The sequence below is a fragment of the Oryctolagus cuniculus genome, chromosome 7, assembly GCF_964237555.1.
Source record: "Oryctolagus cuniculus chromosome 7, mOryCun1.1, whole genome shotgun sequence".
Classification (NCBI taxonomy): Eukaryota; Metazoa; Chordata; class Mammalia; order Lagomorpha; family Leporidae; genus Oryctolagus; species Oryctolagus cuniculus.
The window spans coordinates 154,077,876-154,286,763 of record NC_091438.1 but is presented as its reverse complement, the minus strand read 5'-3'; the positions used below and the strand labels follow the sequence as shown (position 1 = coordinate 154,286,763).

The 208,888-nt window shown below is 57.3% G+C and overlaps 5 protein-coding genes and 1 long non-coding RNA gene across 18 annotated transcripts; 4 read left to right on the top strand and 2 right to left on the bottom strand.

Moving 5' to 3' along the window:
• Positions 1–4,154: 4,154 nt before the first annotated feature.
• FHAD1 (forkhead associated phosphopeptide binding domain 1) lies at positions 4,155–125,805 on the top strand. Of its 7 annotated transcripts, none has more exons than XM_051836581.2 (34): positions 4,155–4,310; positions 10,132–10,238; positions 31,824–32,030; positions 38,204–38,465; positions 46,231–46,340; positions 48,040–48,276; positions 53,140–53,263; positions 55,746–55,876; positions 58,904–58,993; positions 59,728–59,832; positions 66,329–66,436; positions 68,709–68,792; positions 69,461–69,613; positions 71,701–71,896; positions 81,419–81,489; positions 83,288–83,440; positions 87,210–87,317; positions 87,696–87,800; positions 88,011–88,118; positions 90,863–90,970; positions 92,879–92,986; positions 95,702–95,875; positions 96,505–96,730; positions 98,169–98,253; positions 101,108–101,214; positions 101,755–101,914; positions 103,168–103,300; positions 106,799–106,928; positions 107,517–107,644; positions 111,641–111,736; positions 112,160–112,380; positions 113,026–113,191; positions 124,032–124,165; positions 125,619–125,805. In XM_051836581.2, the coding sequence occupies exons 2-33, from the start codon at positions 10,146–10,148 to the stop codon at positions 124,137–124,139; spliced, it is 4,395 nt and encodes a 1,464-aa protein (XP_051692541.2). In that variant the 5' UTR covers positions 4,155–4,310; positions 10,132–10,145; the 3' UTR covers positions 124,140–124,165; positions 125,619–125,805. The 7 variants fall into 7 exon arrangements, 6 of the variants coding, with proteins under 6 accessions (XP_051692541.2, XP_051692540.2, XP_051692539.2 ...); XM_051836580.2 differs by lacking the exon at positions 125,619–125,805 and adding an exon at positions 125,098–125,605; XM_051836579.2 differs by lacking the exon at positions 125,619–125,805 and having other exon boundaries at positions 124,032–125,053.
• A 7,587-nt stretch (positions 125,806–133,392) lies between these two features.
• On the bottom strand, positions 133,393–135,368 carry LOC103345458 (uncharacterized). 3 transcript variants are annotated; one of them, XR_011390882.1, is made up of 3 exons: positions 135,238–135,368; positions 134,793–134,965; positions 133,393–134,127 (listed from the first exon to the last, which is right to left on the bottom strand). It is a non-coding gene; the product is annotated as an uncharacterized lncRNA (long non-coding RNA). The 3 variants fall into 3 exon arrangements; XR_007915799.2 differs by having other exon boundaries at positions 135,197–135,314; XR_515347.4 differs by lacking the exon at positions 135,238–135,368 and having other exon boundaries at positions 134,793–135,188.
• A 155-nt stretch (positions 135,369–135,523) lies between these two features.
• On the top strand, positions 135,524–150,812 carry EFHD2 (EF-hand domain family member D2). Of its 2 annotated transcripts, none has more exons than XM_008249770.4 (4): positions 135,524–135,992; positions 147,229–147,376; positions 148,346–148,480; positions 149,290–150,812. In XM_008249770.4, the coding sequence occupies exons 1-4, from the start codon at positions 135,691–135,693 to the stop codon at positions 149,419–149,421; spliced, it is 717 nt and encodes a 238-aa protein (XP_008247992.3). In that variant the 5' UTR covers positions 135,524–135,690; the 3' UTR covers positions 149,422–150,812. The 2 variants fall into 2 exon arrangements, with proteins under 2 accessions (XP_008247992.3, XP_051692549.1); XM_051836589.2 differs by lacking the exon at positions 135,524–135,992 and adding an exon at positions 144,662–144,773.
• Positions 150,813–155,588: 4,776 nt separating this feature from the next.
• Positions 155,589–161,899, top strand: CTRC (chymotrypsin C). Its single transcript, XM_002722343.5, has 8 exons — positions 155,589–155,711; positions 156,880–156,971; positions 157,074–157,171; positions 158,469–158,594; positions 159,120–159,256; positions 160,331–160,476; positions 161,224–161,376; positions 161,827–161,899. Exons 1-8 carry the CDS (start codon positions 155,594–155,596, stop codon positions 161,839–161,841), a joined length of 885 nt encoding a protein of 294 aa, XP_002722389.4. The 5' UTR covers positions 155,589–155,593; the 3' UTR covers positions 161,842–161,899.
• An 11,121-nt stretch (positions 161,900–173,020) lies between these two features.
• On the top strand, positions 173,021–184,408 carry LOC100344955 (chymotrypsin-like elastase family member 2A). The gene is made up of 8 exons (XM_017338272.3): positions 173,021–173,063; positions 173,988–174,076; positions 177,356–177,453; positions 178,492–178,620; positions 179,060–179,196; positions 180,563–180,708; positions 181,611–181,763; positions 184,310–184,408. Exons 1-8 carry the CDS (start codon positions 173,024–173,026, stop codon positions 184,325–184,327), a joined length of 810 nt encoding a protein of 269 aa, XP_017193761.2. The 5' UTR covers positions 173,021–173,023; the 3' UTR covers positions 184,328–184,408.
• Positions 184,409–184,746: 338 nt separating this feature from the next.
• CASP9 (caspase 9) lies at positions 184,747–206,505 on the bottom strand. Of its 4 annotated transcripts, none has more exons than XM_070079258.1 (10): positions 206,213–206,505; positions 201,853–202,213; positions 196,984–197,018; positions 195,456–195,632; positions 194,954–195,043; positions 194,676–194,823; positions 188,644–188,781; positions 187,488–187,596; positions 187,160–187,269; positions 184,747–185,522 (listed from the first exon to the last, which is right to left on the bottom strand). In XM_070079258.1, exons 1-10 carry the CDS (start codon positions 206,342–206,344, stop codon positions 185,467–185,469), a joined length of 1,356 nt encoding a protein of 451 aa, XP_069935359.1. In that variant the 5' UTR covers positions 206,345–206,505; the 3' UTR covers positions 184,747–185,466. The 4 variants fall into 4 exon arrangements, with proteins under 4 accessions (XP_069935359.1, XP_069935358.1, XP_051692547.1 ...); XM_070079257.1 differs by having other exon boundaries at positions 188,644–188,826; positions 206,213–206,501; XM_051836587.2 differs by lacking the exon at positions 187,488–187,596 and having other exon boundaries at positions 206,213–206,499.
• Positions 206,506–208,888: the final 2,383 nt, after the last annotated feature.

Sequence of the window (208,888 nt, the reverse complement as noted above, 5' to 3'; positions counted from 1 at the left end):
CGAGTGAGCCGAGATCCCCCGCCCCCGCCCCCGCCCCCAAGGACTTCAGCCGTTGCACTGAGCAGACGCACAAGCTAAAATAACTTCTTGTTATTTTTGGAAAGATTTTAAAATGAGCAAGGAATGAGCTGATCAACAATGGCCAGCATTTGACCTCAGGAGTTCGCGGGGCCTCAGGGAGAGCGCCCTTGGACTTCTGTATTTTGGGCAACTTCCATTCTGGTGGGAGAAACAGAGTAATCACCGCGGAGCAACCCGGGGCGGGACCCAAACGCTACCAAAACGCGCGCGTGAGAAGCGGTGGGATGCACAGGGGAGCGTGGGCTACATCCAGAGAGCTTCTAGCCCAGCAGGGTGTGGCCGGAGATGCAGGAACAGAGCCCGGGGGGGGGGGGGCGCCCCACAAGCCAGGTTTCTTCTTCTTCTTTTTTTTTTTTTTTTTTTGACAGGCAGAGTGGACAGTGAGAGAGAGAGACAGAGAGAAAGGTCTTCCTTTTGCCATTGGTTCACCCTCCAATGGCCGCCGCGGCTGGCGCATCGCGCTGATCCAAAGGCAGGAGCCAGGTGCTTCTCCTGGTCTCCCATGGGGTGCAGGGCCCAAGCACCTGGACCATCCTCCACTGCACTCCCGGGCCACAGCAGAGAGCTGGCCTGGAAGAGGAGCAACCGGGACAGAATCTGGTGCCCCGACCGGGACTAGAACCCGGTGTGCCGGCGCTGCAGGCGGAGGATTAGCCTAGTGAGACTCGGCGCCGGCCAAGCCAGGTTTCCACCAAAGGACATCAATCCAAGCGGTAAACTAAAAGGACTTGCACACGTTGGCTCCCGTGGGGGGGCCGACATTCCCCGCCCCACCCTGACACCTGTCTTCTGGAATATCCCGGGTCACCATTCCCCTCTGGGGACCACCCCTTCCTCCCAGGCTCTCCCCAGCATGGCTGGCGCCTCCTCTGGCTGCAAAGATGAGCATGTGACTCAAGCTTGGCCAATCAGAGCAGAGAAAGCCCCGGGCCTTAGCAATTGGCTTACAAATGGGCCTGTGACCCGGTCTTTTAGAGAATCTCAGGATAAAGACTCACTCTTCTTCTTGGGATTCAAAGTTGACAGGATGTAAGGGCTGGGGCTGGGGCAGCCTTTTTGTGACCATTATACGGAGATTCTGTTGAGGTTGGATCCACATGGTCGACACCACTGCTGGGAGCTGGAGAGAGGCTGAGGCATGGCGTGGGCCCTGTTGGCTTTTCACTTTTAGTAACCAGTGAATTTGCTGTCATGGTGAAGCTGGTCTGACTCACTCTGCAGAAAGCCTGTATCCCCCCGGTAACTCATGAAAAGTCTGCAATGTACTGTGAAAGCCACACAGACAGGAGGGCGGGCCAAGCACCTGCAGGTGGCGGCTCGGCACCCGGCCCCTCTGCCTCGAACTTTATTTTATTTATTTATTTGTTTGTTTATTTATTTATTTTGGAGAGGCAGAGTTATAGAGAGGTCTTCCATCCGCTGGTTCACTCCCCAGATGGCCACAACTCTCAGAGCTGAGCTGATCCGCAGCCAGGAGCTTCTTCCTGGTCTCCCACGTGGGTGCAGGGGCCCAAGCTCCTGGGCCATCTTCCACTGCTTTCGCAGGCCGTAGCAGAGAGCTGGACTGGAAGAGGAGCAGCTGGGGCATGAACCGGTGCCCACAGGGGAAGCCGGCACGCAGGCGATGGCTTTGCTGGCTACGCCACGGCACCGGCCCCTCCCCCTTGTGCTTAGCCGTCCTTCTTACCTCTTTCCCAGCCTCTATTCCCTCCCTTGTTCCTCCCCACCCCTACCCCCCTCACCCCTCCACCCTCCCAAACCCCCCACCCCTGCCATCCCATGCTCTCCCTGTCTTTCCCTCTCCACCCTTAAAGACATAGCTCAAACACTTCCTGTTTTTTAAAGCCTTTCCTGGCCTCCCAAAACCACTCCAGGCAGAGGACTGTTCTCCCGCTCCGTCCCCTCGGAGGCCCTGTCGGGGCCCCAGCCCTCCTGCCCGGGATGCTAATTAGCCCAATGTCCCTCCCTCCCTGGCTTCTGACACTGATCCAAGTGCAGACCCGGATTAGATCCTCGAGGCTTGAGTTTCAAACACCAGACAGTGCTCAGGAGAGGCCAGCAAACACAGTGGACGCTGAGGGCTCGGGCGAGGGACCAGGAAGAAAGGAGCAGTCGTTCTCGGGAGACGGAGCCTGTGCCGAGGGCAGCGAGGAAGGCACAGGGCTTGGCCGTGCTTGCACGGAACGAACGGATTCCAGGAACAGAGCAGAGACGTGGAGAGAGGCGCGAGGCGGCCCTGCTCGGGAGAGAAGGGGGAAGGATGTGGTGAGAGGAGTCGGTGGAGATGAGAAAGGAAATGATAGAAAGAGCTGGGAACCTCCAGGAGGTGACTCAGGATGAGGTCATCCAAACGGGCTGGAAGGAGACCGACGGCGCTGTCCAGCAGGGCAGGGAGCCCAGCCCGTCACTGTAGCCACAGCCGGGAGGGTCCTCGGGCAGCGGCCGGATGATGCGGGGCTGTCCAGGCAACAGGTGGCTCTGGGCTGAGTTGATGTAGCCCAGGGTGCGATTGGGGAATCCTCCCGGGGCATAACGCAGGCACTCAAGAGAGCAGGCACGAGGGACGGCTTCCTATGCACCCCTCGAACCCACAGTCTGCCTGCGTGGCCCCCATTTCACAGAACAGGGAAGTGAGACACAGACAATAAAAGCCCAGCCCCCCAACGGCGGCACGGGCACTCCGTGCCCACAGTTTTCAGGTAGACCAAGCACACAGGGCTCCGGCAAAGCTCAAGGAAGCCAGGGGAGTCAGAGAGCGAGGTCTTCCACCCACTGGCTCACTCCCCAGATGCTGCAGCAGCTGGGGCTGGGCCAGGCTGAAGCCGGGAGCCGGGAGTGCCATCTGCAGCTCTCTCACGGGTGCAGGGCCCCGGGCACGTGGGCCGTCTTCTGCTGCCTTCCCAGGTGCAAAGGCAGGGAGCTGGACTGGAAGTGGAGCAGCCGGGACTCAGACCGGCACCTGTATGGGAAGCCAGCCTTACAGCCGGTGGCTTAACCCACTGCGCCACAACGCTGGACTCCAAGATTTTTTAAAAATTTCTCTTTTTGTTGTTGTTTCTTAGGCTAGGCTTTATTTTTTTTTTAGAGATTTTATTTATTTATTTATTTGACAGGTCGAGTTAGACAGTGAGAGAGAGAGAGACAGAGACAGAGAGAAAGGTCTTCCTTCCATTGGTTCACCCCCGCAAGTGGCCGCTACGGCTGGAGCTGTGCCGTTCCGAAGCCAGGAGCCAGGTGCTTCCTCCTGGTCTCCCATGCGGGTGCAGGGCCCAAGCGCTTGGTCACTCCTGGGGCTTTCTGTCTAGCGGCTTTGTGGTCACGGGGAAGAGACTTCTGGCTCAGGCTCCTGAGGGTCCCCACAGCCCAACCGCATCAACAGGGGGTTCCGCCGAGCTTTTCAAATGCTCACTCCTGGGCCACTCTCCAGGGGCGCGCACTCCCAACGCTGGGGTCTGTGCCAAGACCTCATCTCTAAACCCTCCCAGCGGGTCTGGGCATTTTGAGCAAACATCCCACCCCAAATGGACTTCGGCAACCGTCCACCGTCCATCCGTAGCAGCCAGCACCAGGAGGCCGTGGCCAGAAGACGCTGGCCCCGGGGTGGCCTGCAATCAGGCCGCTGGTGATGGATGGAAGGCACAGCCGGAGACCTGGGGGAGGCCAGCAGACATAAAGCAAGCAGAGGGCTGAGCGCAGGGCAGGGGGCTGGAAATAGCCCCCTCCCCAGCAGGAGGCCGAAACCCTCAAGGGTTCTGAACAGACCACTCCCCAATCCCCCGCACCCGCCCAGGGCGGTGGCCCCGCAGCCATTTACAACCGAGAGGACTGGATTCAGCCACCCGCATACTGGTTCCAGGGCACGGCGAATAAGGGTTCCTGAGCCAAACCTCCTCTGTGCCCCGTCCTGGGACCACTGCTGGGGCCTCTGAGCCTCGGTTTCCCCATCTGGGGAATGGGACAGGCCGGAGGGGAGGGGTCGGCTGCGGCGCGCGGCAGGTGCTCCCCCGCGCGGCCCCACGCAGGCCACGCCCCTCACCTGCTCGGCCCGGCCCCGCGGCGTTGCCATGGCGACGCGCGTACACAGGCCGGCGGACGCGCGAGGTGCGGGTCGCCGGCTGGAGACTCCGCGGGAGCGCGGCCGGGCGGCCTCGGCCCGAAGGGGGCCAGCGCCTGCCGAGCTGGCGGGGCGCTCTGCGGAGGACCGGGCGTGGGCTTCCTGCTCCCGCCAGGTGAGTGCGGCCCGGGGAGGGGCGGCGAGGGGATGTGGAGCACCGGGCCGGGCTGGCTCCGCGAGGACAGGGCTCGGGGGAGGAGACGGACAGAGGTGGTCCCTGGCCACATCCTCTTGGCCCTGGCTCGGGGCTGTGCGCCAACACCCGCCTCTCCCCTAAGCGCAGCCCGCGCCTGGCCCTGAGCTGGCTGGAGAGGGAGCACAGGTCCCTCTGGGATGTCCCCAGGGACACGGCTGGGATTAGAAGGGCGCCCTCTGCTGCCCCTGATTTCCGGGTGACATCCACGCGGCGGCGGTCGGGGAGATCCCCTGGCCTGACCGCTCCCTCTCGGGCCACTTACGAAGCCGTGGACGGGAATCCTGCTTCCCCCGCTCAGCGCCGGCGCACCTGTAGCCGGGAGGGCTCTCTTGTGGTCTCCAGGTGCTCTGTAGCCTTGGGGAAGAACTGCTGTAGAGTTTCATCCGCTGGGACTACTTCCTAGAGTGTGTGTAGGCAGGCAGGAGGCTGCAAGGGCACCGCTAAAGTGGAGATATCGGGCCCCACCCAGACCGCTGAGCAGGTGCACTGGGAGTTTCCCAGAAGGTCACCAACGTGGACCCTGCAGGGGAAGGTGATAGGCGGCTACGGTCAAGGGCTACCAGTGCAGGGCTCACCCTAGGGCACTGCGCTGTGTGTTCATTCTGCAGGTAGGTACTGAGCACCTGGGAGGCGGCAGGTGCAGCGGTCCCCAGGGCCAGAGGTGGAGTGAGGGACACTCGGTAGGGACTGCCAGGGCCTGGGAGGTTCTCCTAGTTCAAGCCAGCACAGGAGCCGCTCAGCTTAGCAGAATCCGGCAGAAGACCGGAACCCCTGGGCCAGAGACAAAGGCCTTCGTTACAAGGTGTTCACGGAGCTTCTCCTGGCCCCACAAACCCCTCCGGGGACACAGAACAGGCAGGTGGATGCCTTGCACACAGTGAGGCTAAGGAGCCCAAACCCAGGAAGACCGCATCTTTTAAAGGGACAGGCCGCGAACCCGCAGCACTCGCGCCCTGGAAGGAGGCACCGTCTGTTTTAAAGGAGCCCGCCCTCTGCCCTAGATGGGGCCGCCCGCCTCTGTCCCCACAGGCTGCTGGCCACACCCAAGTCCTAGGAAAGATCCTCTGGAACAAAACCCTCAGTGCTGTGGCATCGGGATGGGTACCGATAGAAGCCCACGGGGAACTGTCTCTTGACGAAAGCCCTGGCTCTCCCGGGACATCCCAGGGTGCTTGGGAAAGTGCATGAAAAAATGGCATTAAAAGATATGCTTAGCTGGTTGGACTCCCACGGCCCACGTCTGGGCTCCTGGGCTCAGCTCCTTGCGCCGGCTTCCTGCTCATGCAGCTCTGTGGAGGCAGCGGTGGAGACGCACCTGGTTGGGTTCCCGTCACCGTGAGGATACCTGGAGTGAGACCAGCTTCCGGCTTCGGCTGATCCTGGGCTGTTTCAGGTGTTTGAAGAATGAACTAGCTAATGGGAGCTCTGCATGTCCATCTGTTCATCTGCCTGTGACTCTCAACTAAATACATTTTTAAAAGATGTTTGTTGGGGGCCGGTGCTGTGGCATAACGGAAGTCACCGCCTGCAGTGCCGACATCCCATGTGGGTGCTGGTTCGAGTCCCGGCTGCTCCACTTCCAATCCAGCTCTCAGCTATGGTCTGGGAAGCAGCAGAAGATGGCCCAAGTCCTTGGGCCCCTGCACCTGCGTGGGAGACCTGGAAGAAGCTCCTGGCTCCTGGCTTCGGATCAGCCCAGCTCTGGCTGTTGCAGCCATTTGGGGAGTGAACCAGCAAATGGAAGATCAATTGATTCTCTCTCTCTCTCTCTTTCTCTCTCTCTCTCTCTCTGCCTCTCTGTAACTATGCCTTTCAAGTAAATAAATATATTTTTTTAAAATAAAAGAAGTTTATTTGGTGCAAGGATTTTGAGATCTATGTGTATAGTAGGGTCTTCAAGAAGTTCGTGAAAGGGGCCGGCACTGTGGCGTAGTAGGTTAAGTCTCCACCTTTGGCACTAGCATCCCACGTGGGAGACCTGGAAGAAGCTCCTGGCTTCGGATCAGCCCAGCTCTGGCCACTGTGGCCATGTAGGGAGTGAATCAGTGGATGGAAGACCTCTCTCTGCCTCTCAAATAAATAAATAAATAGATAAATAAATCTTTTAATACATTTAAATTTAAATCTTCATAAAAATGCATACTGTGAAAAATGTGCATGGATTTCAAACTTTTTTGCACCACAATAAACAAAATGAATTTTAAAATGTAAGTCTATTTTCTATGAATTTTTTTTAAAAGATGTATTTATTTATTTGAAAGCAGAGTAACAGAGAGAGGGAGCAAGACAGAGAAAGAGCGAGCTTCCATTCCCTAGTTCACTCCCGAATAGCCCCAGTGAGCTGGGCCAATCGGAGCCAACAGCCAGGAGCTTCTTCTGGGTCTCCCGTGTGGGTACAGGGGCCCAATTGTGCCATCCTCCACTGCTTTCCCAGGTATATTAGCGGGGAGCTGGATTGGAAGTGGAGCAGCCCAGACTTGAACTGGCACCCACGTGGGATGCCGATGTTGCAGATGGCCGCTTTAGCCATTACGCCACAGCACCGGCCCCTCTGTGAGCCTTTTGAAGTACCCTCATACATCATAGTGAAAAGGAAAGTAACAGCAAGTTCATTCCTAACTGAAGGAACGTGAGGGGCTAGCACTGTGGCGTCCTGGTTGTGAAGCCATCGCTTGGGACACCAGCATCCCATGTCAGAGCACTGGTCCATGTCCTGGCTGCTCTGCTTCTGATCCAGCTTCCTGTTAATGCGCTTGGGAAGGCAGCAGAGGCTGACCCAAGTGTGTGGACCCCACACCCACATGGGAGACCCACATGGAGTTCTGGGCTCCTGGCTTCAGCCTGGCCCAACCCTGGCTGTTGGGACCATTTGGGGAGGGAACCAATAGATGGAAGCTCTCTCGCTCTCTCTCTCTCCCTCTCTCTCTCTCCCTCTCCCTTTCTCCCTCCCCCTTCTGTCCCTATACCTTTCGAATGAATAATAAACAAATCTTTAAAGGAACAGGACAGTGGCAGAGGAAGTCGAGAATGAGGGAGGATGCCCGAGTGAGCTAGGCCGGCTCCAGAATGCAGTGACGGGGCTGCGTTTAGCCAGAGTGGTCGGGGTGAGAAACTCGCAAGTGAATCATGAGTGTGGGGTGTGAGTTCCAGGGCATCCCCTGTGGTGCTCCCTGGAAGAGACACGCTCTCAGGTCTCCCTGGAGGTGACGTAGGCTTGGCTGTGGTCCTGTCGGCTGCAGGTGAACGATCCAAGCCGTCTGCTGGGGCGTGGTCCTTTTGGAAATGCTTCCCCCTCCCCCATTAATGACAACCAACTTAGCCGCTCATTCTGTTTCTGTCCTCATGCAAGTGTCTGGCGATGGGCCTCGGAGCTTACACACGTAAATACCCGGTCTTGTTCCGTGTCTAGGACCAAGGGTAATGTATAAAGGACAGAGCCTCATTTCTGGCTCACGGGTGAGAAGTGCGGGAGCAGGCAGCTGAGTCTAAGAGTGTCGGCCTGGGGCAGGGCGCAGGGCGGGGCTTGCTTTCTACCAGCCTGCTTTGCTCCAACTAATCCAGTCCCACCAGAGGCAGAACTCACTCACCAGCGTGAGGGCTGCACCCGGTGACCCAAACCCCTCCCACCAGGCCCCACCTGTGTGGAGGGATGCAGGGCCCAACGAGTGATTCAAACCGTGGCAGCCGGGAGGGCCTCTTCCTTTTGAGGATGGACTCCTGGCTTCAAGGACGTTCTGTCATTGCCAAGTGTCTTCGAACCGGGCGCCCTGCCCTCTGTGTCTCCCTCCCTGCTCGCCCCATCTCTGCCCTACCCAGGGGAGAAGCTGAGGTGCCCAAGGGTTTCCCGGCCAAGGCCCCCGTGTGCTCTGCGGCCTCCTGCCTCCAGGTGAGCTCGGCTTCCAGGAGCCTCAGCTTCCCCCTCTGTAGAATGGGCACAGTAACGAGGCCTGCTTTGCAGGAGCCACAGGATGGCACGGTGCCCGACACTGCCCTGGGCGAGTGATGGCAGAGGTGACAAGGAGGGGCAGGTGCAGCCCTGAGAGCCCGGCCGGTCACTCAGCCATGGCGGCTGTGTTTACCCACAGTTCAGTGACATCGCCTTCCATGAGTTTTAGGTAGAAAAGAGACCGAGAACTCAGTTTGAAGTGCGTCAAATATAAGATGCACGCGTGGGTGACTGGCTATGTGACAAAGAAAATAGACAAAAATTTCCATTGCGCCGACGAGGCTGTGGATGGAGAGAGATTTCCCACCTAGTTCCTTCCAGCTTTCCACAGCTTTGACATGTTCTCCATAAAATGTTGAGGGCAAATATGTACAGGCCCCTGTGGCCCGGCCAAGCTATCCTCTTGTCCCCGCCTTTAGAAAAACTTCCCCAGCCTAAATACATGACGAGAGGTGGTGACTTAAAAGAGACTGTTATCTCGTGCCTGCTTCTTCGAAGACCGACCCTTGGCACTTTAAGATGTGCTGTAAAAGTTTGGTGTTCCTTGGAGAGTGCTGAGAGTTTGAGAAGCCCAGGTTAACAGTAGAAGCAGAACCGCCGTGCGCTGGGCACGCTTCTGGAATCTCCGCGTGTGTTGTTGCATTTGAGCTCACAGAGGAGGAAACTGAAGCGCAGGGAGAAATTAAGTAGCCCACCAAGGCCACAGAGCGAGCGCATGGCCAGTGAGGGATATTGAACACGAATACTTGATACGTCAGATAGCTAACCCCATACCAAGCCTGCTGGGAAGTAGATAGCAGTTATCAGTGACCCTCAGCTTTGTTGTTGAGTTGTTTTAGCTTGTGTTTGTTTGGGCCCTAGGAAATGAAGAAATGTCTTCTATTGGAACCTTAGAACCATACTCTAAGGAAAGACGGGATTCGTTTATAGCTGTATTTTATGTATTTGATTTCTTTTCTTTCTTTTTTTGTTTGTTTGTTTTGCAGGCAGAGTTAGTGAGAGAGAGAGAGACAGAGAGAAAGGTCTTCCTTCTGTTGGTCCACCCCCCAAAATGGCCGCCACGGCTGGCGCACTGCACCGATCCGAAGCCAGGAGCCAGGTGCTTCCTCCTGGTCTCCCATAGGGTGCAGGGCCCAAGCACCTGGGCCATCCTCCACTGACTTCCTGGGCCACAGCAGAGAGCTGGCCTGGAAGAGGAGCAACCAGGACAGAATCCGGCGCCCCAACTGGGACTAGAACCCGGGGTACTGGCACTGCAGGTGGAGGATTAGCCTAGTGAGCCGCGGCGCCGGCCTGTATTTTATGTATTTGAAAGGTAGAGTGGCAGAGAGAGAGGGCGAGATCTTCCATGCACTGGTTCAGTCCTCACAAGGTCCACAGTCAGGGCAGGGCCAGGCCAAAGCCAGGACTCCATCCAGGTCTCCCACGTGGGTTGCAAGGGCTCAGGCACTTGATTCGTCTTCCACGGCCTTCCCAGGAGGATTAGCAGGAAACTGGGCTGGAAGTGGAGCAGCCAGGACTCGAACCCAGGCTCTGACGCAGGATGCCAGTGTCATAGTCGGCAGCCTAACCTACAGCACCACGATGCTGGCCCCCAGAAGAAATAGCTGTGGAGGCAGGCAGGACCGCCCTTGTGGTCAGGGTCAAGGCCATCTGTCCACTCCCCGCTCTGCTGGTTTCTCCCTTTGGGCGTGGACTGGGGATGAAAGGTTTCATTCATTCTAAACATGATGTCGTTGACTGATTGGAGGACTGCATTTTTCTAACAAAATTCCTTCTGAAAACTTTGTGCAGGGAACGCGGAGAGAATGAAAGCCTATCTGAAGAGCGCAGAAGGCTTCTTTGTCCTGAACAAAAGCACCACAATCGGACGGCATGAGGACTCCGACCTTGTTTTGCAGGTAAGAACTCGTGCCCCGCGTCCCCACCCCTCCTCACCCCGGCCCCTCCAGAGGTCCTTAGTGTGCTGTGGAACTGAGTCCCCCCCCCCCTTTTTAAGATTGATTGATTGATTTGAAAGGCAGAGTGACACAGAGAGAGATCTTCCATCTGCTGGCTCACTCCCTGATGGCTGCAAAAGCCAGGGCCAGGCCAGGCTGAAACCAGGATCCAGCAGCTCTGTCCTGGTCTCCCATGAGGGTGGCAGGGGCCAAGTACTGGAGCCGTCACCTGCTGCCTCCAGGGGGTGCGTGCAGTAGCAGGGAGCTGGATCAGAAGCTCAGGGTAGCGAGACTTGAAGTGGTACTTCTCCATGGGGGGCGGGCATCGCAGCCAGCACCCTGAAGTGGTACTCTGTGATGGGGGTGGGCATCGCAGCCAGCGCCTTGCCCTGCTGCATCCCGCACCCGCCCCACGAGGTGCAGTGGGCACATCTGGCACACGGCCCCTTCGTCTGAGATGAGCTGAGCCCCCAGTGCCCGATCACTGAGTGAGCCGCGTGTCCCCGGGGAAGCAGTGGAGCTGAGCGCAGTGCAGGGGGAAGACCCCCCCACCTTGGCTGAGCGGATCCAGATGTCCCTCCCACCACCCCCTCCCCAAGAGCGTCCCCCTGTCCAAAGCTCTGGGGACTGCTGGGAGCCCCTGGGAGCCCAGAGCTGCAGGCAGTAGAGGGGGCCGGCCCCGGGCTCGGCCACACGCCCTCTCCTTCCATTTCATCCTGATTCAGCTGTGGTTTGGGCCAAAGCCTCAACTCCTGACCACCCAGGAAGGAGGAGAGGAGTAATAAAGACAGCGGGTGGAGCCTTTCTAACATTGAATGGGATTAAAATAATGAAGTGGAAAGAGAAAGGCTGCGAAAACAGGCCAGGCCTCGCTCAGCGTTTTAAATGCTTTATTCTAAAAGAATTAGAGAATCGCAAGAAGTTCTCAAAATAATAGGGCAGATCGCGTGCACGCTTTGTGTAGTTCCCCCAGTGGTAACACGGACGACAACCTAAGCAGGAAGTGACCGTGGTGCCATGAGTGTGTATGTGTGTGTCTATGTGTGTCTGTGTGTGTCTCTCTGTGTGTGTGTTTGTGTCTGTGTGTGTGTGTCTGTGTCTGTGTCTGTGTGTCTGTGTATGTGAGAGAGATTTGGGGTCATTTTCTTTGTAGAACAGTTTTGTGTCTTGATTTCTACAAAGAAAATGACCCCAAATTTCTCACATACACAGACACAAAGACACAAAACTGTTCTAGCATCAGAGGTCTTCCTTGTGGTACCCTCTATGATGACAACAGCCCCACCACCAGGTAACCCCTGGCAACCACTCATCAGTTCTCCATCTCTACCTGGTGTCCTGCAGAGAGTTCTACACAGGCCTTTTGAGTTGCTTATTATTTCTTGTTTATTTTTAGATTTATTTATTTATTTGAAAGGTGGAGTTAGAGACAGAGACAGAGGGAGAGAAAGAGATTTTCCATGTACTTATACACTCCCCAAATGGCTGCAACAGCCAATGCTGGGCCAGGCCAAAGCTAGGAACTCCATCCAGGTCTCCCATATGGGTGCAGGGCTCGGGCACTTGGGCCATGTTCTGCTGCTTTCCCAGGCACAGTGACAGGGAGCTGGATTGGAAGTGGAGCAGCCAGGACTTGAACAAGTGCCCACAAGGGATGCGGGCGCTGCAGATGGTGGTTTTACCTGCTACACCACAGCGCTGTCCCCTGTCTTCCAATTGATGAACATGATCTGTTTCTCTCAGTATTTATGCCTTTGATTCCTTTCATGACTTTCTTACAGCTTTTAACATACAAGGTCTGTGTGTGTGTGTGTGTGTGTGTGTTTAAGATTTGCACTTAAAGGTATTTTTGGTTAGTGATGATAAGTGGTATCATACTTTTGACTTTGGTGTCTACCTGGTCATTGCCAGCATATAGCAATTTAGCTGATTTTTGTGTACTAACATGGTATCTTGCAACATTAAGAACTTTCTAGAAGGTTTTTCTTTAGTCAGTTTCTTGGAATTTTGTATATAAATAACCATGTATCTACTAAGAAGAAGAGTTCTCTCTCTCCCTTTCTGATCGGCAAGCCCTTAGTCTCCTTTTCTGGTGCTAGTGCATTGGCTAGGACCTCCAGGCTTCTGTTGACTGGGGCCAGCGGTCTAAATCCCGACATTCACCTTGCCTCTGATTTTAGGGGGAAACTATTCAGTCTATTGCCATTAAGCAGGATTTAAAAATATTTTATTTTTATTATTTATTTGAGAGGTAGAATTACAGACAGTGAGAAGGAAACAGAGAGAGAGGTCTTCTATCTGCTGGTTCACTCCCCAAATAGCTGCAAAGGCTGGAGCTGGGCCAATATGAAGCCAGGAGCCAGGAGCTTCTTCTAGGTCTCCCACGTGGGTGCAGGGGCCCAAGGACTTGGGCCATCTTCTACTGCTTTCCCAGGCCATAGCAGAGAGCTGGATTGGAAGTGGAGCAGCTGGGACTCGAACCAGAGTCCATATGGGATGCCGGCACTGCAGGGGAGGACTTAGCCCACTACGCCACAGCGCCTGCCCCGAGCATGATGTGGACTGAAGGTTTTTTGAAGATGCTGTTTATCAAGTGGAGAAAGTTCCTCCTCCAGTCCAAGTTTTCCGAGATTTTGATTTATCGTCAACTCAGCAGGTTTAAAAATAACTCAGCTTCCCTCGCTGGACACTCTCGGGACGTGGTCTCCCCGCAGGGACCATGGAGTGGGAAGAACAAAGGAAAAGGATCACAAGAGACAGACAGCAGGCAGTTTCACCTCCGGTCTGGCCAAAGGAGACAAGGATCTGATTTTTTTTTTTTTTTTTTTGACAGGCAGAGTGGACAGTGAGATAAAGACAGAGAGAAAGGTCTTCCTTTGCCGTTGGTTCACCCTCCAATGGCCGCCGCGGCTGGCGCGCTGCAGCCGGCGCACCGCGCTGATCCGATGGCAGGAGCCAGGTACTTATCCTGGTCTCCCATGGGGTGCAGGGCCCAGGCACTTGGGCCATCCTCCACTGCCCTCCCTGGCTATAGCAGAGAGCTGGCCTGGAAGAGGGGCAACCGGGACAGAATCCGGCGCCCCGACCGGGACTAGAACCCGGTGTGCCGGTGCCGCAAGGTGGAGGATTAGCCTAGTAAGCCACAGCGTGGGCACAAGGATCTGATTTGAAGCCAGCTGTGACTTCAGGAAGCTGGCAGGATTTGGAGACAGACCCTGGGTCTGGATCCCTTTAGGCCATTTCTGGCTCTGTGGCTTCAGGTAAATTCCTGACCCGCTCAGAGCTCCTTTCCCCTGTCTGCAAACCACCTACCCCACAGGGCTGTTGTGGCGATTCCAGGATAAAAATGCAGGTGCCAGCTTCAGGCTCCTGGTGCTGGGTAAACGACACCAGGATCACTGTCACGGTCTCACGACACAGACGGAAAAATCCTGGGGGCGTGGGGCTGAGCTGGCTTCCTCTGGTGTGTGTCAGCTGATGTAGACAGAAATTGAGTTGCATTTATTGTAGCAAAATAATTGGCTGCCCACTGTTCTTTGGCTGTGGTTTAAAGAGGCACCTCTGGGGGCCAGCGCTTGTGGTGTAGCAGGTAAAGCCGCCACCAGCAGTGCTGGCATCCTGTATGGGTGCTGGTTTGAGTCCTGGCTGCTCCACTTCCAATCCAGCTCTCTGCTGTGGCCTGAGAAAGCAGTGGAAGATAGCCTAAGGTTTTGGGCCCCTGCAACCAGGTGGGAGACCTGGAAGAAGCTCCTGGCACCTGGTGCAGCTCCAGCCATTGCGGCCATCTGGAGAGTGAACCAGCAGATGGAAGACCTCTCTCTCTCTCTCTCTCTCTCTCTCTCTCTCTCTCTCTGCCTCTCTTTCTCTCTGTGTAACTCTGAATTTCAAGTAAATAAATAAATCTTAAAAAAAAAAAAAAAGAGGTGCCTCTGACGGCAGCGATCCCGTGGATTCCTGGAGGAACCTGCCACGTTTGCTGGGCTCCCTGGAGAGCAGGTGGCGCCTGCGTTTCCAGACTCAACGTGAGCCGACCGGTGATGGGCTCTGGCTTCTCCTCGCAGACCAGTCCTCCTCCCACTGCTGAGATCCACTGGGAGAGGCGATCTGCTTTAAGAAGGGGGTTGGGGGATGGTGTTGCGGTGCAGCTGGTTAAGGAACTGCCTCCAGCGACAGTGCCCCATAAGAGCGCTGGTCAAAGTCACAGCTGTTCCACTTCCCATCCCACTCCCTACTAACGTGCCTGGGAAAGCAGCAGAAGATGGCCCAAGTTCATGGATCCCTGTATCCATGTGGGAGACCTGGAAGAAGCTCCAAGCTCTTGACTTTGGCCTGGCCCAGCCCCAATTGTTGTGGCCATCTGGGAAGTGAACCAGCAGATGGAAGACCCATCTCTCTGTCTCTGTCTTTCCCTCTCTGCACTCTGCACTTTTCAGATAAATAATATTTATAATAAATAAAAAATATTTATTTATTTGAAGGGGCAGAGTGACAAAGTGAGGGAAAGGCAGAGAGAGAGAGAGAGAGAGAGATCTTCCATCCACTGATTCACTCCCCAGATGGCCACAATGGAAGCCAGGGGCTAGGGGCTTCATCCGGGTCTCCCACGTGGGTGCAGGGGCCATCTTCTGCTGCTTTCCCAGGCCACAGCAGGGAGCTGGATCTGACACAGAGTAGCGGGAACTGGAGCTGGAGCCCATATAGGATGCCAGTGCTGCAGGTGGTAGCTTCACCTGTTGTACCGCAGCTCCAGCCCCCAAAATAAGTCTTTAAGAAAGACGGAGTGTGGGAAGAAGTTGTGAAGAACCCAGCCCCAAGACCCAGCAGCCTTCGGCAGCCTGCAGACAGGACGAGGTGAAGGTCGCCCTCTGCTGGTCAGCCTCAGAGCTGAGCCCGCTCTGGGCACCCTGAGTGATGGCTCAGCCAACACTCTGGAAGTTATGCCACTAAATAAAGGCTAGAAAAAAAAAAATAATAATAAAGAAAACTAAATAGGCAGCCTTGACATCCCCCAGTGGTTACACCCAGAACATAAAACATATCGTTTCTTTTCTTTATAACTTATTTGAGAGGTGGAGTTACAGAGAGAGGGAGAGGCAGAGAGAGAGAGAGGTCTTCTGTCCACTGGTTCATTCCCCAATTGGCCACAATGTCCAGAGGTGCGCTGATCTGAAGCCAGGAGCTTCTTCCGGGTCTCCCACATGGGTGCAGGGGCCCAAGGACTTGGGCCATCTTCTGCTGCTTTCCCAGGCCACAGCAGAGAGCTGGATGGGAAGAGGAGCAGCAGGACCTTGAACCAGCGCCCACATGGGATGCTGGCACTGCAGGCAGAGACTTAGCCCCGTACACCACAGTGCCGGCCCCAGACCATTTCTTTATTTGCCTCAGCAAGCCCGGCAGAGCAGGGAGCCAGGGTTCTGCAGATCCACGCAGGGCTGACGACTTGCTGTGACGGCGGCTCTCGTCATTTGACTTGTTCACATTTTCTGATAGCGCTTACACAAGGAGGAAGGAAAGGGTTTGTAACGCAGCGGGGAAAATCAACATTGGCGCTTGCAGGGGTTTGTCCTCCAGACGTTTCGCTGTGTCCCAGAGGGACTTTGTCTCTCTGACGGCAAAAGGAAGCCTGTGTTTGCCGGCCTGGTTTTTGCCCACTGCCGTCCACAAACATTTACCTAGAGCCTCATGGGATGGGCAGGATGACATGTGGTTCCTCGCAGGCAGGAAGCTGCCAGCAGGGAGAGCCAGAGGTCAGGGCCTCCCACAAGTGCGACTTGTCCCATGCACACGTCGGGGCTCCAACAGGAAGGAGTGCAGGGGACAGGGTGGATTTGAGTGGACCTGGGGGAAGGAGCAGCCTGTGCAAAGGTCCTGTGGTGTAAAGACTGAAAGGAAAGCAGTGTATCCCGAAGCAGGAGTGTACAAGCAGGATGTCCTGAGAGTGTTGATCTTTGTGGGAAGAAACCACAGAGGATTTTCAGATTGGGGGAGGCCTGTGCTTTGAAATGACCTCTCTGGGGGCAGGCATTGTGGCACAGCAGGTGAAGCCAGCACCTGGGATGCCTGCATCCCTGTCAGAGTGCCTGTTTTTTAAAATATTTATTTCATTTATTTGTAAGACAGAATTAGAGAGGTAGAGACAGAGAGAGGTTTTCTGTCACTCCCCAAACGGCCACAAGAGCCGGGGCTGAGGCGATCCAAAGCCAGGAGCCAGGAGCTTCTTCTGGGTCTCCTGCATGGGTTCAGGGGCCCAAGGACTTGGAACATCCTCCGCTGCTTCCCCAGGCACATTAGCAGGGAGCTAGATCGGAAGTGGAGCAGCCGAGACTCGAACCGGCACCATATGGGGTGTTAGCACCGCAGGCTGGGGCTTTAACCCTCTGCGCCACAGCGCCGGCCCCCAGAGTGCCTGGTTTTGAGTCCCAGCTGTTCAGATCCAGCTTTCTGCTAACGCCTCTGGGAGGCAGCAGGTGATGGCTCACGTGCTTGGGCCCCTGGCACCCACGTGGGAGATCCAGGTGGAGTTCCTGCCTCTTAGCTTCAGCCTGGCCCAGCTCCAGCTCTCGCGGGCATTTGTGGAGTGAATTCACGCATGGAACAGTTTGCTGTCTCTGTCTCTCTCTCTGCCTTTCAAGCATATGAAAAGTAAACATTTCAATAACCTAAATGAATCTTTGAAATGACTGTGTCTGGTGCTACATACTGGAGAGGCTCTGATGGGAGTGGCCCGGCCCCGTTTGACGTGGCTGGACAGTGCGGCCACAGCCTTGCCCATTTTGGAGCTAAACCCCGTGACGGATGAGGTACACACATGGATGGGCTGTGGTTGGACGTGCTTGTTATTTAAACTCTGCTGGGAAGGAGACTCCGCTCTCTGGGATGAAGAAACACCCAAGCCAGCAGCAGCTGAATTTTGGACGTGCCTGAGAGTGCTCTCCTAAGACATGAACCCCGCATTGTCCCGATGCGGCAGGGGCTGGGGCAGCGCTGCGCAGTCGGCCATGTCTCTGCCCGCAGGCTCGGGGACCAGTCCCCACAGAGAAGGCTCCAGGGCCGCCCCTTTACGGCCCCTCCCTCCTGCCTCTCCATCTCTGGGCTTCTTCCCCACCCGCCCATGCTGGTGGAGCCCCTGCACCACGCCGGCTTTTCGTGCTGTCAGAGAACACGGTTTGTGGCATAGGAAAGCGTAGGCTGCAGAGTGAGCGCTGGCCGCTGCCACCCCAAGCCCTCACCCCTGCCCTGGGCCAGCATAGATGCCTGGAGGTGGCACAAAGACTAACACAAAGGACACATTCGCACCTGCACCTCCGCCTCTGCCCCTGGTGGGCAGCTGCCCGCCCCCCCAGCCCAGGAGCCCCTTCCCATGCGAGACCAGAGGGTCGTCAGTGAGACCGGCTTCACCAGCACCTGGAGTCCCTCCATCCCCGCGAGTCCTACCCCTGCCTGTCACCTGCCATTTCTGGGCTGCCTGTGGCGTCATCACGTTTTATTGTTAGTAAACAATGCCAGCTGATCACCGTTGCCTCTCTCGTGGCACAGGTGTGCAAGTACACCAGCTGTGTCCAAGGCTACGTAGCTCTGTGGCTCTGACGTCTTCTGGGAGCTTCCCCAGGGAAGGGTCACAGGTCCCCTCCCTCCCAGCACCGCGCCCCCAGCAGAATGCGTTACCCACAGTTACGGTTCTGTGCCATTTTAACTCCGAGGTTTTGAGAGACACGGACGGCGACAGGTGCATCTGGGCCAAGCTGCCTCCTCAGACCCAGGATGCCATCCATGAGGGACAGGCCTGAGGGAAAGACCCTTCCCGCTGAATTCACCTGCACACTCCCTGCCTTGGCTGTGCTGCCTGCTCGGCCCCGCTCCACCCAGGCACTGCTCTCCCTGGGGTGCACCGGCTGCTCTCACCCATCCCCAGGGGGCCTTTTCTCTCCCCTGGGTCCATCATTCAGTTCCCACCACAGCCAGTACAGGCTTGGTTTGCCCCCAGCAGATGGAGGGTTTCCAAGAGGAAGAAGCTCAGAGCCAGGGGCTGGATCTTAATCTCTCTTTTTTATTGTGGGAAAATACACATCAGGTGCGGTTTACCCTCTGGGCCGTGCCCAGCACCCAGCGCCGTGCGTGGAGCACAGTCACGCTGCTGCACCACCACCACCGCCGCCGCCACCCCGGAGCTCTGCCGAGCAGAAACTGTGCCCGCTGGGAGCTCCACGGCCGCCCCCTCCCCAACCCTGGCGCCCACCGCCTTTCGGGCAGAAATGGCACTTCCTGTCTCCACCAACGTGCCTCTCCTGTGTTCCTCTGGAAGCTGAGTCATGTGACGTTTGACCTTTTGTGCCTGCTTATTCCACTTACGATGTCCTCCTGAGCACGTGTCAGAGCCCCCTCCTTTATAAGCCTGAACAGTACTCCGGGGGAGGGGGGTGGATTCCACTCACCTGGCTGTGGACACTGGTGGCTTCCACCTGTGGCCATGCAAACCATGCTGCTGTGAGCGTGGGGACACAGACCTGTGGGCTTGTCCTGCGAGGCCCACACTGTCAGGATGGTGGGGCTACGGCGTTCTTCAACAAGAAGCACCGGAGACAGTTTCCGTGAACATGTCCATTTATTAACAGTAAGGTACAAGCAGGTAAAGGGGCATAGCTAGTTCAGGACACTGCCAATTCTATAGGATAAAGCCAATACTGGTGCCGCCATGCTTCTCCAATCAGCTTGAAAGACACGGAGCCTTCCAGGCAGTCCTTATGGGTCTGGGCCACACCTGGGAGCTGTTTACCTAGCTGACAATCACGAGGCCCCTCAACAGGAAGTAGGGGTGGGGAAAATGTGCCTGGGGCCCCTGCCACCTGCCGGCAATCAGGTCATGTGTGTGTCTCAATGTGCTGAGTCCTCAACCAGGGTCTTTCCCAGGAGGCATGGTGTGCCACGCCCTCGTGACCTCCTGTGTGGGCAGGGCAGGCAGTCTCCCAGCCAGGCACAGGATCATCCAAACAGACCTCCCTTTGAGGTGCTGCTTCCAGTTCTTGGGGTGTAGACCCAGAGGCAGGATTGCTGGCTCAGAGGGCAATTCTGTGTTCACTTTCCTGAGGAGGCTCTGTGTGGTTTTCTGTCTTCCATTCCCTGCACTGTGGGCAGGGCTCCAGGTCCTCCCCATCCTCCCCGGCACTTGTTCTCTCCTGGCTTATCCTGTGGGGCACCCTGGGGGCAGTGAGGCGGAGGATCCTCATCTCTTCACGACCACAAATGGTCCCCAGGCGCCAGCCCACCTGCAACACCCTGCTTATCCCACCTGTCTTCCTGTGCATGAGGGTTCTTCCAGAAGTTCATAGAACATTTGTGTTATCTAAAAATTGTGAGTGAATTTCAATCATTCGCACTAAAATTTATCTGTTGGGGCCGTTACTGTGGCATAGCAGGTAAAGCCCTTGTCTGCAGTGCTAGTATCCCCTTATGGGCACCAGTTCTAGTCCCGGCTGCTCCACTTCCAGCCCAGCTCCCTGCTAATGCACCTGGGAAAGCAGCAGAAGATGGCCCAAGTGCTTGGACCCCTGCACCCACATGGGAGACCAGAAAAAGCTCCTGGCTCCTGGCTTCAGCCTGGCCCAGCACTGGCCTTTGCAGCCATCTGCAGAGTAAACCAGTGGATGGAAGATCTCTCTCTCTCTCTCTCTCTCTCTCTCTCTCTCTCTTTCTCTCTCTCTCTCTCTCTGTTTCTCCCTCTCTAACTCTGACTTTCAAGTTAAATAAATTAATCTTTAAAAAAAAAAAAGACAAGAAAAGAAAATGTACCTATTAATTGAATTTTCCCACAAACTTTCTGACGTACCCTCCTGGTTTGTACCTGTGTTACAAAATCATGCTCTCAGAACAGCCGCACGGCGTGGAGGCTCTGATCATTATGATGCTCACGTAACTGGGTGGACATGGAGCCCAGAACGGTGACGTCACACAGCCGGTCAGGAAGGCTGGGGCTGAGCCTCCCGTTTGGAGCTAGCTGACTCCGTGCTGCTAGAGAAAGAAGCTTCATTCTTCGGCCATGGATTTGACTTTTAGAGACATCTAGATGATATCTGAAATCCCTGTAAGAGAATAAGGCGGTTGATGAAGCTGGGGATAGTCCCTAGACTAGATGAGGTTTGTCAATCGGAGACAGAGGCTTTGTTGTGAGCCTCACAGAGGTGGCGCCTCTCCTGGGGAATTTGGGTAGGGAGGCACTGGCCGGGCGCCGCCATGTATTCTTGGAAGAGCAGAATTGGGGCTGTCATAGTATAAGACCCACAGGAGCCAGTCTGGGGTGCCAGAGCAGCCCACAGCCAGGAGAGGGCGCCAGGTGTGCAGAGGTCTGGAGGTGTTTGCAGAAGGCACTTACTGTGCAACTTGTTTAGATGGAGCCACCTGCTGTGCGTGGCTTCTAAGCTCTGGAGGAACGGAGTCTCCCTGTTATTGGAGACGGTTCACTGGCAGCAGTAGGCAGGAGGGCGGAGACCAGCAGGTGGCCAAGTGCATGGACCTGGCTTGGAGCTGCGGGGAGCGCGCCTCTGTCCCCGGGAGCTGTGGGTCTCGGCCAGCTGTGCAGCCTGTCAGGGCTGTGCCTTCTGTGGGGCTGCGATGTGGATGGTGGCAGCAGCTGTTAGGAGACTGAGTTACCATGAGGGGCTGTGCACAGGGCTGCGGCAGGTGTGAGTGTTATTGTACAATTAAAGCGTCATATATTGATTTTCTCCCAGTCTGTAGGCCGGATGCCTGAGTGGATTCAGCCGGTTTCTCTGCTGGGGGCCACCCAAGGCCAAAATCAAGGGTGTCGGCCTGGGCATGCTCTCCGCAGGGTCTGGACGGTGACCTGCGGCCAGCTCCATGCGGCTGTGGGCTGGAGGCCCCGTCCCCTTGTGGGCTGTCAGTGGGGTCACGCTCAGCTTTCTGGGGGCCGCCTTTGTCCACAGCTGTGGCCCCTTCATCTTTCACACCCCGGCAGTGGCTCAGGTCCTTCTTGTGTGTCCCCGCGTCTCTGACCGCCACTTCCCCCCCACCTCCAGCTCCAGCCAGAGGGCGGTCTTTTTAAAAAGATTTATTTATTTATTTATTTGAAAGCTAGAGTCACACAGAGAAGAAGAGGCAGAGAGAGAGAGAGAGAGAGAGAGAGAGAGAGAGAGAGGTCTTCCATCCGCTGGTTCACTCCCTAATTGGCTGCACTGGCCGGAACTGACCCATCCGGAGCCAGGAGCCAGGAGCTCCTTCCAGGTCTCCCACGCAGGTGCAGGGCCCAAGGACTTGGGCCATCTGCTGCTGCTTTCCCAGGCCACAGCAGAGAGCTGGATCAGAAGTGGAGCAGCAGGGACTTGAACAGGAGCCCATATGGGATGCCAGCACCACAGGCCGCGGCTTTTACCTGCTACGCCACAGAGCCAGCCCCCAGAGGGCGGTCTTTGCAATTTCATTAGTCCCACCTGGATGATGTGGGCCCACCCTCTGATCTAAGGTCACCTTCCGTGTCTGTACAATCCCCGCACCACATGCTGCGGCAGGCTCTTGGGTCCCAGGGACCAGCGTGTGGGCATCTTTGAGGGGCTGGCTGCTGGCCGCTGTTTCTGCTATGAACACCGTGGACTCTTGCCACAGGGCTGGGCTGGTGCCTGGAGAGCTGGTCTGAGGGGCTGTCTGGACGTGCAGGGCAGTGCAGACAGATGGCGGATGAGCGGGAAGGCGATGATGTCGCTGACACTGACAGGGCCGCAAGCTTGGCACACACGCGTGTGTCACCCAGTGGATCCTCCCGCACCCTCTGTCATCCCCTCCCTTTATGGATGAGGAGCTTGCGGTGTAGACAGACTGAGTAGCCTGCCCAAGGCCACACAGGGAGGAGGCAGGGGGCTGGGATTCACGCCCAGGCAGCCTGGGACCTCGAAGCAAGGGCCAAAGCTCGGGGCAGAGAGGACTGCCGGGGTGGGGTGTGGACGCGAGCGTGACTGACGGCTGCCCTGTCGTGAGGGGTCAGCAGGTGGACACCCATTGTGCTGTCTCCGTCCTGGTTCTCCCGAGCCCGCTGTGCAAGGGTGGATGTCACAGGATCTCCCTCGCTCAGGACGCAGGGCCCTCCCTGCCCCTCTCGGGGTTCTGCAGATTCCAGGGGGCTCTTCTCCAGGCTCAGTCCTCTCCCTCTCCCCCCGCCCCAGCTCACTGTGTCCCTGCAGCCCCGGCTGATCCCACACATCTTTTTCTTTGAAAGGCCCAGTTTCGCTTTCTGCCCTTGTGTCCAGAGGGACAGGGAGAGTGGTGGCCAAGGACCAAGAGGGAGGAGATGTACAGTTTGGGACATGCTCAAGCTGACTGCCCCAAACAGTAGAGTTAGAAACGTGCCAGGGGATTCCAATTCAATCCCATCAAGGTGGCATGTACCAGTGCCATCTCACTAGTTTAAGTGATCAGTTTCAGTTCACAACTGATCATGATGATAGGACTAAGAGTCAAAGGGATCACATAAACAAGACTAGTGTCTGCTAATACTAACTGATAGAATTAAGAAGGAGAGAACGATCCAACATGGGAAGCGGGATACACAGCACACTCATAGAATGGCGGATGTCCTAAACAGCACTCTGGCCTCAGAATCAGCCCTTAAGGCATTCGGATCTGGCTGAAGAGCCCATGAGAGTATTATAGGCATGGAAAGCCAAGACACTCTGGCAAACAAACAAAAAAAAATGACCCTAATGAAATATCTCTGTGAGTGAGATCCCAGTGGAAAGAACAGACCACCAAAGAAGGAGGTACCTTTCTCTGAAGGGAGGAGAGAACTTCCACTTTGACTATGACCTTGTCTAAATAAGATTAAAGTCGGTGAATTCAAAAGGCTTCCATAGCCTTGGCAACTTATGACAAGAGCCTAGGGAGATTACTGATGCCATAAACAGGAGTGTCAATTTGTTAGGTCAACAACAGGAGTCACTGTGCACTTATTCCTCATGTAAGATCTCTGTCCTTAATGTGTTGTACAATGTAAATTAATGCTATAATTAGTACTCAAACAGTATTTTACACTTTGTGTTTCTGTGTGGGTGCGAACTGTTGAAATCTTTACTTAAGTTATACTAAATTGATCTTCCGTATATAAAGATAATTGAAAATGAATCTTGATGTGAATGGAATGGGAGAGGGAGCGGGAGAGGGGAGGGTTGCAGGTGGGAGGGAAGTCATTGTAATCCATAAACTGTACTTTGGAAATTTATATTTATTAAATAAAAGTTTAAAAATTTTTTTAAAAATGAGTAAACAAACATGCGTACACATACATACACACAGGTATACACACATGCACACATGAGTGTATGCGCAGGTGAACATAAGACATGCACAGGTGCGCATGTAATTACAGTACATATATGCACACATATACACATATGCACACACACATATGCATACATGATAAGATACACACATTTATACACACATGCATATACACATGCCCATGTATATGTACACATGTCCATGGAACGCATGCACACACGTGCACAAATACATAGCATGCACACACAGTGTACACACGCATGCACATGCCTGCACAGTTATACATGCATATGTACAACATATGTGTGCACGTGCACACATACATAACAGATGCACACACGTGCACACACAGCTGAATTTCACGAAGCTCACCCTGCCACATGGACAGTGCCGCCCAACAGCGCTTGTGCTGGCTCCGTGGAGGCCCCGCCCGCCTCAGAGAAGCAAGGGAACTTGCCCCAGGCCGCACAGCTGGGACGGCAGAGGTGAGACCTGAACCCCAGGCTTTCTCACCCCAGAGCCCACCCTCCCCTCGCGGCAGCCCAGTGCTTCCGTGTCTGGTCTCTCCTCTCCCCACAGACCCGCAGGCCTGCTCCATTAGCGTCCCCACTGGCAGAACAGGAAGTTGAGGCACCAAGAGGACACGCCCTTGCCCACGGTCACCAGCCAGGAAGCAGGAGCTTACTGGAGCCCGGGCTGTCCCCTAGGAAGTGGCTCATGACCGCCACACTCTGCCGCCTCCCTCCTGCCCTAACCGCTGGGCCGCACTGCCCTGGGACAGCGGTTTCAGATGCGCTGAGCGGCCAGGGAGGCCCCTGGGGGGGAGACCCTGGCTCCCAGTGGCGTGGGGACTCGGAGAGAGGTGTGCTCTTGAGGGAGTGGGAAGGGGGCAATTGTAGGGCTGGAGGATGGTGAGCAGGCTCAGGGGATGCTGGGTATTGTGGGCAGTCAGGGCGGGACCCGGGAGAAGGCTGATGAGCAGGGGCCACTGGGGCTGGAGGGAGGGGGCAGACTGGGTCCCCTGCTGAGGGCTGGGGACTTGAAGCCAGACAGTGGGCAGAAGGCGCACTCACGGGGTGTGGAGGGACTCTCAGAGAGGATATAGGGTTCAGAGACCCCGTGAGGGGCTGTCAGCGCCCAGTCTAGCAAGGGGGACGAGCTTGCAGCCCCAAAGGGATGAGGGGAGGGGACAAAGCTGCCCGATGGCCACAGTGGCGTCTGGGGGAGGCTGGCAGCCAGCCCCAGTGACGCCCCAGGATGGGGCAGGAGAGCAAGTGCCCCAGCCTGCTGCAGGCTCCCATCTCCCATGAGCCAAGCCCAGCCAGAAGCCAGCAGGCGAGGAGGAGCCGTGGACGCCTCCAGCCAGGCCAGCCTGCAGGAGCGGGGGCCTTGGGCGGGGAGGGAGGGGCCCAGAGGCTCCTGATGGCATGGAGGAGAGGCTGACGCCCAGGGGCTGCAGGCTGGGAGCCCGGGGCACAGCGCATAGCTGGACGGGACAGGCTGCAGAGCAGCAGGGCAAGGGCACTGGGGAGAGGCCAGAGGTGGACTCGGAGCAGCTCAGAAAACACAGGGCACAAGCCCAGGACGCAGATAGGCAGGGAAGCTTGGATTCGAATCCCGACACTGTCCCAAGCCCTTGATGTTGATCGAGTCCTCCCCTCACCTTTTGTCTGAATTCTGGTGAAATGCACACAGCACGATTTACCATCGTTCCGCTCTCGATTGTCCAGTTGAGTGAGTTAAGCGTATTCACGCTGGGGTACAGCCAACCTCCAGGAATTCCTGGTCTCGCAGAGTGGAAACTCTGTTAGCCATTAAACAGTGCCCTGTGTGCCCTGCCCGGGAGCCTGGTGGCCCCTGGCTCTCTGTTTCCGGGAGACTGGTCGCACTAGCTCACGTAAATGACGTCACCCAGTGCTGCCTTTGGGGCCTGGTGTGCTTCACTGCCCCCACGGCCAGTCTGCGGGTGGCGGAGTCGCCTTCCTTCCAAAAGCTGTGTCCTGTCCCACCACGCGTCTGCCCACTCACTCATCTGCAGCCGCCTGCATCGCTTCTGCCTTTGGTTTGTTATGATCAACACCACCATGAGCAAGGGTGGACAAGGACTCGAGACCCCGAACTCTGGAAGATGTACCCAGGAAGAGTTGTTAGATCATGGGGTAACTCGATTTTTGGTGCTTTAAGGAACTTCTGTACAGTTTTCCACACTGGCTGCACCATGTTTCAGTCCCACTAACGGCACACAGATGTTCCAGTTTTTCCAAAGCCTTGTCACCACTGATTTTCTGGTTTTTGTTTTGTTTTGTTTTTGTTTTTCTTTTAAGATATATTTATGGGGGGCCAGCACTGTGGCACAGTGGGTTAAGACAGGGCCTGCGAGGCTGGCATCCCATATGAACGCTGATTTGAGTCCCAGCTGCTGCACTTCTGAATCAGCTCCCTGCTAATGGCCTGGGAAAGCAGCAGAGCATGGCCCAAGTGGTTAGACCCCTGCCACACATGTGGGAGTCCCACATGGAGCTCTAGGCTCCCGGCGTCAGCCTGGCCCAGTCCTGGGAAGTGACAGGTCTGAAGATCAGGGAGCTGGAGTGGAGCTCAGAAGTGGAGCAGCTGGGACTCGAACCTGTGCTCATGTGGGATGCCAGCGTCCCAGGCGATGGGTTAACCTGTCACAGCAGCCCCGCTCTTCCACAGCAATGGGGTGGAGACCACGTGGGCAGCCGTTCCCAAAGAGCTAATGTGTCCTAATGGTTTTCAGTAGACTATCATTTTATTTATTTATTTACAGATTTACTTTATTTATTTGGAAGAGAGAGAGAGAGAGAGAGAGAGAGAGAGATCATATATCCATTGGTTCACTCCCCAAATGGCCACAATGGCTGGGAGCTTCTTCCAGGTCTCCCTCGTGGGTTCAGGGATCCAAGCACCTGGGCCATCTTCTGCTACTTTCCCAGGCCATAGCAGGAAGCTGGATCAGAAATGGAGCAGCCAGGACTCGAACCAGTGCCCATATGGGTTGCTGGGCAGGGGCTTAACATACTACGCCACAGCGCTGGCACTGTAGACTCTATTTCTTGACAGTTTTCGGTTTCTGGATGCTACAGAGCTCCCGTGGAGCTCAGCTCTCCCCCCGACTACACGTGCACAGCCGAGTTTCCCCTGTTACGTACATCTTGCCTCGCCGTGGGATACTGGTTATAACTGGTGACTCATGTGTTATCACTAAGTACAACCGCCGGTCTACAGCAGGGTTCACGTTCATGAGGTCCTGACTTTCACCGGCTCCACTCGGGACATTGTGACCTGCAGTGATGTGTAAGCGACACACATTCAGTGGAAACCATCCGTCGCGTTTTGAGTGTTCACCTTCCCTGCGGCTGGCAGCGTGCGCTACGATTCCCGCGCCCCCCGGCTGCGGGCGGGCGGGCGGCGGGGGAGCACTGAGCCTGTTTAAAGTGGGCCGAGTACGCGACGACACCACAGCTTGGGTGCCAGTTTGTTATGTAGTGATGATGTCACCAGGATGACGTGTCAGGACGGAACCCATCGCACGGTGGGGGGCATCTGTGGCACGAGGTTCTGGGACTTGAACAGATGTTTTGTATATCCATGACAGTAGCACACAGAATAGTTCCCTAGCCCTGAATCTACCCTGTGGGCCCCTCTGCATCCTCTTCCCGTCTCCATCCCTGTCTTCCTCGGGCACCTGGGCAACCACCGACTTTCCGAGTTTTGTCCTTTCTAAGATTGTCCCCGTGGGGCAGGCTTTTGGCACAGTGGTTAACATACCCGTGTGCCACACTGGGTGCCCGGGTTCCGTTCCTGGCTCCGCCCCCTCACGCCAGCTTCCTGCCAGTGCAGATCCTGGGAGTGGTCCTGGTTCAAGTGGTCGGATGTCCACCACCCATGTGGGAGACCTGGAGGGAGTTCTTGGCTCCAGCTTCAGCCCAGCGCAGCTCCAACCATGGTGGCTATTTGGGAGTGAACCAGAAGGAGGGAGTGTGTTCTTGCTCGCTCTCTCTCTCTCTCTCCCCCACCTCTATCTCCCTCCTTCCCTCCCTCCCTCTCTCTGCCTCTCAAATACATTGGAATAAACCCCGCTTGGTTGTTGTGTATCGTTCTCCTTATACGTTGCCAACATTGGCTGAAACTTCCGCGTGTGTTCCTGAGACAATGGCTTGTTTTGCTTGCTTGTGGTCACTTCTGGGTTGGTGTTAAGGCAATCTGGCCTCATAGAATGAGTCAGGAACGTTCTGTCGGCTTCTGTCTTAGAGGAGACGTTGCAGGGAACTGGGATCGTTTCTTCCTTAAGGTATTTGGTGGGACTCACAGTGAGCACATCTGGAAGCAACAGATGATGGTTCAAGTTCATTAACAGCGATGGGCCCGCCCGGGTCATCTGTTTCTCCCTGTGTGAGCTCTTGGGTGGCATCTTTTGAGGAACTGTTCGGTCCGTTTCATCCCGGCTGTCAAGTTGTGAATGGGGAGTTGTTGGCAATGCGCCTGCCTCCTCCCTTTAACACCGCGTGATCAGCAGTAACAGCTCCTCCTGCACCTCCGATCCTAACCGTTTCCGTCTCCCCTCCTGCTGTCTTGGCCTGCTGGAAGCTTGTCCATCTCGTTCCTCCTCCCCCAGGGCCAGCCCCAGGCGTCCTTGAGCGTCTGCGTGACTTTCCTCTTTTCGATGTCATTTCCGCTCGCACGTTGATTTCTGTTCTGGCCTTGCTCTCCCCTGCAGCTCGCTGAGCTGACGCCTGGGGACGGATTTTAGAGTTCTCTTCTCGTGCGCGCATTCAGTGCTGTGAGTTTCCTGACTGCACCCCACCATGTTTGATGTCGTATTTGCACTCAGCTAAGACCATTTTTTTCACTTCTCTTGACTCCTCCTCCTTGACCCTTGTGTGATATAGGAGCGTGTTATTTACTCTCCGGATATTTGTGGGTTTTCCAGCCATCTCTCTGCTACTGTTTCCTTTTTTTTTTTTTTTTTCTTTTGACAGGCAGAGTTAGACAGTGAGAGAGAGAAAGGTGTTCCTTCTGTTTGTTCATCCCCCAAGTGGCCGCTACAGCCGGCGCGCTGAGCTGATCCGAAGCCAGGAGCCAGGTACTTCTCCTGGTCTCCCATGGGGTGCAGGGCCCAAGCACTTGGGCCATCCCCCACTGCCTTCCTGGGCCACAGCAGAGAGCTGGACTGGAAGAGGAGCAACCAGGACAGAATCCGGCGCCCCAACCGGAACTAGAACCCGGGGTGCCAGTGCCGCAGGCAGAGGATTAGCCTAGTGAGCTGCAGCACCGGCTCAGCTACTGTTTCCCAGCTGAGTTACATCATGGTACTAGAGCATTCTCTGCATGCCTCTGGGGTTCAAAATTTACTGACATGTTTTACAGCCCAAATGCGTTCCATCTTGTGGGTGTCCCATGTGGATTTTGTTGTTGGTTAAGCATGCTGTGAATGTCCCTTCCATCTAGTTGGGCGATGGTGCTGCCCAGGTCAGCCCAGGGTCAGCCCTGTCTGCACCGACCTTTTGCCTGCTGGGTCTGGCTGTTTTGATAGCTCTCAAAGCCCCAGCCGTCGCAGTGCACCTGTCAGTTTCTCTGTGCAATGCTATCAGTTTTTGCCTTGTGGATTTTGGCTCCCTGTTGTTGGGTGCATACATGTTAAGGACTGTGGCTTCTTTTTGGAGAGTCGACCCCTTCCTCATTCTGTGAGGCTTCTCATCCCAGTTTTTCTTGCTCTGAAGTGTGCGTTGTTTGCAGTTAATGTTGCCAGTCCAGCTTTCCTTGTGTTCTCGTGTTGTGGGTGCCAGCGTGTTTGGTGGGTAGAGAACACGGACATCTGAATCAGGTGGGCCTGGGTGCAAACCACGCTTGGCCAGCTGGGGCACTTAGGAAAACTCAACTGCTCTGTGCCTCCATGTCCTTGAGTACAAAACGGAAAACTACCCCTGGATCGTTGCAAAGATGGGATGCGACAGTGCGGTACAGCGGTTAGAAAATTCCCTGGCCCCCTAATTTAGCTGGTGTTATGTTGTCACTCTGTTACAAATATTAGTATGTGAATAACTATGTCATGATTAGCATCAGTGCCTAGGTATTATATAATGGACTTCGGATTTCTAAGTGCGAGTACTGTTGGGTGAGTCTGGACGGAGAACTCCTAGAAGAGAAACTCAGTGAACAACCTCGGGGTCTCAGGCCGGGGGGTGCCCCAGGCAGTGCTCGGGGAAGGGGACGATGGTGGTGGCCTGCAGCCTGCAGGGTCCCTTCTGCCCTCTGGGGACCCCCAGCCCTGGGCACAGGCCATGACCGCCTAGGCACTGAGTGTGCCCACGCTTCTCATCAAGCTATCAGCGAAGTGCTTCTGTCCTCCACCGCCAGCACACAGACCCCCGCCGGGTCCCCTTTCCCTTAGGAATAGTCACCCCGGCCCCCTGCTGCCACGTGGGCCGTCTCTGGTGAACTCTGAGTGGCTTTTAAGAAGCAACAGAATCGGCTCATTGCACGGGCGAGCCTTCATTGTGTGTCAAGGCTTGAAAAAGGTAACGGTGGAGCCGGCGCCGTGGCTCAATAGGCTAATCCTCCACCTTGCGGCGCCGGCACACCGGGTTCTAGTCCCGGTTGGGGCGCCGGATTCTGTCCCGGTTGCCCCTCTTCCAGGCCAGCTCTCTGCTGTGGCCAGGGAGTGCAGTGGAGGATGGCCCAGGTGCTTGGGCCCTGCACCCCATGGGAGACCAGGAAAAGCACCTGGCTCCTGGCTCCTGCCAGGATCAGCGCGGTGCGCCGGCTGCAGCGGCGGCCATTGGAGGGTGAACCAACGGCAAAGGAAGACCTTTCTCTCTCTCTCTCTCTCACTGTCCACTCTGCCTGTCAAAAAAAAAAAAAAAAAAAAAAAAAAAAAAAAAAAAAGGTAACGGTGAAACCCTGTAGGTCATTTTTTTAAAAAAAGATTTATTTATTTATTTGAAAATAGGAGTTACATAGATAGGAAGAGGCAGAGAGAGAGAGAGAGAGAGAGAGAGAGAGAGAGAGAGATTCTTCCATCTGCTGGTTCACTCCCCAATTGGCCTCAATGGCCAGAGCTGTGCTGATTTGAAGCCAGGAGCTTCTTCTGGGTCACCCACTCGGGTGCAGGGGCCCAAGCACTTGGGCCATCTTCTACTGCTTTCCCAGGCTACACCAGAGAGCTGGACTGGAAGAGGAGCAGCCGGGACTTGAACTGGTGCTCATCAAACATGCCGGCACTGCAGGCTGAGGCTCTACCTGCTACGCCACAGCGCCGGCCCCAGAGTAGTTTCATTCTTACAGGATGTAAGTGTAGAAACAAGTGGGAGAGTCGGGCATTTAGCACAGCCATTCAGACAGCACTTGCGATGCCTGCGTCGCATGTTAGGGTGCTGGGTTCGAGTGCTGGCCCCACTCTGATTCTTGCTCCCTGCTAATGCGCACCCTGGAGGCAGCAGCCATGACTTGTGTGCTTGTGTCCCCGGCGCCCACAGGGAGGCCAGATGCGGCTTCAGGCTCAGTCAGGCTCCTGCTTCAGCCTGGCCGCCCCAGCTGTCTCAGCAGTGAACAGCAGATGGGAGAGCTCTTTGTGCCTTGCAAAGGAACACATAAAAATTAACAAAATTTTTAAAAATTTCTTGAAGGACGTGATTCTCCGAGTTAACGGGGCTGCCTCTGGGGGATGGGACGGTAAAGGATTTTAATGTCTTCTGGTGCTTTTCTCTACTTCTCATCTTCTGCAATATTAAAACCATATTTTTAAACACAGAACAAACAGATAAACCTGACAAATGAATCACAACATCCCCTTAGCTGGAACACGTGTCCCACTCTGCACACGTGACATCGTCCACACTGGGACCTGGGCACGGTCACCACTGAGTGGCCCGTGAGGTCCGTGTTTGGGCCTCTCTGTTTCCTGCCCTGGCTTGCAGCACCACCACGTGGGGTCCCAGCAGCAGGAAGTGGCAGCTCCCCGGTAAACGCCGGCTAGACAACCAACCCCAGGTTCCCTCTGTCTCGGTGTTGCCTGGCTCCCACCTGAGAGCCGGGTGCCCGTCCCCAGGTCTGGGTCAGCTGAGCACAGCCCGGCCCCTGCCTGCACTGGCTGTGCAGCCACAGGCAAGTCGCCCGGTCTCTCTGATCCTCAGCACCGTCCATTGGAGGTGAGGGTTGTGGCGACCCAGGCGTGCCCCCGCGAGCACTGGGCGGGCTTCGGGGCCATGGGCGCTGTTCCGCGGCCACAGCTGCCCTCCTGTGTTGCAGTCCACAGACATCGACAACCACCACGCTCTCATCGAGTACAACGAGGCCGAGGGCAGCTTTGTCCTCCAGGACTTCAACTCCCGCCACGGCACCTTCGTCAACGAGTGTCACATCCAGAACGTGGCCGTGAAGCTCATTCCTGGAGACATCCTGAGGTTCGGGGCCACGGGGCTGACCTACGAGCTGGTCATCGAAAACCCACCGCAGGTGAGCCGGGCACCGCGGGCGAGGGGGCACAAGGGGCTGGCCAGGTCCTCACCCCGCACGCCTGCACCTGGCCGCAGAGACCTACCTGTGGGGGCCTAGGGGAGGAGAGAGCTTTGGCGCCCTCTTCTGGGCATTTCCTGGAGTTACATGCAAGAATTGTGAAACAGCGACCTAGGCTGGGATGATGGGGAGAGGAGGTGTGTGATTTTGCAAGTGCAGAGCTGGCTGCTGCCTCTTCAGACAGCTCGGTGGCCTGGGCCAGGGTCCCGCCCGTGGCGCCTGGGGCTGAGAGAGTGTGCAGAGTGGCAGCCTGATCCAGCTCACGGCCGCTGTCCTTGTGCCGTGGCCAGAAGCAGGCCCCGGGCCGTGCCTCAGTTTCCGCGAGATAGAACACAAAATCCCACGTCAGGGGATTTTACTCTGCACCCCTCGGGACTCCAGTCTCCTCTTCTACAAAATGGGGGTGATGACGGCGAAGCTCTCCCCAGCCTGGCCCGAGGGCTGCAGGAGACGGTGCCACGTTCTCGGTGGTCTGGGTCCCACTCCCCGTAACCCTCCCAAGAACAAGTCAGACCAGACTGCCTCTCGGGAGGGGGCTGAGCGAGACAGGGTCTGGAGGGTCTGCCAGAGTCCTGGGGCAGGGCCTGTGGGTACCCCCGAGGCTGCACAGGGCCTGGTGCCCCCTCATTCGCACTTGGCCTAGAAGGCCTGGGGCGACCGTTTTCTGCTTCCGCATTCTCCCCTGGCCAACAGGAGGGTGTTGTGTTTGTGCCTGGCACATGTTGGCTCCTGACCCGGATGTGGGTGACCTGATTGGGGGGCTTTTAGGACGGGACCCTGCACCGTGGGGTCAGAGCAGCTAGGCAGACCCCTTGGCCTCAGCCAGGCCCACGGACTCGCTCGGCAGGTGCTGGAGAAGACACAGGGCCCCCAGTGAAATTCGGATTTCAGATAAACGACAAATCACTTTTCACAGAAGTGTGTCCCAAATGTTGCATGACACTAGAATGTGTCTGTTCTGTTTCCATCTGAAATCCGGGCTTCAGTGGACATCTGTCCCCTTATTGCAGGTGCTAAGTGCGGCAGCCGGCATTCTCCCAGGCTCCACCGCGGTTCCGCCGCGCCCTGGCAGTAGGGAACCCCACATGTAGAATCCTTTCTGCGTCGCACCGACAGGTTTTTCCAAAGGGACCGAAGTAAACGGAGTTCCAAACCCCAGCCCTGAAAACCCAAGTCTGTGGTGTGGAAGCCGCTGTCTCTCTAACGCGTCTGATTCCCAGGAACACCCGGGAGCGTCGCAGGTGCCCAGGCCTCCTCCCAGGGAAGCGGTTCTGCTGGCCAGGAGCAAGGATACAGCATCCGCCTCTCTTTCTCTCCCCCTACAGAGACGCTCACTGCCGTGTTACTTAGAGTGGCATAAAATGCGAGACCTAACTATGCAGCAAAGGGTCGTTTTTGAAAAAGATTTATTTATTTATTTACTTACTTACTCGCACACTAACTCCACGCCCCGTCCTCCCCCCAGCCCTTGGCGACCACCCTCCACTTCCCATCTCCCTGAACCGGGCTCTCTGAGCACCTCATGTTGCCTGCGGCCATTCGACGCTTGCTCTTCTGAGTCTGGCTTATTCCGCTTACCCTGGTGTCCAGAAGGTTCAGCTGTGCTGGGTTGGGGGTGGGGGGACTCAGGGCCCCTGCCCCCCGAGGCCGGATGGTATTCCGCTGTGTGCACAGAGCCACCCGTGCTGATCTGTCCATGGCGTGTGTGAAATCACGCAGCTGGGAGCCGTGTGTGGTTGTGCAGGCTTGGGGGTGGGGCGTTTTAATCGGCGGTGGCAGACAGAGGTAAAGACCCGTTCAGGATGCTCTGTCAACAGAGGAGTCAGCAGGTTAAAACGGGGAGCCGCCTGCATCTCCGCAGTCTGCGGCTTTCCTCGGTTTACCCTCTCACGATCCCATTTCACAGATGGAGGCAGAAGCTCAGAGGCGGAGTAGCTGGCCCAGGGTCACACAGCTCGTCAGTGCAAATCAAACTCTGCCCCCACCCACTTTGCAGGTGATGCAGGGGAAGGGGGGGGCGTGTAGTCTGAAGCCGGCTGGAGCCGGGTCACCGGTGGGTTTTCAGATGCAGCAGAGCCCACTTGCAGGGTAACCTGGCTGTGCACACCTTTCGAAAATTCTTATTCCTGCAGGTGGTGGTGCGCTACCTCGCCGGCCCAGCTGCGTGGAAGCCCAGGGCACCTAGCAGCCTGAGCCTGAGCCTCCCCAGAGCCCCCTGCTTTCCCAGGCGTATTAGCGGGGAGCTGGAACGGACACGGAGCAGTCGGGACTCGAAGCAATGCGCATACAGGAGGCGGGCATGGCAGGCGTCAGTTTAACCCACTTCGACCCGGTGCCGGCCCCTAAATCATAACTTCAGATAACCTGGGAGCCCAAACAGCAAGGTTTTTAGATGAAACATCAGCTCTGCATCCGGGCGGTAGGGCCTGGGGCAAGTCACTCAGCCTCTCTGAACTTTGGCTTCTTATTAATCCCCAGCACGAGGACAGAAACTGTCTCCTCTAGTAGCAGCCCAACCAAAAGAGTTCTTTCATTGCACCTGTCCTGGACACAAGCCGGCAGTTTTCCTCGTCATTGCTCCCTAACAACTATTTCCATGGCACTTGCACCGTGTTAGGTGTCCTAGTCCAGGGAGATGGGCGTGGGCTCTGTGCAAATACTGCGCCGTGTTACAGAGGGGCTGGAGAATCCATGGATTCAGGTGTCTGCGGTGGGTCCTGGGACCGATGCTCCCAGATATGGAGGGCTGACAGCGGAGACAGCTGTTCAAGGGCAGGGTCCCCTGGGGCGCAGCCTCCAGGACTTCTGGGGGGAGGGGCTATCACCATCGCTCAAAGAACAAGTGATAACCTGGTAAACGTGGCCGGTTTCTCGGGTAAATCGTTAACTGGCGTTTGTTTGAGCTGGTGAGTGTGGTCCAGGTGGTTACAATCTGCTAGGGTAGAGATTGTGGGGAAAAAACCCGGAAGGACATATGCCGCTCAACGAAACAAGCAAAAACAAGACAGCGGCGCCCGTGCAACGCGCCATCTGGTCAGAAACCGGCAGTGCCGGGGCAGAAGAAGAAAGACATCAGCATGGATTTTTAAACTAACATTTCTTTTTTTTTAAAGATTTATTTATTTATCTGAAAGAGTTACAGAGAAGCAGAGAGAGAAGGAGAGGCCGAGAGAGGGAGAGGTCTTCCATCCACTGGTTCACTCGCTAAGTGGCCGCACTGGTCGGAGCTGCGCCGATCCAAAGCCAGGAGCCAGGAGCTTCTTCCGGGTCTCCCATGCGGGTGCAGGGGCCCAAGGACTTAGTCGATCTTCTGCTACTTTCCCAGGTGCATTAGCAGGGAGCTGGGCTGGAAACACAGCAGCTGGGACTCAAACCAGAGAGAGCTCCATGTGGGATGCTGGCATCGCAAGCTGCATCTACCTGCAGCGCCACAGTGCAAGCCCCAGAAAAGCAACTTTAACCTTCCTGAGTGAAGGTGCCTTAGGAAAAACAAAACTGTTTTTTGAAAACAGTGGTGTGGGCTGCATTTCTGCACGGGCGCATTCCCTGTGAGAGCTGCTGTCCCCAGGGCCCCGCGTGCTGCAGGTGGCAGAGCCAGCTCTAACCAGCCGTGCTCCTGAGCGGTCCAGGGCGGGACTGAGCCAGGGCCACAGCAGCAGTATTCGCAGGCCCCAGAGGCAACGTGGTGTCATCCAAGACGACCAGACAGCACGAGGCCTGCCCATGCCGTGGAACACAGCCAGCCGTAAAAGGAGGGAGGCTCTGACCCAAGCGCGTGTGAATGCTAAGTGAAACGGGCCAGTCGTCAGAAGTCACCCCCGTCCGATTGTACCTGGGTGTTTGACGGCCACAGTCGTCAGATTCATAGAGCCTAATAATGGAATGGTGCCTGCCTGGGGCTCAAGGGAGGAGAGAGGAGTTATTTAATATGAATAGGATTTTACTTTTATGGGCCAGCGCTGTGGCATAGCAGGTAAAGCTGCTATGGGTGCCGGTTCAAGTCCCGGCTGCTCCACTTCCGATCCAGCTCTCTGCTATGGCCTGGGAAAGCAGTGGAAGATGCCCCAAGTCCTTGGGCCCGTACCTGCATGGGAGACCTGGATGAAGCTTCATGGCTTCTGGCTTTGGGTCGGCTCAGCTCTGGCCATTCGGGGGAGTGAACCAGTGGATGGAAGACTTCTCTCTCTGCCTCTGCCTCTCCCTCTCTGTAATTAGGTGTTTCAAATAAAATAAATCTTTTTAAAAATTTTTACTTTTACAAGATAGGAAGGTTCTAGAGATCTCTTTCACAGCCATTGGAACATAATTAACACCACTGAACCAATCACTTGCATGGGATAAGATGGAAACTTTCATGTCATGTGTTTTTGACAATGAAAAGATGTTGGGGCTCCATGTCTGGCCCCACCCTTTCAGTGCCTCCCGTAGCCAGAAGCGCCCAGTCTCTGATTGGATCGCATGCCCCACCCCTGAACCAATCCCTGAGATCAGAGAATGTGATTGGCTGATTGATTGGCCCCACCCACAATGGGCGGAGAGGGAGGGAGGTTTCCCAGAGTCTCCATAAGATGCCAAGTGGATACTGCCTGTGGGTGGAGCTAGCGAGTCCCGGCTTCTGTGCCCTTGGAGTTAACCTTGAGGCAGGCTTACCTGAGCGCCCCGGCCAGAGAGTGGACTCCTGCACACAGCCACGGTCATCCCTAGACTTGAGCTCTAGAAGGCTGGGGAAATGCATGTGAGCTCACCACTTCTCACGTCCACCCACTCGCTCGATAAATACATATCCAACCAATGGAACTCGGTCATCGGAATGCGTGAGGCAGGACAGCCCAGGGGGACGAGAGCGCGCGAGTAACCCTGGATCTCAGTGTCCTGCCTGGGACGAGGGAGATCTCTGAGAGGAGAGAGGGAGGGAGGGGGAGTGGCTACAAGGATTTTTTTTAAAAGATTTATTTATTTATTTGAAAGGCAGAGTTACAGAGAGGCAGAGGCAGAAAGAGAGAGAGAGAGAGGTCTTCCATCCTCTGGTTCACTCCCCAGCTGGCCGCAACGGCCAGAGCCATGCCGATTTAAAGCCAGGAGCTTCTTCCAGGTCTCCCACACAGGTGCAGGGGCCCAAGGACTTAGGCCATCTTCTACTGCCATCCCAGGCCATAGCAGAGAGCTGGATCAGAAGAGCAGCAGCTGGGACTTGAACCAGCGCCCATATGGGATGTCGGCACTGCAGGTGGCAGCTTTACCCACTATGCCACAGCGCCAGCCCTGGCCATCAGACCTTGATCTCCTGTCCCTCTCCACCACTAGCTGAGCTTGGGTAACTTCAAGCTGTGTCTACGATGGAGAACTAAGGAGCCCCTTCCCCTGGTGGCTCTTGTTGGGGACAGAACCACTCAGGGCTGTGACATCACTTAACCAGCAGGCACGAGGTGACACCACCGTGAAAGCCTTAATCCCGGGCAGAAGCCAGCGACGGCGCGCTCCGTCTGCATTTGCCCTCCGCGGCTGCACACACCTTCCCCAGGGCCCCCTCCGTAGACATTGCTGGAGCAGCTGTGCGGATGCTGAGGGCTAATGCGACAGCCAGGGACTCTGTCCTCCAGAGCGCTGGGTTTGGGGGAGAGCACGGAGACCCTCAGCGGGGGTGGGAAGAGAAGCAGCTGTGGCGTCCCAGAGGGCTGGCCTGGAGCCAGCGGCTTCCTGACTCTCTCAGCCGGTACGGGAACAGCTGCCATGAGTACCCGGTGTTCCCGGAAGGTGCCACAAGCACACAGGCATCAGGAAAGACCCTAAGCCCTGAGAGGCGCTCTGTACCTGTGAGCTGGAGAAAGCTGTCTGGTCTTGCCCGGCCTCAGCGTCATCACGGAGTGTTGGGTGTGTGCACTGAGCAGACAGACATGAGCCTCCTGCAGGTGCCTGGCACAAGGAGCACACGCAATGACCAGTGTGAGATGGTGTGCTATGTGACCACCCTTCTAAACTTAAGGAGAGTCCAGGGAGGCTTCCTGGAGGAAGTGACTCATAAGCTGAGACATAGGGCAGCCCCTTAGCTGAGACAACGGGGTGGAGATCATGCCAGCCGATTCTAACCTCTCCTGACCCTTTCTGCCCTGCAGGTCTCCTTCCCGTGGGCGAGGGGCCCAACACCTTGGTCAAGGCCACAGCCGTCTCGGCCCACACCGCAGCAGAACCACTCACCCTCGCCGACACATATCCCCTTCCATCCGGGCATGCGGCCAGCCCCCGTACAAAGGAGCTGGTCCCAGGGCTTCCCCAGGCCGACCATGGTCCCGCCAGCCCCACACGGGCGGCCCCTGAGCGCCAGCGGGAAGATGTTCTCGTTTGTGATGGGCCCCACGTCTCCTATCATCAAGCAAGGTACACGTGGGGCTTTGCCCGGCGGCTAATGGGGTGTGGGAGTTGTGATGATGGGTCTTGGTTTTTGCTTGTTTTCTCTAATTTTTTAAGAGATTTATTTATTTATTTATTTATTTATTTGAAAGGCAAAGCTACAGAGAGGCAGAGGCAGAGACAGAGAGAGAGGTCTTCCATCCACTGGTTCACTCCCCAAATGGCCAGGACGGCCAGAGCTGAGCCCAGTGAAGCCAGGAGCCAGGAGCTTCTTCCAGGTCTTCCACGCGGGTGCAGGGGTCCCTGCACTTAAGGGCCATCTTCTGCTGCCTTCCCAGGTTGTAGCAGAGAGCTGGGTCGGAAGTGGAGCAACCAGGTCCTTTACCCACTACGCCACAGCACCAGCCCCTGTTTTCTCTGATTCTAAAAGCAAAACAAGCCCCAGGATAAACAGCAAGTAAGAAAACAGTTTTTAAAAAAGTCAGCCGTAAGCTTTAACACGTGGATTTCCGCTGTGGGGTTTCTGGTACAGGTCCCTGCTCACCTAGGCTGCAGGATCGCTGTGGCGGCTCTCAGTGTGTGTGCGTGTGCACAGGTGTGCCTGCCCAGCTGTGAAATTGTAGCAGGACCTCAATGGACACCCTCGGAGTCAGATGTGCAGGAAGCCTGCGTTAAGGACTGAATGGTGGTGGTGAGCTGCCAGCCGCCTGAAGGCTCGGCTGGGGCCGGAGGACCGGTCCGCAGGAGGGCGCCCTCATGCGGCTCTTGGTGTTGGCAGGAAGCCACGGTGCCCCACCACAGGACGTGCCCAGGGCTGCGGAGTCTCCCCACGAGCAGTGGCCCTGGAGGGCACAGCAGGAGCTCCGTGGCTCTTGTGACCCGGCCTGGGGGCTGAGATTCCCTCTCTGGATTCAGATTCCGCGGTTCCTAACAGAAGTCTGTTGAGGGTGGAGCTGTGTCCCCTCAGAGTGCAGGTGTCAGAACCGTCACCGCGGTGCCACCGGATGTGACCACGTGTGGTGGTAACCACGACAGAGGGGGTGAGGTCAGCAGGATCACCAGGGCCATCGTGGATGACGTGCACAGATCACTGAGTTTTGACACCCACATGCACCCGTGCAACCCCAACCCCATGGTGATATGGAACATGGCACCCCCCGGGTGGTCCCCAGGTCCCCCCACCCGGAGGCAGTCCCTCTTCTCACTTCTTCCTGCACACAGAGCAGAGATTCCAGCTCTGGACTCCCCACCCCGCCCCGAGGGAACCCTGCCGCCTGGGTTCCCCCGTGCGCTGCTCCTCTTGCTGGCGAAGCCCTTCCGGGGCTGACCCCCGCCCGTCGCCGGAGCGCCTCTCGGGATTTTGTGGCGGTGAGGGTGCGAGCTGTTTGTTTTCACTCGGTTGTGAATTGGTGGATTTCTCCACCCTTTGCCTGGTGTCCAGTGCCCTGGGGCTCCTTGGAGGAGCTTGCACTCTCTTTGGGAAATAAAGAAGAATCCCACAGCCTGGAGGCCCTCGGAGCCCAGCTGAGGACGCCCGTCCTGGGTCCTGGGCTCCTTGCACAGCCGTTAAAGTCTCAGCTCCAGGACCGGGAAGAACTCCGAGGAGGTGGAGGAGGAATTCCTGGGAACAGAAAATACAGGCAGTGACTAGCAGGTGCTGTGGGGCCAGTGCTGTGGCGTAGTGGGTAAAGCTGCCGCCTGCAGTGCCGGCATCCCACATGGGCACTGGTTCAAGTCCAGGCTGCTCCACTTCCGATCCAGCCTGCGTCCCTGGGCCTCTATAGAATGGAGACAAGCAGCCTCGTTGCTGTCTCCCTGGGCTGTGACGGAGACGAAATGCGATTCTGTGCGTCGGTGCCTCCCGCAGTGCCCAGTGCATGAGGAGCACCGATGGACGCCAGCTTTAAAAATGAAGCCGGTGTCTCCTCGTGCGTGTGTCAGCTTGGGTGTCTGATCTATGACGTGGGGACGCCTGGTCCAATCCTAAAGACAGGTAAGAGAGCCACACATTCTACCCTGCTGAGGCCTGGGCCTGAACTAAGTACCAGGACAGCCAGAATAACCAAGCACCAGGATCCCCAAGTACCAGGATAACCAAGCACCAGGATAGCCAAGCACCAGGATCTCCAAGTACCAGGATAACCAAGCACCAGAATAACCAAACACCAAGATCCCCAAGTGCCAAGATAACAAAGCACCAGGATAACCACACACCAGGATCCCCTAGTACCAGGACAACCAAGCACCAGGTTAACCATGCACCAGGATCTCCAAGTACCATGACAACTAAGCACCAGGATCCCCTAGTACCAGGATAACCAAGCACCAGGATAACCATGCACCAGGATCTCCAAGTACCAGGATAACCAAGCACCAGAATCCCCTAATACCAGGATAACCAAGCACCAGAATAACCAAGTACCAGGATAACCAAGCACCAGGATAACTGAACACCGAGATCCCCAAGTACCAGGATAACCAAGCACCACGATCCTCAAGTACTAGGATCTACAAGTACCAGGATAACCATGCACCAGGATCTCTAAGTACCAGGATAACCAAGCACCAGGATCTCCAAGTACCAGAATAGCCAAGCACCAGGATAACCATGCACCAGGATCTCCAAGTACCAGGATAACCAAGCACCAAGATCTCCAAGTACCAGGATAACCAAGCACAGGATAACCTCAAACCAGGATCCCCTAGTACCAGGGTAACCACGCACCAGGATAACCATGCACCAGGATCTCCAAGTCACGTCCCTGCAGCCGGGTGAGCAGCTGCTGCCCCCAGCCTCTCGATGCTGCCAGCAGCCACCCGGCCTCCGTCGCTCAGGACTCACCACTGGGCCCAGAACGAGTGCAGCAACCAGAGGGTTTGCAAGCCCCCGCGGCCACCACGGCCTTTGGTTCTTTTTGAAGATAACGCGGTGGGTGAGGGGTGGCTGCTGTACCCCGCTCTACCTGGGTAGAACGGTCTCAGATCGAATTCTGCCGGCCCACTCAGACTTGAGCAAAGCCCCCTGCAGCAGCACAGAGACCGCAGACCGTCCCAGGCCGCAGGGCACAGGGCACAGGGCACAGGGCAGAGGCCTGGCCTGCAGGAGCGGGGAGCAGTGGGGAGGCCTCCGCAGGCCGCGCCTCGCTCCGTCTGACCACGGCTGCCCCTTTCTCACGGTCGTGAGACCAGCCACGAGCAGCAGAGGCCTCCTTCCTGCCGTCGGTCTGCCAGCTGCCCCCAGTGTGGCCTTTCTGGTGACAGGAGGCCTGGCCCCACCGCGGGGGCACTCCTGACTAGGGCAGCGGGCCGCCCCCAGGTTCCAGGGCCAGCTGGCCGCGGGTCAGTAGCATCAGTGAGTGCGGAAGCTACAGCCTGGGAGCATAGTCAGTGCACCCCAGGGGCCCCGGAACTGTGCCTGGGGCCACGGTCAAAGCCAGTGCCCTGAGAGTTGTTCGTTGCTGTTTCTATCTCGCTCCTCCCCTATTCCTTGAACACAACAGGTGCAGGTCAGCAGGTAAAGCCGTGGGAACAGAGGGACAGTGTTCTAGCCTTGTGCTTGCTTGTTGGGTGGCGCCCGCCACACGTGGCAGACGTGGCTGCCCACTGCAGATGTGGCTGGTGTGACGTGGAGACTGAACGTTTCCTGTCGATGCATTTAGACCCGGATCCTCGATTTCAGTTTCCGGAAACTTTAAAGTAGCCGGGAACATCTTTCCGTATTCGGATCTTCTGCAGCTACGTGGTTCCGAGACATCTAAATATAGATCAAGTCTTTCCAGTGAAAATTTAGCTCCCCAACTGAGAGGCACAGTGTCAAGTAAACCCTGGATTTCTTAAAACTCAGTTTAAAAAAAAGAATGCGACATACAAAGGATCTCAATTTTTTGGGGTCTCTGATTACGTGTTGTAATAATATTTTTATACACTGGCTTAAATAAAACATTAACGTTGGTTTCGTCTTTTCTCCTTACCTCTTCCAAGTGACTGCTGGAAGATTGAGGTTTGCACCACGTGACGAGCTCTGTTCTGCTGGGGAGGCGGGGCGTGCTCTGCTCCAGGTGGTCAGGCTCCAGAGGGCAGGGCGGGAGGGGACGCGGGCATCGGTCAGATAAGCTTTTGTAATCCTGGAGTTGAGGCTGCTGAGACCCTGCCCGGGAGCTCCCTGCAAAGCTCTTCGCTGGTGCCCGTGTTCCGTCTAGCACTTCCTCTTCCGGAAGACACAGGGGAGAAGAGGGAAGAGGAACAGGAAAGAGACAGAGAGACAGAGAGAGATGGAGAGAGACGTCTTCTTGGCTCTGTGGCCCTCTGCTTGGCACTGGGCACTGAGGGCACGTGGGGTGACTACTCTTGGGTGTGCAGCCACTTCGGTCTCTGAACGGTGCCATAGCAGGGCATCCATGGCACCCCCGGGGCCCCTTCCTGACCCCTCCATGGCTCGCCACATTGCAGGCGTCTCCCACCGTGGCAGGAAACCCAAGGAGTGTGGAGGTCATAGGAGAGTGTTCTTCTCAGCCATCTTTAGGGGGACCAACTCTTCCCGTCTCCTGCCCTGAGGGCCCACACCCCAGGAAGCCCTGCAGGCCCGGGCACACCAGGGCTGGCAGAGATAAGATGGCCACCAGAGGACTCTGTGAACCCAGTCCTTGGCATCCAAGAAGGGCTTGGGACCGTCCATGGGGGTCTGCACTGTCCACACAACACAACTCGCTACTGAGCTTTCTTTCATCTGTTGACTCCTTGCTTTGGCCTGGCATTTAGGGCACAAACTAGTGAATGGATCTCTCTCTCTCTCTCTCTCTCTCTCTCTCTCTCCTTCCATCCCTCATCTCTGTCTCTCTCCCTTTGAAATAAATACATTCATTTTTTAACTAAAATAAGCATAATCAGGCCTTTCCCATGACCCTGGTCTGTTCTGCTGTGCAGGTGGGGTCCGGGTGACAGGGCCCCTGGAAAGGAAAGGAAACAGTGCGCATGGTGTGACCCCAGGAGCCCTGAGAGCCACAGGACACACAGGGGGATCTTCAGAGGCTGCCCACGGCAGGCCTGCTTCAGCACACGCCTCACTTCTCTACGTAACGTGAGCTCCTTATTAGGCCACTGCTGATTGGTTCCTGGCCTAACCAATCACATTCTGCTGTGCTGACTCCCTGATTGGCTCACACAGAATACCTCATTAGCAGGGCTGGCATTTGGTGTAGCTGGTAAACCCAGTGCCTGCGACGCCAGCATCCTATATGGGTTACCAGTTCAAGTCCCGGCTGCCCCATTTCTGATCCAGCTCTCTGCCATGGCCTGGGAAAGCAGAAGAAGATGGTCCAAGTCCTTGGGCCCCTGCATCCATGTGGGAGACCCAGATGAAGCTCCTGGCCTCAGCCTGGTCCGGGCCTGGCCATTGGGGCCATGTGGGGAGTGAACCACTGGATGGGAGATCCGTCTCTCCCTGTCTCTTCCTCTCTTTGTAACTCTGACTTTCAAAATGAATAAATTTTTAAAAAATAGAAGAGCGCCTCATTAGCATATACCCTGACTAATCAGGTGAGCTTCCTCCTTTGGAAAGACAGAAATCACACAGGCCAGGCAGGCCCAGCCCACTGCCCTCCGGGGACCCCTCTGAGTGCTGCGGGCGTTCTCTGCTTTCAATAAACTTCCTTCCCTCTGCCTTGTCCGTGTGCCTCATTCCTCATGGTCACGAGACAGAGAACCTGGCAGAGGGGAGAAGCTGAGACCCAGGAGACGGCAGCACGCCCCACAATGTGGCAGAGGGGAGAAGCTGGGGTCCGACAGCAGAGGAGAGGCTGCAACACGAGGAGCCACGCCCCGGGAGCTGTGCCGGGCCTACAGAAGCCACTGAAAAGAAGAATCTGCCACATCTCCTGGGGCCACAGACTCCTCCTGCTGCTGCTCCTGCAATGCCGGCTCCGCCCACCTCGGCAAGCATGAGGGTCTGTGCCGGTCGGTCAGCGACTAAGGCCGTGCACCTGCAGGATGCTACCTGTGTCCCCCTGTGCTGGGACCTGAGGCGGGAGAAAGCACTGACTCTGAATTATATACATTAGAAATGCAGCTCAGGCTGCACCAGTGGTTGCATAAATCCCACGAACACAGCGGTGCAGCCTGCATTAACTTCACCTTAACTCATGAGTGTTTCACTGCAAAGAACCGCATCAGTTCCTCCCTCTGCAAGAGGACGAGGACACCCAGCGACAGCACAGAGTCCCAGTGGCAAACGTCAAGTGCACCGCTCAGAGCCGTCTGGTCTCAAGAGCAGAATCAGGAAGTCCTTCCGAATATTTCTGTTGCCGCTGAAGGATTTAGTTCGGGGTGGATGTGAGTAAATTGTGAAGTGTTGGACTGAGTTATTGCAGGTTCTCCCAACCTAACAATGCCAGGACCCCTGAAGGTCACAGAGACAGCCCTTGTAATGGTCCGGATAACTAAGAAAACCAGGCTATTTAAATGTCCATCAAGTGGGCCCCAGAGAAATACATTCAGATGCACTTGTACAATGCTACTGTTAAAAAGATAATGTTGGGGGGGGGGGCGCTGTGGCACAGCGGGTTGAAGCCCTGGCCTGAAGTACCTGCATCCCATATGGGCGCCGGTTCTAGTCCTGGCTGCTCCTCTTCCGATCCAGCTCTCTGGTGTGGCCTGAGAAACCAGTGGAGGATGGCCCAAGTGCTTGGGCCCCTGCACCTGCGTGGGAGGCCCGGAAGAAGCTCCTGGCTTCAGATCGGCACAGCTTCTGCCCTTGCGGCCATCTGGGGAGTGGGCCAATGGATGGAAGACTCTCTCTGTCTCTACCTCTCTCTGTAACTCTTTCAAATAAATAAAAATAAATCTTAAAAAAAAAAAGATAATGCTGGGGCTGGTGCTGTGGCATAGCAGGTAAAGCCACCACCTGCAGCGCCGGCATCCCATATGGGCACTGGTTCAAGACCCAGCTGCTCCACTTCCAATCCAGCTCTCTGCTGTAGCCAGGGAAAGCAGTGGAAGGTGGCCCAAGTGCTTGGGCCCCTACACCCACATGGGAGACCTGAAGGAAGCTCCTGGCTTCTGGCTTCAGATCGGCCCAGCTGCAGCCATTGTGGCCAACTAGGGAGTGAACCAGCGGATGGAGGACCTCCCTCTCTCTCTCTCTCTCTCTCTCTCTCTCTCTCCCTCTCCTTCTCTCTCTGTGTAGATAATGCTGGTGGGCGTTTAGCCTGGCAGTGAAGACCCACACCCCACGTCAGAGCACCTGACGCCCGAGAGTGAACATGTCAGACTTTGGGGCTCTATGGTTTGTGTCACCACTGTCCAGTTCTGTTTTGTTGCCTGAAAGTAGCCACAGGCTGACTGACTGTGGCTGTGTTCCACTAAAACTTTATTTAAAAAAATATAAACAGATCCAGCCCCAGAGGGATTGTCTGCCACGCCTGCTCTGTGTCACGTCTCCTTTAACCCTCACAGCAGCCTTTGTCAAATGCATGTTCATGTCCCCAGATTATTTACATGGAAACCAAGCCTTAGGGACACTAAGTGACCTTCTAAGGTCACCACCTTTTGTGTGGCATAGAAAAAAAAAAAGGCTGGAGGGAGGTCGGAGTGGAAAGGGCGTGCTGCGTAATGGGGCCACAGAGGCGCTGACTCCTCCCCTTCCCCGGTTTCCGGCTTCCGCGTGCCACTGGGTAATTCTCGCGTTAGGCACGATGCGGCTCTCAGAGGGCCAAGGAAGGTGAGGGCCGGCTGGCAGTTCCGCTGGCCCGGGGAGCTCACGGGCCTTTTGTGCCCCCTCTCCTTGCCTCCGCCTTAGTGTGGACCAGTGCCATGGAGATGTCGGAGCAGTCCGTGGCCGAGGGGATTCCTGGGGCCGTGCCCCCCACAGAGATCTACCTGGACCACGACCTGGGCCAGCAGGACAAGGTGAGGGGTCTCTGGGGCCACACTCCCAACTTCTCCAGGTAACGTGAGTGCCTTGTGAGGCCACTGCTGATTGGTTCCTGGCTGAACCACCATGTTCAGGTTGCCCTGGGTTGACCAACAGAAGGCTGCCTGTGCACGGAGCTGGGAGACAGCAAGAAGCAGGGTGTGTCCATGAGGAAGGGGCCTGGGGAGGGGGTGCTCCCGTGAGAAGGGGCGCAGGCTGCTCAGCAGAAAGGCAGGCGCCAACGCAATACAGCCTCATACCCTGCAGGCTGCTTTGTGCTGCAGCGCCCAGCACAGGGCCTGGCACATAGTAGGTGCTCAATTCTTGAGTTTGTTGAGTGAATAGTGAATGAGCACGTGGCTGGGCGTAGAGACTTTCGGTGGCTCTTACGGGATGGAGCGGGGCGAGTCCACACTTCCACACAGAATCCAAGCCATGCCTTGAGGCTTCACCACCAGCGAAGGGAGACCCGTGGTGGCAGCTGGCAAAGCCACGCGGGCTTCCCCGCAATGACACCCTGGCCTCCCCCAGGGTAGGGAGCCAGAGGTCAGCTGGCCAAGACGTACCCATTTGATCTCCTTGCAACTAGCAGAAATTGCTGAAAGGGCGGGGTTTCCTAAAAGTCGTGGTGGGGGCGGGCGTTCGGCACAGCTGTTGAGTTGCCTGTGAACCCATCAGGGTGCCTGGCTTGAGTCCCAGCTGTGTTCTCATCCAGCCACCTGCTAAGGCCCTCAGAGGCTGCAGGCGGCGGCTCAAGCCCCGGTCCCTTTCACCCACTCCTGAGACCTTGACTGAGACGCAGGAGACAGGAGTCAACCAGCAATGCGAGCGTCGCCCTCTCTCTTTCTCCCTTTCTCCCTCTCTTTCTCCCTCTCTTCTCTCTCTCTCTCTCTCTCTCTCTCTCTCTCTCTCTCTCTTTCTCTCTCTCTCTCTCTCTCTGCCTTTCAAATGCAGTGAACAAGTATTTTTTAAACAAATCAATAAAAGTTCTCCCAGGAGATCCTGCAGCTGTGTAGGAAAATACCCCTGGGAAATTTTTCTCCCATCTTCCAGACTCTTTACTGATGACTCCTGGTAGAAAGTGCAAGGGATTTTTTTTTTCTTTCTGGGGAAACCTAACCAGTCCTCTGACTCCAGAGCTGTCTGTTCTGCGGAGGGGAGCCTGGGTGAATGATGCCTGCAGGTGGCGACTTTTCTGGGAGCCCCACAGAGAAGTCACCATTGCTCCAACATTTCCCTCCAGACCCAGTTACGGGGCACAGAGTTTACGTGACTCACCAGAAGGGACAGGTGGCACCAGGAGGGGAGAAAGGGGAAAGAAGTGGTCGCGAATATGCTCAGTTATTTAAAACTACAGAGCATCTCTGCGATAGGCAGAATGCGGTGGGACAGGATGTCATTCCCCTAATTACCTTTCCTGGTCCGCCGTGTGCAGATCTATGAGTTTATTTCCTAAAAATATTCTAAGTGAACTTTCTGGCAGCCCAAGTCCCCCAGCAGGGCCGTGGTTCTCACAGGAAGGGTGACCTCGGGGCTGGGGACGTCTCCATGCCTCTCTGGGAGTGACGGAGGCAGCCCAGGAATTTTGCCTCCCCCCTCCCTGCCTGCCCTCACCTGCCCGAAAGGGCTCTGCACGGGCTCGGCCTCCTGCCTGGTCCTACGCCCAGTGAGCGCCCCTGTCTGGTCCCCACCCAGGACGAGATAATCCTGCTTTTGGGCAAAGAGGTCAACCGGCTCTCGGACTTCGAAATCGAAGCCAAGTACAAAGACGCCGTGATCGCCGGCCTGCAGAACGAGGTGGCCCTGCTCAGCCAGAGGCTGTCCGAGGCGGCCGCCTGCCGGCACAGCGAGCGGCACGGCGCACACGGGCTCCATGTGCTGGATGACGACATCGAGGCCAAAAACAAGGAGATCCAGAGCTTGAAAAGCCAGGTAGGCCTCGGAAGCCAGTCGGTCGCAGCCTTGGAGCCGCCATGCAGGGGGACAGCTCGTGGGGCAGAGCCGAGGCCGGCCCCCGAGAGAGAGAGGTGGGAGAACGGGCAGGACCACGCACCCACAGGACCAGAAGCTACACAGGATCTCAGACAATATGGGTATTTTTTAATTAAAAAATTTATTTATTTGAAAGGCAGAGTTACAGAGAGAGAAGGAGAGTCAGAGATCTTCCATCTGCTGGTTCACTCCCCAAATGCCCACAACGGCTGGGCTGCATCAGGCAGGAAACCTTTCCAAGGCTCCTGCATCGGTGGCAGGGACCCAGGTACTCAGGGGATCTTTCACTGCTTTCCCAGGTGCATTAGCAGGGAGCTGCATCTGAAGTGGAGTAGCTGGACTTGAACCTGTGCTCATACGGCATGCTGGAGTTGCAGGCAGCAGCTTAACCCGCTGTGCCACAATGCTGTTCCCTACCGATTTATTGTGTTTATTTGAAAGGCAAGTGATAGAGGGAGAGATAGACGTCATCCATCCACAGGTTCACCCGCCAGATGGCTACAATGGCTGGGCCAAGCTGAAGCCAGGAGCCAGGAGCCAGGAACTCCATGTGGGTCTCCCATGTTGGTAGCAGGGACCCAAGCACTCAAGCCATCCTCTGCTGCTCTCCCAGACCCCTTAGCGGGGAGCTGGATTGGAAGTGGAGCAGCCGGGATGCAAACTGGTGCTCACAGGGGATGTCAGGGACGCAGGCAGCTGCTTCACCCGCAGTATTGGTATTTTTAGCATTTCTTCACTGGACAGGCAGAGAGACTCGCACAGGCACCAGCCCGGCACACAGAGCCCCTATCCAGAGGTTCACTCCTCAAGCGCCCGCAATAGCTGGGGCCAGGCCAGGGCTGGAGTGAGGTCAGGAACGCAGTCCAGGTGCCCCCATGAGTGGCAGGAGCCCAGTGACTCGAGCCTCACCCCTCCCTCCCAGCCTCTGCATTAGCAGGAAGGGGGAGTTTTTCCTGCCAGGCCGAATGCTGGCCCCTGACGTCAGCATGTGTTAAGCTCCCGCTGCACACAAGCACTGGAACAAAGTGCTTTACGTCCGTGTTGACGTGAGTCTCACACTCCCTGACGCATCCGTCCCGCAGCTGAGGGGACTGAGCAGGCCCCGAGCCGCCCAGGAACGGGCTAGAGCTTGCAGGGGAGCAGTGTGACGAGCTCACGTCCTCCACCCCTGCTTCTCATTCCCGCCCAGCGCTGTCACTTTGGTACCCACGGGCCCCAGCGGCAGAGAGGGAATCCCACGGTGTCCCACCCACAGGGGTCTTCCTGTAGCTCCTGAAGGCATTACTGTGTCACCAAAGGGAAATCTCTTCAAACAAAGATTCTTCACCTGGAATTCCTGGATCGTTCCGGTCATCCTGCCGTTCTCTGAAACTGGATCCAAATTCCTGCTGGATTTGTTTTGTTTTAGGAATTTTTAGAACTGGCCATTGAGTTGCATGCGTAAGTTATATCTCAAGGGGATGGGTGAATTTTGGTCTCAATGCTGTCATGGGGATGGGTGTCTAGAGGCCTGATGATTGCAACTCTGCTAGGAGGTCCACATCCCATAAGCAGTGATGGGTTCAAGTCCTGACCCCATTCCTGATTCCAGCCTCCCAGGGGATGGCTCCCGTGGTTGGGCCCTGCCACCCACACGGGAGACCCGGCCTGAGTTCCTGGTTCCCTGCTTCAGCCTGGCCCAGCCTGGCCATTGTGAGGACTTGGGAAGTGAACCAGTGAATGGGAGTGCTCGCTCTCTCTCTCTCTCTTGCTCTCTCTCTCTCTCTCAATGTGTTAAATAAATACATTGTTAAAATACCCTGCCCTGGTGCCTGGGGCCTCCCTCCACTGGTTCCCTCCCTGCCCGTGGCCTTTCTCTTCTATACCCAGCTCAAGGTGCCCAGTCTCAGTCCTGGACAGAGTGTCCTGAGGACGGACGTCCTTCCTGCTCCGGGAAGCCAGGAGATCCTATCAGAGACCGTGAGCCCCGCAGGGACAGGGCTGGGCCCAGCCGCCCGCCAGAGCTCTGTTTAATAGGATCCTGTCCCACATGCTCTTCCAGGCTCTGGGAGTTCGGCAGGGACCAGGGCAGACGTGAACCCTGCCTTCCCCTACCCCGTGATGTTCCGATGAGGGAGACAGAACACACAAGGGAAGAAACACGCGTGTGCTGCAATAATTCAACAAAGGAACAGCCTTCTGCGGGAACCACTCCTGAGGGCAGCGTGGGTGGCAGCCACGGGGGAACGGCTCCTGCCGGCGCTGCTCGGCCCTGTCCTTAGCTCCACACCCAGCGGCTTTCTCAGGCTGGGAGCCCGGTTTTGCAATCAGATGGAGAAGTAGCCTTTCCAGTAATTCTCCCACTCGGAGCTTTCCTGGGCCAGGAGCGAGCATGATAAATTCTCACGTCTCCTGGGTCCTGATCTGAGTCTTGCTTAAGGTGTCTAGAGACGGGGTGGGCTGCTGAGACGCTGCTTCGGATACACGCATCCCACATCCGGGCGCCTGGGTTCGAGTCCCGCCTCCGCTCCTGGGTTCAGTTTCCTGATGGCGCAGGTAGCAGGGCCCCTGCCACTCACATGGGAGAGCTGGACTGAGTTTTGGGCTCCTGCATTTGGCCTGGTCCAGCCCTAGCTGTTGTGGACATTTGGGGAGTAAACCAGTGAATGGAAGATCCCTCTCTGTGTCTCTCTCTCTCTGTGTCTGTGTCTCTTTCTCTCTCTCCCTCTCTGCCTTTCAAACAAAATGACAATTTTTTTCTACAAAAATGCTGAAATGTCTAGTGCTGTGTGGGAAGTCATGTGCCCCAGGCCTCGGCCCCCCACTCGATGGTCTCCCCCGGCGACCAAGGCAGCCCTGGAGGCTGCAGTTGGTCTGAATCCAAGTCCAGTTCTTCAGGGCCACATAGCCAGCGGAACGTTCAGCCGGAAGTGACAGCCGCGTGGTGGGCTGATCTATACCTCTGGAAGTTCCTTTGCACACCCCCCTCCCCCTGCCCCAGCCCCTGAAACCATGTGCCTGGCCATTCGCTCTCCGGGATCTGCGACCCACTGCCACGAGGCCTGCAAGCGCTCGTGCACCGTGACAGCAGCGGGGTTACCAGCCCGGAGCCACCGCCCTTCCTGGCGCTGTTAATAGCCTGCGGCCCAGTGTGCGCTGTGTCACACAACAGAGCAGGCACTGAGCGTTGTGGGATTTATGCCCATCACAGCGACGCGGGTATTTACGTCGGTAGCAGAAGTAATGACCGCGTGGAGTTGTCTCGCGATCAGGAACCCCAAGTCCCAGCCCTAAGTGCCCCAGCACTTAGACTGAAATACTTTCCATCAGGCAGCCTGGAGCCTTGGGGAGGGGCAGTCTTCCCATCGCTTCTGGAAGTTTCCGTACTGTGTCTCTGGAATCGTACAAGTGAAAGCATGAAGGAGAAACGTTAAAGAAAATCCCAAAGTCTTTTAGGAGAGAGTTGTATTTCCCCCGCTCCAACTTTGCAAAGCACAACCCTGTAAAAGGAGTCAGGGGAGGGTGGGGACAGAGTGACCTTGGCCCCCCCTTCTCACAACCACCGCTTTCCCAGTGCCTCAGGTGCTCCAGAGAAAAGTAAGTGCAGTCGCCCCGAGTGGCTGGAATGCAGACCGCGATAGACAAGCCCTGTAGACCTCGCGGCGCAGGTGCTCCTGTTAACACTGAGCGGCAATCCCAGGGCTGCAGGGCGGACACCAAGAACACAGACCATGAGCGCCCTCTGGTGGCGGTGCGCCCGGTGCCCTCAACGTCCTTAGCAGGACTTCTTGTATTTTACCTAAGTCACGATCACGTTAGTGTTTGAGCCAAGAGAAGGCTGTGGATGCACACAAAATCTCACCCATGTCCCTCCCCCCAAGACCGGCAGGAGACGCCACAGCTAAAACGCCGTGCGGTAACCGCGGCTCTCACCTGCGTGGTCTGGGCACCCTGGCAGGCACTGACTCAATGAAACTCTCCACGGTGCCGTGAGGCCGGCACCCCCACCCCCACCTATAGAGTGAAAAACCAGGGTGGCCTCCCTGCATCCAGGAGGGCTCTCAGTGGCAGAGACAGAACCGAGAGGCCAGGGCCCTCTCCAAGCCCAGGCGGGGCCCTGCAGCTGCTGCCGGGGGCTGGGACGCAGTGGGCCAGCCTCCTAAAGGCTGGACTGGGCCGGAGCACCCCCTCCAACCAGCCCAGCCAGCACGAGCCGGCGACTGCACCCACACATCGGGAACTGCCTGGGGAACCCCACTCAGAGCACTGAGAGGCTCTGTGGACAGAATAGTGCCTGTGTGTGGGCTTTGTGAGTTCTGGAATGTTCTATGAGACGTGACCTTACTGTCATTTGTATCAATTAATCACTCATCAATATATTAATTAATAATTATTCATCTTCTATGCCAATTATTGATGGATATTGATTCTATTACTTAGTTTAAGAGCCTGAGCCCCTCTCTTGAGCTCTGCGCGGGATCCATTCACTGCCAGGTTATCTGGAAACAACGCCTGTTTGTGGCTGAGCATCCGCAGGTTGGAGGGACTCACGGGAAGGAACCAGGTGCCCACAGCAGCAGCTGGGCCTGGGCCCGACTGTGGACGCAAAGATAAGATCCATGTTTTGATCACACAGGAAGTGGCAGCCCTTGAATGAACAGACCCTCACCTGTGCCCAGAAAACTCGGTTTCCCCAACACCCCATCGGGAAGCGCAATGCGAGTCTATGTGTCTGAGCGCCCGTGCACCTCGCAGACCTGGGCTGGCCCCCGTCTGACTGTGTGCTGCCTCCCCCGTCTGACTGTGTGCTGCCTCCTCCCGCAGATCAGTGCCCTGCAGAAAGGCTACAGCCAGGTACTATGCCAGACCCTGTCCGAGCGGAACTCGGAGATCACATCCTTGAAGACCGAGGGTGAGAACCTAAGGAAGAACAATGAGATCGCCTCCGGTGAGCTTCTGGAGTTGGGCCCGGGAGCTCCCACCCCAACCCCATGGCCACGGCCATGGCAGACATCACCAATCAACCACCACACTTCTGCTCTGGGAACTTGGATGCAGCCTCAGCAGTGACTATCATTCATCCTCCAAGAGGTTTTTTGTCATCCAGTTCCCAGCACAGAGTCAGCCCTGGATGAATTCTGCAGCAAAGGTTCTCTGTCCTCTCTCTATCTCTCTCTCTCTCAAATTTATCTATTTTGAAAGTCAGAGTTACAGAGAGAAAGGGAAAGAAAGAGAGTCTTCCATCCACTTGTTCACTCCCAAGATGGCTACAATGGCCAGAGCTGTGTTGATCCAAAGCCAGGAACCAGGAGCTTCTTCCGGGTCTCCCATGTGAGTGCAGGGGCCCAAGCACTTGGTTGATCTGCTGCTGCTTTCCCAGGCGCATTAGCAGGGAGCTGGACTGGAAGCAGAGCAGCCAGAACTTGAACCGGCACCAATATGAGATGCTGGCATCACAGATGGTGCCTTTACCTGTGATGCCACAGCACCAGCCCCAAAGGTTCTCTCTTAACACAAAGACCTGCTGAGCACTGATCCCACCCGGCCAGACCTCCGGGCAGAATCTGCACGCGCACCGCTCTCTGGGTGTTTTGCCTGTGCACTTGGGCGTGAGCTGTGCCAGGCTGGGTGCCGGTGCCGTCACAGAGGCTGAGTGCTTAGGGGGCCAGGTGCTTGTCCAGCTCCGGCCTCAGGTACCTTCTCCCCACCACCCCGCCGGCCAGAGGGGCTCTGCTACTCAGGGACTGGGGCCAACAGAGGCCACCACACCTCTTCCACAGTGACAGGGCAGAGGGAGGGACAGGCACTGGATTCACTCTTCCACCCGAGAAAACCGGCCAAAGCAAAACAGAGACACAACCTGAAACAGTGGCTTTCTGCTGTTGGACCCGAGAAGCCCATGACCTTGATCCTGACCCTCAAAATGGGATGAGCCTGATGGTCGCCTGAGCTTCGGGCCTCAAGACAGAGTGGCCAGGCCACAGTGGGGAGGGGGATGGGATCCCGCGTGGAGCCCAGGGGTCTCCCCATGGAACAGGGGAAGCAGAGTGCAGGCAGGGCATGGGGAGGGGCTACACAGAGCGCCCCCATATCTGCAGAGGGCCCCCGACAAGTCTCAGCTGAGCAGAGGGAACCTCCTCTCCCACTCTCGGGATGGAGAAACCTCGTAGACGCACGAGGCATTCGGCAGAGACCCGAAAAGCCTGTCTGGGTCCTGAGGTTGAGTGAGCTGTGGCCCGAGGGCCGCCCCGGTCTGGCCGGACAGGGCTCTCTGGCCAGCCCCAAAGGGATCCACCTGCTTCCATGGAACTCGGCCGCATCCCGGGCCTGGGCTCTCTTTTATGAAACTCGGGATCCTAGTGTTCTTTAGTGTGTGTCCCCGATTGACACCTGCCACTAAACTGGGACGGATGTCCTGCCCAGAGAAGACCCACGTGAGAGAATCCAGTGCCACGGCCTTGATTGTACGCTCTTCCCACCACTCCTCACCCCGATAACGTAGCAATGGGTTAGCATTAGCTTAGTCCCAACATTCAGGGGTAAAACAGCAACACACACGACCTCACCCAGTGTCTGTGGCTCGGGAATGTGGGGCGACTGACAGCCGGCTCAGGGTCGCGCACGAGGCCGCAGGCTGGCGGATCCCCTTCCAGAAGGGCTCACGCGGGCGGTTGTGGGCTGGAGGCCTCAGTTCCTCTCCCCTGGGCCTTCCCTGTGGCTGCTTGCGCGTCCTCCCAACATGGCGGTTGGCTTGCCCCGGACAGAGGGAGCAAAGAGGAAGCCACAGGGCCTTCTGCATGCCAGCCTGGGTGGTGACGGCCACCGTTTCCACAGTATCCCCACTGGCTGCACCCACCAGCCCTGTGCAGGTGGGGAGGGGGCTGCAAGGGGGCACAAACCCCAGGAGGCGGGGACTGCTGGGGCAGTTGGTGGAAGCTACAGCAAATAAGGACAGGGACCACACAGCGGGCACTGGTGTCGGCCGCTCTGCTGGGCTTCTCCTCCATCTCCTTCGGCCTTTAGAGTAGCTCCGTGGACTCCGTGGGAGGCTAAGTGACCTGCCCGAGAGCACTGAGCCGAGAAGTGTAGAGACAGATTCCAAACTCGGCAAAGGGTGTATCTCTGCCCACCCACCCCATGCCACCGCAGCCCCTGTCACCAGCCCCTGAGGTGTTGCACCAGGAGTCCGACCCCATGGCCGCTCCTGGCTCCTCCCTCTGCAATCCCCAGGCAACACCCCATGACTGATCCTGTTTCCACCGAGACCTTAAGCAGTCAATGTCCGGGGGGCTTTTTGGTCTCGGCCCCACCCCAGCTTCTGGGTGCGTGGGGACACCTTCCTCGGCACCAGGCCGGTGCGCACGGTGGTGACAGTGGCAGCGACGGCACCGTCCTGACTGCTGGCTGGGCCTCTCCCACCCCTCCCACAGGAATGGTGTCATCTTTGCAGAAGGACGTGTTAGCCAGGAATGAGCAAGTTCAACAGCTGAAGGAGGAGCTGGATCAGCTGAAAAGCCAGAACAAAGAGAAAGACCACCAGCTGGAAGCCCTGGGCTCCAGGGTGAGTGTCGGCGGCCGCTCAGCTTCCCGGGGCCACGGGTGACGGGCGGCGCCGCAGGAGCCACTAGAGGTTTACCTCCGGCCTGGCCTCCCACCTCACTCCCTCCTCTCACACCGCGGGGCGTTGGGCCAGTGCACAAGGGACAGAAGTAGGGCGGCTTCCGGGTGGCCCGAAGCAGGAGATGCCCAGCTAGAAAGAGCCAAGGAGGGGCCCGGGGCTCTGGAGCCTTTCAGAGAGCTGCGTGCACAGGCTCGGAACCCGCGAGGCGTGGGTGCACCTGTTGTTCATCAGCTCACAGCTCATCCCAGCCACGCATGCACCTGTCCGCGTGTGTTCCCACGGCAAGGCTTGGTGGGAAAACAGAGGAGAATCTCGAAGGGCGCGCCAAGGGGGCTGTGAGAGCCTCACCTCGTCTCTGTCACCGCAAGCGGCAGTCACCATTACAGAGGGGTCAAGGTCAAGACGCAGAGGGGTCAAGGTCAAGATGCAGATGTGCCAACTTCCGTTTCTTCCCTTAGACCTGAGAGTGCAGACTGCTCTGTGTGAGGTGGACGGAGAGCCTAGCTGAGGGCTTTAAACGTGACTTTGTTGGCAAATTTTGCCTTCCCTACTGATTTCAGAACCTAGCCTGGGGGTAACCTAGCCTGGGGGTAAGATTTTTCAGCATGTCTGTGGCTTGTCAAAGGAGAGCCTAAAGCCCTCCCCCACCCAGGGCCAGCCATGGAGATCGATGGTGCCCACCTGATGGGTTAGTCGGGTCTGCGTGGGAGCTGAGGTGGGCTTGGCTCCCGAGGGTCAATGACAAGGCCACTGCCCGGGCGACAAGTTGCATTCATCACCGTACCCCCCCCCCCCGGGGCCAAGGAAGGGCAGGGCGTGAGCAGGCATCAGGCAGACGCGGGCCAATCCCAGAGCTTGCTTTTTTTGGAACTTATTCGGCCTCCACTTCCTCATCTGCCAGATGGGGGTAACAAACTCTTTTTCTGCGAAGTGAGAGGTTGGCCCCAGTTCTGCCTCGCCACACCCTCTGCATTCGCTACTCCAAAGCAGACAGACTTCCTGGGTTACATGGGAGTGCTGTATTATGTGGTGAGTGTGTGCAGGGGGCCCACACGAGCGTGTTTACGTATGCACATGTGTGTGCATATGTGTGTGTGCCATGAGCAAGTATGAGCACATGTGCATGCCTCTGCGTGAGTACATGTGTACATGTGTGCGCGTGTACATGTGTGTGCGTGTGTGTACATGTGTGTGCGTGTGTGCACGTGTGTGTTCCTGTGTTGAGGAAGGGAGTGGGCCTTGGAGTTGCTTCTGGGGGAAGAACAAGAGGAAAGTAGCACCTGCTGACCTATCCCACCTTCCGAGTGCATCTGGGTTGTTTTCGTCCTCACTTCCCCTTTCTCCTTGACCTTGGGTCTCCTCTCTCCTGTGCCCAAGGGCACTGCATCACAAACCTTTGAAACACCTGCGTTTCGCTAACATGCGCGTGTCATGTGTGTGAATGTTAGAAAAAGAGGTGCATACTATTGGAAAGCAAAGTCAGAAAGAGAAGGAAAGATACACCGCTCTGAAAACTCGGGGTTCGTCCCTGTGGTTTCTGTGCGCTACCCAGACAATCTGCAGACGCAGCTCTGACAGTGGGGTTGTACAGAACACGCACAGTAAAACTTTTTTAGACATTTATTTATTTAGTTGAAAGGCAGAGTTACAGAGGGGGGTGGGAAAGAGACAGAGAGAGAGAGAAGTCTTCCATCTGCTGGTTCACTCCCCAGATGGCCGCAATGGCCAGGGCTGGGCCAGGTCAAAGTCAGGAGCCAGGAGCTTCTTCTGGGTCTCCCATGGGGGGGCAGGGCCCAAGCATTTGGAAGATCTGCTGGTTTCCCAGATGCATCAGCAGGGAGCTGGATCGTAAGTGGAGCAGCCAGGACAGGAACCGGTGCTCATATGGGATGCTGGCTCCGCAGGCTGCGACCTAACCCACCAGGCCACAGCGCCGGCTCCCGTATTGTGCAATGTAACACTGCCGTCCCGCTCTGCCGACCTGCAGCTCTGCCGTGGCTGTGGGAAGCTCTGCGGTAGACTCGTGCATGCACACTGCACCCTGTGAGACTGCAACCTGTCCTGGGCAGAGTGGGTTCCTCTTTGTTATCGCTGCTGGGCACGTTCCTGCCCATCCTGAGAGCGCCCTGGAACCACGGCCTTCACTGACTTCCCCCGCCCTGGTCCTTAGCTTGCACTCCCACAGGAGAACTGGGGCGAACAGAAGTCACAACGGCACACCCTTCATCCCTCCCCCCACACTGCCCAGAGCGAGGCCGGGCAGTTCCAGCCCTGAGAAGCAGTGGGCAGGAAGCACCGTGGTCCATCCACGCTCACGGGGGCTCCTGGACCTGAACCCCACGCAGCCGTGTTTTTCTTCTGGTCTAGACTGCTGGCCTTTGGAAACACCTTGAGGGCCGGTGCTGTGGCATAGTGGGCTAAGCCTCCACTTGTGGCACGGGCATCCCATATGGGCGCCAGTTCTAGTCCCAGCTGCTCCTCTTCTGATCCAGCATCCTGCTATGGCCTGGAAGATGGAAGTAGAAGACGGTCCAAGTCCTTGGGCCCCTGCACCCACATAGGAGATGTGAAAGAAGCTCCTGGCTCCTGGCTTCAGATCAGCCCAGCTCCTGCCATTGCGGCCTTTTGGGGAGTGAACCAGTAGATGGAAGACTTCTCTTTCTGTCTCCCCCTCTGTCTATAACTCTACCTCTCAAAGAAATATTTAAAATTCATTAAAAAGAAGAAGAAGAAGGAAACGCATTGAGCAGCCTCTGTCATCAGGTCTCGAGAGGGGCCCACCTAGGGGCCACTGCAGGGTCACGGGCCCCACCGGACACCGCGGTCTCGCCCTCTGAGTCTGGGTGTGTGACTGCCCTGAAGCAGCAGGGGGCGCCCTCGGGGTCCACGTGAGCCTGGGATCCCTCGGGCACCACCTGCCGCGGCCACCCGCAGCCTCTGACCCTGCTGCCCTTCCCGCTCCCACAGTGCTCAGCACTGAAAGAAGAGCTGAAGCGGGAAGACGCCCAGCGGGAGCTCAGGGAGACCCAGGAGCAGGAGCTGAGAGTCTGCAGAGCCGTGAGTGGACTGCCCTGGGGGCCCCCCAGACACCGGACTCTGACCTGGGGCCCTGGGCCCACGACAAAGCACAAGGCTCTGGGGCTCTATGTCCGTAGCCTTGTAAGCCTTGAACTTGGCTCAGCCTCCAGCCCCAAGCAGGAGATGGGATGGGAACACCCAGGAAGACAAGGACTCTTGGGGCAGCTGGTTCTACCTCCCTGCTGGGGCTCCCCCGGGGCTGGGCTGGGGTTGGCTCAAGGATAGCGCTGGGGACAGGAGGCCGGCCAGCCTGCCACTGCCTGCTGCCCAAGGGCCCCGGACCCGGGCTTCCCAAGGCTCCATTGCCGCCAGTTTTATCACGGGCACACCACTGTTCTCGGCACAAACTTCTCTCTTACGTATTTTTTCTCAAATGCATCAACTTTACACCAACTCTTAAAGACAAAAAGACCCGTGGGTCTCCCTCGACCTCCTGCCCGCCGCCAGGTGCGCTTTCATTAGCATGGAAAATGGAATTGGAAGACAAGTTATTTTGCTGCAAAACTGTGAAATCCATGCATTTTTTTTTCATACCGCGCATTTTTCGTGATCTTTTCGAGGACAGATTGTGCATTAATTGGGGGAGGGGGGTGGATGTCAGCTTTGTCCGCAGCTGTAGAAGGGACCCACTAGCCGAGGTCAGACTTAACAGCCCCTGGAGCCCCTCCTCCGCCCCTCGGAAGCTGACTTCTCTGCTGTTGAAATTTTTTCAGCAAATGCAAGACATGGAGAAGGAGATCAAGAGGCTCAGGGAGGAGCTGCGGAAGAGCTGCTCTGAGCAGACCGCCATCTCCAAGACGCTGCGCGAGAAGAGCAAGGTACGGGCTGCTGACCGGTGCGGGCAGGGCTGCGCGCGCGCGCGCGCGCGCGTGCTCACAGCGGCCCCGTGCGGTCGGAGCCGGTAGTACCCGCTTGTTTGGCTGAGAGGAGGCAGGCTCAGAGGCAGAGCCACGCTCCGGTCACTCAGGGAGCCCAGGTCCAGCTCTGAGCTCGCGTGGGTCCCCTGCTCCAGACTGCCTTCTGAAACAACCACGGCCTGCTTGTCCTTAGATCCGGCCCCGCCTCCAGGTGCTGGCGGGTTTAGCGTTGCTTGGTTGTCTTACTATCACCTGCATGGGCACACGCGTGCACACACACAGACACATGCACACGCACGCACACGCATGCAGGCACATACATGCATGCATGCACACGTGCACGCATATGTACACACGCATTCATACACGCACATGTGCTTGCACGCACGTGCTCGCACACGCAAGCTTGCGCACACGCATGCACACACATTTCTGTCATCCCTGGGGACTAATGTGAGCTGCGTGTGCTGTACACCCATGATCTCCGTCACAGCAGCCTCACTCACCCAGGGTTACTTAATTACTTAGAAGTCAGGGGGAGTGAGTGCAGCGCTCTGCCCTGGGTGGTGTGTGGTTCTCCAACCGAAAGAAAGGAGTTGGATGTTTTCATGGACAGGGAATTTTCGGTTTTAGGACATACAAATGTTGACCCTGGGTCGACTTCACACAACGTTCGCACGCCTGGAGACATCACACGGGACCCAGGACATACACACAATTTCTTTATGTCAGGTAGAAAAAAGTGTTTTTAATTAAAAAAAAAAAAAAGATTCAGTTCCTTGGCTGGCGCCGCATTGCAGGTGCCCAGAGCAGCAGCGGCCGCCGTCCGGGACGGCACAGATGGAGGACGTGTCCATCATCGTGGAGAGCCCTGTGGCTTCCACGTATGGGACCTTGCTTCTGCCAAGCGCCGTCTGGGTGTTCACAGCACCATCCGCGGGCCGTGCACAACGAGCCTGCGGTGGCTGTGTCGGCTGTGGCGCCCCGTCCGCAGTGGCCGCAGCGGGGCCAGACACCATGAACTCACGGCCTTGGACAGTCCGAGGGCTGGGCACTCCCCAACCCTGCAAATGTAAGCCGCCAGTGAGCAGCCTCTCTGACAAGGTCATCACGTGCAGAGTCATGCACAATGTGTTTCCAGGTCTCGCATGTTTTAAAAAATTGTAAACTGGAATTAACTGGCGGGAGCCTGAGCCAGGCGGGCAGAACCCGCCCTCTCAGCTGGAACCATTGGCCTCACTTGGAGGGACCAGGCTGTTTTCAGAGCAAATGGGAAGGCGTGGGGGTTCTGGCTGAGCAGAAAGCTCAGGGGTGAGAATGACAGCGAATGAGCCCGCGTTCCCTGCACTTCTTACGTGTTCACCGGCAGCTACAGCCATTCAGACCTCACAGGCCAGAATGTGGGCCGGACAGGAAGCGTCTGATGAAGCCCACGTAGCTGAGGACGGCAAAGTGTGCGACGGTAGACGCGGCAGAAACAGTCGACACCAAGTAAACCCAACCGTTAAAACCACGCGGGCGGCTCTTGCCGCTGACTGCAGATTTCAGACAAAATCTCATCTGGAGAAAACAGACTTGGGAGAAGTGAGGGTCACAGAATAAAACCCACGATGACAGAGCTGTGATCGGCAAAGCTTTGATAGGAACCAAAAAAGCTTACACAACGGTGCACTAAGAAGTTTGTGGAAAACAGGACCCAAAGATGTGGCTTTTTTGTTTTTGTTTTTGTTTTTTTTTTGGTGCAAAAATATTGTAAAATCCATTCATTTTTTTCATAGTGTGCATTTTCCATGTACTTTTTAAAGACCCCTCATATGCATGGATTTCAAAATGTTGACACCAAGTGAATTTCATATTTTATTTCATTTTTCCATGCACTTTTTGAAGTGCCTTCATAAGTAAAACAAATCATAATTGTGAAATTTACCCAGAGAAAGAATTGATTCAGATGAAAATAATTTCAGGAGACGAGTGGATCTACTTGGTGTATGTTTTATTAGCACAGTCGTAGTCAAGACCATGGAATCAAACTACTGTCCGGGCTATGAATCTTCCTCCAGGCAAGGCCCTAGCTGCACGCCACACATTCTAATACATAGTGTTTCCATCAGGTCAAAACGTTTCCAAACCCCGTTATTGATTTCTTCTTTGACCCAAGAGTCACTTTGAAGTTGTCTCCTGATTTCTAAACACATGAGGTGTTTTCTGGTTTCCTTTTGTCCCTGATGTCCTTACTGTGGCCCGAGAATGTTCTCTGTGGTCTCCATCCTTTGTTACTGATGAGACTCACTCCAGGGCGTGTGTGTGTTGGTGTCGGCTCCACCTGGGCACCTTATGTATGTGTTGTGTGGTCACGGCCGTAGCATTCTACATGTGGCCCTGAAGTCACTGGTGCCGACGATATTCGAAACTCAGCTGCTCTTACTGATTTTCTATGTATTCTGCCGGTCACTGAGAGGCATTTCTTAAGCCCATTGAGATTGTGGGTTGGTCTATGTCGTTTTTTAGTATCATCAATTTTTGCTTTACATATTTTCAGGCTAGTTACTAAGTGCATATAAGTTTATGGTCTTAATGCCTCCCATCGACTCCCGACTTGGCTGTCGCGAGACGCCCGCTTCATCTCTTGTGGCATTTCCCCCTTAAAGTCTCTGTCACTGATATGACCCCATTGGCTACGCTAGCTTGATTTTCATAGCCTGTCTTCCTCCACCTCTGAGTTTAAATGGTGGCTTGTTCATAGCACTGGCGGTGTCTGTCCATCTCTGGACAATGTCATTGCTGGAATATTAAGGTCTCCATTTCCCATCTTGCCCCTCGTCAGTTGTACCTCCTGTGCTAGCCTGCATTCTCTGAATCACTCCGTTCCCTCTGTGTCCGCTGGGAAACTGCACTCCTTTGACCACCCCCCCCCCATGGTTATTGTGAAGATTCTCGTGTGCATTGTCAGTGTGCCAAACCCCGATACTCCCTGACAACACGGCAACACGATGGCTGTGGACACGACGCTGACTTCACTTGCTCCACCTAAATGTCTCTCTCTACCTGAGGCCCCAAGAAAACACTGTTATACACTCAGGACCCATATCCACATCTCACTGGTACATCTTCCATAGTGGCCACTGGAAACTGTGGTTCTCCTGCTGGGGGATGACCCTTAATGTGTCCTCCACGTGACTGCTGGTGGAACGTTCTCTAGGGGCGTGTGTGTATGCATGCGTGTGTGTTCAGGTGTGTATGCATTGTGTGCCTGTGTGAGTGTGCATGTGTGTGTATGTGTGTCCGTGTGTGCATGTGTGTGTGCCTGTGTGCATGTGTGTGTGCCTGTGTCTGGAAAATGACTATGTTTACCTCTCATTCCTAAAACACGTTCTGAGTATTAGATTCTTTGTTCACCATCATTTTTCTTGTTTTACTTATTATTCACCTTCCATTTGAGAGGTACAAGGAAAGATCCTCCATCTGTGGGTTCTCTCCTCGAAGGCCCACACAGCCAGGGCTGGGCCGGGCCACAGCCAGGACCAGGAGCTCCACCCTGGCTCTCAATTACACGGCAGGAGCCCAAGTGTCTGAGCCATCACCTGCTGCCCCCAGATTGCACATTAGCAGGAAGCCGGGTCAGGAGCAGAGCAGCCAGGACCTGAACCTGCACTCCGATACACGGTGCAGACATCCCAAGCAGTGACTTAACCACTGCACCACACACGCATGCCCAAGGGATGGCACATTTTATACGACACCCAGTACATCACTCGATTGTCTTTGGCTCTGCCTGGCTTCTACTTAGAAGTAAGTTATTGGGGCCAGCGCTGTGGCGCAGTACGTTAATCCTCTGCCTGCAGCGCCAGCATCCCATATGGGCGCAGGTTCAAGTCCCAGCTGCTCCACTTCCGATCCAGCTCTCTGCAATGGCCTGGGAAAGCAGTAGAAGATGGCCCAAGTCCTTGGGCCCCTGCACCAATGTGGGAGGTCCAGAGGAAGCTCCTGGCTCCTGGCTCCTGGCTTCGGATCAGCCCAGCTCTGGCCATTGCAGCCATTTGGGGAGTGAACTAGCGGATGGAAGACCTCTTTCTCTGTCTCTCTCTCTCTTTCCCTCTTTCTCTCTCTCTCTCTCTCTCTCTCTAACTCTACCTCTCAAATAAATAAATATTAAAAAAAAAAAAGAAGTAAGTTATAAGCCTAACTATTGTGTCATTGTGGAACATGTTTGCGCCAGATGTTAAGATCTTCTTTCCTTAGATTCCTGGCAGCTTTATTATGACTTATCTGGGTGTGGATTAGTGGTGATTTGTCGTGTGTGGAGTGCCTGCAGGCTCTTGGATCAGTCTGGGGCTTGGTGTTTTCCATTGGTGCTGGCGCCTGGCTGCCTACGTGTGCTGGCGCCTGTGTGCTGGCGCCTGGCTGCCTACATGTGCTGGTGCCTGTGTGCTGGCGCCTGGCTGCCTACATGTGCTGGTGCCTGTGTGCTGGCGCCTGGCTGCCTACATGCCGCACCGGCAGTGAGGAGCTCCTGAAGGTTTCTGAACAGGCATGGCTAGGACGAAACCCCTGACCAAGAATGGGGTGAAAGCAACAGTTATAACTTCCCACGTCTCAGCAGTGCACCAAGCGTGTCCTCTCTTTTCGTCTCCACAGCACCTCTGTGATCTAGAAATTATGATGCCCACCTCACAGGGGACAGAATCAAGGCTCAGAGTGAAGCGAATGGCCTGGAACCACATAGTCCACAAGTGGCAAAACCACCCCAGTTGCTGTGGCATAGCCACCAGCCACGCGCGACTGTGGAAATCTGAGCTCAACGAAATTTAAAGTCCGGTTCCTTGGCCATGCTGGCTATGTTCAAGAGCTCAGCAGGCCCAAGTGGCCGTGGTTGCCGTGTTGGCACAGAGGGGCGTTTCCATCATAGCGGGAAGTCCTCCCAGACAGCACAGCTCTGGGCTCAGTAAATCCCCCAGGGCCTCGGCGGAGGTGCTGGAGGAACTAAGTTAGAGGCAAGGAGGCCAGGGGCTATCCCCAGCAGGGCATGCCCTGCGGAACAGGACTGCCAGCCCTGGAGCCGCTGACGACAGCCCTGGGCTGAGGTTTGGGGACAGGGAGGCCGTTTGCTGGGATGAGGCGCAGGGATGGCCTGGGAAGCAGTGAGGCCAGGGCCAGTTGTCCAGTGAGGGAGCCACAGCCCACAGGAGCTGCCTGTACTCCCCAGGGAACGTGGCTGACAGGGGCCCTTCCCTGCTTGGAAGAAAGCACAGAAGGGCTCTCTGGATTTTTAAAATTGTGTCTGTGTGGCCCCTCTCCAGCCTCCTAATTCACAGCTTGTGGATTTGTTTGGGCCCCCAATCCTTGCACTTAGGAGGGTTGTTGGCTTCCTGCTGGGGCTGGGCGCTGGCTCAGCAGGTGCTGGAACAAAGGTCATTGTTCAGACAGGAGCTGAGCTGCATAGCGGCCAGCAGAGGGCAGCACGGAACACACCCAAGCTCCCGGCGCTGTCTAAGGCCAAGCAAGGGAGAATAAGCAGCAGGGCTTCCGGCTTCAGGAGCTTCTTCAGCCCCGGTTGAAATAATTCAACAGCCATTGCTTAGCAAGTTCACAGACTGCTCTGCGTTGGCGAGTGTGCTAAAAGTGGAAAGGATGGTACTACACCCAGTAGCAGCATTACAATATATTATTACACAATAATAAACCACATGGTATCACTTACCAAGCTGCCCCCTGGGCTGGTTATTTATAGTATCAGAAAGACACTGCAAAGTGTTGGGGGGGCCCCCTTTGGCCTCACATCGGTGACAACAATGCCTAACACATTTGCAGAGTCCTGACAAGGTGCTGGCACTTAATATGATTTTAAAAAAACTTTATGTATTTAAAAGGCAGAGCACTAGAGAGGGAGAGATCTTCCATTTGCCGATTCACTCCCCAAAGGGCTGTAGCAGCCAGGGCCAGGGCAGGCCAAAGCCAGGAGCCTGGAACTCCATCCAGGTCTCCCACATGGGCGGCAGGGGTCCAGGACTCAGACCACCTGCTGCTTCCCCAGGTGCATTAACAGGGAGCTGGAGCAGAAGTGGAGCAGCCGGGATTTGAACTCTCACTCCTCTATGGGATGCTGGAGTCGCAAGTGGCAGCTTCATCAGCTGTGCCACAGCACCAGCCCCTGCTCTACACCTCCTCACTCCCCCAGTGACGGCGGGGCAGGTCCTGTGGCCGCTGAGCCCCAGGCCAGTGTAGTCACTTGCCCAGTGCCATATGGCTAGGGACTGAGCTGGGCTTAGACAAGCATGGCCAAGCCCAAGGGGCAGGGGCTGGCCCTCCCCACTCAGGGGGTGCTGCCTGTGCAGGCCTGTGGCCCCAGCGCATGGGCACAGCTGCCTCTACGCCTTTGGGACCCCACACGGCCGTCGGACCTCCCAGAGGGTGTCCCCAGAGTGCATAGCAGCAGCGCCTGCTTTCACGCTCGTTCCAGGTTGAAGAGAAGCTTCAGGAGGATTCCAGAAGGAAACTGCTTCAGCTGCAAGAAATGGGCAACAGAGAGAGCCTCATTAAAACCAACCTGGAGAGGGCAGTAGGTCAGGTAGGCTCAGAGCCCCTCACAGCCCCTCCCCCAGGCTTGTGTGCTCCCAAGCAGACGTGGGGGGCGGTGGATGCGGCCTGATCCCCCCGTGACCATGGGGACGCGGGCTTCCAGCCCCGGGGACATCACCATCGAGGTCCCCCTTCTCAGGGGCCTAAGAGCTTGGCCAGGCAGCTGAGCGCCAGACCCCGTGTGCTTCTAGAACTTTCTCCTAATATTTTTGGCTCTGACATTTACCATGGTCTTTCGTCCCCTGGGCCCCCGCAGATGTCGCAGTCACAGTCTAGGAGCAGACAGGGCTTTCCTTAGGGCACCAACCCGGGAGTGGGCAGGGTTCACATTGGGGGCGGCCCCGGGCAGGGCCACTCCTCCAGTGGCCAGCGAGACTTCCCCCCAAGGCTGAGAGCGAGCAAACAGGAAACCAGGACAGGAAGCAGGACCGGGTGGAACGTGGGCCTGCTGAGGACTGCTCCGTGGGGGCTCTCTCCTGGCAACTGTGGCCCCAGGGATCCACGGAACATTCTGTGTGTGTGTGCATGTGTGTGTACATGGGAGTACACGTGTGTGTGCATGTGTGGGTGCACGTATGTGTGTGTGCACACACCTATATGCTTTTGACTTCTGTATGCTTTGATGTCTACCCTGTCACTCATCAGATTCTCAGAGGGGTCTGGGAACCACCCAGAACAGTTAAGAATCATGGTCCTGAAAATACCCCCACCCCCACCCTGCCACCCAGTATGTCTCCCAGAGCCTCCATTTGCCACCGTCCCAGCCGTCACCAGGCTGTGTGACCAGGGCCCCACACTGCCGGCATTCAGAGGCGCCCGCGGGTGAGGGCAGCACCAGCCCCTGGGCAGCTTCGGTCACCGCGGCCACGGCTCTCCCACAGGTGCCAGCCCCTTGTCAGGGACGGAAAGCCTGCGGGTCTCTGCCTCTCCTGTGCCCCCCGGGCCACCTCCTCATCTTCTCTGCCATCTGCACCCCAACACACACCTGACCTGAGGGCATGGCCTGGGCCCCTTGCCAAGGGCCGCGATCCTCGGGTCGGCTCTGAGCAGAGGTCATTTGGGAGGAGCCCTGTAAGGGCAGCTCCCCAGGCCTGGACTCAGGGGGGCACCAAGGCTGGCATCTGCCACCAAGCCCACCCAGCCCAGCCCAGAAGGACCTGGCCCTCCCGCCCTGGGCAGTTGGTCCTCTGGGGAGCCTCCAGCGACAAGGCCTCGCCCACAGGGCCTCTGTACGTGACCACTCCTGGGGGAGCCGGGACCCTCCCTCGGCCCCGGACCAGGGCGGAGCTTGGATCATCTCCGTCTCCATGGCACTGGCTGGCCCCTTGCAGGGTGACCCAGAGAGGCCCTTGGGACGGTCACTGCTTTCCCCAAACCCCGAGTGTGCCACAGACGCCTCTGGGCTGGGACGTCTGACTTCCCCTTGCCTCCCTGGCCTTTGGGGCTGCTCCTGCCTCTGCATTGCCGAGTTTCATGACCTCAGTTGGCCAGTAGACGCAAACCCAGGCCCAGGGCCGCTGGGTTGGTGAGCTCCCAGAGGAAGCTGGGCCCCTCGGCCTCTGGCTCCTGGTGGAACCCAGACACCCTGGACTTGACGTCCCTAAGCCCCGGCTTTGTGTGACTGCACTACTTCATCCACCTGCATCTGGACGCGCCAGGACCCAGGAAGTCGTCACCGGGATCCACTTGAACTCAATCAGACGGCCGTGACTTTCTCAGCCATGGCTGCGTCCGGCCATTCGGGGAGCATTTGCTGAGTGCCTGCTGTGTGCCAGGCCCCGAGCCAGGCTCCAGGGACACACAGTGAATACAGGGGACAACGTCCTAGGGACTCGCACAGCCTACGGCGGCCGCCTTCTCTCAGCAAGCACCTTCGCTGATTACCCAGTTCCCCAGGGCCGACAGCCTCAATATTTATTTCACAGTCTGGTGCCGGCTTAGCAATTACAGAAAAGCGCTCCCGGCCCCAGACTTCCCATTGGATAACTGGCAGCAAGTGGCTCTTCTGAGGTCTGGAGACATGTTTGAGGGGGGTGGGGAGAGACCACGTGCCTTGGTGGGACTAGGCAAGCCTGCCTAAGAAGTAATTAAAACCCTCTGTCCCCTGTTCTTCTGTGGGCACCGCCACTTCCAGCACAGGCGAAGCTTTGAATAACACGCAAAGACCTTTGGGATATGCAGACCCCTCAGGGTGGTTCCTCCTGGCCACACCCCCTTGCCCCTGCCCCTACTGACACCTCTGCCCTCGCTTTGTGCCGTAGCTGGAGCATTTCCGAAGCCAGATCATCAAGGCGACCTACGGCCGCGTGAAGCCCTTCCAGGACAAGCCCATCACCGACCAGCAGGTCCGTGCCACTCTCACCCCCCCCAGCACCGGGCGACTCCCTCCCTTCGCTCCCTTCTCCGGAGATGCGGACGCCAGACCCCGGCGGCAGATGCTTCTGTTTGTGTTGGTGGCCCGGATTTCTCACACTGTTGCTACACCAGAAAAATGTGTTTTGATTTCATGGGATTTCCTGGCTTCCCAAGGAAAAGCCAGTGAAAAAGCCCTCGAAACGTGGCTGCCAAAGTCAAGTCCAGGCTGCCAGGCTCACTTCTGGCCACCAGCCGCGTGCGGTTGCCCTCCGCTGGCCCCGGGAGGAAGGGGCCGCCTGTCCTGGGTCCTCGCAGGACCGTCGCCTTTTAATGCTCTCCTTTCCTGTCCTCTGTGGCAAGGCTGGGGGCTGCCCTTGTCGGGGGTGAGAGGCCGGGCCTTCTGTCGATGCTCCCATAGCACCAGGCTTGACCAGTCTCTGCCTCAGGGCAGACTCGGGGCGACAGCGCAGGCCTCGGGCTCCTCAGAAAAATCCCTGCTCCTGGAGTCACATCCTGGCCACCAGACCCAAGTTCTCCTCACCCAGGCCCTCCCTCCACTCTTGCCCTGCCCAGCCGGGGCCTTCAGGAGTCCCCCCTACCCCGGCCCAGAGCCCCCTGCCTGCGTGACCACCTCTTTGCTTCCTCTGTTTCTCGCCAGTTGATAGAGAAGATCGCCCAGGTCACGGAGGACAACATTAACTTCCAGCAGAAGCGGTGGAACCTGCAGAAGGAGACGCAGCTCAGCCACTCCAGGCACGAGGAGACGGCCGAGAATGTGGAGAAGCTGAAGGCGTCGCTGGACGGCTGTCAGGTGCCGCCTGCCAGGCCTCCCGCGGGCGTCCACTTCATCTCCTCTTATGCTGCTTCCTGGGGAAACGGTCCAGCTTCCGTGGGCCCTCCTGGGCAGAAATACTCTGCTTTCTTAGCCACCTTTTCTCTTGCTGTAGGGCAGAGAACAAGGGGATCTCAAAAAATCCCTCCCAGGTGAACTTGGCAAAGCCCAGGAGCGATGCCTGAGCCTCCTCTCTTCCGGCCTCCGGCCCTCGGCACCCACAGGTCTGCACCTGCGGAGTCTGTGCCTGGCCATAAACCACAGAGGGGCCCTGCTCAGAGAAAAGTGCACCTGTGCCGAACACGGGCAGACTTTTCCCGTCACTGTTCCCTAAACAATACAGAGCGGCACCTATGGACAGAGCGCTCCTGTTGCACTTGGCACCGCAGGTGATCTAAGAGCGCGTCCGTGAGCAGGTGTGTGGCAGGTGCATGGAGATCCATGCAGCTTCCACACCACTTCACACAAGGGACTTGAACATCTGTGGATACTGGTGTCCACAGGAGTCCCACCCCACCGCGCGGATACCGAGGGGCGACCGTACTGACCGTGGGAGCCCCTTGGTCACAGCAAAGAACAAAAAAAAAGTCCCTGTGTTATTTCCAGAAAAGCCAAAGAAATGTTCTTGCTCTTTATTTGCACTGTTTCCACCCGCTGACTGAGACTCTGGCTGGGAGTAGGGATCCAAGGGTCTGGCTGCACCCCTGCACCCCCAGGCTGACCCCCCACGGCTCCCAAGCTGCACCCCTGCACCCCCAGGCTGACCCCCCACGGCTCCCAGGCTGCACCCCTGCCGCCCCCAGGCTGACCCCCCACGGCTCCCAGGCTGCACCCCTGCACCCCCAGGCTGACCCCCCACAGCTCCCAGGCTGCACCCCTGCCCCCCCAGGCTGACCCCCGTGGCTCCCAGGCTGCACCCCTGCACCCCCAGGCTGACCTCCCACAGCTCCCAGGCTGCACCCCTGCCCCCCCAGGCTGACCCCCGCGGCTCCCAGGCTGCACCCCTGCACCCCCAGGCTGACCCCCCACAGCTCCCAGGCTGCACCCCTGCCACCCCCAGGCTGACCCCCACGGCTCCCAGGCTGCACCCCTGCCGCCCCCAGGCTGACCCCCGCAGCTCCCAGGCTGCACCCCTGCCCCCCAGGCTGACCCCCGCGGCTCCCAGGCTGCACCCCTGCCGCCCCCAGGCTGACCCCGAGGCTGAGTGTGGCTCATCACAGCCCGCAGCTGTTTCTGCTTTCTCTGGAAATCAGCAGCTACTATTTGGGGAGTCTGTGCAAACACTGGCGGTCAGCACTCGGGCCAAAACATCAGGAAACCACATCTTCTGGCCAGCTTGCGCGTGCATCTCGGCACGAATTCTGATGAACAGAAGTCGGCCAAATTGTCCAGGGAGGTTTGGCTGTGGGATCGCATCTCGCTAAAAAGTGGGTTGGCTTTGATCACTAGAAGTCCAAATCAAAGTGAAAAAAAAAAGTTCCCCCCCTGCCACCAAATTTTTTTTTTCCCTAAAACTGGGCCTTCCCAGGAGGCTGGCTTCCTGACTAGGTTACAAATGCTGCGCCCCACCGGTGCCCTGGGCACCGTGGTCATGTCACGGGTCTGGGCTCCTCGTGACCACCTCTCTCTCTCTCTCTCTCTCTCTCTCTCCCTTTCTCCCTCTCTCTCCTTCTCTCTCTCCCTACCTCTCTCCCCCCTCTCCTTCTCTCTCTCCCTACCTCTCTCCCCCCTCCCCCTACCTCTCCCTCCCCTTTCTCTCTCTCCCTCTCCTCTCCCTCCCTCTCTGTCTCTCTGTCTCTGTCTCTCTCCCTCTCTCTCCCTCCCTCTCTCCATCTCTCTCTCCCTCTCTCCCTCCCCCTCTCCCTATCTCTCTCTCCCTCTCTCCCTCTCCCTCTTCCCCTCCCTTTCTCTCTCTCCCTCTCCCTCTTCCCCTCCCCTCCCTCTCCCTCTCCCTCCCCCCCTCCCCTCCCCCTCCCCTTCCCCTCCTCTTCCTTCTCCTCCTCCCCCTCCCTCTCTCTCCCCCCTCCCCCTCCCTCCCCTCCCCCTCCCTCTCTCCCTCTCTCCAGGCTTGTATGAAAACGTCCTGTCGCAGCAGTGACCTGAAGAAGGAGGTGGCCCTCCTGCAGCAGCTGCAGGTGAGCCCACCTGTGTCGGGGCTCCAGAAGGTGACACGGGACATCCTGGGCCTCTCGCTGTCCTGGCTGGAGGAGACGGAGCAGCTCCTCCGGGACCTCGGCATCCAGCCGCCCAGCTCCGACCAAGGTTCTCTGAAATGTCTCCTTGAATCCTCCCGCGCTGGCACACCTGGCGGGAGGGCTTGGCGGGGCTGCGGCCAGGGTTTCCCTCTCCAGACTCGTTCAGCTTCTCCACTTGAGAAAGGACTTTCCTTAAAAATACACAAGTGGGACGTGATCCCTGGAGAAAAGTGAAAAAGGAAAATTTATTTTTAAAAAGATTTATGTATTTATTTGAAAGTTAGAGTTACACAGAGAGAGAAGGAGAGGCAGAGAGGGAGAGGGAGAGGGAGAGGGAGGGGGAGGGGGAGGGGGAGGGGGAGGGGGAGAGGGAGAGGGAGATCTTCCATCCACTGGTTCACTTTCTAATTGGCCGCAACGGCCAGAGCTGCTCCGATCCGAAGCCAGGAGCCAGGAGCTTCTTCCAGGTCTCCCACAGGGGTGCAGAGCCCAGGGATTTGGGCAGTCTTCCCACTGTTTTCCCAGGCTATAATAGAGAGTGAGATCGGAAGTGGAGCAGCCAGGCCTTGAACCGGTGCCCATGTGGGATGCTGGCACTGCAGGCCGTGGCTTTACCTGCTACGCCACAGTGCCAGCCCCTGACAAAAGAAAATTAAAAGAAGTGGTGCTCGCTCCCGTTCACGCAGGAAGTGCTGCTGGATTTTGTAACTTCCAAAGCATCTTCCTGTGGAGACAGCTGGGCAAGTGACTGGCCTCAGTTTCCACACCTGGAAATGGGTAGAATGAGGAGCACCCACTCTTTACGGTGGTGGCATTGATCTACACCAAGGACTTAGAATAGCGTCCAGCACAGAGCACACCTCTGGGGGCACAGGCGATAGCTCAAGCAGCTGGGTTCCTGGCACCCGCGTGGGGAGCCCAGATGGAGCTCTGGGCTCCTGGCTTCGGCCTGGCCCAGCCCTGGCTGTTACAGGTGTTTGAGAAGTGAACTAGCAGATGGGAGATCTCTGCCTGTCTCTCTGCTTTTCAAATAAATAAGTAAGTATTTTAATTTCAAAAAAATTAAATAATAACTTAAAATGGGCACTATCTCTGCCTTCCTAGAGCTTATGGCCTTGGGGAAGGAGTGGGTTGGGCATTAATCTAAAAAAAAATCGCCCAAATATAAAACTTGGATGGAAACAACTGCAGTGAGGCATAGCATCTTGACCTGGTCGGGGAAGGCAGGGCTCTGCAGCATGCATAGGAGTTGGTGCACAAAGAGGGGAGGGGAGAACATTCTGGGCAAAGGGTGCCATCTGGTGGTGGGGTCAGTAAGGGGAGCACCAGGGTCTGAAGGAGCTGGGGCAGGTGTGGAGGTGGGGAGGCTGGCAGGGGCTGCACATGGGTGCACTTCTAGGGCCCTGGGGCAGAAATGCCACCAAAGAGAGGAGCCAACAAGAGGCTTCCAGGCAGGGCTGATGGGACAGGAGCATCAGCAGTCACCTGTGGAAAGTGTCCTGGCAGAGGGCCATCCTGGAGCCCCAGAGCCAGTGAGAGGCTCCCCTGGGGGTGGCAGAGGGCGCCCCAGGGCGGGGATTGGGGTGGAGGGAGAGAGTTGGGGGCAGTGAAGAGGGAACTCCACCACACTTCCGCAGTGGAACTGGGGCGGCTGGAAGGGAAGTGACGGGGAGGAGGGGTCTACATGGCCTCTGGGAGCCTGGCGTGTGTAGACAACAGGTGCTGCTCCCTCATTAATAAGCAAAGTGAGGAGCACCAGGTATGCAGGGGCAGATGGGTATGAGGTGCCTCCGAGACCCCAGGAGAGGTGTCCAGAGGCGGGGTCGCCCTGGACGTCTGGCTGGGCGACAAGCATGTGCCACAGGACAGGTGATGCATGGCTGCACAGGTGTGTGGATAATTAAAGCCTCCATGTGAATGCAGTCACATAGGGAGGAAGCACTGAGTGAGAAGGGAGAGAGCCGGGGCCGCCGCTGGAGGAGGCGCCAGCACGTGGAAGACTGCGGCTGCTTCTTGCCAACTCGCCCTGCAGAGAGGCTGAGGGAACGAGAACCTGACATTCTCGCAGCAATGAATGAGAAGAGAGGAGTTATTTTCAACTCTGGTGCTGCAGCATCCGCAGCCAGGATGTCTTCAAAGAAATCCAGAAGGTGGTGGGAAGCTGTGTAACAGGAGAGAGAGAGAGAGAGAGAGAGAGAGAGAGAGAGAGAGAGAGAGATCGAAAGGAAGATTAATCTTTATGTAGGGCCTGCCTTTGTCATCCAGCACAGAGAAGTGGGAGGGACACGGGCCAGGGCGTGGGGAAGCAGAGCTAGTGGGCACCCCACGGGCCAGGGGCTGCCCGCTGCAGGGTTTCTGTTCTTGCGATCACTGCCGAGTGTGGAGCAAACATGAAGGCAGGGGCCAGAGTCGTCTTGTTCTTCCAGACCGGAACTAAAGCAGAGACGGTGGTCTCCCCACTGGTGATATGGGGCCCAGCTGTGTGTGCCCCGTCCTGGTTCCACTGATGAGACCTCTGCTGGGCATTGCAGTCCTGTCTAAGCCCACTCACGCGTTGCCCTCTACAAATGTGGCCGTGGAGTTCCAAGAAGGCTCAAATGCATTTCTGAGACCCGCCATTTTTCCTCTCTCCCAACTTCATGGGCTTTGAGCAACGTTAGGCAGGTACCTGCCGAATTCCTTCCCGTGTGACTGTGTGCTGGGGATCTAAGAGAATGGGATAAAGGACGCAGTGTTCCCACAGTGCAGGCCCCCTTTCTCCTGTTGCCTCCTGGAAGAGTGTCCCAGGGCGTGGCCGCTGGGGACACGGTGGCCTCGTGCCCACGTTCTGTGATCATAGCCAGTTCATTCTAAGAAGTCAGGACAGAGATAATGGGGAGAAGCAACAGAAAGGCTAGTGAGCACGGCCCGTCCTTTGTCCACTCAGCAGGAGAGGGAGTTGATCGTAATGGCATTTTCTCCTCTAATGTAAGCAATGTTAGGGCAAGGCTCCAAATGGCTTAAAAAGTGGGATGAGCTAGAGTATCCTCCAAGTTCTCTCTTTCTAATTCCTAGCACAGAACCAACCACACAATCGGGGGAGGGAAGGGGGTGTTGGTGCTGCTGGTGATGGTGGTGGTGGTGGTGCTGGTGATGGTGGTGGTGGTGATGATGGTGATGGTGGTGGTGATGATGGTGGTGGTGGTGGTGCTGGTGATGGTGGTGATGGTGGTGGTGGTGGTGGTGGTGGTGGTGATGGTGATGGTGGTGGTGGTGGTGGTGGTGGTGATGGTGGTGGTGATGATGGTGGTGGTGGTGGTGCTGGTGATGGTGGTGATGGTGGTGGTGGTGGTGGTGATGATGATGGTGGTGGTGGTGGTGGTGATGGTGGTGATGGTGGTGGTGGTGGTGGTGATGATGATGGTGGTGGTGGTGGTGGTGGTGGTGGTGATGGTGGTGGTGGTGGTGGTGGTGATGGTGGTGGTGGTGATGGTGATGGTGGTGGCAGTGGTGATGATGAGGATGGTGATGACGGAGATGATGATGGTGAAGATGATGACCGTGCTAGCCATCATTCGTTATTGAGTACTTATTTCTTAGACACCATCAGCATTCTATCTACATTATCTCAGTTCACCCCTGGGAGAACTCATTTTAGGAATGGGAATTCCACGGCTGGGAGCTGTTGTGATTCATTAACCAGGATCGGGTGACGTGGGTGCCTCACATGACCGAGGCCACGGCGGGGCCCCCGGCCTGTCTGAACGTCATCCCTGAGCACTCCCTGGAGCCTCTGCTCTCCCAGTTCCTAAGGCCAGGGTAGACGCCGTGGATGATTCGGCTCCTCCCGGGTACTTTCCACTGTGCTGAGGGTCACCGTGTGCCACGTGCTGTCACCCTCCAACCCCCAGGATGAGGGAGATGCCATCACTGTCTTCCTTTTGAAAATAAGGAGACTGAGGCTCAGCTGTGTTGGAAAACTTCCCTGAGGTCACAGAGCTGGGACATGAGAAGGTCAGGACTCAAAGCAAGGTCTTCGGGACCCTAATGCCCGTGCTTTCTCTGGGACTCCCGCTCATCCTCTTATCCAGCAAGGCACCAGATATGTTGCGAGGACAGGGCCTGGCATTTACCTGGGCAGAGGCAGAGCCAAGAGTTTTCATTCCCTAAGGCAGATCACACCATCTCCGTGCGCTGCGCCAGAGCCAGGGCTGTGGGCTGTGTTCTGTGGCTATAACAGAACGCCTGGGACTGGGTGATTTAGAAGGAAAAGAGCTTTGTTTAGCTCACAGTTCTGGAAGTCCAAGGACATGGCGCCAACGTCTGCTTTGCCTCTTGTGAGGACCTTTCTGCTGGGTCGTGTCATGGCAAAGACTGTCAGGTGGAGAGACAGAGCAAGTCACTAAGGGCTCTCTCTTCTTATGTTAGTGTTGCCCTCGTGGCCTCACTCAGTCCCAGTTAACCCCGAAAGCCCCCCCCCCCAAACACCCTGAGCATCTGGTTTAGTTGTGGTGGGCAACACTGAAACCACAGACCACCTAGAGCCGCCCCCCACCCCCGCCGGCATTGCGGTGTAGTGGTTCAGAGTTTGTGTTTGGAAACCGACTGCAAGTCTTGAACTTTAACTGTGCACTTGCTAGTCATGTGAGCAAATTCCTCCATGTCTTTGTGCCTCTGTGTACTTGTTTATACAACAGGCAAAACATCTCATAGGGCTGGGGTGTGGATAGAGAGGCTGGAGACATGTATGAGCCATGGTTCAGGAGCCGGTGAGCCCTTGGGCATGGAAGCCTCAAACACTTGTTGATGTAGCCTAGCCTAAGCATGTGTGGTAGCCAGACCGGACTGTACATCCTGCCGCGTCACGTCGGGGCTTTATCCGGAACCCACCCCCACTTCTTCCCTCGGCAGCTAGAGAGGTCTACTTAGCCAGGAGGACTCAGTTAGCATGAAGCCGGAAACGCCCTGTCTAGGCCTTAGAATCGTGACGATGGGCCTCGTGTCCCAGCTCAAGTGGTGAAGCTGGGGCTTAATCCAAGGGCCCTGACCTCAAAGCCCTGCTGCGCACTACCAGGCAATCTGCCCTTTAGAACCTTGTCCTAAGAAATAGAATGCACAGAATGAGCTGGGCTTGTAAATTCTAAAATAATCTTCCCAAGGGGATCCAGGCCACATAGACGCAGAGGGAAACTACTGGAAGTGTCGTTGGGTGATGTCTGCATGTTCCGGGTGGAGCCTGCATGGTACCAGTGTGTGTTACTAGCAGCTCTCTGATTGGTAGAGGACTTGCTGAGGTCTGGTGGGAAAGATGGGAACCTTGAAAGTCAGCTGCCTACCGCCCTGCCTGGTCTCCCAGGCTTCCTTGGATCAGGCAAAGAAAGGACTTTGCAAATTTCCCTCTGCAATCTCAGCAGCTGAGATCTGTTTCTGCAACACTGTTGCAAATAAAAGGCTTTCCCCCACCACCATGGAAAACTGCTCTTTCTCAAATACCAGGCTACAAAGTATCTTTAGATGAAAACAAGGCAAGTTGGGATACAATAGCATAGTGTGCTCTCATTTTTTGCTCTTTCTAAGTGTCAGTATACCATATCAAGTAAAACCTGGAGAAAAAGTCATCAAACTGGTAGAGAGGGTTATCCCTGCAGGGTGGGACCCCAGGGGATCTGCAACAGGTGTTTACTGAGGGTCTACTCTGTGCCAGCCGCTGTGCAGTGCCCTGAGGGCTCAGCCACAAGCACTTCACACATCGTGGACTTTTCTCATGGTTGGGTTCCTGTAAGGAACACACAGGACTTCTGTAGCCAGCAATGTAATCAAGACTTGGCCCTTTTCCCAAGGAGCAAAGTCACATCATGATGACAGCTAATCTACAAGCACCATCAGACCCGCCCTGCGCCCTTCAGCACCCAGGCACCACCCCCCATCCCCTTAACTTCTTTGTATCACACCCACACTCCATCCCTCCCCTTGGTTCCTGGGCCACACGTTGCAGCTCTGCAATCCCAGATTCATCCTAACTGAGTTCAAAACAATAGCTCATCGCAGTCCAAGCTCGGTAGCCAGGCCAGCACCTCCCTGCCCCCTGGTGTCCTTGAAGAACGTCCCTCCTGAGGCTTGCTTCACAGTGGCTATGCCAACCCTTTCGCCCCAAGCCTGCAACGTTTGAAAGATAGGACAGACTCTGCTCACCTGCTCTCTTGCTTACCCGTGGGGAGTTTTCATGGTTTTGTCACCAGAGAGAAGTGGTCATGAGGTGCTTGTCTTTGCCCAAGAAAGAATTCAGGCAAGGTTGAGAGGTTTTATTGGGGATGGGGCATCCGTCAGAACAGGACAGGGAGAGGGTGCCCAGTCACTCAGACTGGGGGAGAGCAGGTTACGTGGGGGAATGGAGAGGACACACCTGCAGGCCGGGTGGGCGGCTCAGCGGGAACAGTCTTTGTTCAGGGAAAAGGGGCCCAGGATTCTCCTTCCCCTCCTCCTCCTCCAGGACAAAGGGTTGGCTGAGTGTAATTAGGAAATTCCTCCCTGGGCTTACCACTGGTGTAATCGGACAGGAGAGAGCCCTGCTGGTGCCGGCCAAGGGGCTTCCCTAGGGTGCTGCCTCTCAGGAAAACGTAGAGGTTTTACTGTGCGGTGATATCCGGCCAGGTAACCCACTGGGTGCTGAGGAGGGAGCTTTCCCGTGGGGTCAGGGCTGGGACCACCTGGAGGGTCATCAAGGTCTGGACAAGACTTTGAAGTGTGCAGTTTCCTCAGGCCCCTCTCTCGCATTCATAGGCTAATTTCTAACTTCCTACCTAACAGTTGCCCCTGGAAAGGAGAATGAGGACACATAGTAAAACCCTTGGCGTGGCAGCAGTGCCCCGCAGGTACTGGGTACTCCGCACCTGTTACCATGATGTCGCTAATCGCTCCCTGGAGCTTCTCCGGACCTTGCTTTGTCAGAGATCAAGGCCAATGGCGCAAGAATGCGTGACTGTTCCCTGCTCTCCCTAGTGCCTTCTTCCCCCTCCCTCGGGGCCGCCTCCTCCCCAGTGCACAGGAGCCCCTGCGTGGTAACCTCCCTTCTCTGGCATCTGCAGTCTTTCTCGCCCCCTGAGCTCCTTCCCTTGGCCATCAGACGTGCCCTTCAAGATGCTGCTGCCATCTTGGAACCCCTGCTCCTCTCCCTGCTCTGCAGCCACTCTCACTCCCAGCCCCGCCTCTGGCCCTAGGGAAGTGCTGCACCCTCGCTGGTCATTGCCAATGTCCTGCTCTGTCTTGGCCTCTTTGCCTCCCCCCTCCCAGTAATGGGCAAGGCCCCCTGCTGTACTGACAGCCCCTCCCCTACTATCTTTCCCAACGTTGGCTTCTCCCAGGCCCACCCAAGGTTCTTGGTTCTCTGTCTTCTATTTGTTTATTTGAAAGGCAGAGTTATAAAGAGAGAGGGAGAGAGAGGGAGAGAGGGAGAGAGGGAGAGAGGGAGAGAGAGAGAGAGAGAGAGAGAGAGAGAGAGATCTTCCACTCACTGGTCCACTCCCCAAATGGCCACAATTGCCAGGGTGAATCCAGGAACCAGGAGCTTCTTCCTGTCTCTCAAATGGATGAAAGGGACCAAGCACTTGGGCCATCCTCCACTGCTTTTCCCAGGCCGTTAGCAGGAAGCAGGATCGGAAGTAGAGCAGCCAGGACACAAACCAGCACCCACATTGGATGCTGGCACTGCAGGCCAGGGCTTTATCTGTTATGCCACAGTGCCAGTCCCTTTGTTCTCTTTCTCGAAGTCCTCTCCCCTTGAATCCCTGGGACCTGGAGCGCCCCACCTCCCTCTGCTCTTCTCCCACTGTTTCCTGCAACCCCTTCGCTAAGTCCTCCATCCCCCTTCTTGTCCCCTTTCCCATGAGAAAGCTCTCTGCCTCTAGCGTGCCCCCGGCTGCACCTACACAGCAGTGCCCAAACACTTCCACAGGCGGGCTGCCAGGAGCAGCTCAGGTGGGGTCCCACCTAAGGGAGTCCCACTGGGGCAACAGGTCTAGCATGAGGAGGGGGCTCTTTCCTGACTCGCACACAGACCCTGGGTGGGCAGGGCAGGCCTTGAACCAGGCTTGTCCCACTCTGCAGGGTCCTATTCCCCTAGGAGTCCCTCCAGTCCCTCAAGATCAACAGGTCTCCACGGAGCTGCTGTCTCTCCCTCCTCTGACCCCACCCCAACCTCTCCCTCCTCTGACCATGGGGCCACCCCTAAAAAAAGCTTAAAAAGGCTTCCTTTATCTTTCTTCCTTCTTACCCCTGCCTGCTTCTCCTGGCCTAGTGTAAATCATCAGCCCTGGGCCGGCGCTGCAGCTCAATAGGCTAATCCTCTGCCTGCGGCGCCAGCACACTGGGTCCCAGTGGCCACAATTCCCAGTTCAGTTGCCCTGGGCTCAAGTCAAGGTGTCAGCAGGGTGGCTCCTCCAAAGGCCGCGGGGGAGCCCTCCCCTCCGCCTTTTCAGCCTCCAGAGCTTCACTCCCGGCATCCCTTGGCTCACAGCTCCTTCCTCCACCTTCAAAGCCAGCAACATCTTCCAGTCTCCCTGTGTTTCCATCACACCCCCTTCTCCTCCGAGGTCAAACCTCCACTTCTCCTTCTGATAAGGACCCACATGGGTGACTACATTATCTCTGCTCAGACAACCCAAGACCACCCCCTGCCCCACCAGCCTCCTTCCCACCTGCAAAATCCCTTATCCCTGTGAATTATCGGTCACAGGCTGCAGGGACTGGGACCCGGACACTGTCTGGGACATGATTCAGCAACCACAGCCTCTTATGAAATACCCTCCCCTCCGACTTTCTGCCTCTACCTGCCCCTGCCCCAGTAAATGATGACCATTCCCTCCCCTGAGACCCTCCCCCTCCCCCTCACCTTTGGCAGCCACTCACACACTGCCTGGTGCTGCTGCTGCATGTGTCACACAAATGAATCTTGTCTCTGAGACTCGGCTGTCAGCTCCTGTGTGCCGCAACCACACCGCACACAGAGCCCTGCACACAGGAGGCACACGAGAAACACACGTTCTGTTGTGGGTCTCTGCTTCCCACCCCCAAAAAGACACTTGGATTTGAACACATTTTTAAAACATAAGTTGGAGAGCAGTCTGGATTCTCTATCTCTCTTATTTTTAAAGGTTTATTTATTTAAAAGGCACAGTGACAGAAGGAAAGACCAAAAGAGAAGGAGAGGGAGGGACAGAGAGAGAGAGAGAGAGAGAGAGAGAGAGAGAGATTGTCCATCTGCTGGTTCACTCACCAAATGTCCATAACAGGCAGGGCCAGGCCAGGCCAAAGCCAGGAGCCAGGAGCTCCACAGGTCCCCCATGTGGGAGGCAGGAACTCAAGCATTTGTGCCGTCACCTGCTGTCTCGCAGGTGCATTAGCAGGGAGTTGGATGAGAGGCGCAAAGCAGCTGAGACGCCTCTACCCCGACGCTCTGGTATGGGACGTGGGCAGCTGTGCACAACATCACCCCCACCGTCCCTGTCCCCCCACCCCCACCTCCATCCACCTGTCCGCCAGCTCCGGTTACACTGCTCAGAAAGCACGGAGCAGCACGGAGCTGACACTGACCTTCCTGCTTCTCTGTTTGAAGGGTTCTCTTTGTATCTGATCTATCTTCTGGACCACTACAAAAAAATTATGAGCCAGACCCAGGAACTTCAGGTAATTCTTTGTTTATTTCCCATTCTTCTTTATTTCTGATTAAATATTCTTCTCATGTACAATCACGCCATCTCAGGTAGGACATGGGCAGAGATGACCTTGTCATTTTTCTATGCCTTGGCATTTGTGCAGTGCCCTGTACTTGAACCCACTGCCTCTGTCAGCTGCTCAGTCCGCACTCCCCAAAAGGCAAAAATGATTTCTCCATTTATACCCAAAAAGATTCAGGCAGTGTGGCCAAAATCTCCCGGGAGGGTAGAGGCTTCCCCTGTCTGGCATCCTGTGCTAACCACGATGCCTGGGAGCTTACCACCATCAGATCTTTTTTTTTTCTTTTCTTTTAAGATTTATTTATTTATTTGAAAATCAAAGTTATACAAAGAGAGAAGGAGAGACACAGAGAGAGAGAGGTTTTCCATCCTCTGGCTCACTCCCCAGTTGGCAGCAATGGAGCCACATAGGTCTCCCACACAGGTGCAGGGGCCCAAAGACTTGGGGCATCATCCACTGCTTTCCCAGGACATAGCAGAGAGCTGGATCGGAAGTGAAGCAGCTGGGTCTCAAACCATATGGGATGCCAGCACTGCAGGCGGCAGCTTAACCCACTATGCCACAGCGCCAACCCCAACACCATCAGATCTTGAACAGTGAGTTTAAGTGCACTGGAAGAAGTATAACAACTCGCAGTGCAGACAGCAGCATTACCAAAAGGAAAGAGAAATTCCAGCGGCCAGAGACCCTGAGGGAGTGTGTCGCTCCTGCAGCTGTGGCTGGAGCAGCACTGTATAATAACCAGCCACAAACGTTAGTGGCATTCAGCAGTTAGAATTTGCTGCCCATATGTCTGGGGTTCACAGTGTAGGGGGTCTGCTGGCCACAGATGGCCTTGCTCCGTGCCCTGGATGTCAGCTGCCCTTGATTGATCTGGGGTTGGAGTCGGCTGGAGCCGCCTGAGATCTCTCATCCTCCAGCGAGCTCTGGGACACGTGCCCGTGGAGAAGGTAGCAGCCACCGAGGGAGGAGAGAAAGCAGGGCCACTCATGTCGCAGTTTTCAGTCCCTGCTTCTGTTATGTCTGCTGATGTCCCGCTGGCCAAGCAAGTCACAGGGCTGGGCAGGGTTGATTATCAGCAGGCCCCCTGCAAGGTGCATAGCCAAAGAGATGGGGAGAGGCAGGGGGCGGAAAGGAGACCACCGTCCCATCAACCCCAGAGACCTGAGTCCAGGGCCCAGCAAACTATTTCCATAAAGGGCCAGTGAGTAGATGTTTTGGGCCCTGCAGACTTGGTCTGCATCAGACCCATTCGTCTGCTATGGTAGAACAGAAGCCGCCATAGACAGCGTGTGAGTAATGAGCGTGTGGGCGTGGCTCTGTCCCAATAAAACTTTATTTACAGAAGCAGGCATCAAACCTAGAGGAAAGTTAGGGCTTTGATGGCTCCAAGCTGGAGTAACGGACAGCAGCTACGCATTCTCGCACCTGCTGCTTCCCAAACACTGTGCTGGAAGCTTTGTGCGCCTTTAACCCTTCCAGCTCCGTAGGTCCCATTATGCACTCCATGCTGTAAACAAGGAAACATCCAGAAGCCACCAGGGCTGGGGTTCTGTGCAGAGCCGGAGTCTGCAGTCTTAACCACTGTAGTCTCAGGCTTCCCCGCCAACAGCTGAATCTAGTCTGTGTTTTCAAGGGAGTCTAGTATAAAGCTGGTGCCCTGGGAGGCAGCCGTTCATGGAGGATGTGGAGATGCCCCCGACCTGTGCCTGTCCCACAGCTTCCGTTTCCCTTCCGGTCACTTCAGGTCAAGTTCAAGAGTTCCCAGGAGACTCAACAGTGTTTGCTGCAAGAAAAGCTGAGGGAGCATCTGGCAGAGAAGGAGAAGCTGAGCGAGGAGAGGCAAGAGCAGGAGGAGAGGCTGAAGGCCAGAATCAGGCGGCTGGTGGAGGAGAAGGCGGTAAGGAGTCCCCGCCATCGTGCGGGGTCCCCGGTGTCTTCTCTGCTCCCGCAGACCCATGAAGGGGCCGCTTCTGTGGGGAGACGATGGCAGGGGCTCAGACAGGGACATCTCCGTGGGTGACCTGGGACTGCACTGGTTTCGGAGAATTTGACTTAAAGCCTGGGTACCAAAACCCACAGCAGGGGCGGGCATTTGGCCTAGTGGCTAAGATGCCGGCATCCCACACCCGAGTGCCTGAGTTCAAGTCCCAGCCCCACACCCAACTCCAGCTCCCTGCCTGGGAGACAGCAGCTGATGGCTCAAGGACTTGGGGCCCTGCCACCCACATGGGAGACCTAGACTGAGTTCCCAGATTCTGGCTTCAGCCAAGCCCAGCCCCAGCCACTGCAGACATCTTGGGAGTAAACCAGCAGATGAGAGCTCTCTCTCTGTCTGTCCTCTGTCTGTCCATCTCTCTCTGCCAAAATCGATTATTGAAATCAAGGGGAACGCCACCTTTGATTATATATTGCTGTGATGTCACAAGCCGATTCGTGACTGCAGGTCCTGGTTGGCCACTGAGACTGTTTCTAAGTGTGTGCAAGATTAGCATGAGGTATTTCCATGGCTTCCTTTCTCTTTACAAATATTAGGGGCAGCAAATGGGCAAAACAGCTACTGACAGACCCAGAGCCGGGCCGACTAGCAGACCCCTCACTGCAGCGCTCTCCGAAGCGAAGGGGCCAGGAGTCATCTGGCCACCTCATTCCAACACGGATGCTGATCCGCGGTTCTGGCTGCAGCCGAGATTCTACTTTTCTGGGTGGCTCCTGGAGGGGCCGAGGCAGTGGCTCTGCAGCCCAGGTCTTCTTGGAGCCAAGTCCCAGAAGAAGGCTTTCCCACGTTGTCTGATGAGGACAACTTTGATTAGATTTGTGGAAAATACCAAGTTGTGGCCCCACCCACCCACTGGAGAGGCCACACTGAGGCAGGCAGGTGTCATCGCTGACCCAGAGTTCACCCTTCTCCATGGTGGGGGACCTGCCATGAACTTTACGGCCTTCAGTACCATCATCCTAGGTCAGTGGCTCCTGATTTTGTCATTTTATCATTTGAGAGATTGTAAAATACTAGCGCATTGCCCTGTCTCCCCTCCCATTCCGATCTAGCTGGGGTGAGGGTGTGCTGTGCCCTGGGCTTGGGAACATCCCTGAGTGATTCGTGCAGCCATGGCAAGAACCACGGTCCCAGGTGGACATGCAGTGGACTTGCCTGGTGCCCCCCCCCCCACCTCAAGACAGCAGTCCCCAGATCCATTGGACCCCTCCCCCACTCTCCACAATGCCTCCTGTCTTCCCAGCAGGGGACTAGGCTGGGCTGGACTGTGGCTTCTATCTCATGGCTCTGGGCTGGGGGCTCGTGACCATGACTGTCCTGTGCCACCACGCCCACTCTCCAAACCCCTCCCAGACTGCCTCTTTCATCACCATCCTCAAATTCCTGCCCAGTCACCCCAAGACATTCCCCTGCCACCTCCCCCTCCATCTCCTCTCCCTCCTCCTCCTCCTTCCCCTTCCTCCTTCCTCCTCCCCCTCCCTCTTCTCCCTACCTCCTCCCCCCCCTTTCTGCCCCTTCCTCCTCCCTCTTCTTTTCCTCCCTTCCCCTCCCCCTCTTCACCTCTTTCTCCACCTTTCTACCTTCTGTGACATAAAAGATGGAAGAGGCGGAGCCATCTGACCCAGGACCTGCAGGATCTGCTTAAATAATGATGGCACGAGTCGGGGGAGATCCCAAAGCACACATGGGCAGAGCGGGAGCCAGCCCCTGCCAGAGGGAGGAAGCCCCTGCCGGGGCGGACCCAGAGACCTTGAATTCGTCAGGAGATTTCCACCTGCTTCCTCACTCCTCTCTGATTGGCTTCTCCCATTAGCATCCGCGTCCTGCTGCCCTCTTTTGTCTCCAAGTGACCTGTTGCCTTGTTGGGTGTGGGATTTCAGGGCCAGCACTGCGTGGGGCCCCAGCCTGGACCTCCTGGTGCTGGCTCACACCCCCTTTAAACACGAGGACCTCAGTCCACCCCACCCCTTGCAGCTGAAGGATCCTACTCAGAGAGGGAGTGACGCTGCTCAGGTTCATGAGCGCGCCCCTGAGGGCGTGGCCTGGGGACCCGTCCCAAACCAGCTGCTCAGATATTAGTGGCAGGTGCCCTGATTTCATTTTTTAAAGATTTATTTATTTGAAAGGAAGAGTAACAGAGACACACAGAGAGAGGAGACAGTGAGAGAGACACAGGAAGAGACAGAGAGACAGAGACAGAGACCTTCTGTCTGCTGGTTCCCTCCCCACATGCCTGCAACAGCCAGGGCTGCGTCAGGCTGAAGCCAGGAGCCAGAACTCCATCCAGGTCTCCAGGTGGGTGGCAGGGGCTCAAATACTTGTGCCGCCTTCCTCTGCTTTCACAGCTGCATTAGCAGGGAGCTGCATCAGGAGCAATGCGGCAGGGACTTGAACCTGGCGCTCCGTCCAATAGGGGAAGCCAGAGTTGAAGCAGAGACTTAACCTGCTGCGCCGTGTCTGCCCACCTCATATGCTGTTTTTTGTTTTGTTTTGTTTTTCGAAGTTTTGTCATTTTCTTTTATTTGAACCATCCCCTGGTTCATTCTCCAAATGCCCACGACGACTGGGTCTGGGCCAGGTCAAAGCCAAGAGCCTGGATCTCCATCTGGGTCTCCCACATGAGAGGCAGGGACCCAAACACCTGGGCCATCACCACTCCTCCCAGGGTGTGGATTAGCGGGAAACTGGAACTGGGAGTTGAACCAGGGCTCTGACAGGGACACCTGCCCTGGCGGCCCGGCCCGGATTCTGAAGCTACCTTCCTCATCCTGTGTGATGGCCCGGCCCCGCCCTCCCTGAGAATCCATGTGTCAGCTCGCTCGCCAGGCTCCCCCTCCTCCGTCCTCATTTGCTTGAGGACTTTATTTCAGTGGTAAAAATAATTCCATGTTCCTTTATCAACCTAGTGTTCTTTTTTTTTTTTTTAATTATGAATGTTTCACAGCATGCACTTGACCTGTGACCCACTCACGCTGTAGCCCAGGGGTTGGAACATTGTTGCACAAAGAGCCAGGAAGTGAATGCTTTCGCCTTTACCATCCGTATGATCGTGCTCACCACTCCTGCTCTCGCTGTACAACAGCAGCCACGGGCAATGCACAGTGAGCATGGAGTGTTCCGATAAAACTTTATTTGTAAGAAAATGCAGGCAGTAGATCAGATTTCGTTTGTTGGCCGTAGGTTTTTGCTAACCCCTGGTTTAGAACATGGGCTACAGAACCAATGGGCCAGAGTTTGATCCTGCCGTGTGATGAATTAGTAGCAAAGCTCAGATCCTTGATCCGTTCAAACCTATTTCGTCACCTGCAACGTAGGAACGAATGGCTACCACTGCAGCAAGTATTTCCTGTTTACTGTTCCGCCCACCCTTCCCATCAACCCAACACAAGAAGTGCTGTTCGCATCCCCAGCGTACAGATAAGGAAACTGAGGCACCTACGGCGGCTTCTCACTCACCCAGAGCCCTACAGCTGGGAAGGAGCAATCTGGGGCTGCAGTGTGGGCCTGCTGACCCCAGAGCCCACACTCTGGGCTTCCGGCTCTGCCACCCACTGCCTCCCCATGATGCCACGGTGAGGGCTCTACCAGGGCAAAGCCACGCAGGCCCTGGCAGAATCCGAACCCCTGCCATGGCCACCCCGTGTGTTCATCCCCTGTCCTTGACTTTCAGACTTTGCAGGAGAACCTCACTCAGGAGAAAAACAGAGTGAAGGAGGCCCTGGAGGAGGAACGGACGCGCGTGCAGGAGCTAGAGGCCTGCCTGGCCCACCAGAAGGAGGCAGGTGCAGGCAGGGTGGGGCCAGGGGTGTTGCCAGAAGGAGGCAGGTGCAGCCGGGGCAGGGTCCTGGAGGCAGGGGGAGGGGCAGGGGGGGCAGCCCACCAGAAGGAGGCAGGTGCAGCTGGGGCGGAGCCAGGGGGTGGGGTCCTGGGTCAGAGGGAGGCAGGTGCAGGTGGGGCCGGGGCCAAGGCAGGGGGCGGGGGCGGCTGCAGACCCTACAGCCAAGAAGGAGTGATGGGAAGGGGGGCTCTGGCCGAGCTCCAAGTCCTAGGCTGTGCTGCCCATGAAGGGGCCGTGGTGAGGCCTCGAGGGCTGCCCCGTGGAGCCCAGCCTCTGCCCGGTCTCCACGTCTGTTCACCCGCAGTTGTCGACTTTCAGGTTTGGGAGAACCTCACTCAGGAGAAAAACAAAGTGAAGGAGGCCCTGGCGGAGGAACGGATGAGGGTCCAGGAGCTGGAGGCCCACCTGGCCCGCCAGAAGGAGGCAGGTGCAGGCGGGGGCGGGGCGGGGGCGGGTGCCAGAGCCTGGCTCCAGTCCCTACAGCCAGGAAGGAGCGACGGGGCCCCAGCCGAACTCCGGGTCCTGGGCTGTGCTGCCATGAAGGGGCCGTGGTGATGACTCAAGGGCTGCCCCATGGAGCCCAGCCTCCTGCCCCGTCTCCATGTCTGCTCCTCTGTGGTTGTCGACTTTCAGGTGTTGGAGGAGAACCTCACTCAGGAGAAAAGCAGAGCGAAGGAGGCCCTGGAGGAGGAACGGATGAGGGTCCAGGAGCTGGAGGCCCGCCTGGCCCGCCAGCAGGAGGTAGGCGGAGCCAGCCCGAGCCAGCATCAGGCTCCAGGGCCACACTGTGGGGAAGGGAGCTCGGGACCACAGGTGAGGGGCGAGCGTGGGGGAGCTCTCCCGGTGTCCTGGGTCCTGGGGTGGGCCCAGTTCCCCCGGGAAGCATCGGGCACTCAGGAGAGAACCCTGGAGTTGCAGCCGAGAAGACCAGCTGGGAAAGGTGGCTCCCAGGTAGGGCTCCAGGAGAAGCTGGGAGAGGAGATGTGGGTGCCTTCCGCGTGGAGGTTGTGTCTCCCAGCGTGGGGATGACAAACGGCAGAGTCGAGGGCCCCAGGCTGCAACCTCCACTCACAGCTTCTCCACTCGCCTGAGAGCCTGTCAGCCCTGGGCAGTCCACCCAGCTGAGGCCTTCATGGCCCAAGTGTCCCCTTTGGGCTGAGTTGGGTCCAGCCCTTCCTCTCTGGGTAGGATCATCCTCCCAGCCCCCACACCCCAGGGGCTCCCACGGGACCCACCTGCTTCCCCTTGCACAGAATCACTTAGGTGGTGGAAGACAGTGGCACCTGCTGCTCCCAGCCCAGCCCAGCCCAGCCCTGGCCCCTGCTCTCCTCTGCTCCACCCTCCGCAAGTCACAGGCAGGCAGCTCACTGCCTGAGGAGGACCTGCTGGTAAATTATGCCTGTCGCCAGCATGTTTTATTTTTAATTCATAAAATGTGTTTTATGAATTTCCATTCTCTCTGGAAAAAAAAAAAAGAAAATCTGGCCATCATTTCCATTTGACAAAAAAATGGCCCGGGGCTGAATGAACCAAGTAGCAGCAGTTTTGCCACAGTCCTCGCCACTCCCTCTCACATTAAACACGGTGCACTTCATTTCTGGTACCTGCCTGGCCCCTATAGTTTTGAGTTTGCAGCCCATCACCCATTTCCTCCCTAAAAGTCAGACAGAGCCAAACACTCCAGCAGTGGAGGCCTAGGGCAGCACCCTCCCCTCCCTGGTTGAAAACGCTGTACTCCTGTTAATGCATCCAAACAAGACCTCAGGGAAACGCTGTGACGTCACTCATGGGGGTTTAGCCTGTGGTCACCCTTGGATTCTCCAGCCTTTTTTACACCTGCTTTTGTTAATGCCTCCCTTCTGAGGCAGCACAGGGAGGCATGAGCTCAGATCCTCGCAGGCCTGCCTAACCGGCTGCGGCAGATCTGTCCAAACCCGCCAGCTCCTGGACAGAGTGTCTGTGAGGGTGGGGTCTGTTGGAGAAGGAAGCGTGTGACCAGAGTGTCCGAGGAGGGAGTGGTGGCTGTTCCCACCAGCGCCGCCGCCACTTCTGCCTTGTGTCTGCTTCGAGAACTCATGTTCAGCCCTCACGCTTCAAATCCGTGCCACCCAGCAGAGCGAGGAACGGGGAGGCACTGGGCAGGGACCCCCCAGGCTGCTGGGATCCAGGCTGGGAGGTTCCCGGAAGCCCCCAGCACAGCTGTGCTCTGGGGCCCTGACTTCTGTCTCCAGGGAGAGTTTTGGGGAGGGGGTCTCCCCAGAGTCACTTGAGTCGAGCGCCACCAAGCGGTCCCCGGGGGCGGCCTGGGATTCACAGATGCCAAGGGCAGGGGGCGCTCCTGGAGAGAGACTGCAGCTTTGTGGCTGGGGCTGGTGACCCACCTGGGGCCGAACCCACCTGGGGCCCTCACTGGGGGTGGTTTGACTTCTTTCCCCGAGACCTGCTGCTGCGCTCTCGGGTGGGTCCCCCAGCCCACCAGCATCCCTAGGTCAGGGTGGGGTTGGGCTGGGATCCACGGCCGCTTGCCGTGAACCTGGGGGCATCGCAGAGGTGGGCAGGACCGGGTGCCGCCCACAAGGTGTCTTCCGGGGAGAGCCGGCGCAGGCTACAGAGGAGCTTCCAGAGGTGCGGACAGAGGCAGCAGCACCAACCCTGAGCCCCTGCGAAGTGGCTCCGAGGCTCTGTCGCACTTGACAGGAAGGCGCTACAATGTGCAGAACAAATGAGAAACCCCCTGGCGTGCTGCTTTTCCGCTCTGCTTACTGCTGGAGTGGGGACAGCTGAGTGTTGGAGTTTTCAAATCTACCGTCCCAGCAAAACACGCAGCTTGACAGCTGTGTGGCCGATGGAACGCTTTTTTGTGGGCTAATCGGGGTGGGGGCCGGGGAAGGGGGGTACCGCAAGCCCCAGTTGCGATGGGGAACCACCGCAGACTCCAGGGGCTCAGGCTGGAGTTTGGCAAACAGCTCATCCAGACACTGAGGGGCCCCTCTCGCGGCGACTAGACACGGCCAGCAAGTCAAGTCCTGGGGGAAATCGCTCTGCTGCAGGGACGCCCCCACCAGCATGGGCTGCAGAGGTGGGCCGAGGGCGGCCCATGGATTCAGCGCCTTGCCCTCCGGAGATGTAGTCCAATCACGGGAGCCCCACTATTCACGAGCACCTTGTGATCAGAGAGGCTGCCTGGTGGGGCGATAGGGAGCCCGGACTCCTCACTCCTTCACTCCCTGTGGCCCCCACCCCTGCCCCCACACAGGACTCAAACCTGACTTCCTGTCCCCAGTGTCCCCATCTGACAGCGCTCCCCTGAGGGGGTTGCGGTGAGAGCACAGGGCTGACAGGGACCTGGCGTGCAGTCCCCCACCCCCCCGGGCCCCCGCCGTGTTTTAGCCGTCATGCCTGTGACTGCGGCATCATCACTAGCAACGTTGCCTCTAAGAGTGTGGGTGGGCAGACGACCAAGAGGACTGGCCATGGACTTTCAGGTTTCCGAGAGCAGCATAGCCCAGGAGCGAAGAAAAGCCAAGGAAGCCTTAGAGACAGAAAAGAGGAGAGTCCAAGACCTGGAGAACCACCTAACCCAACAGAAGGAGGTACGCGCAATGGAGAGGGAGGGGCCGTGGCAGCCAGAACCTTCTGGACGGAACCTGGGCACCAGGCATGGCCTGCGAGGGTGCGGCGGGAGAGCGGTCCCAAGTGGTTCCACTGAGGCACCTACTCTGGGAGTGGCCACTCTGCTGCTCACTCTCCTGTGACCGCCCACCCAGTTTCCCGTTTGTTCAACGGGGGGGCTCAGCGTTGCTGCTCCGCAGGAGGTGCTTAGAGCTGTGGGAGCCCTTCCTGCTCCTGGGCGCCGCTGCCCATCCCCCACTACAGAGCCCCAGGCTGAGTCCAGGTCGGCCCCTCCCCTGTGTTTATGGCACACCCCTGCGGGGCGCAGGATCTGGAGCAGCTCCTCGTGGGCTGGCAGTGGGGCAGGGACACAGCAGCCCAAAGTGGGGCAGGTGCACGAGGGGCACACAGAGACCCCATCAAATCCGCTCCAGGGAGCAGAGGCTTCTGGGACATACAAGAAGCAGTGCGCCCTCAAGGACGTGACCTACAGTCCTCCTGGAATCCAGAGCCTGGGGCCAGGGGCCTGTGGTGACCTCACCGTGAGCTGGGCCCCAGGCAGAGGCTGCACAGACGTAGCCATGAAGAAACTTCCAGAAACAGAGCTGACGGCAGTGCTGCGGTTGTTTGATCAGGTTTCATTCGTCCCTCCACAGTATCCACTGAGCTCTCCCTGTGGGCCAGGCCCTGTCCTGGGCCTTGCTACCCCCCAGAACGCCCACCCCACTGCAGGGGAGACAGACGCCACAGACACGAATGCACAGGAGAACTCGGAGCCGGGAGCTCCCAGGGACAGGCCGGGGGGGGGGGGGTCTCTCTGGGAAGTGCTTGCATTCGGCACCCGCCCAGCAGAGCCCCAAGCAAGAGAAGGGAAAGAGCCCCCACAATGGGCACACAGAAGTGGCCTCTGGTGACAGGCAGGACTCAGACCCTCAGGGTGTGGGGGCTGGGTAGCCCCCAGCAAAGGCTAGAACAGCAGGAAAGGGACAGCGTTCAGGAGGTGAGGGCGGAGTCCAGCCAGGTGGGGCAGGCGGGGAGTGGGGCGGGGAGCGGGGCGGGGCGGCTGTGTTAGACGGTGGGGACACTGGAAAGGGTGGTCTCATCCCCCGGGCCACACGCAGCCCCAAAGTCCCCCGCCCCCCTGGTTCCATCGTCCCCTCCACCCAGCACCGCTTTCCCCATCACAGCCTCTAGCAAGTTTTCTTTTTGCCAAACACGGCACGTTCACCCAAGCAGCCTGGTGAAAAGAGAAAATATAAACCATTGTCATTCCAAGTCCCTCCAAGTGAACTTTGTCTGAGGGTCTAATCCCCAGTCTCAACAGCTGCAGGTAGCTTTCGGCCCCGCCTCCGGCTGTTACCTGCCCAGGGCTGTACAGGTGAGCGTGGGCACCCAGCTCCCTCCCATCCCCAGGCCCATGGGGTTCCAAGCGGCTGCAGACGTGAATTTTCGAGGTCCACCCTTTGTAGCCCAGAGCAGGCAGCTGGTGGCCTTGCTTACAGCCACAGGGGTGAAGCCTGCCGGGACGGGGTGGGCACCACCCTGGCAGCGCCTCTCCTGCCCGCCTCCCAGAAGGCCAGGAGCTTCCCCATGAAGGCCTGCACTGGTACCAGTGCAGTGCCGGTGTAGTCAATGGCTTGGCACCAAATGACATCACGCAGCCACTCACCCGCCTGTCACTTCCTGATGGAGAAATCACCATCCGGGTGAGCATGACTAACCAAGACAGGACTCCCGGGCTCGCACCTGGCAGGCACCTGTGCCCTGAGCTCTGCTCCCGAGCGCTGACTCACCGGTTACGGCGCTGACTCATCGTGGCCTCTCTGGGCGCTGTGGCTTCCCTCCCTGGCTTGTGCCGCTGCCCTCAACCGCTGGTCCTTGACTTGCAGATGTCGGAGAGCAGCATGGCCCACGAGAGGCAGAAAGCAAGGGAGGCCTTGGAGAAGGAGAAGAGGAGGGTGCAGGACCTGGAGAACCACTTAACCAAGCAGAAGGAGGTGCGCGTCTCGGGGCCGGGAAGACGGGGGCCCGCCAGCGCGCTCCAGCAGCGCAGTGCGGGTTCAAAGCCCACGTCTGCCTCTTTCCAGCTGCAGGACTTGAGACAGGTTTCTCAGCACCTCTGGGCCTTGGCTTCCCCACTTGGGAAATGCAGACAGCACCAAAGGTCGCTCTCTTGCAGCTGCTGGGAGGCATGACTGCTAATGTCCACACGGAGCTTAAACAAGAAGCCCTAGACTCAGGGAGGCCTTGGCTGCTTGCAACAGTGTTACTGCCAGCAGCTGGCGGCTGGGAAGTGGGAGGGCAGGATCCGAACCCAGGACCCCTGACTCCAGAGTCCTTCACTTACACCCCTCGCTCTACCATGCTTCAGCTTTGTGTGGCTTCAGCTGCCCGGGGAGGAAGAGGAGATGTCCGAGTATGGGCACCGGATTTCTGGTCCCTTTGATGTCCGTTTTCCCTCTTGAACCTGTCATCATAATTATCATAACCAAATGCGTTTGCTTTCACTACTGCCGGCGGCAGTGGGAGTAGAGGTGGTTACCGCACCTGACCTTGTCTTAGGCACCAAAGGCAACAGGACATGGATCTGGACTCCTCCGGGACCCAGGAGCCCAGGGGGCATACATGCACACACACTGTGACCAGTATTGCAAAGTCAGCAGGTGGCAAACACCGCCCCCACCCACCCCACCCCCGGCAGTGGGTGAAATTCAAATATAGGTAAACGCGATCTGGAAGGATCCAGAGGCCCAGATGGGACTCAAAGCCCCCTCAGTCCATTCACTTCCCCCATGGATCACTTGCTTCAAAGAAATCCTCCCGAAGTCAGGCTGTGTCAGAGGGCCCAGGCGATTGAACGTAAACGTACATTTCCCAGACTCTCTGATTTGCTCAGACTCAGGAATCTGCATTTTTCAAAGGATTTATTCATTTATTTGAGAGGCAGGAAGAGTTGGAGAGAGAGGGAGAGACAGAGAAAGAGGTTCACCCTTCAAATGGCCTCAATGGCCAGAGCTGAGCCAGGAGCCAGGAGCTTCTTCCAGGTCTCCCACATGGATGCAGGGGCCCAAGCACTTGGGCCATCCTCCACTGCTTTCCCAGGCCATAGAAGAGAGCTGGATCGGAAGTGGAGCAGCCAGGACTCAAACCAGTGCCCATGCAGGATGCCGGCGCTGCAGGCAGTGGCTTTACCTGCCAGCCTTGAATCTGCCTTTTTTACAGGCAGCCCAAGGGATGCTAGGACAATTGAATAACACCGCCCTGGGAAGGAAGGTGTCAGCAAAGCACAGGTGATTGCAAATCAGTCCTGGGGGGGGGGGGGAGGGCTATTTATTTATTTCTATTTTTAACTGTTTCATTCATTTGAGACAGACAGAGCTACCATCTGCTGGCTTGGGCAGGGCCAGAGCTGGGAGTCAGGATCTTGTCCAAGTCTCCCACATGGGTGGCAGGGACTCAGCTACTTGAGCCAGCGTCTGCTGCCTCCCAGGTACATGTTAGCAGGACGCAGAGCTGGGAATCACTGATATGGCTTGTGGACAAATGAACCACTGTGACAAATGTCCACCCCTCTGGGCGCCACTTTTTAATAGGGGCCTCGACTAAGTGGCAGGTGTCCAGGAAGGCAGACCAGGGTTCAGCAAAGCCATGCGAGAGACGTCAGCTCAGGGCTGCCCCCACGAAAAGCTCTCTGCTTCCCCGTGGGCTTTGCTCTGGCCGTGGTGGCCATCTGGGGATTGAACCAGCAAATGGAAGCCCTCTCTCTCCCTTTTCACCTCTGTAACTCTTTCAAATAAATAGAAATAAATCCAACAAATAAAGAAATAAAATTAAATAATATTTGCAAAACTCACATTTGGTGTTACTGGAGGAAGAATTCCCGGGGCCAGTGCTGCGGCGTAGCGGCTTACGCCTCTGCCTGCGGTACCAGCATCCCATATGGGCACCGGTTTGAGTCCCGGCTGCTCCACTTCTGAAGCACTCCCTGCTAATGCGCCTGGGAAGGCAGCAACAGATGGCCCAAGTGCTCGGCCCCTGCACCCACATGGGAGCCCCAGAGGAAGCTCCTGGCTCCTGGCTCCTGGCTTTGGATCAGCCCAGATCTGGCTGTTGCAGTCATTTGGCAAGTGAACCAGCAGATGGAGGAGCTCTCTCCCTGTAACTCTGCCTCTCAAATATATAACGTGCCATGGCCACAGCCACGGGGATCCAATCTGGCCATGCCTGGAGGACTGGGCATGGCCAGCCCCATGCCGAGGCCTGGAGGAGAGCAGGGTGTCCTAAGGGCCACCCAGGCGGCATGGAGGTGAAGGCACCTGGCACATTCGCCCTGCAGAAGAGACCAGAGCCCCGTGTGACAGCTAAAGTGCTGGCTCATAGAAGACAAAATTTCCTGATGAGCTCCGGGTGACAGAGCTGAGCTCTAAGGACAGGAGCCGCAGGGAGAGGGGTCTCGGCTGCCTGTCACGGAGCCATCACTAGTAGCCGGAGCCTTCCAGAGAAGGACTGGGCTGTGGGCTCGAAAGGACCACAGGGAGAACTCGGTCTTTGTTGAGCATCTACCACGTGGCAGCCTCTTCGGGGCGCTGGGGATTCAGACGTGGACAAGCCAGTTCCTGTCCCTGCAGCGTTCCAAGGAGGGTGGCAGAGGGAGGCCTGGGTGGATGTGTGTCCCTGAGGGTCTGTGAATTGGATGTTTGTGCCCCGTCTAGGAAATAGAATGGAAAGGGCAAAGAGAGGCCGCTTTAAATAATAAATTGAAGGACACACTAGCCGTGATAGAAGAGACCCAGAAAGCGAAGCTGGCTGAAAGTGTAAAAGCAGAGAGCCTCACCGTGAAGTTAAATGAGACGTCAGCTGAGCTGGAATCTGCCAAGACGAAAATGGTAAGTGGGTACCGCCTGCCAGGGCCAGGAGGGTTCGTCCTCGGGGGCCGAGGATGAGGAGGGCAGAGGCCGGGCAGCCAGGGCCGGGGAGGGCGGGGCTGGAGCAGCAGCCAGAGCCAGGGGGAGGAGCAGCATTGGAAACGCCGGGAAGGAGGGTCATGGGAATGGGTCCGGTTGGCCATCTGGGGGTCGGGGGTAATTTTTGGTTTTAAGAAATACAAGTTCATTTGCCTTTTTCTTATAAAAATGTTTCATCAATTCATTAATATTTATTGAACATCTAGATCTAGATACTGTGGGCATAGCTATGAATAAGAAACACCAAGTCTGCTGCGATGGCATTTATGTCTAGTGGGAGTGAGAAATTCGAATAAAGATATGAGATCATCTCAGGAAAAATAAAACAAAATCTTCCAGGGAGATGGCACTGAAGCTGAGACCCAAAAGACAAGAAGGAGTCGGCCGTGCAAGGAGCTAGGGCAGGAGTGCACCAGGCAGGCGGGACAGCACGTGCAAAGGCCCTGAGGCCGGAGCCAGGCTGGCACCTGGTGTGCCGCGGCGCTGTATGCTTGCTGCTCTGGCCTTCATATCCCCCTCCCAGCCTCACCCAGCCCTTGCTGTGTCCCCAGATCATGATGGAGGAGCGGATGCTGCTGCAGCAGCAGGCGCTAAAGACCCTCCAGGACGAGCGGGAGTCCCAGAATCACGGGTTCGAAGAGGAAATCGCGGGGTACAAGGAACAGATCAAGCAGCACTCGCAGACGATCGTGAGTCTGGAGGGCAGGCTCCAGAACATGGCGCAGCACCACGGAAGGATAGAGGCAGAGATCGTGGCCTTGAAGGAGAGGGAGCCAGGTAGGCCCGAGGGGTGCCGGCAGAGCCCGGCTCCTAGGCAGGCGGAGGTCACCCCGCGGACCCCAGCAGCCGCTGAGTGAGGGAATGGCCACGCCTCACTTAAAAGCCCACGCGCTCTTGGGAGGCCCCCTTGCTTCTCCTTCCCCCGGGGCCCAGCGTGAGCAGAGGGAACGGCGAGCAATGGGGACATGCTTTGTGCCGGCGCGGTGAGCCGGCGACAGGCTCAGGCTGCCAGGGGCCACGAGAGCGCCATGGAGCGGAATCGTCTTTTCCGCGTGAGAGCATCCCCACGCGCAGCCTCCCAGGGGCTTCTCCGCGCCGCCAGCCGTCTGCATCTCGCAGACGCAGCCAGGATTTGCCTCTTAAAAGACAATTCCGGTAGAGGCGGAAGAAAGGGCTCAGGGCGGCGGCGCTTATGCGCCCTAAATAACCGAAACACTGCGCGTTGGTGCAGAGGCGAGTCCTGGGGTCTGGAAGCAGCCGCTTCAGGCCCCGGCTGTCTCAGTCCCAGCACTCGGGACGCTTGGCACCGGCAGAGTCTTTGCTGCGGGGGCCTCTCCTGCTCGTGGTCAGGGGGTTAGCAGCATCCCGGTCCTCCACCTGCGAGATCCCGCCCCTAAACCACAGATGCACCCCCACAGTGCCCCACGTCCCCTCCAGGCACACTCATGCCTCGCTGAGAAGCGTGGTTCTCGCCACCAGATGGCAAGTGCCCGGGTTCCCCCCGTACATCCACTCATCGGCACTCCTCACTGAGTATCTACTATGTTCCAGGTTCATTTACGCCTGGGGAGTCAATGACAGAAAAACCAGCTCCTGTCCCTGCAGGGAACCAAACTGCTGCCCTGGGAGGTGATCCGAGATGAGCAGGGAGCCAGGGCCAGGGCCCAGAGCAGGGCTCAGCCTCCTGATTGCGACCCCGGGCAGAGGAAGGCTGTTCAAGCTGCACCCTGGAAGGCGTCCTCTCCGCTCCTATGACAGTGCCCACCATAAAGCAAGCATGCCCTAGGTTTTCATTGAATGAATAAGCGAGTGAACAAATGTGGATTGCGTGTTGAGAATAGAAGCCACAAGGCGTAGCTAAGGAGGGAGGTGAGCGGAGAACCTCACTGAGCACAGGTGATTCTTCCAGGAAAGACAGGCGGTCACCCCAGGGCCGGGGGCCACCGTGCACCGGCTGGGCTCAGGGGTCGTCAGCAGATTCCCTCACCCGGCATGTGTGTCCTTGTCTGTATGTGGAGTTGATGATCCCTGCCTAGAAATGGATTAACATGTGTGTGTGTCCGTGTGTCTGTGTGTACGCCCGTGTGTCTGCATGTGTGTCCGTGTGTCTGTGTGTATGTCCGTGTGTCTGTGTGTGTCCATGTGTCTGTGTGTGTTCGTGTTTGTGTGTGTGTCCATGTGTGTGTGTGTGTGTTTGCACACCTCTCTGCTCCAGCTCAAAAGAAAGAAGTGCCGAGAGAGCCTCCAGTGGCACCTGCCCCGGACGTGGGCACCAGAGAGATGGAGTGCGACCACCTGATGTGAGTGCCCGCGGTGGGGGTGGGGGACGCGCCCCAGCCTCGCCAGCCTGGGGTGCACAACAAGCCCGCAGAGCCACTACTGTGGCAGAAACTGACAACAGGACCCAAGGCTGAGGGTTTCTCATCATTGGTTAAGTCTCTCGGCTCCTTTAAGGAATCGAGTCAGTGTCGTGGAAAGACCCAGGCTGAGATGCGTTCAGACCCCAACTCGGCCACCCTGGGCGGTCCCACCCCCACCCCAGCCTCGCCTTTCTCATTTACAAAGCCAGGTCACTCGTGCTTGGCGCTGGGCACATGGTAGCCCCTGGTGTTCTTAGCCAGAGGCAAGCCCACTCCTGGTATTCCAGGCAGACAGCAGGAGTGTCAAAGACAGAGACCACCTGTAGGCTGGGCTCTGGCTAACTGCCCTGGCCTCGCCCAGCCCCGAGGATCAGTGAATCCACACCTGGACCTCCAGGGAGAGAGCATTGTCAGAGAAACCAAGTCCACGGGGAAGAAGGACCCAGAAAACGTGGCAACGCAGCAGGTGCAGGAGAAGGCGCTGACCAGATACCCAGGCCGTGCCTCGGAGGAGACACGCACCTGCCTGACTTGCCTCACGAGTCGTCAGCAAAGCCGAATGTCGTGGGGATCTCACCTCCCCAGGAAAACCCACGCGCAGCCTCTCCACGGAGGACCCGCTCTGCAGACAGCAGCGGGCAGGGCTGGGCGGAGGATCAGCCGCTCACTTCAGAGCATGTGATCAAGTTGGGAGTTCCAGTTAGAGCCCAGCACACACACACACACACACAGAGGATACACCACACCACACACAGAGACACAGATTACACCACACTACACACACACACACAGACTACACCACACCACACACACACACACACACACACACACAGAGGGAATACACCATACCACACACACACACAGACTACACCATGCACACACACACACACACACAGAATACACCACACACACACACAGACACAGAGTACACCACACCACACACACAGACACAGACTACACAACACCACACACACACACACAGGGAATACACCATACCACACACACACACACACACAGAATACACCACACCACACACACACACAGACTACACCACACGCGTGCACACACACACACAGACTACACCACGCGCACACACACACACACTCACACAGGGAATACACCATACCACACACACACAGAATACACCACACCACACACACACACAGAATACACCACACCACACACACACACACAGAATACACCACGCGCATGCACACACACACACACACACGGGGCTTCCACCAGTTCCTGAAAACTTGGCATTGAAAGGTCAGGTGGGGCGAGTTTTGCTGCAGTGGTCAATTTCCCTACAGACACCTGCAAATCAGAGTGCCCGGGGTTCAAGTCCCAGCTCCACTCCCAACTCCCACCTCCTGCTAACGCACACCTTGGGAGGCAGGGATGATGGCTCAAGCGGTTGGGCCCCTGCCACACCCACGGGAAATCCAAACGTAGTTCCTGGCTCCTGGCTTCAACCTGTCATAGCCCCGGCTGTTGTGGGCACTTAGGAAGTGAACCAGTGGATGGTAGCTCCCGCCCTCTCTGCCCCTCGAATAAATAAATAATTTTAAAGAATTAAAAAAAAAAGATAAACGGATAACACCTGGGATTTTGAACGCCCACTTGGGTATCGTGTGTGTGGCCAAAAATTTTTTTAAAGATTTATTTATTTATTTAATGGAAGGAGGGAGGGAGGGAGAGAGAGAGTCAGAGAGAGAGGTCTTCCATCCGCTAGTTCACTCCCCAAATGGCTACAACAGCCATGGTTGGTCCAGGCTGAAGCCAGCAGCCCAGACCCCACCCGTGACTCCCACATGGGAGCAGGGGCCCAGTACTTGAGCCACCTTCCGCTGCTTTCCCAGGTGTTTCAGCAGAGAGCTGGATGGGGAGTGGAGTAGCTGGGGCTCGAACTTGAGCTCCAAGACGGGATGCTGGCTTCCAGGCAGAGACTTAGCCTGCCGAGCCACAACACCAGCCCCACAGTTTTATTTTTTACGTGCCACCTGCCAGGCCTCCGTTTCATTTCATAATAAACACACGCTCCACTGTCAGATCCACTCAGGAAGAGTGTAGGTTCCAAAAACAGGTGGGCTCAAGTGATGGGGACTTAACCCGTGGGGGCCTGGGGCCCGGCGCCCCCGCCAAATGGGCCGGACCATAGCACCTCCTCCCCCTACACAAACACACTCGCAAAATGCATCCCCCTTGGCTCGGGATTTGCACATTGGCCTATGTCCCCTCCAACTTGGCACCACCCCTGCCCATTACAGTGCCGTGGGTGTACAGATGAGGGAAGCTGTCTGGAACCCAGGGGCCCACATGTCCACCAACTTGCCCTTGAATGCCCTCCCCCCGCCCCGCACCTGCCTGGCCCCGCCTCTCCCTGCAAGAATTCAATTCAATTCAGTTCAATTTCTCCCCCGTCCTCATCCTCAGTCCTTAGGGAATCCCTGAGCACCCAAAAAGACCATCCTCTCTGCTCCTCCTTCCTCCAATGCCCATGAGCCCCGCAGGCGCAGGCGATGTGACAGCCGCCTGGACACAAGGCCATCCCCTCCTGCAAGGCCCTACCCCGCCAGACCCTTCATCCTATGCTAATGGATCATCCAATGAATTCATTTTGGAGAATGTTTCGAGCCGGTCCCGTCCCCTTGCTGGAGCTGTCCCCTCCCATCCCGTGACTGAGGAGTGCTTTGTACCTGCCCTAGGCCCCGCCCCCTCTGCGGGGCGCCCAGCAGACACAGCGCAGGCGCAGGCGGCGTGGGTCTCACTTGGCCATTTCTGTGGCTTTCAGAGATGACTTACTGGCTGCCCAGAAGGAAATCCTGTCCCAGCAGGAGGTCATCATGCGGCTGAGGAAAGACCTTAACGACGCCCACAGCCGAATGTCAGACTTGAGAGGTTTGTACGTCTCTGTGGCCCGTGCCGCTCCGGCCCGGTGGAGGATGGAAGGAGGGGAGGTAAAGGAGGTGGAAGTTCAGCCCAGACCCCAGCTGACCTTCCTGGGCACCTGCATTCCCTGTGACCTGGACCAGCAAACGCTGGGTCCTGGGCTTGGCCTTGGTTGCCACTCACCTGTGCCGTGGACCGCGGTCTCCGCAGGTCCCGGGGCCTGCATGGAACCCGACCTCCTGTTCCTGGGAGAGCTTCCTTTGCTGGGGGGGATTTGTCTCCTTTGGAGAAGCAGGCAGCTGAACTTGGACCTGAGGGTCCGGAAATGCCCAAGGACACCCGTGGGGCCCTGGCGGCATCTGCTGGGGCGGCACCAGGGCCCAGGGAGCCCAGGACCCCCGCAGAGCAGCACCCAGCGGAGGGCCGTGGTGTGTGTGGCTAGACCTCCTGGCCGTTACTAAGGCCCTCGGAGGTTCTGGTGAGCCCGGCAGATCTGCAGGGGCCCTCGCGGGGCTGGAGGTCCCTCACGGCCTCCCGCCTCTCTCCCAGGGGAGCTTAGCGAGAAGCAGAAGGCAGAGCTGGAGCGGAACCTGGAGCTGGTGCAGCGGCAGAGCAGTGAACTGAGCACGTTCAAGAGCAAGGTGGCCCAGCTGAGCGGCCTGCTGGAGAAGAGGGACCGGGAGCTGGAGGCCCTCAAGGAGGCCCTGAGGTGCGTGGGAGGGGCGTGCGTGACGTGGGAGGGACGTGCATGACGTGGGAGGGACGTGCGTGATGTAGGAGCCCCCGTGGAGGCCCTCAGGTGTGTGGGAGGGACGTGCCTGACGTAGGAGAGATGTGTGTGACGTGGGAGGGACGTGCGTGACACAGGAGGGACGTGCGTGATGTGGAAGGGACATGCATGACGCGGCAGCCCCCGCAGCCTTGCACAGAGGGGGCTCTGTCCATGCTTCCCGGCCTCACTGAAACAGGGCTTTGCTTAGTCCTGTGCTTCTCAAACATTCTTGCCTAATATTCCGCATGACAGGTCTCAGCTTAAATGTCACTTCCTCCAGGAAGCTCACCATCACTCACCCTCTCCAAACACAGCTAAGCGCTCCTGCTCTGCTTGAGGTCCCTCAGCCTCCCCACCCCCACCCCCGCCTCGTCTTACCTCTCACCACCACCAAGGCTGCCTTTACCTTTCACTGTCTGCTTACTCCACAAGGACAGAGTCTGCAGAGGCTCCTCCCACGACCGACTTCCCAGCATTCCCGCTGTGGTTGTTACATAAAGGAGCTTGACAATTGCTCAAACATATACACAAGCTGCAGGTGTCGGCTTCATGTAGACACAAAATAGCACCACCGTCCCATGGATTAATCTAAAAATACGGGGGACCTGCGTTTTAGTCCATATTTAGTCCACATTTCAGCATGAGTGATGTTTCCTCCCCAAAAGACAAACTGAGGAAAAGTGAGGCATCGTGCATCACCTGTAGCTTCACACACTTGTGGCTCACGGCCAAGGCAGGCTGACGCTGTGGCTCAGAGAGCAAGTTCTGGATCCGGGCTGCCTGGTTGCAACACGAGGCTCCCTCACTTACAAGCTTGCTGGCCATGGGCTAAGCCCCGTGTGTCTCTTGTCTGTAAAACAGGGACAAGGAGAGCCCCTGACTCCTGGGTCAGCACCTCCAGTGTTACAAGTAGCAGCCATGCACGAACGTCCCTGTACTGCCACAGCAGGTGCACACAGACCCAGTGTGGGGAGCAAGGGCAGGTGCCCACTGCCCTGCCACTCACTACCTCGTAAATCCTTCAAAACCTGCCTCCCTAGACACCTGTGGGCAGGGGGCTCCAAATCTGAGGATGCAGTTATCAAGTAAACAGAGCTCCGTTCCTTGGTCTGCCAAGGCAGGCCAAAGGACTCGTTGCTTCCTGGAGCCGCGGGTGTCCTGCTGCCGGTGACTCCTCTTCTGTGTCCTAGGGCTTCCCAAGAGAAACACAAACTCCAGCTGAGCATGGAGAAGGAGCAGAAGCTCAGGAGCCCAACCAAGAAGCGTGACATCTCCGTGCAGATAGAACCAATCCACACCGATGCTTTCTCCAGCAGCCAGGAGGTGAGTGCCCGCCGGGCCCTGGCTCCTCGCCCCGCCGTGGGAGAGCCCAGGGGTGGCTTCCTTTTCCAAAGAACCATGTGACTGAGCTCGCCCGCTGTCCCTTGATAAGGTCCATCTGTCTGCCCCAGAAGTCCCAGCGGTGCCTCTATGAGTGAGCCTGGCCAGCGTGGAGTTGGTGCCCATGCTCCGTCCCGTGGCTGGGGTTGTGACACTCCCCGTTGTCTGTAGTCGTTTGATTGTGGGGTGCAGGGATTCCTGGAGGCCCCGGCTTTCCTGGAGCCCAGGGAGTCGCCTTCCCTTGGCGTTCCGACAATCGGCTTTGAATTTTCTCTTGGAAGCCAGATCCAGTGTGGCACCGTAGCAGGTCCCCTCCTGCTGGAACCCCAAGCTCATAGGGCACAGCCTGACCCCTATTTACTCCCTCGTTCAACAACTATTGAGCATCTGCTGTATGCCAGGCCCTGGGCAGGGACAGGGGACGATACACACAGTCCCTGTCCACACAAGGCTCCCTAGGACTTGGTATGAGGTTGTTGGCCCAGGCTGCCGAGCGGGTTGGCCGTGACATTGGTGTCTATGGATTGGCTGGAAGCGATGGGGGTGGAGGCAACAGGATGAAAGGAAAGAAATATTTGCTCCCTCTTGGGAGGAAGGGCTACTTCCTGCTTTCTAAGCCAGCCTGGGTCAGAGGGCTGAAAAGTTGTATGAGAAAGAATCTCCAGCCTCTAAATAAATAAATTCCCAGAAGAGCCACGAGGAAGGGTCGCGGGGAGCTCCGCATACCCTCTGGACGCAGTCAGGGTTGTAATGATGCCTTGCTGGGCGGCTGTGCCTTGGTCTCCCCACGTGGGTATTGCCTGCCCCCTTGCACCCAGAGAGAAAAGGGGGGAGAGAAAGAGAGAGAGGGAGGGAGGGAGAGGGAGGGAGGGAGGGGGAGGAGAGAGGCCCTTTCCAGTGGTTTACTCCCAGGGACAGCACACACCCTCCGAGAGATGGGCGAGGCCAGGGTAGAGCCAGCTGGGCATGCATCGGCTAAGCAGCCCAGTCCAGGAACCAGTGAGGTCCTACTAGGTGCAGGCAGGCGTGAGCCGTCCCCTGCTCTCAGCTGCTAAGCCCTGGTCCCAGCCAGAAACCTGGGGCAAGCAACTTGCGGCTCCTGCTCTTAGACCCGGTTCATCCCAGCTTCATAGTCACCAGGCAGCTGCAATGGCTAAATGGCACATGGTGGCAGGCCCTGGGACAGCACAGTCTATGGAGGAGACAGGGGCTTTGTCCCCAGTGGGAACGAGCACTCTGGGGGTGGCGGCTCTTGGATCCAGGGAGGTTTTGGTGAGGGACACTTGAGCAGAGCCTGAGGAAGTGGAGGAGCGAGCAGGCGGGAACATGGGAGGTGGCAGGCAGGCCTGGGGAGGCCTCAGATGGCACTGCTGAGCTCCGGGAAAGGATCTTGGCCTTGAGCCCCCTGCTGTTCGTGGCTCACATGGGGCCTTTGATAAATACCAAAGAGGGAAACAATGTCTCCTCTGCTCTGCCCGCTGTCCCCGGAGCATCCAGCATTCTCTGGACCTGGCAGATGTGCACACGTGTCCACATGTGTCATCGCCGGCCCCAAGGCGTTGCGCCCCAGCACTGCAGGGACTTGTCGGCCTGGTCCCCAATCTCCCCTCAGTCCCTGGGACAGAGCTGGCATTGTGGTCAGAGCTACAGGCAGGCAGGCGGGCGGGCGGATAGGTAGGTAGGTAGGAAAGTACATAGATACATGGATACATAGAGACATGGATACATAAATGAAACATGGATACACAGATACATAGATACATGGATAGGCAGATGATACGTGGATACATAGATAGCTATCTCTACCTAGCCATACAATTTTAAGGCAATTTTGGTTCACTCCATACCATGTATATAACATATGTGTATATATAAAACATCATCTCTGGCTGTATATATACTATCGCATGGACCAAAATGGTTCTTCGGAAAAGGAACCAGGATGCCAGTTTCTCCCCTTTCCTGGCAGCTTGGCTGAGCCGTTCCTAGCAGCCGTATCTGCAGCTGATTTTCTGTTTTCCCGACTTTTCTTCCTTCCTGTCTGTCTCCCCACCTGGGGAAGCAGAATCCACGACAGCAGGGACGTCACCACGGCACCCCCAGAGCCTAGAACGAGGCTTGCCGCTCAACAGCAGTGCTCGGAAACTCTGGGATGAATGAGTGACTGAATGAATGTGTCTCCCCCCTAGAGAAGTGATATTTAACTTGGGGGCCGACACTGGACTGCAGGGGTTCCTGAGCCTCTCCATGCTGTGTGCCAGTGTTTGTGGGCGTGGCAAGTTTGCTGCAGGAAAGAACCCGCCTCTAAATCTTAAAAGGGTGTATGATCCTTAAAAGATGACAAAGAAGAGGGCATTCAGCCCAGCGGCTAAGGTGCCCACATCCCACACCGGGGGGCCTGGTTTGATTCCTGCCTACAGCTCCTGCCCTCAACTTCCTGCTACCACAGACCCTGGGAGGCAGTGGTGTCGGCTCCTGTGAACGGGTCCCTACCTTGGGAGACCTGGACTGGGCTTCCGACTTCAACCCCACCACTGCTGGTATTTGGGGGAGTGAACGTGGATGGGCGTGTGCTTGCTCTCGCTCTCTCTCTCTCCTCTCTCTCTCTCCCCTCTCTCTCTCCTTTCTCTCTCCCCCCCACCCATAAATATTTTTTTAATAAATAAATACAGTTTTTAGGCCGGCGCCGCGGCTCACTAGGCTAATCCTCCGCCTAGCGGCGCCGGCACACCGGGTTCTAGTCCCGGTTGGGGCGCCGGATTCTGTCCCGGTTGCCCCTCTTCCAGGCCAGCTCTCTGCTGTGGCCAGGGAGTGCAGTGGAGGATGGCCCAGGTGCTTGGGCCCTGCACCCCATGGGAGACCAGGAAAAGCACCTGGCTCCTGGCTCCTGGCTCCTGCCATCGGATCAGCGCGGTGCGCTGGCCGCAGCGCGCTGGCCACGGCGGCCATTGGAGAGTGAACCAACGGCAAAGGAAGACCTTCTCTCTCTGTCTCTCTCTCTCACTGTCCACTCTGCCTGTCAAAAATAAATAAATAAATAAATAAATAAATAAATACAGTTTTTAAAAAGCATCAAGTGTTCACAACTCCAAATGCCCCTCCAGGAGTAGAATTGGGTGGGGTTGCCCAGAAATAAGACAACAACAACAACAAAGGGAAATGCAGGCATGGAGGAATATTGGAAGAAAACAATAAGCAAAACGAGGAGAGGGGACATGGAGGGGGACTTCTTCTTTATAGTGACGCCGGGTGGGGAGGGAAGGGGGTCTCCTGCTGGGTGTGACTGGGAATTTGCTGAGAGATCTGAGCTCCCATTCTACCAAAGTCCTTAGGCTATTTTCCAAAGGTGCTAAGCGACATGTGATGCGTTCACACCTCTGTGGATACAAGAGAGAGATTCTACTCCCTCCTAAGCTGCTGTCTACTCCTTTCCGCCGACAGGAGCAGTCCTTCAGTGACCTAGGGGTCAAGTGCAAAGGGTCCCGACACGAGGAGATCATCCAGCGTCAGAGAAAGGCCTTATCTGAACTCCGCACCCGAATCAAGGAACTGGAGAAAGCCTGCTCCGCAAGTGAGTCCCCCCTCCCCCAGGAGACTCCGGGGCTCGCCCTGGGGACTGAGCGACCCGCCAGGAGGAACACGGTTTATCCCCACCGTGTCACACCTGAAAGGACATGGGCGGGCTGCCGCCCCAGGGTCAAGTGCAGGCCCGGGTATGAAATACATAGGATTTCATGAAAACTTGCCCTTGTTCCTTCTTTTTCTGATTTCTCTGTGGCCCAGTGGAATCCTCACCTTGGACTCACACTGTCCACGGGTGAGTGTTGGGGAACTGCTAGAGCTCTCGAGGGTCAGAGCTTGCTGCCCGGGAGCACGGGGCCGGGACCCAGAAGCCTGGGTTCGAGCCCCTGCGGGATCCTGTGGCAGGCTGCGCGCTCAGTGCCTTGGCGCTGGCACCTGGGTGGCTGCAGCCTCACGATTTAGCCACGTGGCTGTGGACAAGTCACTTCATCCCCGGGCCTCGATTTGCTCAGCCGCCGAGGGAGGTGGTGAGGATTAGAACAGGTCTGTGGTTAAGCGTGCCATTATCCGTAACAGTTACGACATGAAATAACTCTCCCCGAGCCTTGCTTTTGAGTCCAAATTATTTCTCTTATAGATCATAAAGACCACCTGCATGAGCCATTTCTAGAATTAAAGACTCTCGGGATGGAAAAAAATGTCCAGAAAATATTATTGAATGCAAAACCTGATTTGCCAACTCTCTCAAGAATAGAGCTCCGAGCGGTAACAGTTTGTCTCTGCAGTGACTGACGTGTGAAGGGGGTGGGCATAAGGGCACACGTGAGCTGCGTGCACTGGCAGGGTGGGCAGTGCAGTGGCCCCAGACCAGGTCCTCCCTGGGGGCAGGGGCCGCACTCACTGGCTGGTGCCCTTGCCACACCCATTGTCCCGTGTCTGCAGGGAGGCGACCTTCCACGTGTGCGCAGCCCAGCGGGTCAATCGCTCTCCACATTAGGTGTTGGGTTCCACAAAGCATGTCCAACAGGCTAATTTCTCCTGCTATATGCCGTGTGCATCGCACTGTCAGCGGAACACGCGAGCAGGCAAAAGGGAGCAGAGAGGAGCCGTGATTCCAAGTCAGCCCTGCTCTGCACTGTGTGACCTGGGGCCGGGCTCTTCGCCTCGCTGGGCCTCCGTTCCCCAGCTGGAAGCTGATGCTGACAAAGTTAGAGGAGTGGATTCTAGGCTAATCCTCCGCTTGCGGCGTCGGCACACAGGGTTCTAGTCCCGGTCGGGGCGCCAGATTCTGTCCCGGTTGCCCCTCTTCCAGGTTAAGCTCTCTGCTGTGTCCCGGGAGTGCAGTGGAGGATGGCCCAGGTGCTTGGGCCCTGCACCCTCATGGGAGACCAGGAGAAGCACCTGGCTCCTGCCTTCAGATCAGTGCGGTGCGCCAGCCGCAGCGCGCTGGCCGCAGCAGCCACTGTGGGGTGAACCAACAGCAAAGGAAGACCTTTCTCTCTGTGTCTCTCTCACTGTCCACTCTGCCTGTCAAAAAAAAAAAAAAAAAAAAAAGAGTGATTCTGTGAAGCGCTTAGGCCAGCGCCTGGCTCCTAGGGAGCACCTACCAAACAAGAGGTGTCACTGTTAGAAAGTAGCACTTATATCGTCTGAGTCCAGGAAACTGTCACTTCTTTTGTTTTTTCCAAAGATTTATTTTATTTATTTGAAAGGCAGAGTTACAGACAGAGAGAGAGGTCTTCCATCCGCTGGGTCACTCCCCAAATGGCTGCAATGGCCTGATCTGGACCAGGCCGGAGCCAGGAGCTAGGAGCCTCCCCCGGGTCTCCCACAGGGATGCAGGGTCCCAAGCACTTGGGCCATCCTCTGCTGCTTTCCCAGAGGTGCAGCAGCTGGGACTCGAACTGGCGCCCATATGGGACGCTGGCACCGTAGGCAGCGGTTTTACCTGCTGTGCCACAGCACCAGCCCCACTTTCGCTTCTGAAAGGGCCACGGTCGTATTTGCCAGGAATACCAGAAGTGACTTGTGTGTGAGGTGGAAGGTGCCTTTGTGTCCCCTAAAGGCTTGCTTGGGTGTCTGCTGGACACTTGGCGATGGACAGCTCAGGTTAGCGTCAGTCACAGTGCATGCAGCTGAACCTAAACCGCACACCGGCTTCTGGAAGAATCAGCGAGGCCAACAATTCTCTCTCCGGCAGTTTCTCTGGGCACTTGCTGGAGTCCAGGACAGGGCTCTTTGGAAAGAAGCCGGGCTTTCCTAACAAAAGCAAGCCTCACTTCCCAGGGGCTGATTGACAGTGAATGCAGTCTCCAGGGGGGAGGGGGGAGGGGTCCGCTCCCGCTCTTAGCCTGACCTTGCTTCCAAGACCTTTCCCTTGGCAATGACCCTGACCCCATCACTGAGCCCACACAGCAGAGAAACCCCTGCTCCTAAGACCCCCGTCCTCCACCAGGGGCAGGAAGAGGAGCAGCTGGCATTTATTGAGCGCTTGCTGTGTACCAGGCTCCGAGCTCAGCCCATCACCTTCACATTGTCACTTCATCCCCACAGCAGCCCGTGTCATCATTGTCACCCCCATCTTACAGATACGAGCGCAGTCAAGTGCCTCCCCAAGCTTGCAGGGTCAGGACTGTGTCCTGGTGCCTGCACTTCTACCCTGCTGGTCTGCAGAGGAGGTGGGGACAGCGAGACTGAGTCCTGAACCCCAGCTCAGCCTTAGGTGACCCTCCCAGACTTCCACCACCCTTAGTAAGAGAAGGGACCTGGGAGAGGGGCACACGGGGTGCAGCTGAGGGGCCAGAAACACCACGCTGTGGTTTTTAAGTCTTCTTGTAGCAAATCTGCTTGGTTTGTTTTCCTCTTCCAACACCCTCTTTTAGTCTCATCTCTAGGATGGTTATATGTGCCCGCTCTTGACATTTAAGCCTCTATACTCTTTTTAAAAGTATTTATTTGAAAGCTGACTTATAGAGAGGGAGAAAGACAGAGACAGAAAGCAAGAGGAAGAGAGAGAGAGAGAGAGAGAGAACCTTCCATCCAGTGGTTCACTCCCCAAATGGCCACAAAAGCCGAAGACGGAGCCAGGAACTTCCAGGTCTCCCACGTGGGTGCAGGGGCCCAAGCATTTGGGCCATCTTCTACTGCTTTCCCAGGCACGTTAACAGGGAGCTGGATTGGAAGTGGAGCAACAGGGACTGGAACCTTCCCCAGTGTGGGATGCCAGTGTCACAGGGAGCGGTTTATCTCACTGCGCCACAAGACTAGCCGCCTCTAGACTCTTGTAATTGGATTTTTAAATTTTATTTGTTTATTTAAGAGGAAGAGAAACAGATAAAGCTTCCATCTGCTGGTTCACTTCCCAGAAGCCCACAATGGCTGGGGCTGAGTCAGGGTCAAAGCCAGGAGCTCAGAGCTCAGTCCAGGTCTCCAACATGAGTGGCAGGAACTTAGTCACTTGAGCCATTACCACTGCCCCCCAGGGTCTGCGTTAGCGGGAAACTGGAGTTAGGAGACAGAGCCAGGGGCCAGCAGTGTCGTGCAGTGGGTTTTTCCAGGGCTTGTGCCGCCAGCATCCCCTCTCAGAGCACCCATTCGAGTCCTGGCTGCTCCCCTTCCAATCCAGCTCCCTGCTAGTGCTCCTGGGAGCATTATAAGAAGATGGTCCAACTACCTGGGCCCCTACTACCCATGTGGGAGATCTGGACGGAGCTCCAGGCTCCTGGTTTCAGCCTGGTGCAGCCCTGCCTATTGTGGCCATTTGAGAAGCTATCCAGCAGATGGAAGACTCTCTCTCTCTCTCTCTCTCTCTCTCTCTCTCTCTCTCTCTTCCTCCTTTCAAAAAGCAGATAAATCTTAAAAAATACAAGCCACAGCAGAGCTGGGTATCACCCCTGGGCACTCCAGTGTGGCACAAAGGCATCTTAACCACCAGGCTGACCGCCGGCCCCGGGATCCATTTCTCGAATCCCAGGTGCTGTGTCGGCAAGGTCAGGTGTTCATCCAGCATCTAAACCTAATTTGGTTTAGAGAGATTTGGCGTGGGGTTCCTGGTGCTCCAGGCCCCCGACTTGGCACAGTGATTTTCCCATGCACCCGACGGGCACTGCCAATGGCCAGCGGCTGGCAAGGGCTCAGGGAGCACACACTAGACAGCCAGAAGCGACGCCCACCCCCAGCTTCCAGCGTGGGGGAGTTTGGCCACACTTTCAGAGCGCCTGGGTTCTGCTGCATGGCAATGAGATTGCTTTAACAAAAGGAGGGGAATTTTTTTTTGCAACCTTCAGTCATTCATTCATTCAACAAACACTCATTCGGAGCCGTTCTGCCAGATATCACACCGGGTGTAAGGGGCAGTGAGTGACCAGCATGGTCCTGTTTCCATGGTGCTGGGCACCTAGACCAGGGCTTCTCCACTTCCTCCTGGCGCAGGTGGGGAGGGGCATGGTCTTAGGTCATGGGGCATCCTTGCCCACCTCCCACTGGAAGCCACCAGCTAGCACTCGCCATCCTCAGCTGTCACCACCAGAAACATGTCCAGACACTGCCTCGTGTCCTGGGGGCAGCGACTGCAGAATGAGACGAGCAAGGGGCCATTAGGGAGGAAGACCGTTACAGGCAAGCAGACAGGATGTCCAACAACCGAGAGGGCAGTTGGCTCCCCCCGAGTCACTCCTGCGTGGTCACACGCTGCTGTAGCCACGGGGACAGGAGTTCATAATGGCACGCCAAGAGAGCCTGTTTGTTTCTGTTTGATTTCAGTCTCACAATGACCTTTCCAACTCAGGGTCCAGCTTAGCCATGGAGAAGTCGGGGAAAGCGGATGTGGCCGAGGCACTGGATCTCAGCGAGAAGCTGGTGCGTCCTGACGGCCTCCTCTCCGGCGCGCGCAGGCCTGGTGCCCCGGGGCTGGCGTGAACCCCAGGGTGGCGTCACCAACAACCACAAACTCCTATTTAGTTCCAGTCGCTCCTGCAGACCCGTCTAGTATCCCAGCATGGGTCAGAGCCTGCACGGTGGTGTTCCTTGAGAAAGTAGGCAATTAGAATGAGTGTTTATATCTGTTGTCACTTCTCCCATGGTTCCCAAAAAAAGGCCTTGCATAAAAGGATGTGGGAGAAAGGAGACCTGTATTTAAAGCCCCGCTTGCTCTCCTCGCCAGCTTTTGTTTGCTCTCCGCGATCCCAGACAATGAATGAAAACAGAAGAGACGTTCGCTTCCCTAGAGCAGCCGCCAGCGTGCTGGGGCAATGCCTCTTACCTGCAACGCTTCCCTTGTAGTACCTGGATATGAGCAAGACGCTGGGGAGCCTGATGAACATTAAGGACATGTCAGGTCACGTGTCCATGAAGCACCTGTCCGCCGCCGAGAGGGATAAAGTCCACCAGCTCCGACAGAGGGACCTCGATCTGGTGTTTGATAAAATCGCCCAGCTCAAGAGCCGGCTGGAGAGAAAAGAGGAGCTTCTAAGAGGATATGAAAAAGACATCGATCAGCTCAGGTACCGCCCACGTCCCCGGCGAAGGGCCCTGGCCTCCCTTCTCCGGGCTGAACCCAGACAGCAGCAGGCAGGTCCGTGGGGCAGGAGGACAGAGGTCTGGGTGTGAAATTAGTAAAATACCGGGGTGGGCGCTGGGGACAACACGTGGGCCTGATAGAGCAAATCCACCCTCGAGAAGGCAGTGGTCAGAGTGTGCGCTCCTAAGGGGCGCGATGCACCTGTTACGGCCTTGACGTGTGGTTTGCCGTTGTGTGTATCTTGATAATGGCACCGTATTCTCAGTCGTCACGATTCCCCTCCTTGGGATCGTGGGGTTGGAAGCCTGCTAGTACTTTCTTGACCGCCCCCACCTCAGGCTACACACACGATAGGGTCTTCAAAAAGTTCATGGAAAAGTCGTATTATGGAAAAACTGTACGTGGGCTTCACAGTTGTCCTGCACCAAAACAAACTCATCTTTCAGTCCCCTTTCCCTGTGAACTCTTGGAAGTCCCCCAGCATTCAGCTGGCGGGCTGTTTGTTCAACACTCGCCTCCCCAGATGTCTGTCATTCTGTCCTGCTGTCCCGGGACTCCCGGGTCAGCCCTGTAGCTGTGGGACGTTGGTGAGGAGTGGGAGAAGGACTTGTGTCCCCTCTGCACCCAGGCAGAGCAAAGTGTCCGTCCAGATGTACCAGTCGCATGTGGCGAAGCTGGAGGACGACGTCTACAGAGAGGCGGAGGAAAAGGCGCTGCTGAAGGAGGCGCTGGAGCGCACGGAGCAGCAGCTGCACCAGGAGAAGAGGATCAACAGGGCCATGAGGCGGCAGGAGGTGAGGCGGCAGGAGGTGAGGCGGCTCTGCCTGGGGCAGCAGGAGGTGAGGCGGCAGGAGGTGAGGCGGCAGGAGGTGAGGCGGCAGGAGGTGAGGTGGCAGGAGGTGAGGCAGCAGGAGGTGAGGCGGCAGGAGGTTAGGCGGCAGGAGGTGAGGCGGCTCTGCCTGGGGCAGCAGGAGGTGAGGCGGCAGGAGGTGAGGTGGCAGGAGGTTAGGCGGCAGGAGGTGAGGCGGCTCCGTCTGGGGCAGCAGGAGGTGAGGCAGCAGGAGGTGAGGTGGCTCCGCCTGGGGCAGCGGCTCCCACGCTGCCCTGCAGCTCCCTTGGGCAACGGCAAAGGGGCGTCCCAGGAGGGTCGGGCAGCGCACAGTGCACTCATTGGTGCAGAGGTAGGGAGCACAGTGGGCCTAGTGACAGACAGACAGACCCGATGTGGAGCCGAGCACTCCCGCTTCCTGTGTGACCTTACACAGAGTTCTTAACTCCTTTGAGACTTGCGACTCACATCTGTATTCCCAAGGGGTGACTGTCCATGCTTCCACCGTTCTGCCAGGTGCTGGGGACATGTAGAGGAATATGCTCTCTGGGAGTCAGAACATAGCAGACACTCAATAAATATTCGGTGACTGGACAGGTGGATGGGCGAGGTATGGATGGATATGCAAAGAGGTTAATGGATGGATGGATGGATGGGTGGACAGACACAATGATGGATGGATACACACATGCATAGACAGAAGGACAGATGGACAAATGGATGAGAGAATAAACATGAAGATGGATCGATGGATGCATGGATGGATGGACAGGGTGAGGCTGGACAGATGGGTGGGTGGATGCATGGATGGGTGGGTGGACAGACAGATATATGGACAAACAAATGGATGGATGGACAGATAAGCAGATGTATCGCCTCACAACATCACAGCCATCACAGCCTCTGGAGTCCACTCTTGGATGTTTGCACGATGGACTCCCCTAAGAACGCGTGTCTCAGGACGTGTCCCTGGGGTGAAGCAACCCATACCTGCACAGTGCAGGGGCCCTGGCTCCGTGTGAGGTCTCTCTGAGTTCGGGAGCCCAGTGGTTTCAGAGACTGAGGGGCACCTGCCCCGTCTCAAAAGCCCCCAGCCCGGTACCTGGAGCTCGGCAGGTGGGGGCTGCCCTTCGTGCCGCCAGCTGCCTGTGCGTGGGGGCAGTGGGGTGAGTCCTGCCCTGCACCCAGCGGGGCCTGCTGTTCCCACCACGGTGAGACAGGGCCTCACTCAGAAGCTCCCTGGTAAGCCTGTGCCTGCGGCGTGGCCGGCAGAGGCGCCTGCTCATCTTCTTGGCATCTGCACCTCTCCGCGCCCATTCCCGCAGGCCTCGTGCACTGAGAATGGCCTTCTCGGTAGAATCAGCCTCTTGTTTTCCTTGTCTCTTGCATAAGGCAGAGCAGATCTGAAGTCTGGGGTCAGGCAATCGAGGGTGACACCCCGGCCACCCTTCCGCCATGACCATCTACCGGCCCAGCGCTGGGCCCCCGTTCTGCTCTGCAGCTGGGGTCAAGTGTGCCGGTGCCTCTAATTGCCCTGCCTGCTACAATGACCCCATCTTACAGATGAGAAGACTGAGCCTCAGAGGGTCAAGAGACTTGCCCGAGTTCGCAGAGTAGCTGGGGAGTAGGGGAAGGACTTGACCCCAGATCTCACTGATGCCAGTTCCCGTGCTGGATGCTGGGCTGGCCCCTAGTGTCCTCCTGGCAATTGGTAGCTTCTCCGATTGTGGAGCTGTGTGTATGCACATGTATGCTTGCATGTGTGTGCATGTATGCGAGCGTACACGTGTGCACTGTGGGGGGGGGACTTTGCACGTGTGGGGGCAGGGCCTGCCTGAGCTTTGCAGAGGCTGGGCCCCCACAGAAGGGTGCCCCCTCCATTCCCCTGGAGGTACCAGTCAGGTGTGCTCCCCGCAGAAGCCTGTCCCCTGCCGGCCTGCCCCAGGCAGGCTCCCTGGCTCATAGCCCCGGCAGTGAAAGCGGCCGTCCGGCTCCATGGGAGCGCAGCTGTGCCGTTCTGAGCAGCCGTCGCCCTGAATTAAACATCACAGGCCCCAGTCAGTGTGTGTCGTGGGCCTGCCTCGGGCAGAGAGAGGCCAGGTTCCTTTCACTCAGTGCCATACCACGGAGAGCGGGGGCAGCGACAGGGCTCTGGCGTGCCCTTTGATGTGGCCCTCTGAGGAGCCCAGTGCTTCCCGGGGTGGCCCCCGGGGACCCCCCCAGGCAGGGACACCAAGCCACAGAGCCCCTAAAAGCCCATTGTGGTGCGGGCTGCAAACGCAGAGAACCTGAGGATTTACATAATCAGCGCCGCATGCATTATGCATGGGCTGCCTCCTGCACACACACAGCACAGAGGCCGTGGCACAGCCTCTGGTGGGGGAGGATCTGAAATGGCCAAGTTCAGCCTGCATCAGGGCTCCCCCGAAGAGCCAGCGCTGGGAAGGCTCAAAGTCGCAGAGTTCACAATGGAGGGAAAGAACTGACAGGAGGGACAGCACAGGGCGACGCTGACGGCATTGTGAACCAGCCCGCACCTGCTCCAGCTGCACCCGCTGCGTCACGGGTGCTGGCCAGGATCAGCCCACCAGAGAGATGGGAAAGGGAGGCTGGCAGAGGGGAGCGTTACCTGGCGGCTGGGGGGGAGAACAGCGTCCCCACACTAACGCCCTGCGCCCTTCTCTCCCTCATCCGCCACCTCCATCTGTTCACCACTGCCCCAGGCAGGGGGAAGGGGAGAAGCCAGGGGCACTGCAGGGCTCAAAATTCCTGTTTGTCAGGAGAAAAAAAATTACTTTTATTTAAAAGATTTATTTTATTTGAAAAACAGAGAGAGAGGGAGAGAGAGAGAGAGGTCTTCCATCCGTTGGTTCACTCTCAAAATGGCTGCAGTGCCAGGGCTGGGCCAGGCCAATGCCACAAGCCTGGAACTCCATCCAGGTCTCCCACGTGGGTGGCAGGGGCCCAAGTACTCGGGCCATCTCCTGCTACTTTCCCAGGCGCATTAACAGGGAATTGGAAATACTTTTTTCTGAATGTTACAGGAAACCTGTATACAACCATCTCGGTACCAGCGCCCTTCTAGGAGTGAAAGTTGAAAGAAATCCAGACTCCTTCTTTATTTTTAAGTTTTACACCTGCTGCTTTCTCAAGGAGCCCTGATTTTTTGCAGTCTCCTATACAAAATCTCAGTGCCGGTTCACGAAGACGGACTGGTTGCAGCCCTGGGGAATGAAACTGCTGGCCTTGAACTTCAGACCTGCCCTCCCCCAAGACACACACAATCCTAATATCTGTGCAAATGAGACTTGACAGAAATGCTGGGGAAGCTTGATGCAGGACATTCACAGAGGCCCTCGTGGTTGTGGCCCCCTGACCCTGGGTCCATGGCTCGCTGCATGGGACAGTGTGGCAATGACCATGGCCTGGGCTGCCCTCAGTGCAATCCACTTCTTCAATGGCCAGAGACGGCGGCCGTGTCTCAGAGCTGAAAGGCTGTCCGCGTGAGCAGTCCAAGCAACCGACTGTCCCTCGGGCAGTGGAAGGCTTCAGTGCAGAGCACGCGGGTGCCTGGAACACAGCGAGCCCAGTTCCTGGGGACCGCAGGGGGTGGGGGCCGTGGGAGGATGGGTGGGGGCAGTTCCTGGGTTTCTTTATGAGAACTTCCTGCCAGCTGAGGAGCCCAGCACCCCAGGGACCTTTCCCCCAATCTCCTGCAGCCAGCAGCTCCTTGCAAAGCGCCTTTCTGTTTTGCTGAATGCAACCAGGGCTGCGGCGGCCGGCGGCAGCCAAGTGCGAGCCGACAGTTTTTGTGAATGGGTGAAGAGTGGGATTTTCAATGGGAAAGTTTTACATGCGCACAAGTTGCCCTTTGAGAACCGCGCCAGCCCTTTCTTCGCCTTTTCTCCAGCTCCGAGTGTGAGAATGGCTGAAAGGCATTGACTGCTTCAGTTCAGCCAACCGCATCCTGCCCAAGGGGCTTGGCCACAGATTTGCCGGGTGGTCCCAGCTGGGCTGGAGCCCCCAACCTTCCCCTTCTTAATCAGTTCAGCTCTAGATGAGAGATGGTGCCTTGTCATAAGGCTCGATTTGACGAGAACGCGAGTGTGCCTACCAAACCCTGAGCAACCAGAGCTCTCGCTGCAGCTTCTTCTAACGCCTTCCCCACCAGCATCACTACTGTTCTCTCCAACTCTCTGTTTCCCAAGACTTTTTCAGGCCCAGGAAATCTGCTCTCAGGACCTCGGTTTCCTCGGTGCCACGCTGTGTTTTTGGCTGAGGAACAGAAAAGGGTAGACGTTCTGTGCAATGAGAATGGGACAGGGGGCTTGGGAGTGAAATCCCTGGGCCCACACAGGATGAAAAGGCAGAATGTGGTGAGGGGAGTGCAAGATGGCTGAAGAAAAAGGCCCTGGCATACCGGGTAAAGCCACCACCTGCCTTGTCGGCATCCTATATGGGCGCTGAATCGAGTCCCAGCTGTTCCACTTCAAATGCAGCTCCCTGCCAATGCACCTGGGAAAGCAGTGGAAGATGGTCCAAGTGCTTGGGCCCCTGCACCCATATGGGAGGCCCAGAAGAAGGTCTTGGTTCCTGGCTTTGGCTTCAAATTGGCCCGGCCCTGGTTGTTATAGATATTTTGGGGAGTGAATCAGTAGAGGGATGATTCTCTCTCTCCCTCTCTCTCTCTCTCTCCCTCTCTCCCTCTCCCTCTCTCCCTCTCCCTCTCTCCCTCCCTCTCTCTCTCTTGCTCTCTGTTCCTCTCTCTCACTCTCTCTCTCCCCCTCTCCCTCTCTCTTCCTCTCTTCCTCACTCTCTCTCCCTCTCTCTCTCTCTTCCTCTCTGTTCCCCTCTCCCTCTCTCTCTCTCTCCCCCCTCTCCCTCTCTCTCCCTCTCTCTCCCTCTCTCTCCCTCTCTCCCTCTCTCTCCCTTTCTCTCCCTTTCTCTCCCTCTTTCTACCTCTTTCTACCTCTCTCCCCTCCCTCTCCCCCCCAATTCTGCCTTTCAAATAAATAAATTAAATCTTTTTAAAAAGGAGAAAAAAGACCCTCACCCACCCACCCCCATCTCTTGCCCACCAATCCTGGTGAATCCCAGCATCCCCCAGAAGCCTCCGTGGGCCAGGCCAGGCCAGGTGGGAGCAGGCGAGGACATTCCACACACCCTCACCCACCAGAAGTTTCCACTCGGGGGCAGAGGAACATTGAAGGAGTCAGGCAAAAGAGTCAACAGTTTGCATCTGTTCAAAGAGAACGCCAGGCAGGTGTGGAGCGGTGCTCTGGTCTGGCAGCCACACGCAAAGCAGAGCCGTTCTTTCAGAAGGGCCCGAGTGGAATCGCCACCGTGCACTCCCCAAGGACAGCCCCACGCCCCATGCTCCCCCCTGTGCCCAGCTGCCTGCAGTTTGAACAAAGGACCCCAGAGCGAGCGAGAGAATTGCAGACACTAGTGTAGCTGGAGGAGGAGCGAGGAGCAGCCCCCAGACACTAAATGTTTGCACCAGGAGAAAGGTCAGAGCAAAGAAGAGAGGCGTGGGGAGCCCCAGAGTCCCTGCCCTAAGAAGGAAGCAAAGCTGGGGGAAGGGAGTGAGGATGGAAGTGCCCTTTCTAGTGCACCTGCACCTGCCAAACAGGGGCCCACCTGTGGCTCTGGGCTTCCAGATAGCCAACGGGAAATGGGAAACCAGCTTGGTCCACAGTCCCAGGACCGTGAGACACAGTGGAAGCAGGGCTGGCGAGGTCCCTGGAACAAACGCCTTCCCGGGTGTGATACAGTGCACTACATCCCTAAGCGCAGTGCCTTCAGGTAACAACAAATGGGAACGTGGTATAAGTATGTCCCAAATACCACTTGGGACACACTCAGACTGAAAACCAAGAAACATGCTGAGCTTGTCAGAGCAGACAGCTGTGAGCACACCCCAGTGAGGCTGGGGAGGCTCCCTAGAAGCAGGTCTGGGGGTGCCAGGCTCGATGTCCACTGGTGGCACTTAATCCAGGGAAGGGTTTTGGAGCCATATTCCAGCTGGGGTTCCCTGGAGCCCTGGGGACCCGTGGAAGGGTGGGATGCTCACCCCCCACACACACCTACACCTTGTTGGCTCCAGAGCAGGTCTCATCTATTTTATACGCCAAGTTCCTCTGGGTAGAGGGGAAGGGGAGGAAGGGTTAGAAAGGCGTAAAACCCTTGTTTTCCTGTGTCTGGGCACATGGATGGTGACCGTCTGAACTCGCACCTAATAGATACGGCTGCAGGCTCCACGCCTTCCAGAGAGAAGGCACCAAGCAGGCCCCGGCCTCAGACGGCGCCTTTGGGAGGGTGGACGCGACCCTGAAAGCACTCTTGTCCCTATCCCCAGAGACAGCCTTGCTCACTTCCTCTCCCCCACCCCCAAACTGTGGGTGTTGGGACTGCCCAATAGGATTGCTAGATTTGATTGATGGGGGGAGGGTGCGGAAGTAAACATATTTGGTGTCACAAATGGCCGTTCGCAGATGCGCTTCCCTCGCATGGGATGGTTCTTGTTCAGGTTTTCCTGGGTGACACCTTCACACAGAGAGCGCGACCAGGCTTCCCTGAAACGGGAGAGCCAGCAACACCAGGCCCGCGGTCCCACACAAGCCACCACGTCCAGGCCCCTTGGAAAGGACCTGGGCTCCTGGTCCTGCCGCCATCCCCATTCCTGGACCTTTTTTTGCCTCCCTGGCCCCTGGGGGCAGCTGGGCCATGATCTTGGCTGAAGCTGCAGGCTCTGTGAGAACCCCACATGCTCACCCGCCACCCTCTGAGAGACACCAGCTCTACCCTCAGGGAACTGTCCCTAAGGGGCGGAGACGTAAGGCGGTCAGAGTCAGGGCTGTGCACTGAACCCCGGGAAAATGGCCAGCTCCAGATTTGGGGTGATGGCAGCTTCCAAGCAGGCCCCCTGCATCCCGGCGAGGGAGTTAGACGTGGGATCTCCCGGTGCCTGGGCAGCCAGGATGCTCAGGCGGGAGCCGCAGGACGCTGGCTGCCTCTCATTCCTGCTCTGGGCTCCCAGCTGCAGCAGATGTGTCCTTCAGGAGGCCTTGTTCCCACCCACGAGGGCCGTCAGGGGACCAGTCCCCTGTTCTGCCAGATCTGGGACAGAGACCCCCAAGGCGCTCAGCGTGCCATTGTCCCCAGAAGCTCCACTGTCACTCCCTGTCTCCGGGAAGGCCCAGCCTTCCCAGTGGGTGGCAGCTGGACTCTGAGCTCCATTTTTCTTGGATGCAGAAGGCAAAGGTCAGCTGAAGTGTGTACTACAGAGACAGGTGTTTGTACAGGAAGAAAGGGACGCAGAACTCCCAGTTCCCAGTGAGCCAGAGAGGGAAGAGAGCAGGGCACCAACAGCAGGCTCAGGAGTCAGCAACACTGCATGGGTTGGGTGTCGAGCACTTAGCGTGTGCCAGGCACAGAGCTGCGTCGTCTGGGTGATTCCCCAGGATGCCCTGCGGGGCGGGGTTGTCATTCTCTCCAGCGCTTAGCTGAGGTGTCTGGGGCTCAAAGACCTATTTGTCCAGAGCCCACAGCTAAGCGGGAGAATTGGGAGGAACTCAGTGCAGCTCTGACAGCAGGTGAGTGCCCCTCCCTCCTGCAGGTGCTAAACAGGGAATTATCCTGGCACAGTTGGGCGTGGCCTCTCCTGGAAGTCTTCTTTTAAGACTTAGGAATCCACGCTATGCCATTCACAGTTCTGCCTCGGGACTGGAACCGACCCAGTTCCCATTCGCACTCTGCGGGAGGTAAAGGCGAGCTTTCTCAGCAAGTCCGAAAGTGAAACACGTTTCGGCTGAACGCGAGAGAGGAGATGTATTCGGGTTTCGTAAAAGGCCACCCTTATTCCAGGATAACAAAATCATCATTGGAAAAGCCCGGATGGGGCCAGGCTGTTGTAGGAATATCACACTGGGCCCTGGACTTAGGCCTCCTGGGTTCCAGGATGGGACCCGTGGTGCTTCAGCCAAAGCAGGGCTTTTCCCATTTCTCCAGTCCTCCAGCCAGAAGTTAGAGATGCGGTGTGTGGGGTCTGCTCAGCTCAGGAGGGTTTCCTCCGGGCTGCTTGTGCTGTGTGGCGTGGGTTCTCCTCCGTCTACAGTGAGCCACGAGGCCTGACAGTAACGACGCTGCTTGGGGCGCCCACATCCCGTATCTGAGTCCTGGATCCACTGTGGACTCCAGCACGCGGGAGGCAGCAGTGATGGCTCAAGTGGGTGGGTCCCTTCCACCCATCGAAACATGGAGCGAGTTTCCAGTGACCAGCAGATAGGAATCCTCTCTCTCTCCATCTCTCTCTGAGGCCATGTAAAATCTCTTTCAGTCTTGCCCACTCCTAGAATCTCCATCCCTGGCAAGTTTTGGAACTGGAAGCTTCTTCCTTTCCCGGGCCTTCTAAAACACCATTCTTTGATGATTTTTTTTTCCCACGCAGCTAATAGTCTCTTACAACTCTTTATGGGCTATATGCTAAGGAGGAAAATTAATTAACAGATATTTATGGAGTTACCTAGCCTAAGTCACCTGCTATGCTGGGCACAGAAAACAGTGAACAAATAATTCATTCGCCCAACAAACACAGAGAGCTTGCATGTGGCAGGTGCCATCTAATCCCAGTGGGGCAGTGTCACCTCCAAAAGGGGCAAAAGTTTACTCTTTTTTCAGATTTTTAAAATTTGTTTCACCAGTTTGAAAGGCAGGGTGACAGAGAAAAATGAAGAGAAAGAGAGAGAGAGAGAGAACCAGAGAGAGAGATTGTCCACCCACTGGTTCGTTCCCCAAGTGTTCACAGCAGCCAGGGCTTGGCCACCCAAGCCAGGAGCCTGGAACTCCAGGCAGGTCTCCCATGTGGGTGGCAAAGGACCAGGTACTCGGGCCATCATCCACTGCTTCCCCAGGAGGCATTAGCAGGGAGCTGGATCAGAAGCAGAAAATCCGGCACTCTAAGCAGCACTGTGCTGGGGGTGCAGTTTAATGAAACACTTACTCTTTGTATATATAAGGACAAACATACATGAAGGTGCTTCCAAAAATGAGTGGAGAATCAATTAAAAGATGCATTTACTTCGATGCAAAAGATTTTTGAAATCCACGCATAGTTTTTTCATAATGCAGGCTTTCCATGAACTTTCTGAAGATCATGCGTGTACATGCATGTGTGCGTGTGTGTGCGTGCATCTGCAGACACACCGTGCATACGTGCAGGGCTATGTGTAATATTCCACTTCTTAGGAGTGGGAGGGATTGAGAAAGAACATCTAAGAAGTCTCCTTACGGGGAAGGGGCGGGATGAACCTCAGCTCAGGTCAGTGGAACACAAAATCCCCTGCCCTGCTGGCTCATAGTCTTGGGCCAATAAAAAATTAAAAAAAGCAAAAAGTCAATGCAATTAATGATTAAATAACTGCTCTGTGCAAAGCATTTTGAGGGCAAAAGTCAGGGAAGGAGTCCCAGGAGGGAGGGCGCGTCCCAGGGACCCACCCCGCCCAAACACCTCAGGAGAGAGCGCGTCCTGCCACTGCTGGGAATGGGCTTGGAGTTTCTAGGGCAGGGCCGGCAGTGGCCTGGAACAGCCACCCCACTGTGTCCTGCGTAACTTCCACCTGGGTGTCCCTGCGCCCATGACCAGCTTGTGTTCCCCCCTGCCCCACCCCTGCTCCTTCTAAGGCCCAGGCCTGGCCCACACCAGGGTCCTCCTCTCAGGATGGGCTCTTTGAGGTTCTGTAGCCCTTCCTGCCATATTTGCATTTTTTAAAGATTCATTTATTTCTTTGAAAAGCAAAGTGACAGAGAAAGGGAGAGACAGAGATCTTCCACCCGCTGGCTGGTTCATTATCCATCTGGGGCTGAGGCCAGGAGCCAGGTGCTTCTTCTGGGTCTCTCACATGGGCGACAGGGACCCAAGCACTTGGGCCATCACCCGCTGCCTTCCCAAGTGCACTAGGAGGGAGCTGGCTCTGCGGCTGTTTGCTGCTTGGTCCCTGGGCATGGCGAGCAAGGTGTGCATGGTGGGCTGGTGAAGGGTTAGCCTTCCTGACTCCTGACTGCCTGTCTCACAAGAGCCAAGAGAGAACAGTGGTGAGCAGGAGGGCTGGGCCCCGTCTCACTCAAGAGCACATACACGCATGGGCACACATGCACATACGTGCACACATGTATCTGCACACACTACACATGCACACAAGCACACACACATGTGTGCACACTGGCACATGCTACACATGCACACACATGTACTCATATGCACGTGCACATGTGTGCATCCTCCATCCTTACCGCCTCTGATTACCTCTCTCTCCAGTCACGGCAGGGAGTGGGCAGCATCTCCAAGCTCAGAGTGGTCATCTGAAAATCCCAGTCACCCATGGCCTGGGAGAGGGAGGTCAGCCCTACAGCTGCTGGGGTGCCCTCATGGGGGTGGGGCAGGAAGCGCTCAGAAAAGGCTTAGACAGACCCTCCCACTATATGACAGTATGCTCCTTCCAGACCCCCAGAGACCCAAGCCTCACTCAGGCACAGCTGTTCCCCGGTGAGCGTGTCAGACTGGGGAGCTCCCAGATTCAAACCCAGGAATCAGGAAGTAGAACAAGGGCGCACCCCAAATGCTGAGGAGGTTTCCTTTGGATAGCTTCGTTTCCTTTTTGCTCATCTCTGTGTGTGTGTGTATGTGTGTGTATGTGTATGTCGGTGGGGGGGGGGGAACATAGCTTTTTCCAAAACCACCCGGTAGAGCCTTTTGGGACCTCAGGACGCTTACAGAGTCTGTGTGTTTGTCCTTTTGCTCACTGAAGGTCGGAGCCAGAAAAGCCACCCTGAAGATAGAGCAAGAAAGAGAGATGAAGAAAGAACCTTCTAGCAAAAGCAGCCTATTGTTTTCTAAGCCTGATGGAAGGAACTAGAGCAAGGTCACCCCGGCGGGCCACAGGTCTCTGTGAGTGGGTGTGACTCTCCCATGTCCTCCTCCGTGTCCCAGTGCTAAGCCGCCTTAGCAGGACGTTAAAGATTGTTACCCTAGTGTTGTGCTTTCTAGATCGCTCTGTACAGTGTCATATGTGGGGGTCTGTTGGGGGAGGGCTTCCTGGGAAATGTAGCTATGAATGTACGCACACTCAGGTGTAGGAAGAACAGACATGTGTAACTCAGGCCCGGTGGACGCGCTGTCGCGGTCCCATGCTGGGGTCACAGCCTACTCCAGCCTCCCACTCCAGGGTCCCCGAGACACCCGCCGTGCAGAAAATCCAAGACTTGTGCTGGAGCCACAGGGTAGGTTAGGAGCCTCAGGGCTGCCCGGGCGATGACACAGCACGTCCGCATCTGGGTTTATTATAATAAATTTAGATACCAATACGTTCATCACTTCTGTCATCATGACGGACATGTATGTGTCACTGTGAAGTTTTCTTATTAAATTTTATCCAAACCGTAGGAAGTAAATGGTAAAATGGTTCCCATTTTACAGATGGGGACACTGAGGCCCGCAGGGTAAATCTGCTGAAGATAACACAGAGGTTTGGGTCTTGAATCTGAGTTTCTCATTCCATCTCATCCTGTCCAGTAGCTCCACCCCAGGCCACAAAGATCAAGTTCACGAGCTGCCCAGATGGCCACGCTCCCTTCTTGTGGTGTTTGGAGAGACTTTCCGTGTCTCCCATCCTGCCTCCTCGCCCTCTGTCCACGCATCTGCTCACTGCTTTCTTGGCCGCCCGGGCAGCTAAGCAAAACAGGAGGATAAGCCAGAAGCCATCACCATGATTTGTTTTTTATTTCTGAAAAGCCACAATAATTTTTTATATTTTAAAACAAAACATAATTTTTTTTAGAAATGGCTGATTCTTTTTAAATTTATTTATTTCAAAGGCAGAGTTTCAGAGGCAGAGGCAGAGAGAGGTCTTCCATCCGCTGGTTCACTCCCCAAATGACTGCAATGGCCAGAGCTACGCCGATCCAAAGCCAGGAGCCAGGAGCTTCTTCCGGGTCTCCCATGTGGGTGCAGGGGCCCAAGGACCTGGGCCATCCTCCACTGCTTTCCCAGGCCACAGCAGAGAGCTGGATCGGAAGTAGAGCAGCGAGGATTAGAACTGACGGCCATATGGGATGCCGGCACTGCAGGCAGCCACTTTATCCACTACGCCATAGCGCTGGCCTGTAAAACATATTCGTTACACAGATGAGAACTAGAGCAAGACAGGAGAGACTGTGTGGTAGCCCCCGGGAGGCACACCTTACCCAAGGTCAGGATCTGATGTCGGTGAGAAAGGTGAGTTTCACTGGGCCCTGAGAGTGCTCTGGAAAACCCTAGAAACGTTCCACGAAGACCCTGAGGGGTCTTAGACTGGGCCACACCCCCAAAGTCCAAAACAACCAGTTTCTTTCTGCAGCACCGGGACAGATCCCTCGGATAAACAGCAGTTCAAGCAGCTGACTTGCATTTGGAAGCCACATTGTGTGTGCAATATGGTGCTTGCTTGTTGAACGTGCATGTTTGGAAATGCGGAAGTTAAATAAAATGCCTGTGTGTCTCCAGCATATTTCAAGTCTTTCACAGGCCGCAATTTGTTCTGAACAAGGTAATCTTCTGGGTGTCTCCTCAGCCACACCCTCCCTTTCCCCGAAAATGCACCCCCCACCCCCATCAGCCTTGCCCTACATAACACTGCTGCCTTGGCTGCCGCTGATTGGCTGGATGGAGAGACCCAACCCAAGCCAGACCAATCAAATTTCCCTCTGAATTCAAGCCAGGCCAACTGGCATCTCTGTCTTTGGTATTTCAAAGTGGGACACTGACCGCCATTCAGGTTATTATTAGTGATGCTGGAGTTGAGAGTCCCAGAGCCGTTCCGGGTTCCGGAGCCGGAGCTGCCACGTTCCTCTCGTGTCCCGAGAAACCACGCCATCCGCGGAGAAGACGTGAGGCCAGCATGGTGGCGCCGCAGGTTAAGCCACTGCCATTTCCAGCCCCTGCTGCTCCACTTCACGTGCAACTTCCTGCCAATGCGCAGGATGGAGCTCCTGGCTCCTGGCTCCTGGCTCCTGGCTTCAGCCTGGCACAGCCCTGGCTGTTGCAGCCATCTGGGGCATGAATGAGCCGACGGAAGATCTCTCTGTCTCTCACTCTGCCCTTAGAACAAATACATAAATAAGTGTTTTTTTAAAGGGGGGAAATGGAGAAGACTGGAGTAGATGCGCAGCAAGTAGAGACGAGGAACCATGGAGCCCAGGGCGACAGTGCGGCCGATCCTGCAGCTCCTACGGAGCCGAGACCACGAAGCTCATCACTGCTGACTCATCACGTTCCTCTGCTATATGGGCTGAGGGCTAAACACCTTGATTTTCCTGTCTCCCTTGCAGCCAGGGAGGCCATATTATACAGAGCTGGCCAGTGACGTACAGGGCACTTCATAGAGTTTGTGGATAAGAGGAATTAAAAGAGAACTTTATTTTGGCACAAGAAAAAATGTGAAGTCCATGCATAGTTTTTGCATAATGTGCATTTTCCATAAATTGTTTGTAAGTCCTTCATATAAGCGAAAGCCCCTGGGGAGGACCCTCCTTCTGAGATTCAAGGCTTTGTCAGGAGGAGGCTCTTGCCCGCTGTTCCTTTGCTGTGTCTCCTTTTTCATCCCTGGGACTTGGAGTTGGAGCTGAAGCAGCCATCTTGGGAGTCCCATGCAACAAGCAAGACACAAGGGCCACCTGCCGATGACAAGGGAGTAGGAGGACAAGAAGGCCCGGGTGGGTGCCTGGTGCCCCAGTGAGATCTGAACCCTGGCTAACCTGCTACCTCTGCACATTCTGTAAGGTGAGTAAGTGTCTACCTGTCCAAGTCACTGCTGTCAGGAGTCTACGTTTGTATGGAGTAAATCACTCAAAACTTAGCGACTTCAAACGACTGCTATTATTTCTCATGACCCCAGGGGTCAAGCTCAGCACCTTTTGTCATTGTTGTTGAGACACTGAAAGAGAGACAGAGATAGCCCCCAGATACTGGTTCATTCTGCAGATGCCTGCCCACAATGGCTGAGACTGGGCCAAGGCCAGAGCCAGGACCCAGGAATGCAATCCAGGTCTCCCGTGAAAGAGGCAGGAATCCAACCATTTGGGCCATCCGTGCTGCCTCTCTCGGTCTGCATTATCAGGAGTAGAGCTGGGGCTGGAACCCAGGCACTGAAATGGGATGCAGGTGTTCCAACCTGTGGCATAACCACCAGGCCAAACCAGGCTTGGCACATTCACTGGTCTGTGACAGCTTTGACTGTGGCGGGATGGGTTAGGATGGCCTCATCCACATGCCAGATCTGGGTTAGAATAGGTTGGGTTGGACCGGCACCATGGATCACTAGGCTAATCCTCCGCCTGCGGCACCAGCACCCCAGGTTCTAGTCCCAGTCGGGGCACCGGATTCTGTCCCGGTTGCTCCTCTTCCTGTCCAGCTCTCTGCTGTGGCCCAGGAAGGCAGTGGAGGATGGCCCAAGTGCTTGGGCCCTGAACCCCATGGGAGACCAGGAGAAGCACCTGGCTCCTGGCTTCTGAGCAGCACGGTGCGCCAGCCACAGCGCGCTGCTGGAGCAGCCATTGGGGGGTGAACCAACATAAAAAGGAAGACCTTTCTCTCTCTCTCTCTCTCTCTCTCTCTGTCCATTCTGCCTGTCAAAAATAAAAAATAGGTTGGGTTAAGGCACGGTTCTCAACCTGGGGGTGATTTGGCACCCCAGAAGACACTTGGCAGTCAGTATCTGGGAATAGCTTTGGGTGCTGCTGTCTGTAGTGGGTAGAGGCCAAGGACACTGCCAACCATCCTACAATGAATGCACAGAGCAACTCCCACAACAAGGAACTCTCTGGTCTGACGTCAGCAGCAGCAAGGTTGCAAAACCTGGACGAGAAAGGTCTTCAGCTGCGTGGTTTGCTCTTTCTCAATTCGCTCATCACCTGCCGAGCCAGACCAGGCTTGTCCACGTGGGGGAGGTCACAGGCTCCCAAGGGCACAAGTACTTTTCACTTCCCTGTTTGCCTTGTGTTTATTAAAATCCCATCAGGCAAAGCCAGAATCAGTGTGGGCGGAGCCCCGGATTTTTGGGCTCTACCCTTGCTGGGTTTCCTGATGCGAAGGTGAGTGTACTCCCAGCTGACATAGACGGAGATACCTTGATTCCTGGTGATTCCTGGTCCCAGTTCCTTTCCTTGGGAAGCCAGCTCTTGGGTTCCACTAGAACCCTTTGTATCACTCCAGATTCCTTGGTTGCAAACAACAGAAGCCTCCTGTAGCTAACACAGGCAGAAAGGGGATTCTGTGGAAGGTTAGGGAACCACAGGCCACGCAAACTTGAGTCTGGCTCGGACAGACAGAGCCAGTTTTTTATTCCCTTAGACACCCCCTTTTTGCTTCAGCTGCCTTGAGTATCTGTCATTTGCAAGCAAACCGGCCTTTGCTAACGCCCTGTGCTGTATCACGCGGCAGGGCGGGCGGGTGCGGGGGAAGGGGAGTAGTGGTCTGGGACTGTACCCAGGTACAGCAAGATCTCCCAATCTGCTGATCCTCCATGAAGCTGAGACAAACCACTCCCTCCCACCCTTGCCCACGGGAGCCTGCCTGGATTCTCCGATTCGTGACTTTACAGAGAAGGTGCCCTTCTCTGGCAAGTTGGCAGCTTCGGCAGCCGCCTGCTGTTACAGAAACCAGCGTCAGAAACGCCTTTGGGGGGCAGGGGGAGGTATCGCTTCCGGATCCGCGTTCCGCGAGGCGCTCCTGGGGAGCGCAGTGTCTTCGAGTGCTTTAGGGGCAGGAAAGCAACGCACTCAGCACGAGAGGAAAACCCACCACCCACTCGTGCTGCCATGTCCCTCTTTTCTGGGCCGAGGGCTTCTGCCCCAGTGAGAGCAGGCGGCTTCGGCAGATCAGCTTGGCCTCGCTTCCATCAAGATGTGCCGCTTGCATCCGTCTGCTCGGTGTCCCGAGTTATTTCGGGCCAATGCATGACCTTATGTGCCTGCTTTTGTTTTTAAACATTTTTCGTTGCCCATCTGTTCCTCCGGGAGCCCACTGCAATGCCTGTGTCCCATGGTGGGAAGCACGAGCCGGTTCCTGGTTTCGGGCTTTCTCTCCTCTTCAGCGAGCTGCGTTCTTTCCTGGAGACCCTAAAATACTGGGGGCAGAAATGTTATCCTCTTGCTAACTGAGCTTTCCAGAGTAACCGGAGGTGCCCTTTGGAGAACTATGTATGATTTCCAATCAGTCTGCATTCATTCAGGCAAAAAAAAAAAAAAAATACCAGGGGTGCCTACTACATGCAGGGTACTGACACTGCTGTGCTAGGCCTCGTGGCTTTGGCCTCTGCGCCCCTGCGCATGCTCTGATCTACTGCTTTAACTGGAAAGGAGTTGGAATCATTAATATCCTGGTACGTCGCCCAGGAGCACTGCCTTTGACATTCGCGTCGCTTTTTAGCTTTCTGTGGCATCACTGCTGGGCGTGCTTGGAAGACAGCTGCCTACAATCATGACCCCCTTCTGGGCGTTGCTTTGTGCCTTTCAATAGCTGGCATTTAATGACCAATAATAGCAACTACTTTTTATAGTGCCCTTCCCGCCGCCAGGCGCTGCGAGCCGTGGCCCAGACTTGATCCTGCTCAGTCACCACCACGTGCACCCCTCCTGTTCCTCCTGCAAGGCGACGAGTCGAGGTGTCGAGGTGGGTAGCTTGCCCAGGGTCACAGAGCAGATATGGAACCCGGGCTCCAGAGCCTTAGCCGCTCTGGGATACAACTTTCCTCGGGGAAGCCGACAGCCAACTTGGTTTCTCCAAGTCCACGCGGAGCGGGTTGGCGACCTTTTCTGTATAGGACCATTGAGCTCCAATGACCAAAGGCTCCCTGTTGCTGCTACCCAGCTCTGACATTGCAGTGTGATGGGTACCTGAATGAGCATGGCTGTGTTCCAATAAAGCTTTATTTATAAAACAGGCAGTGGGCCAGATTCACCAACTCCCATGTTAAACTGTCGTCCAGACCTGAAGATTAGTATCCGCATGGCCACTGCCTGCCTCGGGAACCAGATGCTGCTCTGTATCATTCACGGCATCTGAGATTTGACCATGTGCCTCTCGCCGCACTGAACACGTCAGTTTCTCAGTCCCCTCCAGTACTCCCAAGGTAGGTAGCCCGGGGCCGGGCTGTGGCACAGTGGATAAAAGCTGCCGCCTGCAGTGCTGGCATCCCATATGGTCACTGGTTAGAGCCCCGGCTGCTCCACTTCCGATCCAGCTCTCTGCTATGGCCTGGGAAAGCAGTGGAAGATGGCCCAAGTGCTTGGGCCCCTGCACCCACATGGGAGACCTGGAAGAAGCTCCTGGCTCCTGGTTTCGGATCGGTGCAGTTCTGGCTGTTGCGGCCAATTGGGGAGCGAACCATCAGATGGAAGACCCTTCTCTCTCCTTCTCTCTCTCTCTCTCTCTCTCTCTCCTCTCTCTGTGTAACTCTTTCAAGTAAATAAATCTTTTTTAAAAAAATGCCGCCTTCATGACACAGCCCTTTCTCTAAGCCTCCCCTCTCTGACTTACCTGCCCCCTGCTGGGGGTCACCTGCTTGCTTTAATTATACCCGAGGTCAGGGGCTGGCCCGGGCATCACACTGCTTTTCAATGGACTACACCTGTCTCTGCATCAGTGCCTTAGGTGTTAGTTTCGCAAGGTCCCCTTCAGCGTCCCCCTGTGTCCTATGCCGCGTTTACCTGCACCTCCCATCTACCCCTTCCGCCGTATCTGCTGAGCAGAGAGCTGCTCCAGGGACCCGATGTCCAAGGTCCAGCGGTCACCCGGCCCCAGTCCTTATCTGATGCCGCTGTCCTCAGAGAAGACAGGGGACAGACACTTGAGAAGACTGTTTTTAAGAGCTGCTGACTTGTGTGGAGTCACGCGGGTGCACAGAGGTGTCCCCAGAGCGGCTCCTCTTTCTTAGCAGTGACCTTGGGGACCCAGAAAGGGGCCACCTGATGCGCTGGAGGACACTCTGCTCCCAGCCCTCAGGCAGAGCAAGCCATCAGTCAGTGCAGTCAGTCAGCAAACATTTCTCCAGCACTCACCTCGGGCCAGGAGCCCCAGTGCTGGCCACTAAGGATCCGAAGTTGAGCCAAAGAGGTGCCTGCCCCCCCCCAGCCGGGGGAGCCATGCTTTTGTTGGGGGCGGGGAAGGTTACCTTGTTAACACTTCATTATGCAGAGGAAGCGCTGGGTCCCAACTGGGAGGGGGAGTTAGCCTCTCTGTCACCCAGTGTGGGGTCCAACAAAGCTCACGGGAGGACCAGTACCCCAGCACCCCAGGGCCAGCACTCTGCATGCTCGCGTCTGATTGGCAGCACTCCATTCTCACGGAGTCGTTATTATAAGTATGAAAGTCACAGTCGGCTGCCCGGAGCAGCTGGGACGGGGCCCTGGGCAGGGGAGGGGGGCACTGCAGAGCAACCTGGCTGGGTTGTAAGGTGCCCCTACACACGCTCACTCTTGGGGAGCTTAAAACAGGGCTGAGACAGGCCTGACGGGTGCCCCGGCTGGAAATCACTGCTCTGTTTGTGACTTCAGAAGCAGAAAACACAGCCAGCCAGGCATGTGCACCCAGCCTGCAAGACCATCTTGGTCGTCAAGTGGATTCACAGCATCCGAGGTAACCACAGGCAGAGAGCCCTGCACTAAATTGGTTTCTAATGACCTGCAGATGGGCCCACCTGCAGCTGTGTCCCCATCAACCTCCCCCTCTTCCTCCTGCCCGACTCAGGGTGCACTAGGCACGTGCCCGTCTGACACCAGCTCCTGCCCCCATGGTGCCCCTGGAATGACCTCCAGATTTGGCGAAAGATGAGAAAGGCCTGACACTATGCAGGCGCTGACCAGTCCCCTGCTCGCTTGCTCTCTCTCTCTCTCCCCGCCCTCCTATTGCGCCAAGTGAATATTTGTGCTGGCCTGAACTTCGACCTTTGTGCGTCTTCCTCCATCCATCAGGATTTCCTGATGGCTGTGGAGTGTTTGTAATGATCCATTAGGAAGCTGGGATTTGTAAAGTGCCAAGCGAGCCCTGCATTTTATGGGCCAACTTCTTCTCTGACAGCAACCCTAATCCCTTGTTGTTTGCCCAGCATCCGGGGCTGGAGGGACCACCCGGTTCTGCCAGACTCCGGGATGACCCCAGGGTCCACGCTGTCTCCCCATCACCCAAGAGCCCCTTCCAACCCCTCCCCTGCCCTGCTTCTACACCCCCACTCCACCCCCTTTTGGAAGTGCTGTTTTCCTCACTGTGACTTCTCCCCCCTCCCCCCCGAGACCAGAGTTATCCAAGGAGATGTGGGAGGAAGAGAAGAAACACCAGTCAGGGATGACTTCAGCCCGCCGAGCTCCCTCGCGCCGGAGCGCCGTCAGGCTTGGCTCTCCACGCCCTTGCCTCTGCAGAGCTCCTGTGCCAAGAGTGCGGTTTTTCCTGGAGATCATTCTTTCCACATGACCAGATGCCGAGATGTGTCACCAGCCTAGGCTGTTTCTTTCTGCCAGAATCCAGGCTTTAGGCGCAGAAGCCAGAGCCATTCAAACATGACTTCCCGGGCAGGTGTTTGGTGCGGCTAAGACACCACTTGGGACGCCCGCATCTTTCACACTGGAGTCCTTGCTTGAGCCCCCAACAACTCTGCTTCCCATCCAGCGGCCTAACCCTGTGCACCCTGGGAGGCAGCTGGCGGTGGCCTACGAAACCCAGAAGGAGTTTCTGATGCTGGCCTGGCCCAGCCCTGGCCATTGCAGGCATTTGGGGAGTGACCCAGCAAAGACTCCTCCTCTCCTCTCTCCTCTCTCCTCTCTCCTCTCTCCTCTCTCCTCTCTCCTCTCTCCTCTCTCCTCTCTCCTCTCTCCTCTCTCCTCTCTCCTCTCTCCTCTCTCCTCTCTCCTCTCTCCTCTCTCCTCTCTCCTCTCTCCTCTCTCCTCTCTCTCCTCTCTCCTCTCTCCTCTCTCCTCTCTCCTCTCTCCTCTCTCCTCTCCTTCTCCTCTCCCCCCTCCTCTCTCCCCTCTCTCCCTCCCCTCTCCCCTCTCCCCTCTCTCCCCTTTTCTGATAAAATAAAACTAAAAAAAAAATAAAGCATGGAAGTGTTTTTTAAAGACTTTCCCAAAGAAAGAGGCAACTACTATTTCCGGTACATTTCACCTCCATAAAGGGCTCCCCACGCCTTCCTTGATTCCCTGAAAAGTGCTTTTCCTGAAGCCCAGTGACCTCGGAAGGGGAAATGTTCAAACAAAAGGCAGTCCCCAGCACCCCAGCACCCCAGCACGCAGCCCTGGCTTCGGGGCAGATCCACAGTTCTCCAAAGGCAGGGCCCTGGCCCAAGGCCTCTGAAACCGGCAGAGCAGCGGGCAGCTTGAGCACTTGCCTTGCGGTCAGAGAGCTTCAGCGCTCTGAAGATGCTGAAACCCTGCAGGAAAATCAACCCAAGAGATGCAAAAGGCCACACCCCCGCCTGCCGGGCAGCATTTTCAGAAGAACCCCCAGGCTCCTGCATTCAACGCCCCGTTTGCTTGCGAACTGCAGATTCCTCCACGAGTGAGTGGAATGTCGGTGGCGGTGGCGGCACTTGCCCTTCCTGGCAGGGTCATGTCCACACAAACCACTTGGATGATTGACACACAGCTGGTCCACAGAACCCAAGCCAAAGCCCCAGGTTTAGCCCATACGTGCATGTGGTCTTTCAGACAGTAAAACTCTCACATTCTCTCCTCACCATTAAGTTTGCTCCCACATCAAGCAGGTGCAAAGCCATGAGACACACATACGGGGGTGAGCGGAGTGTTGAAGGCAAATAGCGGCATTGTGAGGAAGGCTCTTGCAGGACCAAGCTGCCCCAAATTCTCCAAAACTTCACCCTGGGCGTTAGAAAAGCAAGATCATTGAGTCTGGGCATCTTTATGGGACGCAGAAACCATCTCGCAAACAAATGAACAAAGGCTTCCCATTTTCTGACGGGCTTTCTTCCTCAATCTCAATCTTTTTAAAATGCCTTTTAAATGGATTCGGCAATGCTCCTGCACGCAGAGGACTGGTCAGCAGCAGTGGGGCGTCTGTCCTGTGCGAATCCCTCTCTCAGCCCACCAAAGGCTCCTGACCCCGCGTCCCCCGTCCCCCGTTTCTCTGCACCTTGGCTGGAGGCGGCTGTTGCCCAGGGGGTCCTGCAGCATCGCCCTCACATTTTAGAGATCACGCGCACAGTGTGGCCACTCCTCCTAGACCAGTGATGCTCTACCCTCAGTGGCCAGGTTCCTGGGTCTCTCCCCAGAGACCCCTGTGTCTGCCTGGGCTGGCACCCGGAGCCTGTTATGGTTCTGACCTGGAGCTGCACAGCTGGACAACTTGGAGGTGACAGATGAGACCACAGACACAAGTCCCCTGAGAACTCCCCAGCCCCAGCCCAGGGGCCTTTGGGGGAGGGTGCCTCTCCCGGGGGGCACCAACATGGCAACATCCGGGGTGGGCAGGGCAGTTAGCCTGGCAATCAGTACGTGCGCATCCCACATCAGATTGGCCTCAGTACCTGCCTCCGGTTCCAACTCCAGCTTCTGGCTCACGCAGACCCTGGGAGGCAGCGATGGCGCTAGTGGTGGGCGATTGGATTGCTGCCATACACCTGGCTTGAGTCCCCTGGACCAGGCTTCAGCAAGGGATCTCTCTCTCTCTCTCTCTCTCTCTCTCCCTCTCTCTCTCTCTCTGATGAATAAAGAAAAATTTAATTAAAGAAAAAATGTAACGCCAAGAGCGGTCTGGCAGCTTGTCACAGGCGACAGCTATTCTGCCAAGTCATTCCTGGGGTGCGGCCTGGGGGCAGAGGATCAGCCCGTCCGGCTTCCCGCCACAGCTGTCTCTTCCGACCCGTCAGCCCCAGCCCCAGCCCCAGCCCCAGGCCCGGGGCAGCTGTCGGTCCCTTCCCCGTCCCCCTACCCGGGGATCCCGCGGGCTCCTCGGGCCCGCCTTCTTCATACCCTGCCACCTCTCGAACAACCAGGGTTTGTAACGTGGCGCCGTCTCCACGGCAACCGACAGGATGTCACAGCCGGGATTATGACTTCAGGCGCGGGGATTCCGAGAAGGGGCTGGGGGCGGCGCCCCCACCCCCACCTCGTCTCGGGAGCCCGCGACCCACGCCCCCACTGCGGGGAGCGCCCGCCACGGCCGCGCTGAGCCCCAGGCTGGGCATGGCGCTGCCGCGCGCGGCCCCCAGCCCTACGGGGACCGGCGCCCGCGGGCTCCGCACGCCCGCACCCCGAGCCCGCTGCGGCCGAGCAGCCTCGAGCGGCGGGGGCCGCGGCGGGGGCGGGCCCCGCAGACCCTAAGCCCCGCCCCTGGGGCGGAGCCTGGCGCCGGGGAGTGTCAGGAAGAGGAAGAGCGCGGCGCGCCGAGCAGGGCCGGGCCGAGGCGAGCGCCGCGCGGCCACCATGGCCACGGACGAGCTGGCCACCAAGCTGAGCCGGCGGCTGCAGATGGAGGACGAGGGCGGCGAGGCCGCGGAGCCGCCGGGGCTGAATGGCGCGGCGGCGGCGGCAGGGGCGCCCGACGAGGCGGCCGAGGCGCTGGGCAGCGCGGACGACGAGCTGAGCGCCAAGCTGCTGCGGCGCGCGGACCTCAACCAGGGCATCGGCGAGCCGCAGTCGCCCAGCCGCCGCGTCTTCAACCCCTACACCGAGTTCAAGGAGTTCTCCAGGAAGCAGATCAAGGACATGGAGAAGATGTTCAAGCAGTGAGTGCGCGCCCGCGCCGGCCCCCGCCCACCCCGCGCCGCCCGCTCGGGCTCCCCGGGACCCCGACCCGCCGAGGCCCCTTCCAGACCGTCCCGAGGCTTGAAGACCCGCCACCCCACCACGCGGTTGGGCTGGAGACCCCCCCCCGGGACCCTGGCGTGCGACCCCTCCTCTTGGCCATGCCCGCACCCCGTAGAAGCGCTCTCCGAGTGGGGGGGGGGTCTCCCGGAGGTCCTTAGGGATCATGGCGAGCCCCCACCGCCACCACACACACGGATCCCGGGACACCAGGTCCCGGGCCCAGGACCTCCGTACACCAAGAGGGAGGACCCGGGGCCTCCCTGCTCCCCCATCCCGCGCTCCCCACCCCCACACACCCTGGTCAGATCCTCCCAGCCCCGATGCCTCTGCGCCGTGGGTCACACACATTCCTCTCTCCTCTGTCGATTTCAGCTGCCCCTCAGTGTGGGTTCTGGGTTGGGAGCCCCCTTCCCCTCCAGCTCTTCAGTACCCACTGGCAAACCTCGGGCAGAGACTTCAGCCCCTTCCCCACCACACCCACCCTCCCTGCTAGCCAGAGGCCCTCAAGTGGTCTCCCCAGAGAGAGGGACCCCCGAGTCCCTGTGCCCCTGGGCACGGCCCCGCAGGGTGAGTGCCCGTGGCCCTGCCTCCTCGTGGCTTCTTCACCCTCTGCACTCAGCAGCTGTGCAGTCCCAGCCCCCCTGCTTCCTGTCAGAAGACCCCAGAGCCCTGCACCGGCTGTAGTGAGAAGGGGACCCCTTCCTCTCTGACTTGCCCAGTCCCCCCCTCACCCGCCCTCTATTCCGGGTAATTCCACGTGCTGTGCCCTCACCAGGTTAACCCAGCACCACCACCCCCAGAAAAGCCGGTATCTGTGGTTGACTTGAGGGAGGGGCTCCGACCACCCCCTAAGCCCGCCGTAGGGTGCGCAGCTGGCGAAGGTGCCCAGGCTTCTTCCTGCTGCCCATCCCCCTGCCCCGGCCCCCCGGGGTACTGGTGTGGAGTGGGTTCTGGAAGGGACAGAGCCACGCAGGGGCCCGCCCACCACAGGCAGCCCGAGGCCGAGGGAAGGGAGCACAGAGCTGGCTCCACCTGGGCTGGGCTGGGCTGGGCGGGAGGCTGCGGGCAGGCCGGGGTGTGGGTGTTAGCACCCAGACATCAAGCGGGGGAGTCCAGGATGGGGGCATTTTGCAAGCCCACAGCTTGGGAACAGCTCTCGCACTCTTCTCGTTTGCTGCATCCACATCGTCTGTGTCTGGTCCCCTGGGAGAGGAAGAGGGTTTGGGTTCCCAGAAGTCGGGAGCCCCACGCTTTCCCAAGGGTCAGTGTAGGAGGAAGCCAAGTTCTTGGCCACACCCCTCTCTGTGTGCAAGTCCTGGGGCCCTGAGGAGCTGCCTCTGGCTCCAGGGCCTTGCTGGGAGCACACGAAGCTTTCTTCCCAAAGGCGGAGCGGGATCCTCACCGTTCCAGGAAGAGCAGAGTGAAGACGCGCTGAGCTGTAGGCTAGCTACGGCCTCCCTGGCTGACTTCCTTGTAGAGCCCGCCCTTGGTGGAGGTGAAGCACAGGGCGCACACACACACACACACACACACACAAGAGTCTCCCTGGTCCCCAGGCCGATCAGAGCCAGGAGCTCAGCAAGCCTCCCCAGCCATCCCTGACACATAACTCTCTTTACTGCCCTCGTGCGGAGAAGTCTGGGCACAGAGGAGTTGAGCAGCTTGGCTAGACCACACAGCCAGAAAGTGACGGAGTCAAGATTCGAACCCATGTCTGTGACTCCAGAACCCGTGTTCTTCCTGCCTGGGTTTCCCGTCACAGACAGCTGCTTCCACTTCACCAAGCCACTCAGCACTGCTGCCATGCTCAGGGCCCCTTTTTTTTCATGTCTGCTTCCACAGACTCCCTGCCAGGAGCTATATGGGGAATGCCCCGACCCCCAGACGGAGCAGGACTTGCGCGCCGGGGGGGGGGGGGGGGGCGGGGGGCTGCAGCTCGCCTGGGAGAGACAGTGGCGGGAGACATGGTCTTGAAGCTGCATTCACACAGCAGACGCCACACTGGCCAGTTTGGTGCTGGCTCCACACGGGCGTGGAGCCCCTGCAGGCCGCCTCTTGGCACCAGCACTGTTTGCTGGGCGTTAGGAGAGTGAGGGGCAGGAAGGGGCCAGGAAGCTGGACCTCTAGGGAAGGCAGGGCCGCCCGCCGTGGGCCCTGGCCAGGGTGGAAGGCTGCGGATTCTGTATTTAAACAAGGCTGTACTGTGGCAGCCAAGCCAGGCCCCGCCGAGTCCCGGCTGTGAACAGTCAACAGACAGACCCTCACGGAGGACAAAACCCCTGTTCTGTTTCTACTGCCCCAGCCGGGCGGTTGCCTCCTGGGTCCCAGCAGGCCCCAGGGATCACAGCCAGGCCATGAGAGCCAGGGCTCTGCTGAGGACAGGGCAAGGGAGGGGACTGTCCTCCGGGGAAGCCGCTCGCCAGAGCAAGCAGCAGCAGAGAGAGGCCAGACAGGGAACTGAGAACAGGCCCTGCCTTGCTGGCCAGGAGCTGGGAAGCTGGGCCGGCCTCCCTCCCTCCGCGGCTGCTCGCCCTCTCTGGGTTTCAGTCCTACCTTCTGTAGCAAGAGCGCGTGGTGCCCAGCGGTTCCCAGGAGTCTTCCGGCTTTGACATTTCTGGGGTCCTGAGCCCTTGTGGATGTCAGAACCGCCCTCCGGGGACTTCTGGTTCGCGTCTGCAGTGGTGACTCCTGCTGGGGATGGAGCTTGAGGGAGACGAGAGGACGGCGGGAAGAGAGCTCTGCCCACGTGGATCTCACGCCCACAGCCCGCGGGAGACTGCAGCTGCCTCCATCCCGCTCCCCAGTTTGTAGGATAGGAACTGAGGGTCCCAGGGATGTTCTCGCTGGCTGAAGCAGAGCGAGCTTGTCTGGGTAACAGGTAGCGGTTGTACGCCTTTTAGGGTGAGGCTCAGGACAATGACACACACGGAGTGCCGGCCTCAAGCTGGGCACGAGGGGCACTCATCATGGAGCCTGGCGTCTACTCACCCCCATGCGGCCTCACCCTTAATCCCCATCTCTCCTCTCCTCCCCTCCCCTCTCCTCTCCTCTCCTCTCCTCTCCTCTCCTCTCCTCCTCTCTCTTTCTCTCTCTCTCTCTCTCTCTCTCTCTCTCTCTTTCTCTCTCTCTCTCTCCTTTCATCCAGGGCTGTCTCTGGACCCCTCCAGGCAAGGGACACAGTAGGGTAGGCCCAAGAGCCTCAGGTATGCCCAGCTCTGGGCTGGCAGCAGCCTGGGTGGGGCTCGGGAGGGTCTGTAAGCCGACACCTGCTACATTGTAGCACTGAAGCCACGTGGACTCTGAGGACAGTGCCCTAGTTCCATCTCGCCCAGCCCTGCCAGCCCAGTCCCCAGACGCTGCATCCCCTGCCCCTGTGTCAGAGGGCAGGCGTCCCTCCCCGTCTGGTGGTCTCTGCCCCCGCAAGCTCCTGAGGCCCCCTGTCTTCCCCACCTTCCACCTGCGCCCCCTCCCGGGTATCTCTTCACGTCTGGCCTCTCCGGCAGCCACTGAGAGTAGGGCCTCCGGGGTTTGCAGCTCTGGGTTTGAATCCCAGCTGAGGGCCTGGAGGGAGTCGTTTAACTTCCCTCACCTTGGGACAGGGCTAAAACAGCTCCCAGCTCACAGGACCGCTGTAAAGTCTAACCCCATGCTTGGGCAAGACCCGGTGCGTCCTGCCTTACCAGCAGCATCACGTCCAGCTCGTAACACCCCCTCTCCAGGCCTCTCTCAGTGGACCCTTGTGGTGGTCACTGAGCTGGCGCCCAGGTGGCACCACAGTAGCCCCTGCCACCTCCACTTAGCCCCGACGCGGCTGCCCGGCTGCCAGCAACCCCTGTGCTCGGGGCCGCAGTGGTGGGGACCCAACGTACGACTCCTTTTTCCGGAAGAACAAAAACCCAAGTGGAGAAGTGAGTGCATTGTCACTCAGTGACGCGGAAGGCAGGTGGCAGAGGCGAGGGAGGCACAGACAGCAGCCCTGGAGTGACAGATCGGGGGCTCTCTGCCCGGGGTCCTGAGCTCCTCTGAGCCTCAGTTCCCCTTGGGGCTGAGGGTTTGGTGTGAAGAAGTCCAGAGCCTGTGTAGAGGGCCCGTCCCAGTGTCTGCTCCACACGTGACCCTTTTCCAGTGGATATTGTGTTAAGTTTCTACTGTGTGCAAATTCCAGGGAATTCCATGAAGAATCAGGTCCCTGCCCCCAAGAGGTCCCAGAGGAAACAGTCGTGTGTGGGCTGGGGTCTTTAGGGGGGAGGGGCTCCGTCTGCCACACTGCACCTTGCTAAGTGGAGTGGCCGGGTCCAGCCCCCACCCCACTTCCCCGCGAAGGACCTCTGTGGGTTGTGGAAGGAATCAAATACCATCCTCACCCAGCACAGTGAGGTGGGTCCTGGCCTGATTCCCACTTGGCAGAGCAGGAAACTGAGTCACTCATGCAAGGCTGTGATAAGTGGTGGCAGCAGGTTTAGAGCCAGGTGAGGCCAAGGGAAGACTATTTATGGCTGGGGGTGCAGGGGGCTCCCCCCGTGGGAGGTAGAGCGCGTGGATGCTTTGGGGAGGGAGAGGTACCCCGCTGGGGGAGGGTTTCTTGACCTCAGTCCCTGCTCCCTGGGCTCCCCACTTCCCCTCTGCATCTGACTCATCTTGCTGGGGACTTCTGCTTCCCCTGCGGTTGACACCTCCCTGCCTGCCTTCTCCAAGCCTGGGCCAGCTTCAGATGGCAGGGTCCAGGCTCAGGGACACCAGGCCCTGCTGCCGCGGGGGAGGGCAGAGGCGGCCCAGCCTGGGGAGGTGGCGTCACGTGCAGCCTCAGCAGGGATGTCCCCACACCTCCTTCCCTCTGCACCTCCTTCCCTCTGGCTGCCCAGCACCTTCTCCTTGGCTGACTTCCGCTTCAGCACGGAAAGCAGGCTCGGTGCCAGACAGGTGTGGCTGGGAGGGAGCCAGCCCCTGGGGTCCTGGGCCTGCAGGAGGCGCCGCCTGGCACTTGCCCTCTGGTTGCCTGGAGGGAACCGCTGTTGGCCGCTGCATTCCAGGCACTCGGCCCCCTGTTTACTCCTCCTGCGGGTTTGTCATCGCCTGTTTTGTAGATGGGGAGACTGGGTCCCAGAGGTGGGGTGTGATGAGGTCCGTGTGTACCCTTACAGTGGTGCCTGGGCCAGGAGCCTGCTAGAAGGGCAGATGCTCAGGCTGCAGCCCAAGCCTACCAGATCAGAGTCTGCCTTTTAGTAAGGTTGACCAGATGTGCGTGCTGACGCCTAAGAAGGGCTGGGCCTCAGCTGTCTCCCAGCCCTTGCCTGCAGGTGACCTGGTTGCTTAGTCCGTCTGAGCAATGCGGAGATAGCAAGATGAATGGAATCAAGACTGAGCTACATACGAACCACTGGGTTCTATTAAGAGTTCGATAAATGTTCTTTATAACCGCTATCATAACAGTAATTAAATGCAGGCAGGGAAGGAGGCAGCAGTGGGGGGAACTCGCGGGGTCTCCAGCTCCAGATGCTGCAAGTCGTGGGAGGTGCCCCTGGGTTGTTGTTGAACTTGAGGTTAGGATGTCCCCGAGTCGTGGTGAGCCCCTAGAGGCTCCCACTTGACCCTTGGACTCTAAACAGCTGTGGGGAGCTGTAAGCACCACAGGCTGGTGATTCTCTCTCTCTCTCCCCCTCTCCCTCTCTCCCTGTCTCTCTGCCCTGGGCAGATACAGGCCAGCCAGCAAGTGTCCGCTCTGCCGATAGTAGTAGAGGAAGTGGCGAGTGCCGGGCTTCCCCACATGAGTCAGGCAGGTGGGCGGGGCTGGTGAGCAGGAAGTGCTGAGCTGTCACTCCCCAGTACCCCACCCCCAGCCCCCACCTGCACCTCCCTCCTGGGGAGGCGGGCAGGGCCAAGCTGGCCAGAGCAGTTCAGAGGCCAGAATTCTGTAGTTATCTGGAACTTTCCTGCCCCGAGACACGTGCCTTCCCAGAACACAGAGTCAAGGCCTAGGAGCCACTGGGGGCTCCCTGAGACAGGATGGGAGAGAACCGGCCCCGTCTGAAAGCTGAGACCAACGGCTGGGGGGCCTGGGGGGCCCTGAGCCCATTAACAGCCGCCTCTCCAGCAGTCTGTCCTCCTGGGGACTCACATCCATAAAATCGGAGGTCCTCTGGGCTCCTAAACCAACCCCCGTCCGCCTGTGCTGTGGCCCTGGTAACTACTCCATGCTGCCATCCGATTGTATGGCCTGGCCTGGGGGCGGGGCTATATACAGGGTCTTAACTGTGATGACCTAAAGCCAGATGAGCTGCTTGGGGAAGCAGCGGGCTTCCTGCCCCTGTGATGTGGTCAAGACGCCAAAGAGGCAAAAGGCACCGAGAATTCAGCGCGCGCTAGGGGCTGAGTGAGCGGCCCCTGTGTCCCTTCCAACCCTGAGGTTCTCTGACACAGGGTCTCTAGGCGCCACGACACAGCCTGGTTGGGTCCCAGCTACACCCTTGTCACCTGTGACCTGGGCCTCAGTTAGATAGGGGGTTCATGCCTGCTTCTCAGAGCTCTCATGCAGAGCACTTGGCATGGTGCCTGCACGTAGTAGGTGCTCAGCTAGGGTGGCCGGTAGTGGTAAGAGTGCTGTGAGATGCTGCACGCCTGGGCGCGGGGCCAGGCCTGGATCCTCTACCCTGTGTGGCACAGCCAGCCAGTGCCCACCTGCAGGCCTCCTGGTTATCAGACTGCAGGGTGGGGAAGCAGCCAGCAGGGTGGGACCACGCTCGGCCCAAAGGGATAGGGTCTGCCTGGGTGGTAGCCGGCTGCTCCGCTGCTCGGGGGGATGGGAAGGGGTTTTTGTCACCAGCATCCAGGGCAGCAGCTGCTGAGCCCTCCCCGGCGAGAACAATTCAGGGGGAGGCGGGTAGGAATGTGGGCACCGCGCCAGGTCCAGCAGCCTCCCTCCAGTGCTGGGGAAAAGTGCTGAGCTCCCAGCCCCGGAGCTTTGCTGCCAGTCCTGCCGGTGGAAGCGGCCTCCCCTGGCAGACCCCAAGCCGGACGGTGGGACCAGGGAGAAGAGGCCAGCAGGCAGGAGAGAAACGTGCAGCTATCAGAGTCCTGCGTCCACCAGCTGTGTGAATCTGGGCTGTTCACTGCCTACTCTGCGCCTAAATCTACCCCATAATATCAAGCAGATGGAATAGGCTATGCAGATGGCTTTGGGGGGCTTCCTTCTCTCCTTGGAGTCGCCGCGCCCCCCTGTAACCTCCGCTCCAGTTCAGGAGAAGCCTGCAGGCTAAGAGACCCCCCTACCAGGGACTGGCCTGTTTCCAACCAATTCAGGACATCATTCTCACCAGGCTGCTCACCATCCACCTGCTGGCGGCCCAACGGCCCCTGTGTCACTTCCCTTCCAGGACCAGGGAAAGCACAGGGACCAGAAAGCAGTGTAGGCCATCCAGTGGCCCCCTATCATTCTGTCCCCCAAGTCTTTGAATCAAAACTTAGAGGGAGATGCAGGAGAGACCCTGGGTCATCTTGTCCAGCCCCCTGCCTCCACACCCAACCAACACAAACCTTGCTGCTCTCAGCCTTGTACCATCAGAACTGGAGCTTCTGGGAGAAGCAGGGTGTGTGTGTGTGTGTGTGTGTGTCTGTCTGTCTGTCTGTTTGTCTCTCTGTTTTAAGAGGCAGAGATGGACAGAGCTCCCATTTGCTGGTTCACCCTCTCAGTGCCTGCATTGGCCAGGGCTGAGCCAAGCCAAAGCCAGGAGCCAGGAGCTCAATGGTCTTCCACGTGGGGGGCAGGAAGTCAAGTACTTGAACCATCACCCGCTGCCTCCCAAAGTGCACATTGCCGGAAGCTGGAATCGAACCCAGGCACCGTGATACAGGCATCCTAACCGGCTTCTTGGCTGCAGGTGGGGTTTTAGGCTGTGAGTGTGACGTCTTTGGTGAGGAACAGCTGCCATTAATTATTGTTAGTATTATGAAACTAACAGGTGTTAAACACCTATTGAATGCAAGGCATTTTACATCTGTAATCTTTTACTCTTTAATAATCTTAATCATAGTGGTTGTTACATAGTTTGCATATATTACATACATGCTGTGGCCTAAGAGCCTCCTGGCATCGCCGCCTAGGAGCTGAGCTGGGTTCTTTGATCTCCATGACACAGAAGGGAAATTGAGGTCCATGGGGTTAGGTGACTTGATCAGCGTCCCCTGGCCAGCAGGTGGAGGGCTGGCATTTGGACCAGGTCAGTCTCAGCAGAGTTGGTGAGGGCACAGACCTCCCAGGCCATCTTCGGTTGGGGCATGCCTGGCTCCTGGCTGGTCTCCAGCTCCAGGCCACGTCAGAGCCTGGGGCACACAGCAGATGTCCACTCCCTGGGGGTCTCCTGGAACCAGCCTGCCTTCCCCTAAGGGCCCCGCCTCTCTCAGCCTTGTCACCTGCCCTTGGTGATTGATCCGTTGGCACTGCGGCCAGCCCCTGCATTGTCCCCTTGGGGGCCTGGAGCCTGCCTGGGCCAGAGCCCAGCCCCTGTCATTGATTGGCCCCTGATTGATACAGGCCGAGGTTCAAACTGTGGTTTGAGCTGAGCCCAGCCAGGCCTGGCTGCTGCCAGAGGCAGAGGGATCCAGAGCTCAAGGTTCTGTCCAAGTTTGGACACTTTATCTGCGCGTCCTCTGAAACTGAGAACCGAGCTGTGGCTGCCTTCCCGAGACACCTGTGCACTTGAGCGGTAAATAAGGCTGGGCTCGGGGAGCGTGGCGGGGAGAGCAGGCGTGGGAATCCTGCGGCAGGGTCCGCATCCTTGCCCGCTGGCTGTGGGGCTGACCCTCGCCACTCAGCCCTGGCAGGGTGGCTGAGTTCGGGAGTTATCAAGAGGAAGTGTCTGGCACGTAGTGGGGGCTCAGGAAAGGAAGTTAAATCTTACTAGAGTGGTGGTGGCTGCCGTGTATGGAGCCAGCTGCGTGTGCAAGGCACTGGGCTCAGTGCTCGCCTGCAGGCGCTCGGCAGCCCCTGTGAGACAAGCACCATGGACCGCTGGGGCCAGATCACTGTTGGGGGCTGTCCTGTGGCCGGAGCAGCATCCCTGGCTTCCGCCCACCAGATGCCAGGAGCACCTCCCAGTTGGGACACACAAAAGCGTCTCCAGACGTTGACACTTGTCCCTGGGGGACACTGGCACCCCACTTGAGAGCCACTGCCTGGTGCAGATGGGGGAAGCACAGGTGGTCTGGCCCCAGACCCCCGCCCTGCATAGGGCACATTCAGAAAGGACAGGCGGCAGCAGCAGGACCTCCCGCTGTGGGGGCGGGTCCAGAGCCCTGCCTCCCTGCCCCCAGCCCCTCTGCATCCTCCCTCACCCACCCACAGGGACCCCGGCTCCCCCACCCCCACCCCCACCCCAGCCTCTCGCTCCACGCTGGGACGAAGGCCGAGGGACCCTGTGTTCCCTCCAGGGTTCCTGTGCCGTTTCGCTTGCAGCACTGACTCACTTGCGCGTGAGCTATTTATACCCCGGGCACAAATGCTCCCCTCGGCGCTCCAGGAAGTCGCGTCTGTACTCAGGCGCCCTAGGACACATGCAGGCGGGCTGGGCACGGAGCAGCGCAGGGGTTATGAGCCCCACAGACCTGGGATGGATGCCTGCCCCTGCCTTACTGCTCTGTGACCTTGGGCAGGTCCCTTAACCTCTCTGAGCCTCCCTTGAGAAATCAGGTTACTAAGATGAGTTCCTGGCACAAGAACAGATTCCCGTCAGTGTTTGCTATTAGAAATCCCAAGTCATGCAAAGCCCTAAAGACACGTGGGGAGGAGAGATGTGGTCCTGTAGGGTCTCCAGGATGTAGGACCCTGGAACTCAGCCCCTGTGTGCCGCACTGCTGTAGGCACAACAGAGCCTGCTCACCGACCCTGAGACTACTAACCCCAGTCCCCGCCCACCCGTCCGCGACTCTCCAGGTCCCAGGGGACAGGGGTGGGGCCGTGTTTGTTAGTCTGATAAGAGGGCCTGGCTGGCCATGCAAACCACACCCCCTCCACCAGACTGCTCCAGAGATGGGCGGTCAGGCCCTGCGGCAGGCCCGTTCTGGTCTCAGCGGCTGCTGGTGGAAGAAGAATGGACTGACGCTGACGCCGGCAGGGCAGAGTCCTTGTCACCGATCCCCGTGCCAGGCTCGGGCGCCGCCCGGGCTATCTGCACAGTCCCCGCAGGCAGCCGGCACAGCTTGTTCCCTGAACACGCCCCCAGCTCCTCCGCGATGCCCTCCGGTGACCGCTGGCCCTGCCTCTGCCTCCCCCACCACACTGAGCGCGACAAAGGCGACACCCAGTCTGACACCCTTCATTCATTCACCTCCAGGGGGCTTCAGATCATGCGGACTTTCACGGACTATTAAGAATGGTGTTTAGGGGCCAGCGTTGTGTGCCCTGGGTTAAGCCACAGCCTGCGTGCCCGCCAGTGCAAGTCCTGGCGGCCTCTCTTCCAGTCTGGCTCCCTGATAACGGTGCCTAGGAAAGCAGCTGAATGGCCCAAGTGTTTGGGTCCTGCCACCCAAATGGAGTTCCAGGCTGCTGGCTTTGGCCTGACCTGGCCTGGCTCAAGCCATTGCTGCCATCTGGAGAGTGAACCAACAGATGGAAGATTCTCTCTCCCTCTCTCCCCGCCCTGTAACTGCCTTTCAAATCAATCAATCTTTTTTTTTTTTTAATGTTACTTGTTTTTTACATTTAGTTGAAAGGCATAGAAAGGTCATCTGTCTGCTGGTTCACTCCCCCAAATACTTGCAACAGCTGAGCTGGGCCAGGCCAAAGCCAGATCCTGGAACACCATCCGGGTCTCCCACGTGACTGGCAGGGAGCCTCACTGCTCTCTCCCAGGGTGCGCGTTAGCAGGAAGCTGGAATCGGGAGAGGAGCTGGGGCTCAAACCCAGATCCCCCAGCGTGGAAAGCGGCCGTCCCAAGGGTGTCCCAAGCCGTCTCGCAGGCTGGGGCATGAGGCAGACTCCTCCTGGTGCCCGCAGGCTTATCCAAAACCTAGCACCGTTCTGCACACAGAGCGAGCAGGTGCCGGGCTTCCTATCGGGACTCCGTCGGGGCTGGGTGCCGTGGCTCGTGGGAGGAGGCGCCTCTGAGCCCCTGGGCCCTGCGCACTCAGGCTAGCCTCACGCCACTCTCCCTGCACCCGCAGGTACGACGCCGGGCGGGACGGCTTCATCGACCTCATGGAGCTGAAGCTGATGATGGAGAAGCTGGGGGCCCCCCAGACCCACCTGGGCCTGAAGAACATGATCAAGGAGGTGGACGAGGACTTCGATAGCAAGCTCAGCTTCCGGGAGGTGAGGCCTGGCTGTGGCCCCGCCCCCCAGGGACACCTGCCACCCTACCCCACCCCCCAGGTTGTTGGGCCACTAGCTGGCTGAGGCTGCTGGGAGGCCTAGAGCAGGCCCTGGGGGCGGGATCCGGAGGAGGGTGGGGCCCTCCATTTCTTCCTGCAGGGAGCATGCGCTGAGCGGTTTCTGCAGACGGGACCTGGGCAGGCTCCCGGCATGCAGAGGAAGGCCCCGTGTCCCGAAGGTCCTGGGGTCTAGAGAGGGGACACCCAAGAGCGAGATGACACCACCCTGGGCTTCCAGGGGTGGGGGAGGGGTGGGAGAGAGGAGCCGGGCACAGGCTCGGCAGCTTCTCACCCAGGCGCACCCTGTCCCCGGAGCTGTGGACAAGCCTGTTGCAGGCGGAGGCAGTGGGGGCTCCAAGGCGGCTGGCGGCAGCACTGGGCCCCGGGCAGCAGGAGGTTGAAGCGGGGATGAGGCTCTGGCTGGGAGAGGCAGCACGAAGGGGACAGGGAAGAGAGGTGGCCGGGCAGGAGGCCGTGGGCAGCGCGCGGGAACAGTTTGAAGTCAGAGCACAGGGTCGTTCCAGCACCTTCGACTGCTGAGACTCTGGGCAGGTCAGTTCCTGGGCCTTCCTCATCCACTCATCCTACTTTTAGAACTCTGCAGGGCAGAGCAGGGGGAGGGGAAGGGAAGAGGTCGGCCGAGGCCCTGTGGTCAGAGACGGGAGTTGAGCATGGCTGGGGCAGGGCCACGGTGCCCGGATCCGGGGAGGACAGGAGAGGTTGCCCCACCCCGTGCTGTACAGGTGGGCCAGCAGCCCCCCAGAGCAGGAGGGGCACAGGTGCACGGAGGGGTGAGGACGCGGCTGCAGGCTGCCCACCGCACTCTGGGGGAAGCCTGAGACACAGCATGGGTGTGGCCGGACTCGGGCCCTGTCCTGCCCCGCTGACCCCCCCATCTCTCCCGCCGCAGTTCCTCCTGATCTTCCGCAAGGCGGCAGCGGGGGAGCTGCAGGAGGACAGCGGACTCCACGTGCTGGCCCGCCTCTCCGAGATCGACGTCTCCACGGAGGGCGTCAAGGGCGCCAAGAGCTTCTTCGAGGCCAAGGTAAGGCGCCAGGCACGGTGCAGGCCTGGGCAGAGGGAGCCCCGGACCAGCTCCAGGGCTCACAGCGCCCCCTTCCTGTCCCTGCTGGGGCCGCGGGGCAGGACAGGGCCCACCCCCCACCCCCCCAGCACTCCTGGCCTCGGGCCCCTCCCATTCCAGGCCGAACACCTTTCCACGCTCTCTTCTCACCTGCCAGGGAGGTGGTGAGGGGTGTGCACTCTCCGAGAGGGGACGGGGACCACCTAAGCTGCCCCAGAGGCCTGGGCCTTCCGAGGGGAGGGCCTGGGAGACAGCATCGGCCCCCAGGGCCTCTCAGGGACACCAGCCCTGCCAGCCCCCTCCTGGAGAAGCATGGGGAGCCCCAGGGAGCCCCTGCACGTATACACACATGCTTAGATGGGGGGGGCAGGGACGATCTGTGGCTCCTGGGTCTGCCCCACCCACGGCACAGGGCACCCACCTCTCTCCCCGCGAAGCTCCCTCTGGGCTTCCAAGTGTCGATGGAGCATTTCAGGGTCCACCAGCAGAACTGGGGTGCGGCTGGGTCCCCGCGCAGGGTAATGACAGCCACGGCAGGATCCTGGCCGCGTCGGCCCCCGAGTGCCCGTTGCCTCTCTCATCCCCTGATGGATCCGTCGGCCCAGGGCGCGGGAGCACCGGGTTCTAGATGGAGAAGCCAAGGCTCAGAGGGATGACATGAGCGCCTGAGACCTGGAGCTGTGGGTGCTGCTGGGTGGGACCCCAGAGAGAGGCACGCAGGGTGGGGCACAGCGCCTCCGGCCTCACCCCCGCGGCCGTGTCCGCCCCAGGTCCAGGCCATCAACGTGTCCAGCCGCTTTGAGGAGGAGATCAAGGCCGAGCAGGAGGAGAAGAAGAAGCAGGCGGAGGAGCTGAAGCAGCGCAAAGCCGCCTTCAAGGAGCTGCAGTCCGCCTTCAAGTAGCTGGGCGCGGCCGCCGCCAGGGGGCGCGCCAGGCGGGCCGCGGAGCCCACGATGGAAAACCCACCCACGGCTGTGGGCTGTGAGCGGAGCAAGCCGAGGGGCTTCGCCGAGCTGGCCCGCCCGCTGGCTCCCTGCCCCCGGCCGCCGTCCGCGAGGCGGCGACACCAGCACTGGCCCCCTGCCTGGCCCAGCCTCCCTGGCCGCCCCTGCGCCTCGCACCCCTGGCTGCCCTGCTGCCTGCGGTAGCTCCCCCAGGCCCAGCTCCTGGCTCGAGGGCCCTCCCTGCGCTCCACACACATCCCCTCCCCGCCCAGGGGACCCCGCCCTTAACCAGCAGACAGAGTGCCCCTGGGCCCCCTACTTCCTCGGCGATGGTGGCAGTCATGGGACCCAGGGTGCAGGGAGGCAGGGGGCGCCCCCACACCTCCAGTCCCCCCTCCAGCTCTGCCTGTATTCTGCTGGCTTGGAGAAGCGTCTGGGTGGGCAAGGGACTCAGGTCCTGCACCCACAGACAAGGAGATAGGGCCTGGCCAGGCAGAGTGAGGGGCCGCTGTGCCAATCTACCTCACGGGCCCACACTCTGCCGGGTGCACCGTGGGAGCCTAGCCAGGAAGACAACTGGGGGCAGAACCCACCGCTCCCTACCACCCCTCAGGACAACCTGGGGGCTCCAGGGAGCTGGAGAGAACAGGGTGGGGCAGAGGAGAGCAAGCCAGTGCTTCATCGAAGTCCTCCCGGAAGCTTCTAGAAGCTTCTAGAAGCGCTGCTTGTGTTTGCATGCCCCAGCCGGAGCAGGCCTTGCTCTGCCCTCTCACACCTTCCTTCCCCAAGTAATGTTCACCACCTCCTCCCTCGGTGACAGGACGGCACCTGCCTGTCGTGCCCAGCCCCCCGTGCCCATCACCAGCGGGTCAGTGGCCATGGTCCCCCCCATGTGCTTGCTAACGTGTGTGTGAGTGTGTGCGCGTCCGTTGCTGTGTCGTGAACTTGAGCGTTGCCCAGTCTGTACAAGTGAACGGCCCCCGGGCCACCCTTATGCAACTTCCTGTGTGTGTCATGACGTCACTGCTTTTTAAACTCAGTAATTCTTTATTTTAGTAACCACCCCCCCTCCCCGAGAGTCTACACAGCGCCCATGCACTTCAGAGGTCTTATTTTTTTGGCCTTAGAACCTGCAGAAATGAGGAGGCCCCGAGCCCGGCGCCGCGGCCTCGGCCCTGGACTGCATTTGCCTTAGCGGATGTGTCTATACAGATGAATATAAATCCTTCTTTTTCTTTGGGCTTTTGGCTTTTTATTTTTTCCACCCTTCTCACAAAAAAAAAAAAAAATGCTACATCTTCATTCGGTGGTACAATTATTTTTTTTAACTAAAATAAGATAAAATTCTATATTTTTATGTGTGTGTGGTTCTTGATGGCTAGTGGGGGAGGGGCGGGACTGGGCCAGGGGTGCTGGGGTCGGGGGGTCACCTGGGCACTGGGGCGGTTGCATCCGAGGCCCGGGGACTCTTCCCCACGGGAGGTAGATGTTTCCTGCCCACCTGCTACCACCAAGCACCAGGCTAAGCATCTGACATGTTAGCTTGTTTAATTCTTGCAGCCCAGGAGGCCGTGCGGATAGGAGCATGGAGGTTCAGACGTCTCCCAGAGGCCAGTGGGGCAGCAGGAGGTGGGCCCAGGCAGCTGAGCTCCCAGCCCAGTGCTCTGACCACTGGACCACCCTGCCTCGGGGGTTCAGGGGAGAGGGGCTGGTTCACATGCAGTGGCCAGCAGTGAGATTAAGCCATGGGGATTCTGGGTTGATGCCACTCAGCGCTCCCCAAGCACCCACCCCTGCCACACTGACGCAGAGGTGTTGAGTGAGTTAGGATACTGGGGGCAGGGGTGGCGGGGAGAGCAGGGGTGGACACCTGCAGCCCTGGGTTACTCTGGACAGATCAGGGGCCTGCTGAGTCTCCCCGTACGTTCAGTGCGAGGTTGGCGACCTCTCAGGGTGTTTGCAGCCCTGTGGTTCCAGGTAGAGAAAACACACACACACACACACACACTACCCCACCCCTGCACAAACACTCCCAGGCATAACCTGGGTTGTGGGGAGAGGGAGAGGGAGAAGCAGTTTGAGATTAGCCTGGGCACCACTGCCTCCCGGTGGCCATGGGTGGTACTGCAGCATCCAGGACCCCACACAGGCCCCTGTGGGGAAGGCCAAGGGCAGCCCCAAGCCAATGCCCACGCTGCCACCGCCACCACCGTCAGTGCAGGAGTTTAAGCTGAGCAAACATCCGAACGCCTAACACGCTGGAGGGAAGGGACCGCGGGACGACAGAGGGCTTAAGTCCAAGCGGCTGAGCCTGGGCCCTGGGGCCTGGGACGGACGGGGCCGGGAGCCTGAAGAAAGAGAGCAAGAGCTGGTGGTCCCGTGCCAGCTCCTCCCACGGGCCTCGGACTGCACAAGTCCCCCACTCCGGGCCCTGGTAGAGGCAGCACATGGAGGAATAACGAGGCCCAAAGTGATCAGGAATCCAGAGAGATGCTGCCTCAGACCCCTCCCTCCCAGACTGCCCCCCCATGAAAGCTCCCCCCACACACTGAGTCCCAGCCCCACCCCCACACCCTCCAGACCCCCACAGAACCCTGACTCCCCTCACGGGGCCCCCAGCCCTGTCTGTCCCCGTCCTTGCATCTGGCTTCGGCAGGGAGCCCTGCCAGCTCTTCGGGGGCTTTATCCAAAAGGCGACAGCTGCCGCCCGAGAGGCCTGTCCCCGCGGCCAGGAAACCCAGGCCCAGTCAGCGGCACCTGCCCGTTTCTCAGGCTCTCGTCCCACCCCCTCCCGCCCGACCTTGGCCTCACTCCTCCTGGGGCCCTGGGGCACCATCTGACCAGATCCTACTCCCAACCCCCACCCAGCCCCTGCCGGGTCACCCGTGGCTGTTCCCCCAGCACAGTTGGTTCAGGGTGGCTCAGGGACTTTGCAGTCTGGGTGCTTTTGGACACACCCGCCCAGGCGGGAGGCTACCCTGGGGCTGAACAGGGGCTTCTCATCACTGGCCCCAGCCTTAGCGTGGGGCCCACAATAGCAGGTACACAGTGAGCGTGGGCTGCTCCTTCAGCCTTTGCTGCCACAGTTGGGGCCAGCGGGGTAATGGCGTCCTCCGGCCAGCTGTCCCCTGCACCGGGGTCATGGCCAGGGCGGCAGCGGCTGTGCGCGTGCCCACGCTCAGGGGCTGCCAGCAACAAGTTTTCTCCTGGCTGCCCAGGGCGCAGCCGAAGGTGCTGCCGGCGCCCAGAGAGGGTGCTCAGGATGACCCATGAGACATGGCCCCAGGCTGGCTCACCACGCACGACAGACAACGAACAGGGCCGGGGCTTCCGCCAGGCCCCATGGCTCCCCAAGCATGGCGGGCATGGTGCCTGGAGCCCCCGGACCTCAGGGGCTCACACGCGTGTCGTTCTTTACGATCCCTAGGAGACGAAGGAACACTGATCTTTATACTCGTGCAGCCATGGCACACAATGGTGGGTTCTTTCTGATGGAGGAAGGGGTTCGTGAAGGCCAAGGCGCCCGGCGACAGCTCGGAGCTCGGCTTTCTCATTCAGAGCCGGAGGAGAGCAACTAAGGCGCCGTGTCCCTCAGGGTGGTACCGGGCTCCACAGCCACCTCGGACCCCTGACTCCAGCTGCCTGCTAACACAGCCGGGAGGGCCCAGGGATGGGGTCCTGCCACCCACGCGGGAGATCTGAGCCCCGTTCCTGCTCTTGGCTTTGACCTCAGCCCAGCCCCAGCCCCAGCCATTATCTCAGGTTTTTGAGGAGTGAACCAGCAGATGGGAGCTCACTCTCCGTCACAAAGAATTTTTATTTTATTTTTTTAAAGAATTTATTTATTTACTTGAAAGGCAAAGTAGCAGAGAGGCAGAAAGAGAAAGAGCAAGCGTCCATCCGTTGGTTCACTCTCCAAATGGCTGCAATGGCTGGAGCTGCGCCGATCTGAAGCCAGGAGCCTGGAGCTTCTTCTGGGTCTCCCACGTGGGTGCAGGAGCCCAAGGACTTGGACCATCTTCTACTGCTTTCCCAGGCCATAGCAGAGAGCTGGATCGGAAGTGGAGCAATCAGGACTGGAACCGGTGCCCATACGGGATGCTAACACTGCAGGCAGAGGCTTTACCTGCTATGCCACAGGGCCAGCCCCTACAAATAAATTTTTTAAAAGAACCAGATGACGACTGTAATCATAATAGCAGCTCCATGGTGCCAGGACCCCTTGCAACAGCCCGAGGGGACAGGCACGTATTTATCCCCACTGCATAGTTGAAGGACTGCAGCGCACAGAGAGGTTGAGGCACTGACACAGTCACACAGCTCGGAAGCAGTGGCGCTGGGCTTTCCCTCCTGGCTGGGTGCAGTGCAGCCCCAAAGCACGGCCCCACTCAGCGCTGAAGCAGGAACGGTGGCCTCGGCTTTCTCGGGGACAATCCTTGGGTGACAAGGCTCCCCCGCAGCTGGTGCTGGCTGCGCCTTCAGCTGATGGCCTCCGTCCAGGACAGGCCAGCTTCCCTGTGAGTGCTACATACCAGTAACAGCAGCAACACCAGCGAGGGCTCCCACCCCCGGCACCTTGCCCGAGGCACGGGGGCCATGCCTATGCTTGGGCACACGTTGGAATGTGTGTCTGTGTGTAACTCATTGTGTTCGAGGTGGATGATGAGTGCGTGTCTGTGTGTCTAGATGACATCGGGGTGTGTGTGTGTGTGCATGTGTCTGTAACTGGATGACATGATGCGTGGGCTTGGTGTGCCTAGATGACGTGGGTGTGCCTGAGTCTATGTGTGTGTGTCCGGGTGACATCAGCATGTGGATATGTGTGTGTGTGTCTGTGCGTGTCCATGTGCACCTGTCCATGTGCACTTGACTCGTGTGTCTGTGGCCACATGCACATGGCTGACTCGGGTGTTAAGAATTTGCTGATCTCTCGGTGGAAACCCAGGAGCTCCCACGTGCAGAAGCCCGGCTCATCCTCTTGCCAGGCTGCTGCAGCGACATGGAAGAAGCTGAGGCCCAAAGAGGGCGCCCACTTCGCGGCCGCTGGCCAGCCCCTGGTGGAGACGGAAACCCAGCGTCTTGCCTCCTGCCTGTAGACCCTGCCCTCTGCTCCTGGCGCCAGCCCCCAGGCCAGGCTGGCCCTCGGCAGCACTTGGGGATCAACAAGCCTGGGTCTGAGGTGGCCTGGACGGTGGCCACGGCCCCCTCCCTCAGGACAGAACGTTCTAGAGTGGGACAGAATGTTCTCTCCAGCCTAGGGTCATCACAGCGGGACAGACACCACCACCCCCCAAAACACACAGATTCCCACTCCCATCTCACACTTGCTGATCTCCACAGGGCCAAAGTAACACCTGCTTGTGTTCAGATCCAACTGAAGCTGTGTGAGAAGGAGTGAGCCAGAGCCTCCCCTCCCCCTCCCCCCAGGATTCCCGGCCCTCGCAGCAGCGCCCGCTGGGCTCTGAGCTGCGCTGACCCCTACTTTCCAGGCATGGAACCTCGGCACTGCAAAGAGCCTCAGGGTTCAGCCTTCAGGTTTCACAGATGGGGCAGGAGAGAAGCTGGCCAGCCAAGCACCTTGCAGGTCGGCCAGAGCCTCAGCCCGGACCCCAGCCCTAGGAGCAGGTGCAGGAGAGCACCCCGCCCAGGCAGTGGTCGTTGAATGAGGGAGAAAGAAGCGACACGGGGCCAGAAAGGCAAGAAGGAGGCCGCGTGTCTGGGCTGATGCTCCCAGCACTGGCTTCAAAGCCTGAGTCCGCTGCTGCCAGGCTGTGGCCCTGGACGGCCACTCCCCCCACCCCCAAGTCCCAGCTTCCTCGCCTGTGAGGAGCCAGCGATGGCTTCTACGTTCCGTCCCGTTGTCGGAAGAATTGAGTGAGATAATGCAGGAAGTGTTGAGCATAGCATCTGGCACATAGTAGGTGCCCAGTTAAGGACAACTAAAAGCAATGAAGGAGGGAGAGAGAACACACTCCTAGCAGAGCGGGAGGGTCCCCGAGACCCTGCCCCAGAAACGCCTGGCTTCTGCGCCAGCCCCAGCACGTGCCGTATTAAACAGTAACCAGCCAAGGTCAGAGAAAGGGCCTTATCTGAACAGGTTCTCCCTGAGAGGTGGCCCAGCCTTGGCCTGATGGGCCCCCTTGCCCCTGCCTATATAAGGGAGGCCCTGCCGGCCCGGGGCAGTCGGTCCCGAGCACCCACCTGCAGCATGCTAGCCATCACAGTCCTCGCTGCGCTCCTGGCCTGCGGTAAGCGGGGGGGCGGGGGCTGGCCACAGCCACCTGAGCTCCGGCCAGCCCCCCCGGGGACAGGGACGGGAACAGGGGCCCCCTCTGCTCTCTAGGAACGGCTTCAAACGCCACTGACCAGGAAGGTGTCGATGCCCCCACGACCCACTTGGCAACTCTGTTTCCAGCCCAGTGATGTCGGGGTGATGGCTGCCCTCCCCAGCTGGGCTGAGGATCAGCCACGAGGGGGAAAGCCCCGAGCAAGGGGCGGGGACATGGCAGACCCCTACCCTGGGCTCCCTCCAGGACCACCGGATCTGCACCTCCCAGGGGTGCCTCCCCCACGGGGGTCTTTGCTCCCCCATCTTAGGGCCACTCTTTCAGATCAGGGACTGAGGGACCTGGCTTAAATGTCACTAGCGGGCCAGCATTGTGGTGTGGTGGATAAAGCCATCTCCTGCCATGCCGGCATCCCATTTGGGCACCGATTCTGTCCTGGCTGCTCCACTTCTGACCCAGCACCCTGCTAATGTGCCTGGGAAAGCAGCAGAGGATGGCCCAACTGCCGGGGCCCCTGCATCTACACCTCCCTAAAGCTCGCAGGCTCTTTTGGCAAACAAGAGCACTTGACTAAGAGTCCTCTGGCTAACAATAGCAGTAACAGTAGCAGCCCCTCTGTGCTGTTTCCTCTGTGCCGCTCTTTCTATGCAGGAACCAATTTGAGCCTCCAAACCAGCTGGCAAGGGAGGGGCTGCTCATAGCTCCATTTCACAGAGGAGACCCCGGGCCCAGTGAGCCTCAGTGTCTTGTCCAAGGTCACACTGGTTAGCCGTGGCGCCGGGATGAGAGTGGAGGTCTGTCTCACCGCAGGGCACACGTTCCTGACCGCTGCATACAGCTCCCCAGAGATGCCAGGGGAGCTCACGCCCATGGACTCCCGGTTCACCCTCACTCACCTCCGTGCCGACACAGGGGCCCCCACTCCGCACGGAGCCCTTTGCTAAACTCTTCAGATGCGGTGTCCCTGCTCAGACTCACGGGGTAACTGCGGTTGTTCCCATCTCACAGAAAGGGAAGTCGAGGCCCAGAGAGCTAGACGGCGGCCCTCATGCAGCTCACTAGGACCCCAGGTCTGTGCCCTTTCCGCCTGCTGCTGCCCTCTCACCGTGCCCCTCCCTCCTGTCCCCAGCCTCCAGCTGCGGAGTCCCCAGTTTCGCACCCAACCTGTCGGCCAGGGTCGTGGGAGGAGAAAGCGCCGTCCCCCACAGCTGGCCCTGGCAGGTGAGCGAGTGTGTGGCGGGAGGCGGGGACCAGAGAGCGGGTGGGGTGGGGGGGATTCCCAGGACCGCGGCTGACACGTGGCCCATCTGCTGCCTCCTGCAGGTCTCCCTCCAGTACCTCAAGGACGACACGTGGCGGCACACGTGTGGCGGCACCTTGATCTCCACCAAGCATGTACTCACTGCTGCCCACTGCATCAGGTGAACCAGGAACCTGAGACAGGGCCCGGCCATCGCCCCGGGGGGGGGGGACGCCCCACCACAGCTGCCTTTGTTGAGCAACACCCTCCAGGCACTGAGCTCAATCAGCCACGTATTTACTTCAGTTGTTCGCTTAGTCAGTCAACAAGCATTTCCTGTGCACCTCCTGTGTGCTAGGGGACAGGGCCATAAAGACACAGTCTGTGCGCTCTGGAAGAGTTTGCATTCTAGTGGGAAACAGAGAAACAGGCAAACAAGCAAGTATGTAACAGATGAAGTGGCAGGAAAGGAAAACGAGGCCAGAAGGGGAGATTTAAAAGTGTGGGGGAGTGAGACGACATGGAGGAGGTGAGGGAAGACATGGCGATGCCGGGGGAGGGAGTTCAGTGTGCAGAACAGCAGGCAAGGGCCTGGAGGATGCAACTGAGAGATAGCGAGGAAGCCGCTGGCGGCAGTGGCGGGCGAGGGAGGGCAGGAGGAGAGTCATGGAGGCAACCGAGACCTGACCACACAGGTGCGCCCAAGGACGTGGGTGTGGACGCTGAATGAGGCGGAGCCATTGGTGGGTTTTTGAGCAGACAAGGGTGTAGAAGACTCGCACAGCCGGGTTAAGAGCAGACCAGGAGGCGGGCACTCAGCCTCGCGGAGGAGACACCAGTTAAGAGGCCGGGATCCCGTATGGGAGGGCCTGGCTTTGATTCCCAGCTCCAGAGCCTGCTAACGCGCCCCCTGGGAGGCAGCAGGTGATGGCTCAAGTTGGACCCCTGCCACCCACATGGGAGACCCGGATGGAGCTCCTGACTCCTGGCTTCAGCCTGGCCCGGCCGTGGCCGTGGCGGCCATCTGGGGAGTGAGCCAAAGGATGGGAGCTCTCTCTGTATCTCTTTGACTCTCAAATGCATTTTTAAAAGCTGTTTCTTACAAGGGAAGAAGGAAGAAGGAGGGGAAGAGGGGAGGTGCGGGAGGCAGGCAGGTGGCTGGGGCAGTAACACGGGCGAGAGGCAGCGGTAGCTTGGATGTGTTTATTCTCACAGCCATCATGACAGGTGAGTGACCACGTGACCTCCACCTTACAGACGAGAGCCTGAGGCCTCAGATGCCAGGCCAGGGGCAGCAAGGCCACCCGATATGCCCAAGTCCCCTGGCTCCTTCCCCCTCCCCCTGGGGAGGGAGGGTGGGAACCCCAGAGTCCCATAGTGGCCACAGGGCTGGGACCCCCAAGCCCCGTGTCCCCTCTCCACCCTGCTGGCTGGCAGGGGCAAGGGGCCACCTGACCCTGTCGTCCCCCTCTGCCCAGCAACACCCTGACCTACCGTGTGGCCCTGGGGAAGAACAGCCTGGTAGAGGAAGACGAGGCCGGCTCCGTGGTCGTGGGCGTGGACTCCATCTACGTCCACGAGAAGTGGAACTCCTTCCTAGTGAGGTGAGCGCCCAGCCGGCCGTCTTGGAGGCGCAGAAGGCGGGCTTCCTGAGCTGCAGAGCCCAGTCCACCCCGCGCCTGGCTCCCCACCCTCACCCCGAGCAGCCCACAGAAGACTCCACGCAGAAAGGGAAAATGCAAAGTGGAGACGGACGCCTCTCCTTCTTCTCGCTGGCCAAGGGTCCCTGGAGGGTACATAAGAAGTGAAGACCCCTGAGCACTCCCTCCCTCCCCAGAGGGCCAGGGGCGGAGCCAGGGGCGGAGCCAGAACTCATCCTCAGTGCCTGATCCCTGCAGCACCAGCAGGGGCTCCGGGGCTTCCACGCCACCTCCCCAGGCTAAGCCTTTCACGTGTGTGACACAGGGCCATGTGTCCTCCAGCGACGCCCCTAAGCCACTAAGCAGCTGGCAGTTGGAATCTATGAATGGTGTCCGGTCACCTTGGACTGACCTCCAAATCAGACCCTTAGCATCATGGTGTGGGGCCATGGTCCTCTGCCTGCTCACCCTCTTTGCTTTGGGTTCCAGCAACGACATTGCCCTCATCAAGCTGGCGGAGCCAGTGGAGCTGAGTGACACCATCCAGGAGGCCTGCCTGCCAGAGGAGGGCTCCTTGCTGCCTCATGACTACCCCTGCTACGTCACTGGCTGGGGCCGACTTTGGAGTGAGTACAGCCCCCTGCAAATCCAGGGAGCCTTCCTGGAGGAAGCAGCTCCCACAGTCAGCCGACACTAGCAACCGCTCACCACTACCCTTTTTGCCTAAACATCTTCCCATTTTTTTCTTTTAAGATTTATTTATTTATTGAAAGGCAGAGTTACAGAGAGGCAGAGGAAGAGAGAGAGAGAGAGAGAAAGAGAGGTCTCTCATCCACTGGTTCACTCCCCAAATGGCGGCAACAGTCAGAACTGAGCCAATCTGAAGCCAGGAGCCAGGAGCTTCTTCCAGGTCTCCCACGTGGGTGCAGAGGTCCAAGGACATCTTCTACTGCTTTCCCAGGCCATAGCAGAGAGCTGGATCGGAAGTGGAGCAGTGGGGAGTAGAACCGGCACCCACATGGGATGCTGGCAATGCAGGCAGCAGCTTTACCCACTACGCCACAGCGCCGGCCCCACATCTGCCCATCTTTTTAAACTTTGTGATAATGACAGCTAATATTTATTAAGCACATGTCATGCGACAGACACGCTAACAAGTGTGAGTAAAGATTAAATGATTAGAATTTTTGAGTACTTGGAACACGGCTTGGCGTGCAGCAAGCGCCATATAAATAAACTAAAATAAGCCATTGGGGGTAGGGGGAGTGGATCTTATGGTATACCATATGCCCAACTTGCTTCCAGCCGAATTAAAAGGTTAAACGCAAAGAAATGAAACTACGGAAGACTTGGAGGAAAACGCAAATCAATATTCAGGAAATCTTAGAGTGGGAAAGACCTTCTGATATGTGACACAGAAGGCAGAGACCTACAAAGAAGTGCTTGACAGTCCAACCCCCAGAGCCCAGATCACCCCAGGGCACTCTACACAGATGTCCTCTGTCTCCGGCCTGCTCCCCTCCCCACCCCCAGCCCAGGGCCCCTGCCCCCAACAGCTTGGGACCACGCAGTCCCCTCTTTGTGCCCCCACAAAGTCACGGCCCCAGCCCACCTGCTTCCTGTCCCAGGCCTCTGGTCCCTGAAGGCCTGGGGCTGGCGCAGCCGGGCTGGCTCCCTGGCACTGCTCACTCTGTCCCCAGCCAATGGCCCCATCGCCGACGACCTGCAGCAGGGCCTGCAGCCCGTGGTGGACCACGCCACCTGCTCCAGGTGGGACTGGTGGAGCTTCAGGGTGCGGAAAACGATGGTGTGCGCAGGGGGCGACGGCGTCATCTCCGCCTGCAACGTGAGTGACCCAGTGGGTGGGGCAATGGAGATGGGTGCAGGACAAACCCTTCCCCTGGGAGGAGCCTGAGCCCTGGGTGGGCCCACGGCTGAGGGGAACCCCGCCTCCTCTCCCCAGCACCGCAGTGAGAGCAGGAGAGCTGTGGGTTCAAGCCCCAGCCCCTCCACTTGTTAGCTGAGTAACATTGGGCAGGCTCTGGACCTCAGTCTTCCCATCTATAAAATGGAGCAATAGTGACCATGTCACAAGGATGCTGGGGGGACTGAGTGTGTTTCACCGAAGTCCCATGCATGTCCCTGATGCCATCAGCTGCCTCAGACCACAGAGTCGGGATTTCCGGGGTCTGATGCAGAATCAACAAAGAGCAGAGAAAAGCAGGACCCGTCCTGTGATAAAACACACAGCGCCCCCCCCACCCAGCTCCCACCTCCCCGGCATCCAGCATGCTCTCAGCACCCTCCCATGTCGGGGCTGCTCCCAGAGCCGTAGTCACAGCGACCTGATGAGTTAGGGAAGCCAAGGCACAGAGAGGTCAAACCCAAAGTCATCCCAAGGTCAAACCCAGAGCCAGTCTGACACAGCAGGGCCTCCCAATGCAAGGCCAAGGCAGCCCCTAATCCCTGGCCTGCCTCCCTTACCACGGGCAGCCTGAAGCCAAAACAGGGGTAGCCTGGCTAACAGCTGGGCCCACACCCCCTGCCCGGCTCGGGGGAGGCCCAGTGCTGATGCGCAGCCAATCTGGCGCAGGGGGACTCGGGCGGCCCACTGAACTGCCAGACAGAGACTGGTACCTGGGAGGTGCGTGGCATCGTCAGCTTCGGCTCCGGCCTGAGCTGCAACACCCTAAAGAAGCCCACGGTCTTCACGCGCGTGTCCGCCTACATCGACTGGATCCACGAGGTGGGTGCCCCTGCGCGGCCGTCCCCTGCACCCGCCCCTTCCCGCATGCACTCCCCCACCCCTCCCTGCGTCCACACGGTCACTTGGCGGAGCGCTCCTTCAGTCATTGTCACACACACTCATTCCTACTCCAAGAAGTGCTGATGGGACTCCAGCCGCGGCAGGCCTGGAGATGGGGACAGCAAAGGCAGCAGCCATCAACGCCCCCACACATTGCTTCCTGGCATCAGCAAACACTCGGTTCCCGTGCAGGCACGCATCTGTCCCCCCGCAGAGGGGGCACGTGCAGGGGGTGGGGGCCTTCCCTCTGGGTTCACTCTCAGCCCCATTTATCCCACGGTCTGAAACACTGAGCGGGGGGCTCCAACCAGGCTAGCCGGGAGCTGCCCACTGTGCTGCCCTGGGCCTGTGGGCACCCAGAGTCCCTCACGCTGTCCTCCACTCCTCCAGAAATCTCAGCTTTGATGCGCCCTGGAGAGCCTCGGCCGCCGGACCCTGCACCAACAATAAACCGCCATCCTCAGCCGCCTGTGTTCTTCATTTGCGCCTCCCCTGTGTGTCCCCAAGCCCTCACAGGGCTGCCCCTTCCTCCTCTCCTGCCCCCCAAGAGCCAGCGGCAGAGCCCGGGGGTCCTGTGTGTGCCCAAGGGACAGGAGTTGAGGCCCCGTCAGCCCTGCCCCCTCCATCTCACCAGCCCTGACCCAATCACCACCTCCCTCACCCGTGTCTCCGAAGACCCCCCCCACTGCAGGTGGAGAACAGGGTGTCCCTGGGACAGCCCTTGCACTTGAACCCCCAGCCCACAGAAGCGCCCTGAGATCAGGGACAATGGCTGGCCTCCAAGGCACTCCCTGGCAGGTGGCCCGCCTAGCAGGGAGCCCGCGGCTGCTGCTGGCCTGCACGCACCCACTGCCCAGGGAGCTGGTGAAGCCCGACATAAGGGGGGGCAGCGCAGGAGAGAAGACTCCAGCCCCAGAGGGCACCATGTTTCCACACGGAGTCACCGTGGGCCAGCACTGGGGCAGCTCTCAGTACACCAGGAGCTGGGGAAACTGAGGCCCAGGGTGAGGAGAGGATGGGGCCAGGTCACAGGCGAGCCAGCCAGCAGCTCCTGAACCCTGGGGGCTTGTGAGGCTGGTGGGAGGGCAAGAGGGACCAGGATGAGAGGGACGCGGGTCTGTTCAGGGACGTCCCTGACCACAGGGGCCCGGACGGGGGGCTCCCGGGAGTGGGCTGAGCCCAGCAGTGCCCTCACCACGGCCTCTGCCCTCTGAAAGCTGCCCCTGGCTGGCCCGGGAGTAGCCCGACCCCCCTCTGACTCCCGCTCCTGGTGGTGGGGACCACAGGGACCCTCACCCCAGCACACCGAGCTGCCTCTCAGGAATGACTTTTGTTACCCAAGAGCCATGGAGCCTACAGGAGCTGGCCCAGCTCGGTCCTGCACCCAGTCTTTGAATCACCTGGGATACACAGTGTAGACCAAGAGCACAGAAGGGCCCTTAGACCAGACCCGGGTCTGCTGGCAGGGAGCATCCGAGTGGCCCTGGGGCCAGGGTGCCCGCACTCAGTCTTTTTTTTTTCTTTTTTCTTTTTCTTTTTTTTAGGCACAGTTAGAGAGAGAGGAGGAGAGACAGATTTTCTATCCATTGGGCCACTCCCCAGATGGTTGCAATGGCCCAGGCTGGTGAGCCAGGCTGAAAGCAGGAGCCCAGAGGTTTTTCTGGGTCTCCCACGTGGGTGCAGGAGCCCAAGGACTTGGGCCATCTTCCGCTGCTTTCCCAGGCCATAGCAGAGAGCTGGATTGGAAGTTCAGGTTCCGGCTGTTCCACCTCTGATCCAGCACCATGCTGGTGGTCTGGGAAAACAGAGGCAAATGGCCCAAGTGTTTGGGGCCCTGCACCCCCATCAGGGACCCAGAAGAAGCTCCTGGCTCCTGGCATCAGCTTGACTCAGTCCTGGCCATTGCGGCCATCTGGGGAGTGAACCAGCAGATGAAAGCGCTCACGCGCTCTCTCTCGCTCTCTCTCTCTTTCTCTCTTTCTCTAACTCTAACTTTCAAATACATAAATGAAGATATCTAGGGACGGGGGCACTGCTGGTGGGCTGACCCAGACGTCACTCCATCCACCTCCTTTGCCACCTGCCTCTGTGTTGGCGGTTACACATGCCAGACAGGTCCCTCGCCGTCCCAGGTCCCTTGTAGTGAGGGAGCCAGGACTAAGTGCCGGCCAGGAAGGTACAGTGCTAAGTGTGGCTACCGTTTGCTGAGCACGTGGTCCTGCCAGGCGTGGCTCTAGAGGCTTACCTTTATCACAAGTCCCAGAAACAGCCGTGAAGCAGTTATTACTAAGATCACTTCATCGTACGGCTGAGAAGACTTGGGCCACAGCAGGTCCGTGCCCTCCCCAGGCGGCTTAGCCAGAAGGTGGTGAGGCCAGAATCCAGCTGTGGGTCATCTGGCTCCAGAGCCCCGTGCACTTGAGCCCTGTGCCCCACTACTGTCCTGCCACATGAGGAGCCTGCTGGAAACACACTGTATTCTTAAGGAGGGGTCTAGCACAGCTGATGCTGCTCCTTCCTCCTGCCTTGAATGTGGACGTGATGCCTGGAGCTGAGGCAGCTATCTTGTGGCCAAGGGAACTGCAGAGACTTGCGCTCAGATGTCATTAAGCTGCAGAGTGGACCCTAGGCCACGGCACACCTCCTCTGAGTGTCCTGCTATGTAAAAGAAAGAAAGAAACCGGCGTCTGTGGCAGCCTCTGTAGTAGGTGTTCAGTTACTTGCAAGTCTTCTCACTCTTCATCCCTCCCTCAGGCTGAGCAACGTCTCGCCTACTGCTGAAGTTGGCGGAGCGGAAGTGAGGGCAGCGGAGGGCGGCCAGCGTCCTGGTTTGCCCCAGACTAGGAGGTCTCCAAGGAGCAAACATTTCAGTATGGGAAGCAGAGCAGTCGCAAGGAGACCAGGAGGCTGCTCGGCCACCCTGGCAGGGAGGGGCAAGTGACGGGGCTGGGAAACGAGACGGGACCCTTCCCGGGGCCTTGAGCTGTGCTGGGGCTGCTGGGACTTTGTCCTGCGGGCACTGGGGAGCCCGCGAGGGGGCGACCGCGGTGATCAGGCTGGCCGAGTTGGAGCCGGCAGGACGGAGGCAGCGGGGCCAGCAGGGGCCACGGTGGGCTCTAGGCCGTGATGTGGCCTGGATGAAGGCGGCAACAGGAAGGAGAAAAGGGAGAGATTCAGTGACTTTTTAAAAACGTGTTTTACTTCTTTGAAAGGCAGAGTTACAGAGAGAGAGGGAGAGAGAGATGGTCCACCTGCTGGTTCACTCCCCAGAAGTCTTGATGGTTAGGGCTGGGCCAGGCTGAAGTCAGGAGCCAGGAACTCCCGTGTGCGTGCAGGGCCCAAGGACCACCTCACGTATCCCCCCCTTCCCCCCCCGCCCCCGGCACACTAGCAGGAGCTGGATCAGGTACAGAACGGCCAAGACGGCCCAGCGCTCTGACGCGGGACCTGCACTACAGAGCGAGGCGTCACCCAGCACACCACAGTGCCAGCCCTCGGCGGGTGTTTGAGAAATATGTTTGAAGGCAGTGGAGGATAGCCCAAATGCTTGGGCCCCTGTCCCACTTGGGAGACCAGGAGGAAGCACCTGGCTTCAGATCGGTGCAGCGCACCAGCCATAGCGGCCATTTGGGGAGTGAACCAACGGATGGAAGATATCTCCCTCCCTCTCTCTCTCTCTCTCTTTCCCTCTGTACCTTTGACTCTCAAAATAAATGAATAAATCTTTAAAATTAAAAATGAAAGAAAGAAAAGAAAACGTGAAGACAAAGACAGAGACTCAGAGGCAGGGAAAGACAGAAGACGCTTCACTTCACATCTGGAGTCAAAGCTGGAGGAAGGGGCCACGAGCCAAGGGATGCAGGCAGCCCCTTAGCGGTGGGACGGGGACCGGATCCTCCCCCAGCACCTCCAGAGGAAGCAAACACGGCCCTGCTGACTCCTCCCACCAGCCCAGGGAGGTAACCTCCAGCCCTAGCAGGTGACGCGTCTGTGCGGGTGTAGCCACGTTGTTGGTGGTGGCTGTCACGGCAGCAACAGGAACCGCAGGCCCCGTCCCCCTCCCACGGCAGAAGGCAGAATTCAAAGCACACGGCAGCAGGTGTCGGGAGGGAGGGGTTGGGGAGGACTCCCAGGAACCCGCTTGAGTGACAGCAGGGATGTGCGGACCTTGTCTAAAAGCTCTCAACCCATGGTTGGACGCAAGGGAGATGGACCTCCCCTCTCGGCCTTCTGCCTGCACCGGGGTGGGGTGGCCGGGGCCGTGAGGGCCCAGAGGCCACCAGGTGCCTCACAGCGTTGGGTGCGACTTGTGTGTGCCAAGCACCTGGTCATCCGTGCCCCGGGCACTGTCGCATACCCAGCCCCATCCCAACCTCATGACAGCCTCGTTCCTGACCCGCTTATGGATGAGGAAGCCAGGGCTCAGGGAGGGCTCAGACCACAAGCAGGCCAGCGGCTGGGATGGGGCCCCAGGGTCTAGCTGCAGGCTGGGCCCCTCACAGCCAAGGATCCTGAGGTCAGCGGGAGTCCCACCCTGAAGCCCCCCATGGCCAGGGAGGGGTGCAGGCCACAGGTGTCCTGACGAGCCCCCATGATGCTGGCCAAGAACCCAGAGAGCCCGAGGCTGAGGGGACGCTGGGGGCCCAGAGGGCTGCAGCTGACATTCGGGGGCTGCCGCTGGCATCATCACACTGCGGAGCAGCGTCCACAGACCCTGAGTGGCACCTGTTGACGCATGTCCATTGCTCCCGTGTCTGGGGCCGGGGGCAGATCCATGAGTGTCTCCGATGTGGGCCCGATGCACTCATTCTCAGGGCTGCTGGGGCTGGCTGAGCTGGCAGGAGTCAGGCGGGGCTACTGCCCCCCACCCTCCTTCCATGAGGACACAGCAAAGTCACAGTCAAGGACATGACACAGGGTGGGGAAAGAGCCAGGGCCATCCTGGCCATCAGTCACGCCCACATCACAAATTAGCAGCTCGGACTGTGGCAGGGCAGAGGGGAAGGCACTGGTGGGGCTCTGGGAATTCTGACACTGACAAGCAGTGCCAGTGGCCAAGTCACACAATGTCTCTGGCCTCAGTTTTCCTCATCTGTAAAATGGGAGACAGTGAAAGCACAGGTGGACTCATCGCCCACCCCTGGATCCTTATACAAAATCTTCCCCCTCTTTTTTTTTTTTTTTTTTTTTTTTTTTTTTTTTTTTTTGACAGGCAGAGTGGACAGTGAGAGAGAGAGAGACAGAGAGAAAGGTCTTCCTTTTGCCGTTGGTTCACCCTCCAGTGGCCGCCACAGCCAGCGCACTGTGGCCAGTGCACCGCGCTGATCCGAAGGCAGGAGCCAGGTGCTTCTCCTGGTCTCCCATGCGGGTGCAGGGCCCAAGCACTTGGGACATCCTCCACTGCACTCCCGGGCCACAGCAGAGAGCTGGCTTGGAAGAGGGGCAACCGGGACAGAATCTGGCGCCCCTACCCGGACTAGAACCTGGTGTGCCGGCGCCGCAGGCGGAGGATTAGCCTAGTGAGCCGCGGCGCCGGCCCCCCTTCTCTTTCGTTCCTCCCGAGAGGAAGCCTGGTCCCGGCAGGCTCAGGCCCCTGGCACGTCCCTAGGGGTCAGAGTCCACCCTATCAGATGTGCCCCTTCCAAGGCTCACACAGCAGTGCGCTGGGCTCACCTGGAGGCAGACAAACCCGAGCCTCTTCCTGTGAAGCGCAGGAACTGCAAACGCGAGTGACGCTTCTCGACTGCGAGTGGGACTTTGAACCATCTTGCCGCCGTGCCTGCGGGGCCCATGCTAGCCCCATCCTCACTTCACTGCAAGCCAACCCATTTTGTAAATAAAGTTTTATTGGAACACAGCCATGCCCATACAGAAGCTTTGGCCCTACAATGGCAGAGTTGACTGCTAACGACAGGGACCTTATGGCTTGCAAGCCCCCTGGGGCCCTTGACACCATAAACTCGCCAGCCCCTGATCTCCTGGGGTCCTCTGATGACAGCGCTGGGGGAATCCTGTGCCATTCTGATCTCACAGGTCGGCAGGAATCAAGAGTGAGCATTCATTGCACGCTATTACTCAGAATAACGGACAGGAGGCAAACTGCTGCTTCGTCCCGGCAGCCGCGCTAAGGTGTAAATCACATCGCTTCTCTCTGAGAGGTGAAGAAGGCGGGGCACGGAGATGCAACTCCTCACCCCTGCTTCTCACCCTGGAACCCATCACCCTGGGGGCCCGGCCGGACGTCTCGGTGGGAGGGGCTGCATCTCTAACCAGCGACTCAGCTACGCTGCTGCAGCTGCTGCTGGCCCAGACCCCTCTCTGGAGCGAGGACCCACACCCCTGGGTCCCTACACAGGAGCACCGGGTCTACGTCCAAGCCCTTAGCCGTGGAGCTATGCGCCCTCGGGGAGCAATCATTTTGAAGGCGTCAGAAGCCCCGTGAGAACTTCACATCTGCATCTTTGGTCGCAGCCTCACTTAGAACTTGACAGACCTATCAACAGGACCCAATGTGGAGAGGGAGGTGGGCGGGCGGCGGTGGCTACTGGCTTGTCCCCAGCCTCCATCTCCTCTGCCCCCAGGTCGGAAGTGCCGCCCCCACTGCCAGCCCTCCTATGGTGGTCTGGGCGAGGCCTCACTGCCCAGGACCTAGAGTGCAGCAGGTGCTCCAGACCTGGCCAATCACTGCACTGTCCCCACCGCCCCCCCATGACCAGTGGTTCAGGGATGAGCACGTGACCCAAGGTCCAATCAGAGAGCCTTACAGGACTTGTGCGGGGAGCTCCCAGAAGGCCCTAGGGCTCTCACTCAGGATGAGTGGGTGTGAAGCCACAGCAGGCCTTGTGTGGAGACAGTTTCAGTCGTCACACACTGAAGGGGGAGGGAGCAGACATCTAGTGGGGTGCTGCCCAGCACCCCACAATGCACAGGTCAGCCCCCGGAACAGAGAAGCTACTAACCCGAGCCTCCTGCACCTCTTCTGCTCACTCCTGGGTCTTGGGCCATCCTGGAAGCCCGGTCCATGAACGCCTGTCTTGGCTCTGGCCTCAGATGAAGAAGCTGAGACCGGCTCCTGTCCTGAGGCGGGGGGCACACAGCAGCCTCTCGGGGGTTGCCAGAGGGAGAACAAGAAGCAATTCAACACGGTGATGAATTAGACAAAGTGAAATAGACAGCAACCCGGCCAGGGAGGAGATTTTGGAAAGTAGAACAGAGGCGTTCAGGACTGATCCCCAAAACCCCCAGCCTTGGGCGTAACAGCATCTGTCGACCCTCCATGCTGCCTGGGGAGGGGGAGGAAGAGGCGCTGAGTGACAGAATTTGAAGATATTACATCAGGTTACAGATAATTTTTTTTTTTGATGGAAAGTCTTACTTCGAAAACAAAGTTATCTCCAAAGAATTTCCTCCAACGGAGAGTGAGGACCCATTATCAAAGTCCACGGAAACCTGGACGGGGTCTGATGAAACGTTCAAGTCAAACACAGAACAAAGCCAGCAGCGGGAGGCAGCGGGAGGCAGCGGGAGGAGCCAGGAGCCTCTCCACCTGTGCCCCTGACCACCCCGCGCGCAGGTGCAGGCCAGCTGGGAGAGCTCACCAAACCGCAGTGGGCCAAGTCCACCACAGTGCTCCCTGGTAGGGATGATGAGGACGAGGAAGACAGAGAAGGATTGGAAGACATAAATACACAGGCACACACACACACACACACACACACACTCACTCAACCTAAAATGTCAAATAATGCTGCGCTCGAAGGCCCTGGGCCAGAGATTCTGCGTGATCTTGTCCCCAAGGAAGGGGACAAGCTGCCCCAGGCCACCTAATAGAGACGGAGAGTGGGCCTCCCGGTGGAAGGCAAAAGATGTGGGAAGCTGATGTCTGGGGACATCAACAGAGCCCTGATCCAGCTGTGCCTGAAGCCACTCTTGGATTTTTTCCATCACATATCTTGACTGAAGCGTGTTTGGGTGAGGTTGGATGTCACTCTCACATCGCCACAGCAGTGTGGTGACACAGCTGGGTCTATGTACCTCCTCCTATTGCACAGGTGGAAAACCTCCAGCCAGCTATCCGTGTGACTGATCCAAGGTCCTGCATCAAACCGGTATTTGTTCAGCGGCCTCATACAGGACAAACCTTGTTTTTATAGTAAAGCAAACACAGGGGCATGGAACAGAATGGCACATTCACACTAACCTCTAAGATAAAAGGAGGAGTGACAGGTGCTTGGCACGGTGGCTAAGATGCCGTGTGAGACACCCACAGCCCACTTCTGAGTGCCTGGTTCAAGTCCCAGCTGCCCCACTTCCAGCCCAGCGTCCTGCTGATGCCCGCCCTGGGAGGCAGCAGATGAAGGCTCAAGCACTTGGGTCCCCCCACCCACTTGGGGGACCTGGATGGATTTCCAGGCTCTTGGATTTGGCCTGGCCCAGCCTGGCTGCTGATGGCATTTGGGGAGTGAACTCGTAAATGGAAGATCAATATCTCTCTCTCTCTCTCTCTTTCTCTCTTTCTCTCTCTCTCTGCCTTTCAATAAAGTAAAATTAAATAGGTAAATATTTTTAAAGGTAAAAAATTACACGCTTTTAAAAGAAGATATTGGGAGCTGGCATTTTGGCACACATGGTTAAACCACCACCTGCAACGCTGGCTTCCTATATGAGTGCCGGTTTAAGTCCCGCTGCTCCACTTCCAGTCCAGCTCTCTGCTGTGGCCTGGGAAAGCAGCAGAAGATGACCCAAGTGCTTGGGCCCCTGCACCCACATGGGAGACCCAGAAGAGGCTCCTGGCTCCTGGCTGGTCCAGCCCTAGCCATTGTGGCCATTTGGGGAGTGAACCAGAGGATAGAGGATCTCTCCCTCTCTGTTTCTCCCTCTCTCTCTGCAACTCTGCCTTTCAAACAACTAATCTTTAAAATTAATTTTTAAAAATTAAAAACATAAAATACGAGACCTCAGGGGCCAGCATTGTGGCATGGTGGATAAAAGCTGCCGCTTGCAGTGCCACATCCCACACGGGAGATGGTTCAGCCTTCGAGCTCCTGAACCCGCGTGGGAGACCAGGAAGAAGCTCCTGGCTCCTGGCTTCGGATCAGTCCAGCTCCAGCCACTGAAGCCATTTGAGGAGTGAACCAGCAGATGGAAGACCTTTCTCTCTCTCTCTCTCTCTCTCTGCCTCTGCCTCTCTGCCTTTCAAATAAATAAATAAATCATTAAAATACATGAGACTTCAGAAATAGCCGTTGGAGTGACTGCTATAGATTACACAGACTCTAAGAAGAATCCAGGGGCCAGCGCTGTGGCGTGGCAGGTACAGTCGCCGCCTGCAGTGCCCGCATCCCATACGGGCGCCGTTTCATGACCCGGCTGCTCCACTTCCAATCCAGCTCCCTTCTAATGGCCTGGGAAAGCAGCAAAAGATGGCCCAAGTCCTTGGGCCCCTGCACCCACGTGGGAGTCTGGAAGAAGCTCCTGGCTCCTGGCTTTCAGATCAGCACAGCTCTGGCCGTTGTGGCCAATGGGAGAGTAAACCAGCAGATGGAAGACCTCTCTCTCTCTCTCTCTCTCTCTCTCTGCCTCTCCTTCTCTCCGTGGGTAACTCTGACTTTCAAATAAATAAATCTTAAAAAAAAAGAAGAAGAAGAGTCTAGACTGTCACAGGAGCCAGGGTAGAGCTGGGACCAGAACCCAGGTCCCCCGACTCTGAGTGCAAGGGGCTCCTGCACCCCAGCCTCCTTCCCCACTGCGGGGTCCTTGGGAGCTTCCAGGTTCTTCCCTGTGTGTTCCTTGCCCATACAACAATCCTGCGATTGGGCCTGAATTCTTCCCCAGGAAACCAGGGCCCAGAAGGTGAACGACCGTCGGAGTCCTGATGCTCCAAACTGACTGAGCAAGGACTTGCGCCCGGGTCTTGAGAGTTGCAATTTCCCGGCTGCTTCCCTGGCCGGGCCAAAAAGTTGAGTCTTTGATCGCGGCACAGGGATGGCCGCAAGCAAGGAGAGTGAGGGTTGAGGAAGAACAAGAAAGTCCAGCAGGAAACTCTGCTCGTTTTCCCACCAGCAAAGGGGGTACGGCGACACCAGGAGGGGCTGCACAGCGCCACCTCTGCGGCTTCAAGCAAGGGCTTTGCAACCAGACCCACATAGGCTCAAGTCCCCGTGCTGCCATTTGAAAGAACTGTGTGTGGGGCCAGCGCTGTGGTGTAGTGGGTAAGGCTGCTACCTGCAGTACCGGCATCTCATACTGGCACCGGTTCAAGTCCCGACAGCTCCACTTCTGATCCAGCTCTCTGCTATGGCCTGGGAAAGCAGTAGAAGATGGCCCAAGTCCTTGGGCCCCTGTACCCGTGGGAGACCCGGAGGAAGCTCCTGGCTCCTGCCTTCAGATCAGCACAGCTCCAGCCTTTGCAGCCAATTGGGGAGTGAACAAGTAGATGGAAGACCTCTCTCTCTCTCTCTCTCTCTCTCTTTCTCTCTCTCTTTCTCTCTGTCTCTCTCTCTCTCTCTGTAACTCTGCCTTTCAAATAAATAAATTAATCTTTAAAAAGAGAAAAATAAATAAAAATAAAAACTGTGTGATCCTCACAAGCCACTCTAGCTCTCTCAACCTCAGCTTCCTCTTTGACGGCCCCTCCTACGGGGTTTCCCAAGGCTTAGATGAAAAATGTCGGTGCATCTGGCGCAGATGTGGCACTGGCGATCACCACTTTGCCGTCCTTCGATGCTTCCTTTTCCCAGAAGCTCCTGCTCCGACCCCATTCAGAAGATGGAGTCACTGGAGAAGTGAAAACCTCTGTTGTTCTGAGAGAGACTACAAAACACATCCCAGGGAAGCCCCTGCTCCGGCCCACCCCTGGGCCACCAGATCCAGTCTCACGGGCTTCCTGCCAGTCCCCTCCGTAAGCATGTAAGCGTGCTCCCTGCACTTTTGGCAAATCCTCACCACGGTGTTAGGAAGCTGAGCCGGCACACACTTCTGTCCCTGCTTCACAGGTGCACAGCCCCAGGCCTAGACACTTGCAGGACCCATCCAAGGTCATGCAGTGAGCCATGGCATGGTCTACAGCAGTCTCTCCATCCCAGCACCCACCACCTCTGGGGTGGGGCAAGTCCGCATTATCCTGTGCATTGCGGGGGATGTATCAGCCTCTCCCTCTACCCACAGATGCCAATAGCCCCCCCAGCCATGGCAACCAAAGATGTCTCCAGATATGGTCAGACATCCCCTGGTGAGCCAAGCCAGCCCCGTTGAGAACTGCTGGCTTGGAATGCTGTTTGTTCCACATGCCGGGTTACTCTTTTTGTTGAAAGTGCGACTCCAAGGACCAACAATCAATATTTTTCTTCCTCCCCGATACACAGCGTAATCTCTTGGAAGCAGGCAGAACCAATACGTCCATATCCACTTTTGGCACATTTATCAAAATATTTTAGGGAGGAAATGGAAAATAATTATTTGGACACAAGCCCTTTATTCCATTGAGCTTTGAGAAAATTCCCATCTTGCGTGTTCCTGGTATCTCTCATTGATAAGCCTGCTCATAAAACCAGGGCCTTGGCCGGGGCCGGGGTAGACAAGACACACCATGATCGCCATCGTGCTGCTGTCTGCTTTGGTGGCTGGAGGTAAGCCAGGGGCGCTGGTGGACCTGGCGGTGGGACCCTTCCCCTCCCTCCTCCCACTCCCATCCACGCTCAGTCTGGAGTCGTTAGAAAGCCAGAGCAGGAGCAGGCCTTCAGCACAGTGGTTAAGTCCCTGTACGGGAGTGACTGGTTTTAACCCTGGCTGCTCCACTTCCAATCCAGCTTCCTGCTGATGTGCACCTTGGGAGGCGGTGGTGATGGCTCAAGTACTTGGATCCCTACCACCCCCGTAAGAGACCTGGGTTGAGTTCCTAGCTCCTGGCTTCAGCCTGATCCTAACTGATTCAGGCATTTGGGGAGGGAACCAGCAGAGAGAAGAGGATCTCTGTCTCTCTGACTTCCAAAGTAAAAACACATAAATGGAAATTTTTTTAAAAAGTAAGGAGAGCCAGAATGAAATTCCAAAAACAGAGCAGGACCCTGACCTCTTGGGATCCTTCTAGAACAACAAAAAGTTTTTTTTTTTTTAACAGAACCTATTTGTCCTTTAAATTTACTTTGAGGGCTTAAAAATTATCTATTTATTTGAAAGGCAGAGTGACACAGAGAGACAGACAGACAGAGATCTTCATCTGCCGGTTCACTCCTGAAATGGCCACAATAACCAGGGCTGGGCCCAGCTGGAGCCAGGAGCCAGGAGCCAGGGGCTCCATCCAGGTCTCCCATATCCATCCTCCACCGCTTCCCAAGGTGCGTTAGCACGGAGCTAGGTCAGAAGCAGAGTGGCCAGGACTCAAAGAGGCATCTGACATGGGATGAGGGTGTCCCGAGAGCAGCTTAGCACACAGACCCACAGCATCCACTGCAGAACAAAATCTCCCTGTCTGGGGCTTGCGGATGCAGCGAGAGCGCGGACACTGCTCGGGTCGCCCCTTCCTGAACTCACCGCCCTCTTCCTCTCCACAGCTCTCAGCTGCGGGCTCACCACGTACGAGCCCCAGCTCTCCAGGGTGGTTGGAGGCGAAAATGCGAAGGCCAACAGCTGGCCCTGGCAGGTGAGTCGCTCCCATGGTCCTGCACTCGCCTCCCCTCCCCTCTCCTCCAGGGCAGCTACTCGGTGGGGGTTCATCAGGGCCAACCAGTCACCAAGAAAATACACTTCTAGGCTGGCGCCGCGGCTCACTAGGCTAATCCTCTGCCTGCAGCGCCGGCACACCGGGTTCTAGTTCCGGTCGGGGCGCTGGATCCTGTCCCGGTTGCTCCTCTTCCAGTCCAGCTCTCTGCTGTGGCCCTGAAGTGCAGTGGAGGATGGCCCAGGTCCTTGGACCCTGCACCTGCCTGGGAGACCAGGAGAGGCACCTGGCTCCTGGCTTCAGATCAGCACAGTGTGCCGGCCGCAGCGCGCCGACCGTTGCGGCCATTGTGGGGTGAACCAACGGTAAAGGAAGACCCTTCTCTCTCTCTCTCTCTCTCTCTCTCTCTCTCACTCACTGTCCACTCTGCCTGTCAAAAAAAAAAAATACACTTCTAGGCCTTGGCCAAGCTCAGGGGTGGGGGAACAGTGACTTCTCCAGCGTTGGTAAGCAGCGACCCCAATACGCAGATTTACAAACCCAGTCTTACTCTGCTAGCCAATCAGATGTTTGCTTACAAACATAATTATCCCATGAACCATTCATTATCACCTTTGCAATGGTCCTTTGCTTTAAGGAACCAATCGGTGTTGTTTATGCAAACTAATCTTTAATGACAGTAAATCAATGAAACCACTGAAAACTAATTTTCCTTACCATGGAGTAGTCATAGTGTCTCAAGACTGAAATGCTGGGGAGGGCATGGCACACATATTCCATGGTAATGTTAGGCTTTACAATCGCCATAAATAAATACAGCAAAATCTCTCCTCTCTGACAAAATTGGGGCTGGTTTGGTTATAGAGAAATTATTTTAAGTCATACAAACGCATGCTTTAGACACTTTAATTCAGAACACATAAATAGCTGTGTTTTTAATTCTCTTTCTCATATAAACCAGCCTATAATGGATCAAACTGCAAGTCCCCAGGCTCCTGGATCACAGCCTTGGAGGGCATGGGACTTATATTTAGGCAGGGATGAGATAATAAACAAGTGGGTAAATTCATAAGACATCAGGCAATGAAAGACGTTATGAAAAGCAAAGCAGGACAAGGGTGTGTGTGTGTGTGTGTGTGTGTGCGTGCACATGACGGTGTGTACATATGTGTGCACACTCCGGTTTTCATGGAAAGCCTTGTGGAGAAAGTCACCTTGAGCAGAGACCTATAGGCAGTGAAGGAGAGAGCTACACTGAGACTTGGTCAAATAGCCAGGCAGGAAGAAGTGCAAAGGCCCTGAGGCAGAGTGGGCTTTGTGTGGCTTGTGCAGAGCGGGAATGGGAGCCCACGTGTTCAGACAGGGGAGGGTCATCCGAGGGTCTGAGCCAAGGCAGAATCAGACTTAGGTTTTATAAAAGGATCGTTCTGGCTGCAGTGTGGCGAGAATGTTGGGGTGAGAGGTGGGCCAAGCGGGGGAGCTGGGGGACAGTCGAGAGTGAGAACCCGTCAGAGCTGAGAGTGGTGGGGCCAGACGTTGAGGTGTAAAGGAGTAGCTCTGTCCCCATGTCCTGAGAGTAGAGCTGACGGGATCTATCCGAGGAGGGACGGGGTTGGGGGAGGGGGGGGCAAGGGTGACACCATGGTTTGCTGGTAAATGGAGCTGCTGGTGACTGAGTCGGGAAAGTCCAGAGGAAGAGCAGGTTTGGGAGGGAAATCAGGAACCTGGGCTGCTTGGTTTTGTTTGTTTTATGAAGATTCGTTGATTTATTTATTTGCAAGGCACAATGAGAGAGAGAGAGCTTCCATCTACTGGTTCACTCCCCAAATGACTGCAACAGCCAGGGCTGGGCCAGGTCCAAGCCAGGAGCCTGGAACTCCATCTGGGTCTCTCAGGTAGATGCAGGGGCCCAAGGTCGGAGGCCATCCCCTGCTGCCTTCCCAGGCGCATTTGCAGGGAGCCGGATCAGAAGTGGAGCAGCTGGGACTCAAACCAGCACTCTGATATGACAGCCATCCCAAGCAGAGGCTTAACCCACTATGCCATGACACCCACCCCGGTGTGGACTTTTTTTTAAGTATGTGGATTATTTAATGACACATCCTTAGAAAACTGGCCAAGGGAATTTGATAGCACATTATATAAAATTATCAATGTCAAATGATTATTCAATATTTCGGGTAATGAATTTTTTACAAGTAAAAGCTGATTTCAAATCCTCTAGAATGTTTCTTCAAGATACTGCCATCTGTCCTCCGCCCTTGAAGAAACACCTGCTTTCTAGAACTTCTCTGTTACTTTGCTCACCAGCCAGACTACAATGATGTCACTTTGTGTTAGTACTCACTTTCAGGCTGGGAGCTACTCAGTTAAACTGCAGAAAAAAGATGTGGCTTATAAATCTTCATTAAGAGAGGCATCTTGCCAAGAAAGAAACTGAATTAGTTACCATAACTTATACCAGGGATTTTAAATGCTAAGGAGCTGGCGACTGTACTTTGTCATTTCACAGTAACACCTCTCAGAAAGGCGGCCGTGGTGCCGGCCACCCTCGCTTCCCCACGTTCCACAGACGAAGGTACCACCAGTCTGGCTTTAGCCATGCGACACTCCAAGGCTATGTCCTAAGGAGGTGGCTTCCCCAAAAGGGAAAAGGCCAACAAATCAAATTGCAGGAAGATGTTCAGAACAGAGGGTTATTTTGGTTTTGGTTTGGTTTGGTTTGGTTTGGTTTTTCGTAACCTGTTTAAGTTTTTAGTATCTTGTTTATCATGGAATTTTGTGTTCATTTTTATTTTTCAATAGCTTACATTAAAATAATATGGATCTTGAGTACCAACTTTTTTAAAATTATTTATGCAAAAGGCAGAGTGACAGAAAGAGGAAGAGACAGAGATCGCCCATCCACTGGTTCCCTCCCCAGATGGCTGCAGTAGTTGGATCTGAGCCAGGCTGAAGCCAGGAGGGAGCTCCATCTGGGTCTCCCACATGGAGGACAGGGACCCAAGTACTTGAACCATCATCCCCTGCTTTCCGAGTTACATTAGCAGGGAGCTGGATCGGAAGCGGAGCAGCCGGGACTCACAGGCAGTGGCTTAACTGCTGCACCACAATGCTGGCCCCAGTACCAAAGTTTTTGGTGACCCCTCAAGTTTGCACCTGAAGTGAGTTGCTGTGCCCTGGTCCTGGGGCACTGCTCCCAGGGACCCTGAAGGGCAGAGAGGCCGCTCTGCCGGCTGCCAGCGCCTGTCTTCTTCCCAGGTCTCCCTGCAGTACAGCTCCGGCGGCAAGTGGTACCACACCTGCGGAGGGTCCCTGGTGGACAACAGCTGGGTCCTGACAGCTGCCCACTGCATCAGGTAACTGCCTTTCCCCGGGTCACCCAGCCTGCTCCCTGGCCAGTGGCCATAAGCAACAGTGGAGGCCCAAATGGCCTGAATCACACAGTATATAACAGAGCCTTGCAAATAGCCACTGGCTGGCTGAAATTCAAGCTTTCCAATCTATGGCTCCGTCTGTTGATCAATGAGTGGGTGAGTACACAGCACGGATTGCGTGGTCTGTGCCAGACCCTGAGGGGAGACATGGAGAAGTCCAGTTCCTGCCTTTGGGGCTACCCCATATGGCCTCTGGATCTTGGTGACTTCCCCAAGCCTCCATACCATCGCCTGCAGAAAGTGGAGTAAGAATTAAGCGTGGATGAACTGGAAAGGGCCTGGCACGTAGTACGTGCCCAGTAAGAGTTCACTATGACACATACACCACGATGAGGGCCCAGGGGCGAGAAGAGCTTCTGCTTCGTTGTCCACGGACCCTCGTCCTCCCCCACGACCTCTGCCTGTCTCCCATCAGCCCCTGGGGTTTCAGTCTGGTCAATGTCACTCCTCACAGGGAGTGGCCTCTTCCCCTACCTGCTTTCTAAGCTCCACGAGGTGATGGGGGAGCTGATGCAGACCTGGGAGTCAGGCACACTGCCTTCCCATTTGGGATTCTCACAGGTGGGGGGACTCTGGGCTCATCAGTACTTTTTGGGCCTCAGTTCCCCACCCACCCCAGAAACTGAGAGGTGGGAGATTCAACTGGAAAAGACCCTGGAAGGCAAATGAGTCCTGGTTTGTCTGCATCCATCTCATTCCCCCCAAAATAATGTAACTCTCACCATAAGCTACAGTTTACAGTCCAGCTATACTTGCTACTAGTTACAGTTACTAGGTTACATAGTTCCGGTTTCATTGTAACTGATTGCCCTGGGGCATAAAAACCCCCAAGCCCCAAGTGGTGGCTCACACCGAGGATCGAGGATCGTCCAACACCAGGCCTTGGGAGAGGAGGCATTAGGGTGTCCCTGCCCACAGAGACCCAAGGGAGCTGACCTTCTCCACGCACCCCTCTCCCAGCTCCTCCAGGACCTACCGCGTGGTGCTGGGCCGGCACAGCCTCTCCACGCAGGAGTCCGGCTCGGTGGCAGTCAGCGTTTCCAAGCTGGTGGTGCACGAGAACTGGAACGCCAACAAGCTCTCCAATGGGTACCTTCTGCCTGTGTGCACTTGGGGCTGGGGTGGCAGGGGCGTAGCCAGGAGACTCAATCCCACCCCCTTCTTTGTTCCTTCTGTAGGGGCGGGGCTGGGGGGCAGGAGTGCTGAGCTCTCACGGGGGGAAGCAGCCCCAAACATGCCTGGAGTGGGGGTGTGACGAGTGATCTGGGTCTCCGGCCAGTTAAGCCCACAGGCCTCCTGTCCACCCAGGTGCTCAGTGACCCATTACCCTGGTCCGTGCCAAGCCCTGGGAACTCTGCAGAGCCCACGGCTGTTGGGTGGAGTAGGACACAGTCTTGGCCCTCTCCCCTCTGCCGGGACTCCCTCCCTCCAAGCCCGTCTATGTTTTCAAAGAAGCTTTGCATCTGGCCTGCGGATGTGCACACAGTTGGTGACAAGGGACTCAAGCTCTGCCTCTTTGCTAACCCAGGAATGACATCGCCCTGATCAAACTGGCCAGCCCCGTCACCCTGACAAGCAAGATCCAGACTGCCTGCCTGCCGCCTGCGGGCACCATTCTGGCCAACAACTATCCCTGCTACGTCACGGGCTGGGGCAGGCTGCAGAGTAAGTTGGGAGCCAGAGCCCCAAGGCCTGGGAGGGATGGGAGGCGATGTCACACCTGCCCAGCCAGGGTGCTCTGCTGCCTGGGAGAGGCAGGATAGCAGAGACGATGAGGCTGCCTGGATTCAAAGCCCAGCTCCCCCACTCAATAGCTGTGTGATCTCAGGCACACTCCTTGGCTTCTTTGTATAATGCAGATACAGCAGTGTCTACAATGCAGGGTTTCTGTGAGGGTTGAAGGAGATGACGTGTGGGAAGGCAGCACTTAGACCAGTGCCTCGGGTACAGCAGGTGCTGTGTTGCTATGACGCAATAGGGTTATAGGGATCCCATGACCTCATCTGCGTGGCTCAAAGTCAAGTCCAGAATAATGTCTGCTCTGTGACCTCAGGCTTCTGGAGCTCCATAAGGGTCCACGGAGCCCTCACCAGCCCCTCCCTGCACACTAACCCTTCCCCCCGGGCCACCTGCACTTGCTACTCAGAGCCTGGTCAAGTGTGAGCCTCCTTTGAGAGAAATCTCGGAGGCCAGCAACCCAGGGACGATCGGCCACCAGGAGAGAACGGAGCACCTGCTCTTGGAATATTCTAGAGAGTCATGTGGATGCGTGACTGCTTTTCAGGATCACATAAGCCTGTAAGTGAGATAGCTTCCAGAGGTGCATCAAAGGCACACACATTACTGCTGCCCTTCTGACTGGCTCATCTGCAAGGACAAGAAGCACAGCCACCCAGAAGTGAGGAGCAGCTGGGGAGGCATTGAACGCAAACCCCCATTTGTCTACCCAGGAAGCACTGGGGCAGAACACAAGTCATCTGAGACAGCACCATCCAGGAAGGCGTGCAAATGCTTGGCCTGCAGTCCTGGCTCTGTCAATCACGTGTGACACGGGCCAAGCCACACTAGAAGCTCAGCTTCTCCATCTGTCCAGTGGTGCAATGTTGGTGCAGATCCCGGCAGAGGAGACAGGGGAATGCTTAGGCTGTGCAAAGCACTGCCCAAGTGTGACGTATTAGAGTGATCCCGGGGCGACCACTTAACTTCTGTGGGCTTCAGTGCTAGTTCCATCTTTCAAACAGGAACAAACATTTATCGTGAGGAAAGCATGTTTTGAAAAACCTAGCGATGTGGTGAGAACACGCACCCTTGTGGTTAGTAGCGGTGGTACTAATGGTAGTAACGGTGGCAGCTCTTCCATACCATTCTATACCATTCCAGAATATTCTTCCCAATGTGGAGACTCCAAACGCCACAGGTTCACTACATAAGTGGCAGCAACCCATGGAAGGAAGGGCCGGAAAGAAGAGGCCTGGGTAGAGCCCAGTAGAGTCCCTTTGTCCCTGTAACGCTTCTCCCTGTTCTCGTTCAGCCAACGGAGCGACCGCTGACATCCTGCAGCAGGGCCGCCTGCTGGTCGTGGACTATGCCACCTGCTCCAGCTCCAGCTGGTGGGGCAGCTCCGTGAAGACCAACATGATCTGCGCTGGGGGCGACGGCAAAATCTCCAGCTGCAATGTGAGTACACAAGCTCAGGTGCCCCTTCCACGAGGAAGCGTGGAGATGGGGGTCGGGAAGAAGTTCGAGGAGCTCTGGTGAGCAGCCTCCTGCCTCCTGCCTCCTGGTGGAAGCATCCAGAAGCAGCCCTGGGCATCGCAAAACCCGAGCTCCATCCTGTGGTCTCGATGTTTCGGGGTTCTCCCCGTAGTGTCCACCGCATCACTGCTGGGATCCCGTTACTGTCTTCCCTCCTTGCTCTGCACAAGAGGGAGCCGGGGCAAGTACTCTCAGGGCTAGGGCCTTTCTATGCTGGCTCGTGGCTCATCTGCGGGGTTCATCCCACTAATGCCCACGGTGTCACCTCAAGAGCACTGCCCCCAGAAACTTCCTGGAGACAGTGCCTTAACCAAAAGCAACTGCTGTCTGGGGGACACATGGGAAGGAGCGTCTCAGGCCCTGCAGATCACCCGGTGAACCCGCACTCTCTTCCCGTGGATACCTGCACCCAGGACACTGCCTCGCCATGGCAGGCAACAGCCATGTCGCTGAGCACAGGGCAGCTGAACTCTGGGCCCCTGCCTCGGCCCCTTCGCTTACTGCCTGCACAACCTCGGGCAGGCCAGCACCCACCCGGGTCTCCAGCACCGTGTCCTCAGGGAACGAGGAGCCCCAACAACACTCACCTCCCCAGCTGCCACGGGGACTGAATGGGCAAAGGCAGCTATAGCGCTTAGCTCGGCTCCGGGCCCCCAGGGAGGACAGCGTGAGTCCTTGCAGGTTTTACGGTGCACACAGATTGTCCTGCCCTGGGCCACGCTGCGCTGGGATCCGAGGTGGACGGATGTGGGTGCTTTGAGAACAAAGCTTCCACCGGCAGCCCCTTCCCCTCCCTCACCACTCCCAACCCTGCCCTTCCTTAGGGGGACTCAGGAGGCCCACTCAACTGCCAGGACTCCAGCGGCAAGTGGCAGGTGCATGGCATAGTCAGCTTCGGGTCCTCCCTGGGCTGCAACTACTACCGCAAGCCCTCCGTCTTCACCCGGGTCTCCAACTACAACAGCTGGATCAACTCGGTAAGAAGCACGTGCGCCCCCTGGAGGAGGCTGCAGACCTGGCCAACCACTGCAGTGCCCTCCCGCCACCCCCCACACAGAGACCCAGACACAACTTTTGCTAAAGTGGAGTGAAAAGGAAAGTGGCAGGGGTGTGTCCTTGTCCAAAGAGGGTTGACACAAAGGCCACCCCTCGGGGCCAGCGCCGCGGCTCACTAGGCTAATCCTCCGCCTTGCCGCGCCGGCACACCGGGTTCTAGTCCCAGTCGGGGCGCCGGATTCTGTCCCGGTTGCCCCTCTTCCAGGCCAGCCCTCTGCTGTGGCCAGGGAGTGCAGTGGAGGATGGCCCAGGTGCTTGGGCCCTGCACCCCACGGGAGACCAGGAAAAGCACCTGGCTCCTGGCTCCTGCCATCGGATCAGCGCGGTGCGCCGGCCGCGGCGGCCATTGGAGGGTGAACCAAAGGCAAAGGAAGACCTTTCTCTCTGTCTCTCTCTCTCACTGTCCACTCTGCCTGTCACAAAAAAAAAAAAAAAAAAAAAAAAAAAAAAAAGGCCACCCCTCGGACCCTGGGAGCATTTGGTATTTGCTTATCTGTGGGTGGGGCCAGAACCCACCAACCCGGACTAGAATCAGTCATACTTATCTACAAGGCCCAAAGCCAGAGAGCTTGAGCTCCCCTAGTGCATTCGATATTGGCAACCAGTCTCCCTAAAGCAGGGGTGGGGGTCATCCGGCCGCAGGGACCCCTTGACATGTGTAGGGGCTGGAGCAAGTGAGAGCTGTGGTGTGTGTGACAGAATCCTCCTAAAGTGACGCTGGCGTCTCGTCTCATGGCTTTAATGTGCAGAGACTGTTCCGATGAATTCCAATGACACTTCATTAATAGAACCCGAAACACAGCACGTGGCTCTCCCAAGCTTGTCCATTAAGACTGGCCAGCTCCTTGTCCTTTTGTCTGTTGGCTGGCAGTTCTGTCTCAACAGGTGGTCACAGACCCCAGAGATGCCAAAAAAGTTTGGTGGAAAAAAAGGGGAAAACCAGCAAGAGCAGGGCCACTACTTTTGTTTGTTTTTGTTTTTTGTTGTTCTTGTTTGGTAAACTGGGGGAAGCCATGATTCAGCTTTGGTGGAGGGACATCTGAGGGCAGCCATTGGAGGCCCACTGGCATTTCAAAGGAGCCTGGCCCGAGACGGACTGGCCGGAGCATGCCTGGGGGCCTGTGCCCAGCCACATCCTAGCTCCTCTTCCAGCCCCCGCAGCTGCGGGAGTCACCGTGCAGCTGGTCCTGGCCCCACCTTGGGGGCCCAAAGCAGAGCCCAGGAGCAATCGTCCTCATTTGTTGTCCCAGCGTCAGCTGTCGCCAGCCACAGCCGGGACCCAAACAGGACAGAGTGGGCCAGAGCCGAAGGCATGGCCAGATGGCAGAGGGGATCCAGCGGGCAAAGCAGAACGTGCGAGACAGCTGGGCAGAGGCCCCGCGTTCACAGGACTGTAGTCAGGGCAGACACACGCGCCCGGCTATGGGGTCTGGGAGCGGGAGCACCAGGCAGCCGGCTGTCCTCCGGGGCCACCGTCCAAGGCAGCTGCACAGGGGCAGGCAAAAGCCTGCACAAGGCACGCCATGTGCAGCTCGGGGTCACTCGCCCGGGAGCACCTGCCTGGATAACCCGAGACGGGTGCCAACAAAAGGCACGGACAGAGAAGCAACAGGACGAGACAGGTGGCCAAGGGCATTCATCCCTTCAACAAACATCCCTGAGTGACAGCCGCACACGCACCTCCAGCATTCGGCTTCAGTTTTCTTTTCCAGAAGGCAGCAGGCACTCCTTGCAGAAATATTAAAAATACAGGAGTGTGTCAAGTGAAAAAGTAGAGGCCCCTTCATCTCACATCTTCAAGTCCGCTCCCCAGGGTTCATCCTTGCTCACGGGCCTGTGGGTACATCTGCACGTGGACACACAGTCTTCTGACCCACAGTAGCAGCGCCAGGGGCTCCTCCCTATCACCCCCAAGTCACTGGACTTGTCCAGGCACACAGCTGTGTTGTGCTGGCAAACAGCTCCGGACTACGCCCCAGCGTGAAGACAGTGAATGAGGCTGCCGCCTGCCTCCGATTCTTCCCTCTCCCGTGGCTGCCAGGGCGCACCTCCCCGCCCCCGCACGTGGGGCTGAGCACTGAAGCCATAGAGGCCCCGGGCTGCCACATCAAAATGCTGCCAGAGACCGCTCACAAACAGCGTCTCCAAGCAGCTCCAGCCTATGCAAATGAGATCTCCAGCCACGCCTGTCCACACGCTGGGCACCAAATGTGCAGGAGTTCACAGGCACCCCCGTCCGGGAGCCCACACGGGACTCTTTGCCCAAAGACCCCAGCGGACTGATGAGAAGCTGTGGCCACCTCCCCTCCTCTCTCATGCGGTCACGGCTCCTAGACCTGGAGCTACTGCCACTCTGGCTGCCCGCGAGTCACAGGAGCAGCGGGCAGCCTGGAGGCCACACAGGAAGCGGCCAAGCATGGCTCTGTCCCCAGACTAACTGCATTGTTTTCTTGTGTGTGTCCTGCAGGTGATCGCAAAGAACTAACCAGGGAACTGCCAGTCACGAAGCACGAGGCGGCTCCATGACTGTCAGACTTGGGAAACAATAAAACAGCTATGAAAATCACATCTGGGTGCGAGCCTTATTAGCAAACCGCCCTAACATCCGGGGCCTTGAGAACAAGAAATGGGCCGGGGTCAGGGCAGCCGAGAGGAGCTCAGAGACAGCACTAGCATCGCACTGATGCCGGCGCAGCCACACGGCAGCCCGGGGGCCTTGCAGCCAGGGCGGCAGGTGGGTGGCCCTGGCAGGTGCTCAGGACCCTGAACCCCGGCCAGGTCTCTTCACGGGATACCTGTGTTCCCTGGGACAAGAGACTCAAGCCCCTGCAGCAGGACACAGCCCCCACCCGGGTCCCACTCCCGGGCTGGGAGGGGCTCGGAGGAATTAAGACAGAGAGAAAGTTGGAAAACTGCAAGTCTGCTGTATGAGGAAGAACCAAGAGAGCAAAGCGAGGCGGGAAATGGGCAAAAAGAGTCCACACTCCCCTCTCATTCACGTTTTTAGGAATGAATCACACAATACAGGGGACGTGAGCTATTTTCAAAACGTCACTTAGAATTCACAGATGCCAGCTCTTCGGGCTCTGTTGCCCTAGGAGAGACGCTGGCTCATTTGTAGCAAAAATCCCTCCTGGTCAGTGGTTTCCACATGGGGGCGGTTTTGTCCGCCAGGCACGTGTGGCAGGGTCTGCAGATGTCTGTCGGCATGACTCAGGGACAGGAGCTCCTGCACCCAGCGGGCAGAGGCCAGGGGTGGCCCCGAGCAGCGTACGGTGCACAAACCCCCAGCATGAAGGATCGTCCCGCCCCAGACGTCAGTAGCCTGAAGGTCCGGAAACCCCGCTCGGAGAGAACCTGGAGGTCAGAGTCACGTTCACCAGCCCAGGACCAGCGCGGGGGAGGAGCCGGTGGTGTCCGCAGTGTTCCTCCGGGCTCGTCCTCCACCACCTGGCACCTGTCTCCAACCCGGGAGCTGCTACAAGGCTGTCCGCTGCAGGCCCCTAAGCCTCGTGCTGCAGGGAGGTCCAGGCCCGGCGCAGGAAGGTTTTGGGGTAAAACACAAGGCAGGGTGAGGGGCCCTGGCCCCGCTAAGTTTTAAAGAAAAGCTTTTTCCGGAGGAAATTAAAACAGCCAGGGATCTGTTTGTAAATCCCTCGCTCGGAAACAGCATTCGCGACCTGCGGGAGACAAACCAGGGGCAGTGAGTTCAGTTCTCCTGGCGGCGAGAACTCCAAAGATGGGCGAGGGCAGAGTGGCAGTATAAAGAACATGTGCTCAATTACACATTCAAAAAACTCAAAATTTGGGGCTAGCCTGTGACGCCACTATCCCATATGAGCACTGCTTTAAGTCCCAGCCGCTCCCCGCTAACGTGCCTGGGAAAGCAGTAGAAGATGGCCCAAGTGTTTGGGCCCCTGCACCCACGTAGGAGACCTGGATGGAGCTCCTGGCTCCTGGCTTCAGATCGGCACAGCTCCTGGCTGTTGCAGCCATTCAGGGTAATGAACAAGGGGATAGAAGACCTCTCTCTCTCTCTTTCTCTGTGTAACTCTGCCTTTCAAGTAAATAAATAAACCTTAAAATAAAAAAACTTCAATTCCAAAAACACCAAATACAAATCAGACTGAAAAGTTTGCACCCAAAAAAGGTGACAAGATTCAGGACCAGCAGTGGCACGTATCACGTGGCCCTGGGTGCCTCCTTCCCCGGCCCTGCAGGAACTCCAGCCACCTCTGAGGGTCACATGCCCAGGGACTGGGGTACCTGGCCCTGGGATTGTGCGAGGAAGTGCCCATGCTTGCCTGGGGTTCTTTTTTTTTTTTTTTTAATTTTTTGACAGGCAGAGTGGACAGTGAGAGAGAGAGAGAGAGAGAGAGAGAGAAAGGTCTTCCTTTGCCGTTGGTTCACCCCTCAATGGCTGCTATGGCCGGCACGCTGTGGCCGGCACATTGCGCTGATCCGAAGCCAGGAGCCAGGTACTTCCCCTGGTCTCCCATGGGGTGCAGGGCCCAAGCACCTGGGCCATCCTCCACTGCACTCCCGGGCCACAGCAGAGAGCTGGCCTGGAAGAGGGGCAACCGGGACAGAATCCAGCGCCCCGACCGGGACTAGAACCCAGTGTGCCGGCGCCACAGGCAGAGGATTAGCCTGTTCAGCCGCAGCGCCAGTCAGTTGCCCGGGGTTCTTGCATCAACTCTGCTCAGCAAGGCTCAGGGTCAGACCCTTCTTCCGGAGCAAGGAGTGTCCCAGCCCCCCTGCCCCCCTCACAGCACCAGTGAGCTAAGCAGAGCTGTGGGGGGACCCACGTGAAGGTGGCAAAGGCAGCAGCGAGGCTCTGGGGCCCACGGAGGAAGCAGCCGCTCTGAGCGGGGCTTTCACGCAGCAGGGCCGGGCCTGCCAGGCCACCCTTACCAGCCCGTCTCTCGCTGAAGCCCCCTGAGAAGGGGGTGTACTCAGCAGGGGTCCTTCATGCTTGAGGGTCAAGTAGAAGATTACACAGTGGGGTGGGCTGCAGGACAGGCCCACCCTCCTCCATCCATCACCCCTGGATGCCACGCCCTGGCTCCTGAGCCTCCCACCCTCGGACGACACAGGGGAAGGTGGCCCTTTAAGAAAAAGATTAATGTCACCCCTAGCAGTCCCATCCTTGTTAAGAAGCAAAAGCCCCTGCAGCTCTCACAAAAGCCAAAGCATCTCCCCCAACCCCCGAGCCTGAGCCCAGTGCCCGCCTCTCCCCAGCCGGGGGAGGCAGTGCCGCCCCCCCCCTCCCCCCGCAGCGGGCCCCCTCTCTCCGGTAGAGGAAGGCAGTACTCACCCGGAGCAGCAGGGACTGTAGGTCTTCGGTGGGAGCCCACCGCCCCAGGATGTGGTCCAGGGTCTCCACGTACCACGAGCCGCTCTTGGGATCCCTCCAGGAGACGAAACCTTCGAAGGGGAAAGTGGACACTCCATGGGAGAGCAGGCCCTGTCCGGGCACGCGGGCCAGCACCCCCAGACTCGGACCCACGCGTGCGCCTGGCGGAAGCCCACATCCCTGTGGCTCTGGCCTCTCTGACCTTGCTTCACCCTCACCACCACCTGCAGATCTGGCTGAGACGCTCGTTTTCCCAGCAAGGAAACCAAGGCTCCGGGAAGTGACTCACCCAAGAGATAAGAACGGAAAGGAAGGAGGGCGTTTGGCCTGGCGGCTAAGATGCCACTTAGGGTGCCTGCGTCCCCCATCAACACCGGCTCCACTCCTGACTCCGCTTCCTGCCAATGCAGACACTGAAGGCAGCGGTGACGATGGCTCAAGTAATTGGGTCCCTGCTACCCACGTGGGAGATCTGGATCACATTCCCGGCTCCTGCTTCAGCCTGCCCAGCCCAGGCCGTTCAGGGAGTGAACCAGCAGATGGGCTCTGTCTCCCGGCGCTGTGGCATGGTGGGCTAAGCCTCTGCCTGTGGCACCTGCATCCATATGGGTGCCAGTTTGTGTCCCGGCTGCTCCATTTCCGACCCAGCTCTCTGCTTGGGTCCCTGAACACGCATGGGAGACCTGGAAGAAGCTCCTGGCTTCTGATCAGCTCAGCTCCAGTCTTTACAGCCATCTGGGGAGTGAACCAGCAGACGGAAGACCTCTCTGTCTCTCCCTCTCTCTCTCTACAACTCTGCCTCTCAAATAAATAAAGAAATCTTGAAAAAAGAAAGGGAGGGAGGGAGGGAGGGAGGGAACCACTGCCTGTCCCACCACCTGCCTCCCAGGCCTCACGCTCAGTGGTGGTCGAGTCCCCTGTGTAAGCTCCAGGACAACCTCTCTGGTACAGTTATCATTCCCGTTCTAAAGAGAAGGCTGAGGCAAAGCCGGGAGGAGTGTGGCAAATGAGGCAAACCCAAGGGCGTGTGCCTGTGGAAACTGCGTCCCAGGAGCCTCCCCTCCCCCCTGCCCTCCCCTCCTTCCCCCTCCCTTTCTTACTCCCTCACCCCCTTCCTCCTGCCCTCTTACCCCCTCTAGCCCTCCCCTCCTTCCCTCCTCCCTTTCTTACTCCCTCACCCCCTTCCTCCTCCCCTCTTACCCCCTCTAGCCCTCCCCTCCTCCTCCTTCCCCTCTTCCCCTCTCCTTTCCCCTTCCTCCCTCCTTCTGCCTCCGTCCCCCCTCCCCCAGCAGAGGCTCTGAGAGGTGAAGGGATCTCTCAAGGTGACACCAGTGGCAGCAAGAGCTGGAACCAGAACTCCCAGGTCCCTTCTTACCCAACACAGCTGCCCCCAGGGCAAACCAGAGGACTGCTGCCAGGAGTGCGCACCCCCCTGCTGCACTCACCTGGGAAGGTGGAGTAGGACACGAGGATGTCACTGGGCGTGGGCAAGCTAGACACAGCATCCACCTGGTCATCGGAGGTCCTCGGGCCTCCCTGGAATGGGGTGGCATCCGGCTCCAGGTTGTGCCCAGAGGTCCTGTCTTCGGGACAAGCGGAGGCCACCTCAAACCCGTGGTCCTTCTGCTCTGCAGGAAGCAGAAACAAACCCCGCGTGACCCTGAACCACACAGACCCAGGCTGCAGCCCCACGTCTCAGCCCCACGCGGCCAGTCCCCAGCCCAAGGCCGCTGGACTCCTCTGCAGCCAGGCTCGCAAGGCTGGCAAACACAAGCAGGGAACGGGAACAGAAGCTGTGCTGGTTTCTACACCACAAGTTTACACATTTGTGAGTGTGATTCGGAGGAAGAAAGGAGACTGCAGAACACTTTAAAACACATAAAAGCAAGTTACGGGGCCGGCGCTGTGGTGTAACAGGTAAAGTCACCGCCTGCAGTGCTGGCATCCCATACGGGAGCCAGTTCAAGTCCCGGCTGCTCCACCTCCGATCCAGCTCTCTGCTATGGCCTGGGAAAGCAGTGGAGGATGACCCAAGTCCTTGGGCCCCTGCACCTGCGTGGGAGACCTGGAGGAAGCTCTTGGCTCCTGGCTTCAGATTGACACAGCTCTGGGTGTTGTGGCCATCTAGGGAGTGAACCAGCAGATAGAAGACCTCTCTCTCTCTCTCTCTCTCTCTCTCTCTCTCTCTCTCTCTGCCTCTCCTTCTCTCTGTGTAACTCTGACTTTCAAATAAATAAATCTTTTTAAAAATTAAATTAAAAAGAAAAACAAGTTATAAAACAGGCATCCAGAAGAACGAAAAACAGGTGTTCAAACAAAACTTTGCATGCAAAAATCCATGGCAGCATTATTCACAATTGCTAAAAGGTAGAAATGACCCAGTACCCACTGACAGATGAATGGGTAAGCAAACTGTTGTGTGTTCATACAATGGATTATTACTCAGCCTTAAAATTTAAGTGAACTACTGCTGCACGCTACAACACAGGGAACTCTGAAAATGTTGTGCTGAGTGAAAGAAGTCGATATCATCGATATGAAATACCCAGACTAGGCTGATTCATAGAGCATTGTCCCTGGGTTATTACAAAGTGTTTTTTAAGCACACAGTGTAGACACAGATCGCAGACACACACATGCACGCACAGGACACCATGGAACATGAGCACCGATCAACGCAAGCCCTGGGGAGGATCCAAGCACAAGACAAAGCCCTTCTGGCTCAAAGTGCAAATCCCACGCCATAAATTTATGCCGAGACTTAGACTTAAAAAAAAAAAGCTACCTAGAGCAGAGATAAACAGAATAGAGAATAGAAAAACACTAGGGAAAACTGATGAACATAAAAGTTGGTTTTTGAAAAGAAAGGCTTAACCTACTCCGCCACAATGCTGGGCCCAAATTAATCTTTAAAAAAAAATAATAAAGAGAAGGGAACACTTCCTAACTCCTTGTCAGAGCCCAGAATTACCGGGACACTAAAGCCACACAAAGATCCTCCATAAGGGGAGACAACAGACCAATGCCCCTTATGAACACTGATGCAACCATTCTCAATAAAACACTAACAGGCCAGACTCTGCAACACGGGAGATCACACACCTGCAGCTCCGTTCACAACAGCTGAGCTGCGGCATCAACGCAGACGCCCATCAGCTGATGACTGGAGAAAGCCAGTGTGAGGACTATTCACCGTGGAAGACGACTCAGCCACGAGAGAAGGAAATCCTGTCTTTCATGGCAAAATAGATACAACAAAAGCCATCGTAGCCAGTGAACTAAGCCACTCCCAAAAAGGCAAATACCGTATGTTTCCCTGATCCACGGTAACCAACAGAATACAAAATAATGTAATGTATGCTAGCGAAACTGACATCTTAGCAACTGATCATTGTTTACAGCCCTTGTCTCTACTGTTGAGGCACAGTGGTTTTTTTCTTCTATTTGTTGAGTTCTTTACCTAATGGAGGGGTAAATTTTATGATTATAAAATAAACTGAAAGTAGATCATTGTAAAAATTAAAAGATTAAGAAAGGAAGGAGGAGAGAGGGTGGAACATGGGCAGGAGGGAGGTGGGATGAGGAGTATGACTATGATCCTACATCTGTACATATGAAATGTGCTACCTTATATACATTTTTAAAATATTTATTTATTTGAAAGTCAGAGTTACATAGAGAGAGAAGAAGAGGCGGGGGGGGGGGAGAGAGAGAGAGAGAGAGAGTGTTCTTCCATTCGCTGGTTCACTCTCCAGCTGGCCACAATGGCCGGAGCTGCGCCAATCCAAAGACAGGAGCCAGGAGCTTCTTCCGGGTCTTCCACGCAGATGCAAGGGCCCAAGGACTTGGGCCATCTTCTACTGCTTTCCCAGGCCATAGCAGAGAGCTGGATCGGAAGTGGAGCAGCCGGGTCTCACACTGGCGCCCAATATGGGATGCCGGCACTGCAAGCGGCAGCTTTACCCGCTATGCCACAGCGCCCGCCCCCTTATATAAAATTTTTAAAAAGATCATATACCATGACCATGTGGGATTTATTCCTGGAATACAAGGATGGTTCAACATACAAAAATCAATGCAGGGGGCCAGCACTGTGGTGCAGTGGGTTAATCCTCCACCTGCAACACCAGCATCCCATATGGGCACCGGTTCGAGTCCTGGCTGCTCCACTTCCAATTCAGCTCTCTGCTATGGCCTAAGAAAGCAGTGGAAGATGACCCAAGTGCTTGGGCCCCTGCACCCACATGGAGACCCAGAAGAAGCTCCTGGCTCCTGGCTTCAGATTGGCCCAGTTCCAGCCACTGCGGCCATCTAGGGAGTGAACCAATGGATGGAAGCCTTCTCTCTCTCTCTCTCTCTCTCTCTCTCACTCTGCCTTTCAAATAAATAAATCTTAAAAAAAAAAAAAAAAAGGCAGAAAGGGGGCCGGTGCTGTGATGCAGTGGGTTAACGCCCTGGCCTGAAGTGCCAGCATCCCATATGGGCGCTGGTTCGAGACCTGGCTGCTCCACTTCCGACCCAGCTCTCTGCTGTGGCCTGGGAAAGCAGCAGAAGATGGCCCAAGTGCTTGGGCCCCTGCACCCATGCGGGAGACATGGAAGAAGCTCCTGGCTCCTGTCTTTGGATCGGCCCAGCTCTGGCTGGTGTAGCCAACTGTGGAGTGAACCATAGGATGGAAGACCTCTCTCTCTCTGTAACTCTGACTTTCAAATAAATAAATAAATTTAAAAGGAAGAAAAAGGGAGGGAAGGGAGGGGAAGGGAGGGGAGGGAAGGAAGGAAAACACAAGAGGCAGCCGCAGGCACTGACAGGGGAGGGGAAGAGCGGGTCAGCCGGAGGCGGAGGCGAGCCGAGGTGTCTCCAGCGTGTGTCAGCCCCGCTAGGGAGATCCGAGGTGAAGGCCCCGCCTACGGGGCGAGGCATCTCCTGCTCGAGTGTTTCTCAGGGGCCTCATGAATTCAAAACTCCCCTCCCCCCACCAAGAACAGACGGACGCCGGGAGATGTTCCCTCTGCACACAGAGTCCACGCCCACTGCAGCACACTGGCGGCCTTGGCCTTCACCTCAGCGCGGTCACCCCAGGAACTGAAGCTTGGCACAGCCGGTGGCAGCCTGGCTCTCGCCAAACCGCGCCGACACCACAGTGGCTGACCTTGTGGGTGGCCTGTCAGCCCTGGTGCTGTGACCTTGTCGTGGGGACGTGTTGAAGGGTGCTTTAAGTTCCAACAGTTACATTTAAAACAGCAATCCGGGGACAGGCACTTGGCGTGTGTTCCAGATACCACAAAGCATAAATCCAGCGCCTGGGTTCAGGTCCCAGCTCCGCTCCCAATTCTAGTTTCCTACTAATGTGCACCCCAGCAGCTAGCAAGTGATGGTTCAAGTGCCTGGGGCCCTGCCACCCACATGGGAGATGCCGACTGACTTCCGGCTCCCGGCTTCTGCCTGGTCCAGCCCAGATGGCAGCTCTCTCTGCTTCCCAAATAAATACAAATACATATAACAGCAATCCAAGAGTCAGATCCAGGGTAGGTGTTCTGATGAATGTAACCAGGCCTGAACAGAGAAACCCAGAATTCCTGTGCCCGGCTGAGTGGCGCCACCGTGTGGCAGCACTGTTAAACACCAGGTCACTCAGCAGAGATGGGAACTCCGGGGACATCCGAGTCACATTCCAGCTTTGAAACGTTGCTGTCCCCATGAGGCTGCTATATTTAGCTTTGCTCTTTAAAAAAATTATTTATTTATTTGAAAGGCATAGCTAGAGAAAGAGACAGAGCGAGATCTCTTCTAACCGCCAGTTCACTCTCCAGACGGCCACAACCGCCGAGGCTGGACCAGGCCAGAATCAGGAGCCAGGGGCTTCTTCCCAGTCTCCTGTGTGGAAGGCAGGGGCCCAAGGACTTGGGCCATCTTCCACTGCTTTCCTGGGCTTCTACTTCAAATTCAGATATTTAGAATCCACGTAAGATGCGATCAGATCTGAGCTTTGTTCCAGTCTGGGGACCTGGTTGTGGGGCAGACGGCCCTGGCCCTGCTCGCCAAGAGCTGACACCAGAAGAGGCCATCTCAGCACGAGAACAAGGTGCTACGGAACAGGAAGAGTGGGCCACAGGAGCAGCCAATCCCGACTCTGTGCAAGGAGGGGGTGATCAGGGAAGACTTCCAGGAGGTGGTGACTCCTTGGTTCTCAAGACAGAGGGACGTTATAAAGGCCTAAGTTTGGCCCTACCCAGCCTCTCTCTGGTGTGGCTGCAGATGGAATCACTGCTTCTCTGACCACACCCCCAGCACTGCTCTCTGGACTGTGCGCTGATGCTCTGGGTCTGTGCTCTGCCGTCTGTACCGTGAACCCCAGAGCTGTGGGCTAGAACAACCCCTTCTTCCTAAGTAGCCGGTGTCAGGAATTTCCCTAGCTGGACAAATGCTGACCAGCATGCGGGCTGGGTGTGGGGGACATAAGACCAGCGAAACCCCGATGACCCCAGGAGGCTGGCAGCCCAGAGCCATGTCACGCGTTGCTGGTGTGCACGGTGCCCCTGGGGCAAGGTGCACGGGGCTGCGGTACAGCAACGCCCATTTCTCTGGCAGATCAGGCCCAAGGGCAAGGAGCCGAATCACCTGCCAGGTGTCCCAGCCCCAGAGAGCCGGGAGCAGAGGGACCTCCCTGGCCTGGAGTCTCCAGTGCTCCCGCCACTGCCATCAGGACCCAGGGAGCTAGCGCTGCCTCTCTTCCTTCTTATTTGACTAGAAAATCAGGAAACTGGGGGTGAATGCTGTGGTACAGTGGCTTAACCCGCCTCTTGGGAGGCCCACATCTCACACTGGATGCCAGTTCGAGTCCCAGTGATGATACTTCTGATCCAGCTCCCTGCCGGTGCGCCTGGGAAGCAGCAGAGGACGGCCCAGCCCCTGCACCCACATGGGAGGCCCGGATGGAGCGCCTGGCTCCTGGCTTCAGCCTGGCCCAGCACCTGCTGTTACGGCATCTGGGGAGTGAACCAGCCAATGGGATCGACCTCTCCCTCTTTCTCTGTCTGCATTTCAAGTAAATAAATTACTTTTTTAAAATCAGGCAATGGTGAAGTAGGGGTTAGAGTTACACCCACGCAGACGGCAAAACTACAACAATCCAAATAGTCCTTAGAAATTCCTCAGACCCCCAACAATGAGAATCCCAACAATGGAACTCCTTCGATTCCCCGCGCGGTTCCCTGTGGGATGGTGGAAAGAGGCCCTCGCGGATGGAGGCTGGGAGGGGTCCAAGCTGCTCCCTTGCTCCCCTCCGCTTGTTTGTGCCAAGGCCCTGGAGTGGAGGTCGGCAAGGTGACAGAGCCCGGGACCCTCCTGCACCACCCCAGAGAGGAGCGCTCGCTCCGCAGAGCGGGTGACGCTGAGGCCGGCTCCGGCTGGGCACCGCAGTGACCGTGTCTGGAGAGGCCCCGTGGGCACCCGGGGAGGCCGAGCTGCTGCTTACCCCCTCCGCAGGCCTGGATGAAGAAGAGCTTGGGCTTCCCACCCAGGCTGGGGCAGCTGGTCCCGTTGAAGATGTTCACGACTCTCTCAACGGGCACGGGGTATCCGTCCGTGCCATAGACGGCCCCAGGGAACTGGAGGTGGCTGGCCTGGAAGACCAAGAATCCTGGTTACAGAACCAAGAAGTGAGGGTCGGCCAAGGGCACTCTGGGCACGGGAGGGGAGAGCCCCGTGGCACACAGCCCCAGGGGCCAGGCCACACGGAGGACAGCCTCCTACCTGGCAGCCGTGAGACAGGATGACAACCACGCAGCAGTCCAGGGCGCTGTGGTCCCGCTGTGCCAGCTCCGCCAAGGCCAGGAGCATTTCCTACGAGGGAAGGCTGCACATGAGCCACAGCATGGGCCATCAGGCCACCTCCCCGGCCCCTCCAGGCTGCACATGGATCAGCCCAAAGGCTTGGGCGGGGCACATTCTCTGCTCCCAGGGGCTGACGGAGTGACAGTCACCACCCCATCACAGCAGCCAGGGCTAGGGCTCTCAGGGGAAAGGTGCTGTGCTGGGCATCCCTCATGTAAGCCCCACAACACAATCTTGTCTTCTACACAGGGAAACTGAGGCACAAGAGGTCACACAGCCGAACCAAGAGTGCCAGTCCTGAAACCCACACTTCCCTGAGCCTGAGGCTTGAACCTGCGACCATGGGGCCGACCACTGGACCGCTACTGCCGCCCCCCCACCCACCCCGCCCGCCCGCTTCCTCGGTGGGTGGGGACTGCACCTTGGCGGTCAGGTCAGGCTTCACCTCCACGGTGAAGTGCAGCGAGCAGAAGCGGTGCTGCAGTTTCGCGCAGTCGATGTTGGAGCCGTTGCGGGCGCTGAGCCCCGAGGTGCTGCTGAAGTTCACGTTGTTGATGATGAGGCAGTGGCCACAGGGCTCTGCGTCCAGGACGTACGCCTGCAGGAGCACAGGGCCCAGCATAAGCCGGGGTCCCACCAGGCCCCCACCCCTGACCCTGGCAGAGGCAGCAAGCCCCTGGTTCCCACGCCCGTAGCTCCCGGTCTGCCCCGGGGCCAGGGCAGAAGATCAGCTCCAGCCTCAGTAACCCCACCCCCAAAGGCACTCCCCCCAGAAGGACCTTAAGAATCACTGGTCTCTACTGTGGCAAAAAGTGGCCTACATGAAGGATCTCTGTGAGTGAGATCCCAGTGGGAAGAAGGGGCCATCAGAGAAGGAGGGAGGAGAGAACTTCTACTTTGACTATGGCCTTGTCTACATAAGGTCGGAGTTTGTGGACTCAAGAGGCTTCCACAGCCTTGGCAGCTCATGGCAAGAGCCTCGGTGATCTCTGACGTCATAAATAAGAGTGTCAATTGTTAACAACAGGAATCACCGTGCACTTGCTCCCCATGGAGGACTTCTGTCCTTAATGAGTTGTACTATGAGAATTAATGGTAAATTTAGTCTTCAAACAGTACTTCATACTTTGTGTGTCTGTGTGGGTGCCAACTGTTGAAATCTTTACTTAGTATACAGTTGGGCTTCTGTATATAAAGATAAATACAAATGAATTTTAATGAAGAATGGGATGGGAGAGGGAGTAGGAGGTGGGAGAGGAACGGGGGTGAGGGCGGATATATGAGAACCACTATATTCCTGAAGCTTACCTATGAAGTTTATGTTTATTAAATAAAAGTATTCTAAAAAAAAAAATCACTAGTCTCAAGGCTCTCACCCACAGAGCACCTGAGAATTTCAAGGCCAGCTCAGTGAGCGACTGGGACCTGGCCGCCGTGCGGGTGTCGGAGGCTGCTTCCCGCCCAGGCTCACTCCCCTGCTGTCTCCCAGAGCCCACTCTTGTTTAGGGCACACAGCACTGCAGCCACACAGGGCTGAGCTAAGCGGACGCTTCACGGGGGGAATGTCACGGCTGTGACATCACTAAGTGGCCCCTGGTTGACAGAAACATCATCCCGTGGCACATGACCCGATTTCCACGGGCACGCCTTTCACTTGCCTATCTTCTCTCTCCCCAGCTAGTCTGATGGCTCCGCCAGGGCCAGCAGCTCTTGTCCAGGGCGCTCCAGCGTGGAGCCAGGGGGCCACGCGTGCAGTAAACACCTGTATGAGCGAGCGCAGTGACGGGGTGGGCGGACGCTGATGCCGCCCCTGACTTTACAGCTGAGGGAAAGCGGGGTTGAATGATCTGCTCCAGCGAGCGCTGGCCAGGGCAGGGTTCATGGACTCCCAGAGGGCTGGAAGTAGAACTCCATTCCAGCTACTGGCCTTGGATCACACACAGACTCACCAAATCCACGTTTCCTCTCACACCATCCTGAGCACCTAGAGAGAAAAGTAAGAGGGAAACAGGGACGTGAGGGTCCCCTGTGAAGACAACCCCCACACGAACAGAGAGGAGTGGGAACTTAGGGACTCCCAGACTGTGCTGGTGGGAGAGTCCTGTGGCAGCCACCTTGCAGAACTGCCTACAAGGTTTTTTAAAAAAATATTTATTTATTTATTTGAAAGTCAGAGTTACACAGAGAGAGAAGGAGAGGCAGAGAGACAGAGAGGGAGGTCTTTCATCCACTGGTTCACTTCCTAATTGGCTGCAATGGCTGGAGCTGTGTTGATCCAAAGTCAGGAGCCAGGAGCTTCTTCCAGGTCTCCCACATGGGTGCAGGGACCCAAGGACTTGGGCCATCTTCTGCTGCTTTCCCAGGCCATAGCAGAGAGCTGGATCAGAAGTGGAGCAGCTGGGACTCGAACCAGTGCCCACTTGGGACGCCAGCACTGCAGGTGGCGGCTTCACCTGCTATACCACAGCACCAGCTCCCACAAGTTTCTAATAGAGTTAAACTCACACCTGCCTCTGAGCGGCAGGCCCACCCTCAGGTGCATCTCCAAGAGAAAAGAGTGACATGCGCACAGAAAGACTTGGCCAGGAGTCTTCACTGAGCCTTATTTACATAAAGTCCCAAACTGGAGATAACCAATGTGACAAGCTGATGAATACACAAACTGGGATCCACTGAGACCCACAACAGCTAGAAAACAAGCAAGCTACCGATACTCGCAACACCATGGATGACCTCAAAAGCATTATGGGAAACAAAAACCCGTTGCAAAACAGTTTATATGAAGTTCCAGAATTTATACGTAGTTCCTCCATGTATGTGAAGTTCCAGAAGAGGAGGAGGAAGGGAAGTCCGGAGACCAGACGCTCCTGGTCTGCAGGTCCACTGGTGCACAGTGGGCCTCCAGAAATATCTGCAGAATAAGTAAATGAGTAAAAACGCTCATTTCCCTGCAACATCAAGAGTTTTCACTTTTTTATTAATTTATTTGGCAGGCAGAGTGCCGCAAAGGGAGAGACAGAGACAGAAAAAGACATCTTCCATCTGCTGGTTCACTCCTCCAATGCCTGCAGCAGCCAGGACTGGTCCAGGCCAAAGCCAGGAGCCTGGAGCTCCACGTGAGTCCCCTACACGGGTGGCAGGGGCCCAGATGCTCAGGCTGTCCACTGCTGCCTTCCCAGGGACATTAGCCGGGAGCCGGGTGGGAAGCAGCACAACTGAGACTTGAACCGGCACTCATATGGATGCCAGCATCATGAGCTGTACAACGCTGGCCCCTTCACTCCTTTTTAAGTTATTCATTTATTTGAAAGAGAGAGAGATTCTGCCTGCTGGCTCATTCCTCCAATGCCTGCAACAGCCAGGAGCCAGGAATTCCATCCAGGTCTCCCATGTGGATAGCAGGGACCCAACTACTTGAGCCATCATCTGTAGCCCCCCAGGGTGCACAGTAGCAAGAAGCTGCCATCAGGAGCAGGGTGCAGGCATCCCAGGCGGCTTCGTAACCGCTGCACCAAACATCTGCCCTGGCGTTTTCATTTCAGCGAGCAAGAGCTCAGCTGGCCACCAGCCTGGAAGGCTGTAGGGCTCGCGCTCTCTCTCTCTATCTCTCTCTCTCTCTCTCTCTCTTTAAACCAAGATAACTTGTTTATCTTGGTGGCTTCCTGAAGCTGGTGGGAGGTTGAAATAATGCTGTCACTCATTGCGTAGAGCAGGCCTGGCCCCTTGCTAGGAACTACCTCTTGCCAATTTAAAAGCCACACTGGAGCAGAGGTCAGCTACATGGTGCTTGAAAGGTGTTTCTCCCAAAATGGCAGCTCCCACGCGGGTGACAAACACATGTGACTAAGCGTGTTTGCAAAAGAATCAGCTTCTTAGCCAGGGAGTCACTGGGTACAGGCCCGTGTCACCCACAGAGAGAAGTGGGGGAAGGGGGCGTGCCCTCCAACTAGCCTCTTCCCAATCTCAGTAATGCGGAAGTCACTGATCACCCACTTCCTGCAAACGTCCCCGATCACCCACTTCCTGCGAGGCCCTGTGGGGAGCGCTTTCCACATACGGCCTCGCTGACTCCTAAGAGCAGTTCTGCAACAAACGCTGTCGTCCGTCCCCTCTGACAGAGCCTCAGAGAGCCCGAGCGGCGCGGGGCGGTGAGCACAGCCACCAGCCCCGGAGTGGAGGGGCCGGGCCAGGCTAACACCAACCTTTACTTTCCAGAAAGTCCTAACCCCGGGAGAGGCATGAGCAGAGAAGCCACGGGGCTGGGTAGGGCTAGGTGTCGACGTCACTGCCCAGGGGGTGCCCAGGTATTCGGTTACATGCTATTTCTGAGTGTGTCCGTGACGGTCCTTCTGGAATTCTGGGAGAGATTAGCATCTGACCTGGTGGACTCAGGACAGCAGGAGAGTTCGCCACTGTGGGCCACCTCATCCAACCCACTGAAGCCCCAAATGCAACAGAGAGAGGGAGAATCTGACCTTGGTGGGCCTCACCACCCGAGGTGGGAATGGGGCCTCCTGGCCCTCTACCAAGGACACACACATCGGAAATCCTGACTCTCACACTTGGCTGGAACCACACCACAGCACGCACGCAGCAAACTGTGGGCCCGCTCTGCCTCCGTGATCATGAGAGCCAATTCCCGATAATGAATCTCTCTCTAGATACATCCAAGTGGTCTTCAAAAGTTCACGGACGGGGCAGGTGTCGTGGCACAGCCGGCTCAGCCGCTTCCAATCCATTCCCCTGCTAATGCGCCTGGGAAGCAATGAATTGATAATGTCCCAAGTGGCGTTGGGCCCATGGGCTGGCACTGTGGCACAGCAGGTTAGGCCATGGCCTACAATGCCAGAATCCCATATGAGCACTGGTTCAAGTCTTCGCTGCTTCACTTCTGATCCAGCTCCCTGCTAATATGCCTGGGAAAACAGAAGAGGATGGCCCAAGTATTTGGACCCTGCCATCCACATGGGAGGCCTTGAGAGAGAGCTGGGAGATTGATTAGATCATTTATGTAAGCGCTTTGAACATCCCTAACCCAAAAACCCAAAACTCACTGACGTGACACCGGAGCGGTAATTTCACACCTGACTTCCCGCAACGGATCACTATCAAAATGTAACCACACTAATGACACTGTATAAAATTATCTTCATGGGGCCAGTGCTGTGGCATAGTGAGCTAAGCCCCCGTCTGCAGTGCCGGCATCCCATATGGGCACCAGTTTATGTCCCGGTTATTCCTCTTCCGATCCAGCTCTCTGCTTATAGCCTGGTAAAGCAGTAGAAGAAGGCCCAAGTGCTTGGGCCCCTGCACCTGTGTTGGAGACCTGGAAGAAGCTCCTGGCTTCGGACTGGCCCAGTTCCAGCCATTGCAGCCACTTGGGGAACAAACCAGTGGATAGAAGACCTTTCTGTCTGTCTCTCCCCTTCGTTGTAACTCTGCCTCTAAAATAAATAAATAAAATTAAAAAAAAAATACCTTCAGACTATGTGGCATTTATGAAAATATGAATGAATTTCATGTTTATTTGGGCCCCATTCCCAAGACATCCCATTTTGTCTAAAAATAAAATAAAATGAGAAATTTGAAACAGTTCCAGTCCCAGCAGTTCAGACAAGGGCTGCTCAATCTGCAGTAGATACTCAGTACTGCTAACCACTACCCCTGCTAGTACCGCACGACGGCCCACTGGGCAACCAGGAAACGAGCAGCCCCAGATCTCCCCGCGCTGCCAAGGAAGCCAAGTGCTACTGACAACCACCCAGGTCCATCAGCAGAACAGTATCCAGAACAGGAACCCCACCACCACCTAGCAGTGAAAAAGAATGGACACCCACTATGCACAACAACGTGGACGCGTGCCCCAGAGCAAGGATGGGCGGAAGCAGCCAGACTCTGGAGTGCACATGGCAGCACTTCATTCCTTCGGAAGTTCAAGGAGACAGAGACGGGAACAGTGACTCCCTTGGGTGCGGGGAGTGGGAACAGACTAGGAGGAAGAGCTGTGGAGGACACTGGGATGACCCAGGTGTTGCTGACCTGGGAGTGCCCGTCGGTTAAAATCATCCAACTCTGCTCTCGGGACTCATGCATTTTGCCGGATGTGGCCTTGTGACCTTAAGTAACTGACTTCCGCCTCCTAAGCCCCGGTTTGCTGCCCGACAAGGGAGGCGGGCAGGGGGATGTACTCTGCAGGTGCACACAGGGAGCAGACTCTGAGCTGAGGCCTCCCTCCTGCCCCAGGCACGGGCTGTGGTGGAATGAGAAGGCCGTGTCAAGATGGTGCTGGCTAGCAAGTGTCAGTTACTCAGGAAATGGCTTCGGAACCCACCTGGCAATGGAGCCTGCCTGGCAATAGACAGTGATTGGTTAGGACATAAACCGCCCCTTGACCGGATTGGCTGCCTCAGCTGCATAAGCTGCTGCACCAACTGAAATAAATGAGTCTGCGGGTTGCTTGCCTCTGGCCCACTCCCGGGGTCTGTGTGGTGACTTCATGCCTCTTGTCCCCACCGCTTCACCTCTCAGAACGAATCCACAGCAACAACAGGCCACTCCAAGCTATCCAGAGGCCAATCCTGCACAACAGCTGGATCTAGAAACACTGGCAAAAACCTGGGACACCCAAAACAGACCTGGGCGCATGCTTTTCTGAGGAGGGGCTGCCAAAGTTACCGCTCCTGATGACTTACCAGAATGTTCCACCCATCTCCCACATAATGTTCCATAAGACAATAGCAAAATTAAATTCTGAACCCCAGCCCACCCAGCTGTACCAGCAGTCACACCCAACCAACAAACACTCCATCGATACTCACAGACATCACGGAATCCTCCAGAACTGGAGTCCACCGGCCTGAGAACCTCTGGCCTGAGCTTGGCTGGCCATAGCTCCTCAGGCCCCAGCACCACCGGGGAGAGGTTTCCCAGGGCCGCCTGCGAAGTCACCGCTGTCGGCTTCTCTGGTTGGAGGCCCACTGGTCCCAGCACAAAGGGTGTCAGCGGCAGAGGTCTGATGGCCTCGGGGTCCCGTTCCTGCCTACTGGCTCGCAGGAAAGAAGCCAGTGTGTGCTGGCCAGTGTCCTCCAGGCAGGAGATGAACAAAGGAAGGGCCTGCCTCCCTCGGGTCTCCAGATCTATGACCAGCTGCCTGGCCTGATCCCGGCGAGTCCCCGCGTGCTGTTTGGAAAGAAAGACAAGACGCAGTCACCCACTTAGTGCCACCTGCTTCTCTCCTTGTCGCCCCATTTCCCATCTGGGACACATGGGTAGAAACAGAGCCTAGGGTACCCTGAGCGAGGGACCCGCCCCAGCCTCTGCTCTGTTTCAGAGGCATCTACCGCGTGCCCAACACTGTGCTAAATGCTAAAGACGGCAGGGCAAGGTCTCAGTCCTGAAAAGCCAGTGTTTAGCGCGGGTGTAGACAAATCAGCAAGGACACAGCAAGGAGACAAGGGCCAGGAAGGAAAATGCTCAGTGCCAACGGACTTGGCCGGGGCAGTCAGGCAAGCCCCCACCACCGCCACCACCAAGGGGACCCCAAGGAACACCAGGAAGCAAATAATGACTCAAAGAAAGGGAGGCGGGCCGCGGAGAGGGAGAGGCCTTGGCGTGGCCATGCTAAGAAATGCATCCTCGGAGCTGTGAGGAGCTACGGCAAAGCAGTGGGTTTCAGAACTGTGAAAACTGCACAGTTTCCTCACCGTATGCATTTTCCATGACCTTTCTGAAGACCTCTCATGTGCTTGGATTTCAATTTTATTTTTTGCACCAAAATAAACGTATCTTTTAGTTCCACTTTCCATGAACTTTTAAGGTCCCCTCATATAAAGAGGTTGACTCGACATGACGTAGACACTGGGTGGACAGAAGAGGGGGCAGTGGTCAAGGCTGCCTGACAGTGTCAGGGGCAGGGCCACTAGGTCAGGCAGCAGGAGGAAGATGCTGATTTCTTGCTGCCTGTCCTTGGGGACCCAGCACTGGACAAGGGCCTCAGGATCCACAGAGACAAGACACCACCTTGTCCCCAAATATCCTACAGTAGTACTAACAGAACTGTCCATGATGGTGGTAATGGTTTGCATCTGTGCTATCCAACATGGCAGCCAGTAGTCACACATGGCCACTGAGCACTTGGGGAGTCTGAGTACTAACTGAATTTTTTATTTTTTTAATATTTATTATTTATTTGAAAGGCAGAGTTACAGAGAGGGAGTGAGAGAGGTCTTCCATCCACTGGTTCACTCTCCACATGGCTGCAATGGCCAGGGCTGAGCCAGACCAAACCCAGGAGCCAGAAGCTTCTTCTGGGTATCCCACGTAGGCCATCCTTTGCTGCTTTCCCAGGCGCATTAGCAGGGAGGTGGATCCAAAGTGGACCATGGGGCCAGTGCTATGGCACAATGGGTTAAAGCCCTAGCCTGCAGCACCGGCATCCCACATGGGTGCCAGTTCAAATCCCGGCTGCTGCTCCTCTTCTGATCCAGCTCTCTGCTATGGCCTGGGAAAGCAGTAGAAGATGATCCAAGTCCTTGGGCCCCTGCATCCACATGGGAGACCTGGAAGAAGCTCCCAGCTCCTGGCTTCAGATTAGCTCAGCTCTGACCATTGCAATCATTTGGGGAGTGAAACAAAGGGTGGAAGATCTCTCTCTCTGACTCTACATCTCTCTGCAACTCTGTCTTTCAAACAAACAAAATAAACCTTTAAAAAAAAGAAGAGGAAGAAGAAGTGGAACAGTCAAGACTCCAACCAGCACCCACATGGGATGCTGCTGTCGCAGGTGGTGGCTTTACCGGCTACGCCACAACGCGGACCCCAATTTTATTTAATTTTTAAGTACTGAACACTTACATTTCCAACAGTTGCAAGTGGCCAATAACTATGACACTGAACAGCACAGACCCACCACACCACTGAGGAGACAAGTCTCCCAGGAAGAGCAGTCTGGGGCCCTGCTACCATGTGGGGGACCCGGATGGAGTTCCAGGAGCCTGGCTTCAGTCTGGCCCAGCCTTGGCCATTTAGGGGGTGAACCGGCAGATGGAAGCTCTCTCCCTCCTCCTCTCTCTCTCTCTCTCTCTCTGTGTGTGTGTGTGACTCTGCCTTTCAAATTAATAAATAAATCTTTTTAAAAATTAATAAACAGGGGCCACCACCTGCAGTGCTAGTACCCCCCCCCCATACAGGCGCAGGTTCCAGTCCCGGCTGCTCCACTTCTGATCCAGCTCTCTGCTGTGGCCTGGGAAAGCAGTAGAAGATGCCCGCATGTGTGTGGGAGACCTGGAGGAAGCTCCTGACTCCTTGCTTCGGATCGGCCCAACTCAGGCCGTTGTGGCCATTTGGGGAGTGAACCAGCAAATTGAAGACCTCTCTCTGCCTCCACCTCTCTGTCATCCACCTCTCAGATAAATAAATCTTTAAAAAATGAATAAATAGGGGGCAGGTAAAGCCACTGCCTGCAGTGCCGGCATCCCATATGGGCGCCGGTTCTAGTCCCGCCTGCTCCACTTCCAATCCAGCTCCAGAAGAAATCTGGGGAGTGAACCAACAGATGAAATCAATCTCTCTCTCTCTCTGCCTCGGTAACTCTGCCTTTCAAAAAAGTAAATAAATCTTTTAGGAACATGAATAAATAGGGGCTGGCGCCGTGGCTCACTTGGTCAATCCTCTGCCTGCGGCACCAGCACCCCATATGGGCGCCGGTTCTAGTCCCGGCTGCTCCTCTTCCAACCCAGCTCTCTATTGTGGCCTGGGAAAGCAGTAGAAGTTGGCCCAAGTCCTTGGGCCTCTGCACCTGCGTGGGAGACCCAGAAGAAGCTCCCAGCTCTTGGCTTCGGACCAGCGCAGCTCTGGCTGTTGCAGCCATTTGGGGAGTGAACCAATGGACAGAAGACCTCTCTCTCTGTCTCTCCCTCTCACTGTCTGTAACTCTACCTTTCGAATAAATAAAATATTAAAAAAAAAGAAACACGAATAAATAAATACCTAAGAAACCTAGTAACACTGGGCCTGCATGCTGGCCTGAGCACACGCAGCTGGAGACGGGTGGCAGGACAGATGCTGCCCACCATGGCGCCCACCCAGGCCTCCATGGGCATCTGAGCTTGTAGTCCCCCTGAACGTGTCTGAAGCAGGAACTGTCACCTCCAGCCATCTCTACTCCCTGTCCAGGCCCCACAGCAGGTGCTCCCGAGACTCACTTACAGCTGGCCACAGTCTATCACAGACTCGTTCCGGGGCAAGGCCATGGTCTGGGAGGAGGCAAACACACACAACAGTTCCCCAGAGGGTGGGAGGGGCCGTGAGTTCAGGCTGTGGCCAGGCGAGGGAGGGCCCGGGCTGGACAGTCGATACACAGGAACTGGGCGTGGAGGGCAAGGACACACTGCGCTTACTATGGAGGGGCCACGGGAGAAAGGTGGGTGCCGGGGGGTCCCCCACAGGCTCTCCCTCCCCTTGCAGGTTAACGACGGAGCCTCTGAAAGGTCCTGTCCTGTCTGTGATCTCCTGTGTGGTCGCCTCCCTGTCACTTAGCCATTGTTAATTAGCAGCTGGAAAAATGAAGCAGCAGCATTTTTTCCACTTTGCAAATGTGCAGCCAGTCCCCAGGCTGGAAAGGAGGAAAGGGAGGGAGAGGGTGCCCACACCGAGGCTGGGCCTGCTGGGCCCAGAACCCGGGCCAGAGGCCTGCAGCCAGTCACTCACACCCACTGCACCCCCACACTCTCACCGGCCCCAGGCGAGGGTCAGCCACGAACAGCCTCAAATGTATCCTTTCTCTCTGTTATCCGCATCAGGTCTCCTGACTTCCAAAAGCCCCTTAGGGACCCGCCAGAGTGGACAGGGCCCTCTGGGCCTGGCTCTAGGCTCTTCCACATCCACCGTCTCACTTGGTCCTTGGGTCAGCATCACTGCCCAGAGCACTGGGGCTCAAAGACGCTAAGTGACTTGCCCAAGGATACCCTGACGGGCAGCCCGACCCCAGGGTGGGTGCCCGGGACCAGGGTGCTGCAGAAGGGAAACACCAGAGCCTGCAGCCGCTGTAACCCGCACCCAGCCAAGAGGTGCGCGGGGTCCCGCTCACAGGGCACCCCAAAGTGGGGGTACTTGGGGAAGCGAGCGCGGGAGCTGCCACTGAGCCCCGCGGAAGTCAGGGGCGGCGAGGGAGGGGCGCACCTGGATGGCCTCGATCATGTCGGCCGTGAAGAGCTCGCAGCTGACCAGCGCGTCCCACAGCTCGGCCACCTGCAGCTCTTTCACCAGCCGCAACCGGCTGCGCCGCAGGAGCTGGCGGTCGGCCTCGTCCATGGCCGGCAGGAGACGCGGACCCGGGGCTCCGTCCGCTTCCGGGCCCGCTCCCCAGCACCGCCCTAAGACCCGGGACCCCGGATCCGCCCCCGACCTAGGACCCGCCTCCGCGTTGCGTCCCAACTCCTCATCACCCCTCGCTCCCGCCTCCACGTCCCTCCCCCACCCCAGCCGCCTCCCCGCCTACTCGCCCCCGCCTCTGCGCCCTCGCCACGACCTCATAGTCCACGCCCCCATAGTCCGCCCTCTCCTCCTCGCCACGCCCCCAAGGAACCACTCCGCGCCCTCGCCACACCCCTCCTGGTCCGTCTCAGAGCCTCGCTACACCCCCCCACCCCGACCACCCCTGCGCCCTCGCCACGCCCCATAGCCCGCCCCTGCGCCTTGGCCACGCCCCCACGGTCCGCCTCCGTGCCCTCGCCACGCCCCATAGTCTGCCTCCGCACCCTCGCCATGCCACTATGCTCCGCCTCCCTACCCTCGCAGCATCCCCACCAAGGACCCACTCCGCGCCCTCGCCACGACCCCATAGTCCACACCCCCATAGTCAGCCCCTGCGCTTTGGCCACGCCCCCATGTCCCGCCTCCGCGGCTCGTCACGCCCCCGTTCTCTGCCTCCGCGCCCTCGCCACGCCCACACGGCCCGCCTCCGTACTCTCGATGCAACCCCCCCTAAGGATCCACTCCGCGCCCTCGCCACACACCCCCAGGACCGCCCCTGAGCCCTCGCCACGCCCCCAAGCTCCGCCTCCGCGCGCTCGCCACGACCCCATAGTCCGCCCCGAGCCTTGGCCACGCCCCAAAGGCCCGCCCCTTTGTCCTGGCCACGCCCCCACGGTCCGCCTCCGCACCCTCGCCACTCCCCCCAGGACCGCCCCTGAGCCCTCGCCACACCCCTATAGTCCGCCCCTGCGCCTTCGCCACGCCCTATGGTCCGCCTCCGTGCCTTCGTCCCGCCCTAGAGCCCGCCCCGTGGCCGCATCCTGAGGACCGCTAACTGCTTTTGGACCGTGACACGGATTTCCGGGTCTTTCACCAGAATCGATGAAGACGGCTTTTACAGAGACTGTAGAATATCCCCAAAACTAGTAGGAGGAATTGCTGTAGATCGCCCCAAGACCGCTCGCTTGCCCAGCGCCCTCGGGGCCAGTCGCTGACCGGCAGTGGAGGGAGAAGGAAGGTTTACTGCCATTCTCAGGGCAGGCAGGTGGGCCCCTGCTGCTTCCTTCCTTCCCGAGGGCTGAGGGCCCGGCCTTGTGGTACAGCCGCCGACTCTTGCAGCTCATGTCAGGGGGCAGCCCCAGTGCCCCGCCTCCGATCCAGCTCCCTGCTAATGCGCCTGGGCCTGCGGCAAGTGAGGCTCCTGCCACCCACGTGGGAGACTTGCACGGAGCGCCTGGCTCCTGGCTTTTGCCTAGCCCAACCCCAGCTATTGCGGGAACTTGAGGAGTGACCCAGCAGATGGAAGACAATCTGTGTGTCTGTCTCTGTCTCTCTCTGCCTTTCAAACAAATGAATAATTTTTTTTTAAAGTTGGGGGTGAGCAGTGCATGACCCGCTCCTGTGTGGACCTCTGAGTGGTCCACAGTACGTGTGGCCTGCCTCTGGTCCAGCAGTGATAGGGGCTAGTGTGTTTCCTTTGGAATGGCAAAGGGGGGCTCTGGTCTGTCTGAGTGTAAAGGTAGCCAGGGTATTGGTTCCTTGATCTGGACCTGGGGTTCCTAACGTGAAAGTGTCCACGAGATCCTAACACAACATAGGCTAGAGGGGCAGCAAATGAACTGAGGTGTTTAAGTTCACTTTTACAAAGCATCTACACGCTGAGGAGGCAACACTGAGATAGGATCAAACCTACTAAAAGGCTACTAGGGGGCCAGCGCCGTGGCTCACTAGGCTAATCCTCCGCCTTGCGGCGCCGGCACACTGGGTTCTAGCCCCGCTCGGGGCGCCAGATTCTGCCCCGGTTGCCCCTCTTCCAGGCCAGCTCTCTGCTGTGGCCAGGGAGTGCAGTGGAGGATGGCCCAAGTGCTTGGGCCCTGCACCCCATGGGAGACCAGGAAAAGCACCTGGCTCCTGCCATCGGATCAGCGCAGTGCGCCGGCCGCAGCGGCCATTGGAGGGTGAACCAACGGCAAAGGAAGACCTTTCTCTCTGTCTCTCTCTCTCACTGTCCACTCTGCCTGTCAAAAAAAATAAAATAAAAATAAAAATAAAGGCTACTAGGGATGCAGCTGCACTCAGCCAGCAGGAGGGACAGCCAGGCCTACTGTCATGGCCGGTGCCATGCCACTCGACCTCTCTGTTTCCTCTTAGCCCTCTCCCCTGCCACCGGTAAAACCCCAAGCCACCCCCCTCCTGCTTACTGTCCCAAACTCCCCTGTCCCGTCCAGCTAAGCCCTCTCTTCCCTCCCTTCCGCCCTAGCACCGCCCACAAAGAAAACACCTGAACTCCCATAATTCAGCTCAGCTCACTTCCACTGCTCCTGGGTGTTGAGCATCTGCTGAGTCCCAGCCCTTGTGCCAGTGACATCAGACCTCGTCTCA

Excerpts from the sequence above, each read along its gene's own strand:
- LOC100344955 (XM_017338272.3), top strand. The coding sequence starts at position 173,024 with ATGATCGCCATCGTGCTGCTGTCTGCTTTGGTGGCTGGAG. Across the intron at positions 177,454-178,491 it reads ACAGCTGCCCACTGCATCAG|CTCCTCCAGGACCTACCGCG; the intron begins GTAACTGCCTTT and ends CCCCTCTCCCAG. Across the intron at positions 180,709-181,610 it reads GCAAAATCTCCAGCTGCAAT|GGGGACTCAGGAGGCCCACT; the intron begins GTGAGTACACAA and ends GCCCTTCCTTAG.
- CTRC (XM_002722343.5), top strand. The coding sequence starts at position 155,594 with ATGGGCCCCCTTGCCCCTGCCTATATAAGGGAGGCCCTGCCGGCCCGG. Across the intron at positions 157,172-158,468 it reads ACTGCTGCCCACTGCATCAG|CAACACCCTGACCTACCGTG; the intron begins GTGAACCAGGAA and ends CCCTCTGCCCAG. Across the intron at positions 158,595-159,119 it reads TGGAACTCCTTCCTAGTGAG|CAACGACATTGCCCTCATCA; the intron begins GTGAGCGCCCAG and ends TTTGGGTTCCAG.
- FHAD1 (XM_051836581.2), top strand. The coding sequence starts at position 10,146 with ATGAAAGCCTATCTGAAGAGCGCAGAAGGCTTCTTTGTCCTGAACAAA. Across the intron at positions 88,119-90,862 it reads GCCTGGCCCGCCAGCAGGAG|GTTTCCGAGAGCAGCATAGC; the intron begins GTAGGCGGAGCC and ends ATGGACTTTCAG. Across the intron at positions 112,381-113,025 it reads AAAGACATCGATCAGCTCAG|GCAGAGCAAAGTGTCCGTCC; the intron begins GTACCGCCCACG and ends CTCTGCACCCAG.
- EFHD2 (XM_008249770.4), top strand. The coding sequence starts at position 135,691 with ATGGCCACGGACGAGCTGGCCACCAAGCTGAGCCGGCGGCTGCAGATG. Across the intron at positions 135,993-147,228 it reads ATGGAGAAGATGTTCAAGCA|GTACGACGCCGGGCGGGACG; the intron begins GTGAGTGCGCGC and ends CTGCACCCGCAG. Across the intron at positions 148,481-149,289 it reads AGAGCTTCTTCGAGGCCAAG|GTCCAGGCCATCAACGTGTC; the intron begins GTAAGGCGCCAG and ends TGTCCGCCCCAG.
- CASP9 (XM_070079257.1), bottom strand. The coding sequence starts at position 206,344 with ATGGACGAGGCCGACCGCCAGCTCCTGCGGCGCAGCCGGTTGCGGCTG. Across the intron at positions 197,019-201,852 it reads TGGAGGATTCCGTGATGTCT|GTGCTCAGGATGGTGTGAGA; the intron begins GTGAGTATCGAT and ends TTTTCTCTCTAG. Across the intron at positions 185,523-187,159 it reads TACAGTCCCTGCTGCTCCGG|GTCGCGAATGCTGTTTCCGA; the intron begins GTGAGTACTGCC and ends TGTCTCCCGCAG.